The sequence below is a fragment of the Balearica regulorum genome, chromosome 3 (assembly GCF_011004875.1).
Source record: "Balearica regulorum gibbericeps isolate bBalReg1 chromosome 3, bBalReg1.pri, whole genome shotgun sequence".
Taxonomy (NCBI): domain Eukaryota; kingdom Metazoa; phylum Chordata; class Aves; order Gruiformes; family Gruidae; genus Balearica; species Balearica regulorum.
Genome location: NC_046186.1, coordinates 119,209,550 through 119,497,907, shown reverse-complemented (window position 1 = coordinate 119,497,907; position 288,358 = coordinate 119,209,550). Strand labels below are relative to the sequence as shown.

The window sequence follows — 288,358 nt, the reverse complement described above, 5'->3', positions numbered from 1 at the left end:
TTTGTCCTTCCCTGCTCGGAGGCAGCACCCGGCACCTTGGGGATCCAGCCTGGTTGGGGGGCTGCAATAGTCTTCCCATGACTGTTGCATCCCATGCTTTGGACTGAGTGGGATTTTACTTGAGATATCCATGGGTTTGCAGACTTGAGGCTGAGGTTCAGCTGTTAGTGCTATTTCAAAGCAGATTAGATGAAGGCGCGGTGATATGAGAAAGGTAAAAGAATTCAGTCACCTTATTTGCATGTTTCTGATGCCAGACACACCAATAAACAGAAGAAATGTTGGTTAAAGACCAGAGGAGCTTGCAATTAACACATTAAACAGATCTACCCACTGTAGGATCAAAAGCAGAGTAGGAAACGAAACACCCGTGCAATGTGACCATGGCTCTGCGTCAATGATTTGATTTACGCTTAACGTTAAAGGCCCGTAGGAAGCTGATGTTGCCTTGTAAACTCCCTCTCCTTTCATGTAAACTACTTCCCACGGTCTGGCACCAAACAGATAATTTCTCTCTCCTTCTTGTCTTTTTATAACTGCATCAGCTTCAGGATCTGATCCCTGCCTTTACTGTGTACTCGCTTGCTGCTAAACAAACGTCTGTCTGTGTGCCAAGCAGTATTTTGTTGACAAAAATCACTTTGTCACCAGAATTATGTGTATGCGCCTGATGAAATGCATTTAAGTGACAGAATGCTTTTAGTCACATGAATTTACTCAACTAAATGATATTAGGGTGGATTAAACCAAGGATTTCATCAGACTCTTTCCTCTAAAGAAAGACTTTCATTGATCCCCTCTGAAGTTGGAGACACCCATGCAGTCAAACGTATTTATTTGCTAAATAAGTCTGCTGTGGCCTTAAAATTGCTGCAGCAGGACCAAAGACGCAAGGGGAACTTGTACTGGGGCTTGACAAGCTCACTAACGTGCTGGGGGTCAGGACTGAAGTTTCTCTATGAGATGTAGCGCTACCTGCGACTTGGTTTTTGGATGCCGTGTCTCTGCGATCATCACTGCAAGGGGTGAGATTTCCCCCCGCCCCCGTATGACTTTCACAATAGAAAATGGGTGTCTAGCAAAAACCCAATTTTTTCAGACGTTGGCAGGAGTACGTCAACAAAATGCAAGAAACCGGAATAACCAAATATTGCAAATACATTGATTTTTTCCACCTTTTCTTTGAGATTTTTTCTATTTCATGATTAGCTCTCCTGAATGTTTTCCTAGTGCAGACTTAGCTGCTGCTCTGTGGGTGGCAATGCTAAAGCAGGGAGGTGCTCTGCTCGTCTCTTCTGCAGCACTTTTAACTTTCTTTGCTCGGTGGTAGAAGAAATTGGGTTTTGGAGAAGGAAGGAAAGAAAGAAAGAAAGAAACTCTTGGGTTTTGTACCCAGTGAGGTCAGAGACTGAAAATGCTGCTTGCTTTTGTGTATGGCAATGCCTAATGATATGCGATCATCTCTTCTGCTATTGGGAAAGCCTTGATTTCACCTCTTGGATCCTTTTACAGCTGAATGATGGGTGAAAAGGGACCCCCCCAGCATTACTCTCTACTGGGAGCTTACATGCCACTATAATAATTAATAATAATGACCCAAATTATTATTCGTAGTGTGTCTTTGGCAGTGTTCAGATGAGACTCTGAAAGCTTTTTACGCAGAGGGATAAGAACCGATCCCCTGTTCATCCTCGTACAGCCCAAGTCTGTCTCACGCCAGCGTAAGGCAGTAGATTTGAAGCATTATTTTGCTTTTTCCCCAGGACACCAAGCTCAGAGAAATTGAGGCACGAGGGTTATGTGCCCGTAATTCCTCACATGGCTGCAGAGCCAGGGCAAAACCACCCGTGAATTCATCCAGGCAATTATGCCTCTTGCTTAAACACGCTCGGAATAAAGTGCATTAGATTCTGACTCGTGACTCGCTGCTGCTAGCTCTAACAAGGTGTTATTTTTCTAATTGCTTTTGTTTGGTGTTTTGGATCAGGATTTTTGTGCAACTCCCTTTGGGTCCTCGGTGTGGCTCCCGCTTCCATGCCTGGACTCCTGTGCGTTTCCCCTGTGTCCTTCCATCTGGGACACACGCAGGGGCTTCACCCCGTCTCTCTTCTCCACGGTGGCAGGGCAGGGGATGCACTTCCACGGCCAAGGGGTGCAGAAGAAATTAATGCTGCATGCGTTAGCTGTTCCCTGTCTGACCTGCAAGTCAGTGTTTTTATAATTAAAACATGGAAAATGCCACTAGGTATGTTTGTGAAGTAAAAAACCCACTACTTTTAAGTCTACTCTTAAGTAATGACAAATATATATATGGTGTCAGAGCTGGTGCTGCTTTCTGTTAGGGCGAGTTTTCCTTTTGCCAACTGATTTATCTGTGAAATAAACAACCAGTGTTGAAATTAAAGCACATTAATATAGCTGATTTGTAAATAAAAAGGAGAGTTAGCCAGACAGAGTGGAAACATAAATAGAGACCAAATGTTATAATATAATGAGAGACGCTGCTCCTGTTTAGAAAAAGACTATCATCCCCCTGCATGCTCATGGTAACGGAGCGGTAGGCACATCGGCTGGTGGTATAGCAGAAATGTTCTTGCCTAATATTGCAAATGTTAAGCTAAATCTGTTATCTGGATACTCATCAATTATAAAAAGCATTCTGAAGGTCCACAGCAATTACCCACTTGAAGGGTTTTCCTGGCACCATTTCTCAGAAAAGTTTATTTTGTCAAACAGTGCTGCCAATCTCCTGCCAAGCCCTGGGAGGGGGCGGAGAAAGAAGTCAAAACCTCTATCGCTTCACCTGAAAAATATCCAAATGTGTGGAGGTGGTCTGAGATTTGAATAACTCTCAATACAGAAACGGAGAGGTTATGGTCACAGTCACGTAATTTAAGAGACGTGGCTGAGCGGTGCTGCTCCCCTATAAGAAGAGCTTGTGGATAGATATTAAGATAGAGATTATTCAGTACGATGCACTTGAGCTGCGCAGGGAAGAATTAATTGACACCTAGATGTATTGGGGGTAGGGACGGTGACAACATATGATAAATGAAACACGCAGCAGTGAGAACAGATGTATGCTGGAAGGACAGCATGATAAATGTGCATCTTGATATTTGCAGTGCCTGAGAAAACACTCCCGATCTGATACAGGTTCAGTAACTACAGTCATGTTTGAGTACGGCGGTGACTTGATTGATTTAATTAGCTCTCATTAATGGCATTGAAGATAGTTCAACAACAAGCAACAGAGAGTCTCGCTGAAGTGTTGAATGTTAATTGCTTGATGATTTGTGTTATGGGACGGCTCTTTTGCAGAAGTACAAATTAGATGGTGAGTTGTTTGGAAACACTGAAGTCTATCCTTGCTGGGATGGAGGAGACTGCCTGGGCTGGCTGCGTCGTGCACCTTTCCCACGCCAGCGTGGGTTCTCTGTGCCCCACGAAGGCTGACACCCTCTGGGAAGGAAGGCTCTGGCCACAGCCATCAGGGCTCCTTCCCCTGTCACCCCTCTCCCCACTCACGTGAATAGAAGGGAACTTGCAAATCAATATCCTCATTAAAGCTTGTAAATTATTTTCATCTACATTGACTCTGAAGAGTGAGCGAGCTGGCCCAGGGAAAATTAAAATCGTCCCTATGGCTAAATCTGCCCAAAAAATATTAATTTTTTTTTAAACCTTTCTCATAATAGCATTTTAAAATTCAATTTGGTGCTCTCAAGCTAGCTGCAAAAATGACAAAGTTTGGTCCAACAAGCAAATTTCCTTCCAGCATTTTTTATTTCATGTAAGAAGTAACTAATCTTGATGTTGCCTGACTTAGGTGGGAGTTACCTGCCTCTACCCTGGACTTCGCTGCTGTTTATATCTCTCCATGTCTGACCTGGCATTCTGCATGCCCAAAATCTGCCTTGGGCTGAGCTCTATGGAGACGTCCTTGCTGTCTCAAGGAACAAGATAAGGGCAAGGGAGCATAGTCCTTCTGTGTAGTAAAGTGGTTGTAAGAGGTATTTATTTTCCCTTCTCCCAGGTGAGGAAGGGGAAGCAGGGTGAGGGTGAACGCAGAAGATGGAAACATGAGATGGCCCAGAGGGACAGCACTGCTGTGGTTGGACACAGGGAGCAGCAGGAGCTGTATGGCATTGCCTTATCCTGCTGCGCCTGCAAGGGAAAAGCTGGGACAGAGGGTGGAGGTGGAGGCACGTCCTTGCTGGGATGTAATCACCAAGGGGGAGTGTAATTAAAAACTGTTGGGTTTGAGTGGTTTAAGCCTATAGAGGCCAGGTGTAATTCTGGCACTGAGTTTCTTTTGAAAACTTTGCTTAGGTAACATTAGTGCTGTTTAAATTGAATTATTTGTGGGTATGCTGCTAACAAAAACCACGACAGGAACCCACCCCAGTGGGGCAATTCCTGTGCAAGGTACGTGCAGGTGACTGCAACGTGGAGCAAGTGCTTGTGGAGATGGTATGTTTGTCTTTTGAAGAGGGATAGGGCTTCATTCTGGTCTTCAGGATGGTTTAAAAGAATAGAAATTAATGGATCTGTCCTATGTTTGCCATTTCTATGTGAAAAACAATATTCTGCATCTGTGCATGTGTGTAGGAGGTATGTCACCACACCTCTGTCCTTTTTCAAAAGCCGTAATGCTTGACAGCATTGGAGGCAGATCTAATTTTACAAGTGAAAGGCTGCCTTTGCCCCCAGTTCTGCCAGCCGCAGACCGCAAGACCTCTGTCCAAGGGTTAGTCCCTCAATCTGCCTTGCTGCAAGCTGGAGGAGAGCAGAAAGCTGTGCCTGCCTCTGCCAGCGCTCTCTGACTGCAGAGGCACTGTGTGATGGTCCTTTCTCAAAGGCCAGAAAGGACCCAAAAATACCTTGCATAGATAGGGATTCAATCCCAGCTGTGAGCACATTGGCTGAATATTGCAAGGACAGAAATGCACAGGCTGGTTGGACCCGTCCTTCGCGACTGGATGGAGCCCAGAGATGCTGTATGCTGGATTTCTGTGCTGAGTGAGGTCTTTCCTCTTGGAAGCAGTTTAAGATACCATTGTCCTTAACCGAGGTTTCAAGCGGTCCAGCCTTGGGGTGCTTTGGTTCACCAGCTGGGCTCGGTGTCCTTCTCCCGCATCAGATGCGCTTGGAGTTCTCTTCACCCACACCAGCCTCTGCCCTCCACAGGACAGTAGGAAATCCGACGTGGTTACTTGCCACTGACTGCAAGGCAACATCGTATACATGTAGTGGGAATGATCCATGTGGAAAAATTAACTGTACAGCTATCCTGACTGATGAAGGGTGCTTTAGAAATGAAAAGCAGTGTTTAGGAGCTGGGTTGGCAGTGTCCAGGCAAAGCAGGTCCCTGTGAACAGCGCATGACACTGGAGGACCCTAGGCGAAATGCAAGCTGTGCTTCTCAAAATAACCACTTTTCCTCACCTTTTCCCCCCCCCTCCACTTTTTTTACTCACCTGACACTGTGCTCGGAGATGGTGGGAGAAGTGGGATATGTGTACTGGTGTGCACTCTGCACGCTTTTGGCAAGACAGGGCTTTCTGAACTGGAGGTTGCATCATATTCAAGTCTTTCCTCTTTTGTGCTTTTGACCCTGCAATTTTCTATAGATATCATGGGAAGTATTTTCACACCGTAAGACAGTGGCTTCTGTAGTCGCTTTGTCCAAGTTGTTATTAGGGCAAAGCCAGGAAACCTGGGCTATGGTGACGGAGAAGGTGCATACTGGTGAGGAGCATTTTGGCATGGTACCTCTCCAGACCCAAAGGGACAATGCCTGAGAAAAATCAGGTTCTCCATTTACAGATGCAGTGTGGAGTAGTTGCATCTTCTGTAAGTTATACCTCTGATTACACAGGTCGCTGAACTTCATTTAACCTGTAGCTTTGAGAACATGATGGCATTAAGAGAGGGCTGAGAAAAGAGTTTCTCTCCTTGATGTCATAGATGTTGACCTTTTGTTTTGCCCTGAAGGCAAACAAAGATGAGTGATGAGTTTTTGCAGAGGGAAAAACCACTGTGTTTTCAATTTGTTGTAGCTTTTTTACTCCAACAGGTTGTTTTGATATTAAGATTAAAGTGACTCCAATAATATAAATTCCGCAATTATTTCCCAGAGATTATTTCTGTTGAGTGCACTTTTTCAGAGGAGAAATCCACGTGACCGGAAAACTTCCCGCTAGAGCCCATGAGGTTATCTGTGTTGGGAAGGACAGTAAGGCCCCACGCTGTCTCACGGTGCATTGATCCCCGTGGCTGCCCTTACAGCACGGCTCGGCGGGGTTCCTATGTAGCCATGAGCTCAGGTCAGCTGAGGCTTGGGACAGTGAGGACAACGACCAGCAGGAACTAGGAATCGCTCCCCTTTTACTATTTCAAAGACTAAAGGCTTGGGTGTTGTTACGAGGTTTTTCTGTATGTTTTTACCAATGTGCCTTTTCTTGTGCAAAACAACGGGATTTCTGCACAAAATCCACTCTGGGAAAAAAAACCAAGAGCTTTATGAGTAACACCACTGAGTTTCCTGAGGTGTAACCCTTTCTCAAACAATTCTTTTCTAAAATACCATCCCTCGGTTTATAGATTTTATGAGGAGATAAAGTGCTGCAGATGACTGCTTTATACACACAACATGAATGCTGTGCTTTTCCTGAAATTGTCTCCAGTCCTGTTCAAATTCTATGGTGAGCTTGTTTTAATAATAACTTGTCTAAAGAAACAAAATTTCATTATCTAAGAACAAAAGGGACCCTGGCTTTTAATATATACAACCTGCCCATATGACACACATATGCCCTCTTTGAGCAGGAAGGGTATGAATCTTGTAGCTCCTGGCTTGAAGATGTTTGAGAAAGACCTTGGCCTTTAATGCTGTTCAAATACTGGTATTAAAAGCCCTCCCTCGATGTTCCCAGCTTAGCAAAATTCTTTGTTACTGTTGTGGAGGAGGTGTTGCTCCTCACTTTGTCAGCTGTATCTGGAGAGTTATTAGCGGTTTTCATTAAAGTAGAATTTAGAATAAGCAAGTTGCAGTGGTCCAAGCATAAGTATCAAATAGAGGTTGTTTGCGAGCTGATATCGTATTTTTTGTTTGGATAGCTGCAATAACTTCATTTCTGAAAGAAGTGTGTTGTAACTTGATAGAAACTCAATGCACAAACTAGCATGGGTGCATGGTACTTTTTGACTGAATTAGTTCAGTCCTTCAGTTGTCCACAGATGAATCCCATAAAAGAAGTCTGTCTCAGTAAAAACCCTTAATTTCCACTGTTATGCAGGAAAACGTCAGGGGACCAAAGGCATATATATTTGCCTTGGCCTGCTCTCTACTATAAATAGGAAGGTTGTACCTGCAGCATGCTCCATCCTTCAAAAGATGTTGAGACTTTCTCTCCCTTTGGAGAAAGAAGGTAACTGGCCTTGTGAATGAAGGTGACTTCTTCCAGGCTGTCACTCACCTAGTGCTGAGGCTCCCCAGCCTGTTTTTCCTCTTCTTTTTGTGGGATAATAAAAATACAAAATCCAGACTTTTCAGTAAACTAGTTCTTGGTTTGATAATTGTGATTCTAGTTACAGTGAGGACTTTGCCTTGCAAGTTTGCCTGGATTTTTTTCTAACACTCTTACTTGGACACATGTATTTGGGGTTTGTTTTGTGGGTTTGGGTTGTTTGGGTTTTTTTTCCCTAAAGTTCCTAAATTTAGATGAAGATGATAATGTGCTTTCACCATTTCCCATGTGAATGGGTTCCTAACAGCTTTACAGAATTAATAATAGCTGAGCGCGGAGGCATACACTCAGAGCAGCACAGAGGGAGACCAATTCAAGAGGGAAGAAAAGCTAAGAGCTGCAATTCTGCAAAATAGGTTCTCCCTTTGCATTGGACCCAATCTTCTTCTTGGGGCAAAGCTTTTCACTTGCTACAGACACAAATCTCAGCTAATTCTTGCTGCTGCGCTACCAATTTTATTACAGCGGCAGTACTGATGGAACTGCTCAGCAGTAGGGCGCATGGCTTCCCACCAGCGTCTCTGCTCCAGCCATCAAATACACTTTCCCCTTCCTCCTACCGAGCCTTGAGCCACTTTACAAGGGTCTAAAAAAAACTTGCGTGGTGCTGAGCTTTAACAGCACCAAGGCTGCTGTACCTACCCAGTCTTTCCCTTGTACAAGCAAGAGCTGTTTGTGACTGTGGAGGAAGGGCAATGAATTCTAGTCCATCTTTCCCAGTTTTAGCATTTATCCCAGAGTTTTAGGAATAACCACAGTCATTCCGCTGTCCGTAGCATGTTGTGTGATGCCCTGGTGTCAAGCAACTGAACCTGCTGTGGTTCGGTGGTCTGGCTCCAGAGAACATCTCGGCTTTAACTGCAGCTCATTAATTGGTTTGAAGGATAAAATATTGCACCAAACTTATTCCACAGATCCTGAAAAACTTAGAATTGGGTGCTTTTTACTAGACCTTATTGCAGTTGCCCCTGTACATAGCTCAGAGCTGCTTGGCCCCTGGTTAAGTCTTGTCAGCAAGTTGCTCGATCAATGAGAAAAGTGGTTGGTATCAGGGATGCTGACAGGTAAAGGCATCACGCTGTCATCCAATTTTTGACTAAGGAAAGACCCTTGCTAGAAGAGTTCTCTGAGAGCACTTAGACACTTATTGCCCACTGTCAAGAAGCTGGCCTCCAGATTAAGGAGGTGACAAAAAGCCAATTGAAAATCATGGCAGGGCCCCCTGTGGCGGGGAAGTTGGATGGCATTTGCTCTTGCCTTCACAGCGGGCTGTTTCTGAGCATGGCAAAGCTCATAGTCTGTCATAATTAATGTATCGTTAGCTTGTCGTTACTCTGGTCGTCTAAATGTCGGTGCTTCTACCCTCTCTGGGCTTTTCCATTTAGAGAAGCCTGGAAAATGCGAAAATGAAACTTCGAGATGGATTACAGTAAAAATCTCAAGTCTAGGAGGAAGCTGGGAGTTTATTTGAGGTCTGTGCAGAGATGGAGGGTTGGCCGTTCTCCCTAGGGAAATATACACTCAGATCTGCTTCAAAAGTGGCAAACAGGATGTCTTAATGTTGGTTGGCACTCTGAGTAATTCCTGTCTTCGCTAAACATAACGTGGCTTCATAAGGCAGATGGTTGTTCACAGGTCACGTGGGAAAATGAGGAGGCAGAGGAGAGGACTCCATCCGATCTGGCAGAGAAAGCAAAGCGATTCAATGCCAGGGTGTGCAAAGGAAGCCCGAGCATTCTGCAGGGGCCTGCGAAAGCTTGGCTGTTGGGATCAGGCAACACGCAGCTTCGGCTCTGTTTGTTTATAGAGGCAGCAGCAAGAAGCATGTGAATTCTGCGTGCTTCGGTGGCCGGCGTAATTGAAATCTGTGATAAAATATAAATTAACAGAGGGAAAGCATTCCTTCTTGTTCCATCTGAATTGTTTGCTTCAATTTTGTTATCCAAGATGATTGTGAAGAGCGGTCTTGTCGCTTGATTGTCCCTCTCTAAGACCAAGCGAGGGTTGAGAGCCCTGTAGCCCAAATCCTGATAAAAAGAAACCTCTGATGTCATGGGGCCAGAACAAGGAGGATGGTTTTAATAATTCATGTATATATGCATATATTTTTAAGAAACTGGTGATAATTGTTTTCACAGAACATGCAAAATTGCTCCAACAAATGGCATACAATGTCTGCCTGGTTTTCCTTATAATTAAGGAGCCCAATGCTCTTAACTGGACAGATAAGTGGGAGGCCCTGATTTGACAGCACAGTTATGAATCCCAGGGTGTGAGAAGTTCCCATGAAGCCACAAAGAGGATGTTCCCTTGACTGCAGGGGGATATAGCTAAGTGCTTTTCTGGAGAGGGGCCATCAGGAGTCAGATGTAAGGAGTCACAGAAGCAAAGCTATTAGAGCAGTAAAGCTGCTTAACTAATGGTCTTACAGAATGGGATCCTAATTTCATGAATAAAGATAAGAACGAGGAGCAGGATGCTTGCGGCCAAAGGAACAGGGCTCTCCGTGGTTCTCAGCAGAGACGCAGGCCCAGGGTGACAGCACGGGTTTTCTGTAATTAATTATTTTTTTTTAAGCTTGCTACATGTCTTAATCTTACGGGATAAAACTGTCTTGCTCAGCTTGCTGCTGATGCGTTCTCCGGGAGAGGTGAGAATTAAGCCTGTCCCAGGTTATTTACTGGAACAACAGAAATTTGTATTCTGTTATTCCAGCAGTTGTTGTCTTGTTATAAGGCTGGGAGAGGCTGCGAGCAGCACTCAGGAAACAGGCTCTAAAGAGGGCTGTCTAATTTTATTGGTCCCATTTGAAAAATTACATTCCCTCATCTCCTCCAAAAAAGAGCTGTGATCTCCATCTCCTCCCGCTCGTCATTTGCAATATAGCCAGCTTTGTACAGCACATAATCACAATACTGGAGCAATAATATTTCATCCAGGCTTGCAAGGGGCCTTCGGCTCCCTAGAAAAGCAAGGGAACACCAGTCAGAGTTTTTCCACCTTCAGCAACGCACAAGGCACGGCTGTGTGGGCTCTCTGGGGCTCGGGGGATTTCAGCCCATCTGCTGAAATAAAGGGACTTCTGAGGACTTTTTTTTTTTTTTTTTTTTTTTTTTTTTTTTTTTAAACCCCGCAGGCTGGAAGAAATGGCATAATAGAGAAAATAGAGACAGGCATATGTGTCACTAAATTAATGTACCTGCTCTGCTGTGGGATAGTCACATCAGCGTCACTGCTGTCATCTGGCACCACTGCGGGCATTAAGTGAGAACGAGTCTGTCACACTTCATTTACCGGGCTTTGACGATGGATTTGGTGAAATCATTGCCTGGGATGACAGGCTCTTCTCTCATACTGATGACACAGGAACAGGTGATGGGTGGTGATGGCATTGGTGTGGCTGTTCAAAGGGGGCAACTGTAATCCCTGGGGGAGAAGTAGAGCTGGGCAGGGCTCCTGGCCACAGTCAGAGAGGGCTACGGAGTCTGCAAGCTTCTACAGCAGCTTGGTACAATGCATGGGTATTCCCCTGTGGGGATAAACTTCAGTTACCAAAGGTCTGGTTCGAGATGAGCAGAGAGAAGCCCAGAGCCCCAGCAGTGCATCTTAGGGGCTTCACGTTAACTTCCTAACTCGTGGGATGGACCTCACTGCTTCCAGGGAGGAAGCACAGGCTTTAAAATAGAGCGACACTAAGCATCCAGAGGAGGTGTAAATAATGTGTGCTGTGAGAACCTGGCAGATAGGGTCTGACCCTGCAAAATCACAAAGTGTGTAAAGAGGGATGGGGAAGCTGCGGGCCATCTATTCCTTTCGTTGGAACTTTCCATGTGTAGACTGGTATGAGCTGTCTCATGCTTTCCATAATGACACTGCTTCCTAATCTAACATCAAACTTCAGGTAGCCCATAGCCCTTGGAAACTCAGTGGTTCACTGGGGTTGGGCGAAACAACTGGATTTTGATGCATTTGGATTCCTGGCTTCCCCAGAAATCAATGTTAAATGTACCCTTTGGCATCTGAAATACTTTTAAAATCTGGCCCTAAATGTATTTGTCCTGCAGGAAGTGTCTGAGTTGGAATCAAAACATGGAATTTATGACAAAATCTGTCCTGTGGCAAAGCATTAAATGCTACTCACCCTGAAATTAATAGCAGATGCAACGCTGGTTATACTGCAGAGAGAACTGGGAAAAAATACACATTAAGTTTTTGTTGGGGTTTTGGGGTTTTTTCCCCAAATAAAATAGGTAAATATCCCAATCTTCATAGGCAGTCTTTCTGGACTATGTTGCCAATAGAATCATATGGGCTTGAATAATCAGTAATCTCAAATTGTTTCAAGAAGCAGCATTTGGTTAGTGTGCGTGCATGGTGGGGCACAGCTATGGCTGTCTGCGCAGCAGCCGTCCTGGGTTCTCACCGTTTTATTGTCACGTACGGTACCACAAGTTTTGTCCGAGATCCCAGACAAGCTGAGCTTTGTGCCCTGTGCTGGGCCAGGCAGAGGGGGGCTGGCTCAGCGATGCCCTGGGTGTTGTCTTGCAAAACTTTCTGGTGGGCAGCAGCTCCCTGGTTTGGGTGCCCCTTCGTAACCTGCTTGCACCCCCACTGGGGCCGTGTTGGCTTCTGGAGCAGCTCTTCATGAGAGCTGCTCACATTTCCAGCCTCCCTCCGTCAAGCAGTAGGACCCGCTTCTTCACCTTATTTTTGGTGCAGTGCCAGCAAAAGCAGCGCTATTAAAACTAATTAGATAAATATATATGTATTTCATAATCAGGCAGTTAATTATGGCTTAGGGAGCAGATGGCAGTCCTTGGCATTTAGTCTACCTATTCATAGCCGTTTTAAAGCGAAGTATATATATTGCAGCTAATTATGACTCAATACAAAATATGTAGGTAATTACGACCTTAGCCCTTGTCTCATCACATGTTATTTGTCTGAAGAGTGCAAATTGTTTTGGCAGATCTGTAGGTAGAGTCCCTGTGCTAACGCCTCTCTTTTCCCTTCTCCACGGTTTGGGTGACAGTGCCTCTGACTTGTTACTGGTGTTCTTTCCTAGGAGAGCTCAGACTATCATTTACTTTTTTTCTTTAAAAGATTATAAAATGTTTAACTCATTCTTATTAAAATCCAGATGGGTGGTATAGAAATAAGAGCCCTACCACTGGCTCAATCTGGAGATAGGAACGTCTAAGCAGCATTTGATTTCTTTCCAATGTCATCTGTAAAATTATTTTACTAACACCTGTGAAACATTACATCATCTTTTCACACACACACCCCCAAGCTAGAGTTTCTGTTGGGAAAAAATATTTGCAGAAATGTAGATTAGGAAAAGTTTGAAAACCAACACGGAAGATGAGGCGGCTGAGTTTTGGCTTCCAACACCCAGTGCACCCTCCATATGCTTTTTAGGGTGTTTTCCTCAGCAGGGGCGGGGGGGGCATCCTGAGCCTGGAGCATTTGTGCTCTCTTCGATGTCAGACTAGGAGATCATCAGGTCTAATTTAATTTGAGAGTGTGAAGGGTGCTGATTTCACAAAGGAGAACAAGGGAGATAGGAATGAAATGTCAGAGGGATATCAGCCTACAGGCCTGATGAGCTATGGTGGTTTTTGGTTTGTTTTTTTTTTTTTTTCTCTTTAGCAATTAACTTCTAAGGCATTTTGTTCCTGCTCAAATTAATGTTTTTCAGAAGGGAAGAAGGACACTTGATGTCACATCCTGAAGGAATATCATGGTTTCTGGCCTTGGTCACAAAGCTTGAAAAGACAAGAATAAATCCATAGGTGCTTACCAAACCAAAACCATGGCCACAGTGTAGAGTTTCTTTTAAGTAAGGAAGAAGCTAGATTGGAGGCCACCGTTGTCTTCAACTGATGTGCTATGACCTAGAATAATGGGATCTAAATTTTTTGAGCTTTTTTAATGGAGTCCAGGCCTGAAAGAATATATATGTGAATAATTCAGCCTACAGATGTTGCAGGTAAAATCCCTTAAGCCTTGTAGATCTGGCACTGAACAGATAAAAGAAACTATCGCAGAAACGGTTCAAGAAGTTCATACTATTTTTTGATGAAATTATTCAGTCTATACCTTCCTAGGTCAATGGTATTTCTGCCTCCTGTTGCTCACTATATGTATGAAATGTTTTATTTATCCAAAAAGGTTTAGAGATTTTAGAAGAGATTACATCAACTTCTGAGAAATAAAGGAAATTACTCTCTCTCTTTTCTGTTTTTATACTGTGACTGAATAAGCAGAATACTTGGGAACACGTACGTACTCCTTATACATCCAGTTGTTTAGGTCCATGTGGATATATTCATATTCTGATGACAGGCTGTCATATAAATAAGAAGAATAATGGTGATTTGTCCCATGCACAGTGAATGCTGAGATCTAAACAGTGAAACAACATGTTTCATTAGAACAAGATGTGTTTGGTTTAGGTTCTTTGATTTTTATTTCTTTTTTTCCCCCAAAGAGCAGTAGTATTAAATTTAAAATGCTTCATTTCAAAGCGTGGACTTGAAAATGCTATTTTTCATTTAGAGACTCCTGATAGAAGAATAAAAATAATTAAAAGCGGTGTTTAGCCTGTAGCTTGAAATCTTCTGGTGAAGATGGTAAAATTATATTAAAGAAAATGTTCATTTTTTCAAAAATAGAAGGATCCTGGGGTCATGCAAGAGGTTTTTGTAGTTCAAGAGTATCTAATGGTGAGTAAAATAAGAAACTGATTCCTGAAGAAGTCCACTATGCGTTGTGTCAATTAAATGGAAAAAAAAAAAAAAAAAAGGTAAAAAGGTATAGGGAATCACCATTGTCATAACTGCCCAAAGACCACAAAACTAAAAGCACATTCCTTTGGCATTACTGTTGCCAGAGTTTTAGGAAGACAGGTCTTTGCAGTCCCCAACCTCCAGGGACCCCTGCGTACGAGCATCCCCCGTTAACTCAAGCTGCTCCCCATTCCTAGCACTTTCAGAGCTCTACAGGGAGGGTGCTGCTCTCTTTCATTTTGCCCAGCTTTGTCCCTTGTAACCTTCTCGGAGGCATAGAGAAAATCAATTGAATTATACTTGTTTTGGGGGGATTGGAGAATAATGGAAGTGGCTCTTATGGATGTGACACAAAGCCTGCATCCGTTCAGCCCTGAGGCACGATGAATGGAGGTGCGAATTGATTTTGACTACACTACCTTGAGAGCCAGGACTTCGGCAGGAACCTTACAAAATAAGACAAATTGCATTCTGCATTGTATAGAATTATATTCTTTGTTCTTTAAACATGTCTTATGCTGAATAACATCCAGGCAAGTTATGTGATTAGAGAACTCCTTGGGAATCCTGGTACTTTCTGATGCTCTGGAAGGCTGTCAGGAAATCGTAGTCTGATGCACGCTGTCAAATTTGCCTGCTGGGTGGTTTAGCAGCACATCTGACGAGGTCAGCCTTCTTAATTTCTTACCTGTGTTGCGTCATTGTGATTTATCTTTATGTTTAATTGTTTTTCTTCTTATTAAATCATAACTTAATTTTCATTTATTAAACCGGAACACTTCTGCCATCACCTAAATAAAACTGACATAAGCATTACTATGTAACCACACAATTATGCTGCAGGCTAGTAGGCACTTTACCTGTATAGGGATGCCCTGAATTCTCCTGCAATGATCAGTTACTTCACGTATTCCTAACTTTGTGATTGACTATGGTGTACATATTGACAATATTAACCTAATTTGTCTGAAGCTTTTGGCTGGTTGCCGTCGATCATTTTATACTCTATAGCCTTTCTCTTTTGTCTCAGAGTTTTATAAACATCATAGAAGTACATAAATATGTATTGAATTGACTCTTATATTAAATGCATATCCCATTTACAAGCATTTGTTGTTCTCATTTTACCAAATGGATTAAGAAACATCTGGGTTGAAATACCCAGTGTTCCCCAAACTATGTGATAACAGAAAGTGGGGAGAAAACCCAAATCTCGAATAACGTTATTCAGCTCCTAGCATAGCGTATCAGTTTATTGCAAAGTATATGTAATTTCTATTAAGTTGTTTTAGTGAAAGAATGAATGAACAAAAACTTATTTTAAAAGCAAAACCATATGCTTCATCCATAAATTGATGTGGTGCAACTTTTAAGTCCTCTAAGTGACAGAGCGTAGCAGTGAGCGCTGAGGGTTTTTATAACCATGGATGATTAGAGCTGGTGAAACCATTCACCCAGAATATGCGTATTCTGTATACATAAAAACATATAAAAAATACACAAAAAATTTCAAGGCAAAGGAAAGAAAGAGTAGCTAAGGCCCCAAATTCAAGTCCTGTGAGCATATGCAGGCTTCCAGTTCCTAGAAACACATCCTCTTGAACCTTTGTTTTCTACAACTAAAATTTGGTCCTCCTAATCTAGCACTGGACCTTGTAATTTGTTCTTCATTCATAATTGGAAATTAATCGCTATCACAGTATAAATAATAATAAAATTATTATACTGTAATAATCATGTCATAAACTCCAGGAGAAGGAAGCACTTAGGAAAGAAGAGCTCTGTATGACCTCACTCAAATCAAAATTACTGTTGAATTTAGTGCTTCTGTGGCATTGTTAATAATAATAAATGCAAAACGATGTATCCTGCTCCATCACGTAATTATACTTGACCGGGTTGAATTGATTTGCTTTCTGTTCAGTTGAGCTGAACTGACATACAAGTGACATCTCATAAGTTTATGGCACCTGTCACTCATCCCGAATAAATGACCTTTTCAGAGATACAGAATTAATTTTCTGTTCAAAGTGAAATGCTTCTGATAGGCAAGGAAACAACCTTATTCACATTAGCTTAGGAAATGCAGAATTTTTTGCCTCGATTAGAAGGCTCAAGGAATGCATAAATATTATATATTGAATCTTTGAAAATTTGAATGGTTTCATGAATCTTGAAGAAAGCCTATCCTCATAATTGTGATTTGTGAGATACTTACATTCTTCCTTATCTTTGATATTGAATTGCCCGGTACTTGAGAATGCTTCCCGAGAGGGCTCTTCTGATTTGTATCAGCTCGCAAAAATTTAAAAACACAGTCGTGTAGCTCTGATGCGTCTAAACATCCCTTTTATCACCATGAGCCTCCGGCTGGGAAGGCAACGCTCCCTTTAGTGGCAATCTGCTCCACTCGTTTTCCACCCAAGTGCAGTCAGAGTTCGCTCTTGGTTTAAAGATGGCTATTGCAAGAGTCTATCATTTGCCAGTCATTTCAGGTAGCTTAATTGTATTCACCTAGGTAATTTCTATGCTCCTCATTTAGCAAATGCTTTTTAAAGTTATTCTGTAAGGTTCCAGGGCATTAGAGGATATCAGTCTGTCCTTGCTTTGTATGCTGTGGATGCTTTGTGCTGTAACCTTCCACTAATAAGAAAATCAATATTTTTAAGTCCCATCCGGTCACTGTGTTCAAATTCACTCTGTTTAGATGTAAATTTTTTAATCTCCTCTGGAACTAAAAGCAAGGGATGAAACCTTAGCAATTCCATAAATGGATTTAGATCTTGAAGGATGTGACTTACAGGACAACGCATCTTGTCTCTTATGTTTAACGCTGAAAAAATATATGCACAATATCCTGTTTGGTATTGAAATGACACAGGCAGCAAGGACAGACTGTCACAAAGCCAGCTCCCGTCTTCTCAGTGTCATAAGCAGACAGGGAAGGAGGTGGTCCCTTTGGATTTTCTGTAACAATGTGGTTCTCTGCTGCAACGTGGTTTGCTTTCTGCGTGGAAGAAATCGATAGACAGCGAGGAAGGACAGTGGGAACTATTTGGGCGGCTTTAGTAGGCATTGATTCATGCAGTTTGTTTTACCATAGCAGTCTAAAGAAAGAGCTTAATTGTTTCTGTTTGCTCTTGGTGCCAGAGCTTTCCGGATGGTGGATCGTAGTCCTGTTGCAAAGAGCATAGCGCTGAGTTATTGTCCTCCTGTTTTCTGCCTTCCTCCTCTTCACATCACTGTTATGGTCTATGTGGAGCAAGGAAACTCTATGGGCTGATGGAGTAATATTCCGGCACCACAATGACTGCCATCATTTTTTTTTCTCCATTATGAAAAAAATTAAAGTGGGGGCAGGGGGGAAGCGATACTGGAATGTGTTGTTTCCCTGAGGGGAGGAAGGAGGTAGACCAGGGTGTGGGGCACAAAGCTCAGAAAAGTGTGAGCTACAAGCACACCTTCTGCTTTACAATGTAGCTGTTCTGGGAGAGTATTGCTATTCTGCCAAAATCCATCCTGTCCTGACCTGGCTGTATGAATTGAGGTACCTGGTACGAACCTCTCTCTCCAATTTGTCACTCCAGAGAAGGTGTTAAAAGCTTTGCCAGCAAAGGGCAGTGCTGCCAGGTACCTGTCCATCACTTGCTTGTTCCTGTTCCCAAACCAGAACAAGTTTTCTCCAGCCACTGGCAGAGAGCATCAGTAATTTAAATAGGTTTTGCTGGTGAACCATGCTCCTGTCGAAGCATTCTTGCTCAGATCCTGTCCCTTAGCCCACAGCGTGTCCTTTGGGAAGCCCGAGGTGGACTTTGCGTTTGCTGTAGTGTATCTTTCCTGAAGCGGTGCAGGAAGAGGGATGTGACCCTGAACGTGGCTGGAATTATGAGATGGATTCCCTCCTCAGACACTGTTTGTTTGTGAACGGGAGGTGACGATACCTCTCTTCTGCCTTTCTTCAAATGCTGTCAGAATTTTTGAGCATGATTTTGAAAATCCTGATGGTACAATTCATGAAAACATCACTTGGGTGTAGTTGAAAGTAAAAGGTTAATGCATTATTAAGAACCATGTAATATATTGACTATTCCGTAAGTCTCCAAGCTTATGTCTTCCTCCAGATAGCTCTTGATGCTATAAGCCATATAATTAATAACATTTTGTCATATACTGTGTCAACCATCTATTTTAAGATTAGTTGAAATTTTCTCAAGGGAGCAATTCAAATAATATTGCAAAGAAACCACCCCTCAGCCTTCCCAGTCTTTTCCATTGATATTTAATACAAAAATAACCTTGGCTACATGATTTAGTCCTTTTGCGGAGGGAGGCCTGGAAAAATGTTTCAGACGAAAAAAACCCTTTGGGTGAGTCCTGTATTACGCAGAAGTACCGTCAGAGCCGTACACCTTCACTAATACAAACAGTGGAGAGAAGAAAAGGCCCTGAGACGATTCTTTCTATCAGTATTAGGCTTGCAAATCATGAGTGTGAACTAGATAATAATTGGGAGGAAACTAATTTAGTAGCAATTTCTATGAAGCCAGTAGTCCCTGCCTCAATACCCATTTAACTCAGCACAGTAGGGAGCCTGAAAATATAGACAGTAAAATTCTCCTTTCATAATGGATGAATTAATTTAGCCAGCCTAGTTAATTCAAATGCAAATTATGTGTTGAAAGTGTCCATTATTTATTGCTTCATCTAAGATTGTTTCTCTGTTTCTCTCCTTAATTTCTGAAGTGCAGCAGAGAAGTGCTGAGCTACCAAACGCTCTCTTAGACACCAGCCAATTTTGGTATGCTTTCAAATGACATTTGATTTTTATTCTCTGGTTTAAATCTAATTTTGGAATTGTTTATTTGCTTTGAGTTGTTCATGGTTTCCAGCTGTGGAGCATTTCCACTGCCAAGCGGTTCATTTTCAAGCAAGTGGTTGGATACCAGCAGGAGGAACACCTCATCCCAGCTGGATGACCACTGCCCATTGCACGCTGTATTTTCCTTCAGGTTGGAAAGCAACTGTGTAGTTCTGCTCTGTGTGTGTGTTTGCACATGTACTTGCGCATATGTGTACACGCATGCTTAGGACGCCTCTTGGATATTTTCCTCTGGGCAATAGTATGTGGTGTCCTTCCTCCCACCAATTAATTTCACAACATGGGAACCTTTTGTGGCTGCATTTTGAGGAAGGATGACTTCCTAGCTTCACAGCAGGATGATATCCTTTCATGGAGGTCCCGCAATTCACTGGAGGTCAGCAGTCCTGCGGTGCCAGTGCCAGACTGACCCTCTGCCTCTCATTCCCCCAGGCACTGTCCATACAAGACCATCCACAGGAACAAATATCTTATTTGAGGAAAGCATAAGAAAATGAAAGAAAGGACAGAACAAAAGAAAATAATGGGATATAGAAGGAAGCTGTCTTATTGTGGTATTTCTAGGGCTGTGTTTATTTCTATTGTGTATCTCTACTTCTTTAAGAATATTGCACCATAAAGATGGAGTAGAGGACAGCTCTCATTTACCAGTGTCCCCTTCAGAGCAGAGGTTTGTGTTTGTGTCGTAGGAAGGTGGCATCGTTTAAATCATCAGCTGGTTGCTCAGGAGGGATCCATTGCAAACGTCTTACAAAAAACGCTGGAGGACTCACACCAAAAATTGATGGCAGCCAAGTAGGAAATAAGCTGCAATTTTGTAGAAAGTAGATGATGATTAAAGTGTTTTGTATTTAACAGCAAGGAAAGTCCATTTCCATTCACACTGCAATCATAATTTTCTTTTCTATGTATAAGGGGGGAAAATGCTATGTTATTTTCACCTGGTCAGATGAAACAGAATGGCCAGACACCCTTGCATGGACTGTCAAATTATTTCTTTTCACCTGAAGAACATGTTTTGCTAGACATGGCTCTCCATTTACCATTTTTCCTTCAACATTCTCCAAAATCTGTGCTTAAAATGGATGAGGGAAGTGCTATGATCCCTTCCCTTACACAGGTAATAAATGATTCTTCATTTAAGATCCTGAATAAAACTTCCAATCTCACGGGCTTTCCCAGCTGGAGATGCCAAAATCCTAAGGGCCAATCTGGAGCTATGCTCTGTGAGTCCTCCACAAAGCAAGCTGGAGAAGAGCACCTAAAATACAATTTATTTTTCCCCAATTACGTTCCTTTGAGTGGGCACAGCCTTCCCTTTTAAATACTATCTTTATACCTCGTACATGTCATCCAGATTAGATGATGATGGTCAAGCTGGGCATGTTACATTGCTCTGCTCCACGTCCTCTCTAGCCCTTTTCTTAGATATGTTTCCTCAAAATCAACGTTCGGCTGCTATTTCTATTCTGCTTGCAAGCATTAGGAAAGCATTCAGTCTTAAACACACACCTGGGAGAACAGGATATGAAAGAAAAGACGACTGAGAGCGTTGTTTTGTGCTCTTCAGGTACTCTGACATTTCCAAATGTCTTGGATATTGTGGGCTCTTGGAATTTAATTGCAAAAACACCCTTGATGGTAACAGGAAGTTGTTATATTCCCTAGTGTTCATTTTCTAGCCATCTCTTAAACTGGCTCATAATTGTATTCCTACAATGCACATAAAGAAAAATGATCACAAATATTCACAGTCTTTTCTTCCTCTATTCTGAACTTTCTTGTTTATAAAATATTAAAGAAATACTTTAGTTTCTAAGAAAGGTTTTAGTCCAGGTTTAAATTTTCTTATTTAGACTTTATACTCTAACAGCAGCCTTGCAGAAACACTACAGATCCTTAAAAATTTAATAACTGTAATCTATATCAATTTTAGCTCAGCACATTGTTTGCAGAAATGTATCATCTGTTGCTTGCAGCTTTAGCTCAGCTGGTGAAGCACAAGGCAGAGAGAAGCACACAGAAAGAAAGGCGGCTGTCGTTCAGCCATCTGAAGGCTTGTCTGTGTACGGGGATACTTAGCAAGAGGTATCCCTAAATCATTTCCTACGCAGAGATCTCTTAGTTCAGGACAGGGCAAAGAAGCAACGGCTCTTTCTGTTTCAATTTGGGCCAAGTTCAAAGGCACTCTTATTCCAAAATAAATATCTTAATTTAGGTAGAATAGCTGCTGCAATTTAAATTTACGTGCTACCTCAAACCGAATTAATTTTCAAGTGTAGACAAGTTTTAAGCACTCAGAGGATGACTTTTAATTAGTACAGCTGACAGCACCACCACAGAGCTGGTTTATCTTAATGACAGAAGCTAAACTTCATTGAGTTTTCTGAGCAGAATAAGAAAATGCAAATAAGACAGTGCCCCTTAAAGGGCATGTGACTACCCCTGTCGTTGTTATTACTGATGTGATTTTTTAGTTATAATCCCATCGGTTTCCCCTCATTATTGTCTGTGTCGGTATGTTGGCACCATACCCAAATATTTGAGTGGTACAGCAGTGCCTCTCCGCGAGGATGGCAGAAGGTGACGCTGTTGCTGGGAACGATGTACAGCTGCGGCCCTGAGCAATCCTGTAGGGTTTTGCACCATGTCTATGCAAGATGGTGCAGCCATACACCAGGAAGCAGGGTAGCTGCAGTTGGCATGGCCTCGTCCCTCAGAAAACATGTATTTCTGAAAGATAAGTATGCTACCTTGGAGGATTTGTGTCATGTTAATGTATCAACTTCCCTCAGCTAGGGAAATGAGCAAAATAAGCTTGTCTTTACCCTCAACTGGCAACGCGGTCTTGGACGTCTTTGGTTTTTGTGTTAATCAGCAACCGGGAGCAGGTTTATTCAGCAGCCTGAAAACCAGAGCGGCTGCAGTGACGCAGGGAAGTCCAAGGTTGAAGAGCACTCGCAGCTGCAGCAAAAGCAGGGCATCACCCCAGCCTGGAGATTAAAAGCTGCTGGCAACTTTCTGCAGCTCCGAGACAGAGCTTTTCTCTTTAATTCCTTATCTGTATCTGCACAGTGACTTTTTTTCTTTTCTGGTTGTAGGCAACAGTTCTTGGGTAAAAAAAGCCATCAAGAAATATAGTACCAGATATTTTTTGATTTAGTTAGATGCGGTTTCTTACTGACATTTCCCCACCTCCCCTGTATTCGGTTTCACTCTCAGGACTGCTGTAAAAGCCAGTACCAAACTTCTGGAGCTGGCCCAGCTGCAGGGAATACCGAGGCCAGAAGAAAAATCTATTTTGGGGGTGAGAAGGAGAGAGATGTAGAGGAAACAAAGTCAGTTTGTTATTAAAAAAAGAGGGGGGGGGGAAGGTAGAAGGGGATAATGTGTTTATGTTTAACAATGATTTTATTACAAATGTGATATACAGTGGCAGTATGTTAAATTTCCTAGTCAACAGGGGATAATACAGAACAATTTGTGGCAAAAGGAAACAGATGCAATTCTGTCTGCAGCTTCAGACATGTGCTCTGCAAGCCAGCGCTCCTCCTATAATTCTCCAGGAGGGATCCAATAAAAATGATATAAAATTTTATTGTGTTAGTGGCACTAGTTATTAGAGTAAGGAGCCAGAAAGCTTACCCAGGGGCTGAACCTTTCCTGTCTTTTAGTGCAGAGTAAATGACAAGGCTGTTGCTGGTAACAGCCATGCTACAGTTGGAAAAAAGGTAGAAGTCATTTTGGAGGGCTTAGCAGGCTGGAATGGGTGGCTCAAAAATCACAGTGGCAAAGCTAATAAAAGATTGAGAGGCAAAGATGCATCAGGAAGGATGGAAACAAAATGTTGAGATGGTATTTAAATAAATTTTTTTAAAAAGGAAAACCCTAAAGTTATAGAAGAAATCTGTGTGATGTATCTGCCCCTGCCCTACTGTTTGATGCTGTCAGAGTTTAAATCAGCATTACGTTGCCCCAAACTATGCTCCTTTGAATGTATCTGATAAACAGATGTCTGGCATAGAAAAGAACCCTAGAACTTCACACCCAAATGCTTCTCTGCACAGGAGCACAGAGGAAACCTTCCTGGCTTACAGAGTAGATGAAATTATAATTTCTCCATATAGACTTTTATTCTGCATTTGAACAGTGCTAACTTGGGAACTGAAGCAGAGTGAACTGAGGCAAAATAAATACCAGCAGTCTAATGTGGTAGTCAACAGACTCTAAATGCAGTTTAAGTGATTTCCCTTAAATTTTAAACTTTGGTTTGTTTGTATTAAAATCTCCCAAGCGTCCCTTTGTGGGTAGACCCTGTGCACACTTTCAGGTGCAGTTGCAGGACAGTGCATTGTTCCTGGGTAAGCCATAGTCGACAGAGGGAATCGAGATGTTTCCCAGTGTAACAGGGATGCTGGCCCTGACCCATCATTTCTGTTTCATCATGAGCCGTAACCCCAGATTATTTCCACAAAACACTATCTACAGATGGCAGTCTGGCCCAAACAGGGAGAAAAAGGATTTACTTCCTGGTAGAAATGTGGCGCAGCAATCCTCCACTTAATCCACAAGAGCTGGCGCTTCAGAGAGGCAGCCATCGAAGAGCAATTATAGCACACAGGAACTGAGAGGTAAACGCTCAATAGCATTAGTTATTCACAGAGGCAAGCAAGAGGGATGCATACTTCATCTCTGCAGAATTTTTTTTCCTGTGATGCTGAACTTTCAGACCACGTTTATAAAGTCATTTCTTCAGAGCATAGCTGCTCTGCACTTTCCAGGGTGCCCCAGGTCAGGCAACTAAAACAGAGCTCACAAAGTCCTCGCCCTCTTTTAAAGCCTTGGCCTTCACCTTGCAATCTCTGGTGAGGGAGTCCCTCTAATCGAGTCCAGCTCCCCTGAGCGCTGAGCAGTGGCCTGGCAGCCTCTCCTCAGCACAGTCACTTCTCGTGGGGGCCATGTCCTCAGCCCTAGAGGAGGTTTTTGTCAGTCCTCTGAGGTATTTTTCTGCCTGCCATCAACCCCGGGATAACAGATCTTAAAGGGGGATGGAAACAGGGACAGCAGAGGGAGGGAAAGAGGGAGCCACCATGCCAGGGACGGGGCTGGGGGTGGGGGGGGAGTTGAGGTGTGAGGAGGCTTTGCTGTGAAGGGCTGCCAGCCTGACAGAAAATGGCTGCCATCTCCTCGCATCACCTCACATTGCCTCGCCCTCTCCAGAGCCTTCACTGCTCATTTTGGGTCATATCTTCACAAACTAAAGCAGCAAGTTTTGCTATTTTTGTGTGCTATGGCTTTTCCTAGTGTTTAGTAACTAAGAAATCCCAGGTGATGGCACCTGCTTTTATTGAGGCATTTGGTGTGGCAGACTTGGGAGTGACCAGCATTGTTCCCTCTCTCCTGCTTTCCCTGGGTTTACAGACCTGAGGCGCTCAGTAAAAAACTTCTTGGGTAGCCTAAGCACAGGCCTTAGCCGTGTCTTTGAATATGTTATTTTTATTAGCAGGGTCCTTTATCTGCAGAAAAGGAAGTTCAAAGCACTGACTGAACAACCCCTCTCACCTCAGTAAGGACACTGCAGTAGGAACAACACGTTTTCCTTTCTGGTCACGTATCCTTCATGAAATGTAAATAAATACTAGGCTAGGAAGCATGTGCTTTCATAGAATACAATGTTATTTAGAAATTGAAAGACTCTTGCCACGTAAAGCAATGGATATATTTTCTTTTTTTTCCCCTGTAGCAAAACACATTGCACTTAATCCTATCAGGTTTGTTAAAGCAGTGTGAATACGTATTAGAGACAGTCAAACCAGTTTACCTTATGTTTAAGCTAGTTTCATTTATTGGATTATGATAAACAAATTCAGATCATAGAAATACTCAAAATTTAGAATTTATTTTACTCTGGAAGATTATTGCATTTGAAAATAAATCCACACTAAAAGATGACAAATGTAAAATTTGAATCCAGAACCAAAGTTCAAAAAATCTTCAGACAGGAATGTCCAAATACTACCTTTTAGGACTTTAACCTGGAATGATTTAACATTTTTCAAATAAAAATTAATTTCTGTTTGCAGAACCACACAAAACATTTGATCCTGGTTTACATTACCAAATTGCTGCAGTGACCTGTGGGAAGTGTAGTTCCTCTCTGCCAGACAGTTTTGCCTGTTTTGCCAGATAGTTGCATGTTAGTAGTATAATGATACTAATATTTTGACTCTGTCTCACAAACCAAACATTGCAATATCAGTTTACTTAACCTGAGGCAAAATATTTTGATATCACTTCCTAAATGAAACCCAAACGTTTTTGAAAGGGCACAGCTTTTCCTTCCAAGAATCTCTTTTCCAACACAAATGTATTTCAGTGGAACACTCCTGAGCCATTTCAACTTCCAGCCACAATTTTAAAAAGCATAATGTTTTACAACCTTGCTTGCTAGATAACACCAAACCTTTCTGTGTGTTTTTCTGAATAGACAAACCATTAGTTAGAGCTGTAATGCAGAAAACAAACCTTTCAACATTGACCTTTTACTGGCCAGTTAGAACACGTTTGAGGAAATGTTTTGCCAGGTAAATACCTTATTGATTATTTTAGAATAAAATGACCCAAGAGGATAACTAGGCAAATAAAATGGGTCAATATTTAAGAACAGTTTTATGAGTTCTGTAGAACTGCACAGGAAAAAGCCAATGGCAACGAGATTGTGGTAGCAAATATACTTAACAAATGTGGTGTCGCCAATGATGTTGTGACCCATTCCCTTATCTTCTCAGCATACTGCATAATAAAGTAAGATAATCTGCTGGCATGGCCCCTGGAAACCAGCTGGCTTGACAGGCTACCTGAAGAAACGCAGAATGACAGAGAATGGGGCCAAATTCCTTACTGCTTAAGGTTTTGAGTCTTAAAACAGCAAAAAAAATTGGGCCATTGGAATCTTAAATTTTTAAACTTCACACTCCAGCTCATCATTTCTGACGTTATCAACATGGCAACCTGAGACTGGGATTTGGCCTACTCTGACAAAGGGTTTATTTGCTAATTGCTGAGGATGATCCAACTGGAGCACTTGGATGCCCTCAGCACACCAGGGTACACAGCCTATTCAGAAATCTGGAATAGATTTCTGGAAGGCCATAGATTCAGATAAACATAATAGGCATAATTTTCAGCTAACATAAACTTCTGTAACCCTACTTAAGTGAGAATAACTGAGTCCATGGATTTATATGAGGTGATGATTGTTGATTTTCACTTTATGTTAGAAATTAAGCTGAAAAATTGGGTTAATAATTCTGAACATGTCTTTTTTTCCCCTTCAGCTCCCAATCATTCATTCCTGGCTGAGCAAATGTTTTCCTTGATAAAAGGACTGCAGACAGTGTCAGAACAAAACACACTTTTTGCATATTTGCTTTACCTACAATGCTGAAATCACTCTTGTGTCAGTTTTCTGGTATTTTTTCATGGTTCAAAGACCCCCTAAAAATACTTGAATGGGGCATCTTGCAGAAATCCTGTTAGCAGAAAGCAGTGTAATGAACAAGCCTGTTTTGGAAACCGTGAAGTGCTATCATCCGTAAGAGTAATCCTGAATAAACTGTCTGATAGCCTGAAGCCCAGACTGTTCTTTGTGGACTTGTGGGTAATTGCCACAGTGAAGAACATGCATATATTAAATTAAAGGTATGATATTTAAATTTTTTTTTTTTACTCAGTTAAATGTATTAAATCCCCTACTTGCTTCACTTACTGTCAGCATAAGGCTTCAGGCATCCTTGTAATGTAATAACTGATGGAGTTATACACACAGCCATTGTTCTGTGGCAGGTGACAGCAGAGATTTGCATTAATATTAGGCTATTATTAATAACACTAATATATTCACTTGTAGAGACAAGTGAACCTTACAAAAGGGTTATTATTTTTGAATTGTGTAGTCTGGCTGTTTTCTGTACTTCATTGACTAATGCCACTTTTGGAAACAGCTGGCCATGGGTGGGTCACCTGTAAAAACAAACATCTTATGGCTGTATTAAGTTCAACTCTTGTTTTTCTCTGCTTGGGTTCTGAACCATGGATGCTACCACAACACAGATTAGTAACCAGGGAATTAACAGCAAACACATTGTGCATGTGTGCTGCAGACGATACGGCTGATCTTTAGGAGATGAGAAAATAAATTAATTTATGCTTCAAGAGTAGCAAAATGGCCTGATAGACCTGCAAAACTTTCCACCCTATTTCATAGAATCATGCTGTAATCAGTAAGCATGTTAAATTATATTATCTACAATATAAGATAATATTGCAGAAGCCTGGTGGCTTATGCGAACCGCAAATCACTACCCCGGTAAAAAACCTTGGCAAAGAAAGACCATACAAGTCACCCAGACTGAGAGAAGCAATGGAGAAGGCTGTGCTTTTAAATAAAGAGTAGCTCATATCACAAGCCAGCTGGCTGAGAATAAACAATTTACAATTTTAAATCAGTAGTTTTTTCTAGGTGAGAATTCTCTTTGTATCAATCCATCACTATGAGACAGAGAACTTTAATTCGCAGAATATTTATGCACTAATGTTTTACACCAAGTATACTAAGGACACGAAGGAGAGTTTTCAAAAGCATCAGACTGATCTAAGGTAAGGCAACTCACAATCACAAGCCTTTTTAGGAGCTTTTGAAACATCACAGCCAAAGGGGTTTGTTTTGTTTTGCTCTAAGCACAGGCAGGAGCACGGACCTGCTGGGGTGCGTAGGAGGCGTCTCCTGAGCACATTATTGGAGTGAATCTCAGAGATGGCCATGGTGGCTGCCTGGTTCTGGTGCCAGGGTGCCCTACCCTGCAAGGGATGCAGCTTCTGGTCACCTTATGTGACCTGGGGACAGCCCCAGACCTTCCCTCCAGCCGACCCACCTGTCTCTGGATTTGGTTCCCAGTCAGTACACTGACGTACCTCTATGGTTATTAGTGTCCACCAGGATGGGCACTGGTATAGAAACCAGAGAGACAGATAGATATTTTGAGTAGCACACTGGAGAACGAGACACAAGTGGTGAGCCTGGTGTTTCTGGGGGTGTGTGCTTTAGAGACAGGACATTTAGTTCCTGCAAATGATTTGCCAAATGTTTCTTATAAATCCCCTATCTAAAATTGTAAGATCTGTCAAAGTTCCCTGGGATTTATAGCAGCCTAATAACCAAAATAAATGACTGCATTAGCACAGAGAGAACATGCATGGGGTGATTAATAGATTTTTCTCAAAGTCATAGATAAAAATGAACAGCAGAGGAAAGGGAAACCTTCATATTAACTCTGTGGGAGCTCCTGTATTAATTGGCAAATAATCAGGTACAGCTGCTAATAATCATGCAGTTCTTTAAACTAACACACACAGCACTGCCAATACAGCCTTAAGAGCTAGGGATTAGAGAATATGCAAATATTCGGAATTCAGGTTGCTGGATGAAAGTCACATTTTTCTTATAAGTTTACAGATTGCTGATCCTGGGTTCTGATTATGTCAAGATGCAACAATGTGGGATTCCCTCATGTCATAAAACCATCTCTTTCCCTACTCGTAGATCACTGAATAATATCTGTCAGAAGATACTTTTTTTTCTCCTGTGTCCTGTATCTTGATAATACCAGTCTTCAGAGCACCCAGTCTTCCTGACGGGACTTTCTCCAGATACTTTGTGGGAACTCCTTTTACTCCATATTGTTGTTCTCTGGTGGCCAGAGCTACCGCTGGGTCACACAACATGAGGCAAGTTCAAATAAGAAAGTAAACTTAAGAAAGCAAATTGATTGTATAGCAACAAAGAATTGAGCTCTTGATTACAACCTTGGAAGTAGTTACAGACGCAGCAAAAAAATGCCCAAACATTTCAGAAACCTACAGTGATTCTAACAACAACTGCTTGTTCTAGCTGTTGCTTAGGGTTTTTTGTCTCGGCTATCAAAGTCAAGGGGCCAGTTCAGCAGAATTCTCCCTCCATAGAACTGGCTTTCTGAGAAGGCTATCATTCTGGGGTTTCCATTAACTTTAATACTCAAGGGTTTTCTTGTTGCTATTGAATGCAAACAAAGCTTCAAAGCCCTTTCTCAAGGACTTCTCTGTTTCTTTAGTCACTTGGGGTCTCTTGCCCTCCTGCAGTCTTGGTGTGGCTGTTGCATGTTCACATACGCATTAATGAGGTATCTTTAACACGAAGCACGACAGCTCTGCTTTGTGGAGAGGGTTGCTGGAGTGCTGAGCTTTTCCTGTTTAGAAGGTCAGCTGAATTGTCTTTAGTGTTTATGTAATGTTTTGTTAATCCCATGAGTCTGCTTGTGCAACTTTTGTGTCTTTTGGCTTTGTGGCACTTTTACAGTGACCATGCAAGCCATTTTGCTACATGCTAGTTATTTTACAGTTTGTTTTGCCAAGCAGAGATATCCCAGGGTTTGTCTTATGTTGTTTTAAGAATGGACTTTGGGACACATGAAACATCCTTTCTTGCAATCAAAGCTGTGACAGTTTTCATGTGTGTCTTTACAAAGCTAATCAGCACCTGCATTTGTTTCTTCTCTCCAAAATACTGTTCTCTGTCTTGGCCTAGATGTTCCTTTTATGAATATTCATAAATGTAACATGAATTAAGTGTGAGGGGTGTGCTCTCTTCTCTTACTTGAGGTGCTTCTGTCTGTTCACATCTGCAGCCTGCTGACTTTATGATCTCCCCCCCCCCCCCCCCCCCAAAAAAAAAAAGAGGAAAGGATAAAAGAGTAAATACAGACACTTGTGTAAAAGCTAGTGCTGGGTGTTGCCTGTCGTCTAATAGCTGTCAGAGCCAAATTAGTGAAGCTGCTCTGGAGGCACAGGTGATTAGTAAAGAGGGACCTCAGAAACAGGAAAAAGCATGAAAGGCAGATTAACTTGCTTCAGAAGAGGAGGTAGAGGTGAAATAGTGAGGTATGGTTTAAGTTCTTGAGTTAATCTCTGTTGGGTTTATTTGTTGCTGCCTTTTTTTGCCATGATGAAGATGAAGTTTCTTTCCTTTTTTTTTTTTTTTTTTAAATGTACTTGTTTTCTTCTTAGGCTGACCCTATGATTTGCCTTTTCTGATAGAAGCGTGAAGGGTTTGGGTTTTGTAATTTTTGTTCCAAACGTGTTATTTTCTTGAGTAGAACTTGTCCTATTTTGTGCATTTCAAAAACACAAGCACAACAGAGAGTGTGTAGAGTGAAATCAAAATTGGTATGAGGTAGGTCTTGCAGAATATTACACTGATGTTTCCTATCACCTATGGCTGTTGTTTTGTGGTTCTTTACAACCTCATTTAGACCAAATAGGTACTGGACAAATCCTTACAGCTTGAAAAATATACTTGGAAACCTCTTCTGCTTTTACCAGAAATGATGTGTACACTTGATTCTGTTTTTCAATGTGCTGAATATGCAATTTCCTCTTTAAAATATGCAGTAGTTTTTTTATCTGTCTGTGTAGTGAGTCTACAGGGGGCTTTTTTTTTTTTCCTTTTCCAAAGAAGCAAACAGGAAAATGGCTTTTTACTGGAATGAAAAATAAATATGAGGAAAAGAATACAAAGCTGGGAAAACCTGGAGAGAATGGGAATAGAGTGTAAGAGAGTTACTGAAAACTCTGAAGAAAGGAGTGTGTGTGGGAAACTGTTCTAAACTCGTAATTACACTATAAACTCCGCCTCAAGAGTTCCTTGTATTTTGTAAAATGTTTTTCCCTAGGTTGTACTTTAAGCTTATAGAATTTATGTTGATTTCTCAGTTTTGAAAAGTGCTACGCTAAATAAATATGAACTACCAAAACCAGGGCACAAATCAACTCTGAGGTACTGCTGACGATCTCATTTACAGTAAAGCCAAGTATTGGGCTATTCGGATATATTCTTTGTGTATCTCCCTCTTTATTTAGCATGTAGTCAGCATTAGAAATACCCTTTCACTATATGTGAAGACCAAGAAGTGATCAATACAAAGTCAGGCTACCTGCCAAGGAGGTGGGTGGGGTTGGTTTGTTGTGGGTTTTGTTTTGTTTGTTTGTTTGTTTGTTTTCAAAGAGCATAAATATCATAGCATTATTCCTTCACGTTTTTATTTTTAGGAACTTTATTCTGTGTTGTTGGGAAAAAAAAAATCCCTAAATATTGCTTCTTTTTGCTATTTTAGAATTAGCAAGGACTTAAAGCCTGACTGCTTTGGGGATTTTTGGATACTTCTGAAGATGTACACTGGGAGTTGCCATGCCTTTTCTGAAGGTACGAATAGTTACTATGCTTTCTTTGGGGTAGAGGGAGAACCAGTGAGCTTTAGCTGATGCTAAAAGGTTTCCCTGAGTCCATGGCTTGTGTGCATCCAAGTTTTTCTGTATGAAAAAGGGCTGTAATTGCTCAAAAGATCAGATTTGGTGTCATCCTGAAGAAAATAGGCCTTTTTACCTCTTTGAACTGCAAGAGCAGTTTTGAAAGTATCGTAATATTACTGTGATGAAATATACTGCAATTGAAGTAGAACCGTTTAAACTAAGAATGAAAGGGTTTGTTGCCAAAAACTTAATATACTTTTACTTGCTAAAGGTATATGACATGGTTAAGATATAGATAATACTATGAAGAGATGAGGAGCTTGCTGCATTTAAGACCTTCATAATTCATATCTCTCAGAGGTACACTCAAAAATAGAAAGCATACTGAAGACTGTTAATTTCAGTCCTGTCATAGGATCTTGGGATAGCAATATTGAACATTAAAGCAATAAATATGAAATAAATCCAAAACTTCATTGGAAGCAACTGAAATAGCTGATTTTGTTCAGCGTGTTTTTTCTGCCAAATGTTCTAAGTCCTCTGCTGGAATGTATGTGTCTTGTGGGTCAGACCCTTGGGTAACTCTGACAGAGATCTTTGGTATTTCTGGTATCCTTGGGTTCTGGGACTCCAATAAGTTGGGACTTTATTTTTCTAGTGGAAAAATGTGTAAATTATAATAATTTGCATGAATTGTATGCAAATTGTATGTTTGCTTATGCCCTGGCCCCTTTGCAAATGTAGAAGCATAGCTGTTGTGTCTGTTCACAAACAGCTTGGCTGTTTCAAACTGTCCCTTATGCCTGCAAGGGAAGATTTGAGGTATAAGACGTGGGATTTTCTCTGACTGATACTGCAGGATTATTATTATTTTCCTGTAATTTTAAGTCTCATTACCCTCTTCCTGCTGTGGCTTTCTATCCAAAAGGAGCCTTGAAATGAGTTTGTGTTCTACATGCAGTTTTCTGTAAGCCATGAAAAAGGAACCTTTCCATTTGCTCTGTCCTCATCTTGCTACCCAGACAGTGTATTTCTGATTAAACTTTGAATTATCCTAACAGAGAAAGATAAGTTATACCTTTCTTATGCCTGTCCCTGAAAATCTCGGTATAAATCCACCTGGGGAGAGAAGAAAGTCTCGTCTCCATTGCTGCAGGTCCTGGCTGTGACAGGAAGCCGATGAGGTTAGCTGTTGCTTGCCATCCTAAAGCCTTTTCTTTGTGTATGTCCTTCTAAGTCAAGCTGGGGTCATGCAGAGATGCATGAGTGTGTGAGGAGCTGGGAGGGGCCCTCAAGTGTCACACAGAAACTCTGGGCTCACCTCGGATGAGAAGCAGAATGAAATCTCTAACACTGGGTGACCTCATTCTGGGAATAAGGTTGTGAAGAGATAAAAATGCTGCATGTCACATATTGAAAGGAAGCCTCTTTGCATCTGCAGCTTCAGCCTGGGAAACGATGAAACGATGGTGATAAACGTACAGCTCATGGGGAGACCCAAATACAAAGCCTGTAAGCCGAAATTATAGACTGCTGGTCAGCTACCTATGGCATATAAAATAAGTGTATATGGTTTTATAAGAGTTTCTGAAAGATGTGCTGAACAGAGAGATTTTTCTTAATGGTAGGAAAATGGCAAAGCAACTTTTTCCTCTTTGCTTTTGCTTTCTTCTTCTTGTCTCGGTTCCACCTCATCTAACGCTTTCCTTTTGTTAATCACTCGGACAGCACCGTTTTCCTAGCCCCTACCAACCTGTAAGTGTCTCTTTCTTTCCACCTGCTTCCTTAAAGATTAGTTTCATGTTATGATCCACCAAAGTAACCCATCTAACACCTAGCTGCAGAGATTGCAGTAGCAGTTTCACATTGCCGACAAAATCCCATCAAAGCCGGAAATTGTTTTCCTTATGTGAGTGGCAAGGCAATTACCAAGCTGAGTGACATGGGTAGAGGAGTGCATTTACACTAGAAGCTATTGCTATGGCAGAAACTTCTGGCAGGAAAGCAGTGACTGACTGACATCCTTTGGCTTATTATTATGGGCCTTGTGTAAATGAAGTAGAAGCAATGACTGTTGCTGCATTTCTAATCAACAAAGTGTTATGCCAGTAATTAAGTTTCAACTGACTCACATCTCCTTTCTAGGCATTAATTGGAGGAAGATATGCAGATTGCTGGTTAATAATAGAACAGTTATAGTTCTATAATCACTTTCTTCATGTTCATCAATTTGTTTGATTGCTTGTGTGGCAAACATTTGATCCTGCATGTGTCTATTTAGCCATCAGACTGTTTTATAAACCTCATTGTTTATCAAGTTAGTGACATCTTAACATGCTGCAACTTGCAGAGCCTAATAGCAACAAATGTAGAACTTTATTTTGCAAAATAGATGGAGTGAGGCCTTTCAAAGAAAGCTCCAGATTGTCCAAACCACATATGGATGTCAGAGATGGGAACAGTGTGAGCTGTACGCTGAACCTATTTTAAACTCCCACTCATGATTTCCAAATGCAGCACTTTGTCAGAGAGCAGGCATAGAGAATTTTGGGAAGTATAGTGTTCATGTAAATAAAGGCTCTGGAAATCTGGTTTGGCAAAAGTGTTAATAATTATTATATTACCTGTTGTGATTTAACCCCAGCCAACAACTAAGCCCCACACAGTACCCTGGTGGGATGGGGGAGAGAATCAGAAGAGTAAAAATGAGAAAACTTGTGGGTTGAGATAAAGACAGTTTGATAGGTAAAGCAAAAGCTGTGCACACAAGCAAAGCAAAGAATTGATTCACCACTTCCCATTGTCAGGCAGGTGTTCAGCCATCCCCAGGAAAGCAGGACTCCATCAAGCGTAACAGTTACTTGGGAAAACAAATGCCATCGCTCTGAACATCCTTCCCCCTTTCTTCTTCTTCCCCCAGCTTTATATGCTGAGCATGATGTCATATGGTATGGAATATCCCTTTGGTTAGTTGGGGTCAGCTGTCCTGACTGTCTCCCCTCCCAACTTCTTGTGCACCCTGAGTCTACTCGCTGGTAGGGTGGTGTTGAAGAGCAGAAAAGGCCTTGACTCTGTGTAAGCACTGCTCAGCAGTAACTAAAACATCCCTGTGTTATCAACGCAGTTTCCAGCACAAATTCAAACTGTAGCCCCGTACTAGCTACTATCAAGAAAATTAACTATATCCCAGCCAAAACCAGCATACCATTTATGGAGGTGCAACTAAAACTGGAACCGAATGGATAGGTGAAATTAGATTATGGCTAACTGCAGAGCATATTTATAATATTTACTGCCAAAAGAGGCCAAAAAGTTTGCAAAGGTATTTTCATTATTTTGTAAATGGTGATATAGGGCTCTGGGAGGGGAGGAAATACCCATGTATTACATAGTGGTACGTGCATGCTTCATCTAATGACCCACGTGGGCTATTTTGTGGCACTTGTGGCCACAAAAGGCAAATCCAAATGAATTTTCCCATACCTTTCAGTAGGTGTTGCTTACAGGAGATCAGCTCTACACTAGCATAGATTTCAGTCTGTTCCGTGCCCACTCGTTTGCAGCTCTCTGGAATATACCATCTGGCCCTGAATTAACAATTTGTCAAGCCTGTTATTGAACTAAGAACCAAACATATATCCCCTATGCCTGGACTTTAGTCATATATCAGCCCTCTGTCCTCAGGATTTCTCTGAAGTGTGTTCTACTCCCTCCTTTCTAGCAGACTAAATATAAAGTATTCAGGCAGAGAGAGAGTCAACCAATCTTTTTATAAAATAAACTGTATTATTAGACTTAGCTAAGCTACTTTCTTACACCTCCTGGGGAAAGAGCAAACTGCTTGGGAACAATCATAGCGTAGGAGTGTGAACAAAGAATTCAGCAGAAATCCAGAAGTATGTTTTATTTATACTAAAGTGAAATACTGTTTCTTATAACAGCTGATTTTGGGTTAATACATGAAGCCTCTAGACAGCTCTTTATTTACTGGGTAACCATCATACACAGGAGTTAGCTGGTTTGAAGTTTCGTGTCTTTGTGATTGCATAGGCTTGCTGAGTGCTGCCCTCAAGCCTCCTTACCTAGCGGGGGGGGGGGGGGGGGGGGGGGGAAGGAACTTCCTTAATTCTGTTTTTCCCCTTGTTACATCTTTATACAAATGAAGGTCCATAAACTTGCAGCTTGTTTTTGATCAGTTCTTTCCAATATTGCTTTGAAAAAACTATCAAGTAGCTCTGGAGAGAAAGCTGGCCTTGAAGTAAAAAGCCTAGATGCTGTGTTGGTGTCTGCTTTTTCCTACTCCCCATTTCTTTGACTTTTCAGCAAGTAGCTTAATTTTATACTTGAATTGCTGCTGGAATTCAGACTGTTGGGGGCAAAGTCTGGATATACCACATTAAGCAATGGTTTGGGCCTCTTCCTTGAAAACTGGCTGCTTGCCAGTAGCTCACAGCCAAATTTGCAACTGATGTAAGCACTTGCTGACATCTCTTCTTCCTTTTGGAGGTAGTCTGGATGGGATGGAAAAGAAAATCTGACCGCCTGATGTAAGGGAGAATCCCTTGTGCATTGATAAGCCAGAAGTAACACCTTTCAAAAGCCAAAGTCCATTTCCATGTCCTCTTGCATCCACGGTTTTGGGCGCCTCCTTCTGCACTGATGTGTAGCACTTCTGTGTGCTCAGGTGGCAATCAGAGCTTGCATGTGGTTAGAGATACACGTGTTTCATGTGTGCGTTGCTCTCTGCAAACACTTGTTGAGCATGGTGCAAGAAAGCAGATGTACAGAAAAAATGTGAACTACAAACAACATCTTCGGCTCCCAAAGAGAAATGTGTATGTCAGCTATCCTTCAAATACTTGAAATAGACTTGAGAGAGGTGATTTTATTTTTTTGATATTATTTAATCTTTAATTAGGAAAATTATGAGAACCTCCAAACTACCTTTGAAAAGGCTTCCCAATATAGCATGCTCCTTACTGAAACTTGGTTTGAAATTGCTTCTTGTTCTCTATGGAAATTTGATTTCTCAGTATACTAACTGGACATGAAGGTTTGAGTTTGTAACTCTCTGCAATAACATCTGTGTCACATTAATAAAAATACTTTCAGTAAAATATAAAAACTAACATACTAAAGGATTTATGTACTCTTATGGTATTTGAATAGTGGAGAAATGCGGAAGAGGAAAAATGTGCTTTTGAATGAGTTGATAGGAAGAATGTGCATCTTGGACTTTGAAAAGGAATATTTTCTGCTGTAATTTAAGTCTCTTCCTTCTCTGATCCACCATTCTGGACTCCTCCTTTTGGCAGGTGTCCTTTGAATGCTTGAATAGCATCTTCCCCCTCATTTTTTTTTTTCTTGAGGTTCATCAAATCCAGTTGTGTAGCTCATGTTTTCCAGGTCTCTGATTATTTTCCTAACTCTCCTCTGCACTCTCTCCAGTTGAGCTATACACGTCTCCACATAAACAAACCCAGAAATGTGATATTTGAAATTGAAGCTGCCAAGACCGGTTGCAAAAATATTTGAATGAGAATTCTATCTATACAGAGGTTTAAATTACTGCATGGGTAAAACTGGTGCATTTGTCTAACAGTTTTCAGTCAAAAGGATCTACTTTGTTCCAGGGCAGTCCTACTCAAAAGTTTTCCAAACAAGTCAACTAGCATACCTGCAATTAAGCGCAAAGCTTTGTGTAGGTTTAGATATTGAATGATGTTTATAAGCCTTGTTTCACCACCATCAACATTCCTGTAAGACCACAGTGTCTGAATGTGTTGTGATTTCTAAAGTAATATCCTCAAAGGTAGGAAAGTGCTATTAAACCCTCAGAGGTGAAGCTTCAGCCTCTCATTTTGCTTTCAAGATACTGAAGTCAGTTCCCAGTATTGTCAGGGGGACACACCACTACCTTAAGACAGTTCAGCCTGCTCTCTATTGCATATAGAAGAAGTCTTGGAGAATTACAGACCTAGCTGAAGTATACCTGTTGTTACCTTAATGAAAAATGAAGATAAATGAGGGTCCCAAACTCTCAATACCTCAACCATATAGAAAACCTGTAGCCCAAGTCACTGGACTGTCTTTCTTCCACTAAATCAAAATGAACTGTGATTTAAGCAATAATCTTTGTACATAGTGATGGTCCATAAAATGACTATAGAAAATGAAAGGAATATAGTCTAATGCTGAAAGACAAGCAAATGAGTGATGCGGTAGTTCTACTGGGTATTGCAGCGCCTGTTAGCCTCAGTGGAGACTTGTGTTTTAGGAGAGAAGAGACTGTTAACACTGTCTCTGGCCAAGACTGGGAATTTTTATTATCATGAAAGGCACTATACTGAAAGCACTGGGGATTTAAGGCTCTTATGAACTGCACACAGAATTGCAGAAAATTTAAAGATAGATAGATAAATAAATAAATAAACATTGACTGGTAACAGCTGGCCGTAACTTTTTGAGCCAACAGGCCTGAACATCATCTCTCTGTTTTTTCTTCATCCTTGCCTTTAGCTGATAACATACAGTTTATTTGTCATGGAGCCAACCCAGCCTACCATATGCTTAAACTGTCTTTTCCCACTCATCTCTCTGGTGCAAGCACAAGCTGCTTGCGCCATGTTCTGGTAGAGGTAAGAAACACCCTCAGGAAATATATGTGCAAAGACAGAACAGACTGTTGATTAAAACGCCAACGTTGACTTCAAAATGTTGGCCTAGATATTTCTGGTATCTCCAGACAATGCCAAAACACCTTCACATCCCTCCAGATGTAACATGCTCTATAAATATTAACTACATGATTTCTTAAACTAATAAAAATACTTATCCTTCCCTTTCTCTCATCTCCAGACTTTCTACTCTTTTCATTTATCTGGATTACTTTCTTCTGTCCCTTGTGACAGGTATTTGGTATCATGTAACTTCCTTGCAGTGCAAAAGGAAGAAGATAACTAATTAAAATATTTTAGACTTCAGCTGAGGCCAGATAATATTTTAGCTGAAACAGGCATATGAAGAAATTATCTTTATTGTGAAGACCTATTTGAATACTAATTTTTAAAGAAAATAAGCTTTCTTTTTTCTGCTGTGAACAATACCTTAGAACCTGGGGGAAAAAAAATCATGTTTTCCCCAGATCTTTGGCCTCTTTTGTCCTTTGGTGTGCTGAGCTGCTGACACAAATAGATGTGTGAATATGTGCCAGTTACTTACTTTTTCTGCAAGGGCATCTTGTTTTAGCAGATAGTTGTGAAGACCTTCTGATGTGTACCATTAGCCATGTGCATATTTTCCTGTCACGCTCCTTAGGTATCCTGGGTGTGGTTTTGATGGATGATGTATTTTGGTCCATACTTCTTTTCATTGTAATTCTGATTTATACTGGCTTCTGAGCATCCCAGAAGTAATTTATTTTCTGACATTTGGTTATCTAAGTAATCCTGAGGGTTTACTGGTGTATAGGACTAGTGCAGGGTCTCTGCACGGGCATGAATAGATTCACAGGAAGTGATTTTGTAGACAGGACTGCATTATAAAGGTACCATATCATAGGCTGGATATAATGCTTTCTGACTCTCTGCTGGAGTATCTGTTGAAAGTTTCGTATCTGTTTGATGTTTCGTATCTTCAGATCTCTGGACAAAAAGCTGAAATCTCCAGCCATTTCCCTAGAAAGTCACTTAACTTTTCATATATATACCGAGGAGTTTCCTTAGACTGCAGTTCAGCAGGAGCCTGCTTTTCAACTTCAAGACAGCCACAAAAGCTAGGGATCGGGGAGAAGGGAAATATTTCTTCAAAGCAAAGGAAAGAAATTGATTTGTCCATTAGACTTTTGTCCTCTGGTCATTCCCTGCATCTCCCTGTCAGGAAACCACAAAACTGAATAATTTTCCTGATACCAAGAGAAAATGCAGTATCAAAACCCACTAATTTGTGTTTTGTTCTTGTTACTTAAGTATAAAGATATATATTGGGATGGAAGGTGCTCCGCAGAGAAGATTCCCCGTCCATAGCTTAAAATAATTAGTCTTAGTTACTGACAGACTATGTGAATTTTGTTGAAACGATTGAACTGTAGCTGTTCTGAATCAAAGAAATTTAATCCCTTTCGCAAAAGGATACTCCCCAGCCTACTTGGTGTCTTTGAGACTTCTGAGGATGAGGCATCTTTCTTTTTGAGGTCACATAAGTTAACCAAGGAAACTTGTTTCAGCAGCTTGTTTTTGTGAAGGTTTTCATTCCCGTTATCACAAAACGTACTGTAGCAGTTTCCTCTTTAGTCTATTTTTCCCTTGCATCCCTAAATAACTCTGCCATTCACATTGGAGCTGTGCAAACTTAGTAACTTTTTGAATATTTACTGTTCTGCATTGAGAGAGGAAAAAGATTTAATTCAGCAGAGGTTTAGTGATACCACCACAGAATGACATATTAACTTCTAGCTGTCAATTAATCTTTTTTATAATAAAAAATAACTTTTTTCTTTTATACAAGAGATGTCAATGCTGTGATAACCTCCAAGTTCTGGATAATTCAGATGTGGACGCTAGTGGGGGTGTGAGGAGGAAGGGGTTGTATGTCTAGAGTCTTAAGAGGATGGTTTCCACCGACATCAGTAGGCATCACAATCATTCACTCTGCTTTCAGTTGAAGTTTTGTCCCAGAAGGCTGTATGATCTTCCGTATGCTGCTAAACAGCTGCATTTCAGTGGTGTGTGCCAGGTCTCCTTTCCTTGAGATGGACTAGTTGTGGCCTCAGTTCCAATGGAGTAACATGTCTTTCTTTCACGGGTGTTGCATACCATTGTAATACAACAATACCCTCAAGGCATCCTAAACTATGTCAATATAATGGAAAAAGAAGAAGGAGAAATTGGGCTCCTCTAAATAGAACTGAATAGTATGAGGATAGATGCACGCTCTTTCACAGTGTTTCTATGTTACTATTAACATTCTTTATGTTTAAAGTACCTTGCTGTGCTTTAAAATAAAAAATAGTAGCTTACACAGATTATTTTTCCAGGTAACAGATTTATAAATCTCCTTACAATTACTCCACTGTCTTTCTGTCCCATTTGATTTACCCATGACTTCTTGACCATATTTTTAGCTTGTACTTGATCTCACATTGATGTCTCTATGTGAATTATCTGATTAAATTCTGACATTCAGAATAAATATTTGGTTTAGGCTTAACTTTTCCCTTCCTGCCTGTTTCTCCAAACAAATGTAGCCTGTGTTCTACTAGCCAAAGAATGTAATTCCAAAAGAAAAAATGAGAATGGAAAATAAATTATACCTCCATTTAAAAAAAAAAAAAAAAAAAAAAGTTTTCTGAAGTTCTAGTTATCCTTTTGTATGCATTTATGTGTTGTGTTTGAGTGGTAGGAAAACCCAGGATCTGTAGATTAACCACAACTCATTGCTTACACCAGCAAAGCTGCTTTGTGGTGAGTGTACTGGTCCTTGGCTGTCTGGGAGTGAAAAAGAAATGAAGACCGACTTGTTTCCCTTTAGTGTGAATCCTGTGCTGCTCACCATTTCTAAGTCCTCATCATTTCCACTAGCCTTAGTGGTGGGGCCATGCTCAAGAACAGGCTCAGCCAGCTTTATAGGTGCACATCAACTCTAAATCCTGTGCATTAAATGCCTTATGCAGAATGTGACATGAGGAAGGGCAGATTTTGCCCATTATGACTACAGTACTAGATATAGTTTATAAACCCAGCTTTTTCTATGGTGTGAACTGTAACATAACTAATGAATGGAAATGAAATGTATGAAAGACCTTATCTTATCACATTATGTAAATGGTAGTGAAGTGCAAAAATGTTATATAGCACCTTGTTTGTCAGTAAAGTATATCTGAAGGACAAGCAAGGGCTGTCGTTTTTTTTCTTTTTCTTTCCTTCTCTCCTCCCTCATTCATACTAGGCATTGTAGAGTGTGAATTAACTCTTCATAAACTTGTTATATGCCCAGATAAAAGGAAGTGGCTAAGCAGTCATCAGTCAGGTGGGGAAAGAATGACCTCTGTTCCTCTCTGGAATGGAGATCCTTGATGATGTGTTGTCAACTTACAAGTCTTTTTTTTTTTTTTTTTTTGGTGTGGTGGCTTCTTGTTTTGTTTTTTCCTGCAGGGCTTTATACATTTTCATGTTGGTGGCTTGTTTCTCTCAAGTCCTTGAGCTGCTAACTCTCCTATCTCAATAATCTTACCTTTGCCTACAATTGTACTTTTCTTATTTTGGATGGCTCTACCTATTTGTTTTTCACAGCTCATTCTCAAACTTAGCAATTTTCTCAGAAGTTTGAGTCAAGGTTACACAGCTGTGCTGTATCAGCTGGCCTTGGATCACAGACAGCTGAACCCTGGAGATTATGACCAGCAAAATGAAAACAAGAAGTTAATTCAGCTGTTTTAGTTCTAATAAAAAACAAATGGCTTGGGATGAAGGAGCAGAGGGATTGCTTTTTTCCTAGTCATGTTGCAACAAAGTTCTAGTTTGAATAAGTCTAGGTCATTTGAGCAAGGATCTTTTAATTAGGTTAATTAGTTCTGAGAAGCAAAAATAGGTCTGAGGTAATAGCTGTTTAATCCTTGTTCTAGTCCTTCTGTTGGTGATGCTTGAAAAGGGGTTCTTGCTCAGAACTGTTAAGGGGGATGCCTGTAGCGGCACACAGAAGCGATGATCACAAAGTCATGAAGATCCCATTGATTTTGTCCCTGTGCCATGGTTGTTTCTCTGGGAACATAATCTCTTTAAAGAACTGAAATGGGAAATGCTATTCTTTTTCACTATGAAGCTCTTTGGTAAGTCTGGGCTAAGATATAGAGGGACCTGCAGCAATATTTAGACACAGCCACATCCTCAGATTAATTTACAGAATGTAGCTAATTACAATGACAGCTTTTTTGCTTGCTTTTTTCCTGTAGCTTCTGTTTGCAGTACTCTGGCTAATAAAACTGTCAATTTTCTTTTACTTCAATAAAAGGTCACCCCCCGACAACAGCCCTGTGCCTCCTAACAGTTAGTGCCTTTATTAATATTTAAAATGTACACAGTGATATTTCCAAAAGGTCAGACTTTTAAAAGACATAAAATGTCATCTCTAATTCTCCCTCTCAGCCTTTTTCTCTGCCTCCTTTTCTCCATCCACCATTTAAATGTTCTACTTTAGATGCAGCATTTAGCATGGCTTATGTTAAATCAGATAAACATCAACTGTTTCCCTGTCGCACTACTACAGAGAGGCAAAGGATAAAATCGTCACTGATTTGCAGTCCAACAACTTGTGTACATAGTTTCCAATTCTGACTGTACCATAGATTCCCTTGAGTAAAATGAGTCAGTTGTTCTGTCACTTCCTGATTCAAGAATGCCTTTAAGCCAGTGCCTAACTTTAGGCAGATAGGGTCAAGAGGATATTGAGGCTTCAGCTGTAAATAAGAGCTTAATTTTTTTCCTCCTAAGGCTTCTCTTCTTTCCATCTAACAGCCAATCTACAAAATGGGAAAGGTAGTAATTCCTCCCGCCCTCTCTAGATGGCAAACTCTGTATACAGGGACAGTTTCTCCAACTGTATTTATCTAAAACAGGAGCCTGCTCTGCCTGAAAGAGAAATGAGGAGGGAAAGCATGTATATTCGTCCTCTGTCTACTGGCCAGGTCAGAAAATGGTCATTTTTGCCATAGGAAACATAATCATTAGGGCCTCAGAAGGTCATTGGGTCCATCTTCTGCCCAAAGACATGATTAAACAAGTCTCTTATTCCTGGCAGAAGCTTGTTCATCCTGTTCTTATAAACTTCTGGGCAGGATCACGTAGCCTTCCCTGGCAGAAGCTGAAGTTACAAACTGTATGTTGTGTGATGGTTGTTCACTCTATCTTGTAGATGTTACTCTTTTTTCTTCTTTTTTATTTGCTCAAAAGGCAAAGATTTCTTACAGGTTCGTTTTCTGGTGAATCATATGTTCTTCACTCATGTTGCATGATATATAAGCAATACCTAGGCTCAGAGGAGTCCTGGTGAATAAGAAATTGGATTATTTCTAAAGTGTCTTCACAGAAATCTGAGATGGAACTGGATGAATCTAATTAGATGGTGGTCTCCATTTTTTTTTGTTGAGGTTCTGCTGTCACTCAACCTGTCATCTTCTAGACTGACTGGTTATAATACCATCTGAAAGCATTCAAAACAAACTTCATTTTCAGAACAAGATGAACCATTGAGGAGCTCTTGTTTGCCATTAGGTAGTAGTCTCTCTGCTTTCTTCTGTATGTCATAGTAGCATATGAACATGCTTTGAGAGCTTGTCTCTGACCGGTTGCTTCATATTAATCATTTTGTCTCTGTTTCTCTTTCTATCACACATCCACTTTTTTGTCCTGAGGTTTTTGTATAGCTGATTATTTTGTGATAATTAACACTGTCCTGGGTCAGACAATCCAAAAATAAAAGTGAAGGGCTGCTCTACAGCCATTAGTTTCCAATAATAAATTATCCAGTGAAGATCTGTAAATGCACACACTGGGGAAAAATGTCCAGTGGACAGAGTTCAAGCCAGGGAGGAGTAGGTGCTGCTGTTCCTTAATGCCCATGACTGATTGACAGCAGGCTGTTATTCAAGTCCTTCCTTATTTCAAAGAATATGGTTCATTTTTCATGACAAAACGAGAAAAGTACTTTCTGTGCTGAGAAGGATTAATGGCTAGTATTCATCAGTCTAATTTTCTATAAGGTAATTTCAAATCCAGCTGAGAGTCAGAAATAAGATTTTGCAGGTCTACAATTTGTTTTCTCTTTGTTTGTTTTAAAGGATGAAGGTGATAAAAAAAAAAGTGCATTGGTCATATAGTGCAATTTAGATAGAAATATGATTTCCTCCTCTGGTTTCTCCCTAAATTTTAGACCTGTAAAAAGCCCTAGGCAGTGTGGTCACATTAAACATCTTCCATTCAAACTAGTTTGATAGTCACAAAGTTAGTTGTCCCTCTGTCTCGGTAAGGTTAAGGTAGAACTGGCTGGAATTGTGAGGTGCTGATAGCCCTGATTTCCATACAGGGGAAAGACTGTTGGTGTTTCCTTAAAAAAAAAAAAGGGGGGGGGGGGGGGAAGGGGTATATTGCACACCTTGTATGCAATATCAGATCTGTCCATTTGGTGATCATGAAGTAGGAGGCCTGGATCAAAACCTCTTCAGCTGAAAGAGATTCAAACTTGCATTTCTCAGTTCCCAAGGGAGTGTCCCATTTCAGCTTATAACCAGGTGATCAGGGTCACCTGCAGATGTGGAGATGGGAGGAGTAGCAGTAAACACAGCATTGGTGTCTCAAAACCTGAGTGCAACACAGTCAATGCTGCTTAAAAGGGGGAAATGGCAATCTGGAGCAGTTAAGTGCAAAAAGGCTCTGTGGGACCCAGTACAACACACGCATCTACTTCAGGGTACGTGTAAGTGTATCAGGGTTGGGGTGCAGGGGGGGCAGTGTTATTGTATTTTAAACATTCATTTCTTTTTTCAGTTTATTAGATGGCTTAGGCAGCCACCTGCAACCTCTTCCTCCTCCAGTGTGCTGACTTACTAATCCATTTTTAGGTACTAAAGTCTCTCTGTGCTTTGTACAGGGTTATTAGATACCTAGCTTGAATTGTGATTTTTTTTTTTCTTTTCTGAGTGTCCTTCATGAATCTGAGCCAAAGCACTCATGCGGTAGTTCTTGTGTTTGTCCTAAGGGTAGGTGTGGGGAAGTGTACTTTGGAAGCAATATAGAAAATTAATTATCATGATCTAGCATATCAGGAAGCAACATTCAGTGATAAAGAAGCATTGGAGCTTTGAAAACTTTTTGTGTTATCTTCAATAATGTATTAATAGGATAATTTGTAGGAAGAAATCCTTCATCTAAATGGATTTTGGCCTTACAGTGCTCAGAACTCAGTTTTAAGAACTGTTCTCCTTAGTGTTCTTTATTGGTGTTATAAATACCAGTGTAAGAATTTCAGTCCTGAAAAATCTTCAAAGGAGGGAACCAGTGATGAATAGTGAGTAATGAGCACAGCTGGAACAGGACTGTTTGAAATCAGGAGCATAGTGATGTTTGATTGTGATTTTACTGAATGTAATCTACTATTTGTGAGCTTTGCAATTTTAACTCCCTTGGGTTTTATAGCTCTACTGATTTATCTTTAACTACTTTGCTAGTAGTATGGTTGAAAATGTATATGTAGTGATGCTGGTATAATATGTTCTTAATGAAAGCATAAATATCTGAGTGAATCTAGTTGGCACGTTCTAGGCAGCAGGAGTTTTTGTGCAGCCCAGTGAAAGGTGTCAGCAACGAGATCAAAGCAATTAATAATCAAGAAATTCTGATTTTAAAAGATCCCTGAAGTGACTAATCTAGTGACAGTAGTGCTTTTAGCAAATGTAATTGTTATTCTACTAGTGTCTTCATTTTAGGGAAGGAAGCAAGAAAAAACCCAACAAACCAAATTTATGGGGAAAAGTCTAAATAGTTTATGCTTTACTCTTTGTTCTCAAACTAATGTTTGGGTTTCTTTTAGCTGAACTAGGGTTTTTTTTAAAGCTTTTCTTTAACAAAGCAAGAAGTTTAAAATTATAATGAAGTGCATATAATGAAGTGCTCCATTTAGAACTAATATTTATTTAAATCTAATTTTTCAAATTTTAGTTTTACTTCTCACTGTAAGGGCTTTTCCTTGTGTTGGGTAAACAAGATTTCTTCTCCTTTCCCCCTACACAGTAAACTAAAGTATTAATTGCTTTTTTGGACAAATCCAGTAATTCCTCATAAAACTCTACCCACCTCCTCATGAAATCCCAAACATTTTGTCAGGTAAGCTTATCCCACCAATACTGCAAAATTGTTCAAAATTAATAATTAACTGTGATAAACTGTGTAATCACCATAGCATGGAGGTGATAAACACATTCACAATACTTCGCAGCCTGATCCAGAGTTACAGCATGGCTCTCCTTTGTCCCAGCTAAATATCTTTTATACCAAAGTGGATGGCCTTTGAGTTTAGCCTAATTGTCTGCCTTTGATACACCATCATTGGCACTAAAGGCTTGTTTAAGCATAAGTGAATGACAGCTCTGGTGTAACTTATCTCTGTGCACCTCATCTTCTGTCTCTTTTCTTAGTCAGTGGGAGGTCTTTAATTCATAATGTATGGAACAGAAGCCTGTAAAATAATGAATAGTATCAGAAAAAAGGCAACTACTTCCTTTTCAATTCATGGAAGAGTGATATCTATGTAGACATAATTTTCCTACTTGTTTTTTTTCCCCATAGTGATGCTTGTAATGAAACACATGTATACCACAGCAGAAATGCACCATCTTTCAATTAAATCTACTGAGTGATAACCTATCTTAAATAATGTGCTTATTTTACGCAGAAGTGAAGTTTAGTGAAAGCTAAGGCCATCTGTCTGAACAGAATATCCGAGTCCACTCTACCTGCAGACAGATACGGTCCTGCCCTTGCTATGAAGCTCAATACTGTATTTACTAGCTTGATTGTAAAGCAAATTTGTCTTGCGACTACACTCATTGCTACATAATCAAAATCAACATAAGCAAATATAATTGCTTCAGGGGTCCAACAAAGGAAAAGGATACTCTTTCCTGTTTTCCACTTTTTAATTACTAATATTTTATTAAAAATAAACAGAACTTTTGTCAGCGTAAGCGGTTTTCTTCTGTCGGTAGTAAAATAGAGGGATCCAAGATAAGCAGACCTGAATCAATAGAACTGGAAGGTTACTGAAAGCACACATGTTCCTGTTTTTGAAAGCTAAATCAAAATTTATTTTAGCCAATCCATCTCACTTGGTATCTCCTTTCTTTAGAGATTAATTTAATACTAGAAGGGAGTCAGTTCATTTTCCTCTCTTCTTTTATTCTGCTCAGCCATGTTCCTTATAAGAAACCGTGAACAGCAGAACAGCCAAAGGCAGTTGCAGGGGAGAAAGATCCAATTGTGGAGCATTGATCAAGGGCTGAGGAAACAGTGTTTTGGCAGGGAAAGAACCAAAGCCACGGAATACTTCTGTGGGGCTTGTCCCCTCCCTGACTCACACAGAACTTGAACTCCAAAAGTCTGTGTTTATTGCTAAGTTGTAATAACCTGACTGAAGGGATCCTAGACCCAATTTGAAGCTTCTCTGGAGAAAAAGTCCCTCCCTGCTCTAGTGAAACCTTCTGTGCTGCAAAGGATATCTGAGGAAGGAGAGTGCCCCTGTTGGCAAAGTGCTCTATCATAGAGTCCAGTAACTTAGAACAGTTTATGACAGGAAGATCAGAGTGAGAGGACTTTTAAAGATTGCTCATCTAAACAGCATGCTTGTGTTTTGATTTCCTTTGTGTCAGTTGCCTGAAAACATATCTAAATGTAAAATATCTTACATATACACCTGGCCATTATTTATTTTTTTACTTTTGGTGCTTTTTTACTTTTTCCTATATTTCAGTTTTTCAAGGTGCTGGAAACTTGTGGCTAATAGTAGATTGTGGTTTTATTTATGTGACTAAAATGGCAACTCTCTAGGACTAATTCTAGTACTCTGAAATTGGTGACTTCAGCTGGGTAGAGCTGCAGTGTGATCTTACAGAGCTCTTTGGTCAAAGAGACCCTTAATGCAATGTTGCTGTGCCATTTTCCCCATTTGTAATACTTCCGTTTAGTCTTTAGCTAATAGGTCTAATCATCAGTGATTCAATCTATACTTCATTGGTAAGAATTACAATGCAGTTATTAGATTTGGGATGCACTTCACAATAAAGATAATTACGTTACTGTAACAGTTCAGGTTTTGTTATGTATTCTGCATTTCTTAGTATGGGTAAACCTTGGTTACAATTGGCATCTTCTATTTTATTGCTGTTCTGCTTCACATTTTTATATTTCATGTATTTATTTTTTACTCAACATTTTAGTTATGCCTGTAGTGTTGCCAACAGTTGCCAGATATTTTTTTTTATCTCTTGATGTAACAATATACTTATTTTCTTGGAAGGAGTTGAGCTTTACTGTGTAGTCTATCAGGCAAAATCACTGAAAGAGTGTGACAGTTTGGTGAAATTTATCAGGCCTACATACTAAGTAGGATAACAAGAAGCTCAGCAGAGCAGCTCACCATATACTCAGCTCCCATTAACTTCAAAACCAGTTGACTTTGTTTTTCTTAAAAGTGATGAACTTGCATATATGTGTTGTTGAATGAGGGAACCTAGAACACAGATTAGTCTTGCGTGTGGGTCATTTATCATAGATTTCTGTTCCAGGTCAATTACAAATTGCTTCCACTAGCCATTAGATAAACATAGAGCTAGAGTGAGGAAAGTAAATGGGATCCCTAATTACCTTCGATACTGTCCATTGCAGACCAGAGTATATAGAATCATAGAATGGTTAGGGTTGGAAGGGACCTCAAAGATCATCTAGTTCCCAAAACTATATAGAAAAGGCTTCTTTACCAACTTTGTCTAGAGACTCTGTGAGCTGCCCTCAGCCTACTCACTGATAGTTTGTGGATCTCTGTAGTAGTCCAGCAGCTGGGAGTTTTTTTCCTCAAAAAACTTTTTATGGAAATAACTGTAGGTTTTAATTTACTTACAGTTTGAAAGCTGGAGGGGAAAAAAATGAATTGTTCAGTCTCAAAATTCAGTGCTTTGCATTTTTAAGACATCCTCAAAGCTAACAAGAGGATTGCTATCTATTTGAGGATGACTAAAACCATTTGTTCTCTCAAAAAAAGCTACTAGGATCTTAAATGATAGGAAGTTTCAAAATATTACAAGTCAAAACACTGAAAAGGTTTTTCTTTCATGAGGTTGTTTGGGTTTTTTTTTACATTCTTACTCATCTCATGTAGAAATAGCAAGGCGCTTCAAATTCCCCAGAACACTTTTTTCCCCAACTAAAGAAAGAAAAATTTTAAAATCAAAGAAATCACATATTTTTGTCTGCTTTCTTGCTACTGCCCAGTGCCATGACCTATCTTATATGATTTACTATGCTACTGGTAGCTTACAAATAAATGAGGTTTTTATGGTGGGGGACTTTGGCAAGTGAGAGTGAGTTTGGAGGGTATTCTTGCTCATTTTCTTTGTTTTCAATTAAGCATTTTTAATAGTTTATCTAAATGCAGTGCTCAGAAAAGTAGTGGATCATAAACTTATGCTGGGAGCTGGCAATATTGAAGAGAGTTGTTTAAGTATCTGTACCTACCTCTGGTCGGACACTTCAAGGCTGACCTATGAAAACTTTTTTTTCTACCCTGACCTTTCCCAAACAGATGATATTGGCACACATAAATAACAAACTGTGCAGATTGTCTTGGTTTTTCTTGAATAGACAGAAAGCAACAAGTCTAGTGAGAGGTATATTGGATTTTGATTTGAATCTGAAGCCCCAGGAGAGGGAACGTTATTTGACTGCTTCAAACCCACTGAAATGCCAGCCTCCTCAAGAAGATTAATTTGATGAAAGGAAAAAAAAAAAAAAAATCAAGAGCTTGCATTATAGCTTGAAGATTGAACTGGGACAGGCCTTGTCATCTGTAGCCGGCCAGGTTTCTTTCATGTTTGGATTTCACTAGTTGAAAATGCTGAATTAGTCCATCTGTTCGCATTTAATTTTTCCTCTCTGCTGGGACTTCAGTTGGTCGTCTTGTGTGTCACTCAGGCGCATTTCCAAAATGTCTACACATAAAGTATTCATTCCTTTCTCCTGAAATAGCAAAAATTTTGCCTGTTATCCTTAGGTAGCAACACCCTCACAGGATACTCGGTAGTACAGGGAACATCTGTCCCCAGAATGTGTGCGTGCTTCATCTGTGCAATGCCTTTATGCGTGTTAGATGAATATTTTCCTAAGGAATTAACTGTAAACTCTGTGCTGGATAGTCTTGCTATGCTGATTTGTTTTAGCCACAGTGAAAATGTTCACACTTTGAGTAGTATTTCATTTGAATGAAGAGCAACAAGGATAATCAAATGGTGATTGCATACACTTTAAATTAGAAGAAATTTTAAGTGACTTACAGAGCATTAGATTAACCAGTGTAAAAAAAAAAAAAAAAAAAAAAAAAAAGCCAAAACTCTAAGCATTTTACAAACAGGATTTACAAGGTTTTTTTATTTATACCCACTAGATTTTATAACTTATTGAGCATTTGTTTAAAATTCTGTTAATTTGCTGACGCATGAGAAATTTCCCTTAATGTGACTGAGATGTCTAGCAGTTGTGACCGTGGTCTGAGATCATCTCACCACTTTGTGATTTGTGCCTGCTAATTTCCCAGCAAAGTATGGGAAATAAAAAAGTATGTTCTACATGAGGAGTATGAAAACATAGTGTGATATTAATTTTACCTAGTTTAAACTGATTTACTCAGAAAGGTAAACACTCCTAGAAAATTATGTGTTCCACCCTAATGTAGGATCAAATCACCTCTGAAAGTGCTCACCTCTCTCCTATTATTACAAAGGGTCCTTAGATGATAAGGTCATGCTTATCATAATCAAATACAGTAATGCTGAATCCATTTTTCCCTGACGCTTGTAACAAGCTTTAAAGACAAGGGCTAAAACTGAGTTGCTTTACCTCACTGCTGTTGTGGTCATTACAGGAAATGGAGTTTTTGGCCAGGATTTTTCCTTGCACACTAAATACACACTGGTTCCCAGCACAGCAATTACAGTAGAGACCTAGAGGTTGGCTTTGGCCACTATCTCAAGTTAAATCAACTTCTACTCTTTCGTGAAGAAAAAAGTCAGAGCTTGTCATGCATGTAGGCAGGAAAGTGAACGTTTGAATTATCTGTTATCTCAAAAGCTTCTTTGTATAGCACTCCTTATTTTTATAGTGAACAATTCAAAACCTTTCAAAACAATACAAGAAACCAATAGAAACAGAAAACTGTTTTGCCAAGATGGCTTCTTTGCTTCAAGATAAGACATGATTAGCACTAGTGTTTAAAATCACTATATAGGAACTAGATCTATTCCTGGCAGTAGTCACTTTCAAATTGTGGGTTAGGGAGTTGCTGCTTCTGGGACATGACACTGCAGGCATTGAACTTTTCTAGCTGCCACTTGAAACTTTCTTCTGTGTACATGATGCTCTCTGCAGTGAAGGCCAAGAAAGTTCACAACAGCCTGTTTCCCAGTCCTTGGAAAAAGCATAGGATTGGTATCAGTAGCATGCAGCACAAATGGGTTCTTTAAAACATAGGTTAATATTTTACAGCATGAAAAATCAAAGTACCTGAATAGCCTGATAGACATGAAATTGATTGTGACTCTGACTATACAGTGCTCTCCACTGTTTTGATGCCTCCGCTCAACAAGAGTGCTTGGTTAAGTCCCTAAAGTTGCACATAGTAAAGGAGATCTCTTGCAACGGATAGGTCATGGTAAAATGTACGCTGTAGATCTTAGTGCTCTGAAAAAGGTAGGTGAGCACATCTATGTGAGGCAGACTTTAGTGTTCAAAGTTGTATGTATGTATAAGTTGTATGTATGTATAAGCTGACGCACTCATTAGCGCACACTCTGCTTCCATGAGAGATCAATTAGAATTTGACCTTCTGCATGGGTATGCTGTGAAAAGCAGCAGATAAGTATCTCATTCCTTTAGCCTTATGGGCTGTTATATAAATTCTTAATTTCTTTATCTTTTCTGTCTTCCCTGTGCTCTCCACTCCCTATGAAATTCAGTCCAATGCTTCTTCCAGCCCAAAAATGGATACTTTACAGAGATTGCAGAGGAGGAGTCAGGCAATTGCATAATTACTTAAATTATCCAATAAGCCCAATTCCTGTTATTGATATGGACTTTTTCTCTCAGTGGGTGGGAACGTGAATCTAATCCTTCCTTGCTAGCTCTGTCCTTTGGAGCAGCATTCATTCTACAAAGTTTGTTTGGCTACAGCAGTCTGAAAACTTGCAGAGCTAGAAACTAGTTATGCTTTCCACTACCTGTCTCTCTGTGCTCGGTAATTATGCTGCTGCTTTTTTTATATAAATGGAAGTTAATAGCTATGAAGACCGTTGCTATGTAAGAGGGAGCAACAGATCCCCAGGTCCCATGCCTCTTCCCAGCTGCATGCTGGATGACCTGAGCTGCTTCTCAGGGTCACCCAGTTAAGCAGTGCCAGCAGCTGTCTTGGATGCTTTTCCTCAGAGCTAGTTCTGGCTGTGGTCTGGTGCTGGTGAAACCCCCAAGCCTTGTGGGGCCTCAGTTGAATTCTCAGCTCCTAATTTGGCTTCAAGGGACAGCTCAGTCATGGAGTAAGAACTACTCATTCCCCTATGTTTTTAGCTTATAGATCCATATTATTCAGCAGTGTGTGCTTCTGGCCCCTCATCAATTACAGTGTACCTTGTGTACCCTATTTGCAAGCAGGGACTGCTAACATTTTGCTAACTGTTAAGAATTCTACCTCATAGCTGTCTGCCTTGCTGGGATGACTCAGTTACTTCTGTGGCAACTGCTGAACTGCTCTGCATCATCATCTGGTATACTGAGAGAGAGTAAAGCAATGCTCTTTACCTTGGTAAAAGAGCTATGAGCTACAGCAGCTGAGCTCAGCAGCAGGGAACTTGGAGAGAAGGGAGGGAACAGGAATGACTACGTCAGTCCCAAGATAAGCTGTCTCCACTTGTAAATCACACTGCTGAGGTGCCTAGGCCAAGTGTTGCCACAGTCCTGCCTTCTCTTCCTTGGGCTGCTTCCAACCTGTTTTCAGAACTGGCTTTCTATTCACCTGATATTTTTGCTCTTAGGCTATTTTGCCATATGCTACTCTAAGGATCTCTAGGTAAGCTGTGGATAACTCTGTACTCTGTCACCTGTATGCTTTACATCTAGTCTCCCCAGGAGCAAGTAGGCAACTTCGGTGAGCTAGAACTGACACATATTTGACCAGAGGTGCTTCTGCACTTCAGGGTAAGTGTAGATGTTGAGAACTGTGTGTATGAATACCCTGGCTTAGAATTATTTTGTTACCAGATATACTTCCATGGTAGAGTGACAAGACATATATACTGCTCACTCTGTTAAGAAAAGAAGGCTAGGTTCTCTGTTTGCTTCAATAACTGCACTGTTAACTGATCCACAATAATTTTTACCAGCTGAGGATCTGGTCACATCCTGGTTATCAATATAACACTAGTTCCCGTGGCAAGAAATCATCTACCTGTCCCACTTTGGTAATTAGAATGACCCCTTAGTATAGAGCAACTGCTCTTTTTCCGCTTCTTTTTTTTCTGTGCTCAGGCAGAACCTCAATGCCTAGACCTCACAGGGACAGTTGTCCACACTTTCAGAGCTGTGCTGTCAGAAGGCTCTGGTGTGCAGTCTCCTGTACAGCCTGACTGCCTTTTGGCACTGAACCAAGACCCTCCAGAACTGACAGCTATAATAGAAGATGATGTATTATACCTACTAATTTCTGGATTACTGCACAGCAGTTTACCTATTTACATTCTTCTGTGGGATTGGGGACCGCCATGGATTTCAAACAGCTGTTTCCAACCATTGACACTTTTAGAAGTTAATAAAGCTAGCTGCAAATTGACCACTGAATAGCAGGAGGGAAAGGCAGAAAATCAACTGTCACTGGTGCACAGAAGGTAGTCCTGCATCCCATGCCCTTAAGTGTGAAGTAACAGAAGTTTGCGGTTTTTTCTCTTTTTAGTGGGTCTGGATTTCTAAACTTCTCATGGGTGCCATAAACTGTAAATTAAATTTGAACTTAACTCCAGATCTCCAAGTATGCAAAGCAGAGAAGAAATCTTTTAGGCATAGAATACTTTTATTTCCTGGCACAAAGCACTATAGAATAAGTTATGATAAGGAAGGGGAATATTTTTTTTTTTCTTAAAACCAGAAAAGTACTCACTAACTGGGCTTTAGCTGTGTATTGCTTCCTGCTTCCATGGCCATGGACAGAATGGGTCATTAGGTTTCTTTCTGCATCTTTTCTTCTTTCTCCTGGGAAATTTTTCATTTCTCCTTCTGTTTTTTTCCTTACATGACATTAAATGAAGATGTTCATACCTTTTGCTCTTCATATAATGCTGAGGAAAGCTGAATTTTGTGTAGCTTTTTTAAATATTTTGAATAGATCCTATCCTGCTCGTATAAATTGCAGAACTATTTTGTTGTGCTTTTGACAACCTCATTAGTTGTTACCAGCAGCATTTCATTACAAACCTCACACGAAAAACAGCCCAAATATCCCTGTGTTGGTACACCACTGAGAACCAGGCAAAGTAACTGTGAAGAAACTAAGCTCCTTGTTGGTTATTTTTTTCTTAGTAGGGATTAATGAGAGAATGGAAAAGGTTATATAGGAATTTGAAGAACATACGCATCCATCCTAGTTTTATACATTAATTTTACCTGAATTAGTGCATCCATTCCTTGAAGACTGCAGGATCTTGTGGTCTACAAGAGCAGTATTTCATTAGGCACAAGTTTGCTTTGTAACTTCTCCCTTTTGTGGGAAAAAGAGAAACAAGACCTGAGCTATGTCTTTTAATGGTGTTGCTGTTTTAAAAGCCAATCCTTGGGGAAGTCTTGTCAGTATGATGAATGAGTTTAGAAAACAAGTGTGTGCTAATCAAACAGGACAGTGAGGTGAAAAACTTTATTTTTGCCAGAAATTGTAGGCAAAATGTCCAGACTGGACAATTTGAGGGTTAAAACCCTAACTGTTGTGCCAAAGTGTTTTTATCTGAGGTCAGTGATCTGACGCTTTTTTTTTTTTTTTGACAATCTAGCCTAATACTTGCTGTGTGTTTGCAGGGGCACAAGGGAGAAGGTTACAAAAGCAAATTTTAGCCTTCTAAATGTTACATGCCCAGGGCAGTCCCTCCGGTCAGTGCCGAGAGATGCTCCAAATTCTCTAAGTTAGACTCTGTAGAGAATAATGCAGTTCAAGCATCTCCCTCTCTCTCCTCTCTCTCCCTTCCTCCCCCCTGGATAATAGATGAAGCCTGATGAGATTAGCCGCCTTAGTCTAAAGCAGAGCATGGCAAGCAGTCCCCAGAATATCAGACTAACAGAATTTGGAAAAAATGTGAAATCTCCATAATTAACCATGAAAAAGGTATACTGATAATAAAGACTTCATGCTTGCAAGACTTATGGCTGCCTTCAGCCCTAATGTGAAAGATTATTTGCAGAACCTAATTTTCTGGCTCTTTTTCCAAAAAGGCCCATAAAAAGCACCAATTGGGTTTACTGGTAATCTGTCAAACTGCAGCTGGACTGAAATCATTACTTTATTTCACACAGGCGGTCAAATAGTTTTCTCCACATTAATTTTCAGTCACCAGTGACTCTGGTTACATCTGAATCGCTGACCTGGAAAAGCTCTGAAAGTTGCTGCCAATTCCCCAGAGCCATCCAGATTCCCAGTGAGAGACAATTGCATGGGAGACCAATTAAAATAGCATCTGTGAATTAAATAAATCTATAAAAAGAATCTATTTTCCCAGCACCAAGCAGCAATGTACATGGAAATTAGTGGAGCGTTTTTTAAATAAATGCCTGACGAACAAATAAGCCTCCTGGGGGAGGAGGGTAGTTTATCCTGTATAAGCTCGAAATAATGAAAGAGCAAATGAAGTCAAACAGTGCTTCATGCAGGTAGGAGCCCCGTGCACAGACAAGGTCTCAGCTCCTACCTTCTGTGCTGCTGCAGCTGTAACACTGCTACCGTGTAAATGAAGAACAGGCCTCAACAGTACAGATCGAAGGGAAATTTGCCATTAACCCAGTCTGTTTTCCCCTACTTTATGGGCTTTGTGGCAGGTTGGCAGTGGTAGAAACAGGAATGGGCAGGGACTGGCCATGTCTTGATGTGGTGAAGAAATGCGATTTGCGTGAGGCTCTCGAGGCAGAAGGGGATTGCGGGTTCATAAGCAGTAGGTGTTTCTATCCTCTGTGAAACCTGAGATACTTTATCTATGATTTGCTGGGGGTCCTCAAAAATACAACTGATTGGGGAAACGTTTAGGGAGTCATTTTACTGAAATTCTGTCCAAAGCAAAATGCACTCCAAAATTTTGCAAGATTATTTTTTAGGATGAAAGTGTAGGAAGCATTTTTGAAAACTATGATTTATCACATACTTGTATTTTTCCAAATTAAATATTTTGATTTGTTTAATGCTTATAATTTTATTGTTTATGTTGCCATTTGTTCCGACTTGGGATTTTTGTGTCCTAGCTTCATTTCAACTGTGGCTTTTTTATATTAAGAAAAAAAAAAAAAGGAAAAAAGGTCAAAATAGTCTGAATGTCTAAAGAACTAAACCAGTATATTTAAATGTCCCCTTTACACAGTGTCCTGGTTTTGACACATTTTTTGTATTTTTCTCTCCAATTTGGACTGAAGCCATGTTCCAAATCTCCGTATCTTTTGAGGAACAAAAATTTCTGTTTCCCACGCAGCACCAGAGATCTTGTCATTACTTCCAGTCAAAAGAATGATTAATGATGTCACTACTGTTTGATAGTAGCCTAGGATGGATTAACCTGCAGTACTAAATCAAAATTGTACAGACAGCTTAAGATATACAGAGTTTTTCTGTTTCTTTTTCTTGTGGTGATGCCTTTTCATTGCTCCTTGGACTACAAGGACTTCTATGCATTGCCTACTTCTTGTGTAAGCTCATAAATGCATGTTTTTGATCACTTAGCATAATTGTAGTGCTGCCATATTTATCATCAATAGCCTTGGTTTTTATACGTTTGATCAACTGCTTGTATCCCAGAGGTAGTTTTTAAGTATTTTTTACCCAAAATTGATTGTCACAGAAAAAAGAGAGTTTTGATAGCAAAACTAAGCCTGTTTATATTCCAAAGTTGGTTTGGGGTTTTTTGACTAAAACAGGCTTATTTTTACATAATTAAGTGTTGTGGTTTAACCTGCCAGGCAGCTAAAACAACCACACAGCCATTCACTCATTCCCCCTGTCCTCCTCTCTTCTCCACCCACCCCTCACCTCCACCCCCCCACCCCGCAGTGGGATAGAGGAGAGAATCTAAAAGAAAAAATAAATGTAAAACTTGTGCATTGAGATAAAAACAGTTTAATAGGATAGAAAAGGAAACATTAACAATAATGATAGAAGAATGTAGAAAACAAGAGATGCACAGCACAGTTGCTCACCACCTGAAGCTGATACTCACCTAGTTCTCAAACAAACCACCTCCCAGCCCACCACCCCAGTTATATGCGGAGCATGACATCATATGGTATGGAATATCCCTTTGGTCAGTTTGAGTCAGCTGTCCTGGCTGTGTCCCCTCCCAACCTCTTGGGTGCCACCCCCCCACCCCCCCTTCTTGTTGGTAGTCCTTGAAAAGTCCTTGACTGCTTGGCAACAACTAAAACTATCAGTGTGTTATCAACATTATTCTCATCCTAAATCCAAAACACAGCACTATACCAGCTGCTAGGAAGAAAATTAACTCTATCCCAGCCAAAACCAGGACAATAATTAAGTTGTAAAATTTGACTTTATTTTTTGTAGCTTGTATCAGTAATAATACAGGGGCAACAAATGCTCCATGTATCAAAGAATAAACTTTGCATATTCTGATGCAGAACTGAGGCATGGAAATGGACAGTTTATGATTGGGAAGACAGTTGGTGAACGCAGGTGTTTGTGAAGCTCCTACCTCTCTATAGTTATTTGTCTTGCAACAGACATTTGCCAATAAGTCCATTTTGATGGTGCTCCTTGTGACCTCTAATTTTCTTCACTGCTTTCTTGCCATTTGGCAAGGATGCTTAGCCACTGCTTGCCAAGAGAGAACAACCCCCTGCAATATGGCCATGTGTGTTATCCACCTAAAGCTAAGGCCCAAGCAGGTCTGTAGCAGATTGTCCTGCTGCTTTTTGGGACCTCCGGAGCCTGCTGGGTGACAGATTTTCTAGAAGTTTGTCAGTGAACAGATTTGCCACCCACAAAAGTACAGACTGCCTCATGCATGTCAGGCTACTTAATGCCAGATTTTTTTGCTAGACAAGATGAAGAAAAAATTAATAGGCTTACCTTGAAAACATAAATTTGCAAATGTGGAAAAAATATTTTTAAAACAACATGCATGTTTTTTAATGTTAGATTGTGACTGCTCTAGAGGCTTTTTTTGCTTTAAGCAGCTAATTGCACTCTATAGCTCTCCTGGTTTTATTGCTAAAGACAAAATTGGAAAGTTCCAAGACATGGCACAGGCAGCCTGTCCCTTTTCAAGCTCTTGTTTAATTAACTCTTCTTCCCCATTGTTGAATACTGGTTCTGGTGGTATTATTTGCCACAAAATGTCATTGAAGCTTACAGATGTTGCTACATACTTAGACTATCATGTGGTCATTAATCTGCTAATACTTATCCTTCTGGCATAATGTAATTCTATCTCTGTTTTGCTGCTGCCAGAGCCCAGACTCTGTGCTTCCATCAAGCCCTTTATGGCCCTCTTTAGCAAGTTAACAGACTCTAGGTCTTTTTCGTGCATCAGAATCCAAAATCTTGGCACCTGTTTAGGTATTGAACTGGACTCTTGGAAAGCTTTGCTCAAGTTGAGCATACCAAGCTTCTTACAGCCTGGAACTGCCATAGTGCTCTCTAGAAGTGTATGTTGGACTCTAAAGGCTGGCAGTGGAGATAGGGTACACTGTTGTGGTGTTCTTATGGACCTGGATGTGCAATCTCGCCAGTTTGTGTGATAATGTTGCATCTCTTTCATTCCATCCACCTTGGATGGAATTATCCATGAAAAATACAAAAATTGGATGCCTTTTTGGCACAAAATGATGATGCTTCTGATACGGTTGGGGTTAAATATAGGAGCAAAATTGTAAAAGAAGCTCTTTGCTGAAGATCTGTCTTGGGTTTAAATCTACAACCCTGTGACTCCAGTGAGTTCTGGATCAGGCCCTGTATTGCTTTCCTTGTGTATATGTACATGGATAATACTAGTATCAGCTTCTTTATTACCCTGTGACTCCAGTGAGTTCTGGATCAGGCCCCGTATTGCTTTCCTTGTGTATATGTACATGGATAATACTAGTATCTGCTTCTTTATTATTCTTAATTTTTTTCCACAAGTTGCAGAGAACTGGAAGTGTTCCAGTGCCTTCCACCAAACAGTAACACATTTAACCAATCTCTTACTTGAACAGATTGTATCTCTGGAGTTTATTTGCTTTTTGCAGACATACTCTCAAATCTTTCCAGGTCTTATTAGCTATCATTTGAGAAAGGGGGGGGGAAAATGAAACACATTTTGATTACACGTATTGATCTTATACCTTAATCTTTGCTGCTCAGATACAGGTATGTCTTGCATAACCCTTGACGGTCACTGAAGATTTATGGAGCTTGAAAGGATTAACTCTGAATTCAAGCTCATGGTACTTTTTTTTTTTCCCCTGCTCATTTAGGATTTACTTTATTATTCAATGGATGGACTAAAACTAGCTCCTTCAAACAGGTTCTTAAAAGCACATGTATAGAAATATATCTACTATCCTATTTACTCAGGGGTGAAATCATATTAACATTAGTACTTCATAAGCAAAAACATATTCTGTGCATAGATGATATGTTAGTGCCCTGAATGAAAGGTAATTTTTTTCTCCAAGTCTCGAAGCAAATTAAAGCTTGTCCATACTGACTGTTTCTGACTGATAGGAAGCTTATGATTTGTGCCCTCCCCCCACCTCCCAATAAATAAACAGATATTTTTACCATATTTCCAAAAGAGTTTTTCATAAAGGATTATATATTCTGTAGGGGTTTGCTACTTATCCTGCAGTATTGCTTGTTATTCCTGACACTTCCTCCACTGTATCATCTGCCTCTGTAGAGGAAAGGAGAAAACAGCTGGTTCTGTAGAGAGCAGTGAGCAAGCCATGGGTGGGCAGGAAGAGGGAAAACATACATTCATTTTGGCCCTTCCCTTCAGCTCTGCCTTTTCCCAGTCCCCCTGCATCTTTGGGATTCATAGCAAGGTTCCCTGGGTCAGAGATGTCACAAGGCTACCTTTCTAGAGTCTCTAAATAGATTATATTCATGGTGTGTCATTGCTTGAGCAAGAAGGATACCGCGGTAATACAAATGACTCCTGTGCGTTGAACTGCTATCACCCCGGGAGTGACCCTTTCTTTTCCTTCACTATATTTCTAGTTCTTCTCTTGGGACACAGGAACTGATCAGAATGTTTTAATAATCCATGCACAAAGTTAAAATCTAGACAGACAGATATCTGGATGGATTCAAATCTTCAGTGATGCAAATACCAATGTATAGGTGCTTCCGGTAGTATTTCCTGAATAGACTGGTTTTGTGAACAATCTTCCCTACACCCATCCTTTATGGATTAATCAACCTTTATATTCCTTCTGCCAGTGGACCCACCACTTCTGCCCTCAAATACCCATTTATCAGGTTCTGACCAGCATCAATAGAGGTGATAAGTCCATGTCTCAGTTGACCACAGAGAGCAGTGGATTTCTGACTGGAATACTCTCCTGGTTGCTGCTTCGTGATTGCTTGGACTTAGATGAAGCAGTCTCAAAGGAAACCTCATCGCAACTGTTCTGAGTCTTGATGCATACTTAGATATTTCCTAGAGGCCTCTGAAGGCCTCTGTGTCAAAGGGAACTTGTGATATTTGCTCAACAAACTTCATATCTTTGTCCTTATAGCTAGATTTCAAATGTTCCTTGCTGTCCTTTGCCAACATAGCCCTAAATAAGCTTAGCGACACTTTTTGGGTTACGTGTCTAAGATTTAGATGGCAAGAGTAAAGTGAAACAGAATCACAGAAAGATTAAGGTAAGCCCTCAGATGCCATGGTAACGAATACATTATGAGAACCTGAATAGAATCACCAATTTCAGGTCACTTTCCCATTTTGGCTTCCCCTCTTTGGCCTTCTAAAAGGAACTTGGATTTAACTAAAAACCCATACCCATGAACCTGTATTGCACTTGGCACTTGATCACCATCAGTTGCTGTTCACTCTGCTATCTTCTAGCATTACTTTCAGCTTACCTGTATTAAGGTAAATTCAGTCACCTCCATCCTGTGATGCTGTAATGATACTAGATTGCTTATGCTATTGCACTAGATTGGTCTTGAGTACAGTGCTGCTCAAATTTCCTCTCTAACAACCCCACTGAAAATTATGTATACTGAACAGGGAAGGGAACAATCCTAACCTAACCGCTGCCAGAAAAAGAAGCATAACAGTCCAAAAGGAATGAAGGCTACAGCTAATAAGTCTTTACTCAGCCACCTGGCCAGCATTTACAAAGACTGCATTCCTAATCTTTTTGAGATCTGCAATCAACTTCGCTGTGGATTTGGAACAGCAACTAAGCTTTCGGAAATCTGAAAAAAATAAAACCCCAAAACCCAAGCGGTCATCCATCATGGTCTTTACTATGCTTCTTCCCTAAATATTAGGTTCTTGGGTATTTATCAAATCCATCGTAGGTGATTTGCTGAGCTAGAGCTATGCTCTGTTTTTCATAATAGTCAGCACTGTGCTTCCAGAAGGCGGCACCAATTATTGTCCAATGGACTTAACGTATTGATCTTCATAAGGCAGGAAGGATAAAGCTTTCATTTTGATGTATTAAAAATGCACAGACTTACAGAAATTCAGTGCCAAATAAAAGTCTGACTAAGCAGAAAATGGCCATATGGCTTGGGCCCTTCTTAGTTAAAGGACTGGCTGTTCTGAGGTGATTTCATAGCAGCTGTAATTATCAAAGTGTTGATCAGAATAAATCATCTTAAACTAGAACCTTGTCAAAGCCATCAGCAAGAAGCGTCCCTAAGTCTTGATTTCTTTGCTAACTTGGACCATAAAATTTTCCCTGTAGAAGGACCTGCTGCATGGACCGGAGTCCTCAGGTGCTTGTTATAGATCTTTATCAAGTATTCATTTATGTTAATAGTTATCTTAGGTAGTGGGCATCCTAGTGTAGGAGAAAATCAGTGAAGCTTCTGATAGGAATGAAAATTGTGCCCTTCAGAAAGGGGAAGGACATTCACTGCTGCAGATGCTCGCCAAAAAGGCACAAGAACTTCTGCCCTGTGGTGTCACAGCAGGATTCAGGATTACTCCAGCTCTCGTTCAACTGGTGAAAAAACTCATGAACACAGATATTCATGCCAGTACTATTAAAAAGATGATTGCCCTGAACCTGTATTAGCATTCTAGCAAAACCCTCCTCGTGTTTACTATTTATTAGCTCTATCTACTATTGCTTGAATAGTTTTCTTGGATATGTATCCACTCTTACAGCTTTCTCATGGTAGCGACACTATTACGGAGCCTTTTATGTGTTTAGGAATTTAAACAAATGTAACTGGTATGAATGAACTTTCTAATTTAGCAGAAGCCTTGTTAGTTTGGCTTTTCGGTTCTCATTAACTGATTCAGCGAGGGAGCTTGGTTCCACGTGGCTTGGGTTGGATGCAATGGCCCAGTCATGGTCAGAAAAGCCCTTTTTATGTAGGGAAGTAGGTTAAGATATGTATTTGCTGACGGACAGCTGTGGGACTTGATTAATTAGTTTCCATACCATCCTCTATCTCTCCTTCCAGAAATAAATTTGACAACATAAGCTAAAATACCCCAAAACAAGAGGAAACACTGAAAAATGGGAGGAAAGAGAAAATATTTTGCTCTCAAAACTTGTGTTGCATCAGGTGGACTGGTGTGAGAAATGTATGTGCCAATTAAGAAATACTGGAATGTTTTACTGCCCAGAGAAAAATGTTTTTAATTAGCATTTTTCTCCAGTATATTTTGAAAAGGGTATATTTGAATATTCCAAAAGATTCATATAGCTAAGTGCCTAGAGCCCTGACATGTTTAGAACTAATACTATAATCACATTCAATTTAATCTCTTTCATTCCAAGTTATCGTTAAGGCACGTCATGCTTGTAAAGCCACCAAAGTATATGTCTGCTGTGGCCTGGGGAGGATGGAAAGAAAAAATTTATAAATTTCATATATATATATATATATGAAATATATGTATATATTATATGTATAGGAAATAAGTACATAAAAGATTTAGCGAGAACAGTAGAAACTTGCCATCAGTGATCACTTTTCTCTAATTCTGTTTTTCAGCATTTGTTTTTTTAATTAAAATCCCTGCATGATTTACAGCTTGTTCCTCATCAGCTTGTCCTCAGAACTGGCATAAAAACCAGTTAATTTGTTGTTCTGTCTAAATAAGTAAAAGGGATGGCAAAAATACATAAAGCTTCCTTAATGTTGTTTGGTATGAGCTGATTTTAAAACAAAACAACCATACCAAATCTGCAAACGCTATTAATACTGTCTTATTGCTTTCAATGGCTCTGCATCTCAACCCCTTAGTTGCTCTTTTAAGCACTTTGCCATTTAGGCTTAATTTCTATGTGCAATCTGCAGTGTTAACCTGAAAAATCTCAAAATCTTTCTTGCAGAATTGTGTTTGCATAATTGTGCAGGTCACCCAAGACCTTGCCTCCCATTTTGCTTTGCTCCATTTCTTCTTCTCCACACCTTTGTGATAGTTTTCAGTAGCAAAAGTTTTCTGTCCACGACACAGCCTAATGCAGAGGTAGATGTCTGTGCTCTAAAATCAGAAATGCTTTTGTAACCAAAAAAATGTAGAACTAGCTAGAACTGAATATATATGAATATATATAGAAATGCTCTGCTTTCCAACACAAAGGCATTTAATCTATTTGCTGCCTTTAAAAGAAATGCTATGCCTAGGCAAGATAATTTTTATGTTTGTTTGTTTAACTTCTGGCTGTTGCCAGGGATTTTTTTCAATACCCATTATGTTTGTGTTCAGATTGTATAATATTTCTTTTTGCATTAGGCTGTTCAATTACAGCAGGCGCACAACAGCAATACAGGATAACAGTAAAGAGATTTTTACAATGTGGGTAAAATATATGAAAAGAAATATTATTTTTCTTTTTAGCAGCCTTTTATTATGCCAGAAGTTTTCTCTAGGGAGTAGACAAAGGAGATCCTCGCAGTCTATTGCAATGTGTATTAGCTGGTTTGGTTCATCTTTCATTTTGAACTGGTTGTGGATGCAAATTGAAACCCTTCCAAACAGCCTGGAATCTTTTAAGCTTCCCAAGACCTGAGCCTCCATCTGCAAATAATTTTGCAGGTGATTCATGTCTTGTCTTCAAAGAAGATATGGGTGCAAATTATAATTGTACTAAGCCATCTCAAACTTTTGAGATGTTCAGCTGAATACAAATTTGCATTTGTTTTCTTTACAACAGACTGAACCAAAACTTTTAACGCTTAACCCCCTGAGGCTTTTACAGCACTTGGTGCTCTATGGTTGTGAAAATTAGGCCAGTCATTTCTGTGCTTATCCACGACTTCTGGTGTTATGCTGAGTGCCAAGTCGATCACAGTCAGAATCTGTCAAAGAGTACAGCATTTGCTACCACAGAGTGACATGCCAAGTGTCATGAGGCCCACAATTGAGTTGCATATTACAATGCAAAAGAGCATTTCAACAGATGTCCAAATTACAGCAAGAACTGCAAGTCAGCCTGTCTGAATAATGCTGACCCTACTCTCCATGGGCTAGATGGTAAATCTTTATCTCACATTGGGGAAGAGCTGGCTGCTCAACTGGACCTGGAGCCTGGTTTGTGGTACACTGCCTTTCCTAACCCTGCCTTTATACCACTCTTACAGTTTCCCCTTTGGTAGCTAGTGTAAAAGTTGCCCCTTTCTTGCATATGGTCTCAGACATAGGCTAGGCAACAACACCAGAATAATGCTAATGCGTTTTTAATGCCAAGTTTGGGGTCCACATCTGCACTCTTAAGCAGGGTGAATCTCCATTGATTTACTTCAATGTCAAGAGTACCTGGTCAGACCTTTAAAAATGTCATTCTGGTTTTCAGTCTTTATTTGTATCTCTTTCTTGTGGCAACATTGTTATACACCAAAGATGATTGAACTCTTACCTCTTCCTTTCATTGCCACTGCTTGCAGCTGCTTTTACCTGCTTTGGAGCTGCTGCTCTTTCCCACAAACTCTGTCTTCTCCACCAACATCTGTCATGGGCACTGGCTCTCGGGATGGGTTGACATGGGTCACCACTCCGACCTCCACCAGGACATGGCCTAGTGCATCCGGCATCGCTTTCTGATTCTGGTAAAGAGAAGTTAATGGTGGGTCAATTTTCATATGGCTTTGTTGAGAAACTCTGACATATTTAGTTTCTGTTGTGGGATGGCTTTGGCTCCGCCTTACAGGAGCTGAAGGTTCTCAGTTTCATTCTGATGCTACGTAGTCTTAATTTTGCACACTATTCTTTTTAGAAAATGCTGTGGATTCCTTCTCTATCCTAGAAGTCACTTCTGTTTTAGTCCACCCTTGACTAAAATACTGTAGACACCATCTACTTTCTTGATGTTTGCTTTTGCTTTCTGTGTGATGGTCGTGCCTATGTTGCAGAGTCTCACTTGCCTAGGTTGATTGTGCCTATGTTTTGGAACACAACACAGTAGCTACTATGAAAAAAATAGCATAAGTATTTGTTTTATGAAAAGCATAAGGTCAGAAAAAAACTTTATGCCAGTGGTACCCAAAACATTCTGCAGTCCAAGCAAGATGCTTGCTGCGAAGGGCGTTAAACCAGAACCCAAGAAAGCATGTGTTGGTGTGGACAGACCTCAGTTCTCCAGTGCACGTGCTTAAGAACCACTGATCTAGAGCTGCTGGGATTTGTGTGGCTTATTCATTTTACCATTTTGTCTGTGCCTGGAAGTGCGAAGAAGTAATTCAGCCTTGCCCACACTGTGCCACTCTGTTTTCCATTCATTTCCCTTAACAGAGCAGCCACATGACCACTGGCTCTACTAAGTCCACACTAAGCAGTGAGGCAGCCAAGCAGGGCTGGGATGTGCAGAGCAAAACAGCTGGTGCTGAGGATGCTCCCTCAACATGTATGTTGCATTGGAGTTGGGTTATTTTTTACTGCTGTTAGCATGGCTTTGTGAAATGGCCACTGCCATTAGCTGGAGTGTATTGGGCACGTTCTTGGACATCATCTTCTAGTCCAGTACCTCCAAAAGGGATGCACTTTGAGACAACCCTGTGTCACAAAGGAAGGTAAAGCCCATAAGGACAATTGGGAGATTTGTTTCAAAACAGTATACTAGATACCAACTGAAAAAGTTAATGAGGACTGACTCGGGAATCAGGGAGGGACTTCCCGTAAAGGTGTGTGCAGGCTGCCATGTATCTGTTGAAAACTGTGGAAAAAAGAAAGAACGCCACATGCTGCTCTGTGAATTCCTGTCTTGTGATGGCCTATAGTGGGACTGCCTGCTCTGTGCAGGACATTTGGCCCTTCTAAATAAGACAGTCCCCTTCTGGCCCAGGGCTAGGAAGTACATGGATTTCTCCCTGCTTTTTTTTCTCCTCCCGTTCCTTCTTTTCAACTGCTGAAGATTTCCTTCACTTCAGTGTTGCAGACAGCAAGATCCCCTTTAGGGGTCATAAGAGAGTTTCTGTTCCTATTAGTCAGGGATAGGCCCCTTATCAAACCGCCCTCTTGGTTTTGTTACCACATTGATACCAAGTTCTTTAGGCATTTAGACTGTGAAGTTGTTGCTTTAACATTTTTCAGCTATTGAGCTGGTGCCTCTCATCTTGAGTAAGCCATTTTTATGCCAGGTTGTTAATTTACAGTAAATCATCAGAAAGTGCTTCGAAAGGAACAGATCAGCATGGAAACTACACGATCTGAGTTTGAAATTAACCTTTTCTGTACAATCAGCTACAAAACTGGTATGCTGGTACTATCTCAGCCTTGCCACCTCATAAACTGTCTGTCAGCTTCAAATGATCCAAAGGCCTTTGAATTTCAGTTGTACTTGTGTATATTTGTTTTCACATATTTATATATGTTCTCTCTACCTTATGTATAAGTTAGAATGTGCCAAAATAACTGCTTCATTTCTAGTAATATGTATGAAGTATGGAAATATACTGATTTCAGATACCTTTGTAGTTCTGTATAAAGCTTACAGCCTGAAAGCACTGGTATATAACAGTGAAATTGGAAAGCAGAACAGAAACATTTTAGATTAAATTGGTTGCAAAGCAAATGTATTGCTGAGCACTACATGTATTTGTGTTTCTGAAGTACAATATAACTTCTTAATTCACTGTGCCTCTGAGTAACTGTGGGATGCCTCATTCTACAGGAAAAACAGAGCACTGGGTAATCTTGAATCTAGTGTTATGCCCAGGCTTTACTGAGCAGAGTTCTGTACCTTTCCAGTAAGATTTCTGCTCTCCGTTGAGGTGGCTCAGGACAACGATAGTGTCTCCTGATCACCGCAGTTTGTCCTGTGTTCCCAGTAAGCTCAATTTCTAACCGTCTTGCTGAGTGAGGGACTCTCTGTTCTGAGCATATTTGTGGGCATATGGGGGTCCTATTGTCAGCAACTGGAGCTGGACCATGGTTTATAGGGGCTCGTGTGCCTGTGGTGCCAGCAAAAGGAGCAAGCTGTGTACATCAGCATGCGATTGCTAGCGAGTATAAAACTGGACTACCAGTGAGTAGAATAAGAGGCTTGGGAGCCAGGTATCAAGGCAAGTGTGAGTCTGGACCAGACACCAGAGAGACCAGAGGGTCTGCAAGGTGGCTACAGTAGGGACCCGGCAGTCCGAGACAACTACTAGGGAGACTATAAGGTCTGTAAGTCTGTGGGGGTTGACTGAGTGGGATCCATTTGCATGTGAGTGCCTCTGTGTGAGGCAAATAGAGATGAGGGAATCCAGGGCCAGTTACTGGAAGGAAAACTAGCATGCATGCAAGTGCGTTTGTGGACCATCAGCTTGAGTGGCGTTGCTGGTCCTGAGGTGCCTGCAGCTGGGGAGAGCAAGAATTGAGGGCAAACTATTGAGTAGACTGAGTGTCTGAGGCCGGTTACTTAGGGCATCTGCATTGTATGTGTAGATGTATATGTTATATATATATACACGCGCGCGTGTGTGTGTATGTTTATTTTCGGCTAACGGGCTTTTATCCTGTTCAGCAAGAGAGGAAAACAAGCGGAAGCTGTTGGTGCTGTTTGAGTGCTTAGTGTTTCTGTTTGCAATGAGCCATGTAGCTGTCCATATGGCTACGTATATATTTGTTGTATACCTGTGTTTGTGTGGGTACCTATTAGGAATAGATCCTCAACCTCACTACTCACTGGACCGGGGAACGTGAAGGTGCAGCAGCCTTGGCTCTGTCTGGCTACTATGTTTGGCAAGTCCTAACATGTTTGTTGCAAACTCTATGAATGCTAAAAAGCAATAAGGTATTCAGTGTATATTTTTCTGTTATGACTGCTGAGAAATAACAGTAAGTCTTCATGAGCAAAATATGGCATAAATTGCTTCAGACCTTCTGCAGCAATAATTTGCTACTCTGGTGATCACTGAAAGATTAAACCAGAGAGTAATATTCTGTTCTGTGCAGACAGGAGCAGACTGGATTTTTTGTGTGTCATAACATCTATTCTGTAACAGGCTGGAAAAATCTGCTGGAAAAAAAATCTGATGAGAAAGAAAAGTTAGTTGGCTGAAAAAAATTTTTTTACAGAACAAATGCATGCTCTATTTCTAAGCAAGTTCTTGTGCAGATGATATACTGCCCTCAGTTGGTACATTTAACTTCTGCTGACAGAAGTCTTGCTGCAGCTTGCTTATAAAACAGTGACAGAAGGCTCAGAACAGTCTTCCATATTAACCCTAGCGAGTATGTGATGAAACCCCACCAAATCAGTGTGATGCCATTTGATCTGCATTCGTTTGTACCTTGTTTCAAATAGAGATTATTTGAAGTAAATGCTTTCAAACCTCTTACAAAAATCTAGGCAATGGCTCTTGAAATATGGCTGTGAATGTTCATAACAGGGTTCCATTCCATTCATTGGATTATTGTGGGATCTTTTTGTTTGGTTCCCTTTTGAGTAAAAAGAAAAAAAGATTGTAATGTTTCCAAACCACCAAGAGGTTTAGTCACAAAAAAAATATAAATACAACATTGCCCTCAGAAGATGAACACCTCACAGAGCTCACTTCAGGATTCATTACCTTGACATCTTCTAGACAAGTAGTTGAAACCTATGAGATGAGCTACTGTTTATGCCAGATCTGAAACTCCTCCTTCTACCTGCTGTGAGTCTGTTCAAGCATAAGTAAAGTTGCCATCAGGTGTCTTCTGCAGGTGGGTGGAAGGACAGTAAATTGGCTCTTCTTGCACTGGAATACATTTGGTTATGATCTGTTCTGAGTTTTACTCATTTTCTGGGAATGGGCCACATGTAGTTGTAGGTTAGGTAATAATTTGCTGACAGACTGGCTGTCAGAATAATCCATGATTATGTTTTTCTTGGCCTGACTCTGTCTCAGCAGCTATTGTCAAGACCAGCCTTAGGTAGACAAATCACTGCTGTTGTGCCATTGAAACCAGTTCAAGTAATACCAGTGTCACACCCGCGGCCTCCAAATGATGATACACTTACATAGCTGAGTAGGGAATTTGCATTCAGGAGCACTTTGTTGCTGCTTTTCAGGAGGGTCCATGGCTCTACAGATCCAGGCTCTTCCTCAGGCCCAAATTCAACATATCCACATTGAAATGTTCATTTAGCAACATCTCAATGGCCAGATAACAGAAGTTGGGTTTCTCTTCTACATTTCCAGTGTGTTTTCTCATCTGATATTTCTCGGAAAAATCTTTTTCACTCATCCAAATCACGCCTAGAGCTAAAGAGAATCCCCACCTGTCATAACCTCAAATCCCAGTGTAGGGTCCTCACTCCTGCTATGTCAGAGTGGGAAGAGTTACCCTACAAATATAGCCAACTGTTGTTCCAGACATCCCAATCATTCCAAATAGAAGAGCTTATAGCAGATGAATCCAAGAGCTCTTCTCATGTTGGAAATGACTTGGTTGCCTGCAGTCATGCAAGAAACTGGGGTTTGGAGGGAAGAGATTGTAATTTAGCTTGATGTGGGCCACTTCAAGAAGGCCAAGGAGAACTGCAGTTCAGCTGGGCCATCAGCCTTGGGAGATAAACAAGTTCTCCTCTTGGTAACCTCTATAACGCAGAGGAACGCTGCATGAAGCAAGAGGTACAGCAATAGAGAAAACAACTTTAAAATACTGTCTTAAAAAAGACAGATTATGCATCCACATTACACTTTCAATGTTTGTATTTAGTACAAAATTGCTTTCATCTGTTACTGAGAAAACATCGATATTAATTGTGATCACCCAATGGTGGTTATTTCAGTGTGGAAACCTGATCGTTAGCCTCTGAGCAAATTGTTGTAAAAGAAGTCTACAACTTCCCCCCTGCCTTTGCTCAATACTAGCCTTTCAGGTAAAATCTTGCTCTGATCTAATGGCAGTAATCAGTAATGATGTATAAGCTAGTGTGTACATAATCTTCCCATTTTGCAGCATAGGTCTGTCATCTTCTTTCAGTGTGTTTTCTCATCTGACATTTCTCAGAAACGTCTCTTTCGCTCACCTAAATCCAGTCTGCAGCTATTATATGATAGACAGATTACAGTGTTCGTGTGCTCCCATACTGAACCAAGCTACAAATGAAAAATAAATCTTGCCTGATCTTGAGATTTGGTAGAAACTTCCAACTGTCTTAAGCAACGCTTTTTACTTGTTTTAAGTGTGTCTTCTCTATCTCATAACTCTCTACACTGTTTGTCTCTAAAACATAAAGAAGGAAGTGACAATAAGCGTGAAATTTGTAAGGCTTTCCACTGGGCTTGCACAGCCACCTGCAGTGCGGGGCTGTGAACAAGAACTCCTAGCCTGACTCCTCAACAATTTGTAATTGCTGTGATGCTCTGGACCTGTATCTTGTTACATTCACAAATCTAAAGCTGGACCTCGCGGTTCTCAATCTTTTCTTCTGTTCTCCAGAAGTATTACTTCTATTTTTACAGTAGTGTTTAATAATCCCCAACAAGGATTAGAGCCATGTTGTTTGACAGACCACACAGAGACAATGTCTGCCCTTGAAACCCTACAGTCTAGGATAATAAACGTTATATACCAGAGCAGAAAAACAGTCAATAGGAATAAAAAATGATAGAGATATATTCACATATAATCACAGTATAAACCAAAGGCAAACGTTCTGCCTTAAAATCTGCCACCCCCATGACAGTGGGAGAAATCAGGTTATGGAACCAAGGAGCAGTTCCTTAATAGGGTGACACTTAGCAAGACTGGCAGCAAGGTGATGTAACTCTGTCCCCCAGGACCAGCCATGAGGAAACTTCTCTCCCACACCCCCTATTCCTTGGCTGGGCTGGAACATATCAGATGCAATTAACAAAGCATACTGTGATCAAAATTCATACTAAAGCTGCTTTATGCCACTTCAGCATTATAAAAGGTATTTTAAAAAACATGACTGATTTACACCCACTATCTGTGATAGAAGTCTGTAAGTTGGCCTCAGTGTCTGTAAGAAGCCTAATATTAATAAAAAGTTAATAATAATTATTATAAATATTATTCTTCTCAAATTCAAGAAAATGGCTGTATTTAAATCCAGACAGTGATGGGCAAAATAATAGCTGGTCTCAATTCAGATGTTAACAGGACAGTTTCAGCACGACATAAGCACCCTATCAACGTGAGTTGTCAGCCAAGGAAAGTGGGGAAATGCATGTGCTGATAGAAGCACTGAACTCCTCATTCCCTGCATGGGCCCTTCAAAACTGTGTTAGGGTATGCTTGTGGTCAGTGCAGGAAAGTTTGCCCAGATAACGCTAGAGATTCAGCTGTTCACGGCAAACAATATTTCCCTTGTTTGAGCTGGCCTTTCAGACTCTGATTTTTATTTATTATTATTATATTAACATCTACAGGCCTGGTTGCGCTTTGTATAGTACAAACATCAGAAGTGACAGCTCTCACCCCCTTAATCTCTTGTCAGAGACAAGATATAGCAAGTAGGCAGGAAAAACAAAAGGCAGGAGTTGAGAAGGAATGGGGTAGTAAAAATTAGGTGTTTGAATATGAACTACTTAGCTATTTATTTCCTCAGCTTTAATAGTTTTAATAACATTGCATATATGTTGGTATGTATGAAGGCTTAGAGAAATTCACACGATTATTAATTAAACGTATGCATTTCTGGCAATATTGAAGAACTGTAAGAATTTTTTAGTGATTAATCAGAATTACCTGAATCTTTTCCACCTGTCATGTTTCTGATAACTACTCGCAAAGTGACTTTTATCGTGACACTGGTATATTTCAGCTCAGCTGTATTTTTGAGGCTGCTGTTATTCTGATCCTAAAAAAAAGAGTGAGCAGTATTGCTCACTTCTAAAATTAGTTTTAAGCTTTCTGAATGCCTGGATCATGAATGTTCCTTATCTAATTACCCGATGTCCTTTTTCAGTGTGTCATTGTATTACTTTTTTCTTCTTTTTAATATTACGGAAACGTGAAATAACTTGACCTTGACTAGCTACCTTGTGGGGATTCCTTTAATATATGCAGTGAATTGTATGAACCTCCTGTTGATAAAGAGGTAAAATTCTTTTAGCAATTTCATAACAGAGCTTTGCACTTCAGAAGCAGCAAAATTTCTGGTCTGAAAGACCATTTTGATTTGCTCATTCATTGCATTTTTATTAATTTGTGATATGTCAAATGAATAAGCGATGTCTCACTTCTGCTGATTAAAAAGTTCTATTAAGAACCTAGATGATAAATATATATGATATGAAATGAACTGAGTTATAAATCCAAAATGGAGACATAATGTAATAAAACACCTTTTCTTCAAGATCCTACTCCATTTTTCTGGTGTGTAGACACCTATTGTCAGTTTAATTATTTTAAGGTAAGATCAACCTTAATTAATCAAAGTAAAGTAAGACTGGCTTTGTAATATTAAAAAAAGGCAAAATAGTTGTATGCATGGTTAATACAATACATTAAGATATAAGAACACAAGAGGATGTATCAATAAACTGAGTCATAGTAACAAATAATACACTCAGAATTAATCCTTCATTGACACAAACAGACAACTTGCTGGCTTCATCTCTGAAATAAGCATTATTGTGTCAGCTGTCAGATGGACCAAGCAGAAAGCCTAGTGTAGTGTCTGGTGTGCTAGGCAGAGGAGAAGGATGCACCCTAAACTTTAAGAAAGATGAGCAGATGTCAAGCTTAGTAACAATTTTGTCAGTTATCTAATTCCTGAATAAAATGCCTCTAAAATAATTAGCCAAACCCAGCCATCAATTAATCATTTTAAACAGGTAGCATCAGGGCATTAGAAGAAATCTTGACTTTGCTTTTAAATAGCTTAGATTTTGTTTTATGTGCAGTGGTTTGTTTTTTTCTTGAATGGATTCATACTAGGTTTATCCAGGTCTGTTTTCTGTAAGTGAGGGCTTTTAAGAAATCACTATTAAGCTACCAGCTGAGTTTCATTCCTCCCAATGCAAGTATATAGGCTGCTGCTTCAGCTTTTGCAAGTCCTCCATTGGGGTCTGTGTTGTTGTACCCTATGTATTTGAAGCTTCTGCGTATCCTCACATGAATTGTGTCCTGAGGAGAAGCAGGTTCCGCAGACCATGCCCATGATGGTGAGCCCTGGAGGAGAAGGGCAGTGGTGGCAGCACCTGCATCTGAAAGCCCAATGACGTCCTTTACCTGCTTGTCTTGAGTGCCTAGGCAAGCGAAAAGCAGCCTTTGCAAAGGGGGTGACAGGCCCCTAGCACTGACTCTGCTCACGCCTCCTTAGCTCCAATGTGCAACACCATTTGGGACATCAGATAGGACAGATGATGTCATCTTCGTGTCTGTCCCCTGGCTCAAGGGTAGTTGCGATTATGTAATGACATCAAAGATTACATTCCGGATTTAGAAACAAATTGGTTTAAAAATAGGATTGGTGGGAAATATCTCTCATTTTCTATTTTTCATTGTGTATACATATATTTGGGGGGAAGGAGTGAGGAAAAAGAAGAGAGTAAGCTCAGAATCGAATATACTGGGTACTATTAGGTTGCTAGTGTTGCTCGTGTGTCAGTGGTGCAGCCCCACTCTACTCTCACTGCAAATCTGGCTGATTGCTTTTTCTCAGTGAAGCTTTTTTTTTTTCCCCACAGCTTTAGTGCAGTGTTTTTGTGGCAATTATGTAAATTATATGTCACACCACTGTGTATTTTCCACATCATTTGATTTGACCTTTAAAACTAATAAGAGAATTATCATTTTTACGGGCAATTTGTGTTTCATGGTATGAGATGGCAGGACAGGGACTGATGGGGGTGAACATCAGAACATAGAAGTCATGTTCCAGGATAGTACTAGAGGTCCATAAGTAAGTACCTGGTATGTAAGAGGTGACTGGTGTGAGCTCCTGAAGAGTAAATTAGAAGATAGATTGTGGAATAAACTTCCCAGAGGGGGAATTTTCTTTCTAATAACAATCGGTGTGGTCTGGGCTAGCTGTTGTTCTTTTGGTTCATAATCGTTTCTAATAAATGCATCGATATCTCAATATAATCTAGGTATAGATATGTATATATCTTTCAGCTAATATAATAAAGGATATTATTCTCTCCATACAAATCTTGAGAGGTTACATACATATACATGTCTAATCCCACTTAATCATACCAAGCCCCTAGCTACACTGTCTTGAGTTAATCAAGTCTGTTGGTTAAGCATACCTTGTACAATTTTTCAGTTATTTTTTAACTTCTCCATGCATCCCCCTGTTAAAATACTATGAAAGGCAAAATGTCAAAAGCATACAGAATTATCTATATATTTTCTTCCCCAAGTTTTACAGAACAGGCGTTATTGTTAACAGGTTCATCAACAGCACTGTAATACTCCTTTTTCAGCCTCCTTCTCCCTCAAAAAGGCCTATGGAAAATCCAAAGTGTCAAGAAAATTGTTGCAGAATTGTGGTAAAACATGACATTTGAGCAGCGAAGACTTCCATAACGCTAGCTAAATGCCTTATTAATCTTACACATGTCAGATGAGACTTTTCCGTTTGTTTAGGATGATGCCTCGCAGGAGCATAGGACGTTCTGTGTGGGCTGTGGTTCAGGGTGGAGGACAGCGTCTTATTCTTCTGACTGAAACTTAGTATTTCATATACATTTAGCAGTAATGGGAAATACCCATGTGCGGAGCCCTAGGAAGTGATAGGAAAGTTTCCCAAATGGAATAACATCCACCAGTATTTTGGCTACACGTATAACTTCCCAGCTTCCCTCATGGCCAATTTTTATCTGCTGTTTTTTTCTCCTTGCTGTTGGATTACTTGCCAATAATTTTGTTTGGATTTTGTTACCTTTTTCTCTTTCTCTGGTTCTTCAGTTCCTCTCTAGACTTCTTTCCAACATATCTGCTGTGCTTGTACAGTCCACGTTTCTGATAGGTAGTTCTCTGTACCGCCACAGCAGAGCCACGTGGCAGTTCATGTACTTGAACAGAAGGTTCTGATCTAGGCTTATCATGCAATGGAAATGTATCTTACAGGTCAGTGTTAGGCTGGCAGAGCTATGGCATCCTGTTCAGACAGAAGCAGGAGGCTCATGATTTTCCTTGTTCAGTCTATTTTGGTAGCGTTGCTGATGGCATAATTCATTCTCTCTTAACTTGCTTGTGCAGCTCTTCACCCTTGCACTTTCTTGTAGTGACTTTGTGTCCACAATTAAAATACATGAAGCTTATACTTACCTCAGTGTGCTGATTTGATCATTATGGAGTCCATTGAATAAGCACACTGAAACACAGGGATCTGAGTCAAGCTACTGTCCGGTACGAAAGACTAGTGTTGAAGTAAATCATCATTGTAAGATCTGAAACCAAAAGAAAGTAAAAATCCCAAAGACTTCTTTGCATATCCTGATGAATTTTGCAGTTGCTTAAGACCTGTGAGTATCCTGTAAACACTCCTCTCACCTTGAAAAGAAGTTTGCACCTGTTTCTCCTCATTTTGCAATGCATTTGAGGTTTTTTTCCCACCTTCTGCTTCTGTCTTCAGCTGAGCATACTTTTTCCTTTTCCTTGACACAGCATATCTTCAGGCTTTTCTTCACACGGGGGGGTGGGGGGGTTGGGAAACCTATAGAAATGTAACAAAAAATATGAAAACCATCTGACTTGAAGATAGAGGTACCCAAAAACTTCATGCCAAGTTCCAGCTTTTTCAAGTCAAATTACGAAAATGCTAAAAGCTTAGTATCTATAGCAGCACAAACACCACCACTACAATATGCCGCAACAGATTGTTCATATGTCACTATTTTTCCAAAGTTCCTTGGCAAACATTTCCATCAGTAAACAAGTCAAGTGAGAGAATTGTAAAATGGCCAGCAAAAAGCATCAGTCGTCTTTGGCTAATGAAATCAAATTCTGGTACTTATCACTGCTATTCTGTTCTTCAGGCCCTCTTCTTTCACCTGTGCTGACAGACTACGGTTGTGTCTGTTTCTGCCTTCACAGTGAAGCTTTTGCCTGTTACGCCACCTTCCTCTTTATATTACAAGTTTATCAAAGCAATGTCATGTCTGAATTGGGTCAGATTCTCATCTGGGGGGCAAAAATTACATGGATCCATTAAGTTTGTCAGAAAGATCACAAATTACATGAGCTGGTAAGCTGGCATTGCATGTTACGTGCAGCCATGTGCCCATCAAAGGAACTGAAAAAAAAACCATTAATGTTAGTCCACCAACACTTAGAGACAGAATGATAATTAATTTTTTTTCCTATTGCCTATTCTGCTTTGCTGCTCAATATGTTGGTATCATCACAATTTATTGTTGAATGAAGTGTCTGGGGAATAGGCCAATTCATGCTATATGTTAATGATGGGAAAATGCTAGAAGTTTAGGAGTTCATACTTGATTATGACTTGAATAATCTCTTGAAGCTGCAAAATACATATTTCTACTGTAAAATTACCAGCATCTGTAAAATTGGAATTGAAAAGTCCCCTTCTTTATGGAAAAAAGAACCTGATTGACCAACATTTGAAACCGTCCTTCTGGGTGAGAAACTGATGGGTTTTGCCTGACATTTATAATTACCCATAATTTGAATGTTCCTTAAAGTTAAGTAAAATTAAGGTAGACTGAATTGTAATGCTTGTCTCGTCATACTGGGAGAAGTCTTTATTGAGGCCAGTGGAAGCTTTGCCACGAGCTTCGGTATGGAATGAATTTAACTCACAACTTCTAATGCTTTTGTTTTGCACAAGAAAGGATGTTCTGGCTGTGCTTTGACTTTAGTATTGGGTGCAGTTCCAAGTTGCAGGAATAGGTGAAAAAAAATAGTATGACGAAAAGAAATGTTTACTCAAACACCCAACCTGATGAAAACAATACTGAGCTAAATATAAGTGTATCATTTACTAATGGGGAAAAAAAAAAAGGGGGGAGGTATAACTGGCCACAGACCTAAAATGTTGTGAACGTTTCCAACAGCATGTATCTGTAAAAATAAATAGAATAAAATATTAAAGATTCTGGGGGTCATACAGAAGAAAGGAAGAGGGAATATTTTTTTTCTGGGCAATTCAGAAGGTGAGGAAAGCCCTAGATACTTAGCTATGTTCAATCAAAATGATTAAGCAAGACTTAGGACAGGGATTGGAGCGCACTAGCCCTTGCTCCTTCCTTCTGGCCTCATCAGTGCTGAATTCTTCTTTCACAGGAGTGGTACAGCTTCTTGGGGAGGGGCAGTAGGTGTCTGTGGAGCCAACTGGCAGGTGAGAAAGGCTTTTGGATTTGGGAAGGTTGCATCCTTCTCCCTCCCCATCCCAAGCAGGGCATTGAGTTTGTGTTCCATTCCTCAGGCAAATGCAGCAGTCTTATCTGCATGCTGCAATGTTAAAGATAGGGAAAACGTTGCTGAGAAACAGATCTCACTGTAAAGCCCAGCTGTAGTTTTTAAAGGATGTGGGGAACTGGACATTCTCATGAGCCATAATGTACATGAAGTCATGTGTTAAAATGCAATTTTTTTTCTTAAGAAAGGGGATAAAAGTCCCTTACTCCAGACTTCACTTCAGCTCCCTCCCCTCCTTTGACTGCACTGCAGGTGGATTATAAAAGGGAGGGGGTTTACAGTGTTTATTCTGTTGTTTCCACATGGCCAGCCACAGTGTCACATTGTAGCAGTAGCATAATCAAAAGAAATCATTAAGTCAAAGTCCTAGGCTGTCCTCCTGTTCCACTTTTTAGCAATTTAACACATTCATCACTTGCTTTTATGCCACCCATCCTTGACTTACCAAGCATGATGGACTGCACAGCCAAGCCATTTTATCAGAGCTTTCAGAAAGCTACATCCATACATCACCTTCCCTGTTTATTTCTCTAAGTGCCCTTTCACAGTGCTCATTTCTCTCCATGCAACATAGCAATAGCCATGGTAGGTAAGTTTAACTATAGCTTACTTAACTGGTATCATGAATTGAGACTCCTGCTGTCGCTAGCCTGAGTTAATTATGACAATATTAGCAACAGGACTTTCAGATTAACTTTTGTTTGAGGAGCCTACGCAATTCACATAATGAAATAGTGTTAAACAGCGTGGTTGGCCTTCTTTCCAGCATTTATTCCTGTAGAGCAAAGCAGTGAGTTCCCAACAGGCTTAAAAAGGCAAGCATACAATACAAGCCCATTTGTGACCTTCCTGTTGATTTATTCTCAACAGCCAACAGGTGCCTCATACAAAATTCAAACTAATAAATGCAGAAAGACAAAACCAACAACCTTTCAATGAAATATGTCAGGGACAACTTCTAATCCTCTCTGTTTTCATAGCACTGTTTGTGTTGAAAAGATGAGAGAAAAAAAAAGGAAAAAAAAAAAAAGGGGGTGGGGGGAGAGAGGAGAACAAAGAGGAAAATCCTGAAAGAGTGAGTGCCCCAGAGAGCTGCATAATGATTAATGATTCTTTTTTTCAAATTCTAAGTGTTTGTCTCTCAGTACTGGATGACAACAGAATCATAACTTCATCAAAATTACTTTGAATAGTCTCATTAATGACACACGGTCTTGGTTTGTCCCTGCCTCAAAGTCCGATACTATTTTCATAGCCACTATTGAGCGTGCGTTTAGCTTTGTCCTCATTTGTACAATACATTCATACATGTCAGATTATCTGCTTTTGTACTTGGACGTTCAACAAATCAATAAAAGGTTAATAATAAAAGGGGGATAAAAGGGAGGTGGAGGAGAAGATGAAGGTTTCTTTTCAGTACAAGCTACCTAAACAATCGGAGGGAAAGCATATAACATTGTTTGTGGAAAGCAGCCTATGCCATCCAATTCTAGCCACAGAGGATATTTAGAAAGCACAAGCCTTAAATAAGATTTATTGAAGTACAGTCTTGCCTTCATTGTATCGAGTAGAGGCATTCTTTTTTAAAATAGCTGATTAACAGAAGCAGCTCCCTTAAGAATGGCTGCATGGAGTATTCCTGTCAAGCCTCCACCTTGTATAAATATTTTTAATTAATAGATGCCTTCATCAAATATAAGAAAAAATTAAGCATTAGTGCTCACCAGAGACCCTGCTATTAGAGTGATTATCTTAGCTTTAATTTCATTTGCAGATGCCATTAATTTATTTTTAATAGATCTCTAATTTAGTTTTATCTATTTCTTGTTCCGCTTTTGCAGATGATAGTAGGCTGCACTTCCTTCAAAGCCCACCAGCTTTTCCCCTCCCACCTCCTTCAGGCTCTCTGCTCTCCACTGAGTGTGTTTGTGTTTAAATTAGCTGGAGCGCTCCAGGCTAAGATACTGATTAATCTTCAAATGTGCCACAAGATAGAAGTTAACTGTCTAGCTGAGGGAATAAAAGCAAGAAACAGTGTTACCATTGCAAGTCATCTGTTTGGCAAAGCAGTAGTTGTGTCACATAGGAGCAGCCTGCCCTTGAAGTACCTACTCTTTGAGTGAGTGGCAATGGGTATTGTTGCACAGTATATAAACCTCCTTTTGTCAGCATGCATTAACTACAGAATTGACTTGTAAGACGCTTGTACTTGGAGAGAGATGAACGATGTCCTGTCTTTAACAAAGGACACATCAGTGCTGCAGCGCAGAGGGGAAGACACCGGAGTTGGTTTCTTGGAAAACTACATCAGCATGTTCAAAGTCATCTGCTGTTGCACTCAGCTGCTTCTGCTTCATAGGTGTTTAATTTGGGGGGGTTCTGTGCAACTGTACAGAATGTGGCTCCCAGAGCAACATGTCTGATAGCTGCCCTGTTAGCATGAGCTCAAACAGCCTTTTACTTGGTATTGGTCTCATTAATTTTAGGCTTATGCCCATGGGGTTCAGTGCATACCAGAGCACTTCATGATTACGTGATGTTCCTATAAATATGATGTTCAGGAAGGTAGGAGATGGGGATAAATCTTCTTTATCCTGTTTAGACCAAGAGAAGTAGTCAAAGGATGGAAGGCTTCTTTGCTCTATTTTTGATCTGACAACTCTGATAGAGAGGAATGGCATGACTTTTTTTTTTGTTCAGTCACACAGGAATATTAAGGTGGAGCTAGGAGATGAATCTAGATCTTCTGTGTTCTAGTCCAGGTCTGAGCTGTAAAACTATCCTTTGTTGTTTTATTATGTGTGAGTGGTATTTGCTAAAAAGCTGTGCTGTAGTTCAGTTAGCTCTGCTCCATTGTAGTCAATAAGTGCTTTAGCTACTTCAGAAGGAGTGCACACTCAACCATTACAAGCCAAGAAACTGCTAATTTTGATCTAGAGGATAAGCTTCTCCGGCAGTGTGTCCCAGCTTCTAGCTGGGGATATCTCTAGATTTAATTTTAATCAGATCCCTTCTAAAAGTGATTAGAGGGTGCCAGTTGTGATGAGGAGTATGGCATTTCTACCTCCTGGAAACACATTTTTACCTCAGCAAGTTCCTTTAATATGGACACTGCCTCTGTGGGGATAATTTTGACTTTTACCATTCTTAGGCTGAATATAAACCAGCACCTCATAGATTCAAGGACCTGTGTTTCCTTGTCGGCCTCCTGACTCAAGAAACTGAGAATGTTCATTCGTAAATTTTTCCAGTAAGTGACTGGATGGAGAAAGATACTAATAATATTTTTTTAAAGGTAGTTGCTGTTCTTTATTTCTATGATCTTGTGTTTTGTCCATATCCTGACCTCAGCAACAAAATCCAAGGTCATGAGAAGATCAAATCATTTTAATAACACAATTCTACCATCCTTCACTGTCCTTTTATTGTCTAGCTTAATAACAACGGTGTCAAAACTAGCCTAGTCCCTAGTCTGAAACTAGTCTGAAGATTGTTTTATCAAGTTAAGCTTGATAAAAATCACAGCAGGCCTGGGAATAAGGAGATGCTATATTTGCAGGAGCAAAATCCATGAGACAGCACGGCTTACATGAGAGAATAAGTTTAGAAATTAATCAGTGTTTGTGGAAGTGAACTCTGAATGGTAGGAAAGCAAGCTCCCATCTGATCAGCTGCATACGTGTATGCTCTGTTAAAAGACTGGGAATAATTAATGTTTCTGGTGAATATCTCATAGCAATGAAGCATGTACCTCCTACAATCACAGTCAATTTCTTATTGTTTGCAGCCTTAAACGAAAGAACCTTCAGTGAGGCTTTAATAATTGCTGCACCTACCCAGTTATGAGAGAATCTTCAGAGAAGGGAATGGCCCATGTGCTCTTCAGATGTGCTGTTCAAATTGGGAGGTTAGTAAACCCATGATAGTCAAAAAAGGCAAATATTAATGTAAAAGGAGGAGGAAATTATTATGTCAAAGTTGGTGACAATTATTATCATAATAGAATTTTTGGCATGTGTGTGATTTTTTTTTTTTTTTTTTTCCCCTTCCATACCTTCTTGTTTGTTTGTTTTCAGCGTGGGAAAGTTAGGGGGTTTTATATCAACGTCATTCTATAAGGTATGACTTGCTTAAAGATATTTTTATTAACATACTCCAGTTAGAAAAATAGGATGTTTACTCCAACTGTATTTACAGTTGTTACTTCTGTTGTCCAGTGGTTCCTCCAGGATAAATCTCTTCCTCTCCAGAAGAGTATGGAAGCAGAGATCCAGAACAGTTCCCCTGTTTTAGGAAGAATAAGGGAGAAGGACAACCTAACTGGGTGTAGATCTGTATGATCTTCCTGCACCCCTGCAGAAAGGGAGATAAACTACAGATAAACTACTTCTTCCCTGTGACAACAGTTACCAGAAGACATCTCTTTCACACAGACCCTCTTTGCTATCTAATTTCTGAAATACCTAAATGGGTGAAGACTGCATGAGTTATTGCTGAAGACCTACTGGGTTGTGAGCCCTGTAAGAATCTTCCAAAACCGTACTGTATCTAGGAATGGGATTCCTGTGGTTTGCCATTTAATCTGAAATATCCAAGCCTAACTACATGTAATGTAGAGAAAAATCTATTCATAGCAACCTAATATTGTCAACGCTCTTAAAATGAGCATAGACAAAAGCATGCAGATGTGTAGGCAAATCAAAAATGCCTCTTTTAAATCAGCTCCAGTGACAGTGGTCTGCTAAAGCTGCTACATCCTGACAAGGATATTGAGGAATGCAGTCTGCATATCATCCCCAACTTCAAAAACTGTGAAGAATTTCCTAATAGGAAAGGTAATTCCTGGGCAGGACTGCGAGTGATTGCAGAAACTCAAGAGCTCTACAAGTAAGGAGCACTCTCTTGAAGACTCTGCCATAGCATGAGATGTTCTGTCGATATCTAGAAATGCAGTGCTAGTCTGCTTGCTTGCCAGTTCAGCAGATCTCACTAGCTTCAACTCAGAAACATAGATAGTTAAAATATTCTGAAGCAGGAGGGAATTTGGTAAAAGAAGGGCTTGGAGACTGCAGGGAAAAATCCCAAGTTTTAGCCAAACTGATGTGAAAGCAAATTAAAGTAATAATAAAAGGTTTGATAGCTCCATTATGAATGCATTAGCTGTAAATATGAAATGCAGCCTGCTTAGAAGGAGCTATTGATAATGGTCCATGAAGACTGGAATGAATAAGTACTTGGATTGATAGGGGTCCTGGCAACATCCCATAGTGCCCTCTTCAATGCACTTACAGGGAAGACTTGAGGAATGTCACAACCAATGCCAGAAGTGATTTTTGACTGCTAGGGATTTTAAGTTTCATCTAGATGCCAAGGTAACTTTGGAGTATGTTAAGGAGACCTGGCTGTGATCATTCATCTGTGGGTGAGCCTGCCTGTGATGAGACGCTATCAATTGCTGTATCAGCCAGATACAGAGATGAGTGTCTGTGAAGAGGTCATGCAGCTTCAGCAAAACCCAGCGGTCGGGACAATTCCCAGCATCTTGGCACTAGAAACAGTCTCTTGTTTAAATAAATAGTCATACAGGAAAGAAGTTTGCTGTATACAAGATAATGAGGCTATGGATTTTAAGAGTTGCTGAGAGTCTGAAAAGAGATTGGTATTTGTTTTGTGAGTTCCCACTGTGCAAGGACCTATGTAAGCCATAAAACTTTCCCTTAGACTATGAGCTGTGTCAACTACTGGGCAAGGAACAATTTACCTGTGGATGTTTCGCTTCACAAATATACTGTCCTTTAATATATTCTGCTGTCATATAAATGTAAACTAGATATTTTTCCAGTAAAAACTTGGCCATTGATTTCTTTAGTGCTACACAAAATTACTTGGCCATTGATTATTGCAGATGAAAGACCTGCTGTGCAGTATATGCTTTCAAAAAATACACACAGGCATCACAGTAAAGGTAAGACTGCCTTTTCTCCACTTGCAGAAGAAATGTGAGTTACATACAGGAGAGAGTAAGATTCTAAAAATAGCAATACTGGTTCAACCCAGGGGCTCATTATTCAGTCTCCTGTTTCCAAATGTTGTTGCAGGATGAAGTGTCGGGTGCATGGAACGAAGGGACCTCAGGGATATCACGACTGCAGTCAGCGTCACATCCCTGGTCTTCGGCCTGTTCTTGTTTACTAGCATGTGAATGTACGGCAAGCAGCAGACTTCCTCTGAGTTACTGACCATCCTGGTGGGCTCTTAAGGTCCATGCTCTTCAACATCATCTTCACAATCTTTGGTAACTTGGGGAGATAGGACTCTGGTGAAAGCTCCAGGTAAAGACATTCTGCAAAATCATCACCTGCCTCTTCCTCTCTGATTCTGGCCTTATCTACTGGCCTCATGTTCATGTTTGGCCTCTGCAATGTCAAAAAAAGATTCCCTACCAAGACAGAGGGAAAAGGCAAGATGAGGAATTGATACCATGTGAACTCTCCCCAGAGTAACTAACTGTAGATATTTTTTAATGTTACAACGAATAAAATCAAGCCTTTTACATACTGCTTTGTCATCATCGTTCTCTTTCATCTGAAAGCACAGTTTCATAAGCCCAGCAACTGCATGCTGAAGAATAGTGTGTCATGGTAAGTAACAGCAGAAATTGTATTTGATAAATTTTATTTTTCCTTTCCGTTTTGAAATTAGCAGGGTTTTTTTTTTCCGAAATGTATTTGTTGTTCAGAATGATTACCTGAGTAACTTTGAGCTATAAATTCCTTTTGACATCTGTTCAGAGGAGGTAATAGTTTATTTGATTTGACATGTTAGTCATGTGATAGTGTTTCTGTTCTTTTAATGGCTGAGCCATGAAAATTTTAATCAGGATTCTAGTTTTTATCCTAGAATAGTGAATTTGAAACTATTTTTCTGTGTGGCTTGGTTGTGTTGTTTTCCACCAGAAATAGAAATATTTGCTGATATATGTCTGATATGCATTTTCTCTGTGGAACGCCAACCACAAATGTGAATACAGGCAAAATTGAATTAAACCTGGTAACCACGCAAATATTTGTCAGCAGTGTGTTTCAGCTTGTCTTTAGCTCTTCTGTTCATTAATCTGAACTAGATACTCTTTCAAGTTGTGTTTCTTATGTCTGTTGAACAATGGAGTTGTCCAGAATGCAGTCTAATTTATTTTAAATCCTAAAGAATAGAGGAGATTTTCCTCTGACAACGGTGATTAATTATAAATCTTTAAGTCCATTATGGACTAGAAGTGTTCAGAATTATTCTTGATGAACTATTGAACTGATTAATATTTTTTTTCCTTTTGCCCTGTTCCTGAACTGATCAGGTTTTCTATGCATGTGTTAATTGTTCAAAAATTCTTCTACCTTTGCCAATTAAAAAAAAAATTACAAAGGTTTTTATGAACTATCCCCTGCTACTATTTCTTTAAGAATCTGGTATTTTTTCAGACGTTTGATTTGTCTGCTTAGGCAGGTCATCTATTTCTGCACTATGGTTAGATAATTTAGTCTGTTAAAATGAGAAAATAACCAAAAACATCTAAACCATAATGACTTGCAATATTACTTTTCAGCATGGGTAATTATTCACTGACTATTTGTGAAGTATTTAGGATTCATAAACATCTTCAGGGCTAAAAACATTTGTCATGCAGAGATGCATGAGCAGTTAATAATAATAAGCCACAAATAATAACTGAATGAGCTGACAGTGCTTATGACAAAATTATTCACTATTTTTTGTGGTATTTAGCCAAGTCTGCCAAATAACTGCTGACATACAGATTCTGAAGGCCAGGTAGAACTGTTGCATCATTTTTCTGCTTTCCTAGATAGTGTAGACTAGGTACTCTTACCTAGTTATGCTGGGTGATGATTATATGTGTGGTATTTATTGTTTTAATTCTGCTGACTGTAGATAGACTGAAAAGGTTTAAATAAAAGTAGGGGGGAAAAAAAGGTATAGTTATTGACGAGGCCTAATGAGAAAACAAATTGAATGTTTAGTATAGCAGTCTCATATTTAAACAGTGCAGCAGTTATATCATAGCTAAAATTTCCTCTATATACAAAGTATATAGTGGAAAGGGTTTAGGGAATTTCTTATTCCTTCTTGTTGAAAAATCATGTAGGATCATGATAGGAAATAGATTCCAGAGAACAGTGACAGTTGTTTCTCTATAGCAAATGTGATTGTTAATGGAAAGAAATGCAAGACAGCCATCTGTTGGATTGCACAGCAACGTGCTCTGTTTCCAGGTCCCAGTGTGGGCTGCCAGTAGCCTGGAAAGGAACAAGTACAGTGCTCACTGCAAGGGCAGATGGTGTTTGTCGACAGGTTAAATTCGGGCTGAGCGTAAGTCCACTAAAAAGGAAATGTAGGCATGTGAAAATGGGTCCTGGGAGTGTTGTAGACATCTTGGATGCAGGCAAGGCTTTGTCATCAGCATGTTACTGGTTGTACAGAGGTTTTCTGTGTCTTTTCGCAAGCAACGATTCTGTAATGCAGGACTATGTGGCCAGCTGTCATCAAAAAAATGACGGATTCAGCACTGATCCACTGCTTGGGGAGAGCAAACACAGAACTGATCTCAACATGCATGTCAGTGTAGAACAGAAAACTAGCTTGTCACTGGACTTGTATGACACCCTGAGGTATATATTGTAAAGAACATACTAGTGAAGATCACAATCATATTTATGTTTAAAAAGTTGGGTTTGGTGTAAGGTTTGGATTAGATATCTTGGATCCTTATATTTTGTATATTATTGGCTTTTATTAAAAACCTTTTCCATCATATTGATCATTAAGTGGGTCTTTGGTTGTCCTAGATCTACTGATCCAGATTTATGATTTGATAGATTAGCCTAGTTGCATGTCATTGCCATTCATGTTGAGAGTCTGAGCCAGTATATCTTCTTTCTTATCTGAGATACTCTGCCAAACTTCTATTTTGAACTGATTTTGTACCTTTCTTAGATCTGAGGCCATTTAGATAGGCTTAGTTCCCAATAGAAAGGGGGTACCTTCATTCTGCTGCCTGTCTCCAGATCTTTTTAGTAGATAGAGACAAAATAGTGGAAATACTGGCTCCCCCTCTTACCACAGTCTTCAGTGTAATGCTAGAGCACGTATTATCTCTCTTCCAGGTGACAATAACACAAAGGAGAACTCTTGTACCATAGTGTTTGGTGTTTGAGCAGGGATTTTGTAAGCCTCTCGCATATTGCTGCTGTCACTAGCCGTTACAGTTGCATGCTGGTACTCAGGTCTAAGCTCTGAACCACTGTGATTTCAATGGAAATATTAACAGTGGTTTTATCTGGCACAAACTGTGCAATTTTCAAGAGCTCCCTGGCTTGCCTTTTTTTTTTTTTCCCCTACTGAGGCCAATTACGCTTAAAGCTAGAAAAAATTGAGCCAGTGATGAAAATCACACCCTATATGCTCCTCTGAGTACAAATAGACTAAATTTCAATTAAAAATTAAAGTGAAGTAAAAGGTCACTTGTTAATTCTAATGTAATTTAGAATGGGTGTAAATTAATTGTGTTTCTTTCTTTCTAAGTTCTATCACATTTTCTTTTGTAGGTCAGTGAAATCACAAGAATGGATAACAGCCAGTGGTTGTAAAAGGTAAAGGGGAGAGGGGCAAGGGTGTCTGAAGCATAAAAAAAGATATCCAAATAACTGGTTATGCTAAATAATAGAGCAGAAGGCTGTACTGGGTGATCTGCACTAATGATTTGTTTGCAGCATTTTATGGCAGACATCCATTGTGAGTATTAGACACGTGATCGCTTTGGTGGAGATATTCAAATTGTTTGCAAACACTGAGGATTTGACCGCTGCATTTCATGTAATAATCATAAGTCTCATATTCTGAATTCCTGTGCTGTTTTCCCCAGTAATTTGGCTTAGACTGTGACAGCTTCTGATTGTGATGCATTTATCACATATGTTATCAGCAGCAGATTAATATTATATTCTAAATAAGGTTCAGCTGATAGTGAGCTGATAGTGAACCGATACAACTGGAAGGACTGATACAACTGATATAACAAAGGAAGGGTACCAGCTGGGGTAGGCCAGCTTGTTAACACCTCTACAGATCTTACATAAAATTACATAGGCAGAATTTATTAATTATAAATCCTATAGCCCCTAGCAGAGGATCAGAATTACTCTTTGATATGGCCATATACCCTTGATACGTGACAATGTTTTCCAATACGTATAGGAGGTAAATCTTGTGGTCTCAGTCCAAACTCAAAGAACAATTCAGTTTGAAAGTCATACTAGCCTCTGAATATGCAACTATTAGAATAGGAGTAATCCTCATGTCCCACTTGCTAATAAAGAATCTCTTACCTGAACACAAGGCCCCTAAAAGGAGAGAAGAAAAAGGTTATACAGTTTCAGGGGAGATGCCTGACAGATTGTGCGCTGTTTTTAAGAGAAGCTGGCCTTTCTGCTATGTAAGGTTTTGTTCTTGCTTAGTCAGCAAATTGTAGCAAAAAAGGTCTAGTCTGGTTCTGATTTTATGTTATATTTAATATGAATTTCATTATTTTGCCTCCATTTTAATCTATAAAGCCTTTATTTTTCCCTTTGATTTAAATGACCTGAGTTTGAAATTGATGACAACTGCTGTTTGGGGGTATTCACTTCCAGAAGCTCCTGGGGAAGAAGGACTGATCCCTAACCTCAGAGGAAGGTACAAGTTTTATCCTGCATAAATAACTTCATTCTTAGAAGTAATCTGGAGTGGGATATGGGAATTGATGTTTGTGTTGAAGGCAAGGAAAATGTAAAACATCTTCATCAGAAGAAGATAATAGCTACATTATATTTATGGAAACAAAATAAGAATACCCTCAGAAACTTGGAAGCAAAAACAAAACAATGTTTTTAATAGAATAGAATAGAACAGTTTCCCAGTGATTCTGAATCTCTTTGATTCTGTTAATAACTTTCTCCAAGCTTTGCCTTTGACCCCAAAACCAAAATAGAAGAAGGTTTTACCTTCGTTACTCAAGACAGATGAGTTTATTAGGGCAAGATAACAAAGGCAGATTATGTCACTACATATACCGAAGGGGAAGGTGACACTTCAGGTGCTTGCCTCTGGCAAAGTATGTAAGGCCAGTGCTATATTCTTATCTAGGTGCAACCTTTCTGCTTACCTTACAATAAATTAAACTGACTACTTGTCTTCACTATGGCTGAAGTAGCTTTTTTTTTTTCCTTTTAACTTCAGAGTAACTGATACACCTTAGCTTTCCTGAGGTAAAACATAGTGAAGGAGAGATGCTTCAGTTTACAAGATCAGTGCTATATATCTGCCTAAGGCTCACTTAGCTAAATTTATCTCACAGTAAAACTGAAGTATTTCGACATTGCTGTCTTCATTTTTCTCTTTTTTTTAAAACAAACAAACAAACAAAACAACCTCACGCAACCTTGTGTGTGCTAATTACCCCAGCTAAAATGCAGTGCATCTTCAGCAATGAATCATTTTAACTGCAGCATTCCTAGGTTATGCTAGTATGGAGATCATAATGCTGATGGTACAATACTTATCTTGGAAGTAATTTATCTTTTCCCATAGGCAAGCAATCTTCCTCTTTTTCCTGGTTCGTTACTCAATTGTATATTTCAATTTGATTCACTCTACTGTTCTCCTTACCAGATGTACCTGCTCAGATTTAGCTACTTCTAAAGTGTTTATCCAGCTGTGGGCTTCCTGTGCCGCTGTCATCTGCTCTCCACTGAAGCAGGTGTAATTAGCAGGAACAGTATTTGATATCTCTGTACAATTTATCCTTCCACCCCAGAGTGGCAGCCTGAGATTTTCTAACTTCCCTGCACTCAGACAAACTCAGTTTCCCATGATTCTTATTTAATTGTTTGGTCTCTGTTAAATATGAATTAATAGGTCAGGATCCTGACCCTATTCCTGTGCCACTCCACTTCTTCATTTCACTGTGCAATGGCAAAAAGTCTGTATATTATTTAAAAAAAAAAAATTAATCTTCCATTCCCACAACACCCAGAATTTCCTGACTACACTATTAAAGAAGTTATACTGGGTTATTTTAGGTACTAACACTGATTGATATGTCTTAGTGTATTGTGCTTCCCTAACTTGGAAATATCTCTCACCTATTTTCCTAAAAGTTCATCTCTGTACCCATTCCTTTCTTGACGTATCTCCCAATAACCCATGTTCCTGTTAAGTTGCGTGGAGTGCCCTGAAGAGAGACATAGTTGTTATAAAGACTTTCTAGCACATAGTCTCACTTTATAATAGCACAAGGGTTGACCATAATTTTGAGGTCAACAAAGTGCATGAAGTATTTCAGCTTCAATACACTGATGTCTTTCTAGAAAATATCTTACCAGAAAGATTTTTCTGTCTACTAGAGAGACTAAAGAAGTCGATGAGTGTCCAATCCTTTCCAATATATATTAAAAAAGCCTACTGCCTCACCAATCTGAAAAATCTTCCACTAAGCATCAATTTAGTTTTACTTCCTTCACTTAATGGTGAAACAAAACTTATCTTTGTTCAAAAAATTTTAGGTATAGATTTGATCAGAGCCACTCTTGCAATGGCATTAATCTGTGCTAACAGCGGCAGTTCAGAAACCAAAATTCAAGTGAGCAGAAGCTGGATTTAGCATAATGGTCTCAAACATAACCAAATTTTTGATAAATTGGCCAATTTTCCTGCTAATTGTGTCATTATCCCAGAAAATGAACTGTGAATTTTAAGTTCTGTAATACATTTGTGACACTTTGCTGTAAAAGCCATTTGATCAAGCAGTTGTTTGACCCAAGATGTTTATTAATTTTTTAGATTGTACAAGTCGTCCTCAGTATTAAGAACACTCCAGTAATTGAAAACATATGCTTAAATTTCTAGTCTTAAATCACAGTGCTCAAATCACATTAACCCATCATCCAACTGGCACGATCCAAGCCAGGGCAGAAATTAAAACCCACATAGATGATGTGTGTGTATATGCTGTCTTTGTATTTTAAAATATCTAGATATATTACCTACCGTAGTCTCAGGACACTTTAATGTGCTATTATTATTAAATTCAGAAAGGTATATTTTTGGATGTTGAAATGTATGTGTGTAAGAGTAGGCTATAGTTCAAAGGCTTGGTAGCCACCAATGCTTGCTGTCTATGCAGCAGCAGGTCTGCAGGTGCCGCCCAGGCACCACTTTTCCACAGTTCTCTGGCAAAAGGAATTGTGACTCGAGTCACTCACAATATTCTGTTTCTTCACCTGCGAATGTGTACTTTTCCTGTTGATTTTAGACTTCACCCAAGTGCTGTGCTGTACTAAGCCAGCTGTATTTTCTCACTCAATTTATAGCACATAGTATGACCTGCCTCTCAAAAAGCTAAGTAATGTAAGCTAAGAGCATGTTCTTTCATAACCACTTTATCCTTTCTTACATAGAATCACACCTGCTCGTATTTAAACCTCACAAGTAGTGACATTTCAGAATGCTTCAAAAGTCGCTGATACATATAGCCAGCAAGGTTCTTGATTTTGCCAAAACCTACTTCTCTGGCAGCATGAAGATTCTTGAAGAAGGTGGAAATAGGTGCAGAGAGGATGCTGTGACTTTGCTGGGATTTCCGCCCCCCCCCCCCCCCCCCCCCCCCCCCCCCAATGGCCAGGTTTTTTCTCAGTGACCGCTTTAGGCTTAAGGTGTTTTTGAGCAAAAGTGCTTTATTCAGTATCAGGTTCCAGTTAGCTGTGATTGGCAAGAGCTTTTCAGAAAGATTCAGATCCTGTCTGATTCAATCTTTAAAGTCCCTGTCTTTATATACAGTCAGATCGTGCAGTAATGACACTCCTCTAATTTAAAGCAAACACTGAAATGGACTCTTAATGGCCTTGTGTTATCAACAAGAAGTTGGCATAAAATGCTTCTTGCTCCTTCCCTACAGAGGAACTGAACCTCTGTAATTCAGGGGAGGCTTTTGGTAACGTCTAGGGTATCAGGGTTGCTGTGCCAAGACTGCTGCCTTTATATTTCCTTTGGGAAAAACTATAGTTTCATCAAAATAATAATTTTTTTTGCAGAACTATTTCCATATCAACCATACTGTTGACACATAGGTTTATAAATGTTTAAAAAAAAAAAAATTTGTTTGCATTTTCTTATTTACTTTTGTCTTTCTTATTTCCTTTTATTTTCACAGAATATTATGCTATGTTTTCAGGTTTAATATCAAATTATCAAAGGCATTTCAGAATTGCCAGTCTGTTTAGTATTTCAAGATCATGATTTTTTTTTTCTCCAAAGTAGGATGAAATAAAATTGTGAAAAGTCAGGCTATCCAACAAGATGGAAGCTCTGTAGCTGGTTTCATGTTCCCATCTGTGCTTTTGAGTTCCAAGGACCTGATTCAGTGCCCACCAAAACAAATGGGAATCGTTGTCTTTAATTGAATTATGTTGTCTTACTTTTAACACCAAAGAATTATAGAGGCCAAGAGGTTTTTTTTCTTCTAATTTTAAATATTCCTGGTGCTATCTTCTATGCAAAGCCAACTGGCAGGAGGAAACATGCACCGAACATCCACACTTAACTCAACATGAGAAAGTGAGAGCGCTCCCAGTTTCTACACTGAATCCCAACTCTGCCAGAGGATTAGTTTAGTGGAATTCAGCTATGAATCGTTACTTGGCTCCAATGCCTTATTACTGGATCTCTGTAAACACTGTGATGTTGAACATTCAGGAACAATGTTTTATAAATACTGAATGTAAATTGCTTCTTTTTATTTTTTTTATTGAATATGGAGTTGAGATGGAGCACAAAAGTGACACTGGTCACATGTCAATATTAAAGTATGTTGTTTCAAGTGGTTCACTGTTGATTGTGAGCGCTCCTAACAAGTTCTTGATCCCACCAGAAGTACGTCAGAACAAGAGGCCAAATCACCATCTCTATTACGCTGGCACAAACCTCTCTGCCTATTCAAGGTAACAGAAGTAGAAGTGATAGGAAATTATCATATACAAAATGCTTCTCTCATCAACATCCTTATGCCCCACCCTGTGTTGTAATAGGGGGCCTGCTGTTTCCTCAGCTGTGCTTTGCTCTGTGCAAGATGGTGAACCAAGAGGAAATAAGGTGTCTCACCCGTCAGCCATTCAAGCTTAACACAGAGAATCAAACCTCACTTTTTAATTTATATCTTGCATCACCCAAGTCAGCAAATGTGACTCTGGATGTATAGAGGGAGTAGATGGCATTTTTACAGAGCAGTATTTTAGAACGGAACCGTATGCTAGTGACCAGCTGACTTTCTTGAAAACTTGATGGTACATTGTTGAAAAATGCAAAAGAAATTTTGATTATATACACTGTGTTCCACTTCTGCCATTGCACTTTTGTGACATGGGATGCTTTTGGACTGACTGAAAATGTGGGTGGTTTCTTTTCTACAATCTTTGATAGATAATCAAGTAGAAGTTTGGTTTGCAGCTTATTCCTGCAGATAGGGAACCTAGGCACTTGTTTCTTCCATTTCCAAAGCTCTTTTATCAGGCTTTTGGGGCTTGTTTAGGCTATCTTCACAAGACTCATGTGTTGGGTTTTTTGTTGTTTATTAATAGAGAGTGATATTTCCACTTACATGGCTGAAAGTTGCTGCTAATAAGATTCCTGGATAAAGCTCTAGAAATTTTCAGTTTGCATCAGGGACAAACCCTTGGGCAAAAATATTGCCAGAGTGAAGGTGGCTTCTCCCCTCTCCCACCCACCTTTTTGGTGGCCCAGGTGGGCTCATTCTGATGATGACAAGACAGTTTCTGCCATACTGATGGTGATTTAAGTCCCAACTTACTAGTGCGAAGAACTGGGTCTTGTGTAGTGTATTGTGAACTCAGCAGCCATGAAAACTTTCACAGTAGTTTTTTCAGGCTTCATGTGTTTTCTGCCTTAAGATCAGAAAAGTAAGCTCATTTTATAAAGAAGGAATGAGGTGGACATGTGTTTTAAAATCTTCTTGTGAAATTTCCAAACAGCTGAAAGACAAACAGATTTTCCATTGGAAATAACTTTTTTTTTTTTTGCAAACACTTGTATGCATTTTGACTGTGCTTTCAAAAGAAAATTATGATGCAAAGCAAAACAAATCCCAGGACTCCATTATAAATCATTGGATTTCCATCTCAAAAGAGCTTTTTTTTCTTGCTATGTCAACATTATTTTAATTAGAGGACTGGAGCTCCTAAGGAAGCACAAATAATTTCAGGACTGCGCTTCATACACATTCATAGCCATCAGAGGTCAGTACAAGTTCATTCATCTGAGCAGTTTTTAAGATCCTTTATTCCTCCAGTTTTAAATAAGTTTTTGATAAATATGCAAATGAGCCTTCATGTCTGTGACATCTTTACTAGATAAGAAAATTCTTAGCTTTTTACAATTACTAATGAACACAAAATATAGGCTTACACTAATATCTTGAAGCCGTATAGTGTGCCAGGAAAAGCTTCACTTCATGTTTGGTCTAGTTTTGGGAGTATAACTCGACAATCACCAAAGGACTGGAATGAGTGGAATAGCTATACCAAGCGCTCTTCCAGATTTTGGTTTAATGCTTGTGCCTCGTTGAGATCTGTTTGACATGAATCCTACTGGTTATGAAGCTTAAACTCCTAAGAGTAAGCACCAGGACAGCTACAGCAAAGAGCCTACACCTCACAATGTATTATTTCAGTGGCTCATTTGAGCCCAATAGTAATGGCCCACCATGAAGTGCCCTCTAAAAAAATACCTAAATAATCTCCAGTTAAAGAGAATGACATATGAAGGCTACATTCTGTGGATTTATAACTGATTTTACAATAGGCTTTATCTATTTCAAAAAGACATAAACTCCTAAAAATGGAAAGTATAACAAAACTTTGAGGAATAGAAGGTTCAGGAAGTTCTGAACTTATTTTCCCAAACCAATACTTACTTCTGTATTCTTCTGCATCTGTTTCACTGAAAACTTTTCCTTAGAGGAATGTGAATAAAATTTTATTTGGCTATAGTGTGGGAGAGTGAAAGACAGACAGTGAATCTAATGGTTTAAGTCCCTGCTGCAGAAAAGGGCTAAGAATCTCTGTTATGAATCTGGCAGAGAATGACTTTGAACTTTTCTCCCACTATAAAAATGATCTATCAGTTAGGAAATCTTCTCCCTCTAGAGACAAATTCAAAAGGTAAACACACACCAAAGAAAAGGTAACTAGAATGGGTTTAAGTGTTTATTTAGGAAAAACTTTCTAAACAATTTTGGTTTTGACCCAAAAGAAATATTGAAACATAGAAACATTCTATGAAATATGATTTTAGTTCCCTGGACAGCAGAAATAGCAATGTGAACTGCTTCTTATCTGTAAGCTATGAAAATAAAATTCAAGTGTAGAAGGGTAGTTGAAAATTAAAAATGCAATTTATTACCTTGGTTTTATTGGAAGAAACACTGAAACTCAGTTTCGGAGGATAATAAATATTACAAAATGCTGCATAACCAGAATTGCCAAGTCTTCAGGTTCAACATGGATCTCACTATATTGCTTGTTTGACTTGAAGCCTAGTTATCACAGCCATTTATCATCTGAAAATCTCAGCTTTCATTAAGACACCATGTTGTTGCCTTTGTGCCTGTAGAGAAACACATGAAAATACAAAAAACACTAACTCAAGCTTTCCTCTACTGTCATAAAAAAAAAAAAAAAAACACAACACCTAATCTCACAAAGTCCCATTGCTCCAGGAGCTAGAGCTACAGGAGAAACCATTAGACTATTGATAAAACTGTGACAGTTGGCAATGCTGAGTGTGGGAAAAGAATTCTCTCATAGTATCTAGCTCTAATGTGAGTCCTGCAAATACATATTAAGATTATGAGCTTTGACTAGGAAACCTTCATAATCCTGGTAAATGATTTAGGAAATCCCAGTAGCTGATAAAATACACCCTCTGTCAGGATCAAACATTGTCACGTATGCCCTGAGGTCTGACCAAAGACTAAACAAGGCAGTATCCTGACTTCTGTTGCTACATCAGCTAGTGTTACCCTAAAAGTCTTTGCATTCACTGGTGTTAACTCAGTAATAATTAACTATCTTGTACCATTACAAGATAGCAAAACTTGGATTTTATTGATGCTGAGGGACAGAGGTACACTGTGAGGTCTTAGGAAGGCTGTGACAACCCTGGAAAGAAGACTCAATAGAATCCAAACTGTAACCACACTTAATAATGATTTGAGAAATGTTATAAGAATAGTCAGGAATTTCGCTGTATCTTACAAACGATTATTCTCAGCCTTACCTCTACACTGTGAACAGCTGTATCGATTTGATCAGAAATATTCAATGTATGTAACTGTAGGAAGGCAGGGATGTTTGCAAGAAAAGCTTTGTCTGGTATTCTGGCAGTGACTAGTTAGATAAAAAGATTTAGTTCAAAGGTATTCTGTGTAATCAAAAGGTCACGATAGTGATCAGTGGTTTAAGTTCTTGTAAAGTCCACTGGCAATTCTAATTAAGCATATATGGAAAACACAAAATATGTGGATGTGTTGCTTGCTGTTCTATACTATCTGGGATTTACCTTTAATTATACTGCTTCCTGAATTTAATTAAAGTATTGCCCTAAGCATCATGTAGAAGGTGGGTTTGGTCTGAAACTTTTTGTGTTTGATGTCAGGGTGGTTATCTAACTTTCTTGTTGAGTTTCAGTAAGATACAATGAATGAAGCTAGTAAGAATACAAGAAATCTTGAATTAGGCCTAGATAGACTCAGATCAGAGTCTATCTGTGTGTAAACCTGAATCTGGACAGAATGCCTGGAGTCAACAGAGCTCTGTAGAGGCACGTGTGTCTTAGGGAGAGGGCCCATGACTCGCTGCAGAGTAGTCACAGGATTTTTTTTTTCCCCCTCTAGATTTTGTTTGTACGTGGAACTACTGTTTTTTTGTGTGTGTGTTTCTGTCTTTGTCTTAAATATCAAAATCTGGACCTGGGTAATCCTGAACATATTGCTAAAGTATTACATTTTCCGTTGTTGAGGAATTCTGGTTAAATCAGAGAATTTTCCTGAGAGATCCTTTAGTCAAAGCCAGATCACTAATAGAGCACCAGGCTGTGGACCAGGAAAGCACCAAACTATCTTAAGTAAAATTGTGCTAATCTTTAATCTAATGATTGAAGATTAGTGGTGTCTCCTGGCTTCAGAAATCTAGTGATACAGGTGAAATCTTCACACTGTTTTAAAAGGGTTAAAAACAGCATCAGAATTCGGAAATTCTTATATGACAAGGAGTAGCACGTACTCTACTAATGCTGTTGATGTCAGTTGGTTCATAGGGCTATAGAAACTGGTCTCCAAAAACAAGTGCCTCTGCCAGATGTGTTTAATGACTGCCTTAAGTATCATGTAGAGGCAGTCATCTAGGGCAGCTGGGGCAGTAAAATGGCCGTGGCTCAGCTGTCTCCATTACCAGGACTAGAAATCTGAGGAGCTAAATTGGCTGCTAGAACTGACAAGGGAAAGGTTGGTGTTTGAAGCATGGCAGTTGCTGTGGGAAGGAAGGAAAGAAAGAGAGGAGGAGGAAGGACTTTTTCCTCGTATTTCTTTCACAGAAGTACGATAGTAAACCACAATCTCCAGAATTTTTTCCAACAGTTCTCAATCCCTGCTCTTTCCTTTATACACCTGTTTTCAATGAAAACAGAGTCTATTAAGCTTGCCCCCACCCTCAGTTCCCTCCTTCCCTGCCAAGTATTCAGTTTTTGCCTATCCCAGTCAGAAGTCTTGAGTCATTTCTCTTCTGTTTTTAGCATGCTTTCCTCCAGCAAAGAAAGAGACAGAAACCTTATGCAAAGAAACTGCTTTAATGCCACAGTGAATCTATGACATCATCTGCTGTTTGCCAGCATAGTGAATAGCAGGTGAGGAAAAGAACTACTCAAGGTAAAAGACTGTTTTAGATGTCTGTTAGCTACAGTGAAAGTGCTGGAACCGAAGGATGTGTATTAGTCTTAGAGCAAGTTGTAGCTGATCACTTATTAGCTTGAAATTTTAGCAGCATTGGAAAAGCAGCACGTAGACCTCTATCCTGGGTTACGGTCTCGTGTACAGGAAAGATTACTTTGCAATCCACTGCAAGCAGTAGGCTGCTAAATGTAGCTGGCATAGTCACCTCCCAGGCTAAGGGATGAATGCGTGTAGCTGGAGAGTGGAATGAGGCCTGCCTAAAAGTACTCTAAGGCATGACTTACCTAGACTTCCCCAGTGATATAAAATACGCTGCCTTGTTTGATGTAGGGATTTGTCTCCAAAGAGATCTACAAAGACTGGAAAAAAGCAACCCTTGATTCTACTTCTTTACTGAGGACTGTCAAACTTATCTTGCATAATATTAAAATTAGAGATTGTGTGGAATATAAAAATGAATTAACACCATAGGAAAGAAGCTTTATCTTTTTAGTTTTTAGTGTGACAGTTAAGACTCCAATATAAACTATCTTCCTGTAAGAATATGAGTGTGTTTAATGAAAATGTTGTGACTGAAACTAATGTCTTGAAATAGAACCTGCTACTCTGGGAAACCTTCAGATGAGTTTATTCTCTGGTATATGTACCAGCTTTGAGCTGAACTCTTGGAGTCCTAGTTCCTGAAACATGACAGTGCTTTTGGAATACCAGAGTATGTTCCTAAAGCTTCTGTGACAAATGCAGGGTGTTTCAGAATTGTACACTAAATCTTAAATACAAATAACCCCAAGTAAGGAACAATAACATTTTCTTTTGTTAACAAAATTATATAGTGCGATTAAATATAAGGCTTAAACCAACTTCAAAAAATAACTGGCAGAGAACCTTGTGGATTTTAAAAATTCTTGGGGTAATTTTGTAATGTTGCCCTTCCTGTGTTTGTGACCAATTTCTAGGATGAATTTTTAAATTCTCACCCTTTCATCCTCCCATCTGACCCTTGGTACCTCTTCAGAGCTCCATTGACTTCAGTGAGGCATGAAATTGAGAGAGAATTGCAGCTAAATCTGCTTAAAACAGAATTGCAACTAAGCCTGCAAAGCCATAGATGGAGCAAAACTCTCAAAAGTCAAAAGAAATTCTGCACAAGTGAAAATAGAAGAAAATGGCTCTCGAAAACCTTTTGAAACTTTACAGTAAGTAGGCAAAGTGAACAATAATTTGGTTTCTTCCATCTGTTTGACAGTGTAGGGTAAAAATAACTAATGTCAACCATAGTAAAGTAGTATGAGGCAACTGAAAGATTTTTAGTTTTTATAAGGCAACCTAGCTACCAGCTCTTTACCATAATAACTGGTAATAAATACAGATTTTACTTTTTTTTTTCTCTCTCAACCTGTATTTCCCTAAGAGATAGAATGAACAGAACTGAAATGATGAATAACAAAACTACGGGAAATGAGACTATAGATATCCTGTGTATGGAGTCACATTTAACACAAAAATCTAATTCAGTGTCATGTCTTGAAATTAATTGTTCAATGGTAATGAGGAAGGCAAATATTCTACTGTATCATGTCACTAAGTTTAGTCACGCTAATAAAAAGGTGTTGAAGCATAACTGCTTGGATGGGTAGGGCTATTGACCTCACTGGGTCTAATCACATGAAGTGCTTCATTGAATGAGTAAGAATTGCAAAATGGAGCCACTTGTTATTAGATTAAAAAGTGGATTTGGGGTATTTTGCAATACGACTTTTTTTTTTTTTTTTTTTTTTTTGCTTTGGGGTTTTTTTTGGGTTTTTTTGTTGTGGGTTTTTTTTAACTGGGTAGCATTACTAGTTCTTATCTGGGCCTGTATAAATCTCATGCTTCCGGAAGCACCAAACAATTACATTACAAGAACAATGAGCAATAACCTTTAAGCTTTGTGTGAAATCACTTCCTAATTTCCTGTTCAGAGACTGAAATTTCGTCATTAAACATAGGTTAAAGCTATGTCATTTGGTTCAGTTTTATTAGTAATACTAAGGAGATTTGTCTTCCCAGTTAAGTATCAGTTGTCTTAATGTTCCAGATGTTTGTTGCTAAAAACAACTTGTCTGAATTGATGTGTTGATAACACAGAGAAGGAACAGATAGTACAGAGCTGTCCCTACTCCATTCATCACGTCAACAACTGGAAACAATGACAATACCACACTGGCTCGTTCCAAATTATGGACCCCAGCAAAAAAATTAGCTTGACTGGCCAGAGGTCTTGGAAAAGTAGGCTGAAATCTGCCTTGGACAGCTATAGAGGTTACATGGCTATGGATCACATCACTGGTGAAAGAGTTCAGTAGAAAAATGTCCCAAGAAAGAGGTTTTGCCTCTGCCTGGTGCTTGTAAAGTTCTTTCAGCCTTGGGTTTAAGTGAGTAGTTCTGTTGACTTCACTGGGTCTAGCTACATGAAGAAGTTTTTCATTTAAGGAGTAAGAATTGCAGATTTGACTTTATGATCAAATACTAGGTAAGAATGTAGTAATGGCCTGATACCTGTAAGTAGATGAAGCTAGAGCAAAAGGATATACTAGGCTTACTTGTGCTTACTGCTATATTTTTGCAGCAGGCTTTTAGTTATTGTACTGTTATTCTTTTTGTCTAGGTTAGATTTTCTGTATTGCTGTTGGTTTTGTTTGACCATGACATTAGTCAGATATTTTTTATTTTTGTATCAGAAGATAGGGACAGAACTGTATCAGCTGAACAATTTAAAAAGTCTTAATCCTTGCAAGGAGATTACAGTGTCAGATACCACAAATGCCCCAGAGTTGAGTACAGTTTCCTAACCAGATATGTGTACCATATATCAAAAATCCCAACAAATATTACGAGTACTCACAGCTGATTGACATTTGGGTACACTCAGAGAACAAGTTCTGGTGATACTGCTTAAGAAACCAGGTGACAGTATATTTATATGCTTATGGCTTGCAACCGTTTTCCTGTCGTCTTATTGTACATCATGAAAAAACATGGAGAGGCAGGATTTTGTTGTTCCACAAAAAAGGAAACTTTTGGGGTGTTTTTTACTTGAGCCTGAGGTACAGGTTGTTATAGAACACCAAATACAAGGTTTTGGTGTGAAATATTTATTGGTATGAGTCTTTATGAAGTTTCCTCTGTGCCTTGGTGAACACGTTTTTTGTCAGGGGCATACATATAGTTTGGAAGGAATAGGAGCATTCACAGTGGTGTACTTAAAAAAAAAAAAAAAAAAAAGAGGAAAATCACTTGCTTACTAAATAAAAAGTGAATAAATTTAACTGTTTTATTCAGATTGGAAAGTGACAAGTGGATAAACTCTGATCATGTCCTTTACAAGAGAGAAACTGTTTACCTGTTTTACTCTTGACTGCTCTAGCAGTGTTGAAGTTATCTTCCAGAAGACTATTTTTGTATAGCGAGTGGAAAAAGGTAAATTTGTAATTCTTGTGCTAAGGGTATCAATAGTTCTCCAAATCTGAAAATTTGGGTATTTGAACCCAAGGTAATTTCTGATACTTTTTCCGTACAAGCAGAGTAGCTTGTTCTGTGTTTCCTTTTATTACCTGACGTGAGTTCCATATGCCCATCTGAAAAGATCTTAAAAAAATGTTTGTACCAGCTTCTCTCTGCACTCAAGAGTTCACCAAATTCTTTGAAATGAAAAAGTCAGAAAAATTCCCTCTCCCCTGCAAACCCTGCAGTAACACTTCAAGAATATTGCAGCAAAACCTGTGTTTCTAACAGTGGTGATGTGGAGCTGTTAGAACTTAATTTTCTGTCAGGAGAGATTCCCAGCTTTCAGTAACAACAAAGATTTTGCATTAGTACTTGCAAATATGACTCAAATGCATCCAAAAGTTTGGGAAAGGAGGAAGTCTCAGACCATTATTATTTTAAACTTCTTTTATGATATTTCAATACTTGACATTGACTGTATCCAGTAAATAATTAAAACAATGCTAAAATAATTTTGTAATCTACATAACTAAAAATGGTAAAGGTAAGTAGGTATTTTCAGAGGAAAGCGCAACCATGACTGAATTTCCAGTACATCAGGTTATGATAATGGCAGATTGTTAATACAGAGTACACAAGGTTTGAAGATTTAAATTTTATGGTAGAACAAACAAAAGGGAAAGGAAGAATTTAGAAGCCTCATTTCTCAAGAGAACTATCCAAAATCAGTCATTATATGCAAATTTTTTAGACCATACAAAGGATATTATAATTTAATTTTCAGCTTATTGACAGTGAAAAAACCAAAAGGAACTGTGAAAATAATGGTAGTGACAGTGAAACATCAGAGTACCTTACTCTGTTTTAATAGGCCTAAATGATCCAAGCACAATATTAATTGATCTCTAAAAATATCTGAAAGAATCACATGCCAAGAAGACACTCCAAACTACTAATCATGGTAACTGAGTTATCCTGAACATGATGCTTTTCCTTCATAACACAATACATCTGATTAACGAGTAGAAACTTGGCTACCTGGAAGCATAGTGTTGTTTTTCTCTACTCAAAACTTACAGCCTCCTTTATTTATGTAACTAAGCTAATGCAGACTTAGGATATTTAAGATGTGTACTTCTGATTATAAACGGGGGAAAAAAATGGAGAATAGTTTATTAATTTTGTCTAAACCCTGGCCTGAATAGTTGATTTCATCATTAATGATGCTGGAATATAAACTGAAGATTTGAAATGTGTGGTTTCATTATATAGTTCAAGAATAACGTCCAAAGTGATGTGCGCATGCTGATACGTGAAGCTTAGGTCTGGTTGTAATATGCCAGTCTGTCATCTTTTACTAGTCTATAATAAATGATTTATGGATTTAATACTCTAACATGTTTTTCAAAAGTCTGCCAAAACTTATGCTAGTTGCTGACACACTGTTGACAAAAGTTGGGATTAAAAAATCCTTAGAAATTGAAGATGTGTGCCATAACTGGTAACTTATTCACACTGCTGTTATTCCACTGACATATATTGACTTAAATAATCCATTATTATAGTGCGAGAGTAGAATGAGACTTCAACTGTAATTGTGGAGGGAATGACATCTGTGGGCAGCAAGAAATATGTTGTATTTGTCTTTAACAGCTACATATTAAAGTGGTAAAAGCAAAAATGACAGAAACAAGACACCTAAGCAAAGATCTTGCTATCCAACAATCAGATGATCTGGCATTCAGACATACAATAGTGTCCTGCATAACTCAAATTAGTAAAACATCTGTGCTTAGTTCATGCATCCCCTTTTAGCCACTGTTTTTGCTCAGAGAAATGTATGTTAAGGTTTCAATATATCTCCCTGTAGCACTGGAACATTAACATTAAGTGCATCCAGGGATGGTTTAATAGAATGCAAGATTAAAATGAGAAATATTATGTATACTATGTTTAGGTTGGGGTTTTTAGATGTTTCCACTGCGACTGAGGGTACTTGGTTTATCAGTGGTGGTCTGGCAATTCATGCGGTGCTGTCGGCTTTGAATTAACTTCACTAGTGCACACAACTAGTCCTGGTTGCACACATTCTCTGTTGTAGTTTATTCTGCTTTTCAAGAAAATATATTTTATTTCCAGTGTTATATAAGCACTTGGAGGTAAGATTGGAGCTGCGTTATGTTTGATATGTAAAATGAAATCCTTGTTTTGAAGACCCTACAACAGATTTGAAAGAAAAGACATAGAGCTGGTGAGAAGCCAAATTCAGAACCTATTCTATGCCAGGGGTGTGCAAGCAGCATAGAACATCTGCTGTAGTCAGCAATGTTTGAGCTTCCCTTTGACAACATGTACTTTCACGTAGGTTTAAGGAAACTTTCTCTCCTTTCTCCTCAAAGTGAACAGTTAGTAGAAATGTATCTTCATTAAATGACTAGCACTTTATCTGTCTCTCAGCAGCTGTTTTGTCAAAAATTCTTTTCTTTCACTGGTACTTCTCTTCAGTTCCTTAAGCCAACAGTTTCTGAGATAAGAAGGGTCATTTGTTTTTAAAACATTTTCTGATCCCTTCATGAACGTAGTGTAATCAAGTTGTTAAACTGAATGCACCCCTGACTTCATAGGAGTTCTAAGCCTGAAGGAAAGTTTTTGAAACATGTGGAACTGCCAGCCTGGGTGGTCTAAAAAATGTTCAGACAAGGTGCCCAGTTTTTCACATCTTTTCAATGGATGTATTGATTTATGCTGTGTACTGTAGATTTCATGCTCTGACCAGTTCAGTGACTTTACTCACATCAAAGTAAACCTTTGATTCCCAATAAATACTCATATATAGCACTGCTTTGCTGCTAGCCTGTGATCAAAACTGGAAATCTTTTCCCTTCCTTATACCCATGTAAATATTTGTATTAGTGCCAGCCAACACGAATTCTCAAAATTTTCAGTGGCTACTCTGTGTTTGTTTTGTTGTTTGTTTGGTTGGGTTTCTTTCCGAGCCCACTGATGATTTTGTGGGCAAGCAGGATGAATGAAGGTCAAAAGCTCTTTGTGCATTACTGAGAGCCTATCCACAAAAAAATATGTTGAAAGGAAGGGAAGAAAGAAACAATAGATTGTGATGATAAAACAGTACAGATGAAATTCAGATGGAAAATGTAAAAGATCAAGTCTCTGCCTGCTTCGTGCTGTTTCCCAAGAGCTTCTCTTGGGCCATCCATCAAAGAAAGAACTGGAGAGGATTAATAAGGCGTGTCAAGTTTCAAAGGTGACACTTGTTCTGGACTGCCCAGAGCTGGATTTGGGGGGGCTTCTAGACTTTTTTCCTTTTAGAGACAGGATCAGATGGGAGGAGTGGGCAGAAAATGCCAACTACTTGAAAAAAATGTGAAGTTTTGTATTTTCTTTGTGGAAGTGCTCTCCTCATGCACCCATGTGCATGTGACTTCCCACAGAACCATGCTACTCCTTGAGGTGTGAGCCTGAAAGTAGGTTAGTAATGTCCCACCTCCATGATTAAAAATCAATAAATCCATCTGGGCTGTTGCTATACTAAATAACAACAAATTTGTACATGCTGACAGGATAAAATTGCTAAACTGGTATTCTTGCTTCACCCAGAAAGGTTATAACAAGCAATCAAGTGACTGTATAAGTCTAATCTCTCTGTTCAACAGCTGGGTCTAACACTAGGCTGCAGTGCAGCAGCTGTAAGCATGCCAGACTGCACCCTCCAGGTCCTTGCCTGCTCCCCTGGCTTTTGGTTCCTAGGGCTAATTCAGCTTTCACAGCTGGACGTGGCTTCTTGCACCTGCACCGCTGGCTACACTTTTCCTGCCAGAGCATGAGCATTTTGCAGTGAATTCAAGGAAATTTATTTTTTAAAGTGATGTAAGACTACCTTGTTGGCAGGACCTTCCTATTCTGGAGATCTCACAGCCTCTTTCCTAGAATTTCATACAACCCAGCAAACCTGTGAAATGTGCAAATTTTCCCTGTGATTGATCTTCCCAGCCATTAATATCTGATGTAACTCAAAGTAGAGTATATGGCCCCCTCTACCTCACTCCTGGGGGGAGCCTGTTTGTGCCTTTCTCTCCCCTCCAGCTCCCAGACTGCAGAGGTGAAATAAAGGCATCCATGCCAGCCCCAGGGCTCTGCAGATGATGCATGAACCTGCCAGAGTTGGAGGAGCCCCACCTGTTGTACCATGTCCTCTCTGTTGCAATGCTGGTTGCGTGCATCTGCCTGTGCTGTGGGTCTTGGTTCTGAGATGCTCAAGGATTATTTTCTGACCAATTTCAAAACATTTTGCATATCCTTCAAGGGGCAGTTGTGCAAGGGCACTTGAGGGGATCCATCAACACTGGTGTGCGGTTCTACGCCCAGGTATAGATATCCCTGAGTAGGGTGATATCCCTACTCATTCCCACATAAATATTGACTAGATAGGGTTTAAAGCTGCAAATGTGGATTAGGAGTTCTTCCATGTGAACATTTAGGAAGTTTAGCCTACAGTCAGTGCTGGTGAAGTCTGGATGAATCTGCAAAGACACCCAGGGAGATGACTGGCCAGGTGACACCTGGTACTTGCTGTTGCTTATGTTGCTTTGTTGTTATGGTGTCTCCCTATTTGTTCATTTATTTCAGCCCCACTGGTGTTGCTGTGTTGTAAGTCATTTACATATCCGAGGCAGGAATTGTCTCTGATATCCATGTGTGCACAAGTACGAAACATACTGGGATCTTAATCAGAGAATTCAGTCATCAATGGTACACAGAATTTATAAGGTGGACTTCTGTTGTAAGAGAGTGATTGGGAGAGCAAGAAGGCTTTTTAGTGGTGTACTCTGCTACTAGGGCATGCTCTGCAGCTAATTTAAATATTATTAGAACCATGAGTTTTAACAAAGCAATGTTAGACTCCTAGTTTTTTCAGCTCCTGTTTGACATTGGTGTCTGTCCAGTGAAAATAAGCATAAAGCTAGTAGATGTCCTAGTATAGACCCTTATTGTTTCATGTGGTATGTAAATTTGTATCTGTTGTGATCTGAAATTATCAAGATCTTGCAACTAGATTGCAAGACTATTTCACAACTATGCCGTAACTAACTGTTCTCTGGGATGAACAGGAATCCTGTGGAAATCCTTCTGGCTTATAACATTACAGTTTTCTGGGGATCAGCTCTCACGCTTTCTTGCAACATGTACTTTTTTTATTGGTAGGTAATCTATTAGTGTTGTTATAAATGGGGACCATGTGGCCACTCTAATGGCACTAAATGGTCTGACTGGGCCAAAAGTCTAATGGAAGGTTAGATGGTTTTGTCCCCATTTCTTGAGTCCATCAGCAAAGGTCAACTTTTTAACTTACCCTGTGTAAGAATGGTAGTGCATAGCAGAAAAATTATTTTCTTCAAATACTACAGAGAGACTGCATAGACTGAGCCCTACCCATTCCTTTTCTCTCTGCTCTGCTAATTAATTGTATGTATTTTACTTCATTTTTGTGCCACACACTTCAGCAATTTGTCTCGGAGCATTTACAAAGGATTTAAACACTTTTATCCCAATTTCAAGAGGTGAGTCAGAGGTGAGGCCCAATGGCTTTAACATGATAATGACAAAGCAAGAAGTGAAACCTAGATCCTGGGAATTCATTGGTGGTTTTCCTACAGATTTATAGTAATTGTAGCCATGCCTTACAAGCTTTACTAGCATCTATGTAGAACATGGTGTATGGTCTGTTAGTAACCTTGGAAATTCACCATCTTCTTGCCAGTATACGAAGGGTAGCTTTGTTACTTCTGACCAGTACCCAAGCCACTAAAGTGAAGTACGCGTATAGTCTTAGCAGGATTGGGGTCCCCTGCAGTAACATACACACAGTTCTTATACAGTTAGCATAGTAAACTTTTTCCTCCCACTTCCCAGAATGTTAAAAAGAGACAGGGTATTGCTGGTGGTGGTTTTGGGGTTGCAAAGTACACAATTATTGAGTTCTTCCTCCAGTGTCCAGGCAGCATAGACTCTCATATTTCTGAGTGATAGATTTAGATGCAGCTAATCAGTAGCATGATAGATATGGATATAGAAGCCTGAGTAACAGATGGCTTTGAGCAAGATAGAGTTCTCAAGGGCACAATTCAGCCTTTTCTTTTCTGCACGAGAAATACCACATCCTGTTTACAGATTATCTCTGTGTATTTGGCTAGACTCATCCCTTCTATAAATCATTTGCTCTGAATGGAATTAGGGCAGGAATTTTACTCAGCCCCTAGTGGTGTTCGTTTTGTGAGCTCTGGCTTTTAGAGCAGCATTAAAAGAAATCTGAAAGGAGAGCTATTCTCTGAGGTTTTTTTAAATTGCTCATTTAAATTCATATTAAAATGTAGTTTCTTTTTTTAGATGCTACTTGTTTGTGATATGAAATGTTAGAGACATTGAAAGCTAAATTTATAGCATATTTAATTCACTATTTTATTCCTATAAGGGCACTAGTATTTCATGGACCTTGAAATAGATAACAAGTGTAGACTTACAGCCTGGGACTAGAGACAGAATTTGCAACATCTGAACTGTTATCTAATCAGAGATTCCACTCCCCCATAAACCTAATTGAAAAAAAAGAATAAGACACACATGAGATGTTAATTATATCACTTTGTGCCCTGAAAGGTGCTGAGTCTGTTGGGAAGCATACCTGGCAAAGGTGCTAGCTGAGACACTGGAAGCTTTTAAGGGGAAGAAAGCTACTCTGGTAAGTTTTCTTGTCTTACCTTTGTCACCACAGGGTCAAGATGATCAGTAACTGACTGAGCAGACGGCATGTTTTACAGATGTTTGACTTGCTGTGACAATCAAGGAAATAATTCCCAAATGAAGAATACTTCTTGGTGGGAGGGGGTTGCGAGGTGCAGAGAGCATGCTCTACCTTATCTTGTTCCATTTATCATGGTACCATAAGTGACAGATATGCAGGGAAGTATTACTGACCATTCTTTCCGCCTACTTCTGGCTTTTCCTTGCAAATATGAACTCCTAGCCACTATCATAACCAGCAATTTATCTTATCACTACATATTTGCAATTAATCTGTAATTGAGTTATCATTACAGATGCCTTAATGAAGCCTACAAAAGACTGATTCATATGGAAATGAGGCATTCTTGCCTAGGAAAAACACCAAAAAGACAAAACCTAGGAAATCTGAGTTCTGATGATGAATGTGGTTTATTTGTGAAGCAAAACAATTTGATGTTTTACTGTTTCTTTGTCAAGGGGATATTTTCTTGACCAAAGCTACTACTGTCTTATGAATTAGAACATGTAAGTAAAAGGCTTATTTCCAAGGATATAAAAATCAAACCTAAGTAGAGATGGACTGCTTTTTCCGTTGTGCTACTCTATAGTTTATCATGGTGGTTTTCTACAGATCTTAATGGAAGTCTCTGCAGACCACTGGGTGTTACGAAATGAGGTGAAATGCAGAAGGAAAGATGCACAGATATTTCTTTTAAACACAGTTCAGTTCAGGTCTCTCTTAGGTAGGGACCAAAAGTTTTCCAACACATTGAACATATCCTGCTTTGCAAATCACTTCAAAGGAGAAAATATATTTTAGCAATTCAATACATGTCTAAGACAAGTTTTCAAAACCAATGCAATGTATTTCCCTGTATATTTTCATAGTGGTTCATTTAACATTTAATCTCCTGCATTCCTACTCAAATTGTAGGCTATTTTTTCTGTCTGTCACATTTCGTTGCCAAGATGACTTAGTAATTTTTTCTAATTAAAGCACTCCCGAGTATTTTTATTCTCTCAGCCTTTCATCCTTACCGTTTTCCAAAATGGATATTATAACACAACTTTCCTTTAATCTGTCTCCACACTAATTTTAATTATTTGGGGAGGAAAGGATTCTATCAAATGCTGCCAGAGATGCTTACGCTTTTATGTTTTGCTACTAAAATCTGAAAAATGAGAATTTGGTTCAGCAAAGACAATAAATGTATTTCCACAAACAATACACTCTTGTCTTAAAAGCAAGGTTGTATGTTAGACCTGCTTAGTAGTTTCACATGTGATTAAAGCCTGACTTGTTTTAAAACTAATCAAGTCTATAAAAGTCTATTTCTCATTAATTATGATAGCATGCCATTTATTTCACTACTGGCCAAATTGAATTTAAAGGGATAGTTCACTTTATTAAACACCTGTGCATGCGTTTGTAGGATGGGGCCAAATACAACAAAAAAAGTCATTTAATACTAAAATGCTTTCCATTTCCTTCCAGGGTTAATGTTGTGTCTATCATGCTACCTACGTAAGAAGAGATTTAAAAAAAAAAAAAAAAAAAAAAAAGAAAGAAAAAAACCACAGTTATTCTGTTCTACTCAGTGAAATACTACTTTTTCAGCCAATATACTCTTAGCAAGATGAACCATGTTCACCATGAACATGTAACGTTAACGATTGCTCTGTTAAAATTTTCAAAACATTTTATTACTCTAAATGGAGTAATGTAGCTCTATGTTGAGTGTAATAGGGAGAAAAAAAAGTAATGTTCCTCACTGGGAGATATTTAAGAGGTAATATATCTTTAAGTGTCTCCGCCTCTGAATCCACCCACTTGATAGCTGCAGCAGTCTTGTTGACTCATAGAAGCTGTGTTCGTACAATAGCCAGCAATGAGCAGTATTTTTCAGAGATTTTAAGAGCACACCTTCTGCTATGTATTTCACGTTCTAGCTTACTGGGGCTGAAGGTGCATGAAAGAAACAGTTTTAAATTTCTAAGATATTGTAAAAGATAGTTCCTCCTCTCATCCTGGAAAATCCCGACAGACCAGTTGGATACCTTTCAGGCCTTAACCAAGAACTTTATCTGCTCGTCCCACTGTCTTTTTTACAGTAGAAAGACCCAAGATACCCTTAAGAACTGAGAATCTGACTAATTTAAACAGATGGCTAATCCCAGTGCTGTCTGCAATGGACATCTACATCATCATCATCAGAAACAGAATAACCTCTTAAAAAGTGGAATCTATAAGAAAAATGGAATTACTAAAGGAATGAAGGTAAGGTTTAATTGTTTACCCTAATTGCCTCACTATTGAAAACAAATAGGTAGTTGCAACATTACTTATTAAGCTAGTTTTATGGCGGTCTTAATCTCCATTGAACAGGTTGTATGGATTAAGCTTGTGTGTGAAGTTTTATAATCCTGGGACCTGAAGCTGCTCTTTTTCTATCATCCTAAACTGCAGTGAGAGTTGTAATGCTCATGCAACACACTGTTGGTCCTGTGGACTTACTAGCCTCTAGTTCGTGTCAAATACAACAAACACAACAAACACATGCACTCTGAAACGTAGTAGTTTCCTTCTAAAGCATAACTGATGGTGGAGTTGACTTTGCATTGTATTAATCACTAGTGGAAAGCTGTTTTACCAACGTAAACTGTGCGTGGAGTGGTTTTCAAACTGTGATTTATTGCTTATAACTAAAAAAATGTATGCAGGAGAAGCTGTCTTGTCTTGATGTTTACATTACTGCGAGTTTGGTTTAACTGATGCCTGCACTTTACTGATGCCTGCTCTCCAGCCCTGTACTGTTTAAAATCCGAGTCAGTCTACTATTTTCTCAAGCTGTTGTCTTCTCATTTACGTGAGCGTTTTGTAGAACAGTTGGCATGTAGCATCCTAAAGAATGAACCACAAAACCAAAGGTATACTTTTGCCAAAAAGGCCAAATCTTAAATGTTGTCTGTCTGCAATACCTGTTCTGACTCGGAACGTACTGTCTTGAAGTGTCCTAATTCTGGATCTCATAGAATCATAGAATGGTTTGGGTTGGAAGGGACCTCAAAGATCATCTAGTTCCAACCCCCCTGCTGCAGGCAGGGACACCCTCCACTAGACCACGTTGCCCAAAGCCTCATCCAACCTGGTCTTAAACACTGCCAGGGATGGGGCATCCACAACCTTTCTGGGCAACCTGTTCCAGTGCCTCACCACTCTCACAGTAAAGAATTTCTTTCTAACGTCTAATCTAAATCGACTTTCCTTCAGCTTAAACCCATTACTCCTTGTCCTGTCACTACACTATCTTGGTGTGATCATTAGTAGAAAGTCTTGCAGTGACTAGAAAAAGGCTGGCTTTACAGTGCGGTGTGATGGTGAGGGGGATGGAGAAGGTTGCTTAGAGCCTGCGTGCTCACCTGACCATGCCTGCTGAAAGCTTTAGACGAGGACTGTGGCCAGGGCTCCGCTGTTTTACAAATAAACTGCTATCTTATATCTTTCTCTAAATGGGGCTCTCACACACCTAGCACTCTAATGAAGGCACGCCCAGTGTCATGCTTAATGATCGTCTGGCTTTAGGTGTCTCCCTTGGTATGGGTGTTTCCCAATCATTGGCTTGTGTAGGATGAGGAAAGCAAAAAAGTTTGTGCAATGACTGAAAAGGCCTTTCTTGGGATTTGCTTCCAGAAACCTAATATAGCATCCTTTGATATATCACATATATCTCCTCATCATTTTATATATTAGCTGTTTGCCACAATGATGTCTGAAATCTTTGCTTTCAGCTTGAGTGTTAAATTTCACGGAGTAAACCTTGCCATTCAGTTATTGTTAACCTGCTGCACGTGAGCGGTTTTGAAAGTGGTAGACTCTCAGGAGGGGATTAATTAGGATTTCCTCCTTAATAGGAAAGAAAAGGCTAGAGAAGTAAAGCAGAATATTACTGAGTGTGAGCAAACAGGAAATTAAGATTGGCCTGAAAGGGGTAGCAAAGAAATGAATGAAATGTTAGTAGATGTACCTGCTAAATTAGTGAAGTCTTTCAAGCACCATATGGTTGGAGGAGAAGGAGGTTTTACCCTGCTGTGTGACATGTGAAAGCAGCACTGAGCCACTGGTAAATACCATCCATGGCTGAGGAAGCGGTGAGGAAGTAAAGCCTTAGAAAGTTCAGGAAGCTTATCAAAGGCAGATTTGGTAAGTCTGGGTCTAGCACTGTGTTCTGAATTACATGCTATTTCCCCTCCCCTCCTGCTCCAAACACAGATTGGGAAAGAAGGAAGCAATAACATACAAGAGTCCTGTATGAGCCAGGAATCTCATTCCTGGTAGGAATCTCCCCATTCCTGTCTGGTCTGTTTCCCCGCCCCAGCTGCCTCACCCTCTTCGGTACTTATGCTTTATCCTATTTTACAAGAATAGATACTGTTCCTTCCATCCTGATCTGTTTACATGGCTTACTGCTATAGGTGTGTAACTTCACACAGTCTTTCAGTGTGTTTGTATTTGCAACACCTTGCTGAGGTGTGCTTCCCACTTTACAGCTGGGATCTGGGGAACAGGGAATATGGCAGCTGGGTGCACAAGGAAGCCTGTGCAGGAACCAGACCCAGGTTTGTCATGATTCTAGTCATCCTCCTCCCTTCCTCCTCTTGCTCTTTCTCCACCTTTCCCTGATTTCCCCTAACACACACACACACACACTTTACTGCCTATTCAGTAAATTAATTCACCATTGAACACCTTACATAGGAGGGGAAATATAGTGCTATGATATTCAGGGGACGTGACTGATAATGCTGGTTCTAGCTCTCGAGACTTATGGTAGTTCTGAAAATTTTGGGGTTAGTTACAGCTGTGTTACTTTGCAAGAAAAGGAGGAGAAAGACATCTGGTTTGAGGTGCAACTGGTGGTGCAGAGGCTGCAGCGAAGGCATGGCACAGTGAAGGCTTCTAAGCCAGGAATATGTAGCAATAGTTGCACACAATTGACTGACTGGAACATCAGGCTTTGCAGAAATTGGCTCCGTAAACCTTTTTTTCCTAGGCAGCCCACAGGAAGCACTGGCTTCAGGAAAAGTTGGTTCGGGAAACACTGCTTTTGAAAACACTGGCTCAAGGTCAATGTGTTTTGCATCTTAATGATCTAAGAACATTTTGCGTGTCCGTGTATGCATGACAGAAACAGAGAAGCAATTTTGATACAGCAAAAACCCCAGGTTTCCAAAGAAAGGATTTTGTTTAATGGGTTGGGGAAGGTAATTAGGGATGATCAAATGTGGGGGAGTAGGGAGGTTCTCTTTGCTTCTAGCAATCTGTGGCATACCAAAGACAGGCAAGGAGGTAGCCAAGTGATAAAGAAGCGGCTAAACGTCCTACCAGAAGAGAAACTGTTGCTTTTGGGGAAGAGATATACCACTTTGGGGTGGGACTGCTTGTTTGAATAGCTTCTGTGATTATTTTAAGTCTGACTCACTCAATTCTAGCTGATAGCACAGACTCACATGTAGTAATGGACACCAGGCCTAATCACATCCCCACAATCGTGCTGCATCTTTGCATTCATTGAAGTTGGACCACGGCAAGACATTAGCTTTGGGAGGTAGGTCATGGGCCATGTCTTCCACTTCATTAGTGCTTATAACAAAGGCAGATTCTTTGTGTTCTTCCAGGACCTGTAGCCTGGACTTGCCTTTACCCAAAGCATAATTCAGTATCTAACCTATTTATTTATGTAACCGTAGTAGCCAGGAGAAGGTATTTTCCTAGCGATGGTTTCTTTTGCTGTTGATTGGGTGTCAGTTGTAAGTGACATTTGATTTTTAAAACAATAAATATGTTTGTTTGGTGGAAACATTTTTTTTCCTACAGTATACATGCAACAATTTTATTTCTTTGATAGATCATTTCCTTGGATGCTTTAGAGAGCATCCAAAAGACAGTATAAAGCTATTTCCAAATTCATTTTTTTCTGTTCTGCACTGAGGAAACTTGCAGTGAACAAGACTAAAGCCTTTTCCAGGGCTTTCAAGCTCCTTTCTGAAAGCAAAATAGCCCAGGATAAGATCAAACCTAGTAACGTCTGCCCTGCATATTTGATAGCCCGAAAATGTAATAGTCTTCGGCATTTGGGGGCTCTAAAATTCAGAAGCTGATTATATTTACCCTCTGTCCTGTGACATCTGGACCTCCTCCTAACTGTTCTGCTCTGCTGTTGATTCAATATTCCAGCAGCCAGTCTAAGTCCCTTCCATGTTTTTGGGTCCCCTACTTTTCTTCCTCTCCTTGCTGCACTACAACGTCACTCCTCAATGAAGATCTTAAAGAAAACTGGTTGTTTAAAAAGACAGTCATGAAAGGAATATGCCATGCAACTGCTCTCATAGGAGTAATTTTCTTGTATGTTGTAAATGCCCCCTTTAATTTCTGTGTGCTTTGTCCTCTCACATATGTAGGTAGCACTTCATGTGCTTTTGCAGTAGTTAGTGTAACTGGGGCATTTTGGATGCAAACTCAATATAAATGTTAATGAGTCCTGTGGGGAAAAAATAAGCTAATTCCCACAATTAGAGTCATGTGATAAGGCTTATTAATAAGACAAGAGAAAGGAGGGAGGGTTAAGGCTGATCAGACTACAGCCTTTCCAAATGTTTGCAGCCTCAGCTGTGCAACCATAATGATGTACTAAGAGAATAATAATTTTTTTTCTGAAATATCTTCCCTTTTTTGGTGTTGCCTTGGGTAAAAACAAACTGAAAGGGGATTTTTTTGGCCCCAGTCTGTTTCACCTGCAGCACCTAAGCCTTTTGGACCTGTTGCATTGTGCATGTATTAGTGGAAGGTGCAATCCCCATAAGCCCTCTGGATTTCATAGCTGTAGTGACAACAGGAAGCCATTGAGAACTGGTTTCCAGTCAGAGTTGTCTACCAATTACTACACTTGTTGCTTCAGCTGCACCACAGACATGACCTCCTCATCCTCAGTTCCTGCCTTCTCCTTGGTTTCGAGCCCCAGAAGTTCATTGCTTTGCACCAGCACTCTCGGCTAATAATCACAGGTCTCAGATCCACACCCTTGTTTTCTGTCATCTACCCTGCTATGTGATGAGCTCAATGCATTGGAAGCAGGAAATGTTGAAAACTTCTTTCTGCAAACTGAGATGTGACTAGTGTGTAGGCACATGTAACAGTCAGTGACTCTTGTAGCGATGTTTTAAGTGTGTTGCACGAGACTTTACGTGCAAGGCTAGAAATTTTTCACATAGCACAATACTTAAGTTTCCATTAGGGCTGGAGTCACTACCTTGTTAACACCTGGAAATTTCTAAATTTAGGTAATTAAGTTTTGGAATGTTAAGCTCTGACAAAAATAGCATGTATTGATTCGCTTTGGCTTGAAAAACCTAGCATGTCAGGTCTTTAAGGACAACCTCCTCTTAGCACAAGAACAGCTCATCCTTGTACTCATGAAAACGAGTAAATGTATCAGGAGACTGGCTTAGCTAACCAGATAACCCATGATTAAGCTCCAGTGCAAAAAAAGCAGCATACAAGAGGTAGAAGCAGGAATGGGCTACAAAAGAGAAAGTTTGAAACATTGCAGGGCCATGTAGGGATAGCGTCAGGAAAGCCAAAGCTTACCTGAAGTCAAGTCAATATTTGCAAGGGACATCAAGGGAAACAAGAAGAGCTTTTACTGCTACGTTAGTAGTAAATGAATAAATGCAGCCTGTTGCTGAATGAGGTGGGTGACTCAGTGATTGTAGATGCAGGTAAGGCTGAGGTACTCCATGCTTGCTTTGCTTCAGTTTCCACCAACAAAGTCTTCCAAGCCTCTGTGTCATCAAACTACCAGTAGTGGAAGAAGATTGAGTCATGGATCTCTTAAGAAATCCCAACCCATACAAGTGCATGGGACCAGAAAGGAAGCATCTAAGTTTGCTGAATGATGTCATAGTGGTATCACACACTATCATCTTTGAAAGGTCATGGATATCAAAGATCCCTGGTAACTTGAGAAAGGTAAATGCTCCATCTGTTTTAGAAAGAAAGATCATTTCTAGCAAAGTTCTGGGAGCATGGAGGAGCAGGTGATTGGGAATAGCAAGCATGGATGTACAAAAGATAGATGATGTTTGACTGACTGTCTTCTATGATGAAGTAACTAGATTTGCGAATGAGGGGAGAGTGATGGATGTCATCTACCTTGACTTTAGCAATACCATCCTCCTATGCTACTTGGGACATTACGGTCTTGATGGGTAGACTACTCCGCAGGTTAGTGACTGGCTGGATCATTGGGCTCAAAGGGTAGTGGTTAATGGCTCATACTTTGCCTGGAGACTGGTGAGGTTTTACATATGGGGGGAAAAGGGGGGAATCAAGATGCAAATAACAGCACTGGGACATGTTGCTCTGGAGCTTCCATCATTGGGCCGTTCAGGACCCAGCTGGGTAAAACCCCGAGCACCCTGCTGGGAATTTGGTGTTGACCTGCCTTTGAACACAAAGATGAACCAGAGATCAGCTGAGGGGCCATCCATTCTAAGTGAATCTATGACCCATTAGTGTAAGGAGGCAGCATTTCTCTGGTGAGAGTCAGTTGCAGGGATCTGAAAACGGAGAGAATTGATGCAGAACCCCAGTGAGGCTTCTGTGAGTAATTACCTGGCAAGCAGCTTATTCTTGCTCAGTAGCGGTAATTAGTAAAAGAGAGCCATGAAGTGGCTACTTAGGTGTCTTCAGCATGAGAATTAATTACCTATATAAGCTGTAAGTGGTCTAGCTTTCAGAAACAAGTAAGATAATAGGCATTTTCTACCTGCTGTGTTGGTGAGGGACATAGCTGGCTGGGTTCCATTGCAGAAGGAAGTTCATGAATATGATAGGCAGAATGATAAAATAGTGGCTACTTAGGACTGTCTGAGTCTCCGCATGAGCCTGCACAGGCAGGAACAACCACAAAACCACGAACGAAATGCAAAGAATGTATTTATTTTTGTTACCTCGCCAAGCAGGGGATACCCGAAGCAACACTTGGGCAGAGGCACGCATGCAGGGACACAGGCACCGCGGAGCTCAGTCCATGCTAGAAAATCACCGAACCTGCTGTTTTCACCTGTATTTCAAGGATTCATGCAGGTGTAGTTTACCACTGTGCTTTGATCTTTCCCACAGCAGGGCAGGAAACTCAAGCAGGTTTGATAGGGTGCTGCTAAGTCTATCACAGGCCCGTGTTATCGAAACACAGATGTTCTACTTGTCCAGCACACAGGGCTAAACAACAATTAGTATGATATATATGTTTTTCTGCACCTCAGCTGCAGGTCACTTGAACATGTTTATAATCCTCCTCACCAATCTTCCGTTATTTTCCCAGTCTCTATAAAACCTGGCTTTTCGCCAGAGTAATGGTTAACATCGTGCTGCCTCTCACGGCTTGCTGTTTGCAAGTGTGCAGTGGTGATTCAAATCCTCTTTTACAGGGTACTAGACAACCATAAAGAGCCCTTAATTTATCATGATATGCAGGTCTGTTTCTGCTGCCAAAAGACATATGAAATCTCTCATGGATTATTACTTTTATAATTTCTTTTTAAAGAAAATTAACTTTTGTTGTGGCTAGGACTGTGGCATTGACCAGCAAAACAGGAAATTAAATTTCCCTACAATGACCAGTGGCTCAGCCAGAGGATTCCTGCCATTCCTGGTGGCTAATTTTTCCACAGAAAACACTTTTAGAAAGCAGCCAGGCCAGAAGTTTTGAGTCTGTTGTCTGAGAGAGTTGTCATTGTGGGATGGGTGTCGAATTGGGAAGAAAAACGTCATTTAAGGAGAAGAGCAGGCAGCAGGAACCAGCAGTATTTTGTGCCAGAGTGAAGGGGAGCTGGAGTGTTTTGCGCTTTAGGATATATTAACTCAGCCAGATAGGTAGAGCATTCACCGAGATACCTTTAGTATAAAACTGCGAGGTGAAGAGCTGAATTTCCAGGGCAGATACCATCTATGTGCACTTCAGCACAGAGTAATGTTTAACCTGTTCTGGCCAGGTGACTTTCTCCCTCCTGAAGTACTTTAAATTTCTGGGAAAACATCCAGTGTAGATGTAACACAGCAAAGCCTTGTCTATTCTTCTGATCATCTCAGTCTTTATTCATCTATATCCTTTCCTTTAATCAAGCACAGGCATGTGCTTTTTCATTTCTCCTTCTTCCAAAAAAGTCTGGGTTTCCCCCTCAGCCTACCAAGATGTGAGGATTTTTTCACTTAGCAACAGGAATATGGACAGACAAACTTGTGGTGAGGAGCTGAGACTCGTAGCCATTTCAGCTGTCATCATGCTGCACTCTGCTTCCTCCAGAACTTAATGTTTGAGTTTCTGCTTCCCTGGTGCTGCTGATGATTCATGTGGTCTGAAGAGCTCCCATACATCCCTCTCCGTGACTCATGTATAGCTGAGACTTCAACCTGGCTAATCTTCTCACAAAGCTGTCAGCCTACACATGGAATCACAGCAGCCATTTGTATGTTCTTGAGCTTCTTGGGGCTGTTCTGCAAGAGAATGCTTCAGTCTGTCGCTGTATTTCGATTTCCCGTTCATTCCTTGTGTCTCCACAAAACTTGGTGTTTGTCTTCTGAAAGGAACATTTCTCCCTCTGTGGTCCCCAGGTTGCACTTCCTGCAGGTAAAGGTAGCTGCAATCAGGTGTTTGTGCACAATGTTGTGGGGGACATCTGTAAAGATCACCCAGGCCACTGCCTGGAGAGGGCAGGATATAGATGTTTCCACCCAGTCCAAGCAGCCATGTGCCAGTGACTGTGGTGAGTTAGATGGGAACCTTGGAGGCCAGGGAATATAACTTGAGAAATAAATTTAAGACCACCCGTGCTTGTCACATTGTACCTCACTGTCAGCTGTTCCCCAAAAGAATCCTGGACCTGTGATCTGATCAAATATATCTCCTTCTCAGGTCACCTGCTGATCAGTCTCAAAGTCTCAGGTACTACACAGATACCAACAGCGAACAGTGAAACAACTCAAAGCAGACTAGCTTTTGTTGAAGGCATTTCGTGGTCCAAGAAAACATTTGATAAATCAATATTTTTTTTCCCAGCTTTTTAAGATTATATTCATATAAGTTCATGCGTTTGAGCTTTTGAACTTCCAGCAATCTCTTGACATCAGGCATGCTCAAAGGGAACATTTTACTTTGGCACAAAAGTGAATGTCTGCATGTCTCTTGATGTTGTCTCTTCTTCATATAAGGCATTGCTCTCCTGTGCAATTTTTTTCCTTGCTTCATTGTTATATAAACAGCTTTTTTGTTTGCTTATGTGGGTGGGAAGATTGTTTGGGAGGTTCTAGCAGGTACTAGGGTGCGTTAATCCCGAAGGGGGAAATCTTGGGTTTCATTTTGTTCTGATCACAAAGGAAACAAACCTTGTTCAAACTGTTTTGATGCAATCTCAACCCCTTTTCCTTTCTTCTAATCACAATCATCCTTCACCTATGGGCCATCATCCTTTGTTTCTTTTTACTTGCTTGAGGTTATAAAAGAACCAATAGTGAGGTTTTTATAAGCCTTTAAGTATTGGATTGGTGCATCTCTGGGTGAATATATAAGGAGCGTTACAAAGTAGATTCTAGTTTTTTTGTGTGTACAGTCCAGTTTCATCCCAGGTTAAGAAATACAAAATTACTTTCTCAATCTCAGAAGAACCCCACATGGGTGGAACTTGTCTGTTAGTCATTTGGGGGCTTTAATACATTTCATAACAGTGTCTCTTCAAGTTGAATGCAGAACATTTGTTTCTAAAATCTAATTCTTACACATAACCAAGCAGGAACAAGTACAGATTCAAAACTAAAAATGAGCATTTGCCAATATCTACACTTTTTAAAGAAAAAAAATTATCATTTTTGGTTTTTCAGTCTGTGAGTAGTATGCTGTTGATACATGCTAAGTCTAATTGCTTTTTTAAAATCTTCCCATGTTTTCAAGGGATAGAAAGTTTATCAGTTCTGTAATCTGTCTTTATTTTCAGATGTATATTAATAGAACTGGTATGTTGACACGCAGTAGTGTGAAATGTTGGATATGCTGTATGCATTAGTATGACTGGGCAAAATAATTTTGAGTAAGTTTGTGTCCTGAGACAGGAGACATATGCTTTGGGAATTGAGGAGTAGCTTTAATAAAATTGAGTTTTACCCTGGCTTAAACCTTTTGTCCCAGGAGAGGTGTAATTTATTGCATCCCTGAAAAGGAATTAATTGTTCGCCTCACATCTCTTGCTCACCAGTGAAAGCTAAAGAAATAAAATTCTGCAAAAGATGACTGTCTTTAACCAGAGATATACAAGATCAAAAAGGTGCAAGGAGGCTGTCCTTTTTTTGTATGTCTATTGTAGGTATGGATAGCTGAGCAGGCTGGCCCCAAAGTCCTGGCCCTTGGGCATTAGTGCTCAGTGTAGAAACCTAGCAGAGGACTTGTCACAGCAGCAGTCTTCAGCATAAAGTAATATCTAGAAGATCCTTCCATCTCCTTCCATGTACAATGTCTTCCCAAGCACACAGGTTCACCTGTCCATTTCCAACAAGCTTTTCTCTGCACTTCATTAGCATCTTTGCTCTTCCTAAATTTCTGTTGTGACAAGAGAAATCTCTTTTCTTTATTGTCTTACTATATAAAGGAAGTCCTGTCATCACGTCTTTGATTAGGTAAAGAAATCACTGTGTCTTTTGCATTAGAGATCTATCTCTGGAGGTTGTGCAAGAGTGAAAGTCAACAACTCTCTGCTAGTAATGAACAAGACAGTGTTGCAACGCGTGACAGATTAAAACTGGAGCTCTGTCAGCTTCCATCTCACCCCCAGCCCAAAGTATCAATTAATTGATGCTTTTGAAAACATTGTCATGAACAACTTTATGCTTTCAATGCAACATAATTAAACAAACATAATAGTTTTTTATATCTGTGATTCGGTATAACTGGACACCTTTGAAAACTTGTCTCGCACGTGGGCAGAGAATTGCATGAGTTTATATAAGTGAAGTGAAGCATGTTTTTATCTGATTTTGTCAGTATAATCATCAGACTTTGGCTTTTTTGACTTTCAGTATGCACCTGATGAGAAACAAAGCATTGTAATCCTGTGATTTTGTTAAAAAGATGTTAACATTTACAGGAAACAAAATTTCATGCAATGACAAGGTACGCAGATTCTTAAAGCATCAGGTAGGCATGCTTATTTTTATTCCCTGCTGAACACTTTATAGGTGTCAAAAATGTACGTAGTTGGGGGAGTATTGTATGAGGGGGGAAAAAACCACCTATATAGTTTGTTCTATTAGCATGGTAGCGTTATACAATGTCAGTTGGTTTTGGCCTTGTTTCTTATAGAATCAAGACTTGTTTAGTGATTCTATCTGTCTGTCAGCTCCTTAACAACTTGTGAACTAGTCAGCCGTTTTCAGTCAGATTTGACACAGGCATGTCATCCACTCTTTCCTTAAAGTAGGCAGCTGGGCATGGGAGAACAGCCCTGCACATTCTCTGTCAAAAGAGAAGCTGCAGTGTGAACTCATTCCTCCAGTACCCTGGAGAATCTGCAGTAGAAAGGAGATTTGATCTGCGTCCCAAATAAGAAAGAAATTTCTGTCAGTGTGTTGCTTTATTTGACTCCAACGTCAGTCAATATCAAACACACATAGAAACCCAGAATTTATTATTCCCAGAGCTCACAGTGCTCTGTTTACTTCTGCTCTAACACATTTCTGTATGGCACATATCTTATCATTGCATTTCTTTGGAATTTATTTAGTCTGTAAACTTTCTGAGATAAAGACTTTATTTTCTGTTCTCTTCTTGTAAAATACTTGGTGCACATAGGAGCAGTATCTATTAAGTGTACTTTCATTCACAGGGGTTTTCATCAAAGTCTTCCCACTTTTTCTCTTATTAGTGATTTGTTATCAGAATTGTGTAAAGCAGTTGTTCTGCTCTAGTTGCTGCTAGGAAGTCAGGATAGAAAAGTGTAGCTTGGTCTAATTTCTCATGGGACATTTCTCCTCTACCGGTCTATCCACAGATGAAACTTGAGTTCAAGCTAAAAGTTATACTTATTATTTTGCAAAAATTTAATTTAATTTAATTAAAATTTAATTTTAATTCAGTCATGCATCAGTTCTTCATCTTTAGAGAAGACTGGTCCAAAGGTGAGCAGATTGAAACTCATCATTGTCATCTGGCTGGTGTTTACGCATTTTAGAAAGGCTGCATGATTTCAGTTCACCTCCTATTGATCAAGTGTCTCACCTACTCAGCAACGGCATTCTAGTGGGAGCTGTGTTTTGGGACATTGGCATAAAGGCAGAAATGGAACAGATGCAAACCTCTCACTCTGACAGGTAGTTTCTGTAAGCTTGGGCTGAAGGTTGATGGTTAGGCATTTTAGAGAGCTTTGACTACTTCTTCCTTGAGATATAGGCAATCATAATTAGAATATTTTGCTTTTCAGGGCTACCCATAGAATAACTTGAATAGTGTGGAAAGTCCGTTAAAGAGCTTTTAATCAGATATCCAAGAAAGGCTTCTGCCTTAAAAAATGTTGTCTAAAAGATTGGCAGAGGACAGTTTGAGAGTTCTTTAGTTTTCTTGTTATTTTGAATGATGTTTTGCTGGGGAAGCTAATCAAAATATCTCCACACCCTGACACTTCTGAGTAAGTAACCACAATGGTTACTGACAATAATTTGTTTGCAGACTTCACTGTTTGCTGCTTATTCCTGTCTTCCTTTTTTCCAGCCCCATATATCCTCCTGGCTTGTGGCTAAGCATTTCAAGGCTATATTTAGTCGCTATTGCACAGCGTGTTGCGTTCCTGGGTGTGCTACGTGCTCACTTAGCTGTGTGGCCAAAGAACCCAGCCATTTTCCACGACTCTCACAGGATTTGCAATGCAATATTTCAGCAGGGATAGGAGACATGGGCATCGATCATGTGGAGGCAATCGTATTTGCCAAGTATACACCTTCTTGCAATAGGAAAAAGCTTTACCTCTGAGATCATGTCCTGAAACCAGGACAATAGAGTTACCAAGTCTGATGATAAATCTTCTGGTACAGTTTCTTGAAACTTGTGGTGTAGGCACATGAACCAGTATTACTTTCTATGCTCTTGGACAAAGAACTTTTTTCTTAACTTGAAACAACTGCTGGAGTCTTGTTTCTTTATTAGCCTGATTTAGCCGTGGTTAAAACAAGCAGATGTACCTGTACTTTATGCATTCACATGGTCTGACAGATCACTGCAAAACTGAACAAGAGTTTGTGATTTTGAGGGACAGTTCAGCCCATATTATTCAACTTGTAAGATTTTGCAGAGCTCATAAACAACACTGTTTTAACAACTGAGTAAGAAAGAGCATTGCCAGGACTTTGCAACATTCTGTGTTTTGAAAAGAGAATTAAATTAGAACAAAAAAACCCATCAAAACTGCACACACATGCAAGACATTGGAAGGGAAGGATGTCCCTAAAGCTGCCAGAAATTTATATGGATACTGGTCACATTTGGAATAGGAAAGTTAATTCTCAAGCTGCATAATATCTAATTCATCTAATATTGGTTAGTTTTGCATATTCAGATTACTCATCAGCTAGATACAAAGCCATGTATGTCATAAGTCAAGCAGGTTACAATTATAAACAGTTTGGTTTAGGTCCCACTTTCACATCTGCTATGAAAAAGCAAACTTGTGAATAAGACATACCTGCCTGGCACAATTTCTAATTATTTAAGTGGCAATATCGGGGATAAGGAATCATAGTTGAACTTTTGTAACTCCTTCTCACTTTCAATTCAAGGTCAGTAAAATCTGTATTGGTCAACAGAAGGGACAAAGAGCTCTCACAAGTGACAATTGGTCAGTCGAGGTGGAAATGGAGGAGTGAGATAAAGCAGTGGTTGAACTGGAGAGTCTGGCTTGTTTGGTTGTCCGGCGGAGTGAGCTGCGTCCGGCAGTGTGGTACTGCTGGGGTGGAGTGAGGTGGAGCTGCCCCAGGGAGCAAAATGCTCTGTGAGAACTAGGTCAGGGGAGCGTCCAGCTCCCTGGGGGTGCTGGCGTAGCCAGAGGCTAGAGAGGGAAAGCCAAGTGGAGGTGAAAGGTGGATGGGTTGAGTCTGTGGCAGGTGATCTCAGCCAGGAAGAAGGCAAGGAACCTAGGGAGGGAATGGCACAAGGAGGGGAAGATGTAGATCTGTAAGCAGCTGCAATCTCAAAGGGAGGCAGTTGCTTTTCTTTTCCTTCCTTTGTTGCAAATAGCAAGGAAATAGGACTGGCAAGCGTATAGCTGCAGAAACATGAATTATTTCACAGCCAGCATATGTATTGACTAACACGTAGTACTCTGAAATGCAGTGCTTTAATGTTGACTGAACATTTAGTTAAAATAAAAGAAGCAGTGCTTGTCATGGCTGCTACTGCCAGCTTTTTACCATGCTCCCATTAGGAGCATTCTAGCATAACCTTTTTTGTAACTACTTGCAGCACCCTTGCTCTGTTCGTATGGGCTAGTAAAGTGCTTTAATCCATTTTGTCATACGTTCTTCAAGAGTATACTCAAATTTTACAATTTTTTTTCCAAATCCAAAATTGGGCTGTAGTATTTCTGCGGAAATGTGATCTCCTCTGCAGTACGCCTCTTAAGATACCAGAAACAGATTTGAGGGCTGTGTGGGACTGAGATGGATCTTAGGAAATGAGGATAGAATTACAGTTTTTTGTGTAGGAATGCAAGCCTTCCACATTCTGCTGAGGTTTGTAACACAGGAAAAATTTGGTAACACTTAGCTCTTGTTCACTACAGAGACACGGGGACATATATGGAATTTCAAAATGATTCAACTCTGCTTTGCAAACTAAGCGGTCAGATTTTTGGAATGGCTCCCATAGAAAATAAAAATCTTCCAAAATTCTGTGGTCTGGTGATCCTTTCTCCTGACAGCTCAGGAATGCCCTCATCAAATATTTTCCATTCTTGGCATGAATTTACTCCCCCAGAGGTTATGTTCTGTTTTAATGCAAATAACCTACATGGTGTGACACACCTGAGTGAGGGTATTTAAGATTTGACATTCCATTCCAGCTAAGACATAAGTGATAATCTGAACTTTAAGTATAATTTTATTTTCTATACCTTTCTCTATAGCTTCACTTACCACTGCACCGTCCAACAGTTGCATTTTCAGTTCTCTAGTCATGCTATAGGACCCAGTCTTACTACTGGGCTGTCCTCAAGCGATTTTGGCATACAGTGGATAGATGTAGCTAAGCCTCCTGGTTTTGGGCAATGTGTCTATGGTAGAATCCCAGTTTGGATATTATTCTGTTGTCTGGGTTTTTTTCTTTCAAAAAAATCCCTTTAATTGGTTTTGTTCATTAGCAGGTAACAGAGGATACTGGATTTTACCCCCATGTTTTCGCTTATAGTGATTCTGTGAAAATAAAGCAGCAATGCATTTGGTAAGGCAAACCTGTAAGTAAACTACCTGAACGCAGAGTTTATGTATTAGAGTATTTATACTATACATTAATGTATACCATTTCCACACAACAGCTCCAATGGACATGGCTATACAGAGCTCTTAGCTTAGTCTGAACTGCCTTAACCCTCCTTTCATCCAAAAGGAGAAACCTCACATTTATTTCTCTTTTAGCTTGACTTAAAGCTAGAGCTCATAGTACACTTTGGGGATTAGACTCTAGAACTGGATGGGGATATGAACTGCAATCTCTTTCTGTGTGGATGTAGGCAAGACTCAAGCCAGACCACCGCTCTGATTGATCTGAGCCCAATTCCAGAACCACTACCCCTTGTAAAGGAAAGGTACTGCCAAGGTATCTTGCTTTCATAAAACTCAGCGTCAGGAAGCAGTTGGCAAGCCTGCCAGCTCCCATACAAGCTGTGAGCCAGGAGCCCCTGCATGTCACTGAGGCAAGACCTTGCCTTCAGGCATTGCAGAAATCACCTGCCACATGGACTGACTTACTGAAAATAAAGAGCATAGCTTGGCAGCAGAGGCCATTATGTGTGATCTCCTGCCAGCCTGGAGTGGAAGCACTGCTGGTTAAAGAGAAGAGTAAGAGGCTTCGTTGGAAACGTCAGGTCCTCCCATAACTCAAGCAATTATTTAAACAGGTAACTCAAGATAATTACATAGTTTAGCCTTTGCAGCTGACAGTTCTGTTTTTTCTGGAAGCAAAATTCATCTTTTTTCAGAAGTTTCTCTAGGGCCTTGTGCTGATGCCTATAGCTGCATTTCCTGAGTAGTGAGTTGTGCTTTCTTTGGAGATCACAGTGCTTTAGCTACATTCCCCCACTGACAGACCCTGGATTCTGCCTCATGAGTCCCTTCTGTTGGGCAGGTCTACCTGAGCTGTGTTCTAAGACCTTCCACTTTCTTCTTTCTGAGCAGAATGAAGGAAAAAAATATATAGGAACTGCAAATCGTGTTTTACTATACTTTTTATCTTCCAGCAGCTGCTATGCTCTCAAAGATTAACTTTCATCTATGAAAACGAAGGAAAAAAGGAGGAGGGGGAGGAGGGGAAGAGACTACCATACTATCTGGTATGAATTTTGTCCCCAAAGGGGGATATTCTTGAATTATGATGGTTATTCTGCATGTCCCTCTTGTCATTCTTGCTTTTGTATCAACTGATTTTTTTTCAGAGTCTAAAATTATTCCATTAGTCCGTAAGGGACCTGTCAGGATGGGCACATAAAATTTCTTAACTCAGTTTAGGATGATTAATTTCCTATATGAGAATGAGAGGAGTGCAGAGCTTCCTTCCCTGTGGAATGGGAAAGAATGTAAAACAAGGAGTTATGAGTACACCACTATTGTTTCAGAATTCACTGTGAAGCATTATGTCTGAAACATCTAAATATTTATCTACTGGAGTGTCACCTTAGATTTTGTGAGTTCATGTGTATGAGACCTCAAGTTTGTTGGGTTTTTTTCCCACCATAACTGAGCTTTAATAATTCTCTAACAAATGATTTGTACCATGAGACATGCTAGTGAGATCATATTACTTTGCACATGTGGATATTCCTCAGAAGTAAATGATATTTTTCTCTGCTAGACGGTAGGATGTAAGTATGTAGTTCACCCTCTGAGTAGTTAATGGATGAACTAAAGTTGTCAGAACAAATTTGAGACACGTCTCCACTGTAATTGAGTGAGACACCTGCACCTTTTGTCATTGCTAGTTATTTGCCTCATTTCACAAATGTATTTGTAACAACCATTATAGAAGGGTACAACGTTAACCTTATGTTCAGGTTAGTAATTTCTTGGGTTTAGCAGATGTGTAAGTGAAGAGGTGAAACATGAGGTCTTCTGAAAAGGTTTATTTATCTTCTATGTGAAGTTTTACTGTGACTTGCGTATCTCTAGTCATGGCGTAGGACCCAGTCTTACTACTGGGCCGTCGTCAAGCAATTTTGGCATACAGTGGATAGATCTAGCCACTACGTGAAGTTTTACTGTGACTTGCTTATCATGTATAGCTTTAAACAACTATTTTTTCAGAAATATGAGACTGTTTTACTAGTACTTTAAAATCTTTGCATTTTAATGGGCTTTAAAACTACATTCCTTTCTGAGAAACAGTGAGCCTTCTTTTTGAGTTTTGTTGACAATGGTCATATTTGAGAAATAAGATTGGTGTATAGCCATTTTCTGTCACTCCTGAAACGTGTCAGGTAGCTCAGGAGAGCATAGGGTTTGTCAGAGCTTCAGCACATCCTTTCTAGATGGTCCTGCCTAGACTTTGCTTTGCCAGCTACTCTTTGTCTATCTTGGTACTTCTCAAATTTAGGAGCGCAGGCACAGGTGTGTGAATGGAAGTGTTATCCTAATGGAAAAGTCAGAGAAACATTATCATACCTCTCAGAGGATTGGTATACTAGAATGGTGCTACGTAATGGTGTTAATGAGATAGAGATAATGGGGGGTTTGTGTGACCACAAGAGAAGAAAAAAGTCTATACAGTCTTTGTTAGCCAGAACTTTGTTCACTGATTTGTAGTGTGCTGAACAGATTTAAGTTCTCCAAATATGGACAGTTGCTAAAAGCCAGAGTCATGTTAATTTTAGTTCAGTTTTAAACAGAAACTCTGTATATCTACTTCCTTCTTCCAGTATCCATGGTTTAGAAGTTCTCTCTATCTACTTGCATTTCACTCTGTGCAAAATATGTACCAACTATTTTCAGAGTGCTCAATCTTTTCTGTTCTGTGTTTCATGTCATGGTGAGGTTTCTGAATGTAAGGTAAATTTGATAAATAGGTAATAAGTCTTAAAAGTATTTCCAGATGTCATCTAGTCTATTTCTACACAACAAGGCAGACTCAGTTTTATCCAGGGTTAGTTTTATGCTAGAATATCTTGAAGGCTATTCTGGAACCTCTTACTCCATAAGCTCTCCCACTCTGTTTTGGGATTTTGTTAAGAGACTGACAGCTCTGCTTTCTGACATCTTTTGCTAAACAACATTACCTTTGACTATATGTAAAATGTTCCTGACAGAGGTTTGTTTACATCCATCTTAAAGACCTCCATTGCTCTACCTTCATGTTTAACTGCTTTTATCAGCAGAAAGTTCTTTCTAGTTCTTTCTAGTAGAAAGTTGTTTCTAGTAGAAAGTTCTTTCTAGTATCTGATTTAGATCACCATGGCTATGATTTAAGCATGTCCATGCTTGCCAGAGCATAGATGATTATCTTCCTCTTGCAGTTACTGTTCACATGTTTGAAGACTCATAGGCTGACAGTCATCAGAGTTTTCTCTTGAATTTCAATTGAAATTCTTTCATTCTTTCCTCATCACACCAGACTTTATGCTTTTCTTCCCAGCTGTCTCCAGTTGGTTAATCTCTTCTTTCTCAAAAAGCATTGCCCAAAGCTGGATGGAGTGCTTCAGCTGAGACCTGCATACTGCTTAGTAGCACTAGAGTGGTTTGTCCTTTTGCCCTAAACATTATTTTCTTAAGAGATGGCTGTTTTTTTCTTAACTCCTTTAACTTTAATATTGCTTCCTATAGAGTTTCCTGCTATTTCTGAGTGAAGTTGTGCTCTCCTGAAACCTGTTATTCTGCTGTTCCATTTCCTGCTTTTCCTAAATCCCTTGATTTCTATCATTTTATGATCAGTATAAATGAAAACTTTGAGTTAAGATACCCTAATGTCTATTTAAACTGCTTCCAAGGTGCAGCAATGTTTTGAGTATTGTTTTTTAATTTTCCCCACAGCAATATGGGAAGAAATAACATTGGAGGTAAGACAAAGGCTTGCAAAATGTCCACAACTCTTTTTTCCCTTGAGCAATGTGTCTAATGAAGCCTGATTTCATCTTGTTTTGTGTCCAGCATCTTCCACCACCCCAGAACATCCCTGCTTGCCTACCACATCCTTGCTTTCCAGATGGACGAGAGACAGAATGTGTTGAACCTTGCTCAGAACTATGTAGATGCTGGCTCGCTGGTCATTATGCTTGTGTTTGTGTGATTGACCCCAAGAATGGCTAAAGAGCCAAGTTATTGCTGTCTTTCCTTCAGCACATGGGTTTGGATCTCATTGCACTATCAAGGTCAGATTTTCCTGAAGCTTTCAGGAAAGTTCATGTCTTGAAGACCTCTATTCTTCCATTAGATTTGATTGAAATTGGTCTATGAACTCAAAAGCTACTAGGGGGGTACTTGCCGACAGAGGTAACATGAGGGCATACACTATTCCTTTCTTAGACAACAGGTTGAAATTGTTCAAAGGCTTATTCAACTGACATTTTCCTTCTTGGTGTGTGTTTGAAAAGGTGTCTGTCTTTGAACCAACAAAACATGCTTCAGTCACCCCTTTCCTTCAATATTCTGGCACCTGATTTCTGTCTTTTGAATTTCTGGTGTGTTTCTTTTTCCTAATCTTTATCTTTTCAGCCAAGAACCACAGCCTTTAGGTGTTTGCCTCCAGGTAGACATGGATCTATTGATGAAAATTAGTACATGGCAGGGTGAGGACTTTCATTTTTGTTCGTACCTAGACTGCTATAAAAGCTGAGGAGAACATTTATTTAAGGGTGATTTCTGCAAACCTGATAGTTACAGAAGGTTGGGATGAGAGAAAGCCAGCCATTCTCATCTTCAGTGTTATGACTTACATAATTACTGGAACAACTTATAAAGAGTATTCCAAGGTATGATGTACTAAAAAAAAAATAAAAATATCTTGTAACAATTTATTTCTAGATTCTTTTTTATTAATCATCAAGCAATTGAAGTAGAATACAATTATTTTGTTTTGAGCTCTCAGATTGAATTAGCCAATTTAATAATGGTTAATGAATATCATTACAATTAAATAGACATTAAGAAGTCATTGAGGTGCAGATCATCTTTTCCAGTTGTACAAGGCAGAAATTTAAATCAGTGGGAAGAGACAGCCTCTTGCAGAACTACTGTACCACTTCTGGGATCCTGGAGGAGTCCGCCAGTGAGTTCTTCATAGGTGTAGATGTGGGCATTACTTAGTCATAACAGATCGAAACCACCTTTTCTTGATAATTTCCAAACAAAAAAATAGCTAGAGAAGGATGTTACTGATTCTGTAGTTTTAGATGGGGGGGGGGGGGGGGGGGGGGGGGGGGGAGGGGGAATCTAAAGTAATTGGTTGTCAGCTGTTAAAATACATAGCTTTTCTGCATTAGGGCACAAGTTGGTGAATCCAGGTTACTCTCTAAACTTTGTTGTCCTCACAAGATAATTTGAGGATAGGTGGGTTGCGGCCCTTATGTTGTTAAATGGTGCACTGATTTGATCACGTATGCCAGTTCAGATGCTGGCTTTGGTATAGTCCATCTGACTTTAATTATGCTATGGGCACTGCTGCCAAGTTGCCTAACTATTGTTTAAATGAATTCCTGTCGTCTTGCTTAAGACAGCTTCTCTTGTGTTTGAAGGTGTCAGGCTATTAATTTTCTCAACTTTATTCCCACTATGATGTGTTGTGAAACACTTGGCACATTCATAGGATGGCTGTCTCCCTCATCTTCCTCAAATTCTTCTGTCCTAAAAACCTATGTGCTATACAATAAGTGAGTTTATTCTGAATGTCTTTTTTTTTCCCTAGGAGTCTTTTTTGATGCTTAAGTCCTATCCTAGCTCAGAGAAGGACCTTGTCTACCCAGATGGTCATATTCCTACTGAGTTTTTAATTCCCCTATCTATAAAACTAGCAACACAAATCCTGATTGCCTTTTTTCCAGCTGTTCTTGAGAAATTCTGCTTTCCCCATCATTAAACTGGTAAATTTTTTTATTATGGTATCTCATATCTCTCTCTTTGCTCTCTGTCCATGGTATGCCAAGAGATCTGGCTTTAAATATAATTTAAAAGTAGTTAATTACCTTGGAAGAGATAGCATAAATCCAGCTAAGACTCTGATTGCATTAACAAAATTGGCAATGATTTTCTCTGTTGTCACCTTTCTGAAATATGATACGATACTCCTTGCGATAATAGCAATGTCTTAGAGGGCACACTGTTTCAACTTAACCTGTGCATATCTCTCAGTATAACTAGAATAATGTGCAAATTATTCTAACAATACGCAACGTTCAGGTAGGAAGCGTGTATACTGAAAATTACATTTGTGATCCTTTCACAAGCGGCCTGATGTATTACACCTTCCAGAAGTCTTCCTCAAAACTGGTGGTGTCATCTCGGGAACTGATGATGGCCTGACACTGTTTCTGAAGTTTAAACACATTAAGCTTGTGATTGTATTTGGCATGATCCAGGAAAGTCCAGGGACGCATCCATTCTGATAGTGGATATGTGTCTCATTACTAAACTGTTTCCATTTGTCACCTGTATAAAATCCTGACCCTGTTTGAAACTGTTGTACTATATAATGGGAAAAGCTCTGAGATCCAATGATGATTCAGTTATGCAAGTTAATGCATAAAATCTGTCTGTTCATCTATACTGTTTTCTTCACAAGGGCATTTTGCAGGGAGAGCAATTTGATGCTAGTTAAAACATTTTCTAGTGTTCTTTGCAAAATCAGCATGTGGGAAATTGAGTTGGTGGATTGCTTCATGTAGATTTTAGCTCAGAATCCACACTGGACAAAATCACTAACAGTCTAGTTAAATCACCTCAAGTATCCTTCCGTTCAGTTACAGTCTTGATCCCAAGAAATATTAGTTTCTTATCAAAAATGTATATGAGATCCATAGAAAGAATTTCTAAATGCTAAATCACTTCTGGAAGAAATTTCCTGTGTTGTTAGATCATCGCTAGTGATGTGCAGAAACTGACAGCCTTTGAAGTGATATCACTTCATCATCGTCGTGTTTGTTTGTTTATACTTAAAGCCAAAGCCATAGGATTTGAATGAACAGGAGATATTCTAATGTAGCCACGCAGTGTGAATCTTGTAGCTTACTATAAGCTTTGGAAATAATAGCAAACGCTTGCTGCAACTTGATGCCATGAACTATGTCAGGATTGCTGTAACCTAGGTGTTTCATCCAGTTCTTTTGTCTGATTCAACATGCCTGGGTTTCTACTCTGTAATTGCTGTAAGGTTAGGAAATACCTTCTGGTGTTTGTAAATCTCTCTCTGGGTAGTGAACTTCATTGTTTTGTCTCCTTCAATTTGAAATTATTAAGATCATTCCTTCCTAGTTATGTTGATTTGAGTCCACTTTGAATTTTCTGGGAGCAATGACAGAGTAATAGCTGTATCAGGCATACATGTTCCTTTTTTCTTTCTAGTGTTTCTTGCTATTGCTTGCAATATGCAGATATAAAGCCATTGGGAGAAGAGTTTGCTATGCAATTTTTTTAATCTCCCACCTACTGTTTGATTTAAGTGCCTTAGTTAGTATTGGATAGTATTAGTATCTGTGATGGTTTATATTGCAATTTCTGAAAACTACAGTTCAAAGTTGTGTTTTCTTAGATTTTTGTCCCCATCATCACATTGCATTTTCGTGGTTTGCTGCTGGCATTTGCCCCAAGTCTGTGTGTGTGACTCTAATCTTCTGTGCTGTGAAGAGATGTATGTGGCTTTTCTTTTGACAAACACTGTAGTATGATCATTCTGCAATGTGCAGTTCTACTCGCAGAACTAAATTCATACCAGATGAAAACATGTGCTGATCTACAGGTTTTGCAAAAATTGCACACAGTAGACAGTTTACTTAATGGTTGCAAATAAACATTCATTGATGCCAGAATGCACGTTGCTTGTAGTCTGTGCAGGGCTAGAAATTCATATCCTGACATACCAGGCTAAGAGAATTCTTGAATGAATATAAACATCTGCATAAAAACTTACAAAACTATGACAATTAAATGTACACCTTCCAAGTTCATCTTTGTTCTAGTTTGGACATCTTGCCATTGCTGTCTCTAGAATTTACCAACTTCTTTTCTTCCTGAATGTTATTTATGAGTGAGTCTTCTGCATCCTCCCAACCTCCTATGTTGCACTCAGAAGTATCATTTTAGCATCAGAGTAAAGTGTTAGTCTGAAAATTATATAGTAAGAGTATTCTTTTCCTAATTATATAACAATGTTTTCTATTTAACAGTATATTTCTAATGTGCTTGTCATTCGCATCTGTATTTTCTTAGTATTAGTGTCATAGTTGGCATTGCAGGCCTTGATTATTTGGTGCTGAATGAATTTGTTACAAGGTGAATATGCTGGAGGTTCAGTTGTGCTCAACTGAAAAAATGATGCAAGCCTGGAAGGTGAAGATCCTGTCTTTTCATACCTTTGTTGGTATTTGCCTGTAGTATGCTGTCAATCTTCATACAAACCTCAAGTAGCAGAACTGAACAAGCAGCAGTTAATACTGTTTACAGGGAGCAAACTTTTCCCGAGTTGTTAAATTCTAAGTCTCTGACAAGTTCAGTAGCACATGGATTCCCAAGTTATTTTGAAGGTGTCTTATATTTCCTAAACCTTCTGGACAGTCTTGAAAATTTTACTTTTAGTCCTTATTGATTGCCTTGCTACCAGGTATATATTTTCTCTTGAAACTTCAGCAGAAATCAACAATCAGTCTAAACAAGGATTCTGCAGACACACAGTAATAAGAACTAAAGTTTTTTTTTTGCTTGGTTGCTATTTATAGTTTGTGTTGTGTAAAGATTATGCTTTCTTGTGGCTTTGTCACACTGCAAGAGGCTGCAACCTTCATTTTAGCACCTTCCAGACATATAAGTTTCACAACTATTTTTGATTTAAATCTTCTCTGTATAGCTCAATAAGCTATGAATTCCCCATGTAACCATTTTTGGTTTACATTTTAGAAGCTTAAGCCTGTAAGATCTGAAATGTTTTGTAACAGAAAAGAAACTGCATATTTAAAGGATATCATTGCCGGTAACTGAAGAGATTTGTGAAGTAATCTCAATTTGTGTCAATAGTATATTCATTATAAGAAACTTCTGGTTTTCATAATTTCAACTTCCTTTTTTCTTTTCCTGGGGACTGCGTGCAATCATTAAGATTCCCCTAGTGTCCAATAGATGCCTAGTTATGGTGGTTTTGGGAAAACATAATAATAATTATGGCAGTCAACCTGGTGGGTTTGCATAGAGCCTGACCATTTTATTCATTGAGACCCAGCCTTCTGGTGGCAATGATCCACAGGAGACAGAATTGCACATCAGCCACTTCAAACTGACTAGCCAGTGGCAAGCTCAGAGTGGGATTCAGCCAGATCATACCCTTCTCACGGCTAAAATGGAACCTTGCCTTATCCTATCTCCCCATCCCCAGCTTCTGCTCCAAAAAGGTACAGGCATCTTTAGGTCCTGTCATCCCCATGTGGCTCTCTCACACATGCTAGGACATCTAAAATCACCTACATTTAGGGTCTTGTCCCAGGTGCTTTTCTTCTAATGTTAGGGAGGAAACATCTGTTTAGAACAAAACCATCTGCAAGGAATCGGATGTTCCATCAGTGATTATCAGTCTGTTCTACTGTCAGTTTTTAGCTGTAGCCATGCACTGTCCTAATTTGGTCAAGATTTCAATGTTATCTTAAAATCTGGCAGTATTGAGCAAACGTGGCTATCACTTGGTTCACAGTTTTCAACACCTCTCTCTTGATATACATATCTGTCTTGGAAGCTTTGTGTAGATCAGTCATTGTTTTTTTAATAGATTGTATGCAACAACCTGATAAAATCTGATCCAGAAACGATGAAACATTCTTCTTAAACTGAGGGACAGTAAAATAAAGTTTCATCCGCTTCTGGATCAGATTTTATTCCTAGTGGGGAACTTATATTTAAAGACAAAGACTTTATTATTCTCCCAGTGGTTTTATTCCAAGGATATAGCTGTCTGCACCTACTGCTGCTGTATTGAAAGTGGCCAAAATAGCTCAAAAATATTTAATTAAGGAGAGGTTTCAAAAAGCAGATTGGGATTTCTGAATTTCTTTAGAGTTTATGTTGTCTCTACAGAACAGACTTGCATGAAAACGTGAGTTCTCAGGTCTCGGTTTCCTCGATGCAACTCCACTCACATAGGTTTACTCCTAACTTACACCAACATAAGTGGTTATCTCTTTGCTAGTAAATTACTCAGGGCCAGTACATAGGTTTAGTACTGTGATGCTATGTCTGTGCTGTTCAATTCTTAGTTCTCCCTTTGATACAAATCTGGGTCATGCTAGCTAGGACTATTCCAGAAGCTGCAGGACCTAAATGCAATGAAAAATTCTCTCCTCGCTTTAAGGGTAGTATGAACAAATATTTAGGTATTATTCATGCTATTGCATAGCTATCTTTTATTTTTCTTTGCTAATGCAAATATCATGTTTTGTAACTATTCCTAATAAAGATGTTGCCAGGAGTGTGCTTATTAGACTTCAAGATTAATTTGTGTTATTATTAGAGCAAGCTATTTTGATCAAGATTGTATGTCCATTATATTCAGTATTTTATACTGATGCCCATTCTAATAGCACTGTTAGATTTGTTGTTAGTGTTAATCTCCCTTTTAAAAACTGAAGACATTTAGGAGGGGATTCTTCATGAGGGGAGAGTACCAAAATACTTTGGGTAACTACGGAATATGGGGATCTAAAAGGTATTCCACTTAAGGCTGACTTTACTACACTGGCATCCCTCCTGTTGACTTCCTTGACATCACAATCTTGCCCAGGAATTCTCTCGTTGTGAATGTCTTACTGGAAACCAATCTGGAGCTGTGGTCTAAGGCCACTGCCAAATCTGTTAATATGGGTTCTCTATAACTATGTGCTACAGAGTTACAAGGCTGAGCTGCCAGTGTGACCTTTGGTACCAAGAGACTACAAGCAGCGTGATCTAATAAGCTAAGCAGACACTCAACACACAGAGGTTGCATATCCTGATTGTGCTTTTGATCTCTGAGAAATCAATGAAATCCTAGATTTGTCAAATTCCATGGCAAAACAACCATTCATTCTGAATTTTGTCTGTAGCCTTTCTGCATTTGGTGTCTTGACATTGCATTCGTAGATTCCTTGCGTTTGTGCCTGGAAAGTATACTTTGTGGCAGACTACTGAGAAACTATTTTGATTTGGAATGCCAGCTGAATTTTTAAAACAAGCCAATAGAATGTGGATTAGTATATCACAAAGGGTATTTACTCAAGATTTTTAAAGGAAGCCAAACATAAAATTGCTGAGTAACTCTGGGCTGCTGCTTAAGTTGGCCTTTTTGCCAGACAAATGGGGGATTACAAATAAGATACGATTTTTGAAAAGGTTACCAGGGAGACGCAGGGAATGGAGTACTCCAAGGATCTCTTATTCAACCTGTGCGCTCTCCCATTTTCACCAATGGTCTGGAAAAAGGGGTGAGGAGAAATAGGTGATCATGCAAATATCATGTTTTGTAGATTAAGATACTTCAGCTTGGGAAGAGAGAAGTGGAGAAGTCATTTAAGTACAGAAAATTATGAGCTGTGTAATTGGTTGAGTAGGAAAACTGAACAGACAGCGATAGTCAAAGTAAATTGTCAAATTGACATTATCAGGTAATTTTATAACAAAAAAATAAAATACTTTTTAAAAGATTAAATCAAATATAAAAATGCACAATTCATTTCTACATTATTTGTGGATTCAGAAATTATCATCAAATTCATATTTTTTCCCTGATGACTATTAAATGTGATAACACAATCTCAGGCTCATGAAATCTCAAAGTCACCAACTGCTTTAAGTTGGGAGAATATACTGAGGAAAGAGTCATTCTTTACTTTTTATTTTAGAATCTTTGCCTACTCATCTGCTACTTAGGATTGCTACAGTTGAGGTATGGAGCTAGAAAATGTACTTTCTACTACAGGTGCTATTACAGATAATAATATACTTGTGAGTGTACAATTCGGCAGAGCACCCAGTGTGCAACTAGTGTAACTAGTGATCTCTGAATCATTTCAGGCATTCATAGATCTGCTGTGTTTGATTTTTTGGTGCCAGCAACAGCTTAATTACATCTGCCTTCACTGTCTAGGTACTCTAAGTGCACAGTCTCCAATTAGACCTTTCTTCTCAAATAAAAGTCTATAACATGTAAAAAGTCAACAGTAATGTAATGCGAAATGGCAATTAATCATTCATCGACTGATCATTTAAGTTGGCTGAAATTATTGAACTTCCTCATGATGCTCAAGTCACCCGTACCCCAGTGCTTGAAGTGCTGCACAAAAACATCCACATTACCGCTCTCCAGAAGCAGCAAATCCACTTGTTTTGGTTATTCCAATCCTAAGGCTTAGTACTTTACTACTACTGATGCTGTTTACTACTAGCTATTTGTGTTAAGGATAGGTGACAGTGGTGTAGGTGATAACAGTTATGTGTTTAAATACATATGTCATACTGACTGCATAAAACAGCAGCAGCTGAAATGACAGTTCCACAACAAAAAAGTTTTATTGTGGAAGAACTTTGCAATGCAAGAGTCTGATATGAGATTCCCTGTTCCTCTACCAATAAGATACATAACAACAAAGTGTTTCTTAATAAAATTGATAAACAGAATTATCATGCTAATTCTATCCTCCGGGCTCAGGTGTATTATCGCACCATCACAGCTTGACAGGCTACAATGTCAACTGAGTTGCCATAGGTGACCATAAGTATGCTCTTAGCCCACGGCAAGTGTAAGGTAATACAACTGAGCTTAATCCTTGATGAAATACTTTATCTTGTTGTTGTGTGCACACAGCTGTTGTGGCTCACGTGAAATATGACTTGACCGTGTATTTAATTCATCCTCATTATATGTTTTTCATGGTAAATAGGTTGCCCTAAAAGAGCAATTAGCTTTAGGTACAAGTGCATGTGTAGCATTGCTTCAAAGGTCTACCCTCATATGGTGAGAGTCAGCCTTGCATTCTCATTCTTTCTCCCTTGCAGGGCAATACATCTTTCCAAAGTCTAAATGTGTTTCTGTTCAGCCTTACCAGCATTTTTTTCCTTTTTGGCTTTCCTTCAAGATCTTTATATTCTATCTTGTGCCCAAAACCTTTTTTTTTTTTTTTTTTTTCCTTCCCCTCCTTCTTCTCCCAAGAAAACTGTGAATCCAGGATTGGACAGCAAGTTACTACTGAAATAAAAATCATTTGAGCATAAAGGCATTTTAATGCAATATGAAGATCAATAATACTCTAGCTCTGACAAGTACTGTGAATTTGCAGTTGTTCTTAATATGATTATTCTATTTCAGCTTGCTGCATTACATAATTAGATAATCTACTTTTTTTTAGTTCATCCATCCCACAGGCAGCAATGTATTAATGGTATTTCTTCATATATTGGTAGTCTTGCTTTATAATATGCTCAAAAATGTATGTCTTGTGTCTTTTCTTTCTCTCTCTCTCTCTCTCTCTTTTTTTTTTTTTTTTTTTTTTTTTAAAGAGGGCACTATTTTTTCTGGATTACATTTTGTTATTTTTTAATTGACAGGTTGGCTATCACTAGACAGTAACTGTAAATGCCATCATATTTTGTAGAAATAAGGGAATTACCTCTCTTCCAAAGAATAATCTGATAAGCCTACTGAACATAAGTTGGTTTGAAAAAGATTGCAACTAAAAAACTTAGCTGCTTTAATTTGAAAATGTATTTTTTAGAATATTTTCAAGATTTAATGTTTTATCCACACATGGTTGTAAATTTCTAGAAGTTGCTTGCAATAGGGTGGCTAATTCCAACAAGCAGGGTGTCCGTGTGTGTGTCTTTTTTTTTCCTCTTCTTTGTTTCCTCTTCTTTGTTTCCTCTTCTTTGTTTCCTCTTCTTTTTTCTCTTTCTCTTCTTTTTTTTTTTTAAGTACCCTTAGAAGTACCACTGAAAATATAATTAAAAGTATTTGTCAAATTAGAACAGAAATAGAAGGCTGAGATCAGAGCTGTTTTGGATACTTCCTCAGATCTGAAGAACATCGTGGTAAAAGTACCCTATTTTAGACAGGTTGTGTTGTATATAGGTTAGTTGTTGCAATGAGTTACACAAGACTTCTAGAAGCAGAGTCGGGCGCAGTGTAGGTGAGTTTTTAATGCTGCCCTTCCCTTTTTATAGCTCTGTCTTGCAAGAACAGAGTATTGTGGTTTCCATTTAATCACTTTGGAAATAATTGTCCAATTACACAACAATACATTGCCAATCCTTTCATAAGTTTCACATGTTTCAAAACAGACAAGGGAGTGGTGTTGAAGACACCTGCAACTGAGGACATTGGTGGAGAGGACAGAAAATAGAAGATAGTTGTAGCGGTCAGTAACAACTGCAGTGTTAAGGTCCTCCTCTTCAGGTATAGGTTGCATCAGCTGGTACAGTGTGAGGTCTAAACTTCTCTCCTAATTTGTAGCTTATTGGAGAAAAACATTTGATTTGATGAGATGAAATGTATTAATCACAAGTTTTTGTTCTGTATTTTCAGAAGAATGGCATATCAAATGGAACTCTCTACAAAAAAACATTTATTGAGCACTTTGAACAGGCACCAATGTATGTTGCTGTTCTTACTTTCCTGGGTTTTGGAGTGGGAACAGTATTTGGCTACCTGCGAGATTTTATGAGAGCCTGGGGACTAGAAAAACGTAACGTTGCTGCAGAGAGAGAACAACAAAAAGTATGTACGAAAAAGAAACTATGTATCTAAAGCTGAGGGGTTCCCCCCCCCCCCCCCCCCCCCCCCCGCTTGCAAGTTATGTACAATAACCTACAGAAGTAACAAGGCAGAAAACTTTCATTTTAGAGAACAACATTGCATAGAGATGAGAGGAATGACACGTGCTGCAGTACAGTTAAACACATGTGTATGAATATGTACCTATGTATATATGTAAAATCATCATTTTTACCCAGAGAGATGTTCACCTTGTTCTAAGTGTCAGAAGACTCTCAGCAAAATAGAATCTCAGTGTATTAGGTCAATCCATAGAAAAAGAAAACTCAGAAATGCCTTATTGTTAAATATATCATCTCTCCAAATCTCTTAAACCCCCATTTTTTTTCTGTGCAGTTTGAGCCATCCTTTACAGTAACACCTGACATAATGGAGGAAAAATGCAAATAGTGTTACTGTTCCTCTTACAAACAAAATTCCCACAATTGTTTCCTATTTTGGCTTTTCAAAGATGCATGCACTACTTAATGAAATATCATGGTCCGGTCTTCTTATCAGCATTCTTATGGAATATCCTTTTCAGTTCACTTCATGATTTGGCCATTTGTTGAGCTATTTTGATTCCAGACATGCCAGTTAAATCTTTTTGCTATCCACCATGGATTACGCATTCATTTAATTCTCCAGTCTCCCACATATGTAACTATATGCCATGTTATTTTATCAGTTTGTTGTATCCAGTGTCTAGTATGGCTATATTGCTGGTTCATAGAAAATTTTGTCTAGATTCCATACCTCTCTTTTAATTTAATTTCCAAGTAAAATCCATAGATAGAAATTAATTGTCAACCAAGATAGTTGTCTTAACTGGCTGTTTGCATGTCCAGTCTAGGCCAATGATGCCAGATCAATTACATTGGACTAGCTTTAATTTAAAGTAGCCAGCATTTCATGAAATACAATGAGTTGTTTATCCTAGTTTTGCAATCTGCTCCATGCACAGTAAAATCCTCAATTTGAAGCATTTCGCTTCTCCAAGTGAAAGAATCATGAGTTCTTTCGTTTCCAGCTTCTCAAATATTGGACTGGAAAATTAGGCCAACTTGTTGACCATTTAAAACAGAGCCAAAAAACCACCCCTAAAAAAGCCAACACTGCATTTCAAGGGAATTAAAGTAAGATATTTGCTGATTGGAGTTGTTTGTGACATAGGAACATGTGGCTGTTAAGCTCTCTGTCTACTAATGAATCAGTTTTTTCCTTTTTAATGGGAATGACTTGGGTACAGAAGCAGACGTTTCCCTAGCAACATAACCCTGTACATGTTTTCAAACCAGGATTTTGTGCCACTTTATCAAGATTTTGAGAACTTTTACACCAGAAACCTCTATATGAGAATACGGGATAACTGGAATCGTCCAATTTGCAGTGTCCCAGGGCCACAGTTTGACCTCATGGAACGCGTTACAGATGATTACAACTGGACATTTAGGTGAGTCAGCTTACACTCTGCAGCTGTCAGTTTCAGAGACTTCTGATACATCTGCAAAGCACAGAAAGTTGTATCTAGCCCCTCGTACCTAGATCCTCAACTAATATACATCAGCATTAATTTTTTTTCTGAAATCAGTACCGTGCTGACAGTCTGTCTCCCCTTTCTTCTGAATATTGCTTGGAAATGCAGTACAGAGGGGACTGAACTCTATCATAAATGGGTTTTGTCTGACTGTGTCAGCACAAGGAAGAGTGCTTACACTTCATGTATAACAGACCTTTAGTCAGAATATTACAATGAAATTTGTTGTATCCCTTGGTTAGGATTTAAATCATAATTTCTTGAATTGCATAAGTGTGACTTCTTACTTACATAGCGAGTCTTTCAGTGAGTTTTAAGCGGCTTACAGCTTGAAGATTTCGGTGTATCGAAACTGTTACTGAATTAAATAGGTATGGAAATTCACCGCATAGAAAATGTGTAGGTTGACTGTATTTCAGCTTATTGAGAACGTATCATAGTGTTTCCCACAACATTTTCCTCATGTTTAATTTCTGCGTGTGTGTGAATACTGATGACTTTGTGGAAGCTATTGCAATTTTCTTGAAAAAATAGTGTATATTGTTACTTAAATAAAGTTCTAGGCTTATTTGTTTATTTAAATCCATAAAAGCACCCTTTCACCTAATACCAGTATATTGCCATCTGCAGCTTGGAATCTGGAAAACATTCTGAGCAAAAAGCACTATTTAGCCATGAAAAGAGGAAGGCTGGAAAAAGTTTTGTCACATTAAAGTATGAGGATTATAAATTCCCAAATAGCAATTTGACAATGGAACAAAATTTGGTGGGAAAATCTTTGAGTTTTTTAATATTCTTTTTGTTTGGGATTGGAGGGAAGGTTGCACTATTCTTTAAAATTTGCTTTAATTATAGGTTTACAGGAAGGACTATCAAGAATGTAATCAATATGGGTTCTTATAACTACCTCGGCTTTGCAGAAACGGACGTTAATGCTTTGAAAACTGTGACCGTAGAGTTACAAAAGTATGGAACAGGGATTTGCAGTACCAGACAGGAAATGGGTGAGTAAACAGCTAGATGGCCACCAAAGATTCTGTAACTATATGCTTTTTCTTACAGATATGTTGAAGGAAATGGATATTTAGAGAATTTTAGTCACATCAACAAATACTTGTTTCACTATTAAAAGTGATTTTGTGTTTTATTCATTATCACATAAGGATTTTTTTTTAAAAGGAAAAACGTCATTGATTTTTGGAAAAGCAAAACCAAATGTGTCATACAGTGGCCTGGGATATTTAGTGATGCAACTAACAAGCTTATTTTTTAAAAGTAGTAAAATAATCATTGAGACTTCAAGAATTGTTCTAGGGCAAATTTAATTGCATCACAGATTTGTATCAGTTATCATATACAGAGTGTTCTGATTGATAAATGAGCTTTTACTTTTTTTTTTTTTAATCCCATGTTCTAAGAATATATTGTAATGTTTTATGAGACATTAACGGGCACAACATAGAAATTTCTAGTGTGCCTCTAAGGAATAAATTCAGGAAGGCTCCATCTGACTATTTTGGTTTATCTATCCTTTATGATTTGTAGGCTGCATGTAGTGTTAGCTTCAATTGTATATTTTTACACAAAGCCTTGCATTCCTGATGGTGCAATCAGCCTGCATTTCAGAGAGAACAATTTTGAGTCATAGAAATGCAAGGAGAGGTTTCTCTTCAGGCTTTATCTTTCTTGGGAGCTACCAAAAGAAAAAAAAGGCATGCTTCCTGGCAGAGAGAAGTCTTTTATAGACTTCTGGGTTTTTTCACCCCTAATCCAGCAACCAGAAAAACTTTCATTTTGTATGTCCCAAAGCAAACTCTCTGCCTCCAGAAATCTTATGGAAAAAATATTGTATTTAATTTGGGGTTTTTTTTAATTTAAAGTCTCATTTCCAGACAAAAAATAATGCAAACCTTATCATCTGCTTCTTATCATAGTTTGAGTCGCCGATAATAAATATGTCAGTGACATGATTCGGAGAGGGTTTGGAGATTGACGCTACTTTCCTTTTGTAGGTGACCCATCTGGTGACTGCAATATATTGTTTAACATGAATTGCATGCTTGAAAGTGGTCACCATTACTAGTCATCTAACATACTGAAGGAACATTTCGCTGTGTGTTTCTCTCTTGGATTCTATTTTGCCTGAGAACATTTCAAGTTGTTTTCAGTACGTCAAAGAATATGCCTGGTGTTCCTCATTCTTTATCTTTTGCAGTATTTTTTATATGGAAGACTGACATAACTTTGACTTATTCTCACAAACAAACCTTATGAAAAGATTGATTCTGTCTTCAAGTACTAAAAAATCTTATTTCATCTTGTCTGTTTTCAGAGCCAATGTATACAGATTTCTAGGACTTCCTCTTCCTCTGAAGTCCTGCACAGTTCTCAAAGTTATCTTGACAGATTGAGCAGAGTTTTAGATTCATTCCTATTGCTTTCACAATAACCCCATGAACTTCATTCAGACTATTCACTACGCAAGAATGGGCTACAAATAAAGAACATTGTACAAGTCTTGTCAGTATCAGTCTTTTAGGGAGTGAATTTCAGAGAGCAGCTTGGACATCGAGGCTTATTAAAATAGGAAAGCAGGGTGTTAAGACCTGGCTTAGATGGTGTAGATGAACAGTCATAGCATTTTGTCCTAGGCAGCTAACAGAGAGCCTGTGCTTGTGCGGCCAGCAGAAAAAGAGGTTGCTCCACAGAGCAGTTCTGAGCAGTGGTTACTTCATTGACCCTGACTCTGTTGGAGCCTGTCTACTGCCAAGAAATGTATAAACAACCTAAGGAAAATAGCTTCTTATTAGTACTGTGGATACCCTCTTTTCTTTTTCCTTTACCTTCTTGTTCTGCTTCAGCTCTATTTTAGTTCAGTTGAACAGATTTGAAAAATTCTGAGTTAAATATGCGTATTTTCAAGAGAGAGGTAGGGAGGGGTGTGCATGGAAGGTTTTACCTTTTTTAATTATCATTTGCCATCTTCATCTTAGAAAAATAGAATGGTTTTGTTCCTGGGCAGATAACATTCCAAAACTCCTGTTATTGTGTGGCTGAGCTAAAGTGGCTTGAAGTAAAAATGCAGTGAGCTGTAGGAGCCAAGGCTATAAATTGCCTGTGGGGTCCTAATCCAAGAGACCACTTGAACATATTTATAATCTGAAGCTAATTAATTTTGAAAGTACTGTTCAGCTTATGTGCATTTAAGTGTCTGGCATGTTCAGAGTTTTACCAAGATCTCTCTCGTAGGTGTCTCTCTTTAAGAGGGATCATTCCACTCCTTTGAGAAGACTTCAGAGAGAGAGAGAAACAAAGAAGAAACAAATAAAATTAATGTGAGTGTAGTTTGAAAGAATACATGGTGGTAAAACTGTCCTTTGTGGTCTTCTGCCTAAACTCCACTGTGCAGACTGTGGAGTGGATATAAAATGCTGTCATATCAGAATGTTGTTGCAGGTAGTTTGCTCTCAGAATAAGTTGATATGGATGTTTTAACATGGTTATTTATATCTTTACAAAACTGTGTTTTATTAAGGAAACTTAGTGAAGCTAAACCTTGCTAAATGTAAAACAGTTATTCTACATTCCCAGAAAAGTAACTTAAGACTGTGTGTAAACATAGTTCAGAAATTAACTTCAGTGAGAACTGTGAAGGCCTCCTCATGCTTTCTCTAAAATAATAATGCACATGCCACTTGAACAGACATTCCTGTTTAAACACAAAAGCATAGGAAACTGATAAAAACAGTGGCTGGTCTTCCTAGATTTGTCCTCCATAAAAAGATTTAAGGCTTTTCACTCCATTTTTAATTCCATGCTCTTTTTAAGTTATAATAATAATAAATCACTTTCTTAGCATAATAGTGTCATTTAAGACACATTCCTGAGGCTTTTGTGGGACTTTCCATCTGAAAGAAAAATATTTTCCTTTTTTTAAGACCAAGCTAACTATTATCCCTTAGGAGCAAGATCTTGGGGTTATAGGTGGTAGTTCCCTGAAAGCATTAGCTTATTGTTCAGTGGTCAGAAAGCAAATCAAATACTAGAAAGTATTAGGAAGTGAACAGAAATCCCACCATTAGAACCTCAGTATGCTACTGTGTGAAGCTGCGGCTTGCTGTCATCTTGAGTACTCTGTGCAGTTCTGGTCAAAAACATTTAGCAGAACTGGAAAGCATCAGAGAAGGGCAACAAGGGTCATCAAAGGCCTCAAACAGCTTCTGGGTGAAGAACTATTGAGCTAGCTGTCTTCAGCTGTCAGAAATGCCTGACATCTGGCTCAAAAAGGGTCTAGAGGGAGAAATTATAGAAATCTTCAAAATTATCTGTGGCGTGGAAGAGTGGCCAGGGTTGACTGTCCATTGTCTTTTCCACTACAAGATCTACAGGGCACTGTATGAAGTTGGTAGAAGGTTTCCATCTAAATACAAGAGGCAGCTGTTCACCCTGGAGGTTGGCAGACCCAAGGAACTCATCGCAAAGAAGGTTGTAGACACTAAAACTTGACACTCCCTTGCACTGTAGGGGTCAATGGCCACATACAGAGGAGATACTAGATATAGTACTAAGAAAGCTACTAGAAATACCAAAACTATTATCTGATTCAGGATGTCCTTATGCTGAAATTAGTTAGAAGCTAGGATACTACTATAGATATGTTTGTCCTGCTTTCATTCTTCCCCAGACATCGATACAAGACCACTGACAGATGAAGGATAATAGGCAAAAGGGACCTTTTGTGTGGTGCGGTGCCTCTAATACTAATTGTTTAGCATTATTTTATGTAATTAGTTGTTTAGTATTAATTTATATTATTACTTATATGCCTGTGGCCATTGCTGTACAATCATTAATACTAGGACTGTGGACCAGCAAATCATCATACAAATTTGGCTTGAATCAAGAATGTGCACATACTCGTATTTCTATAAAGCTGGGCAGCATTTACGATAGACGTGGCATATAAGGACCTAATGAAGCAGTAACCTGGCTGTTTTCAGTGTTTCTGAGGACATTAAGAATAAAAAGACATTAAGGGAAGACACTTAAAAGAGATCAACAGGAAATAGTTATACATATGCTTGAGGCATGTCTTCTAAGAGCAGTAGCTTGGATGAAAGTGGTTGTTTGCAAACGGTAGGCAGAAGGCAAAAAATGTTGATGATATGGTCTGCTTAGAGGTGAGAGACTTTTCAGTTTTGGGTGGTACATAGGGTGGAAGTAGTCCCTGAAGGATCTTGGCAGCAGAAATTAAAGCATAAGTGAGATGCTTGAGAAAATTTTGGAGCAGCTGGAGATGTAGAATGGGGACCCTCTTGGTCAGAAGTACAGGCTGGGAGGAACGATAGGGACCTCGAATGGTAAGAGCATTCTGAGCGCATCTGAGAATGGCAAGGTTAAACTTACCAAAGCCAGAGGAAAAGATGCTGCATTAACTGTGTGAGGTGTCAAGGGGAAGGATACAGACACCTGTGCCTACTGTGTCTGACAAAACTGACCATGGATGTAATTTAAATTAATACAGCTTTTGTCAGCAGAAGTCTCCCCTGCAGGTGCAGAAAAAGTTTTTCTCTTTTTTTTTTTTTTTTCTTGGCTAATTCATTATAAGTGAAGAAACCAATCGGGACATGAAACAGCAGGAAGTTTTGTTTTCTAGGAATAAATGTTGGGTCTGAGATAGTAATTCTTAAATGTTGAAGGACTTAAGTCTTAACCGGAAACCAGCTATTCAAGTAACTGGAGTACTTTGAATGTTAGGCTATTTCGTGTAAACTACCCTCAAAAAATCTCTAAACTATATTTTATTTATGTTTTATTTATTTTAATCTTCTCAAAAGTGTTATTTTTTTAGCTTAATGAAAATGCTAATAAATAGGAATCTAAATAAATTTGAAATAGCATGTATTCCCTCTATATAGTGAAAAGGATGACAACTTGAATGTGAAGTACTTTTTTCCCATGCAAATCAGAGTATTTTAATGGCAAGAGTGGGAGTTGGCTACCGTTGGAGGCAGGCTCACAAGCCTTTTGTTCTGAGCCTATCCTGTCATGTTTATAGTCAGCCTTTTCTAAGCAATGCAACTTAAAATTATTAAGAAAGAAATATGCAAATGATTTTTAACACTCTTACCTGCTTGCTGATTGCAGATGATAATAAAATCAGTAATGTTACTTTTTTTTTTTAAGATAAGGCAGATTATCATGACCTGAACAGTCTTAGACTTAGCGCCAGGGCGGTGATGGGGCTGTCACATGACAGCTGGTAGTTCCAATGCTCTATTTATCTAACTCGTTATTATTCCTTATGGAGATGATATGCATGAGCAACAGAAGCAAATGTATCATTAGTGCTACTTAAGCAGCCAAGCAGGATTCCTGCCTTTTGAAATCCTTCTCCTGTGATTATGCCTTGGACCGAAAGACAAGATGGAGCCTGCACAGAACACTTGCAGGGTGATTCATTCTGGAGGGCATGGTTAGGAGATCACCTTTTAATGCCTAGCTTGCACTCAGTTGTAGGGCTTTTTGTTTGAGGATTTTTTTTTTATATATATTTGATTGTGATCTGATTTCTAAAAAGCAGATCTGAAAACCTGTGCCAACATTTAGACTACAAAAGTAGCTCCATCCTCTTCACTTTTCTGTTAGGTTTTAAGGCCTGATATGAATTTCTAGCAGCATTTCAAGAAGGTAAAAATAGTTATTTGGCTGTTCTTTCTTTTATACCACTTCAAAGCTTTAATTAGGGCCAAGGCTCATTTTAAACTCAGTGCTGTACAAACACAGAAATAAATGGTCCGTTTTTCAGTTAGCAGAAGGACCTAAAGAGCTAAAGTTCCCATAAATTACAGTTCCCAAGTAGGAGCTTAAGGAGAAATACAGCCACATAAATGAGAATGAGTGTGTGTGTCTATATATACTTCATAATCTTGGCTACTTTCTGATAGGATATGGTATAAATTAGGAAACAGTTCATGAGAGGAATTTTCCTTCTGTGTTGTCTCCTACTAACATCATCTTCCTTTTTGTGCCTACCCTCTCGTAAATAAATGATCTAACTTATGATCTAGTTCGTTCCTGGTATTTCACCATTGCAAAAGTATGCTTTACAAAGCGTGATTAAGCTCCGGACAGTCCATCTTCTGACAGGTGGAACTGAAGGTATCAGGAGTAACTAAGGGTTGAGTGACCTATTTAAAACCTAAAATATCTTTAATGTATAATGTTATCTATGTACATGCAAATATTTAGACATTTAGAGATGCTGCCATCCAGGCTTTGGCATGAAGAGGCTGGACTTCCAACTGTAAATTTTAGCCTTGTGTTTTTATAAAGGAAAAAAGCAAACAAAATTGGAAGATCTAAATTAAACTGGAAGTTTTTTTAAAATTAATCTACTTGTTTCTGAGAATCAGTAAATTACGCAGGTACATAGTTATATCTATGACACCTACAGCATCTTCTTAGTATGAAAGTCCTATCAGCTGAGAGCAACATTAAGAAAGCTTGAGCATTTTCTTTCTTTCAAATGCTTCCTCAAAACCCACTTGTCCTGGGGCTCATTTATGCACATGCAGTATTAAATGAGGCAACTACATAACATTACTGTGTGCTTCTCTCCCTCTCTCTTACCAGTAAGTATTGTTCAACAAGTTCAGGCTTTGCTCTTGTAGTGGGCTCTGTTGGACAGTGATACCACCTGCATCATCCACTCTTGTAGAATGGTGTAAATCAATAATACACTTTCTATGTCTTCTGTTTCTTCATCCTTCTGGTAATAACTCATCCAGTCTGGCTTTTGTAAAAGTGCGTACGTGCTTCAGTAATATTATTCTTTCATCTCTGACAAATATCTTACCAGACTTTGTGACCTTAAGTTTCAAATGTGGTAGGCAAGTTTATGTGTTTTGTTCTGTTCCCCACACTCCTAAGGATACCTCTGACAAACCATCATTTTCATAGAGTGATGGTTCTTATTCACCTTGGTGAGTCACATCAGTGATCTACAGGATTCCCAGTTGGTGTTCATATGTGGAAGTGGCTTTTATGGGAATCTGTTCTTTTTCTTTCAATGACTTGTTGCTTATATCAGTTTTATTCCTCCAGCTTTTGTTTATCTTGAAGCAAGCAGGTAATTTCCAGTCATCTTTGGGTCTCAGAATTCCAAACAAAAAATTCTATTAAAGGATCCTGTTGCCAGTGTTGGCAGTTTAACCAGTACATGTCATTAGCACATAAGAACCTGAAAAACTGTATTGGGCAGACTAACCAGTGGCATAAACCACCTTGTCCAAGCCGAAAGTATCAAAGCTAAATGGTGAACTGTGTGAATCACGGGAAGCGCATTTTCAGGCTTTATCTGTCAAGTAGACTGACAGTGACTTTCACCCTAAGAGCATGGGTAAGCCTATGAAAGCCTGCCCAAGCAGAGTCTGCTTCCTGTTCCCTGTCCCCAGAGTGCAGTGGCGAGTTAATGAAGGGAACTGGGTCATCAGATTTTGAAAAGGAGAGGATTTGCTTCGAAAAGTGTGGAAACCTGTGGAGGTGGCTAACATTATGAAAGTCCACTTTTGATAAGATCTTAGATTTTACTTTCCATAACACCTGCTGTACACTATTGCATACGACTGTTCAGCAGGGAGGAACAACTTTCAAAAGAAATAATTCTATTTTGTCTCTTAAAGATGCAGGTAGCTTTATCTTTTCCTTTTTATCTTAAATCTTTCCTGGTAAGATGGCATACATTATTTAGTTGTATTCTCATTTCTCAGGTCAAACCAAGCTGTAGTCAGCATAAAAATCAATGCAGGTAGAGTATGGGGAAAAATTCTAATGTCTTTGTGTAGGACAAGCGTAGAAGGTATCTGTGTATACAGTGTATTAATAAAATATATCCAGTATATAACTTTTCACCAGATCATGATGCTGGTCTGAATTCAGCACTGTACAAGACATTTTAAGGGCCGTGATAACCTGACTTGACACCACTAAGGTTGTATTTAATGAAGACCAGCGTAATTACTGCCTTTCTTATGTAGCTTGAGATGTAGCAGCTTGTGCCAGCGGAAGTTCCTTTGAATCATACTTGCATCTGTCTGGTAGTGCTGTTTATGCTTCTTGGGGTGGTTGCTGTGACCAGCTGGGAACACTAGTGGACAAGCCTCATTCCAGCAGACCTTATCTGACCCCTTCTTTCCTCCAATGGAGAGAAGTGAAATAATTGGTGCAGTTTATATGCTGTCCAAGGACTGACCCACACTTGAGAAATCTGATATGACTAAATAATTGTGTAATTTATTAAATAAATACCCTTTTACCTTAAACTTGGGAAAATGCAAGGTGATATGCTTTATCAACTCTACTCAATATGTATCATCGTCACAAACCTCCCACTGTCGGTACTGATGTGTGTTGTACCGCTTCTGCGGCACCTCACCTACCACCTAATATTGCCATTATCATCAAATTAATTCAAAACTAGGGCTCATTTTGCAAGTCCTTGTCATTCAGGTTTTGGTTTTGCAAACCAAACTCCCGTATTCCAGGATTTGTAGGCAATAGTGGTAAACAATATCATCTGCACTCACTGTTAGGATTAGTAAATAATAAGTAGGAATTGGTCACTTTCAGAATGTCTTGTTCTTTACCATCACAAAACCAGCAAAAATACATCAAAAATGTCCTGTTCCTTTCTGGTTCATCTAATAGATGCTTGAACAGAATAATCTGTAGTGAGTCAGGCTTTTCTTGTTTTCAAAAACAGAAAACATATGATGCAACCCCAAAGAGCACTTCAACTCCACCCCAGTAGTGTCAGATTTACCCCTGGAAGAGTTGGGGACAATTTTCTCATGCCTTAAAATGCCTGCCTTGCAAAGCACACACTGCTTGTTTCTCATGCTTTCACATACCTCCTTCTAATTCAAGCTGTGACCACAGTGTGGTTGGCTTCAAGCTTCCATTTTAAATTACTTCTTCTCTTTGTGTGCTGATAGCCCTCAAGTGACAAAATAATGTCTGCAGGGAACACTAGGGCAGCTGACTGCGCTGGAACCCTGTTGTCAGAGTGCTGTAACCAGGTTGAAGACTAACTGGGCCCAAAATGCAAAAAATATAGAACTAACCATAGAAATACACCCTGAGACCTACTGGGCTTACAAGTTAAGACATAGATTCTCACCCACATCTCCAGTGAGCAGCTCAACTCTGAAACACTATGTGATTTTGTACTTCACAGAGCTTGGTTACTAAGCAGTGGCTGTGTACAGAGCCAGCACCTATCCATGTGTATCTCAGAATCTACAAATACAAAAAGCAGCCATCCTCAAAGAGCTTCATGCAGAGTCAGCTCACATCTACAGGAGGTTCTGCAGCGCCTAATTTTCATGTGTCATGTTACTGAACTTATCAGAGCACAGAGCTAGAGACAGCCCAGCAAAATGTACATCCAGTGCAGTACAATGTGTGCAGAGACACTCTTCAAGCTCTGCCGGAGCTGGCTGAGGTCTAGTAAAACGGAGGCAGGCTCTGAGCAAAACTACGACACCACTGTTCTTTACTGTCCATGTAATCGAGGTTTTTCCAAAAGCCACGTGATCCTTGCTCCTTTTCTCCCTGGCTATTGGAGAATTACCTGCCTGCATGTTTTTTCACATTCTGTTTCCAAGTGAATGCCATTCTTACTTTGGATATTTAACAAGAAAAAATGAAAACATTCACTGTAACCAGCTGAGTTAGTACTGTTGCTGAAACTGTACTGCTGCCATTTTTATTTGATTTTTTTTTTTTTAAATGAGCTTTCCTCCATGATGAAGGTAAGATCATCTTCCTGACTCATCATTCTTGTCAAGACACTCTGGCTAAGCTTGTACTTTCCTCCATTCATCTGCCCTTTGTCCATCACAGTGAACACAGATTTCTTGTTCCCATCAATTGTAATTCACTTTGCCTATATTATTGAGATGTTAATTTGTGCAGCGCAAGTGAGGTGAGAGATTCACTTCCCTAATTTTTTTCTTCTGGTCCCTGCTTACAGCCTTATTCATAGGGGAAATGCTTTGTCAGAATCCACAGGCCACTCTCTTTTCTTCCCCACAGATCATCCTGTAAGAGTTCCTACTGCCTTGGTACCTGCAATGCACAGCCAGGCAACCAAAGACTAGAGAGCTGGCAAGTCGAGATAATTCATTCATGTTCAAAGTTATTTGTTATCTCAGTCTCTTAACACCAGTCTTTCCTTTGTTGCTTTTTGTGTTTTGTCATCCTCCTTTGTGAGTTGGGTGGGAAAGATACTGCTTTAGTTGGAGCACCTTATTTGTTTGGAGACTCAGGCACTAATATTAGATAAGTAACATGTGATAAAGAAGGCTCTCTAGTGTTGCCTTATCGTTGTTGTTTGACTGTTGAGAGGGAGGAAAGAGGAGAGTTATCATCAGTTATGGAGAGTTGGCAGAGCTTTTATCTTCCAAAGCAGAAAAAGATGGAGAACGCTTTTGTTTGTCTATGCATATAAAAATCCCAATTAAGGATTTTGTACACATACATAGGCACCCAAGAAAAAATGGAAGGATCTTGTCATGGGTTTTTGCTTTCACATTCAGAGAGAACTCAAGAATGCCTGAGATGTTTGTCCCATGTTTCCTATAAAAAGGAGACTTTTTTTGTCCTCATTGTGGGGGGAAATAAAGGCAAAAAATTACTCTTCAGAATAAACTATGCCAAAAGTTGTTGTCATGGGAAAAGGACACTTTTTCCCAAAGCAACTGCTTTGCTACCTTAACAGCAACAGTATTTCTTAGCTTTAGTTACAGCTGATTTGTCTCCTTGCCTTTTCCTGCATTACCCCACATGCTCAAGATACAAACGGAAAACCTTCATTAGAACTTAATGACACATTTCTAACCTGTTCTTTTGTATGTTTTATGTCCTTACAATTAATAACTTCCACGGTTTAATGAGATTTAAGATTCCCTGTGCTTATTTCTGCAGGCACCCTAGACAAACATGTAGAACTAGAGAAACTTGTGGCCAAGTTCCTTGGTGTGGAAGATGCTATGGTGTTTGGCATGGGCTTTGCAACTAACTCGATGAATATTCCAGCCCTTGTTGGGAAGGTGAGTACTTCCTTAAGGAACACATAGAGCAATCGTTTATTAATTGTTTTAACTAGTGTTGCAGTATTCTGGGCATACATTAAGCAGAAAGTCTTGATGGAGGAACTAAGCTTGATATCAGGAATGCATGAGTCATGAGGCTGATGACCTTGTGACCATAAATATGCTCCTTCATCATTTTTTCCTAGCTCTAGGTGTTGTTATCACACATACCTAACATCTATTTAAGGATGAGTGATATGATTGTTTAGCTTCTCTTAACGAAGTTGCTTCTCCCTAAAAAGTAAGCAAATTTTGCATCCTGTGTCTCAGGTGTTGTGGGATGAAGTATTCAGGCTACTTGCATAGATATTGCCCAGCTCCCTGTGGTGAAAGATGATGATTAGTTTATTTTTTACAACATTTTCAAAAAAGAGAAAGCGCAGTGTTTAGCATTCCTGATCAACAGATATCCAGCTAGCCCTGCAAAGAAAGCTGGCAGCAAATGCAAGTCTAAAGTTGTGACCGTATGACAAAAGTTAGGTTCTTGTTTGGTGCTGAAGGGACTTCATCTCCAATTTGGGGTACCTAATGCAAAGGCATGAAAATCCATCATCCTGTCAATCACAACTCCTGACGTAAGAAGCAGATACACTGTGCTGTTAGCTGGGAAAATGGGTAGCTCCTCATGCAAGTGCAAAACAGTATTTCCCGCTTGGTGGAGATGGAGTGAACTCACTGTGTGGTGTATGATCAAGATTTCTTCTGAAACACTGGCCTAGAGGTGAAGTCACTTCTTTACTATTGAAGATGAATCCAGCTTTTGCAAGAGATTTCTAAAATACATGTACATGAGGGTTGGGCAGGGAGAATTGCTTCAGCTGCCCAGAACATGACCTTCAATCTGCAATGGTGCTGGACAAGTTGTCCAGCAATTTCAAAGGCAGCAGATACAGAGAATTAATAAAGGTAAATTTATGAAATTGCAGACACACATAACAGCATAGGATACTTGTCCCGTGCTTAGCTATAAAATAACTTTCCTTCACTTAGCTGGCCGCATGTGGAGACTCAGGCCTCTGTACAGAGGTGGGATACTTATATCTAAGTGACACAAATAAAGATATTACTATATTTATTATATAGAATATAACTATAACAATCTAGTATATAATATTATATAGTATTTTAATATATGTATTACAGATATTATGTAATTGCCCTATGTTGGGGAGATTTATTCCTACATTTTCCTGTCTAATTAAGCCTAGCAGCTACATTTTCTTGCCAAGATGCATATACTCTTACTGTTAGTTCTGCATACCAGTCTTTAGGCAGATTTGTGTGAGTATCTCTCAACCTAGGCATAATCTGCGTTTCCAAAATACATATTTACTTAATGTTGTATTGCCCTTTGGGTAATGAAACCACAGCACAAGATATGTAATAGAAAGGAGAGTTAAATTATGGTTCCAGCTTGAATTTCAACTGTGAATCCTGGCTGCTGTTAATGTAATATACAAAGTTATTTCTTCTGCATTTCTATTTTAGTTTCTAAAAAGAAAATTAGTTTTCAATTGAGTTAATTAATGAAAAATATACCACAGGTGAACTGTGTATGCATTTACCAGAGAAAGACCCTGCCTGGTGCCTAGGCTCCACTCACATCTTAATGGAAGTGGGCTTTACGAGGCATCAATCTGTCCTAATCTCATTTCTGCAGCTCAAAGTCCTGATGTCAGTCCAGCCTCAGTATTACTCCTCCTTACATTACTGTCATGCAGTCTCTATATATGGGGTGGTGACTGCATTTTCCTTGCAACACAAAATAGACTGTAGACAGATTATAGAGGAAGCCACATCATTTTATTTTACTATAAAGCAATCAAACTCTACCAGGGTTATTCACTACTTTCCAGTTACGGGAAATATTTCTCCCCTTTGCACCACCTGGGAAAGCCTGAGAATCAGATCCCACAGTTTCTGCCTGCCTTTGCAGTGGGTCTTCAGAAAAGTGGCAGAAAATCTAGTTAATGTTTAATACTTAGGGCTTAATTGGTGCAACGCTATGTCATAGACACACATGTATGCTGACACATGCATGCACGCACGCATATACGCATGTCAACAGCCTCCCAATTCATGCAGATGCTTATTGTACTCCTTCTCCACAGGGCTGCCTCATTTTAAGTGATGAGTTGAACCACACTTCTCTCGTTCTTGGTGCAAGGCTTTCAGGTGCTACTATTAGAATCTTCAAGCATAATAGTGAGTATTGAAGTTGGAAATATTTAGAGGCAGAGTTGTTTACACCTCAAAGACATGAATGCTTCCTTTCAATGCTTACTTTGCTGTCAGTTCCCAGAGAATACTTTTGTCTAGGCAGAAGGATGAACTGTTCAATATTATGAGTCATTTCTGATGGGAAAAAATAGTGTAATATTATAATTGCTATTGTGCATGATTTGGGTCATCAGCTTGGACCTTAATTTCAAAATCAAGAGTCTTAATCTTGTTCTGTCTTTTTGACATGCTGAATGACTGTGTGCTGTCATAAAGGTTTTACTGTTATTGTCACTATAGCCAAAATAGTACAAACATATTTTCCTGCCTCTGTTTCTAGCAGGTTCAGTGCAACCAGAGTTACATTAATATGGCATTACTTTGAAACGGTTACCCTGAATTGCCGGGGGGCTATACCAAAGATGCAGATGGTTTTATCAAGAGCATCATCCCAAGTATTCTTTGAAGTATTATTTTAGTATAGAAATCACACATTCACTTCACAATCATATAATTATCTTCTAAAATACTCGTGCTTTTTAACTTTTATTTAGTTAATGCTGCTGTGGTTACTGTGAGAGACGTTGTGATTGGCTTTGATAACAAGAGCTTGTTCTTTTCCCTTATTCCCTATTGCAATTCCCCTTTCCATCCCCATTGTTGCCACCAGGCAGTGATTGCAACAGAGGTTAACAAGCTTAGAGAAGTGGCGAGGAATGAGAAAAGAAATCTGATCACCTTTGTTAATAGCTAATACAGTCCCTTCTCTTTATTAAGTGTTGTGTTCAGCCCTGAGGTGAGCAAAAATGAATTATGCATATGCTGTAAAAGGCCTAAGGATCTGTTGGAATGAAAAGCACACTATAATTATAATATAAGGTGTTGTTATAATTAATATATATTCACAATTTGGGCAAGAAGCAATTTCTGAAGATCATTCAAAAATTAAAGATCATCTGAACCCGCATGTTTTTACAGAAGTAATTATTCATAGATTAGCCTGTAGCATACCCCAGCTTGGTTCAGTTCCACAAATCTGGATATGCTAGGCATGGTTGCTATACCAGTCTTTTCTCAACTCTTCCCTAGTTTGTTCAGTGCCTTATCCTATTCAAAATTATGTTTGCATCACATCTTGTGGGATGACCTCTCGCTACCTGAATCCAAATGTTCTCAGCCTCTCCACCCATCTACGCTGCATGCAGCCCAGCTGGCTTGTGTCACTTCCTACAGCATTTCAAAGAACATTCCAGTTTGAGGAGTGTATTACTCTCAAATGCTAGGGAAGCAGTGAAGGCATCACTTTGAGCTGTCATACTTGCTTTAAGGAATTTGATCTCTAACCATCCGCCAATATTTCATTCTGCTCCCAAGAATCATTAGAATCGTAGCTGATACCTAACCACTCTCTGTTTGTGCTTATGATAAAGCCGATGTTCTTTTGTGAATAATATATGAACTAAAAATAGTAGTGACTTGTCCAAAAAGCAGTATTCCATCACTGGAAAAGGTAGACAGGCCCCTTAAGGGTCTCAGAAAATGTCAGTGGAAGCCCATCCAGGTTGCTTTGAAAAAACTCATTGCTTTCTAGATTAGAGATCTGATTTGCCAAAGTGAGTCTTGTATGCCATTTCTGAGACATCACCTTAACTTATTTTCAAAATGAAACTCATGCAAATACTGTGTGGGATTTGAGTGTCAGCTTTTTTGTCATACAATTTTGTAGGCCTTGAGCGTTAACCTAAGTTGCATTTAGAGAGCACTTCATGCGAAGCGGCTTCACACATTCATGCTCTCTCAGCCCACTGTGAGTCTCTCAGTATGTTAGTTCCATGGTTAGAAACTTCTTTATTTTGAATATTTCCTTAGTCATACCTGTGGGTTACGCATCACCAACAGCTTTTAAAAATCACATGTGCAGAAATGTATTTATGTGCCTTTTGCTTTGGAGAAAATAGGATGTGTATTAGGGGAGGATAGCAGTGGAAAGCGTAATGCAGCAGGACTGCCTCTGTAGGATGCACGGTTTCACCCAAAACGAAGTAGACAGTATTGTTCTCTGTGGATCTCTCAGAGAGTAGTATAATACAAGTCAGTACAGCAAATTACTTAAGGATACACATAACCAAAACTTCCAGCTTGTGTTGGGAAGGTTCTTTTCAGTTAGGCAGGTGCTCGTTTGTTTTGTTAGATGAGAGCTGTGTTTTGCTCCCAGATTATCCTTCTTGCTAATGTGTGGATATTTAGCACATGTACAGGCATGCACATGCATGCCCAAATTGTCAGAGTATGTCAGTGCTGTCATTGTCATGCTTATGAACAGGGGAATTAAGCCGTTATCCATGTCATACTACTTGATGCAAAAGAAGGGTTCCTTATGCTGTATTGGCCCTGTGAATGAATACAAAACTTTGCACCTTGAGTTTCCACTTGAAGATCTTCAATAAGCATTAATTTCAGCATCAAGTAGTAATTTTGTCTTTTTTTAAATCCTCTTCTGTATTCTAGTCAAAAAGGCAATACCCTTTCCAAGGACAGGGGGTTGATATATGTTATGTCATATAAGGAAATCAATGACCCTTTAAAGATTTTAGCCCTGGGCATCAACCAGAGGATGTTTTTATGTCAAAGGCTTGGCTAGAGCCCTTTGATGAGCAGTTGGAACAAGGTGCAGAAACAAAGAATAAATCTGAGTCCTATCCCAAAAAGGATTAGGGCTTAATGCACATTTCATTCTTACTTGTATGTATGGAGCCAAGTTGTGTGCTGACATGAGTTGGCTTGTCTCCTTTGGAGCTGTGCCAAATTACACACACATACTGTTTGACCCGGTATTGCCCTACCCTAAAGACAATAGAAGAGATGCTGGGCGGTACGACCACTAGTGCCTGAGATGTGCTTTCTGTGCAGGAGAATCAAAATAACTTCTAATCAGGCAGCAGGTTTTGAAGTTACCTTTTTGCTATTAAAAATCAGCTTGAGAAAGCAGACCTTTTTTCCATGCTCCTTGTTGCTTACATCAGCCTCTTTTGAAATGCTGTGTAATACCCTTGATAAAACTGCCTAGAACGTATTTGCTTTGGCTCCGACTTCCTTGGTTGCACATGTATAGAAGGGACATTGGGAGAAGGGTGAGGTGTGAATGTTTGTTGCAGTTGTTATAAATGGTTGTCAAAATGAGGAGAATAATTATGTAACAATTTAGTGAAGCAATGATATATTTTCTGAACAAGCTATTTCCTGAATATTATACAAAAAACATGCATAGGTGTGTTCTAGTAACCTCCCTTTCTAAAGAGCTTGGCATTGTAAATGTCTCTCCCCTTCCTTTTTCCCCCCCGTTACGGAAAAACTATTTTTAAAAGAAAAATTATAGGAAATTTTGTTCTATGACAAAAATATTTCACAGAAAAGAGAGTAAAACCTGCCATTTTAAACTTGCTACTGAAGCACATTGATCTTTCAATGGCTAAATCTATAAAACTGTGTTAGTTTATTTCAAAGCATATAATCTCTAATACTGGATCTATTTGTGTCGTGGTTTTGTCCCAGCCAGCAGCTAAGCACCAGACAGCTGCTCGCTCTCTTCCCCTCCCCAGCAGGATGGAGGAGAGAATCGAAAGAGTAACAGTGAGAAAAACTCATGGGTTGAGATAAAGACAATAAATAAAGCAAAAGCCGCACACACAAGCAAAGCAAGACAAGGAATTCATTCACCACTTTGCATCGTCAGGCAGGTGTTCAGCCTTCCCCGGGAAAGTAGGGCTCCATCACATGTAATGGTTACTTGGGAAGACAAACACCATCGCTCCGAACCTGTGTCCCCCATTCCTTCTTCCCCCAGCTTTATATGCCGAGCATGATGTCATATGGTATGGAATATCCCTTTGGTCAGTTGGGGTCAGCTGTCCTGGCTGTGTCCCCTCCCAACTCCTTGTGGGTGATGTGAGAAGCACACTTGCTGGTGGGGTGGTGTGAGAAGCCGAAAAGGCCTTGACTCTGTGTAAGCGCTGCTCAGCAATAGCAAAAAAACTGTTTCCAGCACAAATCCAAACCATAGCCTCATACTAGCTGCTATGAAGAAAATTAACTCTATCCCAGCCAAAACCAGGATGATTTGTCGTTACTCAAAAGTAAATAATTATGCTTATTTCATTAGTAAGCCAAGAAGAAATTTCTACCTTTTACCTTAATTATGTATAATATAATTCTTATTCTTACAAAAGTTAATGAAATTGTATTTCAATAAGTTGGTAGCTGTCCTAGGCATTAGACTTTTCACAAAAAATCTGAATAGTTTTTCTGGAACAGACAAAATTATTAGACCTCTGTGCTTCTCCTAAGAAAAATAAAAGGCATCTGGATGTTTCTCCTTTTTGACAAAAATATTGTGCAGGTATATGACAACGTTTTCAAGCCTTAAGGCGAATAATAGAATAAAAATGTGCTGTGGATCTGTAAGTCCATTTTTATTTGGACATAGGTATGTGCCCTGCATCCTGCCTACCAGTGAACAATCCCTTCCTTGTAAACAGATAGGAATTTACAGGCCTAAGCTGAGAGAAATGCACAGGCACACACCTGCAGATCATCTATGTGAGAGAAATTTAGGAGAATACTCCGTTTCAGCCCTATAACTAAAAACCACTGAACAGGGCATTCCCTTCCTGTGGGCTGTCATTAGCGCTATTGCTAGTCTTCACCCTGCCAAGGTCACACCAGTACACCACACAGTATTTGGCCTTTAAGGGACTTTTTCTATTCCAGGGACTTGTGAGTTTTTGTGGATGCTAGCAGCAAATCTCAGCTCCCTGGAGCCCTTGGTCTGAGGAATGAGTGTAGGGGATTTTATTTTTTTTTTCTTTTTAATTTTAGGACCTCAGCAGTCCTAAATTTATGTAGTAGCATTTTTAGTGGGCTAAAATAGTTCTGACCTGCCTATAAAGCATCTACCTTTTGTCTCCCCTGCTGTGGAGTGAGCACTATTCAAGTCACCATTTCCCAGGCAGTGATTTGTTGAGGAAGCTAGAAAAGAGCTGCGTTTCTACACTTGAAATGCAGCCAGCAGCATGGTCCAACAACGAGTATGCTGTGAGAGGAAGGCAGGAGGCTAAAACATCTCCCTGCCTCTGTGGCAGTAGTAGCCTGGCCTTGGTTAATTTTGTGCCAGAAGGTGTTTGATGTTACCCTTACCAGGTCCGGGCTCCAGGGAGCCTCTCCCGCCCTCCCCAAATGACCCACTTGGGGGTCCTTCAGCTATATGAGGGCTACATTCTTGGATGTTTTTATTTCCTGATCCAGGGAGAGACTGACTTATCACCTGCTCTATTTTATTTCTAAGACAATCTTCTATTAATATCATATATTTTGAAGCACTTTTTCAGAACCTCTGACCTTTATCTTGGTTAAATATTAGCCAAAATCCCTTGACCCTTCCAATAAAACTTGAAAAGCAAAACCAAATAGCTAACCATTAATGAGCTTGTGATTTTATCAAGGGTTTTCTGTCACGTCAATTCTGGGTCTTATATTGGTATCAGGTGCAGCGTTTTTTGGTCTTATACTTCTATCTTTGTTCATTCAGTGGACGGATGAGTTGTGTTACTGACTAACTACATCCAAGTGAATTCTGTTCGTATCGGCCTGTATAAGAAAGTGCTGTACAAGGCTTGGGATTTGTTTATTCTTTCTAGTTCTACTACGTTTTTCACCTATAGCATCAAGTAACTCAATTGCAGTCATATTTTTAGGTTTAGATTTGCAATTGCATGAGCAGTCTGTGGTAATGTCATGACTACATACAGAAATCAGGCCATGGGGAAGAAAAATTTCCAGTTCTCTCCATTGCAAAGGCACTTCAACGTGCAATCAGAACAAGCGATACTACGAGGAGGGCGGGCAATTGCAAGGTAGAACCAAGCACCTTGGTTAGATGAAAATCTGGCTTCTAATCTGCTGCTTTGACCCACATCTGAAATAGGGATCACAGTAGTATGTTCCTAGCTCCTCCTTACGCACCTTTTCAGAGTGTTGTGAAAGTAGTAAAGGGTTTTTCTGGGTTCTCGCAAATCAGGTGGTTGATGACAGAAGTGTGTCATGCAGGTGTGAGCTGTTCAGGTTTCCATACAAAACATAGTTATGTGCTTGGACAACAGTTGTGAATTTATGTTAATCCAACTCTGGCATTTCTCAGTCTACTCAGTCAAATTAATGCTTTGGAGTTCAGATATGTGTGCCATGGGGACACCTTAAAGAGAAAACACAGCTAGCTGGAGGAGTTGTAGTTAACACTGAAAGACCTTTTAGCCAGCGGAAGGCCCTCACCTTTCAGTGCAAATATATTCTCTAGCAAAAAAGAAGGAAAGAAGATAAAGAAGTGGAAAACTCTAAGTGCATGCCTTTAAGCAAGCAAGCAAATAAAATAGGGAGGAAACAAAAGAGATAAATGAACAGGTAAAAATTAGCAAAAATCTCTTTGATTGCAAAACCCAAAGAGTTTGCAGTGGCTTAGTACAAGATGGTTCCTTAATTTATTTATTTTTTCTCAAAGGTGTAAGTGGCCCTTGAATTTAAGAAGGGAGGACGGTGTTATAGCTATTACAGAGCAGGATGAGAGGCACACTACCCACTAAGGTTTTGTCCTCCTTGAAGCCTCTGGCCACTATCAGAGACAAGATTATTGCACCAGATAGGTGGGCCACAGCCTAATCCAGTTTGGCTTGTATTTCCCTGTGACACATACAGACGCTGCCACAGAGAGGAGACTGGTATATCCTGTTCCTAGCATGCTGTGTCTGCATTTGCCCTCTCTGATTTGAGAAAGCCACGTCTGACTGGCCAAGTGTGAAGAGGAAGCTTTCCTGAGCGAGTGCACTTTACTTTCACAGACGCATATATATATATTTTTTTTGAAGGGGCAGGGAGGGGAGTCTCAGACTGTTACTGTGGCTGCAGTAATCACCATTCCCACCACCCCATTCCAAATGAAGATATTCAAAGGGGTGATTTCAGGGAAATGACTCTAAAAATGCTTTTGTTGTTCAGAGCTGTGCCAGTAGTCAGGTACTTTTCAAAGACTAGTTTTCAATAGAATGAAACCCACCTTCTACAGTCCTACAGTTATGGTTTATATCAACAAAACCGTTGTGGTGGTTTCCCTTTGTTACTTTAGGGATCTACAAGGAGGGACAGCATTGGAGCTAGCCACTCGAGTCGCCCACAAAAGGACAGTGACCAGGAAAGGTACCAGCGGGAGGGAGAGCAAGAAAGGAGGTGGCAGATGCACTGCAGCAGGGGAGAGGTGGTTGCATGGGAGGCTGAGAAGGGATAGGTAGCCACGGAGTCTGCATGAACTTACATGAGAGTGCAAAATGGAAGAAACTGAAAATGAGAGTGGCAACACAGGATGAAGGAAATAAGAATGTGATAAGGGTAGTAGTAGCCTGTTTATTTTAATTAAAAAGGAGTCAGCTGACATCATGCAGGAGATTTCCAGCCCACACAGAGGAACGGTGATGACATGCCCAGCATTGCAATGTAAGGATGAGGGGTGGAGACGCCGTGTCTCCCTGCAAGGAGGCACTGAGTGTGCCTGGGACAGGGCAGGGGCCACTCCAGGAGCCTGGAGTCCCACCGGCACTGGAGGCAGCATGACACACGGCTGCCTGCCCAGGTCCAGGCTCACTTCGACCCACTGGTGGTTTGTGGTGTTGGTGCTTCTGTTGAAGTCACTCTGAAGGATCCCAAACAAGGATTATGCAAGTCTGTATTAAATTCTAAAAAACCTAAGCGATCCACTGTCCCCACTTAGGAACCTTTATCCTCCATATCTAGACAATATGCCACAGGGACAAGGTGGGAACTGAGACAAGGATAGATTTAATTATGCTTTGACTAATGAATCAAGAGAAATTCTTAACGCCACCTCCTGGGCTGGTGAACGGTTGTTAGCCATTACCGCTGAAAAGCCTGGGCTGGTGATGGTCAAACAAGGAAGGACAGTTATTTTCCCCATAACTGGTTATTCAAGATGGACTCGTGCAACTCATCATCTCAATGTTCTGGTGTATCACAGTCTAACTTTATTTAATGGGCAAATAATTTAATATCTGAAAGTCACCTGGGCTTGCACTGTTGGTTTTTTTTCCTGGGGTTCAGTATATCCCACTTTCTGGAAAGTCTAAGCACAAGGACATAGAGAGCACTGCATCTTCACTTTGAATAACAGAAGCAGCCCTTTGGGGGGAAGATTAACGGTAACAGTTTTTCTCTTCCTTTCCAAATTAGGCACTACAAGCGCAGACTAAAAAGGCCAGTAAAATTCATGTGCACCTAAACAAGTTATGTGTTGACTGTTAGAGGCATAAGAAAGGGTCACACATACCTGTTTTTGATAATAAGGCACCGAAACCAAAGCGAGATAGCCCTGATACTGCAAACAGACAAGTCCTTAGCCTGTACTCCAGCAGGACTATGTCATGTGTAAAGTCAAGCAAGCTTATCCTTCAGAGAGGTTCTTCCCCGTCTGCAGTCTCCTGTTCAACATCAGTTTGGACTGAGGAGTTATTCACATTCATGTACTTTTTAAACAGCTCTATTGAACAGTTATATACATTTTACTTCTCTCTGTCCTCTCCTCTTTTCTTCCTTTCTTTTCATGTGGATATATGTTAAAACAACTGAATCTTCAAGCCATGCTTTCAGCTCGGAGGACTGGGCAAACTGCCTTTCCTGAAGTCTAGAACAAATCTGGACTGACACAGAGTCAGAATACTGAATTGAAAGGCCCTGTGTGATTCAGAGGACAGTTTCAAAGGTCCCAAAAGTATTTAGATGACAGTGGCGTTGGTAGAGAAATAATTAAGTGGAGAAAAGGGGGTGCCCAAATTTTACTTTGAGTGACTGACTGAGCTTTCTGTCGTCCTGGAAAGTCCTTTAATGCTCAGAACTCAAAAGGATTTCTGAATGTTATCTACTCAAAACAAAAGAGAAGGTGAGCAGCTCTCTCCTATGAAATATGCACGTACTGCAAACGCTCAGCTGGATTATAAATTCCCCTTTTAAAGCACCAAGGAACTTTTATTTCCTTGATCGCCATCTAGTGGAAGCTGTGCTGTCTGCATTGCATCATTCGTAATGGTATTTCCATCTCAGAGCTCATTGAGCTGTGCAGATGATTGTACCACTGAAGTAAGGGACAACTTATCATGCATGTATTGTGCTTTTTAAGTTATAACAAGGTCTTGCTAGGTCAAGAGATTACACAGTAGGGTGCAGAGTGGCACAGGTGTTTCTGAGAAATTTAGCTTTCACTGAGATCAGTAAATGGTACTAGCAGGAGGTGAGGTGGAAGGGTTCATGTCATAACCTGGCCATCTCTCAGGTCACAATTTATTTGTGATGGAAGAGTTACTGTGCAAATGGCTCTGTTTCAGTCAGGTAGTAACCAAGCTATATAGCTAAGGTGTATTTTCTTCGGTCGGGACAATTGTATTTTACAGATCAGCCTTGTACTATTTTAGAAGGTTGTAATAACTGCATAAAGATGTGCTGCAGAAAAAGTGGGGTTATATTGTGAAAAAATGCTATTGATTTTTCTCAGCTCACAATTTGAGCTGGTTTGTAGTGTTCCTCGCGGTGTTGTGAGTCTCTGTAAGATGTTCGTTGAAAACATTTTGAAATGTCAATCCAGATTCCTGAAAGGTACCAGAATAATTCATTTTGGTGAGTGTTCATTCATGCGCAGACACCAGTATGCTGGTTAGATTTCAACTCTGCATTGAGAGTCACATTTGGTCTGACCCTTATTCCTGCGATGTTTCTTCTTGTTTCTTCCATGTTTTTCAAAACTTCAATGGCTTTTCTTCAAGAATTTTTATTAGATTATCCACACTCAGCCCTTGAGAAAGCAGCTAAGTTTCTAACGTTGTTCCAGGCCTCCTTATATCAAAGTTCCACCAGTGCCAAGCATTTTGGCACCAAGTTAATGCATCCATGCCCTGTGCTTGTGTCCACTTGTCTCTCCCTCTCTCATCAGCAATCTTTCACTCACTTTCCTTCTTGAGAAGGACAAGATTTCTCTTACTGCCATCCTGACATGCTTCACGCAGCCTGATCCAAACCTTAGCTGAAGCAGTGCATGCTATTCATGAAACTGCAATGATGTTGGAAAGCAAAAATTTACTATTCAGAAGCCTTTAGGCATGAGTATCAGCGAACCAGAGAGACAACTGCTGGCAATTAGCCTCAGTATTTAAGCAAACTGGTTCCCTTTGCCTTTAAATAAAAATGTATGCCAAGAATTTCTAGAAGTTACCCAGATAAGGAAGCTTTTTGTAACTCTCCTTGTTACTAGATTGCATGCAGGAAATTAAATCAATCACTGGGTCTTGCCTACTAATAAAGGAAGTTTATTTTCAGGACACATTTTTTTAATGTTGACATTTTCTGTATAGGAAAAACTAATGCCCAATAGAAAATCAAAAGTTCTTTAGAAAAATCTTTGTTAATGTTTTTCCTTTCTCCTTTTTCTTATTTTTACATAAAGATATGCAGAGCCTTGAGAAGTTGCTGAGGGATGCAATAATATATGGGCAGCCTCGAAGCCGCAGAGCATGGAGAAAAATTATCATCCTCGTGGAGGGCATTTACAGGTATGTTTGTGTTTTAGAAACATGACTGCTCTTTATCATTTCTGAGGACAGAATGATATATTGAGTGAAGTGAACTTTGATTCTACGTATCTGAGAGAAATCTTAATGAGAGTGGAGGCTACGATAACATTCTGTGATCTTATAAATATGTTAATTTCCATTATATCAGTCTGAACCCTGGTATAACTTGCTCCAGTTAGATCCTGTGCATTGTTTTGAATATTGATTTAGCAAATCACAGTGGAGTGGGAGATGTACTGTGAGAGCAAGACAGATCATCAGCTGGTTGGTGTATATTGTCACAGATGTGATAAAATTCATGGAGCTATAGTAGGTGAGGAGTTTTGCTAAGTGAGTAAGCTGAGTTTTCTAGAGTTGTTTGTTGTGCACGGGCAGATCAAAAGGCAGCTACGCAGAACTAATTAAGTTCTGCATGAGCAGTTCTTACCCAGCTGTTGGAATCTAAACCTCCAGCTGAACATAGGCCAAGTGATACCAGCACCTTTCTAGTAATTAGTGCTAGATCTAATGGACTCATACTTTAACAGCAAAAACAATTAAAAGACTGGCTTTCAAAGAATTGTATAGTAGTGGTATTTCATGTAGCCCCAGTCCCTGGAGGAGTTTGAAGAAGAGCAGTGCCTTTGAGAATCCATCAGATAATACCAGCATCAATAATACCATGTAATTATAGAGCATCCTAGTCAGCTCTGGTTCACTAGTGTGGTGCATCTTACACTCAACCAGAAAGACAAACCATCACTAGAGGATGAGCAGCAAAGCAGAGGCACCAGCCAGACTCACCATCCTGGGCTTTATCCTGGCAACCGCTCAAGCCAGGAGAAGGTGGCTGGGGAGGCAGCCATGGAGCTGGTGGATGGCATGGAGGGGGAGCCACTGGTGGGCAAGGAGCTGGAGCAGGAGAGGCAGAGATTATGAAGAGGAGGGAAGGGCTGAAGAAGCAGGGAGAAGCAGGGGGTAGGAGAAGGATAGTTTTGGGAGTAGGAACACCTGCACCAGAGAGAAGCAAATCAGAACTGCTCATTCACAGGACGTGATATGGTTTATGAAAGCAACATTAAACTTTCTATGTAGGCATCATATCATGCATTGCTGAAATACAGCCAGTCTAGATAGGCACTCATTTATTCCTTTTTATTGAGAAATGCTAGCACAGCTGAGCTGATTAGCTTTTTTTCGTATGGAATCTTTTACGATTTTATGTCATCCCAACTTCATAGTTTTCAGTGCTTTCTTTTTACCTAACATTTTCCATCTGCAAAGAGAACAAATCAGTCCTTATCTAAACACCTGTCACTCAGAGCTGAAACAGGTCAGCAGCAGACCAGCTGATCCAAAGCAGGCTGAACGTCTCCTTTCAACCAGGATAAACAGAGCAAGACTGCAAATAAACATAGCTTGGCACTACTAAAAGAAAGCTCAGATTTAAGGACTTTGATCATGCAGAAATTAAGTAGACCACCAACATTTTACTGACAAATATTCGCATTGGTCACAGGGCCTGCAGAAACTGCTCCAGCTGCTGAGCTTTTTTCACTTTTAAATCCTTTACCCTGTATAGTGACCACTAGGGAGCAAGAAGGTAGACTGGCGACACAGAAGCATTGATTGGTCCGAGCAGTGGCACAAACCCACTGTCAAATATTTGCAACTGTAACTGTAACTATATTTTCAGATGTATATGTAATATAGAGTTTTCTTTTCCTCTAGTTTTGCAGTTCATTTTCAAAGGAGATTTCATTCTTTAAAGTTTGAAGAAGCTTCTGTTGGAATGCAAACTAAAAACATGTTAAACCTCAGAGAACCTCACTAAAAAGGAACCATAAAGTTTCTTCAGCCCCATAAGTGCTAAATAATATTAAGGTCATACATGCTCTGAGTGTCTATGCTTGTCAAAGGCATAAAGTAAAAGAAAAACAAAGCTCAGTTCTCTAATAGTCTCTCCTTGGAAAGTAGCCCTAGCAGTAGCTAGGTTGGTTGGTTAGTTAGTTGTTTTCATAGTCTAAGCAGATCAGAAACTGAAGATTGTGGTTTGGTTGCAAAGCAAGTTTGCTCTGACTTGAGGGAGAATACCACCACGCCCTGCCGTGTTGTACCCCTGCCATCACTGCCAGCCTGAGATGCACGCAGCTGATCTGTCCTTACAGCACTGCTGGGAACAGACTCACAGGCCATGTAGTCTAATCCAGTAAGTAGCTAATAACATTTCATATGCAAAAGAAAAACTGGAGAAAGACATATTAGAAATACTCCTTTTTGTGTGTGTGCGTGTTCTTTCCTTTCTTGGCCCATGATTTTTGAAAGAGACTAAAATTTTCCAACCCCATATTGGCTAATGTTAGTTTTCTTGAGGATTTGCCAGATGTCAAATTAACATTCATCTAGAGGGTTTAAGAGGAGGTAGAGTGTTGTTAATGTGTTCTTCTTACAACAGCTAGTGCTGGTTTTTTATATTTTTTTCTTTAAAGGACATTATGCTTCTGGGACAACTAATACAGAATTTAAATAACTTGGTCAGAGCCATTCTCCAAGTTAAAATATCTTGACTTGCAAGTTTGGCTTGGCAAATTGTTACAGAAATGCTTTTTCCAGAGATGCAAAAGAAATACTAAGCTTTCCTTCTTTAAAAAAATATTGTTATATAGGACACCATAGTCTTAGTATGGCAAAGTTGATGGTATGGAAAAAAAATTTGCCTTCTGTTTCTATTAGGAGTATGTTAAAGTGTTTACACTGTGCATAAACCTGGACTTACCAGCTGGCAAAATTTGAAAAGGGTCCTTGTTGGCCAACATGAGCATTTCTGAAAATCAGACTTGTGTTTGAAACCATAAGCCACAGATTTTGCTTGGTTACAAGTGAAGGCAGAATTGGCCCCTCCACTTGGGAAGCACTCAAGATACATGTCAAATAAACAGCAATAAGTATATGTTTGTTTGCTTTTTAATGTCTGCATTATCTTAAAAAGAAAAAAAACCATCAGAAGTAAATGTAACTACTAGTGAAAGCTGGTTCTTAGCTTGGACTAGGTTAGGAGCAAATATATTCCATTTGCATTCCAAACTGAGAGAGACCATCTAGCCATCAATCTTCAGTATAAAAAACATGAACAGTTTTCGGCTGTGTCCAGGGCACAAGTTACACTGACTTGTTAAATCATATTTCTATTATTTAAATTCCAGCTGATGTTTTCCTTGGCTTCTACCATTTCCAGTTCAGGATTAATCAGTTACTGTGTTCTTACATGGTTTGTGGTAGGCTTCTGCTCTCCTGCACACATATTTACCTAGGAGTCCGATAGGCCAAGGCCCAGGGCAGGAGTTACAGGGCACCAGAAACTGATCAAAACAGATTGTGTTTCATTTGGTTTTTCCCTGCTTTTAATTCAATTTGGGCATTTTCCCTTCCAGCTCGGAAAATAGTTCTCTGATCAGTTAGATATTGCCTAGTGCCTTTTCATGTGCATTAGAAGTTCCTTGGGATTCAATGCCAATACCGTAGGAAATTTATCAGGGTTATTTTTTATTTCCTGGGATTAAGTGACTGGACTTCCAGAAAAGAATAGGGTAACATTAATGTCTTTGGCTGGGGACCAGCATTAAAGATTAATATTTCTATCGTTTCAGTATATGAGGTTGTATTTGAAGGCAGTATGGGAAGTTTTCCTTAAAACTGTCGCTCTGAACTGTAAAACAGAGATTGTTGTGTGAACGTGCAAGGTTTATGTAAGAAAACAATACCTAAAGTAAACAATAAAAGGGAATGCATACATCTTGGGAGTAACAGGTCAGGAAAGGAGGGATTTTCCCAATTACAAACTGGCCTGAAAGGGGAACAGATCAAGTTTTCAAATGTTGAAAGGATGGTGGTACTATAGGGCATGTTTAGAGATGTTGAGTGATACAATTATGAAGAAGATAATAGGTTGAATATCAGTAATATAATTTTCCTGACAGAAAAGAAAAAAAAAAAAAAAAACAAAAAACAAACAAAACACCACCAACAACAAAACTGGGGTACCATAGTAGGATGTAGAAAACTCTTTTCCTGAGAAGTTTCAAAATAAACCATAAAAAACCTGTCAGTATCCTGTCAAGAGCAAGCCTGTGTTCCAAGTAAAGTGACCAGCACAAGTGCACACCCCCTATCTCTCAAAGCACCTGGCTCCACAATTCATCAGCTGCATCAGGAAGAATCTCAGTGGTTTGATAGGGATTGAATCAAGATTCAAAATTCAGTGGTCCCAAAATTTTGGATTATCTCCTCACATCTGGAAGTAGATTCAAACTGAGTGAGTACTGAAAGAAGCTTTTGTGCCCACCCACCGAATAAGGGAGATGATGGTCAGCTGCTATCTAGAATCTTTACATCCCTGCCACCAAGCTAATACTTTTTGCTACAAGACGTGATGTAATGCAACATAATGAGATGTCTGGCCTGGGCAGAGCCAGCTTACGTTCATCTGCATCTAGCTTTTTTGATGTGCCCTGTGTGCTTGAGCAGATCTGGAAACAGATCAGTAACTTTGTAAAAGTGACACAACCAGACTGAGACAGAGCAATTACAGTTCACTTCTGGCTCTCCGGCTTAAACTCGCTGTTTACTGAAGGATTCAGTAAACTTTCTATTTGGGCTACCTAAGGAGTTACGTGAAGTGAGCTTTATCTTGGAGCAATTCTAAACAGAGCCGTGTTCATATCACAAACCATCTCTCGGGGTCAAAAGAGAGACCAAGAACAGAGCAGGCAGCAGCACAGCTCTCATCTCTGCCATCAGGAGGGCTGAGGCCTGTTTGAATGGCAGCACAGAAAACATACACAAAACCAGCAGCGGTTTGTCTACTTCAAGGCCATGTTAGGATCTCGGTCAACTATTGTAACATTTATGTCAGCCAGCATCTTTCAAGAGCACTACATCAACACTGAAACTGAATACAAGTGCCTTATTTTGCTAAACGGCTTAGAGTTCAAAAATAAATCTCCTACTCGTACTAGTAAGCAGTTTTCATTAAATACTCTTAATGGTTAAATCTTGCAACAGCCATGTACCAACTCTATGTATTCTGCAATTCAGCAACAACTTTGCTTCCATTCCACAAATATGCAGCAAATCAAGCTCTGCATTTTTAATTTACCATTTTTACTCGTCCTTTTGAAGATAAATTCTGTCTCTCCCATCTGAATCTCCATGAGCCACTAAGCCTAATGACGTCCGTGTAAATGTGGAAAAACTATTACTATCCTTCTGTGCCCAGGTATTGCTGGAAGATGGAGGGTGGGATGCTTATTCACTTCCCTCTGCAGAGGTGCTCCCTGGCACCACTCTCACTCTCTGACCATATAATCTAGCTGCAGATGAAAGCTGCCATCCCCAGCATGTACGATGCTGCATGCCCAAGCACACCCAGTGGCTCGATATAATTTTTAGCTGACTAATGCTTTGACTCGGGGCTACGTGAGAACTGTGGGCTCTGCCCTTGTATTCATTAGGAAAATAGCTGTGGTGGTTCAAGTTGCTTCTCCACCAGCTGCAAGCGCCATTTGGGAAAAGTGAAAAAGTGAGAAAATCCAGCCTTCTTTGCTGCAAGAGACCATGGTGCCAATTTACAGCCCCACAGCTGCCTCTTCTATGGCAAGACAGAAGGGCAAGATTTGCCAGAAGTCACCTGACAGCCAAAAATATGCCTGCAGGTGCACACAGCCAGGGTCTCTGAACCTCCCAGTACGAACAGTACAGGCAACCCTTGTTCGTGGCTGCTCCACTGTGCTGTTCTCTCAAACTAATGGAGATTTGCGTATGGGCAGGTCTCCTTCAAAACTGGAGACCAAGCTGTTTCCAGGCTTACTCAGGAGACCAAAGGATGAAGAAGGACTAAGACTGTCAGAAATTTCCCAGGTGCTAAAAGTACATCCTGCCCCTTTTCTGGTGTCAAATTTCCAGCTACATGGTGCAGCTAGAGTGGCAATAAAACAATCTGTGAAAGCAACTGGTCCAGCATCTAAAAATTGCCAAGCAGTTGCGTTGATTGCACTGCTCTTCTGTACGTGCTATTTGGGAACAAACTCAACATTTCTGCTTACCTGAAACTCTTGAGCATTTGCCATCAGATACACCTTAGCCGTGGGCCTCAGCCACAGAGCGCTGGTTTTCCTGGCATGCAGCACTCTCACTTTGGTTTTGATAGGAAGTATTTAGCCTTTAAAGACCTGCTCACTAGAGCTGGCATAAGAGAACATGTTTAACTCATTATGAAATGAATACTGAGTGCATCAGAGCATATCCAAGCATAGCTGTAGTCATTTCACAAAGGTTTGCAAGACGTAACAATCTTCGCAGCAATACTATTGACACTTCATCTTTAAAGGATTAGAGTGCATTTCTTATTTGTCTCCCTGGGCTTTCATTTTGCTGTATATCTCCTCTGTGCCTTCTAACGTACTGATGTGATTAGCAACACTACAAAAGATTTATCATCTCTTCTTATTTCTACAAATCTCTATACACCATTAATGCAAGTTCAGAATGTTTCCTTTTCCTGCATGGCTGTAAGAAAGTAAAAAGAAAAAGAAAGGAATTTTTATTCCTTTTGAGTACTAGGTAGCAGGCTGCATTTCCTTAAAAGTATATATTGGCAGAAACAATTGGCAAGAGAGGATTTGAGCTCCCTTTTCTGATCCCTGATTTTGTCCACTCTGAAGACTGGGGCTGCTTTGAGATATGGTGCTGTCTGTGCATTTCAGGTGGCTCATCTCCTGTGTACGTTAGACGCAACTACTTTGCACCAGGGTGATTTGATCTAGGAATGTTTTTCCCCCCAAATATTGCCACGGTAGCTGATGATGAAGTAAGCAAGGACCAGACTGAATTACAGTGGTTCCTTATAATTCATTATATTTGTTTTGTAGTGAATTGTAATGTGCTGTTTTGAGTGAGTATCTCCCCCTTGCTTTATACCTTTCTTTCTCCTTTCTGGCATGTTAAAAATTTGCAAATGTCCAAAGACTCTTTGACTGGCTTTTGTTGTTTGAATTCTAAATGTTTGACTGTTTTACACTCACCTGCAGATGGGAAAGGGTTGCAATTTTTCTTCGAACTGTAAATACAAATTGAGGTTCCAGAAGATCTTTCATGGAGTAAGGCAATTAATGCCTGTATTTTCTGGCAGTATCTTAAAAAGAGTACAGGATTTGTTGTTCATCCATGATTCTCTCCATCTGCAGCATGGAAGGGTCCATCGTGCGCCTGCCAGAGATAGTCCTCTTGAAGAAGAAATACAAAGCCTACCTCTACTTGGACGAAGCTCACAGCATCGGTGCGGTGGGCGCAACGGGCCGAGGGGTTGTGGAATATTTTGGTATGAGTCCTGATGATGTTGACGTGCTAATGGGAACATTCACAAAGAGCTTTGGCGCAGCTGGAGGATACATAGCTGGCAAAAAGGTAAAAGGAAAACACAAACATTTTAACATCGGGGGGGGGGGGAAGTACCTTCTTATTACGTATGATATATTTCATTATCTTTTTGCATAGACTGCTTTGCAGGAGCACTGTTCTAAAGTCAGTACCATTTTTGCCTGAATCACATCAAACAGTCAGACTTTCTTATTTTTCTCTCATGTTCACATTATGTAATATGCTTGGGTTGAGTATTTCTGTGCCACCCTGATGATTGTTGTTTGTCTTGGAAATGTTTAGACACGTTGTGGTTGGCTAAATATACTTCACTACATTAATTTGCATGCAGACTGCTCGTTACTTTGTTTCACGTTTGTAAACAGTGTGTGGAGCAATATTGAGAGATTAAAGCCACAGTTTCATCCACCGATAATAAAATTCCTAACCAGCTGTGGATTGTCATATTTGCATTTTTTAGGAGGATGGAGAAAGAGTGCTACTGAGGGTCTTTTGCAATAATAAAATCCATGTCCTCAGTTGCTCTGTGTACATTAACAAAACAATCTCTTGCCAACAATACATGTCAACAAAAAGTAGAGCTGAGCTTGTTTTAACTGGGGGTGTAGAAGAGAAAGCTTCATCAGCACCATTGTGAAATGTTATCGGTTTTGTTGCTTGACAAAGATATCAAGTGGTTGCTGATTATTTACCCTTTTCATACCCTTCTGAATGTATTTAAGTAGTTTGCTGAATGAGTAAGAAGCCTGTTTAGACAGCCCATATGGTTGTTGTCAGGATAACATTAATAAGGGTAGCACTTGAGTAGAATAAAATGGTTATAAGACAGTATAAAGTGTATATTTCTTACTGTCTTTTTTGGGTTTGCCCTTGGAGATCTTAAAACAGGCTGTACGTCAAGAACCAATTTTCCTTGTTTCCTTTGCTTCCTGAATTTGTATCTGAAGGTTTAACTCTTACAATGTGGCTAATGTAACTAGAAATTATAGGGAGCCTAGACCTGTGAAAAGCAGTCTAAAGTAATTCATCATCTAATCCTTGTAAGTTTTCTTAAATGAAAGTGGGTCACTCTCTTCACGTCTGTGAGTATCACCAAGCTTTGCCTCGGGCTTCTGGGCCTTGGTGGCAGCTGCTCACCCAACACACTTAGCACACTTACATTCATTTCTGCAGCCAAAATCTCACTGTGGCACTGTTTATTCTGCATCAGCTAGAGCACGGAAGCCTTCTCAGCTATTTGATCAAATCTTTAGGATTACAATTGCAATATAGCAATGCATAACCTGTATAAGGTTAAGTAAATCTTTATCCTTGGCATTGGAGTTACCACATAGACTCATACAGCTTTTTTGGCAATAATTTCTGTTACTATCTTCGGAGTTTTTTTCTGGTGATATTTTTTATCAAAGGCAGTTTTCAAGCAGGCTTTGTCCCTTTCTTACTAACATGCATTTAGCTTTTGGTGTGGTAACTGTTACTCTGATATTTTGCACCAGGAGGTATATGCTGTCATAACCATGATGGTCTTAATCAAGCGCTGAATTCCTGCAGTGTCCCTGGATTCAAGAGAGTTACTTATGCTTTAGACATGTCCACAGTACATCAATGCTTTTTCTAGGAGTGCAGATTGTGGTCTTAGTCATACAAGGAAATGTTAAACCAACTATACCGACTCTCCCCGCCACACTGATGGAAAGTTTCAGTTGAAAGAAATTTATATGCTAATAGCCAAAGATAGATCTCAGTGAGGTTGCTTCTCCTGGGTTAGGTCTTGTGGCAGAGGAACTATGCTGATGACATGTAGACTTTGCTTCATTCACAGAGAGGAACTGAACAGTATTTTAAGTGCAGCTGTTCATTGGTCTTTAAATTATTATGGCTGCTTTATAATAAATCTTAGCACAGAAGTAAACAGTATTCTACTCCAGACTTTTGTTTCAGCTGTAATTGCCCCACTGTATACGGTAAAGTGTTTGCACCGGCCTGAAGTTTCTTCAGGCCATGTATTAACAGTAGCAGCCAAGAAAGCAAACCAATAACTGGTGAAACATCCTCTTCCTTTTGCATGTTCTCACTTCTGCAGTAATTAAGAGGGTGATCCACTGTTTGGCCAGCTCAAAGCTCATTCATGTTTTGTTTTGCTTGTGTAAGGACCTCGTGGACTTTTTACGAACTCATTCTCACAGTGCTGTGTACGCCACGTCTATGTGTCCACCCGTAGCAGAGCAAATCATCAGGGCAATGAAATGTCTCATGGGACTAGACGGGACAACACAAGGTAAGCCACCTTCTTTAACTTATTTCAGCATCTACTGTGTACAGGTGCACGCAAAATGTCATCCAGCAGCAAAGTAGTATGGCAATGCAATGCAAAGGAAATAATTCTTACTGTAAAATTAATATCCAAATCATCATACTTCTAAGTACTATCACTCTATTTCTTCTTCCACGCTCATCCACACATAGCAGGGATGGAAATATTCTGGAATTCTGGCTCTATATTTGCCGGCCCACTCTGCTTTGCAGCAACAAATAGAAGTACATGAATTGCTCTTTGAGTAGATTGTCTGACTTTCTAGGAGGAGTTCATAAGGACATGCCTTCAATTGATGGGCTTAGATGCTGCCAGTTTAGCTTCTTTGTAAGTGTGAAACTTCAAAATTGCAAGCAACGCAAGCGTGGTGCAGAATTGCAAAACAGGTATTGTATGTTAAATAATAGTATGAGAAGATGATTATAATAATTCCTAGCTCGCTCAGGCATTAATTATGGTGTCCTGAAACTAGTTTTGAAGTACATTTTGTCCCAAAAGATTGACTACTTGGTGTCTTTATGAAAAAATAGGTTTATTTATGTTCCTCTCCTGAAGTCGCAGATGCAGCTACCACCTAATCCTCCATGTAACGTGCTTTCTATGCAGCAAGCAACAGAACAACTGTGTGACATATCTATCTGCTACTGTTTCAAAGTGATACTGATACGTATTCGGTGTTCCAGGGCTTAAATCCCGACCTGGAGAAAAGCTGGTGGGTTTTGGATTTATTTGGTTTTTGTCAGGAATGCTTGAGAATCATGTCATTGTGTAACATGCAGTTGAAGATACAGGTTCTATTCTGAATTACAATCTCTTTTACACTAGTCCAGCAGCACTGTGCTGTGCTATTTTCTCTTACCTTGTACAGGACTAACAGGAATTCTGTATTAGTCCTTCCTGACAGAGATAACCAGGGTAAGGAGGGAATGGAAAGGAAAAAGGGTATATGACAGCAGGTAAGTTACTGCTCTGCACTATTCTGTTGCAATTGCTCTAGAGGGCGGTTTCAAACCGTAATAGGCACGAGGCTATGAAGATGTTTATCGCAGCCCTTCAGTGAGGCCAGAATTTACAAGACCCCAGTGTACAAAAGGAAGGACAGAGAATCCAGTCCCCGTGCCAAATTCTGCTGAGTGCAACAACAAAGTGCAGCAAAGCTCCAGTGTAATGTGTAGACAATGAGGAAATGATGCTTTTGTCATTTTGGCAGAGAAGTCGAGTGTAACAACTGTTTCCAACTTGAAATCTGAAAGGTCAAGGTTGCGTACGCTGATGCCTATATCCTGTCCAATATAAGAGACCAGCTCTGACATGTTTCTTCTACCTTGGGGACTATGCGTGCAGCCCGTCCCGCTCCCTGCGCTAGCTGTAGGAAAGGCTTGCCGTCAGAGGGCGGCCTTACACTGAGCCTTCCCAAGAGTTACATACTTAAGGCCCTCATAGCAGCTGCGTGTAAAACATTAAACATGCAGAGCATTTCCGAGCCTTCAAAGTCTCTTAAAAATGATCTTCAGCTAGCGTGATTCTGCATGCAGTTCAGCGCAGGCTAATAGGAGAACTTGGTTCAAGACGGAGTCTTTTAAGATGTGCGTGTCCGACTGTCTTAGGGCTAAGGGTTTGCAGCATTTTCTCTTCCAGAAGCAGTGTTGTTTAATGACACAATGTTTGTATTTCTGCACAAAACAAGTGCTTATTAAGACTTCTGCAAATCCTTTACGAAATAAATTAGTGTTCTGTCAGCTTTTTTAAAATTTGTCTTGCAATATTAAATGCAAATGAATAGAAAAACAAATTAATAAATCATATATCACAACTTAGAGTATTGCACAAAGGCTAGCAAACTGACTATGATGTGTAAAAATGTTTCTTATCCTTCTGAGCCAGACTCATTATTTTAGTCTATTGGGTTTTCTTTCATGTGGGCCTCCCTTCATTAGGCTGTCTTGTGGACTACAAAAAAAACCTCAACACACAAAACCCACAACCCAAAACACAGGAAAAAATGTTATGCTGGACCACACTACAATGCTGCTTTGGCACCACAGAGAGGAAGGTGGTGACTTAGAAAGGAGGGGGGGAACAGAAGGGAGAAAGCACTGTCTCTTAGATATTTTTGTTTCCAAGGACAACAGCGGCCTTGGCTGAGTTCTTTCGGTCTGCTGTCATAGAAAATGGTGAACTCTGCATGTGAGCCGTTCTTGTTGAGAGCATGAGCCGTGTAGCAGAGGCACCTGGCAGAGAAGTTTCAAGTGAAGCAGAGTTGCCACAGAGTGGTACGGACCCTTTGTTCTCTGGAAGCCCATTGAATCACTAAAAGGAGTTCATTTTGCAATTTATTTCAAATGGCATTCTCTTCCCACAGGACGATTTGGGGAATCCTTTATAAGGAGATCTCCACTGATGGCTTGTCCTCCGGAAGGCATTTTTGTAGGAGAGGGAGCCTTGCAAAAAATACTGGAATGGTTTGGAAAAAAATGAAATTAGAGTTTGCTAAAAAGTTTCATGTTAACTAGAGGGTGCTTCTTGAAAAGAGTATGAAATAATGGGATGACAAATGCGTTAACCCAGCTTGTTCTTCATGAACTGAACACACCTGAACTTCATGACCGACTTCTCAGTGGATTAATAGAAAACTAAGGGAAGGAAGACTGATTTGGTCATTTAAATTGTTGCTCTGAAAACACTTTGTTCTATATTTCTTAACACTTCAAGCAGCCTTTTATGTCTTCCCAGATATCATGCTTTTACATTCCCTTCAATTTCTTGCTAGCTATTTTCCACTAATTTATTAAGCAGCTGATCCAGAAAAGAGCAGCATAGGTGGAATTATATAGTGGGTAATGCACAGGCTAGAAATGCAGTGAATACCACTTGTGTTTATCCTGGTGTGTATCCAAATGATTGATCTCCCATATTTTCTTCTTTTATTTTCAATTAGTAAGAATATGGTTGTTTGGAAAAGGAAACAGGGTGTGCATGTCCAGGACAGGATCAGTATGCTGGATGCATGACTGCAGGATATGAATAAATGTATATGGACACAGGAGGTACAGCTTAAATACAAGAAAGGAACAGGTTAGCACTTTTTCTATGAAACCTAAACTATTTAGCTGGAAATTATTCACAACAGGTATCTGTTTCAGGCTTCAATTTTTTCATATCAACAAAAAAGTTTCAGTCCTTCCTCACAGATAGATGTACATATGGGGGGGTTGATATTTCGGGGGGGGGGGGGGGGAATTAAGAAAAATCCTTTTTTCCCTGAAGTGCTTCGGTTTCTCCAGGCTTTGGGATGAACGTTTGGGTTGTGATAGCCAAGCTTATAATTTTTGCCATGTCTATGAAATACCATCTGAGTCTTGCAATGTTAAAAGTCTCTAAAAAAATTTCTACATGAAGCAAAGAGTGACAAAGCTCAAGATCCACTGAGTGAAGGAGCAGCTTCCAGCTCAGTGTGGGGGGCCTGAACAGAGCATCCCCCACCTGGAGCCTGGGTAGGGGACCGGTGCCCTGAGCACCTGAGTCCATCCTGCACTGTCAGGCACTTAGGGAGTTGAGCCAGGAAGATTAAAGAGAGAAGAGACTCTGACAAGCAAAGGAGACACAACAGCGAATAGACAAGAAGTGGGTGAGATAAGGATGGAGACTAGGACCAAAATAAGACGCTGAGAAGACAGGCTGGAGAGGCTGTGAACTAAAAGGACCTGGTGTGGGGAAGGAGAGGAAGCAGGACAAATGTGTCTGCAAGAAACTGTAGTAAACACAAACCCTTCCAAACCAATGCGGGTACCTCAGACACTCCTTGTTTTTCCCTGGTCAGCAAACTGCTGTGGAAGTGTGCTTGCAAGATATGTGCTTACATTCCTTTGTAGCAGAAGACTCCAATTTGGATGAGGACGTTCTCATTTTAAAAGCCTTGCACTGACATAAGTAAAAAGATACAGAGAAGATGTGGTATCTCCCACAGAAACCATCTATAAATGTATGGGTATGTTCCATATCAATATTTGTGATAGTTGTGAGACATTAATGTCATGATAATGTGACTGGGAGGATACTGCAGAGCCCACAGCCAGCTATTACAGTTTCCTTTTTTCGCCATGTTTTCTGCTGTGACTTGAGAAAATGAAGCACAAAAAATGCTGAATTAGAAGACAGTAGTTCCCTCAAAACTGATACGCACAGTTGTTACTGCCTGGGAGAAGGGGGTAGGTTGGGGTCACTGTGACCAAGTCCTTTGTTTCCTGAGTGACTTGTATCAGAAGAGTCAGAGAATGACAACAAAAATTGCAAATCTATTTTCATTTTCATGTAAAATAACTTTTTTAGTAGAGTATAAGTCCTGGCGTTTTTCAATGCCATGTTTTACAGGACTCTCTGAGAATTGATGGCTTGTGGAACAAGACACATTTAGTCTTGGTAACATAATGTCATAGATACTATCATAGTTTGTATAATAGAGTTGTTCAAAAGCATGTGAACTTCTGGCAGCTGTATTTCCTTTAGTAATGTCATAAGGCAGCAAGTTCCACAGTTCAGTTCATATAGTCTATTAAAAAAAAAAAATCATTTTATCCCTCTTAAGCCTTTGTGGCCTTTTCATCTCAAATGTGTCTCTTCTCATTTATTAGGAGATATGGGAAGCAGAAGTTCCCATGGCATTTACTCTTTATAATTCATACTATAGATACCCTTTACATGTTCTCCTCATGGCTTCTCATTACACCACTGGACATACCTCAGGAAACTCAGCAGCTGCCTTAGTAGTTTTATCCCCATGATGAGAGTGTAGTTGACTCAGAGTGTTTGGACCCTGCACAAATTTTCAAGTACACTTACTCGCATGCAACACAGCCCCTCCAGCTGTGACCTTGGACCTTTTTTCTCCCTTTCTGCCTCAGAATACCAAAAGTGTATTTTTACACTTAAATTTGATAGGTAAAAAATAGAACTGCTAGGCAGACAGAGTTAAGACTGCTAGAAAATCTAAAGCAATTTTCTTGATGACTAATAGATTATAGTGGTGTAAAAAGCAAATTGCAGCATTTGCAAAGGCATCATTTTTCTATTTAATGCATGGCAAACAATAATTCACCAACAGCCATAGGCATTTTTCAGATGTTTTTATGGGATGCTGAAAAATTTAAACCCCTATCCTCAGGAATCTACTGTCCTTGTTATGTTAAAAGATAATTCCTGAGGTTGTTTAGACAGAAAGTGTTTCTTTAAAATGTTGATTTACTTTGCCATTTGTGATTGGTTTATCTTTTTGCAACTACTAGTTTTCATTTTTGCTTTTAGTGGACTTTGAGTTCTTGAATTTGAGCTCATTCAGATTGCAAGAAGCTGCAGAACGCTGCTTTCTGTTTTGGCTTAGCATTAAAAAGATCTGTTTTTAAAAGGTTCCTTTTAAAAGCATTTCCGTCTGCCTTAGATTTTTTTTTTTTTTTTTTATAACTGGAGGACCAGCTTCTTAAAATGCTCAGTTTCCAACATTTTCCACTGCTATCTGTGCTCAGCAATCTTTTGAAAACATTAGCTTCGCCTCCTCTGTAAATTCAAAAACCTTAGTTTCACATCACTAGGACCTGACATAATCCAGCACTGGTGCCAGGAAGGGCAGTCTTGCCCTCCTCTTTGCCTTTCACCCCCTGCCTGTCCCCTTATTCGTGCCCCTTTGCCTCGTGCCAGCATTAGTGTTCGTGCAGCCATGCAATGAACTGAATCAGAGAACTGATCTAGCTGAAAAATAACCGACCCTCCCACAAATGGCTAGTCTACAGCCAAACTAGTTCCCTGAGCCAACCTGCCCTGTGGCTACGTGAATCCCAGTGCCAGGACTGGAGCAGCTGGAGCCGAGAGGAACGATCCCTTTGGCAGCAAAATTAATCTGTGCCAGACTGAACTGATCATGAAACTATAGCTGTAAGCTTTCATTCTGCAAGCTACTTAGCAAGGGTTCAAGTAGCTTTCATTCTGCAAGCTACTTGAACCTGCTCGAAACAGCCTACAGGATCAGTCATACTAAAGTATGGCTTTTTACTGTTCCCTCTCAAATTCTCATTTTGCTGCTTCATTCTGAGATGATTGCTTCTCTCGAGTCCTCATCAAGCAGAATTCTTGAACCTTGGCTTAATTTTAAGTTAATATTCCTAGTAAGTATGTGCTTACATTTAAAGCGCTTAAGTGAATTTATTCCCTGTTTGCACAGTATTGGCTCCATGACTAGGGCTCCCAGTCACTATGACAGTGAAGATGCCGGTGATGGTAATATGCTGTCATGATTATTATTTGTCTGAGCTGAACATCACAGATGTTCTCCCAGCAGTGAATGATGAAACTGCTAAATTCTGCCATCTTTACTCAAAATGAGTGGGACATGCTGTTCCAGCAGAGCCACCTGCCATGCAGTCCACCTCCTGAAGGAAGCCAAATGTATCCATGGAGGGTCAGTTGATCTGAAGAAGCAGAGGCTTTGGCGTAATAGCGTTTGCAGTGATTTGCAAGAGCTCCAAGGATTGACCGAACTCTACCTCATATGAGGTCACTCTTTCCATATTCAAGGTTAAACTGGTGCTGTAATCCTATAGCAGACCCTACCTATGGATGCTTGTCCCCTGTATTCACAAGTAAATATTAACTGCAGGCAGAGGAGGGACGTGATCAGACTTGGATGTGACTCGTAGCCTGTTCCCCAGCAAAGAAATCTACACTTTCCCCAGGGACAGCAACACGCAGCTCCATGACAGAGTCACCTTTTAGGGGTGCCTTTGCTGCTGGGATGGAGCGTGAGGATCCCTCCTCCATTCCAGATGCTGCTTGCCGCTGCCCAAGGAATCCAGTGCTGTTATCAGCCTGAGGAGCACAAAGGAGAGAAGTGCCTTTTTCTTAACGGCATTTAGATCACTGGCATTTCAGAACCACCTAATGTGATACAGATGGAACGCCTTGTGCACTGGCTGGCTTTCAGCAGGGGGACTGGCCTGCTTTGTGATTAATCACCTGTGCTGGGAGTAAATAAGGCTCAGCCAAAGCTGGCTGCTTGGTCCCTGCTTTTGTGTGGGACACTGAATGCTTAAATTATATATCTAACATAGATAAGGTGCTGGGTAGGCGTACCTGACTCATTCGAGAATTAAGGTAAAAATGACAGAATTTGTACAATTTCTCTCCTTTCTGCTTCAGCTGGAATTGCCGCTTTTTCTTCCCTTAATCTGCTCTGGAAAGTGTTCTACAGCAGTTCATGGTTAAAATTGGGCTGACTAAATAAGTCCTTAAGGGCTTATTTAGCAGCTGAATTAAGTTGAAATTACTAGGTTTCTAGTTGGCATTAGATTGTAGAAGAAAATGTCTTCACTTCTCCCCAATTCATAGCAAAGTTATTTTTTTATAAAGATTTTTTTATCTGAGAACATATTTCCTTTAGGCACCCCAATTTTATAGCATTCTATTTGTGATTTAGTGCACATGGAGGTACATGTGTGTTACTCTTATAATGGAACCAGAGGAAAAAAAGAAAATCTGTCCATCTGCAACAGTTTAGTGGGGAAGAGCTATTGTTTTCCAAATGTTTTTTTCAGCCTATGAAGGTTTGCTTTTTACTATCTAGTTGTTAGTAGAGGAGGGCAGGGAGCAGATTTCTCCATCCAAGGAACACAGATTGAAGAGACACACTGACACCGGTATGTAGAAGTTTGATCGTGTAACTAATTATCTAGAAAGACCATATGAAACAACAGCTGGAGAAGATTAAAGCAGGTGGATTTGTGGCTTGAAGAGTCCACCGCCTGCCAAAAAAAGTACGGCGTGGGATTATCTTTCCTGGAATGGGTTCAGGAAAAATAGCTGTCCTTCAATTAAAATACACCTGAGATCTTGATATGAAAGGCTACAGGTCGCTTGTTACTGTTTTCAATATACTGAGTCAGAATTTCCAAGGGTAGAAGCCTACAGGAAGAGTTCAAAGGTAGAATGTTTGTGCAGGAATTGAACACAGCCAGCTTCTCTGCTTATTAAAATCTTGCAGGAGTGAAAAGCAGACATCTCTGGAAGAGGAAAACAAACTTTTGTTTCAGAGAGCTGATAGTTTTACTACCTCTTTCGCTGCCAGGATAAGGTCCTCAGCTGGCATAAATAGCAAAGCTCTGTTGAAGTGCGTGGAGCTATGCCAGGTAACACCCGCCTGAGATCAGGCCATCAGACGTGTAGTCAGGATGCCTTCCTGCTGTCAAACTCCAGAGCAGCTCCTCACAGAAAGCAGCTCTTGAAGCCATAGCCTGGTGGGTGACAAAGTGTCTACCAAGTCTATTACTCTAAGTTGCTCTCTTTGCTTTAAAGAAATGATGAGCAAGTCACTATCTTTTATCATTTCTCTCTCTCTTGCCTTCTCTTTGTGGTTTTTTTTCCTTAAACTAAAGCATATTAATTTTGAGCTATAAAGCCTTCTAAAAGCCTGCAGAAATTAGTGAGCTAAAACTGGCAATATGCAATAATGCATGTCAAATAAAAATATAATCAGCATTTTTCCCAGAATTGCTAACACCTTAGAACTTTGCAGTAAACCAAATATTTTTAAAGCAGTGTAACAAATGTACACTCTAAATTTGCCAGCAGTAGGTGGATTGCAGATGCAGTAAATCTGTTTTTGTTTTACCATCCAGGGAATTAATCCTGTATTTCAACAAAATCCCAGTAAGCTGGCTGTGTATCACTGTATACTCCAAGCAGTGTGAAGATAACTTGTGAAATTTAAGAATCCTTTATCGTTCAGTATTGTCTCTTTCTGTCCCTTCTTAATTCAGCTAACAAAAAGATGTAGAGTTCTTAATAAGGTCATGCTCAACCTTAGCTGAAAACTTGGGAGCATTAGTGGACTTAGTTTTAATTAGCTAAGGGTCGTTTTCCCTGTCTAGGCTGTTTTCTCCGAACATATGCTGTGTTGTGGTTCACATATTTTATGGAATATAACTATCTGGATATCCTGCGTGCTGTGCTATAAGCTATTTGCATGGACTGTAAATCCTCAAGAATTTTGCAAACTAAGAATTTGTGAACAGATATATTTAGTGTCTAAGGACTGATCCTCTAATTAGTGCTGTACAGGTAAATTCTTACACTCAAATAGATGCAGTTATATCATTTTAGCTCTAGGGTCTGCCTCTGCAGATTTTCACCCAATAAATAATAAAGGATGTAAGATCACAGCCTCGAGAATCAAAGAAAATAGTTTTTAAATGCAGTGTCTTTGGTTAAACATACCACAGTGAATTTGGACTAGGATCTGATTCTAAGCTGAATTCATCACTCTTACACTGATTTAATCTTCAGTGTGGGGGGAAAATTGCGCTAATGGGACCAAAATAAACATTTTGCTCAGATCTGCCTTGTTATCTGACATTGGAGGGTCCCATAAAGGAACAAAAAAGAGTGTTGAAATACAGTTACAAACTTTAAGGGTTTTATTGCTCTTATCGGACAGCATATAAGATGACTGTGTATAAGATGCATGTGGTCTTTGACCACAAAACTTAACGTGAGAAAGGAAAGTGTTGACACTTGGTAAAGAAATAGGTTCCTCCCAGCCACCCACCCACAAACACAGTGTGTGTAGCAATCGTCTCCTAATGTGCTTTTTTTCCCTCCAGATATATGTGAGTGCTCTGATCTTTTATTTAGCTCTTTAATGCATCCCTGCAAATGAAATTACTATTCTGGGATGTTGCTAAAACATTAAAGTGGCTCTTTTGCACCAGCACTGGCTGGTTTGAAATGAATTCCTTAGGCAGTCTCGAAAGGGGATCCGTCCCATCGCAAACTGGTTGAGGATATAGATTTAGCAAGGGAAGATTGGAAAAGGAAGAGGTGTTTGACTTTTGGGAGGATTGCCTGAAACTCTTTTCAGCTCTAATGTTTCCTTTGCTGCATTCCCCCTCTTGCTTTGGAGTCTAAATTTCCGATACCTAAAATAAGTAGAGACAAACTGATCAACTCTGGGCCATGCGCGTACGGTTTGATAAATACCGAACAGCCTGGAATCTTGCATGGCTGACACTTTGTTTCCAGCTTTGTGGTAAACAGCTGAATAGAAAGGAGAAGGCAGCAAGTCTTAAACTGCACTCGCCAAGAACATCTGCATTTATGAAAACTTTCCCTAATTGAAAATCTAGTAGTTTCAAGTGCTGTAGACTGAGAATCTGGAAACTAGCTCAGGGGCTGCTAAGATAGCAAGAAGCAGCAGTGGTTTTGAGCCCTCAGTTCAGGTTACTCCCCCGCAGCCTCCTTGTAATGTGGGCATTCAGGAGGTGATAATAACATCCTTACAAATTCTAACAAGGGGAAAAGTCTCTCTTTAGACTTCAGACGCATTATTCTGCGGTTCTCCTCTAACTCCCTTTCCTTGCCATTTCCCCTGCCCCCATTTCTCCTCCTCAATATTTCCTCCTGGTTCTTTGAGACCTACTACACCAAAAATATTTTTGGAAATACCACAGACTATTGTTTTTATTAGTGACTGGAAAGCTTTGTAGTAGGATGCTTTTGTGTTTCATTTGTTTTCCTTGCTCTGGCACAGATGTTTTTGTTTTAGCAGCATTAGAGAGATGGTTAAACTATTTGTGGCCTTTTCTAACCCAAGCAGATCTCTTCCACTGAATGCTTTAAACTGAATGACTGAAACTGTAACTAACAGGTTGTCTGCGTGGGCAGTTTTGTGCATAAAGTTACAAATGCACTGGTTTTATGAGATCTTTTAATTTGTTCAGCAAAACACTGATCACTGTGAAGCAAGTCCCAGTTTCCCTATAAATTTCCCAGCCAGAACACTGACAGAACCTTGACTCGGGAAGATACAGAACAGATGAAGCAGTAGATCTTGTTCAAACCTACGCGCACTCAGAAATGATTAATGGAAAAGAGGTTCATGGAGGTGTGGTGATCCCCACCTTAGCCAAGAGGGAATAAGAAGAAAAGCCACAGCAGGCAGTGGGGCAGAATGTGGTCTGAGGACAAATCTGCTGAAGGTGGTATGTAGCAGCTACAACTGCCTAACTGGCCACTGCGGTTACAAGGAAGAAGATGGGAAATTAGGAAATAGGTATCCAGTCAGAGAAGGGTGGTAGTAGAAAGTAGTAAACGAAAAATGAAGTGGACAAAAAGTAAAGTAAAATGAAAAAATAAATGGAGAATGAAAACGTAATACATCTGTGTGAAGGCACCTTGAAAGCAAAGGGGAAAAAGAGGAAATGAGTTCTACTAGAGGCTTCAGTGTTCATGTCTGGTGACACAACAGAAGTGATACTGAAAGTATGGGCTGACGAACAGCAGGAAAATGAAAGTTAAGAGTGTAGCTGATGTGTGTCCCGCTAAATCCCAGTCTTACCACATGTTCCCACCACTTCTGCAGGCACAAGCAGCTGCACAGCGATTAGGTTTAGAGAATCGATCTGTTTGACATTGGTTTGGCAGTTTTCCTTCTGGCAAGGTCAGGCAGATGACAGACCTGGCTTGATTCATCACGTGGTTGTACGAACCTAGGACTGGTACTGGGGAGGAGGTGGGAAAGAGCAGCGTGTGGATGCGGGGTAGGTGGCACCATCCCTGTCAGCACCTTACAGCCTTGGAAGAGCAGCCCATATGTCAGCTGACTCATGAAATATAATGCAGGTGGAGTGGGGAAAGGACATACTATGTATCCTACCTTCAGTAATGTTGAGTGTGATTCTTCCCTTCTGTATGCAATGGGTGGGGAAGCAACTGCACTTGTCAGAAACCACCTCCTTAGTGACACTGGAAAAGAAAAGACTGAGCTGACTTTTCAAGCACATTTTTTTCTCTGCTGTTTTTTGTCTTTTTACTTCATTAAAAATAATTGTTTTCAACTCTCCTGTCAGTTTTGCTAGGGGACACATCAGTGGACTCATGACTGAATGAGGCCAGGGAAAATGCAGAGAACAAAACTTGTGTCTGAAAGTCTTGAATGACTAAAGTCTGTTGTCAGATGATGATATTGAGGTAATAATAGCAAGTAAGATGACAGAGAAACTGAGCAGAACTCAGCAAGGGATTTCATATGTAGATGCATATTAGAGTAACTGGAGTTATGCTGAATATTGGTAATAACTGCAGAACATCAGACCTTGTGTAATAAAGTTCATCGCATGCTTTTCCTCTGTCTAAAAAATTGCAACAAAAGCATCTGTTTGAGCTGACACAAAATGCAATATTTTCTATTTTAAGCTTTGTTACGGTCACAGAATAAAAGGGGAAAAAAACCAACCAAACGTATGCACAGAACTAGCTAAGATATAAGAGGACCCCTATGAAATATTGTTAATGAGAAAAGATATGCATACACTGACATCTGTATCAACATCTGTAGAATTGGTTGTTTCCTTCTATAGTGAATTGCATTGAGAAAGAACGTACTGTGTTTACATGTCCTGTACCCACAGAGGCATATAACTACTTCTCTAGGGGTGTGTGTCATTCAGTAGGCTTTATTCAGTGCAATACAGTAAAGGGAATTGTTCACTTATCTATTCTGTGCCCAGAACACATAGTTTCTGCCAGTGGAAAGACACCTCACAAGTCCAGGAAATCAGTCGTCTGTCCTATAATGCCATAATAATCAACGTAGTTGCATTTAGCTCATTCCATGTTTTTCCTCTGAATCAAATAGCAACATATACATTTCAGACAAACTTTTTTGAACTGTTACCCACAGCCCTGTTTCTTGCCAGTTACTAGACTCCGGTTATGATCTTTGCACTGAGTGTTCTCCTGGCTGACTCATTTCAGGGCTCCAAAGAGTGCGCCAGCTGGGGAAAAACACAAGATACTTCAGACGAAGACTGCATGAAATGGGCTTCATCATTTATGGCAATGATGATTCTCCTGTTGTCCCCTTACTCCTTTTTATGCCTGGTAAGATAGGGTAAGTACTAAAAAAAAAACCTGTTGGCAAAACAAAACCTATTCAAGTTCATAGGTTATTTGGTATACCCTGTGAAAAACGTAGTTATGTATGGTAGATGCTTCACAAGAGAAACATCCGCTGTTAGGTGAATTCATCATTTAGTTATGGTCTATTTTAAAGTTGGCCCTAGAATTAATTTTCAGCTGTTCCAGTATTCAGCATTTTTTAAATTTCTCTTATCCTTTTTTAACTTGGTCTGGAATAATACTTTTAATAGCATTTTGAATTTGGATTTTTTTACTTTTAATTTGTAATTATTAAAAGAGATATATTGCCTGTGATGTATGAATTGTTTTGGATGGATATTCTTTTTCCCCATCTGATCTTTGAACGGTGTTTACATGTCTTACTATTCAGCACCTATCAAGCAGCACTTGTGCACTGACTGACCTGGACATGCAGAAGGCCAGAAGCCAGTAGTAGCATCACATAAGGGTTGAGCTGTAGGGAGTATTTACAAGTAGCTTAGGGTGACTACGTGCTCTAGGTCTAGTACATACCACACAAAAAGTTCCTAAACTGGCAGAGTAATTGCGAGAGCAAAGAAACCATCACACAGGTTGTTTTATTCCTGTTGATGTGCAGGAACCCAGCTTTCATACCCTCCAGAAGCCCAACTTCTTCCATGCAGAGGGACTGTGAATGCCCACACATTTTGATTTGCACTCAAAGCCTTTCATTGACATAAATGAATCATTCTAGAGCACTCTCTCTGCCATCACGCTTCTAGTATTTGACACTCACTTGGCTTCATGAGCTGTTAAGCAGCAAAGAATCTCAGTCCTACTGGTAACATTCTGGCTTTTATTGAATTCAATGGGAATATTACCATCCACTTCAATTGAAGACAGGGTTTTACCCATTGCTTTATTATACTTGAATGTTTTCTCTCTGTGGTCAGTTTATTGAGGATAATTTACTTTTGGTTTTTTTCTTCTTCTTCTCTCCTTAGGGCTTTTGCAAGACGCATGTTAAAAAAAAATATCGGGGTGGTTGTGGTTGGGTTTCCAGCTACTCCTATCGCAGAATCCAGAGCTCGGTTTTGTGTGTCAGCTGCACATACACGGGAGATGTTAGACACGGTAAGCACAGCAGATGTCCTGCTGAAATTAACTTCAGATGCAAAGGAGGTTGGGAAAAGGTGTGTGTCTGTTACTTTGAATCTCAATAATTCATTTTTACATTTGTTTTTCTGGCCTTGTCACTTGATCTTTAAAGGCATTTTAGCCTTATAGATTTATTTTTTTTTAAAATAAGTTACACAACAGCTGACTTGTTATCTTCTATTTCTAATAGTCACCAAATGTGTCATCACTAATAAAGACCTATGTGAAGAGCACAGCAAGACGAAAGTTAAATGCTAGGTCAAAACTATCAGAGTAGGAAACCTGAGACAATATGGAAATAATTGAAAATCAAGTTTTCCATGCCCTTATTTTAATTCTGTATTTCCACGTGTTTCTTGAGTTGAAGAAGTATATGGGACAGCCTTGGGGGTACAGGTGGAAATTACAAACAGTATTTGGAACTGTTTGAACCTAAGGAAGTTTAATTGGTGCTGTCTGGTCTGTCTCAGTTCTATGTCTTTCTCTGATATCAGAAATACTGTTAAGAGTACGTTGAGACTTCTTCGTAAACCTCCATTCCAACGCAGTCAGAAATGTGTTTAAAATAAACTCTCTGAAATTTTCCATCTCCCTTTCTTGCCGAAGGTGTTTTTGGCCTGGTTGATATACGTTCTTTCATTCTCAGAATAAGCTGACTTAGAGGCATGAAACACAGAGGCTTAACAGTAAATTTCAGGCTTTCTTTTTCCTCTCTTTGCACGAGTATGATGTTCAAAGCAAAAAATCCGTGAACATGGAAGGCATTTGAGTTTGATGCCACTCCTTCCTGCAGACAAACACCTGTGCCTGCAGAGACCCCTTGGCTGTCCATTTGCATCCTGAGATTCATGTGGAGCTTGAGGCCAGAGCCCTGCCCGGCTGACCAGCTCCCACCCCAGTGTAGACCCCTCTCAAACAACATTGAAAAATCTGCCTTGCATGTGTGCAGTGTAAAATTCCATCTGTTCTTAAAGGTGCAGTAGTTGTTGACAAGGTACAATACCGTAAAAATAATATTGCATAGAACGGGACATAGCTACATACCGTGTTGGTCTTTGGCTTATGTAACTAGCAATAGGTGATGAAGTTGATCTGAAGATTACTCTCTTGAGGCTACTGCTTTTATTTTCTTCCTCCACCCCCATGCCCAAACGTCAAGCCCATCGTGTTTTTTGGGGCCATCAGTGAATGTTCACTTCCTACTACCTGCACATCGCTGCTTCCTGGTACCAGTGAAGGTCTGAAACACTCCCCAGCCATCATTCTTGAACATGCTGTATTTTTGCCTTTGAAAGCGGGATCATGGCCATAGTACTTGTGGCATTCTTTAAATGTCCTTACAGTATGGGGGAATGGAAATGCCCTGAGTTTAATTACTTGCAGATGGAAAGTTTTTAGGACAAACAGTTTGTGAGTATGCCTAAACCCAGGGTAACAACAGGTAACAAGCACAATGAAAACTTTTCCCTTTGGCAAAATTTGTTTTGAATCTCAGCCTGGAACAAGAGAAGAAAGATCCATGAAAGGGCAAGCTCCCAATAATAACTTCCTTTAATGATCTCGAAGCTATCTCTCTGCATAAACCATTACTAAATTACTCCTTTTTGTTCTTGAGCTCATTTTAGTGGCTTAACAGAAACAGGCTCAAAATCAAACTTGCTCTTTTCTTTGATGCCAAAAGGTTGGCTGCTCTTGAGTGTGGCTCAGATGCTGCAAAACACTGAGCTGCTGCTCTATGCTAGAGAGTGCTCTGGCTACTTTTCGATCTATTGAGAGCTGAGGACGCAGCTCAGCTAACTGCATTACAATATTAATGTATTATTAATTATGCCTGTGATATTAATACAAGAAGATAATGGAATGCATTAAAAATATCTTAAACTATTCAGACTATTTATGATGACTCTGATCACACTGTGGGCTGAGTCCTACCTGAGAAAATGCAGTGGCAGCTCAGGCTTTGGGATCTGCAGGGAAATGTTGAACTTGAAAGGTTGAAATCCCTTATGCAGCTGTTTTGCACAAGCAAAGATCACTTTTTATCTGGGTTATTATCTTCCTGTACTTCTAGAAAAAGGTCATTTTTTTTATCTGTCTTGAATTAATGTACTTACTAATAAACCATAACCTACTGAAGGAGTAAATTCTGTTCTCGTAGATGCTATCATACATCTACGACTGCATTGACGTTCACTACATGAGAATGAAAGAAAAAAAATTGCCCATCTGCCCTTCAAGCTTTCTTTAATTGATACTTTTATAATCTTGTTCTGCTGTGAAGTAGAGGTTACTAGAACTTCATTTCTTTTCCAAGAGAATTGACATAGTATAATGGTCTTACAGGTTTTGAATGCTCTGGATGAATTGGGTGATTTTCTACATCTGAAATATTCCCGGTATTCCAAGTCATCTCATCCTGAACTGTATGAAGAAACTAGACTTGAATTTGAAGACTAAGTTTTCCACCCATGAAGAGAACATTATGATGCTATGAAAGGGGGGAAAACCCGAAAACTAAAAAAATACAAATGCATTTCTTCCCTTCTAAGGACAATTTTTGTTTCTCAGTTAATTGAAAGGAGGGGAAGCTCGGGTGTTGCATTTTATTGTATCAAATTTCTGTATTCAAGAGACTGAAATATTGATACAGATTTGCCTCCCCAGGAGATCTGTCTTTCTTACGGTATTTTGATGCAGAATGAATGCATCCATTGATCGAGTTGCTAACGTACAGCTTTTGTTATGGCCCCTTTTTATGAAGAGGCTTCAGATAGTCTTAATTGTGACTGAAATAATAAAGTTTAAAAACTAAATGGATTCCAGTGTAGTATGGTAATATAGCTGAGCTTCATCAGTGAGATTGACTTATATGTGTTAAAGAGCATAAATCAAGACATCGATGTGGACTGCTACAGAGGAATGACCAGAAGGTAACCTCTTTAAGTTGCCCTATCGTGCATTTCTCCAAGGACAGAAAATGTTAGAAAAAGGCTAATGTTGAGAACAAGAAAAGTAACCTGAACAGATCTTATATTTCTGACAGCAGATTATGGGAAAGGGAAAATGCCTCCTCCCCTCCACAGACCTTTCTCAGCTACTTAAATACATTCTGAGCTTCATAAAGTACAAAAATTTGGGCTTAGGCATAAACCAAAATGCTTTTCCACTAACGCATTTGACCTACAGCCTTTCACATCTTATCGCAACATAAGTTCTTCAGCAGGCTTGCTCCCTTTTCGTGTAGCAGTAGTAAATAATTTTAATAACCATTTAACTTTCCCGTAAAAACCTTGATCAAAACAGTCAGATACTTGCAGTTCACAAACTGCAGATGACATTTATGGGCCCATTCCTAAGTTTCTTGAACTACTTACAGGCTTAATAAATTCACTAACAAGTACATAATGCTGAAGCTGTTAGTTATACAGAATGTGAAGTCCGAGATACCATAAGCAGTTCTACCACCTGTTAAATTGAAAACTCTGCCATTTCTAAATGTGCTAAGGTCATCCACTTAATAATGTTTCTTGAAAAGTCTTGTCTGGTTTATGTATGTCAGGGGTTGTTTCACTTGTCTTAGTTGCAGCCTTTTTTGAGTGGTTCGTTTTTCAAATAATTGATTATGTCATCTGAGGGGGAAGTGTCCTTGTCCCCTTTTCTACTGCCTGAGTGACAAATACTCAAAGATACTTGAAGGAATTGTCACAGCTGGCAGCTTCCCTGCAATGCCTGCAGCAGAATTATCATCAGGCTTATGTGGGCTGCGTTGTTTGAAGGAAATTGGAGGCTTTTTCCTTTTTTTTTGCAGCGTTGAAAAGCGGTTCTGCAGCTTTAAGAATGAACTCCAAACCATTCCACGCTATCAAATGTCATTGTAAACACATCAGATGAGAGATGTTTAGCTTTCTGTTGCACAGATGTACCACACTTTCATGTTCTCTTGAAAGCTGTGGTGTAAACTTAACCCACAGCTGCAATATTAGATTTAAGAACAGAACAATTAAATTGTGGAGTACCAATTACACTATATTACTCCCTGCTTGTTAAAGCAGCTTTCAGGATATAACAAGGCTGATTGGTTATGAGGGCCCATTTTTTGTTGGATTTTTGTTGTTGTTGTTTTGCAAGTTAATAAAAATCGAGTGGTACTATAACTTTAAGAATTGATTACAACACGTTCTATAATATCAAATGTCGGCTTTAGGAAACATATATATCAAGGGCTGGGGGGAGGACTGAATGGTGTCATACAATTCTTCACTTTGGTAGACGGAATTGAAAAACATTGCAGAGGTTCAAGGGAGCTTTGTTGGTGGATAAGAGAAAAATCACTGTATAAATATTAAAATACTCAAGCACAGAACGGAGAAATTAGGAAACATGAACTTTGTCTTTGAGTAACCTGGCAATTTGGTGATGTACAGACTTGTTACATGCAGGGTGAGTGTGCTTACTGCAAAGGAGACGTGTTGAGAAATTTCTGCAACCTGTTCCTCGAGGAAAAGTACTGAACTTGATATATTGCGTTTTGATCTCCATTGCCGAACATCTGCGGCCAGATCCTCAGTTGACTTCTGACCTTCCATCTTGGGGTATACGGCCATAGTTTATATTTCAGCAAACATTATTACACGTGCTGTTGCAGGCAACACGCTATTTCCCTCAAAGAGAGGCCTGAGATTGATTAAGCTACAGAATGATCACTTTTTGTCCCCCTATAGGGGAATGTTTTCTGGCTAAAGCCGAATTCCTCCTGCCCTCAGAACATTACTCTCTCTCATATTAAGGAGACAGGACGGCTATTTTTCAGAGACTGTCAGTTGATTTATTATATGCTCTCTTCTGATTTCTTCCATCCCTTACACATTAGAGAACGTACAGGCTGACTATCCCTGGGCTTGGGGAACATTTAGGGAGAAATCCCTGCACCACTGGTGCAATAATGAAACTCCCAGGAACTTCAGACTTGGATTTTCCCCATGAGGCTCAGTTATGGTCTGGCACTGGCTTTTCCACCAGCATAATTTTAGTGGAGTTTTTCCAGACTTACATCAATTTTAATAAATTTAGAGTTGATCAGTCCTTGGAGACTCTATTTTAGCTAGCTTGAGAAAAAAACTGATGGAGTACTTATTAGGGAATTAGCACATCTAGCATAAGGATCACATATTTCCTAGAATATACTCCATCTTCAGGCATGCATGTTCTCGGGAGATGTAGTTCTCTGTAATTGTTTTAGAAGGTTTTGAAGAAGAGCTGCCTTCCATAAATAAAAATTGCTTAAGTTGTCATATTTTAATCCAGTGGAAATGTAAGTATGAATGCACCAACTTTTTGTTGGCAAGCTGCAATTCCAGCATCTTATTATCTTACATAAAATCGTGATTGACCTTCAAGCTATGGGAAGACTCAAGACCTGACTGTTTGACAGAGTATCTGAATTGTTTGCCCCACCTCATCTTTTAGAAAGCCTTCATTTCCTGAGCTTATCTAACTTGTCAAGGTGGTTACCCCAGCCACTTCTCCTGCCTCTTTATATTGTTCTCACTGTTCTGCTAGTTTCTGTCCTCTGGGTCTAGGGAAAAGCACGCTGGCAGCTGCAGAGGACTTGAAGTGTAACACTTGGCTTTTTAGGCATTGCCTCACTCTGCCTGCTCTTCCTGGTATCCTCATCAGCTCCTGCAGGCTTTAATCTTTCCTTTTCAAATAAAAGTTTCCTACTGATGGTGCTAAGTTTCTAAGCTGAACCGAGTCCGAACTGCCCAAGCTGTTGAACCAAGAATGGGCTTGATCTGTCACTCATGCAAGTGTAGATCATGTTAAATCTTGCTTTGAAGTCAATACTGTTGGTTTAAAAACTAGTGCAACCATGAAAGCAACCTGTCAGTGTACGGTGAGCTGCCTGCATTTATTTCAGAGGGATTTGAATGTTGATGTCTCTGGACTATTTCACAGCTGCTGCTCTTCACAGGGGACCAAGATATGGGAGTGGATTTATTTAAGGTAGGATTTCAATTTTTTTTTCTTCCTTTTTTTTTTTTTTTTTTTCCAAAATGTGTTTGGTTGAAGGTGCATCACATATTTCCCTCTTCTGCTGAGACAGGGAACAAAATAATGATGTGAGAAAAGCAATCTATGCTAAAGGTGTTTGTATACTTTCTAGCCTGCTCAGAAATCTAGTAGATATTCTGTAATATAGGATGTGGTTTTTATTATTTGTGCATAAAGTTTAATTGTTCTTCAAATTAAAACACAGATCAGGACCAAATTTTAAAGAAAACACACCACCAGCTGAGAAATGGCAGATATCATTCCAATATTGTCAGCTGAACATTCAAGCCTCCAGATGCCTTCATAAAAAGTATCTAGGTGTTTCCCTCATTTATTCCCACATCCAGTGTTGTTTGTGCTCACTGCAGACCAGCCACAAGATAATGAGAATCTCACTCTATCAATTAGTGAGACAGAGCTTCAGTCCTGTCAGGATGGTCCCAAAACCACCACCCAGCTGAAGGCACAAAATAAAAATTCAGCACCACCAGAACAGGAGTCTGGGCTCTGAATCAGACTGGTTGCTCAGCAGTTACCTAAGAGGTGAGTGTGTTTCTTTCCACATATGTACTATGTCACTAACAGGTGACATAAGGGAGCGGTGATAAATCCACTTACATCGCATGCTAATCAAATGAAAAGGGTACTGTAGAGGCATAAGATCTGGAGAAGCGTGGTGGACCTGGAGACTTAGACTAGATCCAGTTGTGTGCAAAGAATTTTTTGGTGCAAGGGTTACAGGAGTTGTTAACTCTTTTTAACCAGCTAGGTGGAAAATTTGGTCTTTAATATCAAAATAATGATTGCAAAGCAGGCAAAGAGAGATTACTGCACCCTGTGGGTTACTCCAGTATGTTTGTGAAGAGAAGGCAGGGTAGATAGGGTGCCATAGGAGATGTCTCTGATACTTGGTACTCCCTTATGTTTCATAGATCCTTTTTGGAGAGTCACTTCTGCCAGATGCTGTGCCAAGGACAGCAAATATTAATTTTTATCAATGTACATGAATTCAACAGCTTGTGCTGCAGGGCTAACCAGGTTTGCAGTAATGCTTGAACCACCATCTACAGAGAACAGTGCCAATGCTGAAAATTGTTCAGAGATCATTCTAGTGACAACCGTGCACAGTGTCACTGATGATTGTGATGGCCTCATCGGGTATCGCTGCTGGGAGTTTCTGTGGTGTGGTGACAACTGCCTGTGCTGCTCTGCCAGGTGTAATTGATGTGGTTCCAGGACAGGCATGACAGTCTATCCTCTTCTTTGCAGATACAGAAGGACATGGCCTGTAGGTCACTTCAGCAGATGAGTTTCTGGCAAATCAGCTCAACGAAAAGATGTAGCCATGAAAGCAGGACACTGTAGGAAGTCTAGAAAATTGATTCTCACGAGTAAGTCAAGCACTTGCAGTGACAGACAGAGAAATTTTGATATGTGTGACATGGAGCAATGGTGCCAGATGGGATGGGCGAAGCTTGCTTTTCTATCACCCCCGTTGAAATTGTCTCAAAGAATTTGCTATGAACATGAGCTGACTCTGCTATCCTGTGAATGGGCCAAGGTATATGTATCCTCTGGTTTCTGGAGCATAGAATCAATCTCTCACAACATGAAGTACCATCACGTTTGTTGCCCTTATCTTCAGTAGCTCCATTTCCACTCCCGGAAATGCAAGAAGCAGGTCTGTCTTACCAGTTCCAAGCACAGCATAAAGTGGACAGCTAAGCCTGGTGGGGTCCAATATGACCCCATATGGTCTGTGGCAGTCCATGGCACTGCAGTGAGTAAATGTTTCTTGGCACAAGCTGGCTTTTGGTGTGCTGCAGATAGTCTCTTGTCTGAAGAGGGTTCCTCATCTGTTGACCTCTGCAGCAGCTGTTCTGGAATAGCACAGAAGTGATGAAATCAGTGAGGACATTTCAAAAACATAGCTTTCGCCGTGTGTTTCCTGGAGCTTGCTCTGACACAAGTATCCTGTGTGTGTCCTACTCTCCCCTTGTTGTTACCACACAAACCTCGTGATGACTTGGCTCTCTGCACTGTACAGAAACTGTTTTGCGCATTGCTGGGGATCCTACTTTCATGTGGGAGCTGCTCTTCAAAAAACCCTAACACCAAGGATGCAGCTACTCTCAGACACAGTGGTCAGAAGAGGCATGCTATTTTTCATAGTTCCTGGACCATCTATTTACACTTCAGGCATTTCCCAGTGTGTAGAATATCCTGACAGAAAATCTCAGACTCCTACTGCACACTCCAATACCCATATTTTAAAAACTGCTCAGCAAACCACTCTAATCTATGGACTAGAGCTCTAAACCGGATGCAAGAGATCCAGTTCTGATCTGTCTCTGCTCTGCTAAGTAATTGCAGATGAGACACTTTAGCATTCCTTGCCTCATTTTTATTCCTCTGTAAAACTGTGATAGTGATCCCAATTTATTTGTAAAACTTTAAGTTGAACTGATAAGATGACCTACAAAAGAGCTAAGTGTTGTTATTATCCAAGTGATCTTTTAATTTCTACATCTCAGAACTTCTCCATTAATCCTGTAAAAGTCACGAGTGCTCTGTTTACCAGACCTAGTGTATGAGACAGTACAATGATGAAGACTAATTATAAATAATAGAAAAAAAATTCTGGAAAACAGATTCTTTTAACATTTCCATTCTGTGCAGGCTTTGTCAGTGTCTTACTACAATGATGCCAGTTGGATTAGGAAGCCTTTTAAAATGTGAATTTATCTTTTCAAAGATTTGTAGCCAAGCCTTTCCAGTTTGTTAAAATGTAATTAGTGTCTGCTTGCTAATATGATGTTCATTGATTTTTAAAGTACACAGACTTCAAAGCTAAAAATAAATAAATAAAAAGAGAGATAATTCAAACCAGAGTGGAACAGCTTGGACAGTTTTACTCTTTTGCCAGGATCCCAAAGCTGTTGTGTTCAAACAATGCCACAGTTTGAGTGGAAATGTGGAGATTAAATCCAAACCCTGCACGTCAGCTTTTTTGCAAATGACTATCCAGGATTTCAATAAAATGTCCAACCGCAACAGATCATGTTGCAGGGATTTTTATTGCTTAATAGTTTGTGATAGCCTCTTGTTTCTTTAACATGTATTATAAACCAATGCACCTAGCACCTAGTAAGTAGCAGTGGAATTTTGGTACCTAACTCTGTTAGGCTCTTTTGAAGAATAATTTGAAATGGACAAAAGAGTACAGGGTTCACAAAGATGATGGATGGTTGCAGAAGCTCCCAGTTGCACATCAGCGCAGTGTGGCACATGATGGAAGGTACTTAAATATAAAACGTAATTTGATCACAGTCATGGAGGAAACAATGCAAGCGCTAAAGAGGCAAGTGGAGGTAACTCAAATTCAGACAGGAATTCAAAGATGTGATTGAGGAATATCCTGAGGAGACAGCAGAAGCAACACTTGAACACAACACCTGAAGAAGGTCTAGAGAACAGAAAGGTGGGAAGGGATATCCGTGGGACAGCCCTACCCAAGGGCAAGAGAGACAATGAAATTAGATAGTGCAGGAGAGATGAAGCTGAGCAACAAATTTGTTCAACTGGAGAAGGAAAACAATTCAGAGGCAAAGAAGAAAAGAAGGGAAACTACCCCCCAAAGACAAAATGACAAGACAGCGGAGACAGCCAGGATTGAGACTCCACAGGGGAGAATGAGGGGGAAAAGAAAAGACAGACTGGTTTTCAGACAAGAAGGGGAGAAGAGGAGATCCCACCACACCAGTATGACATGGGTGTCCATGACAGCAGGCAGGTCTCTTGATTATTTAGAACAAGGGAGGAACAATGTGGAGCCAAAAAGCAGAGAGGTGCCTTGTTCTTACATAACTAGGAACGTTAGATATGAACCAGTGGCAAAGAAAATAAGGAAAGCTGGCAGAAACAAGGATTGTCTTCTGTTCAGAACAAGTGATACTGCGGAAACAGGTCAAGAACAACTCCCAACAGAGAGAGAACAATGCTTTAAGATACAGGTGCTCTTGTAGTTTTTCCACAGAACTCTTCCAGTCCCAATGGAAATTGATAAGGTAATAAAAAGTGATATATTTCCTCAGAACTAGCTGTGTGAAGGAAATTTGGGCATGTTTGATCACTGAGAGGCAAACAGCTAAAGCAGATTCTTCTCTGAGGGTGGTCTCCATTTGGCCACTTGTGATACTAGCCTTCCAGCACAAAAATCAGCAACAGTGAGTAAAGCCAGCTTTCAAGTGTAAAATAGGGAGAAAGGGGCACAAAAGCCCTGTCTGATTTTCCTTCTGGACTTTAACAGATGGGAAAAGAAATATCTTGGTAGTGAACATAGTAAGGGACAACAGACCTCAAAAGAATAAAGGCACACTGACAGCAAAGTGTTCCTTCTGTGCTGGTCCAAATATAAGAAGATATTTTTTTCTAAAGGTTTTGAAATTGCCATTCACTTTATAATTGCAGATTTACTGTGTGTTGCCATCCATGGTGAACACAGAAGGTCAGCTGTGTGATAACATCTAAGCTTTGATTTCTGCATTGTATACAAATATAAGTGTTCTGGTCTCTTTCTGTTCTTTGAAAATCAAGGGGCCACCTAAGTTTTAAAACCGCTTCATAGTCATGTCAGACAGTACTGATGGGAGATGTGGTCAGTGAAAACACTTTACCAAGTGGTAAAAAAGAAAGTGGAAGAGGATGAAGAGAAATCTTTGAGTTCAGGATTGCCCAATTGCTTTAGAAACTGCTGTTTGTAACGATTTCCCGATCTGAGTCTTGTAGAGTCATCACATGAGGCTGCAGACATGGTTTGATTTAAGCGGTTTCAGTAGTAAGTCTTCATTACTTTGGTTTGCTTTGCTTAAGAGACAGACAGTAGATAGAAGATCATAAATAGTAGGTAGAAGATCACAAATAGAAGCAAAGTTTAGGCAATGGTAACTTACAGAACAGGGATGATGCTGATGACCATGAGGGAGCAGCAACTGCTTTCTTTGATACTTCTGAAGCCAGAGGAGATATTCATCCATTGATGCAGGACATTGAATGCATTTAAGTTATCTACATAAGTTTAAATCGCCAGCAGCCCAAATAACAGTCTGTGAAGAGTAGAGAGCTCAGAAGTTTTGACTTTGGAGTCAGGATCTTCTCTAAGTCAAATCTGATTTTAAAAATCATCTTAGGGATTTGCATCTCAGTAGTGTCACTGGGCGGAGTCCTGGACAAGAGGAGTTGGTAGGGAAAATGCTCTCAACACAACTGGTTAAGTAATCTCAATGTGGGTAATAAGAAGTAAGGTCAGATTCGGCAGGTACAGGACAAGTGGCAAAGAAAAGCAATGCTGTGGTAAGAAAGCAGAGGCATAAAGTGAGAACTGTGAAATGTCAACCTGAGAGAAATGGTGCAAAGTAATGAAAGCAAATGGTAATGGGTCTGTTAGTCATAGAAAGGGAAGCAAAGAATTGAGTCATGATGTAGTGAAGTTGAGGAATTTACTGCATATGGCAGTGGCAAAAGAAGTCAAAGATTTGGCTATGAATGTGCCTTGAGGAGGCCAACATGGTGGCAGAGGTGTGATGCAGCATTGGCTGGGCTCCCCTTGAAACAGAGCCTGCAGCACTGAGATGTACAGAGCAATTGTTGGAAAGACTTAAAATAATTAAGGGAAGAGGAGATAGCATGGACCCAAACACCCTAAAAATCATTGACATAGGGGAACTGAAGACGTACAAGGGTGATGAAGAGCTTGCTTGGGCAACACACAATGAAAACTTGCCCATGGAAAAGAAGTTTTAAGGTGGGTCACAATCAGTCAGCAAAGGATTAGATAAAGCACTCAAGGGAACAACACAGGGCTAAAGTGATGCTAGGTGTAGGGGATTGGATTTGAGGACCCACGAGGCCCTGTCCAGCTTAATCTTCTACTATTCCATGGAGACAGCAATGAAAGACCTGCATTGTCTCCCTGAGAACTAATTTTGTTAGGTATGGGCTTAGGTCACATATTACAAATAGGTCTCTTTTATGTAGGATTCTAGCTTGGAGTTTGCAGTGATTGATGGATTCATTAAAACATCATCACTGAAACAGACAAGAATTTTCTGTTTAAAAATAAATAAATGACGACAGAAGCAGCAAAAGAGCCTTCTGCTTTTCTTGTTGATTCTCCCTGCAGCTTAATATGGTTCAGGAGCCTACTTGGTGGGGGAGAGAGGAGACAGGATAAGAAAGGATTAGCAAGGGATATCAGCATTTCATTTAGATCTTTGGCTACCTGGGTACTCTTAAATTCTACCTCCCAGTATCTTTCTCTTTGTTTTTCTGAATGTCACAAAAGCATCATTCTGGTGCTGAATACTATTTATACTGTGATCTCCCATTAGGCCTGGAAAAGGCTCTTGGCCAGATTCTCAGGTAGTTTTAACTGAACTTTATTGTACAGATGCAAGCAGAGTTGCACTTGAAGAGCCAGCCCATTGGATTACTGCTTGTACAGCTGTGCTGTCCTTTTAAAGCCAAATTAGTTGGTATAGAAAGATTTTCTCCACAGAATTTGGCTGTCATCCTTGTGACAGTATGTTATATTTTCAAGTAGATCCCATGGGCCAAATTAATTGTAGTATTCTACTGATGTCAGTGATGTTACCCCAAGTGTGAATTTGGCCCTATTGTTCTAAGGCTAATAGAGATAATTTTTTTTAATGAAAGTGGATCATAAAATATTCTCAGATTTTCATCTGGTTTTGCTTATGGTAATTATCCTTTCCTGGAGCTGAGTAGTAAAGAAAATATTCATATTCTCCAGTGTCTGGTATAAATTGCAGTGCTTGTTTGCTGCAGCCGAAGACACAAACTACAGACAGAAATTGATGCATTTGCCCATGTGTGTGTACAGAGTTAGCTACTTTCTCCACATGAGCAGCAGCACAGCAAAGGCTTTTAAAGTTCTCTAGTTTCAGTGCTGTATCAATTAAACACATTGATTTGCAGTAGCTTTTCATACTTTAGAAGGAAACTCTTCTGGCAACAAATGCAAGATAACATTCAGTCCCACCCTTTGTTATTAATGGAGACAAAAGACATGTTCTTTTTAACAGGTTTCCATTTTTTTGAATTAATATCTGTAAGGCTGCAGAATTAATACTGCAAGAGGGAGCCAGCACATTTTTGCTGACAGCTTGCACCCAGTTAGGTCAGAGAAGGTGTGGGATGTGATTACAGTAAAATTAGCTGAACCAGGCAGTTATCACAGGTGGTTCCTACTCCTGATCTGAATGACACACCTGAGGGAAAGCACGGTTGGGACTCTGCTGCTATTGTTTTGGAAAGAGAGGCTGGGTATCTCTGCTTGACCACTGGTGGATTGCGCTTGCTGTGTATCACAGCTAGGGCTCCCAAATTTTTGTTAGGTGAAGTCTTTGCAGAAATGTCAAGAACCAGAAGGGTCTGCTTGAACTATTCTGTCCCTGTTCAGTGCAATTTTTCCATTACAAATATGAGGAATATCAATGAAAAAAGCTTAAGTTGATACAGGACGTGTCCTGAAACACCCTATAAGGAGTAGAAGGAACATTATAGGGCATAAATTTATTTGTAGCAAACCGTAAGGTGCAAAGTCTACAGTTGGACTCTTTAAACCACTCGGACTCCTCACATACTCTTGTTGACCAAACCTTTTGGTCAATTTTTTGCCATGGAATAGTCACCGAACAGGAGTGCTCTTGATTTACAAAAAGGCATCAAATAGTTTAAGACTTTGACCTCCTGAATAAATGTTTAAAGAAACAGGTGTGAAAATTAAGGATGTGGAGCTGGTAGTGCCTCTCAGGCTTAGGAATCTGTCTCTGCAGGTGCATTTGAGGCTTCACCTGGGGAAACCAACCTTCAGAGTCCACAAGAACTGAAAGAAACCTTAGTGTGGAATGAGTTCTTTCTATCTGAAATTTCTACCCTAATGTGCTCCAGCAGGGTATCTGGCCCTCTGGGTGTTTAATGAAGAATAAAGACCAGTTCTACCTCTGTGGTGTTCAGAGTAGGAGTTATTCTTGAAAGAGAAATGCTGATATTGGATCAGTCCTAAAGGTAGTGGTAAAAGCTATTCTGTTATTAGACAATTTTCTTTTCTTTCTGTTGTGAGTAGGGGGTGGAAGAAAATGCACAGAGATTGGCCCTGTGCCCATGTAAACAGTGTATCTGTGAAAACCATACTTCTTGATGAAAGGAAAATAATGTCCTAAGCAAACAGATGTGATGTACCCTAACAAAAAAGAGGGATCTTTAGCTATGTCTTTTTTTTTTCTTCTTTTTTTTTTTTTTTTTTTCTTTTTTCCCCACAAGAATGAGGGTAAGCAGCTGAATCTGCTGTATATTTTCTGGAAACCTATGGGAAGTCTCTTAAGACAGATCATTAACCAAAGAGGACTCATTTACTGGATTTCTCCTAATTCGATATCAATGTTTAAGTACCCTTTTTCCTCCAGAGTTAAGGATCTGATTTCAGATGGTTTTAGTGTCAAAGACAGGCAGAATTTTCAGTAGAATAAATTTCTCTCCAGTGTATATAGGAGAAATGTCAACTGGACGTAGCTGCATGTATTTCAGGGCATACTTCATGCTGTTCCTCAGAGCTGTATCTACTGAGTACTGCTCCTTGGTGCCTAAGAACTCCCTTTCTTTGCCATCTGTTTATCTGCCAGGCCTTCAGAGAGCACTCTGTGTCTTCAGTGCAACTCTACTGTCCCATTAAAATGGCTCTGTGCATGCACAGCCTTAAAATACAGAAGTGTGAAGGAGGAGACAATTCATTTACTGTGCGAGGGAAAAGCCAAAGACCATCTCTGAGCCTTTAAAATTAGATTGAGAAAAAAATTAGAAAAACATGTCTGCTGTCAAAGGGAGTCTCCTAGTGATGTCTCCTTGCAGTGATGTTCTCCTGAAGGATGAATAGTTGTCTCCATTTTTAACAGGTGTGGTGATGCCTTGTTACCCTTAAAAATGGTTGAAGCTGGAGCAAAGCTTTCCTAAGGAAACTCGGAACCGGGTAAAACTAACTACTTCAGGAGGTCTAATAAAATCCTGCAAGTCAGGCCAGTGGTGCTGATATTTGCAAACTGGGATACAGTTTAGTGTGAACGCAGGAAATTTACTGTAACAGGTGGAAACCAGGCAGTGCTTGGTAATGCCACATCATGCTGCTGCCGGAGCAAGCGCAACTCAATAATTTGACATTGGAGAGTTTAGATGGGTGTAAATTGCAGAAACTGAATGTAGTTCTAAGGGAGCTGAATACATCAGAATCAAAACCAGGACAGGTTACTAATCCACAGAAACAAATCCTATCCATTTCTACACTGATCTGGTTGAAACCAAAGTTACAAAGCTGTTTCCAAGCCTCAAGGCCAAGATTTTTCTTTTACTTAGAGCAGCCTATATTTTATATCAACATCTCTTGTGGACCCCCTTACTTCATAAGGTACTAGGGAAAGTCGAGAGACCTAGAAGTGAACAAATGTTTAATTATTTCAGAAGGATGAGGGAGGTGATGCCCTTCTCCCAGCCTCCCCAGGTAAATATAGGACAGTTAACCTGATGTCAGTTCTGAAACAACTGCAAGAAAATCATATGTGCAAATAGTCAACATCTAGTTTAAAGCGATGGCGACATAAATTATCCCAGTCAGTATAGTTTTGATAATAAAAATGAGTGTACAAAATAGTTATAAAATGTTACTACCCAAAATGTAGCACATATTAAATGAGTAAAGTGATATATCAGAACAGAAGGGTGTTTTTATAAAGGTTCTGCAGTGATTTGTTCTTGCACCCAGGCTATTCATTATTGTTATCAAGGATTTGAAAGAAAAAAATAAATAAATTAGCTGCTGGAAAAGTTGCAGATACGCCATAGTGGTAAATAAACAAGACGGGTCAAGTCTGCAAGACAGACTCCAACGCTCAGTAAACTAGACTCCTCTGAACATGTGTTTTAAAACAGCAAAATGCAAGGTCATACATTTGAGAACAAAGACTACAGATGACAGTTTACATCCTGGAAGCAGTGACTGTGAAAGCCTTGGCCCAGATACAGGCTGTGGGCTTTGTCAGTGCATACACGTGGACAGATTAAATCCAATCCCAACCATTCTAAAATCTGTTTGTGTTAAACCTACATAATCGGTCATTCTCGTTAGCCAGACCTTTAAGTTCTCAGCCACTGTGCAGGCTTCAGTGAAAGTTTGCCTGCTTGGGATAATTTCTCCCCATATTCCCAATAGCTGGAAAAAGGCAGAAAGTCCCTGATTTTGAACTTGAAACTTAGTTGGTTGTCCTTCTGAAATGCCTTATCAGCTGCAGTGAATATTCCCCAGCTGCGAACATTGCCAGTTATCATACCAATTACCTGACAAGGCATCTAGTTTTAGGGCAGCTCTGCCAATTGTAAGTGAAGAAATAAGGCTCTGTGGAAATCAGAGAGTTCAAAACATTGCTAAAGATCCGTTGGATAAATGGTGATGTTGGATTGGAAATACCACTCTGCATTCTTAGACCTCATAAACGCTTCAAGATTGAGCAGCTCAGATTGTTCTTCGTTTTACGTAAGAAACAATTTTTCAGGTATTCAGATGGTAAGAAATGTCAGGATTAAGGTTATCTGTGCAAAATAATTTTCCTTGTGAGTAGGGATTAAGATAGCTTCTCATTGCACGATTGCTATTGATTTTTCCACAGGTCCCCTACCATATTGATTTACCATTTGCATTTTTTTAATAGGTGGTCCTGAGTTCTATCTGACTTCTGAAAATACAATGTGAGCTGTAAATCACTGCGGTGCTCTTGGAAAACATCATCCCATTGAGTCATCACTGAGCAGGTAAACTGCCAAGAATGAGCATCAGCCAGCCTCATAGTTGGAGATATACCACAGGTAGGGAGCCTGTATGGAGGTGCTAACTTGTGACCTGTGGGCACAAACTTTGGTACAAATATTGGAAAAATGCATTGTTAAGCTCTAGAAAGAAGTAGCACACGCACGCACACTTGTCCACGTTCATCTGACTAGGAAAGCTCCAAGCTTATGTAATCTGGACATTCATCTGATTGATGGTAAAGTGGTCACTCCCTCCCTGAGAGCAGGGCTGCAGTCTTTGCGTTATTCACTGGAAATGGCATTTTTTCCTCTCTGGAAAAGGCCTGTGGCTGGCGATTTACACCCTTTGCCAGACCACTCCAGTTATAGTTTCATGCCTTTCCAACACCAGTGAATAGCATCCCTTTTCTGTACTTTTTTGTAAAGCTGGATTCCCTCTGTAACTGAAATGTTCCACATTCCTGCTGTACCCTTCCTTGCTTTCTGTGAGGCTGTCCTTCCTGCTGGCCTGATTAGCACCAGTTAGCTCAAACCCAAATAGCAGCACAGCATTTTTAGTGAAAGGATCTCAAAAATTAATCAAACCTCTCATAGCTCCTATGGATGGCAGTGAAGTAGAAACTGAGGTAAAAGCTGGCAAAGCAGCTTTTTTCTTTTTTCTGTTTTGGACTTTTTGGACGAACTATAACGTTAGATGTTCTCTTAGACGGTGGCACGCCACAGAGCCTAAATACTCTTGTCTCTTCCTTGTTCCTCTAATTGCAACTTTCTAGAAGATCTGAGCTATCCTCTTTTAACCAGTGTCCTAGCGTAAGAAGTGACTGGGGTTTTTTAATCAAAATGTCTCAAGGTGCTGGTTTTCTCAAGCAAGTGAATTTGTCTTTCCAACAAATTATGGCTGTGAGAGACCTCCCCGTACAGACTTTTTTCTTTTACTGTCTTCCAAGCTGCTTTGCCCTGCTACAACACTTGTGTTGCAAAGGCAGGAAGGCTCCTGGATTTCCTGTCTTTACCCAATGAACATCACTTAGCATCCAGCCAGAAGACTCAGTCAGGGTGAAAACAATATTGAATTTTGCAGGTCTCATTTATTTAAGAGAGTAAAACGTCTTTCTTTTCAAAGTGCTTCTCTTTAGCTTTCATTTCCTGTGCACAGAGTAGCTTTGTCTTGAGTACAATAATTAAGTTGTTGACCTTCCTTAGAGGTCAAACATAGCTTCCCTTTAGAGAAAGATAAAAACAAGCAATAATAGATACTCTGACTGGTCTAAGATACTTGGTCTGCATATCTGTGATGTTGCTGTAATTTCTGCTGGATGTTTTTACCAAGATAATTCAGGATGAGATGCTGTTGATCCATTTATTTTGGTAGGTACACAGGATTTACTGAAGTTGTCTTTCCCCCGTTCTTTATGAGGAAAAAAAAATAAAATTCCATTGTAACTACATCGAAGAGTGTGAGGTAGGATGTGTAGGTTCTAATGAGAATGTTTCATGTGATCTTTAACATGGCATTTTACTCCTTTAATGATTTTTTTTTCTCTGATCTTCTGAGACTGATTTTTTTTTCAAGATCAAAGATAATAATGGAGAAACCCAGATGTCTTCATGCATTATACAAGCCAAATTGCCATTCTTTTATGTTGCTCTTCTTTTTGTGTGTAAACAACTTTAAATTCTCCTCCTTTTAAAAGTACCTGTTTCTAACATTTATGTTTGTTTAATTCTCATTTACTTGGTTTTAAGTATGACTGCTAATTGATACCAGTGTTCCTAATAGTTCCATGTTGCATTCCACATAGTATATGAGATCATGTCAGCAACTCAATTCCCAGTAGCTGTGCCTGTGTAAGCAAGGCATTTGGATTATCTGATTAGTCTCTATAAGTATTAATAGTGAGTTTGACTTCTTTTATATAGAAGTTTGAGATCTTGCCCATGGCAGGGAAGCTGGGGGAGAACACGGTATCCTTTACAAACTGGGCAATAAATAGAAATCCCCGCAGGTGGAAGAAATCCATTCATTCCAGTAATTTGAGACTTTATTGCTGATTTGTGCAAATGGCAATAGATGCTGGGGATTGTACAGCATGTGGGAGGAAGGAAAAGTAAATATAGGAACTTCATCCCTCGTACTGGAACAGGCTGGGCCAACCTTAATACTTCTGAATTATTAAACCTTTATATTCCCTATACCCTTCTTATTCCTTCCAGAAACTTCCTTCAGAGTTCCTTTTTCTAGTGCAGACAGTAAAATTAAGTCTGAAAGTGCAAGTATGTATATGGCCATATAAAAAGCTCAAATGTACATGTACTCCTGGAAGGAAAAGAACTAAATCACACTAAAATCACATCACAGCTGAGACCAAGCATTCACTCCATCGCTTGCTGTTGTGGCACTTCACATCTATTAATACATGAGCAATCCCCTCTTCGTTCACCAAAACCCTCACATTCATCCTACTGTCCCATCGTGGTGAATTAAAGTTAAATATGCCTTAATGAAAGGGGGGCTAAGTGGAAAAAGGCCTAAGCAAAGCATCTTTTTTGTTCAGAAGCAAAAAAGCAATGCTGGTATCTAATTTTGGACCCCTGGGAAATGCCTTGATACTGAAGTGGTCAGCACCATGTAAAAACTTAGCAAGAGACTGGTATACTCCACTGCCAGCAGTCAGTCAGACTTGTGTGGGCACCCCTCAAAACCCCTAAGTAGCAGCTATGGTTGCAGTATTTTCAGCCATTTTAGGACTTTGTAGGTAAATGTGGTCCAGCGGCAGCAAAAGGCAGTTCTGTTTTTAATAAAGATTAAAAAATATTTTTGAATGACCCTCCTTGTTCCTTACTATTATACAGTATTAAAATATAAGAGCGCAGCCAAGGAGAATAGAAAACAAAGAGAAAAGCCTTTAAAAAAATTCCACAATTTTATATCCTTTCCCTACTAACCCACCACAGAATTCAAGGGTGGGGGATTCGAGGGCTGAAAGAATCTTCATATGGTGCCAAAAATTCCCCACAGATCTCTCTGGTCCCTCCGCGTTTGGCTATTTAAAGCAAACACATTGTGTTTTAGATGCTAGTTTGGATCCATTTTCCATATGAGGAGGTGGGATGTAATTAATTAGCTGTTCTTTTGATTTCTAAGTATCACATGTACGTTTCATAAGGGCATGTACTTTTGACAGAGGCTAGAAAAAGGAAATAAAATACAAGCTGCACCGTTTAAGTCTTCTGGGTACAAATGATGGATCAGCAGGGGATTATCATGTGTATTTTATTGCTACCAATGCTGATTGAGTCACATGAGTGTTAATACAAACCTAGAAAAAAAATCTGGATGAAATCATAGTAACAGAGTTTAAAGTGTTTATTTTAGTCATAATTGCACTGGTTTTACATAACGTCTTTGATCTGTAGGTTGAAAAGAGGCAAAGCCAGTAGTCCACAGTAGAAATAACCGAAGATAAACTTCTCTGTAGAGTTTAAGAAAATCAAGTCCATAGTCAGAGATACACACATGGACGTATACAGCGGGGAGGTGAAACCCAGACTCCAGCATGCCAAAAAATACAATTCATTGCCGTTTCAGCTAATCAAGTCCCTTTTCTGGATTTCATAGTGACTGCATTTATTTTAACCTTTATGTGGGTCACCTACTAGAGGAAATCCAATGTAACAAAGCAGTCATATAAAATGAGGGAAAAACCTTTTACACTTCCCATCCAGGACGACAAAAATAAATTGTAACGCTCCCAGACTGGAAGGGCCAGCTAAGTCCTCCAGGCCCTTTATCAACACGGCGGTCCAGCTGTCCTTGCTCCATGGCCCTGTTGGCCACAGATGGTCCTGGAGACCACTCAGATGGTCCCCTCCAGACTGGCAGCCAAATTCACCATCACAACAGCAATTTGTTGGTGCCTATGTCAACTTAACAAAAGGACCAAAATGCCTCTGTCTTGCAGAAGCAGCAAAGTCCTGGGTGTCTACTGTCTTACCAGGAGTAAATTTGCTCATCAACCTGCAGACCTAGGGAGCTGCAGCACCCAGGTGACAGGCCTGTGACCCCTTGGGTCAGGGAATGAACCAGAATAAACAAGACCCATTTCTAGCTCTTTTTTTTTTTTTTTTTCCTTCCCTTTTTTTCTTTTTCTTCTTTTTTTTCTCCCTAAAGCTCAGGAGCATTTCCTAACTGAAATGTTTGGAGACTGAGGACATAATGATATTGTTTAATTGCTCGAGCCCTTTGTCACCTTTTTCTCTACCCAGAGGAGGTCTGTAGAGAAAGTATTGCCTTTTTGTAAGATCTGCTGATGTAGCTGGGAAAGCAGACTAGATTTCTGTCACACAAGTCCTTTTTCAGGTCCTTGTTCCACTGAAAGGCCAAACACGTTTAGTGCATTCAGTGGGTCCCTCCCCCTTATATTTGGTGAAAGTATAGGAGCATTATTACATGACTGTTCTTTTCTTTCTTATGCACAGTCTTCCAAAATGATTCCCACAGGATTTTGTGTGGGCTGACTCTCCCAAAGCCCCCTCTGGATGAGCTGAGGAGAAAGCAGTTTCCTTTGTGGGGCATTTCAGAGCCGGAACCTACTACAGCTGCACCAAAATGCTCTCGTGAATAATTCCCCTCTCTCTCAGCTCCAGGGAAGACCCAGGGATGCTGTAGGCCAACAGGGGCCCATTTGAACCATCCCATGCACTCTTGGTATATGCATGCATGTTATTGCAAAAGTGAATCACACTTTAATGCCAAATGTTTTAAAAACAAAGCTATAAAATTCTTAATTCAGTTATTAACTTTAAATGAATTGTTTAGGTTGTTTCCTTCCACACACCCTATCCCCATTAACTTATTCTTCAGGGGAATGTATTTATGGAGCCATGTGCTTCTCACATGGTTGAGGCTAAAAATAACTTTAGAAACTCATTCCAGCTAAAACTTAATTTAAAATCCAGTTTGTCAGCCTAACACAGACTATAACTTGTCTCTCAGCCTGGTTTCCTTGTAACAATAGCCTTGACCAGTCTTTTCAGTGCTGATTATTTCTGGATTTCCTATACTCCTATTTAATAATATATATATACACACACACACGAGCCTAAGGAAACCCCCAAACTGCACACAAAATTTATTTTCTCTGTATGGCCTGGACTTCCACTTGGGCAACAGGAAAACTTACTTTGTCTCATAAATGCAGATGTACACTGTGGAGACGGGCAGAATCAGCCGAGGTTTCTTGTTTGATTTGGTTTGGTTTGGGTTTTTTTTTCAGAGAGAAAGGTTTATCAGACCATGTACTTGCAATGTCTAAGTACTGAACTATTTTTCCCAGGTTCTTTTTGTCAGTGATCGGCAAATAAGATGCTTCAAAATGTCTGAACTCTCATGGGTCAACTCCTTCTTCCATTTAATTCAGTATGAGTTTTGTCACTCATTTTAAAGCCAAGACTGTAGCCCGTAATAGACAATTATGCAATCCCTGGATGAAAGGGATGTTTTCTCCTTGCCCTAGATAATTAAGTCCAATGGAGAATCTTTCCATTCCCATCACTAGTTGTTTTTTTTTAATTGGTCTTGAGATGACAGTGTCCTGAGCTCCAAGGGTTGAAATCCTTTAGAAAGGAGATTTTCAGCCTGTGGGGCAGCAATAGGCAGCTAAGAAAAGCAAATGTATTGTCAGAGGCTCAGGAACTGTGCAGAGATCCGTACGTCTACTGAAAAAAACGCAGCAGTCTGCATTAAAAACTAGATGGAAGACCACTGATTTTGCTAATGTTTATCTGTGTAAGAGATTTTGGTCTCACAAAAATGCTTAAATTTGTGGAGAAATTCTTTGTTCTTCTGGTTTCAACACTTTTCTGTCTGAAACCCACTACTCATTTCTACAGTGTTAGGCATTATGTATTAAAAAGCAAATTCCTTTTGCTTTCAGAAGTCATGCCATTTAATGATGCTGCATTCTCTCTGTCCAATAGTACGGAAGAGGTCATTTCCCTTTGTCTAAACCAGTTGCTATTTTAACTAGAAATTATTCTGTCCACTGGTATGTCTGCTCCCTTCCTTCCTTTTGGTCCTTCTAGGTCCCTTCTTACATGGGAAAGTTCCCTTTGCTGTGGTTGTCATGGAAATTTTCATCTACCGGTTTCTAGTTTTGATATAGAGTTATCACTTAAAACACTAACTGAAATGACAGCAACAGAATATTTTCAGCATTATTTTCTCCCCATACTTCACAGCTTTTTTTTCTGAGCACTTCTCCCCCTAGCAACTGTCAATTGTCCACATGGGCACCTAGGTTAGTAGGGTTCCCTTAGCATCAAGCAATGCATGGGAGCATTTTTGCAACATCATTTCTCCTGCATTTTTCTACTCTTTCTTCCTTGTTGCGTTGTCTATTTGGAATGGAGTTTGTTCCCATTTTCCTTCAGCTTTGCTTAGCTTTATCCATTTTGTGTTGTCTGCCAAATTTAGCACGTCACTTCCCAGTTTTTATATGTGTGTGTACATCTGTGTATTATTCTATTATTTTATTACTATTTTTTTTTTATTAAATCATTTTCAGTCAGTGGTAGAATTTTGCCCTTTCAACCATGATTGTTCAGTTCATTTGTTAATCTCCAGTAGTGAGAGAGTTTCTGCAAGGCCAAGTAAGCTTTGTCTGTTATTTTGCTGAAACAGTCAAAGAATGCTAGTGGACTGGAGAGGTATCATATCTCTTTTCATGTTATGCTTGCAAGTCCTCTATTTCTTTAACGATCATATCAACTATTTTACTTGGTACTGATGTCTACAATAAGTAGATGCCATTATAGATATAACCACTGCACTACATGAACCAGAACTGTTTGTAGTCTAGCTGCTTCCAAGAGGATTGCCATGTGTTTTCTAGAGACAGAATTAAAGCTGCCATACTTAACTCATTTGAAAAGATATTGCAGCCTTGATGATCACAAGGAGACAAAAGAGAGCCATTTAAATATTTACACATTCATTTTTCCCTCAAGATGCTAAATGCTGTCCGGTTTAAATTAGTTTATCAGGCAATCACATAAGTTTGGGATTCTGGGGGAAGGGGGGGGGGGGGAATGTTCAGGCTCAGCACCCTTATATTGCTAACATTTTTGTCATCTTAATTCACCAACAATCAGCAGCTTTTAGTTCCACACACACCAAATTGATCTATTGAAGATCTAATACCTCAAACTGTGCTATTAGCCAGGAACGGCCAAGCCTTCCAGACCTTTTATATCCCATATCCATTCTACACATAGATTTTTCTATCTATTTCAGTTAGGGGGTATGATTTATTTTTGTTTAATTGAAACTGTTAACTTAGTGAAAGCCCTAATGAAGGTAAGATTAAGAGCAAAAGATGCTTTACATTGGTATAGCTTATTCCTGCAGATTGAAACACTTTATGTTTGCATCGTCTCTACCTGCAGAGAGGGGGCAGTTGCACCACAGTGTTTAAGCATCCCAGTTTCAAATTAGAAGAGTTAAACTGACACAAAACTCCTGTGTCCTTTAGCCTCAAGGAACCATCAGGAGTTAAAAGGACAGAAATCAGATTTAAAGCATTTCAGTAAATGCATGCAAAAATCTCGCACTTAACACAAAATTATTTGTTAATAGAATCTGAACATTGTTGGAAGGGGCGCGGTACTCCTTACAAAAGGCAGGAAATTCAGAGTTAGCACTCCCCTGTGCGCCATCGCCTTCTTTGCATGCGTGCATTGGAACTGGTGCTCTGTTACACACACTATATTGTGGGGTTTGGCCGCTCATAACTTGTCTACGCAGTCTAGTTTCTGCAGCCTCATCTGACGGTAGTGGCCTCCAAAGTACGGGTCCTCTGCAGCAGCAAACGCCACCGTGGGCACGACTCTCCAACGGAGGTTTAAACCTCTTCAAGGCAGGCTCACAGCACTGCCGGCTCCGAGTGCTCAGAGCTAAGGAGCTGGGAGTTAAAATCTGCAGGAACGGGGGTTTGTCTTCTGCTTTGGAGCCTCTTTGACTTTGTTTCATTATTTCCTTTATGTACATCAAGGTTAGAAATGCAAGTTTAAAACATAGCCCTCTAATTTAATATACTCACGTAGCTTGAAGTTTGAAGGCTTTAAGAAAAAAAAAAAAAAGTGATTGTAACAGCAGATAACAGTCCAGGCTCTAACTACCACAACCCCCCAGTGATTAAATACACAGGCAAAAGCTTATGTGTGGACCAAAATCAGTGCAACTCCAGGGGATTAGAGGCAGGTATCTGAGGACAAAATCTGGCTTGCAGTTTGGCAGGGACAGGGATTTGGAAACCCCATCCACCACCGCATCCATGAAAAATCAAAGGACAGCAAGCAGTAGACAAAGTTCTGTTCTCTTTGAAACAAAGAGCTGCCAAAATGTTCATGTCAGGCTTTTTTTTTTTTTTTCCTTTGGGCAGGCAGAGCTGGGTTGCAGCCGAGTTGCTCACGACCTCACCCGCACCCAGGGAGCAGGACTGCTGGGCCCAAAAGAAAGTGCAAAGAGTTTATTAGGCATGCACATGTTTAGGGGAGCCCCGCAACAGTTTGCGTTGGGGGGGGGGTTGTTTAAGTATATCGATGATTTGGAGTGTTCGCTTCAGCATCTCGTTATGGCCTTTAATGAAACTACTGGCAATGAGGTAGTAATTTTTTTCGTTTGGTCTGAATTTCTGAAAAGCATAATTTCAGCAAATTTTTCTCTGTTCTTACACATACACAGAGAAATTGCTTTAGACAGGAAGAATTTTCTAAATTGAGTTAGATTTGAATCAAATAAATGAAAACCTATTTTTAAAAAGCACTGTGGTACTTTGCATTCTTAAAAAAAAATTCTTGTATTCCCAATTGTTTTTCAGTAAACTTTCATCGGTCTGTTTAGAGTTCTGCAAGTGTGAATATTCATATTTCAAACATTTGGCTTGCAAATCGAGCATTTCAGAAGTACTATATCCTCAAATACTACAGAATTGTCAGTAAAACTTCAGGAACAACCAACTCACCAAGGGCTGGTTCTGCATTATTCACACAAATAGACTTTTTTTTTTTTTTTTTTTCCATTGACTGGAATGGGAGCAGAATCCATCCTGAAATAGTGGCCTCCTGGTTTAATCCATGACAAGAGACAAACAAATAGACCCTTTGAAATGAGTTTCATCTTTTGTGTCCCATTTGTTGTCTGAAGCAGGTGTCAATTGGATCTTTTCCTGTCCGGCTGTGGTTGAAAAGCGACATCATGTAGTTAAACCCACTTGTAAATTGTAGTATTTTACCAACGAACTTCCCCAGGGATCTACTAAAAAGCTACTTGAGGTTAAGTACCAGAAGTCAAAAAAGGGTTAATTAGCTTTTTTTCCCCCCTCTCTCTCTCCATCTCTCATTCTGTTTCAAGTTGTTTCTTGTTTAAAAAACATCTCTCCACTGTCTCCATATACAGTAAAAAGACTCTTCATACACAAGGGTCTGATCCTGCCTGCACTGAAGTTCATTTATTTGTAAATCATTGAAAAGAATTTCCTTTTATAGTGGGCCCAGCCACAAATTTTCTATTTTCTTGAGCCAATAATCTTATCAACCACCTGCTTTGTGGATCTAGCGCTAGAAACAGCCTCAGAGTTTTTAACCTCGTGAAGAGGCAACTCTGGAACTAAAAACTCCAAGAGGCTGGCCCAAATGCCCTGCCGTTTGGTCAGGCTGGTGGACTATCTAGAAAAAAAAATACCACCAGCAGCTTCAGTAGCAACAATAAGCCCTCACATCCCGCGTTTTAAGAGAATGACATTATGTATAAGAAAATGCACTGGAAATGTATAAACTGTTATGTGATAGAACTGCAGAAAATGAATGTTTATAGCCAGCGCAATGGAAAGATAAAGACTGAGCTTGATCAGATGGGGCTGTGGTGTTACTCAGTGGTGCTTGCCCCTTTTTTGTACCTTGTCTAAAGCCTCCCATGAGGATTTGCGTGGGGTTGCGCCACCTCCTGAAGACTACTCTCACCGCACTGGCATCTTACTGATAAACAGAGAAGAAAAATCTCACTTGGTGATTAGCAGCAAATAACTGTCCCAGGGCAGCAAGGTGGAGCTCCAGGTATTGCTCTTTCTGTGCCATTTTGTTTCACATTTGCTGTTGTCTTCAGGGTACTAGAGGAGCAAAAATCTCCTACAGACAGGTCAGCTGCCTTGAATAAACGCGTACTTTGATCTTTAGTGATTTTCTCAGTCACATGTACTAGAGTGTTGCGCATTCAAACCGTTCTCCCTCCTTCCCTCTCTTGGCAAGGGCTGAGCACTGCTGTAAACCCACTGTAGTCATGTAAAGGACAGCCTCCAGCCCTCTGCCTCCAGCAGACCAGAGCAACTGGCATGCACCAGGCATCAGGTCTGCTGCAAAGGCTCTCAGAGCCCCTTTCTCCAGCTTAGTTCTGCATTCTCACCATCTCATCCAGATCCACCAAGATGTGAGTCTCATACCATGCCACCATGGACAGCAGGTGAAACTGTTGCTATCCAGACTGAGCTTGAGAGCACCAGTGCTGTGCACATTTGTTTGCCAGGCAGTATGCTTGAAGTTGGGTAGCAGAGAATGTTTTTCTTAGAATTAAATACTTTAGATGAGAGGGCCCAGATTCTCTGTTTTCTTTCTCCATTACTTTATTTGGCATAATATCATCCTCCTTTAAAGGCACATTTCAAATTATTCTTGTCCGCTACTGCCTGGGACATTCCCCCAGGGACTCTGTCACTATAGGCTACTATGATTATCATTGTAGGTGCAAGGGTATCACAAACACGGGCACCGCTATGATAAAAGCTGCGCTAAGGGAGGACACAAAAACCAGCCTGCACTTCAATGCTGGTGGAAGGAACATCTAAAGCAATTGCCCATCCTTAGTCCAGCACAAATGAATTTGAGACCTCAGCAACTTAATAAAAAAACATTAAGAGAAGGGACATACGTGCTAGTTTAAATGATTTCTTCACCTGCAGTAATAATTGTGAGCCTATTCCCGCTGTTTCCTTACAGCACGCCAAGTGGCTGTGTAACAGATACGCATTCACTGAGCACGTTGTCACAATCCCTACAGAAGGGAGATTTACTGCCCGTAAGAGCTTTTTTCCTGCATCTCAGCAAAAGTATATGTTTTAAAAGACTGTTGCAGATCATTCAGACATCTCTGCGGGGAATACAGCATTTGTCGTCAGGCTCAGATTTGGGGTACCAATGGGCCTCAGAGGAAAAGGTGAATGGCAGGGAAAAAATCCTGCCCTTGCTCTCCATGTTCCTGCCGCCTTTGTTGAACAAAGTCTCTCTGTAATGACAGGACTGTGGCATTTTTCCACTTGCTTCGATACATGATGTGGAGTATTTATCTGGAAACATTCGCTGGAGATTCCGTTATGGAAAAGAAGAGGATATTTATCACTGATACTATTTAGCTCCTAAAGCACTGGCTCAAAACTGAGCTCAGAAACCTCAGTGTAACACTCTAGTATTACAGGCATTAGAGTATGCAGGTTTCAAAACCAAATTGTTTCATCGATGTGGCATTACTTTGACTTGACAAAGCGCTGCACAAAGATATTGGGAAATCCAGAGCATCGGCTATCAAATAGAGGAACTGATTCAGTAAGAGCAATAAAATAAACCACCTGAAGCCCCTAACCAGGAGGCATAACTAGACTAGGGAGACCCTTACCTGTGCCAGTGCAGCAACACACTAGCAGGAGTCTGAGTTGCCTTGAACAGGCTGTGCTCCAGCTGTATTGAATCACCTTAGTGAAGCTAGGTGACACTTATCACCTCAAGCCATCAAGAAATGAGCTTTATTTTCTTTACCTTCCCTGTGGGAGTGAAAGCCTCCCTGCAATGGAGACAGCTAAACTCTTTTTAGGAGACAGTCAGTCCTTCATCTCAGAAGTCCTCCTTTCCTTTCCCTTCCCTGCTGCAGAGCTGTTCTTCAGCCACTCAGCTGGCTTTCTGATCCTTTTTTTCTTTTTTTTTTTTTTAATTAAGTTCCTGATCTCCAGAGTCACAAAAGTACTCTTGAAAAAGAGCCAATTGCAAGCCAGTAATGTGATATTTTCCCTGGGGAAGTGAAGGGTTGAAAACTGTAGGTGTGGAAGGTGTGAATTGCTCTTTTTATCTCTATTTCTTTTTTTTTTTTAACTATCAGAAAGGCTGCTCATCTGCTACACTGCTGAACATAGGACAAGACTTGCCAGAAAGGATAAGCCAACTCAAGCCTCAATCACACAACCCCTTAAGGTGATTTACAACTTTTTCACCCATCAGCTGAGCCAGGATGATCTCCTCACTCTGCTTTTAGCTCCCACCAGATGTCTTCACGTACAACTCTTCTCTGCAGTACCAGCTGCCATGCACCTGCAGATGGCCTGCGTAGGTATGCATAGGGTGAGCTGCCACATTATTCATTATTCTATGTCATAATTTAAATTTAATGATAAATTTGGCTGAGCCAATTTAATGGCTCAGTGCTGCCAAAATAAGGGGCTGCGTCCCTGCTCCAGGCCAAGGGGCCAGTTCTGCCACACGGCTGGCAGTGCAGCCAGAAAAACCACCAAGAAAGAGCTCGCCTCAGCTGATGGGCTGTGACTAACTGAACCAAGGTAACTCAATCAGGTGTCTGAGCCTTTACTCCATTGGTAGCACTCGTCTCAGCTAAACCAACCCGGGCACTTCTGCAATGATAAATCTGTGTTCAGAGGAAAGGGGGTTGCTGGTTTCACTATAGTTCTCTAAAGAGGCAAAAATTGCCTTGTGGGAAGCTCTTATGGAAGTCAGCAGAATTTAAGTTCTTTGGACACTTTTGAAAAATGTTGCCTGGCGTGCCGATTCCCACAGTTCTGTACTGCCACGTTTTGGCAATTGCTACAGTGTGGTTGCACATCATCAGTACAAAAACGTGCAGCATATTGAAAAGTGAAAATGTGGTGGAGTGTAAAATAAACAGAATTCGGTATTAAAAAAAAAAAAAAACAACAAAACCAGGCAGGAACTTGGGCTGGACTGTTTTCTCCATTTCCATATTCCATAATTCAGACTACTCATTATACATTTCCGCTTTTGCTTCAAGTTTCAATAAAGTGGCCACTGAATTTCCAGTCTGTCACACAAGGTGCTGCCGAATTCAGAAATCTTGAGCCAGCCATTAGGCCCAGCTGGTGGCAAAATATGTAGATGGGAAGGAAAGCACCGGTCTAGGAGAAGCAGGAAAATGGAGAACTCTAAGCTAATAAGGTCTTTCAAGAAGACGGTGGATACTATTCAAGTTGTAATTTATTGAGATAAAGGAACCATGCATCACAGAAAGACTTAGGTTGCCTGCAGGGACGGTCTGTCTTTCTGTCTGTCTGTCTTTCTTTCTTTCTTTTTTTTTTTTTTTTTTTAGAGAAGAGCCTTGTGTGTGTATTTGCAGCTTATAGCTAAGAGGTTGGAGCTAGAAGCTAATCAGCCATTCTGTCTCCTATCTGCTGATCTGCTGGCGTTGGGGGAAGGGGAATGTGGGCAAACAGGCATTAAATTCCACCGGCAGGCGACGGGAAGGTATTCCTTGATAAGCAGCATCCAAGATGATGAGCCGTAAAGCAAAGCCCCTGTGAGGAAGCGGGGGAAGAGGCAGAGAAAGCTTTAGCCATCTGTCTCAACCCAGCCTTGCTCAATGCTCACCAGAGCAGAGGTCACCACCAACAATAATAACCCTCAAGAAGCCAGACGTATGCTTTCCATTCACCAATAATCTACAAAGCGTCTTAGGGTGAAATCCTGGCTCCTCTGAAGTCAATGGGAGTTTTGCCAATGACTTCAGTGGAGCCAGGTTTTCATCCCAGATAATTTTAAAGCAACCCCCAGGCTTAAAGATAAAATAACGGCATCCTGGGAGTGGGCGCAGGCAGGAGCGAGCTGAGGAGCGCGGATGGGGCTCTACCAGCCACGCTCCTCTGAAAAGCTATCAGTGTTACAGACAGGATGCCTCCACAGTCCTGGAGCAATACCAGGGTTGACAACAAAGGGGTAAAGTGGACAAGCAGGTAAGCACCGGTATCTTTTAACCACTGGGACAGTGAGGATGCAGGACCCAAGTGAGCCATGGCACTCACCTCAGTTAATCTATTGCTACCCCCTCTACATCCTCCTCACTTCTGAGATAAAGCATGTAAAGTGAATTATGTTGTGTTGTAGTATATCATACTGTGTTTTTTTCTCCCCCTTTCCCTCTCCAGCAATTCTCACGCTGGTCTTGAAGGATGTCACCTGGTGGCACTCATCCAAAATGAGGATTTTCCACATTTGTGCCGGTACAATTGATGCACTACGCATTTCAGTCACTAGCACCACACAGACCCTGCAAAGTGCTGTGTCTCAGTCAGGTAACGCTTTGTTTTTCAGGACTCATCACACCAAGCGTAGGAGAGTCCTCACCACGTGATGGAGGCTGCGACATGGACAGCCGTGACCCCCCCTTTGAAGCTGTGCAACGAGGAACGCAGGCTCTGCGGGGCTCAAGAGAGGCAGGACATCAGACAATGATCTACTTTGGCTTACTGACTCCTCAGACATTAGCTGAGCTACACTACCTGACAGCGTAGTGTGCTTGTCATATCACAAATGCTGCATAAAATGCGTGAATTTAACCCACTTTTGAAGAGCTTGGGCTCAGGGTGTTTCCCCTGGCACTGGTGAGGGGCTAAGAGTGCACAGGAGCTGAGTCTGCATTTATCATCAGAGAGAAGAGAAATGGAAGGTAAAAGCTGGGGGTAGAGGGGCGAGGTATGAGCTGTGAACCTTCACAGGGAAGGAGATATCAAAGGAACACACCTCCCTTACCCCAGCACCATCGGACCCACCTGCTGATTTACCTCACTGCTGCTGCGCATAACCACATCCCGGGAGCAGCATCCCCCTCAGATGAACCACAGCTTCATTTTCCAGGGACTAGATGGTAGCTGCTGGAGCAAGCGTTCATCCAGCTGGAAAAAGAGAGCTTTTACCTTTGCTTTTAAGTCCATCTCTCCTATAGGTTGTGATTCAGCCGTCTGGATTCATTGATGAAGTCATCTGCTGATTTAACAGTGTGAATTTGAATTGCCATCTACAGCGCACGCATGCGCACACTCTCCGGTCGCCCCCAGCGCAGCCACGCAGGCAGTATCGCCATACCCAAGCGCTGCTTTTACACTGACTTTTTCAAGTGGAAAGAGGCTTTGGTTGCTCGCTGCCATCTGCTCGCTGCTAATAGTAGCATTGCTCTGTCCCTCACTGTCTTTGCACAACAGCTTAATGCAGAAAACTTAATGTCCCACAAGGAAATGTGCACCAGTATGGGCCCATCTCATCTGGATTAAAGATGTCTTTTGGTTCAGTCTCTTTCATAAGGCGAAGGAGAACTTACATTACCCAGAGCTTGGCGGCAGATCCATGTGTGTGTTTTTCACCAGGCTGTCACTTGGACTGTTTTGCATTACGAGCCTTCAGTCTCGCTTTGGCTGTCGATTTGTATTATTAAGCTCTGAAATACAGAACTCACGTGCCAAGTTTCCACTTCTCTTCAACAGCCGGGATCCACTGACAGCCACTAGGTAGGGTCAGACTTTGGCAAACCTGGAGGACAGTTCTCCTGCCTCTTCACTGCCTGTCTCCCCAAGCCTGCCTCCGTAACCGTCCCGTTTTGTGCTTGCTGCTGCTGGCATGCCTGCCCGCGGGCGCAGCCACCGGCCTCCAGGATCACAGCAATGGTGGCAGAAGGAGAGCTCAGGCCGAGCGATGACAGCTGAAGTACATCAGTGTTTTTATCTTCTCAATATTTTGATTAACCCAAGGAATGTTTGGATTAAAAAAAAAAAACACCCCAATTTTTTAAAAACCACGTGATGGTCCCGCAGGCTGTTATGGCTTTATGTAATATTGAATAGCTCTCTATGACTTGCTGCGTAACCAAGAGCATGGGTGCCATATCGGGTATTTATCAAAGAGTGATTTCACGAGACGGAGGGGTTGTACCTTGCTGTAACGTGCTCAAGGGCAGCCCTGCAGGAGTCCCTACCTTGCATGATCATCTGTGCCGATTGTTCCTACTGCAGTGCTAACACGGAACATGTTTGCAGATGAAAAATCCTTACATCTGAAGGTTCTGGTTTTGTGGCTTTTGGTCACATATTTACTGATACTCCAGAGCAATTATTTTAACCATATTCCTGCCTGACGGTTAATCATTTGCAGTGGTTATCACTGGAAGGGAAATTAATCTGTCTGGAAGAGTGCAAGACATCAACTCACTCATGACCCCAGACCTCTGCCCCTCACCGAGACGGGCAGAAACCTCCCACAAGCTCCAACTCTCCTGGTACCCCAAATCTGCCAACTTCCCAGCTCAGGCATACTGTGGGCACAGGCTCCCACAACGCGCCATGGCCCCTGCTGGCACTGCATGCTGGAAGCGCATCTCACCTTTATGTCGCGGGAACCCTGCTGAGGACATTGGTTTCAGACTGAAAAATGTTTTGGATGGGGAACGCTTCATCCTCAATTTGCCCATTGAGACATTTTGGTACCAATTCAGCCTCCCAGCTGTCACACACTTGCACAGGCCCTGATCACTTGTATCCTCATTTTTACACATAACAAACATTCCCAATTGTGGAAGAACGACGACAAAGATTACAAAACTCCCATTTTCTGTTAGGTGACTTTATGTTTCAATTTTATTTGAGCTGCGTTTGTTCTTGTTACACTGAGCTGCATCTTTGGCACTCAGAAAGACATTTGGCGCCGTCAGACCGGATGCAAAGATACTGATTTACAGCGAGTGATAATCCAACTCTCATTTTCACATATTTTCAAATTCACGTTAATTTAAATTTGGGGGCCTCCCATCCGAGACAGAAAGTTTCTTTCCACTGTACTTACACAGTCAGTAACCAGGAGGAAGGGAAAGAACAGTGAGGAGCGTAAAACCCCAGTGGCCTGAGTCCTCCCGTGCCTCCTGCGCTGCTGGGGATGCAGGGACCAGCCGAAGGGGACAAGACACTTGAATACAGCTCCATCCCTGCCGAGCAGCCATGGAAGTCATTAACGCAAGGTGCAGCCGCGAGTGGGATGGGGTGCGGGTGCGGTGGCAGGGTGCCCAGGCAAACCAGGGCTTGCAGAGGAGCAGGTCGGCACAAGGAGGAGGGGAGCAGGGCAGAAGGGGGGCGATGCTAGGCTGCAGCAGGAGCTGCAGAGAGGGAGAAGGGAAGGCGGGGGGGGGGGGGGGCGAGAAGGGGGGAGGACAGCAGGGGAGGGAGGCAGGGCAGTATAAAAGCATCCGACACGCACCTCTCCCGACACAGAACGAGGGGGCGAGAAAGTTGGTCTGGAAGCAGCAGCGGGAGCCAGGAGGAGAGCCAGCCGCTTGCAAACACGCACGCACGGTGGCAGGAGAGAGTGCGGAGCTGCCCCTGCAAGCCCTAGGGCCACTGGAGGGAAGAGAGAGGAGAGATGGAGCCAGGTATTCAGCTCCGAGGGAGGGCAGGCAGCTGAAGGTTTTTGCAGTCCCACGTCCCCCCGTTCCCCACGGCCGAGCCGGAGGCCAGAGAGGAGGAGGAAGGGGGGGGTCGGGGGGAGAAGCAGCGATCTACTACTCTTCCCCCCGCGGGAGCTGGCAGCCGCCCCGTCGAGGGCTGGGAGCCGGCGGGGGTCGTGAGGCGGCCCCGCTCCCTCACACCCCCGCTGCGGGGGGACGGGCCGGGACCCGGCGGGGCGGGCAGGCTAGGGCGACGCCTCGACGGGCGTCGTGAGGGAAGGGGGGAGCCGCGGGGCGGGCGAGGACACGGCGGAGCGGGGAAGCTGGTCCAGGGGCCACCCCCATCCCCTCACGAGGAGGGAGGCGATAGCCCCAAGCTCTCTCCTCCCCTCGAAGCGTCCCGGCTTCACCGCCATGTGAGAGTCGTCCCCAGCCCCCCCCCCCCCCGCCTCTCTCTCCCTCTTTCCCTCCTCCCTCTCACTCGCACACACGCTCCCGGCTCCCCCCGTCCTCGCAGCGTCTCCCCGTCAGCAGCCGAGCCGCGCTGCTCTCCGCCGGCCCGCGACTCCCCGAGCGGCGGGGACGCTGCCCGTCCGCTCCCTCCCCCTCTCCCTTCCTCCCTCCCTCCGACGGCCCACGGTGACTCTGGGTTGCAGGGCTGCCCGCAGAGACGCCGCCGGCCCGCGGCCCCGTCGCAGCTACCTGCCGCCCCCCGTCGCAGCCGGGCAGCGCCGGGATTTTCGCCGCCGCCGCCGCGGCGTCCCGCCCCGACGTGGCTCCGCCGTGGTGTGGCGGCCCCCGCTGCTGCTGCTGCTGCTGCCGCCGCTACCCCGCGCCCGCCGCCCGCCCCGCCGACGCCGAGAGCGGCGCGGTCCCCGCCGCCCGTCCTGCGGCTGCCGCGGCCGGCCCTGGGGCCGGGGCCGCCCCGGCGGCGGCGGCGGCCCCGGTGGTGGCGGCGGCCGCCGCGGCGGCGGCTCCTCCTCCTCCTCCGCCTCCTCCACGGCCGCCGCCGCCGCGGGGCCCTAAAGCCGCCCGGCTCAAGAGGATGGTGCGGCTGGCGGCCGAGCTGCTGCTGCTGCTGGGGCTCCTCCTGCTCACCTTGCACATCACCGTGCTGCGCGGCGGCGGCGGCGGCGAGCCCCACGCCCCCACGGGCGCCGGCAACCACAGCCAGCGGCAGGTGAGTGCCGCCCCACCCCTCGTGCCCGCGCGCGACCAACGGCCGCCCCGCGCTTCGCCAACGGCCGCTCCCTCACGCGCCGCCAACGGTGTCCACCTGCCTCCCCTGAGGGCTGTCGTGCGGGGCGGGGCGGCCCCGGGACGGGGAGGACGGGGCCGGCCGGGCTGACGGGAGCCGGCGCCGTGCACCTGCCTCGGCCCCGGCCTCCCTCCGCCGCTCAGCGCCGGTCCCGAGCCTGAGGCATCAGCAGGGCGCTACCCGCAGGTATTCACCCGCTCGAGGGCTTTCCCTGCGTGGCACCTGGGCTGTCGTCTTCCCCCCTCTGGTTTTACAGTCTTTCAGGGGACAGAGGTGGGAAAAGGCCGAGCCGCTCCTCGCGCCACATTTTGGCACCATGTTGGAGCTGTCAGAGTAGCTCCCGTGAGCGTTACTGGTCCGTCACGGACAGGTCGCAGCAGACAACGGCCATCTCACCACGTCCCACCCAGGGCTAGAAATGATCTCGTGAGGATGCAGCGTTCCCCAGGGCAAGAAACAATCAAATAGGCATATGGTGTTGGGAAATATGGGAACAAAATGTATGGCTTTCCTTGGAAAGTTTGTTGAGAGACAGGTAGCTATTCAGTCCTGAAATGGCCAAGAAACTTAGGGTGATAGGTGCTTGTGACCCAGCCAGTCTGTTCCCATCTCCTGATCCTGAGAAACTGCTGGTGAATTTTGTCCATCAGAGCTAAAGGACTCTTTTGTTCTGGTCCTTATTTTTGCAGGTGGTTCTTTTTTATTCAGTATCATGTGTTGCTGTTCATTTAAAATGGTTGGAGATGGTGATATAAGTTGTAGAATCATCAAGATCCCCAGGCAAAGCTTGTAATTCTCTGGTCAGTCGCATGTGCCCTGACCAATTTATTTTCCCTGTATCCAAGTGTTCAAGAAAAATCAACCACCAAATCATGCAAAGAAATGACAGAAAATGTGTAATTATTATCACCATAAATTTATGTAGACCCCTTTATCACCTCAGAAAGAATCATATTACCAGCAAAGCACATTTCTATGAAGCACGAGGAAAAAAAAAAGGAGAGTGCAGGCTGTAACGACCACTCTGCATGGGATCCCTGGCTGGTGGTACTCAAAGTGAAGCCACTAGCCACAGGAGGGAACCCAGATCTGTAGACTCAACATCCCAGTCACAAACTGAAATCAGGTCCTCTTAACCCAGAAAACCTCCTGTTGAACTTGGTGGGAGTCCTGCTTGGGAGTGCTCGGCCACATGCTTTGGGTAAGGCACCGTGATGCTGTCTTTGAGCCGCAGCTTTATCACCGGCTTGACATGCCAGATTTTTATTTTTTTTTTAATATCTTCAAGATTTCTGGTAATAATGTTTTATAAATGATGCTTTCTTTCCTCATGGGCACTTGAAATGCCTTTTAGAATGATGTTCCTTGGAAAAGTAAATTTGGAGAGGTTTTTTATGAGGTGTTTGCTATCATTAGAATAACCCTGAATTTGCCTTTTCTTGACAGGCTTGTAACATAATGAGGGAAACATCTGGGCAAGTGGGAACTCTGGGTGATGCCATTTCCCCAAGGAGCTCTTTTTAGAGCACTATTGTAAAGTTAGGGTGAAACCAGAGGAAAATCATCTTCGGATAATTATCTTAGAGTATTATCATTGTAGTTGGCTGTCTCGTGAAAATCTATTGATTGTTGACTTCAAGAATTTTTTTCTGTCCAGTGATTTTTACAGATAACCTAATAAAACTCTGTGCCTTTAAGCATCATGATAGCTTTAGCAGTTCATATTTTCATCATGTTTTGCCATTTGCAGAATTGAAATTTTTATGTACTTCCCAACTGAATTGATTCTGCAGTTACGTATTTTGAGAGTGTCTGTACAAGACATTATGGGAGGAAAGTATATTGATTAGAGCAATCAGTTAAACAGATGGAAGTCTACCAATTTTTTGGTTTTGTAACCTTCATGGGTTCTATTGCTAGCTGGAAAATACTGTAACCTGCTTTAGAAAATTGTAGTCTGACGGGCAGATGCTTCCATTCAGAGCATCACAATATAGATATTGATGGCAAGTTTGCACTGGGATCTTCAGATTTTTGGGTTTCTTGGGCTGTTATCGTGGTAGATACTGAAGTGAAATGCAAAATCCTAGTGTAATGCATTGTAAAGAATCAATGTGGAAAGCAAAACTGCACAAACCTAGATTTCTTGGTATAAGCAAATAGAAATCTCTCAGGTTGCTATCGATTATACTGAAAAAAAATCCTTTTGTTTTTTCTGTCTTGGTAGGTCTATGGAGAGAAAAGATTGGGAGAGGCGATTAGGTCAGTGTTTCATTTGGTGAAGTTTCATTTGACAAAGTCTGTTGTGCACATTGCGGCAAATCCAGGAAAAAGTAATCTTTGCAGCAACTGTTTATAGATGTATTTTGACAAGGCAAATTTGTATAAAAACAAACTATTATCAAATACAGGGTATGGTATTTTAGGACTTCAGCGGTCTGTTTGCACAAATAAAGTGGTCAGAATTTGATTCTGTGTGTCTGAAGTGTTAGTCTTAGTTCCAAAAAAAAAAAAAAAACCCAAAACCAAAAACTTAGCACATCCTTGAGCCTTTTTACATTACGCAGCTTCAGGAGGAATCCTTAGTAATCTTTAGTAATCTTAAAATACTGTTGGAGATTTAAACAGTCTAAAATAGAGACTGTATGCATTTAAAGCCTGATTAATTAAGGGAGGAAGAGCTGCTTTTTCTCCCACCCCTTGGTCCTTCAAAGGAAGGAAGGATTTTGGAGAATAGGTTTTGCTTTCTTTTGGTCTTTCAATGATGTTAACCTCTGCAATTAATTAGACTGCTAGATGAAAGAAATCCAGAAAAAACTTCAATCCAAAAATTAAACAAGTTATTTCTTCCTCCCTCTTAAATTTACTCTTGGTGCCCTTCCTCATACTGTGCGCATCTCTAGAGTTCCCGGATGTCTGGGATCGTGTTGTGCCGCTGTGACTGGGGCTGTAATGGAGCAGCAGTGAGGAGAAAATCCTGACGTACTCTGCTGGTCCTCTTCGGGATGGGTGAGATACAGGCACCGGCTTCCCCGGTTCACTGCTGTAGAACTAGGTACTGGACCTCCCCATTACAGTTTCATGCTGCAGCAATCGTTAGAATTGGTTTGTGGTAGTGTAAACTAGTGCGAAATGGGAAATCCAGATCGGAGTTGTAAAATATCTCGCAGTTTTGAGTTGTAAGAGTTTTGAGTTATTGTTTCTCAATCAGATTTTATTCCCTCCTTCTGTCTCTACCAAAGAAAAAAAGGAGAATTGGGGAGGATTTTGTTGTTACCAGTGAGAACTCTATTAGGTATAATTTAATTAGTATCCAGAAACTATTGTGGAGTATATTTATGAAATAAATAAGTGCAAACTTTTGCTTCTGAAAAGAGCAAGCGAAGCCATATTAGGAGATGGGAAAATGCTGCTTGGGTATGTTTTTATCTTTTTACATAGTTCTAAAATGAAGGGAAGGCTTGAACATAAATTTTTGTTTATAATGTTTATAATACTTTGTGATGCTCTAAAATCTGTGCTTTCATTCTGAGAGAAAATATTTAATCGAGAAGTTTATTCCCATCACTTCTAATTTTTCCCTAGCAGGCCTTGCACACCAAGAAAAACAGTGTCCCACACCAAGAAAAATGACCTTGTAAAATGTAGTAACAGAGCCACCAACAATATATGCCATAGCACATGAAGTCAGATTCTCCACTGCGGTACTTGCAGCAGTATTACATTAGCATGAAACTCAGTAGTTGTGCATAAAGCTGGAGCCATATAAGAGAACGTAATTTGAAAAGAAGCACAATGCTGTAAACAGCTTTCCACTTTTAATCTCCTTGCTCCTGTCCTTGCCTCCCTCCTCAATAAGCATGCAAGCAATTACAGTGTGTCAGAAATGTTCTCTGAGCCCTACCAGAAGAAACACATTCTACTGCTTATAAACGGTTGCACAAGAGTGACTCTCCAAGCTGTGTGAAGAGTCCTTTACAGGGCTGAGCTCTTAATTTTCTCCTAAGATCCACAGCTCTAACATGATGAGAAGTTCAGAAACAATGTGGTGTCTGTTACCTTTGCTGAGGTGCATTTCAGTCTTTTTAAGGTTTGTGCATTCCTACTGCCCCTTGTACTGGATTCAGGCAAATTGCAAAATGATCTCTAGTCAGATACAGTGGGGTATTTCAGCTTTCTGGCTTTCTCAGTTTAAGTAGGACTCAAGCTGTTTACTTTGGGAGAGTTTTAGACTAGGTTTTTTAGAGCTTATTCAAGCTCAGGAGCTTTACATTTGGTTAGTTCTAAGAAGAACTGATGTCTAAATTGTCTTTGAAAAACTGTCGATTCGATGTTTTGCATTCGTGTCTTCCAGACTGTCCTTAGCCTATATAAGATGTCAATAAGTGGATGTACATTATATATTTAATATCAGCACCAAATCCTTCTGTGCCTTAAGAGTAGTTTATACATTACACAAATTACTTTCAGAGCAGGTGGCTTGTGAATGAAGCAGGCTAATTCCTGAAAACCAAAATCTCTTTTAGTGAGTGAGTTACTCATCACGGAGAATACTGCTTCGTGCTTTTTGACAGTGATAGTAAAACCTGCCTGTTCTCAGCAGGCTTTACTGTATAAATTCTTAGCTAAATCTCACCCTTACCATTAGCATATGTTCTTCCAGTTATGCACTAAGCTTTACGAATGACTTAGACCATGTGCAGTTCATTCTCTCATCTCCCAAGGGAGAGAATTATGTGTGCTCTTTAGTGGTTTTGCTAGTGGGCTGTGGCTTGTTTCAGGATCTAGGGGGAAGGAAGGGTGATTAGCTTTACGTGTGCTGCTGCTGCATGCGTGGAAGCAAAGGATAAAACGGGAGACAGGGTGAAGAAGTGAGACTGCTGCTCTGAGCAGAGGAGCATTTGCTGTTGTCTGTGGCTCCCGGGAGAGTTTCTTCCCCTTTCCAAAGCTGGCTCCAGGAAAACTCTAGAAAGTATTAATTAAGCTTCTCTTCATACATATCACTTTGATTCATTTCCTAGCAAACTAAAGCATCCCTGGTGGAAAAGAGCTACCACACCTTCAGGGTGGGATGTGGTAAGCTTTTTAGTATCTAAGACTACTGCAATAATTTCGAACAGGAATCCAGGTTATATTTAGTTATGGTTGTAAGGAGCAATGTTAGGCAGATATACAAATGTAACTTCCTATATTAGATTTGACCAAGATGTTTGGATGAGGCGTATTTGACTGAACTTCTCTTCAGTTCAACAGCTAACAATTACGGATAAATACCTGGCATTAAATCACAAGGTGCCTCTCAATTTTGTCTCTGTAACTACAGCTCAGAGCAATTTTTTCCTGGTGCCTTGTACAGAAGAGTCTATTGGTGAACTTTATTCTGTTTTGAGCAAGAGTTAGGATAATTTTCCAGCTCTTTCTTTATAGTATTGGGGTATATGTATGAAAAAACAGTGTATGTAATCCTAAATTCATTCTGGGCCATCATGGTGGCTTTCTGTCCATTACCATGGGCCTGGAGCCAGACATAAATCACGGTGACTAATACAGGGCAGGGGCCCCAGAGACATTCCTGCTTTTGCCTTTCTCTTCTCTCAGTCCATCCTTACCTGTGGGGCTGTATGTGGGGGGAGAATGGTTGAAGGGAAGCCTGCTGACATGAGGTTCTGAGCCCTGTGGTGGGCAGGCAGCTGACTCATGGTCATGAAAGGAGTGGTAGGTTTGAATCTGGTTCCTGAGAAGATCTACAGCTGTAATGATCACCTGCAGTGACAATGAGAGTAGAGAGACAACGTGTGGGTACATAGAGATCCTGGAAGGACCTGGGTTGGTGCTTCTCATGTTGGTTCATCTAACTTGGACAATCAACGCTTGTTCTGGAGTAGCTTTTATTTTGCAGTCTTCATTGATCATGTAAAGAGAAGTTTGTTCTACACAGGAAGAACAGGTCTGGTCCATCGCAACTGTAACAGCAGTGTAACAGCAGTACAACCACGCTGCTACTGACCCCTCACTGTTAGCTGATTAACACAAAAATCTCTCCTTCGCTCCTCCAGCTTCAGCTGTCAGCTCTTGGGTTCAGTCACAATTCCCCGCTCTGTCCTTTCTTAATGCCAGCTGTCCACAAAACCAGGAGGCCTAGAGTTGAAGCTCTGCTGTTGGTCTTTATGACCCCAACAATTTCATCACCATTTTACTGTCTGGAGCTGGTCACTGTGTACTCCCCTGTGATTTTAACATACGTGTTACGACCTGCTAATAGGTAACCCAGCCCTAGTACACAGCGTACTAAGCTTTTCGACACCTTGCTGTGCTGTGGAATTCTTTTGCTGGGTAGACATCTGTTTAACCAATCCAGATTACATTGAATGTAAAATGGGGACCATGTTTTGAATTCAGCAGTTGTTCTTTTGTCTCTACTCATATCTACTGCATTTGTATATTAATAATCAATTCCTTATTGTTCAAAAATGGTGGAAAACATCTTCAAAGAAAACAAGGAACAATGAAAGAATTATTGATTAGGTGAAAACTCTGGCTGTCTTGTGTTGCAGCATCTGAAGACATTACGGAAAACAAAGTGCAGAAGACCGTAGTATTGATAATGATGCAGACTATGCTAGCTTTACCTGCCGAACTAATACATCAAGGTACTAATCATGTTTGAAAAACTTTATAAAATAATATGTGACAGAGGTAGACACGACTTCTGAAAACCCAGTCGTTGGTATGTAAAAGTGCACAGAATGCAAGTAATGGTAGGAAGTTATTTTGGCGTACTTTTTTATGCTTACATTCTTCTGAGTCATCGTTTAAAAATCTTGACATGCACTCATACTTCAAATATATGTGAAGACAAACATAAACTAAAAAATTGAAGCAATGTACTTTGTGCTTATAACCTTAAAGTATAGTGATAGACAAGATGTAGCAGCTTTGGCAGGTTGAATTGTGTGAGTTGGTCGCTTTCTGCTCTTCTGTGTGTTTTGCCAGTCTGCATTGCAAACAAACGTGGTAGTACCGGGTTGTTTGTTTGTTCCGTTCACAGTGGTGTTTAATGCTTGTTTGGCCTTTTTGTTATGATTCTTATCTTGCTGTCCACTTTAAGACTGCACTACTTAAAAGCTCTCTGAATTCACTGAATGATGGTCTCCATAAAAGATAACTTCTTTAAAGCATAAGTTTTCAGTGGTAGCAGAACTAGGTCACTGATACTTATTTTTTATTTATTTTATTTTTTAAATCTCAACCCAAGCTCTTTGAGGTTGAGATGCCGGTGCTGTGCTGTTGCTTGTGTAGCGTAATAGGTCTCCAGGCTTGAATGGAGGCTGTAAGAACTGTCACAAACCAATAATGAAGTGATAACTTAGAGCAGAAAAATGCAAAGTGCTTTAGTAAGTTGCAAAAGGAAGCATTAAATGATGCAGTGATTACTGTTGCACTTTAATACCATTGTGCCTCCAGGATACTGATTTTACAAGTTTTGAAGATGGAAAATGCCAGGCTAAATTCATAGTCCAAAGCATAGAGATGAATAACATTTCCAAGAAGTAGAGTAGTGAGCTCATTGATACATCAGTAAGAGCAGAATGTTTCCAGTGTTGGTATTTCCATGTACTTTCAATTTGAAATACCAGAAAAAGAAAGAAAACAAAGTAAAATGTAACTTATTATTGTAATAAGTGATGGCTTGCCACAGCGGTCAGTTGTGTGGCAGTATAATACTTGGTCAGAGGAGCTGGTGTGGGCGGTACTGGTAAGCAGTTCCTTTATCCTTTTGCCCTTGTTTTTCAGTGCTCGGAGAACTCATAGCAGTGGGCCATATTTTTTTTTTTTATTATTTCTCCCTTTTAGCAGTCAGCAGGATGAAGGCAGGCCTGGAGTTGTTCACCTCTAAGCTCTTGTAGAGTACTAGCTATTTGGGTCCTTTTAATCTTACAGAGGTGCTCATAAACATGAGGGAGGAAAATTAGAGATGAAACCTTTCTCTCACCACTCTTGGTGGAGTCAGTCCGTTGAAAGGCAGGAGAAGTTCTACTGTATCTTGGCTTTTATGTCTCCATGCTGGACCTACATTCTTAGTGTGTTTAAATTGACCTTGCTCCACAGGACGAGTCAATGACCTGTGTTGCCTGCAGACCCAGCCAAAGTTTCTCTTGGATTTGAATCTTTCACAGCTCAGTTTTTCTACAGAATCGATATGCACATAACACACATAATCTAGACCTCTATCCATGAAGACAAGCTGGGCTTTGGGGTGTGGCTTTCTTCAGATTGCCTGAATTCATTTCCATCCGTTATGTGTCATTGCTAGTTTCATATACACTGAAAAATCCTGGACTGTTTTGTTCCACAGTAGCTCTTCTTCCTCAGAAAGATTACAAGTTCCTCTTTGCCTGCACAGCCATTGATATCAGTACTTGTGACAAAACCATTACGAGTACTGTGTAAGTATCTATAAAAACCACCCAAATAATATACTCCATCTTTTTCCTCCACTGTTTGCAGGAGCACTCTTCCCTTTCTAAGGAACAGTTACTGAATCAGTGTTGTTTATGGGCCAGGTTTAACTTCCAGAAAGCTTCCTTTAGGAGTCTTGCCTTTGCATTCTCATTGAGTTGAGCATTCAAGTATTGAATAATTGAACAGTCATAGAATCACAGGATCGTTGAGGTTGGAAAAGGCCTTTAAGATCATCGAGTCCAACAGTTAACCTAGCACTGCCAAGTCCACCCATCATTGAAATACTTTTTCTTGTACATGTCCAGGAAGGCTGAGTAGGAGGTGAGGTCCTTGCACCAGAAGAACTGCGCTGTAGGCTGCGATGGAAAAAGGAGGAGACTGACAAGAGAGCATAATGTAACGGAAGGAGCAGTGAAGAGGACCTAGCAATAAGACAGCTATTTTTTGAAGCTAGTGCTTCAAAAATTAATCACATAGCTTTGGCATCTTTCTTGCCTTAGAAGTAACCCAGCAGCAGCCGATTTTGCTGTGAGGAAACCATGCTCCACAGGCACCAGCTGACAAAAATTAGTATAGATGTAACAAAATATAAATTTGCTTGGTTTTATCTGCCACATATATCAGTGCAGGATTTTAAAATCAATATGGACTTGATTGAGATATAATATTAGTAATCAGATATTTACTAGTGTCTGTTTGCACAATTTTCCCAAAGAAACAGAAAGGATTAATAGTTTAAATAGTTTAAAACAAAAACATCTAATGATATTGACATATAGTTTATTCAAAAATAAAAACCAGTACGAAGTATCGTGGATTCTGTAACACCCTAATATATTTACCTCCTACATCATATGAGTTGCTTATACAGTCTTTAGTTTCATGGCAAGAAATTATTTAGCATCTATTTATCAACACAACAGCAATAAAACTGCCCCCGTCTTTAATGTCTACAGATACGACTCTCATCTGAAAATGTCTCTTGAAATTACCCCAGTAATCAAGCTGGACTTGTTTAAGTTGTGGTGTATATATTGGCATTTTGTGCCACTGATTTTAAGATTCTCTGGGCTGAAGTCATCTGTAAAGGTTCACTGCACAGAGCAGGCTATAACAAAGCAGTTAATGATTCTTGTGACATGAATGCTGCCATTTCAGTTTATTTGAATGACACTGGCATTCTGTCTTAAATATATCACTTTTTATTAGTTGGGTTTTTTTTAAAAAACATCTAGATATTAGGCATGGGTATGCATCTTAGCTAAACTATAACCTAGCCAGTCCATGCCTTTTGCACTGCAGAGTGCCTAGGGTTTTTCAAAACATGTAACCACAGTGATATTTTTATAAAGGAATGTTCACCTCATGGGATTTTTTTAAGGTGTTCTATTTTTTTTCCAAGTTACAGCTTCACTTTATTGTACATGATGTCCAATAAAAAAGATATATGTCTGTGATTGGACTTTGAAAAAGGGCCATGGTGCCTATTCCATTTAAAGGGAATGAAGTCAAGCAGTAAATTTGCTGGTCGCCCTTTTCATATTGACTGTATCTCAGCCAGCAGTTGGTCTTTGATGTTGTAACAATAGAGCAAAGGCAGAGGAGGAGGAGGATTAGGACCTCCATAATATAAAAACAAGTCTGCATTCATCATGGTTTTTATAGAGCACAGTCCATGTCTATTGGAGGTTTGCAGTATAGGCTCAATGGTCTGCAGAAGAGAGCAGCAATCTTAACATTTGCAGGTGCCTTACAATTCATCCATCATTACTGCTACTATCTCTTCTTAATTCAGAGTTTGTTTAGGTGTTCAGCATTAAACTTTTTCTATCTTCTTATTCCTTCCTACAATAGTAAAACAGATGTAAGTTCAGGGTAGAGCTTCTGGAGTATCATTTTGCTTTACAGGGGTTAATTGTCGTGTTATTTATGAAAGGCTTGCTGCAGCTGGCCAATAGAGTATCTATTCCTCATCTTGTGCTTTAGAGTCCAAGCTTTTTTTAGGAAAGAATAAAGGGGTTGATAAGTATATGTCTAACATTTGTGAAAATATATATTAAAAAGGAACCTAGGGCAGCCACACACATTATGCCTGTGTCTTGTACTGGAACAGTAGTACCAAAGGTTTCAAATGAACTATTTAGCCTGATAGAGTCCTGGAGCTTTTGATATGCATTTAAGTGGTAGCAGCACTAGCTCTTGATCAAAACATGCAGAAGGAAAAGGGTCATCTGTTTCATGAAGATGTGTAAGGTACCAAGTTTTGCACTAAGTGCTGGTGGGAGTAGATAGACTTTGAATGGTGAGCAGAGCTTTTAAAAGGCTGAATACTCTGTAATGCACTGTGGTAGCCATGTGCATAACACTGCAGATATGGAAGGCTGGATGAACAGAGTTCCCGGGGACGTGACGACGGCAGCAGCCATGAGCCTGCTGCAAGTGGATCTGTATCAGAAGCCCAAAGGCAGCTCTTAGGAGACCATCTGGGGATGCACTAGGTGAAATTACTTTACTGCACCCAATTTCAGTGGCTCTTGCTTAGGGCATGATCCTGAAGTGTCCCAACAAGGCAGAACACCTGGAAGCTTCTCTACCAGACTCCAAAGACACCTGTCCCAAGGAAGGGAAGGGTGGGCAAAAGATGCCAATCATCTGCAGTGCTTTTGACAGTTCAGGACTTGATTTAGGGTTGGATCCTGTGCCTTCTGGGTGTTCAGATTAGACCTGTGAGTCCAAACTGATGAACAAGTCACCGCTTGCCGGCTGAGCTGTAGTACTCCTTAGATGTCTTATCCCACAACAAAATATGAGTCGATTTTATATTTATCAGCAAGTCAGTGCTGAGCAAACAAACCCTGCCCAGGGCTCTCACCAGGGTGACTGCATTCTGTCCTCAGCCAAAGTACTCCACAGTATTGGTTTGATATCACCAAACACACAGCTCTTCAGTGAGGAATATCTTTTTTTATTTAGCATCTACCATGATGGCCATTAAAAGGGCAACATCTGGTGCAGAAAATGCAGACATGCTATTTCTGCGCTCTGCTGTATATCTCCTTCATCAGGCCCAGATACAGCAGTGTCTTAGCTGTCTCTGTTTTCCCTAGTACGCCAGCTATGAAAGCAAACTACGTGAGGCTTAGCCAGTATAAGGTGGGAGTTCTGGCTAGTTAGAGGCATCACCTAGTGTTTAAAAGAGTTTGCCCTTGAGGGATCAATAGCTCTGAAAAAGCTGCTGAAATCCTTCAGTGGCAGTGACTTTGATTCTTGCTCTTCTTTGATCTAGCATTCATGGTGCTTTGAATCATGTACATCAGAGCTGCCTTTCTTACCTACCCATCCCTCTTTCTTCTTCTCCTGCCTCTATCCTAAGAGGATCATTTTTTCATGCTCTTAGGAATATAGCTATGGCAGTCTTAACATCAAAATACAAGGAGCTAATTATTTGCATAACATCAGAGTAAGGGCCAGATTAATACCACCTCTCCGATTTTTTTTTATCCTATTGAAGTCTTCCCACAATAAAATACAAGAGGAGTTTGCAGCTGAAATCGTGTATTTGTACACGTATGGACTAAGTGGGGGAAAAGAGCTGTATATGCCAATTCCCCCATATGCACTGCTGCCATTGATAAAAGGAGTCACAATTACATTGCAATCAGGTTATAAACCCTATAATACTCCCATGACAATTATTGAAGTTTACTTGTAAGAAAGAGCCGTATGAGGTGAAAAAGATGTATATTTATCTCTTTAGCACAGTTAAGTAGCTGGGAGTGAGTTCTGTGCCACAGCCTACCAGGAAATGCTCTTCCATCCTGCTCTGCAGCGTGTCTGCTCTATAGCTTTGGAACCTCTCTTTGTACAGAAGCTGCTCTCCCTCCTTGGGATCTGGCATATCAGCTAGGGTCCCGTCTCTGTTCCTCAGCACAGGAGGTTAGCATATCTCAAACCTGAACTGCTTATCTTTCCTCTTCTACCTTGCTGCTGTGTCTGGCTGCTGGGACTAATCTAAAGATGCATTTGGCCCGCTCCTTGCAGTTTATTGTCAGTGGCGTCTGGGTGGCTTCAGGCACATGCTAAGATTACAACAAGTTTGAAAAATAAAACCATTTATACTAAAAATAGCTCAGAACTAACTAGTGATCATGGGGCAGAGGGGAGACAGAAATGAAGATATTTTCTTTTCACGTAAGTGTCAGATTCAAAACCATCTGCCTTGTTCAGTGCATGTATGGTATTCATTTCCTGTCTGCAGTCGATTGGAATGCCCCCCGAGTCGTTTGAAATTGAAAATCGAGTCATGCTTCTTTAATCAGCTCTAGGAAATAGCCCCCCTCCCTTACTGTTCTAAGAAAATTTATATATACATGCATAGAATGCATAATGCAAAAGGCCCACACTTCTCTCCAGGGCAAATCCTTTCTCTCTCCCCTCTTAAACGGCAAAGGGTCTTCACATTGTCTTGTCACAGTGTACTGTGTATTTACTTGCTTGCTCTTCTTCCCCATAATGTCACTGGAGGGAGGCCTTTCTCTTGTGTATCTCCTTCCTCTTGTTTCTTTCTCTTCTTCTGTCATTAGGGCAGTTCACGGAGATGTAGAGAGAGGGCATGATGTCCACTGCTGATGTCTTGATACAAAAATAAGACAGTTATTGCGTGTACAGATGCCATTTATGCTAATGACTTCCAGTTGCTCATGTATCAGTCTCCAAAGTTTTCTAAACAGAGAGGGTAAAACTGTACACTCAGGCTTGAAAGAATACTTTGCTGCAGGAGCAGAGGTGCGTGGTCCTGAGGCAGCCACTCAGATTTCTGCTGCTGTTTTACTGTGAACTCCTGGGTATAGTAACAACCCCTTCCAGAGAGTGTTGTGAGGCGTAGTTGGTGCATAGATATTGAATGTAAACAAGCACTGCCTTTCCTCTGCCTTCACCCTCTAACTTCCATCAAAAGAAACACGAGTATTGGTGGGGAAGGCAGCTAAGGGAGGGTCAAGTAAATTATCTCGTAGTGATTCGATGGTGTGTATGTTTTGAGCATCAAGAATCAAGTGATTTGCCTTTTTTCAGGCACAGAAGTAGTATTGCCAGAAGCACAGGAAACACCATGTTTTTGGAATATAACACTTGTCTGCTTTCTTGCTTTCCCGTTATTAGTTTTTGCTTATGTGATGAAGTCATCATGTAACTTTTAGTCTACAGGGACTAAACACTTTCTAGTCTCTAAAAACATCTGCCAGCTAACACAGCCAGAGTCATAGACACTTTGGAAAGCATAGGGTGGATATTCAGTGGCATATGAGAGGGAGACACAGAGGCTGGGAATAGCTGTTTCTTGGAAACTAACAGCTGAAGGCAACTTTGGAAATTGAAAAGCTTTCAAGTAAGGTTACTCTTTTGGCTAGGGAGAGATGAAAACTTCATTTATTAAAGCCGGTTCACCTAGTGAAATCCTAGCTGTAGTGATTTAGTGGAATAAACTTGCAAAAGGACCTAGTTTAAAACCTATGAAAATAATTTCGGACGTATGTTTGTTCTCTTTCATTTACACTGACTTTGTGTGTGCTGGTCTGCAAAGCCTGACCAAAAAGTGGAGTACAAAAAGTTTTAATAGTCTGGATTTCCTTTTGCTTTTGTGGGTTTGATTGCAGCTTAAGGCAGATTCTGTTGGAACCCTATGTGTAAATTATGATGCAGATGTCAAATGATGGGTGAGATTGGGCTTGTTTGATTAAATTTAGCCATAGTATAAACGGATTCTATTTAAAGCTTTATTATACTACTGACTTTATGCAAGTATTTTATAAAGCCTGAAAAGAATTGGAACTTTCAAAGGATTTGCAGTTTGGCACCACAGATTATTGGCAAGGAATTGTTGGGCTATTCTTCAGTTGTACGTTTGCCTGTTCAACCACTAAATCAATGCATCCTATATGGAGAGCTCCAGCCAGGCAGTGATTACAGGGAAGCTCTTCAGAGTTGTGAAGAACAACTAAATGTTTACCACCAGCTTAGGCAACTGAAAATATGTGTTAACTACAAGCAAAACTTGGCACTGAACATCTGTCAAAGCCCTACACAGTTTTAATTCTGTGTGCTTGGCCGTCCCATGGATGTTTGAATATCTGCTGAAGAACAAAGCACCAGTGTGTAGCATGTTAGAAAATTAGCTAAAGGGCCTCTGTTTTTTTCCAGCAGACATTGAGCTGCAATCACCACCAAGTCCTTTTTATTATCAAAGTGTTTATACGAACTGGCAGTTCTTCACCTCCAAGCTGAACTATACTGTTTGTATTTTCCAGCTGAAGGAAAACATTAAATACAAGCAAACAACAGAGCATAAAAAAATAGCTGTGCTGTGAAATATGTTTCCACAACATGTAGCAAAAGGTTGCCAGATCTGGGTATAATATGGTTGGTTTTCTCTTTAAGCTTTGAGGAAAAAATATTGTTCAGATGAGGACCAGGGAGGTTGGTGAGAGAAACTCCCAACCCGAGACTGAACGAAGGATGGACCAAAGCTTGACGACTGCAAGTGAATAAACAGGCTCAGTAGGGGAGGAGCAGTGGTGGGGCTGCTCCAGCACTCACAATCAGTATCAGTTCAGATGGTTCAACAAGGCAGCAACCTTTTCCTCCACTGTGGAGGGCCCTGTCGTAGTGTTGGCTGTGTGCCTTGAAAGAGTAGTGTGGGACTTACTAGACCTTAAATGTAAAGGGGGCCTCAATGCTACCACCCTAGGATCTCTGCAGTCGTAACGTAAGTCCTGGCTAAGTTCTCAAGATTTTCTGTGTAGTTCTTAGGGCTAGAAGTTTTTAGTGTACACCCCCTAAAATTCAAAAGCTCTGATTCTGAGATAAATGTGCCCAGATGCTTTGAGATTCTGCTTCTACTGTAGGCAGCTCCTGAGAGCGATTTCAGCATAGGGCAAAAACCAGCTGTGGGGGGCTGGGTATATGCTTGGGCATCCCAAGCACCTCACTGCCTAACTGCTGCCACTGGCACCCAACATCTAAGCTGTCTACAGAAGACCTCTGCGCCAACAGTGATGGCAGATCGACATATCTACTCTGAATTTCTGCTCTACTAATTGCAACAGTATTTGCAGCTCCATCGTGTTCTCCACAGAAATAAAATCACTTCAAGAGCCGTACAGCCCCTGAAGCCCCATAGCAATACCCTGTGGGATGACTGGCTTTGGTCTTTGCATAGCCACTTGGTCACACGTGCAGATGTGCAAGTTAGAACTGAATACAATGCTATTTTACTAATTTTATTTTTAAAAAATAGACCCTGATAAACAGAACTTATTATTATTATTATTATTATTACCACCAACTGTAATCAGTGATTCATCTTCTATTTACACAATGCTTAAAGCAGATGCTATATTTTGGAGCTCCTTAGTGAAAACAATTGTGTACATGCAAGCCAATGTAGTCCATTTTAAATGTTGATGAGCAGTGATTATTATTATTGCAACAATTAATTTGTGCAGCTTTCTAAAGACAAGTCAGGCCTTTCACTTCATGATATATGTGAACATGAAGGACAAGCACATTTTAAGAAAAAAAAAAGAGAGTGTCTCAGTAGCTGAGTGGTTCAGGTGACACCCCTCTGGTCTGACTTCTTCCAGAGACAGGAACCATGAGTGACTCCTTGGAGCAAACCAGAGCTGTGAGGCTCATACCGTCGCCTGCTTTCAGCTGGTCACACAGAAATTAAATATGAACCCAAGAGATTTGCCTGTTAAATGAGAAAGCCAAGACAGAACTAAGAACAGAACAAAGGTTTTCTGACTGCCTGGACTGTATGTGGCATTAATCATAAAAGAAATTTTTCTCTCTGTATCTCTGATAATGCTTTTCAGCTGTTAACTTCACTGTCTGCTTATCTAACACTGTCCTCGTACCTCTTCCTGCTAGGTCCTGTGCTGCTTATACTCATGACAGACAAAAGAATAAATAAACCCCAGGAATTAGATCACCCAAGTTCATTACAGATCTTGGATCTGCAGAGGTGAAAGTCTCGTGTAGTATCCCGGTGTGTTACTCAGCCTCCCCAGACTGGTTAATTTTAAAGTGATCATTTAGCACTAACCTGGAAACACACGACAACCTCCAAAATGAAAACAATCTGTTTAGGCAGGTGGGAAATGAAACCAGTCCTAATGGCTATAATGGTTTTCTGTGAAGGCCCCAGGCCTCATTTTGTCTCTGATAGCAATATAATCTTTTATAGCGTCTGTGAAGTTTCCTAATAAATGAACGTTCCTTGTTCCTGGTGGTTGAAGATGCTGTACAGGTGCATCATGAAAGTGCATTGACAGACTGTCGGTTTTCAATTCAAGACCTCTTGTCAAGATCATTTTACAAGATATTTCAAAGGGGTATACGAGAAATAAAAAAGCAGTGTAGCTGCAGCAGGGATTTAGTAACAGATTCCCTTGCTGTCTGGGAGCTGTTAGGGATAAAGCTTGCATCAGTTTTCCCAAATTCTTTCAACTCCGTAATTAGCAGTGCTTGCAAATGTGCCCTTAGTTTGGCAAGTGGGGAGGGAATGAAGGAAGGTAGGAAGGACGGAGGACAGAGAAAGAGCAGCTGCTCCAGAATATTTTCTGTAGTGCCAGTCATTCCTCACTTATTCTCTGTCTTGGTTGTTTTTCCAAAACTGGAAATGGGATCAAAATAAGGAAGAGAGGAGGGAGATGGATTCCTCACCTGCTAAAAATGCAGAGAAATTCCCTTTTTCCCTAGTTTGGTATTTTGACAAGTTCCCATTTCTGTTTAACTTCTCCATGGGAAAGAGAAATGGTACGCTTCCCTGCAGCTAATGTCTAACGTGACAGAGGCAGAGGCGGGAATTAAAATACCCATTTGATTATTGAAAAGTTAAACTGCATTAGCGGATAGGAAATTTTTCCTGCATGCAGGGTTATCTCTTGGTGTCTAAAACCTTGCCACGGTGCAGGTCCCACCTGGAGCACCAACATTTAAAGTTACCCTCACAAAAGCCCTGCAAATTGCTCTTCCTCCTTGGTTTATAGATGGCCACAAAGACACTGATGGGTACTGAATTTTTTCAGTGATGGGAGCGGCAAGCTGTGCCAGTCTGTATTACAACCAATGTGGCAGATTCTCTCTTGCTAGGGTTTATTTCATTCCCTTGTCATGCAGCTGTGAATAATGTGTGCCTGCCCTTATATACTGTCCACACTTAGAACACTCAGAAATCCTAAGCTGTTTTTCTATTAGGAACTTCTATAAATACCTGATCCCGTGGGGCAGCAGAACTGTAGCTGACAGCAAGCATGAGTAACCCCTTAAAAAATCATCTTAATGGAAAGTTTAAAAGTTGTGAATAATCCTGTTAAATGAATGGGGGGAAAAAAGTGATTTATCTTAAAATATTTAGAGCAGATGCATCACTTGAGTAAGAAGCCAATGTGCCTGAATTGGAAATGTCATAACTTCAGAGAAACTGAGTCACTGGTTCAGAATGAAGTGACACAGATTTAAAAGGAAGGCAAGCAACACTGCTTTCCCAAAAGCAATCGGGCATACAAATTGTGTACACCTAAAAATAAATAGTGTGAAGTATAAACATGCGAAATAACGTAGAAATGAGAGGAATACTCCCACCCCCCCCCAAAAAAAAATAAAATTATCTACTAGCTTTGGATCACAAACCCTGTTTTCTTCAGAAAGGATGCTGGCATTGCAGAAAGGACACACTTTTCCCTGCTAGATTGCCCTTGGAAGATCCTTTGCTTGACTTAAGGCAGTAGAACAGAGTCAGCCCATAGTCTCTTCACGTGCAGTTCAAGCTCACTTTTTATTAAGCTTTTTACCAGAAATATACATTTTTAATAATACTGCAAATCAGCTTAGACACCACACCAAGAATTATCTGCCTAAAAAAATGGGCATTCTATTCATTTTAGTAAGTGGAAACAAATGGTCTTTTGCTCACAGTCCTATGATCAGATAACAGAAATGATCATGCATATTGAGCGGTTCTGTTTGCTCGTGTTGCAGTATGACACCGAAACCCCAAGGAGGCATAGTGCGGGCTCGTCCCAGTGGGAAAAGCACTGCAAGAGCTAACATTGCTTTTAGGCAGAGGACAGTTTAACCTGTGACATTCCTGCCAGGCGTTAGTCAACCCTGCCATTAGAAATGCGTACCTAACATTGAACCAGCGTCTTCTGGTCATGTCCAGCCTGAACATGCAGTGCAGTCCATCCCCTTCCTCACTGCAGCAGCCTTTGGTATAGGGCAGTTCTCATGTCGTTCGTGTCCCCCCCTTTCTTCTTTTTATCATTAAACAACCCCAACTCATTCAGTCTGTAATTAATGACAGTCCCTGCCCCAAGCAGCTTGGTAGTGGGCCCGATCAGCCTGATGTCATTACTTCACCATGACAATTTTCTAACTAACTCCATGTGATATTCCATCTGTCTGACACTATTAAAAACTTTTTATATAGCTCTTATTATTGTAGTTGCTGAGCTTCCCGCAAACATCACAGTGAGGAAGGGAAGTGCTCTTATCCTCACCAAGGCACAGACAGACCACGACCTGCCAAGATCGCACAGCGAGTCTTATCAGAGACTTAAACATAGGTCTCTAAAGTCCTTGGCCAGCTCTAGCTGTCTGGTGTGCTAACATGGAGAATCAAGACGCTCCTGAAGTGGAAAGCAGATAGGGAAAGTATGAAATTGTATGTGAGAATATTATTTTTTAATAAAAATCTCACTTTATTTTTAATAAAGATAAGATCATGGGCATGATACCCCAGGAAAAAAGTAGTTAAATACCACTTTTTTTTTTTTTTTTTTTTGTTCTGGTCTGAAGTAATTTAATAACAGCACAATTCCACCTTGTTGTTAGTCAGACATAACTGAGAAGCCATTTAATCCTCATGTGCCAAGATATTTGCAGTTAAATTCCGTGTTAAGTTAAAGCAGTAGCATATGGGTAAGGAACCTAAAGTTAACTAAGTGGCCCTCAATTTTGTTTCCCAGAGCTTGCCACTGTGTGATTTGCTTTCTACTTTATATTGACTAAGGAGTGTGTTAAAGGGTGGGTGGCCCACCAAAGGCATCTGAAGGTCCTGCCTGGTCTTCTGCAAAGAGAAGCTTTCTTGGTTTAGCCTTCAAGCAATACAGACTGTCAGGAGCAGATGCATTTTTAGCACTGCACACATACACTAATTCAGAATGAACTTTCTGCATCTGTGCTGTAGATAGATGTATAAAAGTACCCTTTTGGCACTTTCAAAGTGTAATCATTCTGATTGTGAAAATACCAAGACGACATTAATTCTGCTAAATCTGATTTTGCTCTTTACAAATGTAAAGAGCAGTGCAGCGAGGAGGAGAGAGGAGAACCACCTTAGTTTTTGCTTGAGACAATTTCACCTAGTCCCAGATTAACTCTTAAATCTTGGTTTATTTAACTCATTGAATATTTTCCTGTAATGTGCACAGATTATATTGTAAAATTTCTTCAAAGATCAATTTAGAACCTTCTAGGCAAATAAACACAAAATAAAAGAAAAGGCATTGGAACTGTTATCTCTCTGAGAGCTTAACAAAAGGTATGCTAGCTTAATTTGAGCCAGGGGAGCTGGATGGAGATTGCGTTTAACCAGAAATGCTGGCAAAAATATGCCTCAGTAGAGCCAGAGCCACATGTGGCCATTCCACTTTAATTGTGCTTGTTTTAAAAGATAGGTCTTTAACATTTACCCTCTCCATGCTTGCTGTCTCTTTATGAACTGAAAATAAAAGCTCCCTGGGTAGTCATACGAAGACCTCAAGCCTAAAATTTCTCAGCTGAGTCAAAAGCAAAACCTGTGTTGAATCTGCCCCACGCATTTTTTTGTAGCCATAAGATTTGACTTCTCTGCTGTTTTTTTTCCCCGAGTCCCCAGGCCAGTCCTAACTCAGGGAGCGAGTGTTTTGATACTAAATGTATCTCTCTCCTTGGTGAGGTCAAAGGCAGTGGCAGCAGTGCTACTGGTTTGAAGGCAGCCTGCTGTAACATACTACAAAACCCGAAAGTACGCGCAACAATAACAAAAGCATTAACCGCTGACCCACAACTTGGTGAAATTCAATCCCACCATTAGGCAAACATGAAAATGAGATCCCAGAGGAAGGAAGGTTCAGATGTTCAAGACCAGAGAAGTTGGGTGAGGAACACAGACAAGGAGATGGAAGTCATTGCAGACCGAGGAGAGAGGGAGAGGTTGCCAGTTCAGCGGTAGGATCTTTTAATACCATAAACTTCAACGTGCACTTGGCAGTCAGTGGTTTTGCTCCACTTTGGAACAAAGCAAACTAAAATGATCGTAATAAAGATATCCTTCACCATTTTAGGGACAGGTTTAATGTGATATCATTTGATTTTCCAGGGACTGTTTCAGAGCTTCCTGGTTCCAGATTTGCTTGAAGTTAGATGCTTGTGTCAGTGTGTAGGTGTTCACCGCAAGGCTGGAATGTTACAGGAACATGAAAGAGCTAAGCACTCGAGACTGACTCAGTTTTATCTTGTGTCAGATAGTTACAGATTTGCTCTGCTGTAACTAAGTATATTTCAGTGAAAGTCAGGAGCCAAACTCATGAGCACCCTAGAAAATACCGGTCATAAATCTTGTGTGTTTCAGTAACGAGCCATGGATCTGTGTGCTATAAGGTTTTCTGTACGCACTCTGCAGCCATGGTTGGGCCACTGGCAGGACTGCACGCTCTCTCAGTTGTTGTTATAGTGCCTTGTTTTTTTCTCCCCAGAACACGCTTACTGCAGATGACCGTTCTCCGGCAGACAGCTTCACCCTGAACCCTGAGGACAGACGAGAATACCCTGATCTCCAGGCTGCCCACCGGCCGTTCCCTAAGCAGCGATTCAGACAGGAAAACGGGCACACGTCCTTGCAAAGAGATGGACCCAGATCTTTCCTCCTGGATCTCCCAAACTTCCCTGACCTGTCAAAAGCAGATATCAATGGGCAGAATCCCAACATTCAGGTACAAATTTATGTTAACGGGATTTTTTTTATGAGCCGCACAAAATTATTTCACTGACCCAAGAGAATTTTCAGCCTGGCTTTCAGGACATGCAGTCAGAATATCCTGCCTCTCTACCAGTAGCACCAAGAGAGAATGTATGTAATATACATTATATATATGTATAAAATATATATATTTTCTTAAGTGAATGCACAGATTTCAATTTTTTTCTGAATTTCTCTTTGGATAGTGTTGATTGTAGAAGTGTGGGTATCATTATGGCCCTATTTATGCTACTAAAGCCATCTTTGCTATTGCCATTTTGGAACATATTCTCTTCTTTGATATTAAATGGGTATTTTGAATTCTGTTTTCAATTCTCTGTTGCAAAATTTGTTCGTGAACAGATTCTCTTTTGGTGTGCTATTATAAAATGCAACCATCCTTGAAAGTTATAAGAGAACAAGTCTTTAAGTTTCAGCTCAAAGTTAAATTTCAGTCTTCTGTATGGAAGCAAGACTTAGAGTTAATTTCTGCAGCAGCTGCCCGCAGTAAAAAAAAGTTGTCTGCAAGAAACTTTGTTATATGTTATTCCTCAAACTGTTTTTGGGTTTGGAATGGTCTCTTACAAGCCACTTGCATCTTGAAACTTCAAGGATTAGAAAGAGGAAAAAATGAGTGATTTGTTTTTAATTCAAAGCCTTAAAGCAAAATTGGCATTAATAAGCAGTCTTTTCTAACCAAAACAATAAATCGAAATGTTGTTCTGCCTAAGATGTGCTTATAAAAACAATACACTAATAGAACTGGTTTTCTGGTTAAATTAATTCCTGGCTTCTTATAGTCCCCCAGCCCACAAAATTACCATCCTTTTGATATGTCTAAGAAGTACATACGTAAAGATGTAATAGATCTGTTGGTGAGAGACCAACACAATCAGGCGAGAACAAGCTGTCTCCAAGTTGACATTCCATTATGTCATAGATGGCTTGCTACCTTAAGAAGCCTAGCAGATTTGGATCAAGCGCAGGTCCCATACTTGACGGGCCAAGGTGGTAAACATGTTCAACGTGTGGTGACGGTACACACCCCTCATGCTAGGAGAAGCCTTCCAGAAAGCCTTGGGAAGGGAAGGTAGGGAAGCTATAGGGGCCCCAGATTGTGGCATGAGGTAAGTAGTGTAACACCATCGTTTGAATGAACAGTATATAAACCATAGAGGAGGACAGGAGAAAACAAAAACCTTCTCTGATTGCTAGCAGTATTTAATGTTTTGACCCAGGGAATAGATAAATGAGATGGAAACATTTCCCTGGCTTGTCTTTAAAGTAGCTGCTGCTGCTATGACCTATTTTTCCACCACCTGATCTTGGAAATGTGTCAGCCAACTATGTCAGCAGTTTTGCTGGGCTTGGGGAACTGGGAAACCCAGTCCTGTAAACTGGAAAACACTGGGCAACATTAATCCCAGAGCTCTTGGGCACAAGGATCATCTCTTTCAGAAACAGGCTCCCTAAGTTCTGCATTATATTTAGACTGCTTGCTTAGGTGCATAAATAGGGATATGCAAAGCTGCTTTAAGTTCCTGGTTGACAGTCCTGCAGCAGGTCAGGCCTCATGGAGATAAATTAATTCATTTATCCCATTTATCTCCCATTAATTCATTACAGAGTTAATTAAAGTTTATTTCTTTGCCTAAAGGTTGTAAAAGGTGGCCTACTCTTTGGGGGAGGACAGGATTATAGTGAATTCTTGCTCATTAAACAATGCCGTACTCATCTGAATGGAAATAATGACACTTGTTGACTTGCAAATTTCTCATTGTCTGTTTGGCAGGTGAAAGCGGAGTCAATACTCATTTTTCTTTTGCCCAATGGCTTCGGGCTCTGTAAGTTACAATCCCAGGGCTGTTAATTTAAAAGTCCTCGTAGGACAATGAGGTTGGAAAGGAGAAAAAAAGCCTCTGTGTGTGAATCTAGTACAATGGGTACATTTATCTCTCAGAGACCTACAGCTTCTTTTCCCTTCTACTAGTACAAATCTACTTAGACCAAAAATACCATGTTTAAGAGTAATTATATCTGGAAATTTTAAGAACCTAATAAACAGATATAAAACTCAGCTTGAAAAAAAGATACTGTTGCGGTTTAACTGGGCAGGCATCTAGAATGACCACACAGCCATTTGCTCACCCCCCCCCCGACAGTGAGATCAGGGAGAGAATCAGGGGAAAAAAGTAAAATTCATAGGTTCAGATAAAGACAATTTAATAGGACAGAAAATGAAGGGATAATAATAATGATGGGGATGATGGGGATGATGACAAAAGAATATACAAACCAAATGATGCACAATGCAATTGCTCACCACCTGCCAGCTGATGCCCAGCCACTTCCCAAGCAGTGCCCCCCCCCGCCCCCGGCCAGCTTCCCCCCTAGTTTATATACTGAACATGACATCATACAGTATGGAATATCCCTTTGGCTAGTCTGGGTCAGCTTTTCGGCTGTGTCCCCTCCCAACTTCTTGTGCACCCCCCCGCCTCCTTGTTGGCAGGCCAGTATGAGATGCTGAAAAGTCCTTGACTGCTTGGCAACAACTAAACCCATCAGTGTGTTATCAACATTCTTCTCATCCTAAATCCCAAACACAGCACTATACCAGCTACTGCGAAGAAAATTAACTCTATCCCAGCCGAAAGCAGGGGAGATACTCCAGTGTGCTCTTGTTATGGCCATTCCTTCTCTGGTTTCCCGTGAGAAGGCAATTGCTGTATCATGCCCTGGTTGTGTGCTCTTTCAGGGAGCAAGCAGTGACTATCATCAGAACACCATCACAGGAATTCAGAAAATTAACGTGTCCCCAGGCTACTACTGTATTTATCAGGTGATAATCAAATATAAGCATAGTGGACTGTATTCTAGAAAAACCTCAGAAACAGTCGGAGCTGCAGTAATTCAAACGCTGTTTGACTCTTTGCATGCAAGACCAGAACAACACACTTTCTGTGGTAGTTTAGCCTTGTAAAATCTCCCATCATTTCAAGTGGCATTTTGTGCTCTAGCATTGCTTCCACGCTGGTGGAAGAGAGTAACTGCAGTACCTGCTCTTGAGCAAAGGTTGGCTGTTTGGTTTGGGGGGTTTTGGCTTCCTTTTTTTGGGGTTTTTTTTTTTTTTTTTTTAGTCATTTTAACTATTCTGTCAATGCCTGGAAGATTTCTGGAAGAGAAGATGATACAAAAACTGATCACACATTTTTCTCTGGATTTCCTCTCGCATGTGGAAAAATCCCTTTCATGTAAGTTTGTGCTTATTTGACAAACTAGCCAAGGGATGCCTATGCAGACCTTGTAATTGGCAGGGTCATTATCCAGAGTAAGACAGAATTGTTCTTACTCCTGAGTAACAGAACAAAGTCACATGGGAGTGTGCATAGGAACCTGCTTGTTTTCCATTTCTGATGGTTTTTTCTCATCCATTCCAACCAGCCTTCTACAACCTCTCAGTTCTTCGCAGCCGATCCTCTGGAGCCAGATGGTTCAACTTGCAATTGAACTTTGGCTCTCGTCCCTCCTCCCCTTCTCTTTTTTACTCCTGGTTTCACAGGCTTCTGTACTGTAACAGGTAGTGTGCTAATCTCCGTTGTCCCGTTGCTTTGCTGCTCTCCTAGCAGTGCTCGACACCATGACAAATGACAAGAAAAGGGAAAACTCCTTACTGTTTGTGGGACAAGGGCATTCTGTTGATATTGATGCTCTTTGGAGACTTTGACTCGATCAAATTTCACAACCAGTATACCTGAAACACAACTGGGTGAGTTCCAGTTGCGATGGATGTGTTAAACATTTTGGATGAGGAGACAGGTTCCAAGTAGGAACTGGGCAGAGTTAGGTAGGATTCCTGTCCTAAAAACCATGTGGATGTGCCCTGGAAAATGGAAGTAAACCAGTATATGATTAAATCTGGTTTGATTATTATCCTTGCTGTGAATCATGGGATTGGTAATAATTGATAGGAGTGATTTTAAGCCAGAAGTTAATTCTGCCTGCTTGGTGACGTGTTGTCTTTATCACTTTGCATGAGGCCTGTGGGCCATATCCACCAGTCATACCACTCCAGTGCTGCTATGTTAGCTTTATTTATGCTCTTTGATATCTACTCAGTTTCCATCTTCCCTTAAAAAAACATCTACACAGAACCACCCACTCTAGGAACATACACAGCTACAGAGAAAAAAAGGCTGCATGATCTGCTTTTAAAAAACAACTGCAGACTTAAACCCAACTCTTCTCCAGGTTCATCCATGGCCATTTCCCTCACCTCCATCTATATCATCTGTCACTTTTAACACAGATGTATTTTTTTAGGTAGTATTTATATTTGTCATTTGAAGCTGCTGGTTTCACTGCATTGGAAAGCAGCACCCTGTTGGGTCACAACAGACTCAGCAGTACCTGTAATACTGAGCTCTGACCATTGCATCTCATCCCTAATCTACCACAGTAGGAACTGGAGGGCTCCAGTAGTGCTTATTTCTTGTAATGCCTTTAAGGCTTAATAGTTTAAGGTAGTAGCAAAGCAATTGTCCCTATCATTGAATTAACACCCAGAAAAGCAGACAGCACATGTTCATTCTCTTGGTCCTTGGGCTGGGTCTGTACCATGGAGAACTCCCTGCTCCCAAGACCATCTGCCCAGTCAGTGTCCCTGCTTTGCTGAGCTCACTGCAGCACCGGAAACACGGAAACACGGTGTAGCCATGGCAGGAACTAGCTAGTCCTCTTAGCAAGCCAGAGAGACAAGTCTAGGCAAAGCAGAGTGCCAGAGGGCCATGGTTAATCCAATTTCAATACTAGGGCTGTTATTACCTCTGAACAGATTTCTTGATGTCATAGTGTAACAAGCTCGCTGCAGAGTGCAAAATTCAGAGCTGGGTTTCGGACCAGATTTTTAATTCTGGGATTCAGAGAGTGTCACTAGGATTGGCAACATTAAATACAAACTTCAGGTTTCAAGTCACAATGTCGTCTTTGCTCCCAGCAAATTTTGAGGGTCCTTCACTTTCCTTTCAACAAGTCCAGAAAACTATTCCAAGTGAGCTGTCGTGACCTAAGCAGAGGTAAATTGGTGTCACTACTGATACCATTTTAACTGAAGTTGTTATATAGTGTAAACCTAAATTTAACATTTGAATGTCTTATAATGAATTCATTTCTGTCCTGCTATTATAGTTACCTCATTGCTGACTTGCACATATGCACTTCTACGCAATGGCAAGTTCTGCACTGCAAGTTTGCATCAGTTGCATGAAGGAAACAGAGGTTAGAAGTATCGTAGAATCCACTGCTTGCACAATATTGCAAATGTAGTTGTTCCTGAAACATAATCTTCCAGTTGCTTAGGGCAATGTTTACACCATTAAAGTGAATTCAGAAACATTGTCTCAGTAAACAGGAGGAAGTACACAGAACTTTATGTGCATTCCAACAGGCGGGGACAATATTTATCTTCTGTATATTTTTGGCCAGGAAAAAAATTGGATGTTGGTGTCTCAAAACATCTGTGCTTGATACATTTGTTTCATTAGAAATTGACTGCAAATCTGTTGTTTTAATGTACCTGTGCCAACTGTTTTTAACAATTTTTAGAGGAACATCCTTATTTATAGCTCACACAATCATAAAAGAAGTGGCTTCATTTTATGCTTGAATACTTTCGGAGATGACTGTGGATTTATACAAGAACCATGTTACCACAGACATTTTGGGAAGCTTGAGAAAAAAAAATAATCTTTACAGTTTTAATAATCACTGGAAGAAGAAATCAGAGAAAATGAAGTCTTTAAAACAGTCTCCAAGATAGAAATACTAAACTAGGTCTATTTCTTAATTTTTGAGAGAACATGTTTTTGTTGGAGTAGTTATACAGCATGAAAGCTTTTCCAGAGCTGCTTTAAATGCCCATTTTTAACGACTCTAGTTCTAGATCTAATTTCTTTTTTCCTTTTCATAAACAACCCCCAGTATAGAAAGCAATCAAACAAGATAGTTTGTGTATCATGTGTACGGGTATGTACAGTTATGACCTAATATTGTTAAGGCTATCCGTAAGTACTGGGAAGAATTCAGTAATTGCTGATTTTCCAAAATTTTATACTGCGACAGGGAAGCAATTGCTCGCCCGAAGCAGCAGCCTCTTCTCACACCTCTGCCCTAACTTCTGGGTCATACCATGGAGGGATTACTAGGCTCACTCACTGATTTCCTCCTGCCTCTGGAAGGGGCATTAGGGTTCGATGGAGTTGGGCAGAGCACAGCTGAATCCCCAGACAGAACCAGACTCAACTGAAGTTGTCTTCTTTTTTAAGTTCCAAGCATGGCAGTTCAGGCAATGCCAGGATTCTTTACAGAATTTCTTTCACTCTATGTTTTTTAATGCCACGTCTTAAAAACTTGGTAATCAAAGCTTAAAATAGGAGAAGGAGCAGTATAGGTGTGTGTCAGTCCAGCACATTGGATTTTGCTTTTGTTATGTTCATTTCTTAAGTAGACTATTTCAAAAAATCCTGCTTACACTGGGGTGGATGTCTCTTGACGCCTCTTCTCCCCAGATGTCACTTCTCCTTTAAGACAAAGGGATAATTAATTGTAGTAGTTGTCTCAGGCCTCAACTTCTTATCTGGTTCATGGGTGACAAAGCACCACAGTACTGCAAAGTGAGTTACAGTCATGCTGGAGAGGAGAGAGACAGAGTGGAAGAACTCCTTCCCTGCCCAGGTATCACTGAAAGAAGCAGCGTGTGATTTCACCGGCTGCTGACAAGCTCACCTACCCTGGGCACTGGGTCACCCTGATGGGCTGTGCCTTCCCAGTCTGCTCCATGTTAGCTAGCTCTAAGCTAGATGTGAGAGGTTTTTGTTGCAGAGTAAGTTCTTGTCTGCTGGAAAACTCATTTTAAAGGCCTTTGTAATAAGCTTCCTTGGTAGTAAACACAGACTGAAGCAGGATATCTGATGGCACAGACATGTCTTGAAAGGAAGTCAGTGGCAGTGCTGTTGGAGGTCTGATGAGGTCTCACGAGCCTGGAAGTTTGTGTGTTACACCTGCCTCTTCCCCAGTGTAGCACATAGTGCAACCCAAGTTTCTCTGTCCCTACACACCCTCTTTTGCTTCAACTGACTTGGCATCCTGAATAAGTATTTTAAATCAAATCCCTATGGTTTTTCAAACTGTACCTGGCTGAAACAATGCGAGTTCCTTCCGATTCTCTATCATATAACTACAGATTACCAAAGTACATGGAATGATTATCATGTGCTCCCTGTCTTTTTTTTTGTGAGAGAGATCTTTTTCCCCACTTTGCTGAGTCATTGCTTACACAGTTAATGTGGTCTTCAAAATACTTGCTGTGAAAGTACTAGAGTCATACTAATTTTCACGTGGGTAGTACTAAAGGCCTGCAACTGGCCAGCAGTGCACAGTGTTAGCCGCTCAGTAACACTATTTCCTTTCACTTATTGTGAAAACTCTGTTTTGCTTGGGTAGATGCAACAATTTTGAATCCCTGATCTAACCCTGATGCTTTCAAACTTATGAAATCCATTTTAATTCTTGGTCTGTAGAAACTGAGGTTTAATGAAGTAATCATTCCAATTCCATGTTTAGTTTGGGAGTAAAAATATCTCTTGTGTAAAGATGCTGTTAGGCTGACAGCTGCACTTTCCCTCACTGTTGCTCTTTCCCCCAGTGAAGCTTCTTAGTAGCCTCGAAGTTGTTTCATTTCAATGGCTTGGGCTCTGGTCAAATGCAAAGCATGAAACAGATGCAAAATCGCTTTTCTCCAAAAAAGGATGTGTGGGCATTGTCTTGTCTGTGCAGCTGTGTTGGCAGCTATGAAGCTATGGCAGGAGTTCTGGTTTGCTTCCTATGTCACACTCCTCTGTGGATCGCAGGTAGCTGAAGAAAGACGGACACTCTTTTCTTTCTTTTTCTCGTGTGTGTCTAAAAACTAAACATTTTATCCAAAACACAAATCCATAGAGCCATGTAAATGACTTTTAGCATAATAGTACATTACTCTGGTTTTCCTGCTTTTACACAACCCAATTTTCATGGAAAGACTGCTCTGTAAACCTATAAAACACAAAGATACCTCTGTAATGATTAAACATTATAGGTATATCTGCTAGTCACTTCTGTATCATAGTTGTTTAGCCAGTCCAGTGTAATCACTGAACCACATTAGCATGAAGTATCAGAGCATTTTATGATTTATCCGTGGCCATGCTGTGCTTGCATGACTTGTAGAGCCAAGGTTTGTGATGGCTAGTTCCTGTTTCTACCTAAATAGGCACCTAGATGCACACGCAGTATTTATCCAAGAGTTTCATAATTATACATTGTTCAGCACAGAAAAAGAGTAATCAAGGGTTGTCCCTATGCAGGATTATATTTACATTCATGATGTCTGGAACTGGGCAGCAAACTTTGAATCTTGGCTCTGAGCTTCTGCAGAAAATGTACACGGGTTGTGTATCACTGTACTCTCCAGCACAGAAAGAGGACCTACTTCAGAGGGCTTAGCAGCAAGTGACTCGGCGTCGGTTGAAAGAGCTGCTGGCTCTCGTCACCGCAGAGTGTGGTTTCACATAGCGATGACAGCCCAACGCCGCGGTTGATGGAAACGCTGATGCTGCGGGGAGGCCGTGCGTGGGGATGGGCCGAGCTGCCGCTAGAGGGCAAGGGCCGATGCAAACCCTGCGGGGACCCCGGGCTCTGCCGCAGCGACCTTCGCGCTCGTGGACTGACTTAGCCCTGTCTTGAGTCAGCCCAGGTCCTTGGAACGGGCTCGGCAAGCTGGTGTGCCTCACGCTTGCCTCAAATTCAGCCCCAGCATAATTAGCGTAACAGATCTGGTTTTCTTTTTTCCTGGTCATATATGTTCGGATTTAAACATCTTTTCCCCATAAAGCAGAAAATTCTGCTGCAAAGGTTTTAGGCACAGTGTGGATTCTTATTTTGTGCAGGATTTTTCCTAGCCTTTGTTCCAAGGTCTGATTCAGCAGAGGTAGCAGAAGGAATCACTCAGCCACCGCATATCTCTGGGCTCAGTAATCCGCATATGGTTTCCAACATGTGAACCCTACAGTACTACACAGCCCCTCTGCAAGGCAACTCCAGTCATTTGTCTTCACTGTATAGAACGTTTCCTACTGACAGCCAGGCTGCTGTATTTTGAATCCCACAGGTTACCATTGAAGTGGTGGATGGCCCCGACACTGAGACAGACAAGGAGCTGCAGAAAGAGAGCAGCAAGCCTAGCTGGCCAGTCCCATCACCTGACTGGAGAAACTGGTGGCAGAGGTCCTCCACCTTGACTCGCATGAGCAGTGGTGACCAGGACTATAAGTATGACAGCACTACTGAGGACAGCAACTTCCTAAACCCTCTCGGTGGGTGGGATAGTCATGCACCCAGTCACCGGACATTTGAGTCCAAAGAGCAGCCAGAGTATGGTAAGTGTGCGTTCCAGGCCTCTTATGGGCATCTTGGGATTGTAAAAACGACTTTGGGGGAAATGAGAATGGTGAGGCATCGCTGAAAGTAGGCCAAGCAAAATAGAGTTTTTCAACATGTGGCTTTTGTTCATCAGCTTTTAAATACAAATCTGTGCAGATGCACAAGCTGTACTGTGGTAGCTGCATTCCACTAGTAAGTCTATAATCTGGAAAATCATACCAGTTATCCCATAAGAGAACCTTTTTTTAGTCCTAAGTGTACTTTTTTTAAAAGCAAAGGAAACAAGGTTTCATATTTATTTTTAGAGTAAGGATAAGTACAAATTTAGAATCGTGCGGTGGGTTGGGAACTAAAATATAATTATTGGATAAATAAGCAAGATCTAAAACGTGGTAGTATTTGGTGGATACACAAATAGGATGAATTATGTTGGTGCATGTGTGGGGAGTGGCATGTGCAGCAGGAACATTGTGTATTTGCATGTGTAATTCTCTTCCAGATGTGTCATGGCGAAAACAATTGTTTTCAGCTTGTTGTGTGAAACAGTTGCAGAAATTAGAAACAGAGGAGCTACAGTTATTCACTGCCCCAAGGGGCTGTAACTATTCATGCCGGCATGACTCAAGGGGGGTGAACTGGTGTGTGCTCACAGGTAGCTCAGAGCCTCTAGGATTTAAGTTGTGTGTAAATACAGAAGATTTTTATTTAGAGCAGGCTTTCAAAGCCACAATACTTCTACCCTGGCACTTCTGTTGCGTTCCCTAAATACTTCAGAGCGGCTGTCGTGCACTGATTCCCACTTACTTTCCTCCTGTGTTGGTTAAGTCCTAGAGCCTTAACAATTGAGAGACACTTTTTGTGGAATGGTGTATTGAAACATATACATATGTATTAAATTTTGTGGCCAGAAGATTAAAGTCTACCCTTTCGCGTTGCACCTGTATTTATTTGTGGGCACACTTTATTGCCAAGAATTCATATATTAGGTTGTTATTCATTTAGGTAAAATAAAATTGCTTTCACAAATAATTGTGGTAGAAAAAAAATTATAAGAATTACAAGAATAAAAATAGGAAGAACAGGCTGAGCTCCAGCTGAAAATCTAACATGGTATATTTAATAGTAGATACTATGTGTTTCATAGTGCAGTATAAACACTAGGTCGGTAGGCCTAAAAATTATCCTAGAGTGCTCTGCTGTACACTAGAGCACCCTACTAATTGCAAAAGACTCCTGGCCTTCTGACTAACCTAAAATGTCATGTGCCGTTGGCCTTGGCCAGCAGGATGTAGCAGCAGATCCTGCCTGTACGGGGCTTTTATACTGGTTCCAGCCATTGCCCTGTTCATGTGTTTCATGGCTCTATCATCTCCCTCGTCCTGCCCTTGCCAAAAAAAGCATCACATGGCTCTGCCTGCCCTTCCTGGGCCCTTTGACAAGCCTTGCACCTGCTTATCCTCCCTCTTCCTCACCAGCCACGTGAGGAAAAAAAAAAATCCGAGTTGGAAAAGAGCTGGGAAGGAGGAGAGCAGGGCCAGGGAGAGAGGGCAGATCACATTTTCCTAAGCCATCTTATGCCTCCTCAGGCTGCTGTAGTGCCCGCCTGTTGGCAAATCCCAGAATCTCGGGTCTTTGCACACAGATGGTAGCCATGGTCCCACCCACATCACACCGTGGACACCTGATTCAAGTGTGGCGGCTTCCTGATTGGCAGCAGCGTGAGAAAAGGAGGAAAAGCACATAAGGTCCCTGCCACGAGGAACTCGCATCGAGGCAGCTCACTACGAGTGAGATATATAACCTTCCCATACTCCTGGCAATAAATGTTTAATAGCACCCCACAGAGTTGTCGTCAGTCATTACATATGGTACAAATCAAGTTACGTGTTCTACTAACCAGCTCAGGAAGCCCACAGACAGCATGGCAGTGGGGGGGAGCGGGAATCGCGTGTAGCACAGAGGCCAGTGCAGGCAGGGATCTGTCCCTATGTCTTGCCTGTACATACACGTTCAGCCTATAGCTATAGAGCAGGGCTGGCTCAGAGTCACTAACCCTGATTTTTCTTTGCTACAAGTGCTGGTTTAACCCAAATGAGCAAAGGCTGCAAGTTATGATCACAGGGTCAGTTAAACATCTGTAGAGTGCAGGGAAATCCATTAAGCCAGATGTTTCCTAGTGAGAAAGAGCACTCAGCTGGGGAGACCAGTGGGAAGGCAAGAAAACTGGGATTGGTTCATGGACTCCACGTGGTGGCCTTCACAAGGTGGGATGTGCAACAGTTACCTCAGCAAACAAAGGAGACAGGTTCTAAGGGGTTTAGATATTCAGAGTGGCTCCGAACCACGGTGGTGCAGACTTGATAGCATTTGTCCTTGGCTGTCTACCAGAAGAGAATAAAGTCGTGTTTCATTTTCATAAGGCTCCTGCTAGTAAAGAGTCAGATTTGATGTTATTGAATAATTCACACGAAACACTACAAATTGCATGTTGTTCTGGGTACAAGACGAATATGCAGGTCCCTGCATTCATGGCAGTATTCCTGTAATATCTGTTTCCTGTTCAAGGGACTGAAGAACAAAAACTGCAATTTTTCACGCATGACCCTCAGCCTCCCATAGTCCAACATTCCTTGTGTCCTAAAAATTAATTGGGTATTGTTGTGCTGTTGCTGTGTGTTTTGAAAAGAAGAAAAAGAAAACTTCATTTATGCTGTGCCTGATTAGTCTGTGGTCAGAAAACATATTCCTACATACAGGGAAATTATGTGAATAGATGTGCACTGTTAGTTCATGACCCAGCTTTGCAGCTGAGGATTCTCAGCTGCCAAAAGGTCAAAAGAGAAAGGAAATATTTTTTCAAATAATGTTGCATGCATTTCCCTGAGGAGCATCAAGTGTGAAAACCATTTAAACAGCAGGCTTACGCCTGGCATCTAGCCCGAGCTTCAGGTAGAGACATCTGGATTCCATTCTTGTTTTGCCTTCTTAATAAAAAACACTACACAGTAGTTTTGCGTAGTAGGAGTTTTGTTTCTTCATTTCCTTCCTCATCTTTGGTCTTACACAGATTATATTGATGGTGAGGGAGACTGGAGCCCGTGGTCCCTTTGTAGCGTCACCTGTGGGAGTGGCAATCAGAAGCGGACGAGGTCCTGTGGGTACGCCTGCACTGCCACCGAGTCACGGACCTGCGACAGGCCCAACTGCCCAGGTGTGCTCATGTTCCCTTCCGTCAGAGGGGAGTGGGGAGAGGTGGTTGAGGGCGGGAAGGAGAGCCCTCCTGTACCCAAAGCCCAGGGCCCCCTGGCTCCCCGGCTAGGTAAGAGTTTCAGTGGGAGGAGACACGCTGGTTCTCAAGGCCGTTTATGAAATGGCAGGTTCTTTGCTAGTAATAATATGCTGCTAGATGCAGTCTACTATCGCCCGGGATTTAGACGTCAAACACCGGCTTTTTTTAGGTTACAGCAGTCATTTTTGTGCACAGTACGTTTTGTATTCCAAAGGGTGTAATCTACTCCCTTGAAACAAATTTGTATTAACTTTAGAATTTCAAAGCAGCTGTGCTGACTGTTACCTCAGTGAGCTCATATTTTGCTGTGCAGTGAACGGGCACGCCTGTGCTGTGAACAAATAGCTCTCCCCCAGTTATATGGCTTTTAAATTTGTGCCTAATGTATACAGAGTTGCTTTAAGACTCCATGTGTGTTAATATGAAAAAAATACTTTAAATACCTGCTTTGGGTTTCACTCCAGAGATTTTGGGTTCATTGGGCATTAAGCTACAAAATTTCCTGTCCTAGAAAGTCAATGCTAAGGTGGAAATGTCACCTCTGTTTCACTACACGTCGCTTGATAATTGGAGAATTCTAAACCAGCAAGTTTGGTCCCGCAATAGCTATGTGCAATGGGGTCAAAGAATGTATAGTTTTGGCTTGAATGCATCCAGAAAATATGGCCAAGGAGCCTTACTTAGCTCCTACCCATCTACAGGCACTGACATTTAAATGCCAGTAACCGAGGTGTCCTTACCCTCATGCACTTTTTGCGTTGGTGAAAGCAGGGCTGAGCACTCAAACCTACATTATAAAAATTTAAAGCTGCTATGGAATACTTTCCCATGATGTTCTTTAAATGCTGCTGTGTGTTTGGATTTAGGCAGGTTTTTAATGCAGTGATGCAGTAGTTGCCACAATGCACAGGATATGTGCAATTTCATTACTTCCCAAGATTGGAGAGAAGTAAAAACACATGCCGTGGTGGTGTGCATTTCACTGAGTTTACTTAATGACTCAGAAAGGCAGAAATTCTTAAACTGGAGGTCAGGGGTTTTTGATGGGAAGTGAAATGTCAGCAGTGCTGGAGAGAAGACTTAGGAGCTTCAGTAAGAGAGCTGGAGAGAAGTTTGTCACTCGCAGATAGATGCATGCATCCATTGCAAGGTAACGGCTGCTCGGCAGTTCAAGAGAAAAATGTTTCTGGATGCTCTCATACAGCCTAAAACCTCAAGAATAAGGGGTTAATTCCAGAAGAAAGCATGTAGCCCCCAGTGATATTCTCCAGTATTTATTACCAGCTAGCATCAAACAGTGGCAAACTTGAAAGAATATATTATGTCATATAACAGACCCCCAACGATCAACAAGCAAAATATATTCACTCTTTGAGGCTGTGCTGACATTTTTGAAATTGCAAGGGCAAAGCTCAGCTTCTGCTGTTTATAGTTCCAGCAGTGAATTACTGCCTTGTAATGGGTTCTTGGATATCTATTATTCTGCATCTACTGCTGGAGTTAAGGCAAAATCCTATGATAATTTTATTGAAAAGTGGCCTGAGGCTGTTTTGAAGCTTTGCAAGCCACTATTATGCCCCAGTTCGGGAGATCAGGAGAAAGTTCATCAGCAAGAAGATGGATGGTGAACAGACTTCATTATTAACCATATAGTTATCACATATTAAAGAGCTTACTGCTCTCTTTGGAGGTCTTTAATTCAATAGAGAGGACAAAAACCCCAAACCTGTTTAAATGCTTCTCTGAAGAGACATTTGTTTTAAGGCTACCTTAGGGAAACATGAGGGTCATAGGCCAAGCTAAAATGAAAGGATGTTTACGCTGGCAAGATCAATTAATACATTTTCTGGCAATCTGTGTTTCTCTCTACTGATAGCAAATGCTTAACTGGAGGTTGTTGGAAGATCCTGATATTTCAAGATCCTGATATTTTATTTGATTGCTCTAGGTGGTGGGGGATGGGATTGGTTGGAGACGTTATTTATCTCTTGCCGACTCACACCTTTCAACTCCCTAGCACTGTGAGAGACCAACAAGCACCAGTCTTCTTGTAATAGCATCATTCTTCCTCGTGCTTCCTGAAAAATGGTGGCCCACATACGGCTATGAACTTACTCCCCTGTCTTCAGGCATGTCACTCTGCTTGAGAAAGTGGCACAAAGGCTGTCTCCTTTAGACATCACATTTTACCCAGAGCTTTAGAGCTTCCATTAGGACACTTGTTTTGTCAGTAACTTATGAAACATGCTCTGGAGAAGCTGACCAGGTGGCTGTTGGTGAAGTGTGTGCAAAGCTCCTACCTGAATTACTGGGAGGTGCTGGCAAGCCTTCCGTTGGGAAGAAGAGGAACAAAATTGGTTCCTTTGCTGTGGTCCCTGCACCGAGTTCGTAACTGACCGGTTTGTTGCCTAAATATAATCTAAGCCCTAAATCTTGAAAACTTTTGACCTTTGTGCTAAGCTAATGCTTTATCTTCCTAACACCACAGATTCCTTGGTCATTATACTTTTAAATGAACAGTCCCTCCTCCAGCAGCAACTTCAGATTACTTCTCTGCCAAACAAAAGCACCTTGCAGAACTGGGGAAGGAGGGGATGGCAGGGAGGCGGTTGATTGCATTGTGTTTTAATAGGAAAACACCACCACCACTAACACATGTTTGTCTTAGGGATCGAAGATACCTTTCGGACAGCTGCCACAGAAGTGAGCTTACTTGCAGGAAGTGAAGACTTCAACGCTACCAAACTGTTTGAAGTTGGTAAGCAGCCTAGTCAATCTCTCAGTAACAGATAAGAGACTTCCTTAGAGTTTCCTGTTTTGACTCTCACTGCAGGACCAAGATTTTGAGTTTACCATTAAAAATGTCAGTAATAACGGCCATTTATTCCCTTGCTTAAGTTTACGATCTGAACCTTAGCTTGCTTCTGTCATAGAATCTTTCTCCTCTTAAGTCTTAGCAAATTTCTGTGTTTGTTTCATTATAAAATGGTGATTCGCTGTCCTAGTTCAGAAAAGAGCTGTAAGGCTCCACACTAACGGAGAGGAAAAAATCAAACACATTAGCATTTTGCTAAAATAGCCTCAAATGGAAGATACTATAAAAGCATTTTAGGTACAGCTGTCACATTAAAAAAAAAATGGCAATGACTTTTATAAGCATGCATAGCTTTTATAACTGTGTGCGCTGCAGTGGCACTAGCCAAAGCAATTTTATCGGGCATGACTTGATACTGCTCTGTCTAAAACTCAGCCCAACCTCTGTAATGTTCTGATTTCATCCCTCCGACGAAACCACAGTGCGGCCACTCTTAGACACCAGATGCTGGACTAATTGGATAAATAATGTAACCCAGCACCTCCCTCCTATGGTGGTAGGGCACAACAGTTAATGGCAGCCAGGACAGGACTCTTTAAGGAGATAGAAAAACAGGACACAGATCACTAAGTAAATATTTTGCAAGAATGTTTGCTGTAAGAGTTTTAGGTCCCAGTCTTTGCCTTACTCCAGGATCTTGTTACGTAAGTGTGGAGCAAGATGTGCTGGGGTTTTTTTTGAAAGCCCATAGCATGATACAGAGACCTTAAATAAAGTTTTAGGTAGGAGATGTTTAACTGAATTCTCCCAAGATTCTTGCAAAATAATAAAGTGCCAGTATTAAATGTGCTACTAGTCTATAAATCTCTTTAATCCCAGCTGTAAGTCATGGCTCTGGTGCCATTAAGTCCTCCTAAAGTACAGACACTCTGATACTATGTCACATATGCCTTTTTAGAGTCTGAATCACTTTTGGCTGCATTTGCCAGCTAAGAAGTCAGTCTCCATGTTTGAACTACAGCTGCTTGAAATACTCCTTTGGGAAGATGGAGGCCAAACAGAAAAAAGTATTTGGTAGTTAAAAGAAAGACTGAATTAGGGCTTAATGATGAACTTCAGAAAAAGAAATCCAGGCCTTGCTTGCCATCTTGGTATTTCTAGCGTCATGAGAAACTTAATCCTTCAGCATCGGAATCTGCTGTTCTTACAAGGTGAGGGGGTGGACTGGGGTTTAAACTGGAGACTGGCATCAAATCACTGTGATTTCCCTATTTCAGTTCTGTCGCTTGCAAACCCATGATAGTGTCTCTTGTGCTGCTTGGGCGTATCAGCGGCTAAACTAGAATTTGCCAGGTAGAAGAAATGTCAAAGATTCTTAGTGGCATGGTGCTGCACTGTAATTCAGAGGAGCACTGACCCGAGGCCCTCAAGGCCTCACACATGGGAGTTCTTTATCTGACAAGACAGCTCGTTAACACATTGCGGGCAGGGAGGCAAGCTTTGACTGCTCTTCCTTTCTTAAGCAAAGCACTGGCGCTGAAGTGTTAGGCTTTACTCATTTGTTATCACTGATCATACAAACTGGGATGCTGCATAATGTATCTTAAGTTTCCATTTCCTGCCCTTCAACAGATACTGATAGCTGTGAAAGATGGATGAGCTGCAAAAGCGAGTTCTTGAAGAAATATATGCACAAAGTTGTCAATGATCTCCCCAGCTGCCCATGCTCTTATCCCAGAGAAGTTGCATACAGCACTGCTGAAATCTATGATCGAATTAAGAGGAAAAACTTCCGCTGGAAAGATGCAAGTGGTCCAAAGGAGAAACTGGAGATTTATAAACCCACTGCACGGTACTGCATCCGCTCCATGCTCTCTTTGGAAAGCACGACGCTTGCAGCACAGCACTGCTGCTATGATGATAATATGCAGCTGATTACCAGAGGGAAAGGGGCAGGTACACCAAACCTGATCAGCATCGAATTCTCAGCAGAACTCCATTACAAAGTGGATATTCTGCCTTGGATTATATGCAAAGGGGACTGGAGCCGATACAATGAAGCACGGCCTCCAAACAATGGGCAGAAGTGCACAGAAAACCCTTCAGACGAAGACTACTACAAGCAATTTCAAGAAGCAAGGGAATACTGAAAAGATTTCCCTCCTCTTCAGACACAAAACCGCATTCATTTCCTGGATGCCAAAGAACTAATAACGGCTGCTGCATTGTCTCCTTGACAGGGGTTGATCAGTTTCTTTCTAATGAATGTATATAGTTGTAATATAATACATAAGTATTTTTCATAGTGTGTGTAATTTATAAACACATATCTCTCTGTCTCACACACACCTATTTTTACATACAGACATACATAAAACTTGTCCTGGTAGGATTTTATACTGCAATAACATTCATTTAATAATGTGCATTTCATTTTATTCCCCAACTATAACATAAGTGGGGGTTGAGGGGGGGGAGCAGCTGCCATCACCATCAGGCCCCAAGGCCCCAGCTGAGGAGGGCACACATTTAGAAGTTATTATAAACAATAGGATTGAAGAATGTACTTTTCCATATGGGAATGGTTTACAAGATTAATGCACCTACAGCATCAGTTTTCTCTATAATTGATTTCACGACTAGTCATATCTAAGAAAGGAGAATTATTTTTTTTTTGGAAGGGTAATACTCAGAAGTGAATATAGACAGTTACTAGCAATTTTTTTCTTGGAATGCTTGCTGTTACCTTCTAGCTCAGGTCTTTGCAGTTTATCTGGGGTAGGCTTGCAGGGAGACATAGCTGTGGTTTTCCTACAGAGCAGAAGTCCTGCTGCAGTGGTTCGGCAAGAGTTACAAACGGCCCGCTCCTGGAGACATCTCAGATACGGAGCTACAGCTGTCAGGGCTTGTGTCTTATGCTGGGGAGCAGATCTTCAGGGCAGCTACCTGTAAACGAAGCATGCCATAAGTCTTTGGAGGAGTGAGGCTGGAGAAGGAAACCATGTCAAAGGAAAAAAAATTAAAAAAAAAAAAATCACAGTTACTTCCCAATTTTTAATATGAAGAGTGTTATATCTGCTCTTTCTTTTAATAAAAGAAAGAAGTTTATTTTTTTAAAGAACAGGAAAAGTGGAATACAGATTTCTAAGTTCCCTGAGATAAGGCATGCAACCAGCCCTTTTCCCCCATTTATCATATGCTGAGTGCACAGAAGAAGCTATTTTTTAAAGAAGCTGTCTGGGAGGAATTACTGGTGAGTTAAAGTATCTTAATTTTTTTTAAAAAGCTGGCATTATTTTTGTAAAGTATTTATTGAATTGTAACAATTGCTCACATGTGGGATATGTCTCTAACATGAAAGGCTTCTGTAGATGGAACTTGATTGCCAAGAATAAGACTGTTGTTAGGCAAAGGTTTTACTTCCAAATTTTTATACAGTGCAAGTTTACATACATAATGCTGTAATTAAGCAGCTAATACCTGCATTCTTATGAAAGCTAAAAATTACACCATGGGTAAATAAATACTTAGAGTTCCATCCTGTAAAAGGCTGTCTTGCTGTAAGTCAATGTCTTCATTTGGAAAACTAAAGCTAAATGTTACTAGAGAAATTCCTATTTTCGGGTTATGTGGTCTGATACACACATGTGCACTGCATGTGGAACCTCACACAGCAGTAATGCCGATCTTGCATTGCAGTCAGTCTTAGCGGAAAGATTCAAGACAGCCACGAAAGACAATGCCTCCTGCTATAGTTGTACACACATAAATACGGTAAATCCTTTCTCTAGCTCTGTTGGCCTTACAGGTGCTGGCTGATTGTGACTTCCCAAACAGACACGTGCGTGGTCCCCCCAGCATTAACATACGCATAATAAGTCTGCTGAGTCTGGGAAGCAGCAGGCTTGTGTTGGTCTGCCCAGGTCATGCCAATCAGGGGATTAAAAAGCAGCCTGGGCCTTGGACACCCACTCTGACTACGCGTGTGGTGGATACACTGCAAAGGCTCTCCCCAAATCTGCCAGACCTGGTCTGACAGGCCGCAGAGCCTCAGCGCTGTACTTACGCTCCTGGTTTCCAGAAACACAGCGGTCCAGGCAGAGCTACTGCACATATGCAGCAGCAACTAATCTGCCGAGGTAACTTCAGCAGCTGGAAATCTTGGCCAAGTCATTGGATCTTCCCAGATGCAGGCTTGAGTTGGAGGTGGAGGGAGACGTGGATATATTCTAGCACTAGCTGGTAGTAACAAAACATGGTTAGTTGAGCAAGAGGGTAAACATGGGGATCGCCCCTTAATTTTTATAGAAAGCAGCTTTTGTAAATTCTTGCAAGGTCATAAGAAGGAGCCACTAGCTAGCGGAGCCAGTTAAATTGACAGCAGATGGATGAAAGGCATAAGCAACTCCAGGATCAGTCACTTAATAGGGAAGACAGGTATTTTCTGCAACATGGGGGAGAAAGCTCTGCTTTTTACTTCACTTAGCAGTGGGGGGGGGGAACAACAGTCTCAGGTTTCTCTGTGAGGGCGATGAGAGGGCAGTCACAATTCTTGAAATACAAAACACATCCCTGCAGTTTATGGATTAGTAAGTTATGGTGCTATTGAGAAATGCTGCTACATCATTAATACTGAACATAACAAAGTGTCAGGGAAAAGGAAAAAATATTCTAATAAATTAAATGATGCACAAAGTTTCAAGTGTTACCACTCACAATTTGGCAAGATTAGAAATTCTCTGGCAGTCTAATAACCACTGATACGGACCTACGAAGTTTTTTCATAGGATGAGTTCTGAGCACAGATCAAGAGAGTATTCACACTACTACAGTCTTAAACAACAGTCTTTATTAAAAACAGTCAGTCCTATTTTATAGTAAATGATGATCCATTCAGGGCTGGGCTGGTTTTTTTCTTTTCTATTTTCTCTCCTTTCCAATGACTAAAATCATACCTGGAATGACTTTGTGTAGTAGTCCTTAGCAAGGTGCTGGAGTTTACCATGGCCAAATTTGGCTCAATCCCTTAAATACAGAGCTCTTCATACTAGAATAAGGCCTGAGGAAGGGTTTACATTCCTAGGCACCGGTTGGTAGTTAGAAGAAGCTGCTGTTATGTTTCTAAGTTACCACAGAACAGGCACATTGGAAGACCCAACCAAAGATATGAGGGGGACTGAAACAAGCAGAACTAAACAGGGCCCATGGTCTCAACGCGGAGGAATCCTCAGAGAGTCCCTCACCCCAGAGCCATCCTGCTTCCCAGAAGGAGAGTTAAATACAGACACTACAGCAACCTCTCCGTATCTGAGCAGTTCCATTTACCTGTTTCTCATCAGCAAAGCCAGAGTGGGGTGTTTTCACCTCCTGGCCTCGCTTCTCTGCATTACCTTTGTCTTGGGCAAGCACAGCTGTTTGTGCAGCAAAAGGAACCAGTCAAGACATCCAAGTTATTTTTAACCCCGATGAATCAACAGATACAGATTACTGCATGGCTTTACAGTCAGTTGGTGGGAACGCCTTAAGCTGGCGTTAAGCTGGCATTACTGCTGAGAAAGATGTGTGGAGCTGTGCCCCGAGGCAGCCAGAAATGGGTTGAATGCGTACCTTTGATGGTTAAAAGGATGAGTGGGCCTGGCTTCACATTGCCCGGACAGCTGCTGAGCAGCAAAATTCCACTAACATAACCCACAGTGATGCATACGGGTTATAGGACAATATAGCAAAACCCAGAAACATAAATTCACGAATCCCCACAGTCCTGCATTAGTTACCAGCTGCATTTTTTCCCACCCCGCTGTGCCAAATGGTTAGCACTGTCAACGCATTCTTTCACAAAATGCTAGTGAGTTCCTAGGACTGCCTTTTCCATATATAGCATTTTCATTGAGATCGGAGGCTTGGTTGCAATGAATAACTGCACCTGACACCTTCAACTGAGTGGGGTCAGGCAAGTCAAAGGCAGGAGAGGAGGAAAAGTAACCTTTCCAAGTTGAAGAATCTGCTGCGTCGTGGCAGGGCATTGTGGTGTATCTGTGAGCCATTCCGCGAGGAGATGCCCCTGCCAGACCACAAAGAGCCTTAACGCCGCAGCCTCTTACCTGCGGTGGTCTCCCCGGTCCGCAGAGGAAGGCAGCGAGGAGCACCTGCGCCTCGTGGTGACGGCCTGAGGAACTGCGGATGCTCCCCCAAACCTCCCCCTTTGCTCCCCTCCCTGCTTTCTCCGTCAAGGCGCCCCTAGAGCTGCCCAGCAGCCAGCGGGGCTCACTGCAGTAGGTGCCTGCTAGGCGGCACTGCCTTGGCTGGCGCTCGGCAGCACAGAGTCACACATTCATCCAGCCTGGGAGAAAATTACTCACGTTCAGGCTGGACAGACTACACAGAAACCCTTCCCAAACGTGGCGAGTGCCACTCCTAGCAGGGTCAAGAAGCTGGCAGGACAGGGAGACTGTTATAACCCATCCAAAGTTACTCTGCAGGCTCCATACAGCCACCCGCACAGTCACCCGACGCCACACAAGGGGCAATGGCATGGCAAGACTATCTCTTTGTAAAGCAGAGGAGGAAGGCTGCAAAACTGATACGGACAAGCTTGGATCTCTTCATGCTCACTGCATGCACCTGTGCAGATACAAGCACGGCCATGTCCCTCCCCTCCATACACACGGAGCCCAGAGTGCTTCGGAGGGTGGTCATGAGCAGGAAGACCAGCAGTAAGCACCAGAATAAAGATGACACCTTTTCCAGCAAGCGCATGTGAGAGTATGTTGCTGCCTGGCTGCATGGCATTTATGTGACAGCTGAGAGAGCATGTGGTTTTCTATCACCAGTTCTCCCCTCCCTTCCCTTTGTAACTTTTAATGGAAAAATGTGTGGGCAGTTTCCATTATGCCTGCACTGTTTCAGACAAATTAAGGGGTTGGCTAAGAAATCACTGGTTTCATATTTCATACAAAATACACACACATGCATATATTTATATATCTATGTAAATTAATTTAGGATATCCTCTAGTCATGCACTTTATAGCCGTACGTTGCTGAGTGCAGCGTCTGCAGGAACAGACCTACAGAAGAGCACTTCCCTTCGGCCTGCACAGGGGGATAAGGCTATTTTTGCACTTGCATGGCAGGGAGAAGGGCCAGGACGCTGAAATGGCAGCAGTCATTCTTCAGCTCTGCCTTTTACTTTCTGAGTGGCAGGTTTATTCATTTTTCCCTTTTCAGCTGCATTGCTAAAGCCACATACGCCGTTTATGACTGTGTTAATTTTCTATCAGTTTAGGGAGTTATAAATTTTTTCCTTATTTGTTCTCTATCACAAGAAGGATTGGGGGGGGTGTGGATTTTTAAACACACAGAGAAGCTTTTCATTCCGTAAAATGGAACAATTTATAAGGGATACGGAATGTTATATTCTGGAAGTGATAGCAATATTACACAGGTCGAACCGGCCAAACCTAACAAAACTAAGTGTGGGTGGCTCTAGTTTTCAGAGGAGCGCTTAGATAATATTTCCTTTTTAAAACTGCGCAAATGACATTACATGTGTTAAATGTCAGAGTTTGCCGTTTATTACGGGCCTAACCAATGCTTCGCTTAGGGTGGAACAGTGCTTCACTCTGTGTATTCCAGGAGGGCTCTGGTATGACTTCGAAACATGCCTGAAGCAAGGGACAGCATCTGCACACCATGACGGTAGATGCAGGATATGAGTCAGAAAGTTTCAGGAGCAGAGAAGACTTGGGAACCAGCTCCCGCTCCAAGCACCACCTTCTGGGCTGGCTCCTGCCTCTGCGCAGCTGTGCTTAACCCATGCCTTTATCCCCAAAGCCAAGCTGCAGCCATCCCCCTACCCCATTTCCCAAGGGCAGCTCTTGAGGGGATGTTACTCAGCCACAAAAAACAGAGCCAGGGCACAGCTGGCCTTGGGAAAAGCCCTACCTGGCCGAGTAGGGCTCTTGGAGTCAGGTAAGAAGATGGGAAAGGTGCAAATGTACTTGACCAGGTGGACACAGGGATTCCTTGGCAGCATTTACTGTCAGGCAGTCAATGGAGAGCACCTTCAAACCTGGCTTCGTAGTCCTCCTGCCTGCCAAAGAAGCGTGAGGGCAAACGTCAAGCAGCTTACCAGCACTGCCGCGGTCCCTGTCACCCCCCCGCAAGCGGACAGGGGATCCAGCCTGGTGTGATGCCTCCATCCAAAGCCAGCCCCCACCAGGAGGCTTCAGCTTCATTTCACGTGCAAATGTCCTGGCTATTCCGGCGCACCCAGGCACACTTCTGCAGCAATAACCACTTCTGAAAGCAACAATGACCTGAACTGAATGCACCAGTTCTCTTACACAACCATCATCATACAACCTGCCTGGGAAACACACAGAAAAAGAGCGTAGAAACAGGAGGAGTCTCTTCGGGTCGAGAAAGAGGATGCAGTAACAGAAAGTGACTTCTGGCCAGTGCAGAGAGGAAACAACAGTGCATTAAGTTACAAAGTGGCCTCATTAAGGGTCACCAAAATTTATATCAGCATGTAGGTAATGATATCCTGAAGGACAATGGCCTCAGAGAAGGGAAAAATGAGAAGAAATGAAGCAAGTCTTGAAAAGAAGCCTATCAAAGGAAATGCTGAAGTGATGCCTACATCCCCAGCAGGCGGAGGGCTTCCCTTGCCTGGCCATACACTCACAGACCCATTCCCCAACTATTTCACCATGTGTTTAATCACCACTAGGTACACCGAATACCAGAAAAGCCACATTAAAAGGTACAGCTGGTAGGTGTAAGGGGAGGAAAAGTTATTGAGCCTCTTTTCCTGAATAACATCCCACATGGCCTCATGCTCACAGAGGCCGCAGCACAGTGGTAGCTGCACCACAGCTTTTAGCTGTCCGCGAGAGGTCGATGGCAGTGGTTAACCTTGACAAATAACTATGTTTTGCCCTTTCCCATAGTGGCACAGCCGTTAGTATTCCTGTAATTTAATGTGGCTTTTGCTCAAAAGGTCAACCCTCTTTCTCTCACGCCCGTATCAACCACCCAGGACAGTGGGTTTGCCCCCCTCCCAGCACCACCGGCTGCACAACAGTGCAGAGGCATTGGCTTGGGTCACTTTGCAACTAGCCTTTTCCCTGCAAGGAAAAGGACACCCGGCTCCATCTTCCTAGCACACAGACAGGAGGCAGGAAGCCACGAGAGGTGGATAGGCTGGAGGTGGGACAGGATGCTGACCCAACCTCAACCTCAAACACAACTGCATCTATCATTGCTAGGTTGGGCAGCCTGGTTAGAAATACAGATGTGAGATTTTTCCTCCCAAGAATACCCACCTGTTTCTCCCACCAATTGCCTTCTGCAAAATTTCCCACCATTTTCAGCGGGCATATAGCTGCTCTCCAACGTCTTCAAAGCCAGAGCCCTCCAGAGAGGTTCATTGTCTGGCAGCAAAACGAAGAAGGGGAAGAGCAGCACCATCACCCCACACACAGCTAAATGACATCCACCACATCATTGCACCCCCAAAAATGCCAAGACCTGCCAGGCCCATCTTTGTACCAGCGCTCCCAGCTTTTCTATCTGCTGGCCGAGTTTTTCAGGTAGAGCCAGGTGTGGACTTCAGCGAATGCTGTTGCAACCAGCGAGGACCATTTGAAAGCCTCCTCTGAAAGACACCATGTCAGTATGTTTGCTGCTCACCCTGGGGTGCAGGGGACAAGTGACAGGACCCCTCCTGCCTCTAACTTGCCCTGTGTCAGCTTTGCACAAATGTGGTTGCACATGGCAGAGGCATCGCTGCATCTCTGAGCTCTCAGGTCTGACAGCACAGCTCAGCACCACTGGCAATGGCCACTGCATTACCCTGACTTACCCCAAGACACTTCTCATGCCAGATTTTTCTTCTTTTTAATGGGAAGAGGCAAAACCAGACATCCTGCATGAAGACAATTTGTCTCTTCTGGACAAGTTCCAGCATGAGGAGGGTACTTTATACATATGGGCTCTCTTTCATGTTTGATTGCTGGACTAAGATCACATTGTCGTCCAGCTCAAGGAGAGGAAAAAAAAAAAGAGCAAAACCCACACAAATCAGGAAAGCATTAGGTAAACTTAGCTAAGAATACATCTTCTGACCAAATGGAGAACAATGCTCTTTCATATAATTAGACCGTTTGCAGGAAGTCAAAAAGAACAAACTGTGATGCTTTCAGTGCTGTGGGAGACATGCAATCCCCAGGAGACGATCATGTCTCTCCCCCAAAGCACTGGGTCAGTGTCCCTGGGCAGGTTGTGAAGGGAAAGTGCAGTTTAAAGCGCCCTCAGAAACTCTCACTGCATTGCAGCCCCAAATGCCATCCTTCATTCAGTGAGGAAACATGCATACCTGAAGACAACGTGTGAAAACAAACCCTGACTGAGCAGGAAGGGTTTGAATACTATCCTCAGATTTGCACAAGGTGAACAAAATGCTGGGTTTTGGCAGTAAAGGGCCAGTGGCACAGGCAGTGCAGGAGCAGGTGAGATGAATGGGATTGTATTGCACACTGGAGGAACAGATACTCTGTACCGACACACAGTATCAAACAATAAGTGATCTTGTCCTTCACTCAAGGACTCTTTCTGTAACAACCTTCTCCTCGACAGGAATGCCAGAAATGGACATTGAAACTCGCAGGCACAGCAATGGGCATATGGGGCCTGACACCCATATTTCTGCTCAGTGCCACCTATGGCGAGCGGTGAGCACACAAAGAGCCAGATCCTCCACCCTCCAAAGTCAACGGCGAGGCTCAGATCCTCTTTAGCCCAGTCCGTTCTTTCAGGAATGAACTCTTTACCAAAAAGAAACTAGTAAACATTTTCCATTCTCTTCTCTTCCTAGACATTGAGCAAGAGTAACTTGTAAATTGCTTCCAGCAACTTCGAGACAACAAGGGAACAAACAACTATCAACAAGCATTATACTCATTGCTTCACACGAAAACAGTTATGAGACTGAAGGGATCCTGACAGGCAATTGGAAAGCATTCATTTTTATGCTAATTTTATTGTATTTTAGACCAATTTTCCATGATTTAAAATGTGCGATGTAATAAAGAGCTGGAATGCCTTCTTTTGTCATAATATTTCACACCCAAGGCCTCAGAGCAATTTTGTGAATCAAACTCTGCAGTAGTCTTGCAAAGTAAATGGTTCAGGAAGCAAAGAACTGGAAATAGAGGGCAGTTTTCAGAGCTGGTGGTGGTTACAGAGGAGCCCATAAGAAAACCGAAGCAGCGTGCCAATATCTGGCCTCCTCGGTCCCGTGCCGGGACCACGGGCTCTTTCCCTCCTTGGGCAGACATCTGCTGACAACCCACCGGTTCCCTTCACCTGGCGCTGGAGCGCCTCACCTGCACACCCCCACTGCACTGCACCCCGGCAATGAAAGAAATTTGGAAAGAAAGGTGAGATGGTTTCATCAAGGGAGGAAAAAGAAGGAAATGGCCAATGAAATATTGCACATTTTGCACTATTTCAGATTCTCCCTGGGAAGGAAACAGCATCAGCTACCTTGACTGGACCATAGCTAACTGGGACCATTTGATGGTCCCAGTTCAATTCTCATGGACACGCAGCCCCGCCACAAAAGCCAGTTGTAACTGGTGCTGCTAAACAAAGAGCTGAAAGCCTGAGCAAACATAAAGGCTCTGCTGCTGCTTGGTGATCCCACACAAACACATATGGGTGAGGCTTGTTAGTACTTCCATGCAAAGGAACTTGCCTATAACCATAGGCAATGGTAATGCAAACTTCATTAGATTATTGGCACATAACTAAAGGGCTTCAGGGAACTACGAGCTGTTAGCTTAACTATACCCATATAGCAAAGCTCATATAACTCCTTCCTGAGAGCATTCCTCTGCCGCAGGCAGAATTTCCAGATTAGACAGGGAAGAAGCTGGGGCCTTTCCACTAATACAGCCCTTCCCACATGAGCGTTAAAACCAAAATTGATTATCTGCTGATGCTTCTTGCAAGCAATAGTCAGCCCCTACACACCTTCAGGTGGGACAGGCAGGCTTAGGCAGCAGGACCACAACCATACCAGGTATGGTTTGCATTGTTCTCCATACTCAGTACGTTCCTATGCCACAATGCAAAACCTCTTTAAAGTCTCTCTCAGGAGTCTCAGCTACTATTAATATTCACAAGCCAATTTCCCCCACAGCTTTAAAGTGTGAAAATTAATATTATCCTCATGATTTTTAGGGAAACCCCTGGTGTCAAGAGAATTAACCTGGCCAAAGTCAGAGAGGAAGGGCTGTGGCAAAACTGGAAACTGACTGTAAATCACTTTTCCCATAGATCTCCATCTTACTTCTAAAGGTGTAAGCACTACTGGGGAAGATCACTGCAACATAAGTGGGTTTAATGCTGGTATTTTCTAAGATTTCAGTGATTATGTCTCATTGCCACCATCAGTTTAGACAGAAACTGAGCGGCCACCAGCTTGTGCAAGGCAGAAACCTGTGCCCCGCACCTCAAAGCAGCACACGTACAAATCCTCTGCACCTCAAAGAGTACGAAACAGGGTGCACGCAGACAGCACAGACGTTTGCTCTCAGCAGCTTTCAGGAATGTGCCGCTCACGGGGTGGCTTGATGATATGCCGTCCTGCATCCAGGAGGGCTTTGTTCTCTGTGGAGTGAAACCTCAGCCTTCAGTTTATTAAATGCAATCACAGAAGCCAAAAGGATGAGTCACAAAGCCACTTGTGTAAGCATGCATAGGATGAAAGCACAGAGGACATGTATTTTTTTCACGGAGGATTGTTTGGGTCTGGCAAAGCCCTTCTGATGGGCATGGGTGGGCAGTTGGGGCATAGCCCCCATCCATCAACTCCCACTCGATGCCAGAGAGGGCTCAGGCAGATGGCCTCTGCAGGTATTGGCCGCAAACCAGCCACAGCGCAACAAAGCAAACAGGAGGTATGGTCCCAGGTGGGGACACACTGGCATACAACCTCCCCTGCAACACCAACCATAAAGCATTCTCTGTTGATAGCCAGGATTTGGGGAGGAAAAAAAAAAGGGCGGGGGGGGGGGGCATGAGTCCTGTCTACCTCCCTTGGATACGGTGCTGCCTCCCCCTGCCTCGCTGGCCACATCAGCTCCCAACCCACCTTCTCACTGCCCCTGTCCCCTAGCTCCTTTTGAAAGATAAATTGAGAGAAGGAAGAGGAAGAGGGATGAGCACCCCAAAAGCTCCACCAGCAAAAGCTGCTGGCACAGGACACCTTCGCCAGTGAGCAGATTGCAAACAGCACTGACTGTGGGATGCAAAACATACAGAAGCAAGGGCTGCAGCACGTCCTGGCTCAAGCTGGGCAGCATTTTTTCTGATCCCCCCGTGCTCAGCAGATTTCAAAGCCTTCGCCAGGACCAAACTCCTGCCCGACCACAGGAGCCGCAGCAGGATGGACGGCCTTTCGCCAGGACCGGATCCTGCCTCTGTTCTGCACTGGGTCTGAGCGACAGGCTTTTGCTTGGGAAAAACAAGGCTGCCTGCAGAACAGCACCAGGGGAGAGGAAAGGGGGAGCAAACACCTGCGGGTGCTGCTGCGGCAGAGATGTCTCGACCTCAGAGAGGGACATGCCCACAGGGTCTGGAAGAAAAACAAAAGTGATGGCTTAAAATCAGCTCTGGGGACAGCTGTCCCTTTACGTTGCCATTGCTCACAAGTTTCCACCCCACGGCTGTGAGCTCCTTTGGTGGTGTAGGTAGACCCTCAGAAAAGCGACCAGGGGTCAGCTTTGTTCTCCTCACCCAGACTGTCTCTTTTCCTTACCCCCTGCCTCCAGCCAGATGTGCTCACTGCCTCTCTCCTGCCAGCCCTTGCGTTCACCCTAGTGTTAATTCAGCAATTCAATTCAGGAAGCTGATCCAGCTGAAATCCTCAGCAAGAAAAAAAAGTAGTTTCCAACCAGAATATAAGCACTGCCTTTGAACACAAAAACCTTCCTAATTTGTTTAAAAAAAACCCAAAAACAAAAACAGAAGAAAGCAAGCAACTGAAGTGTCTTCATAAAAATCTCCTTTTAAGTTGAAGTGCCATGAAAATACCAACCTCCTAACACTGTAAACTGAGTTGAAGAGAAGATGTCTTTACTGAAAGAGACTACAGGCTATATGGAATTCATCACTGGTTTAGTCTTTTAAAATAAATCAGCTGGCAAAGTTATGACGTGACCTACTTAATTTGTTGTCTTGAAACTTGATGAGCATTTAAGATTTTTTCCCAAGCCTGGAAAATGAAGGGCCGGGGGGGGGGGGAGGGAATGCAGGCACCATATCCAAATCCCTGCATCGAGATGTCCTCTTTTAGACACTATGAAAGGCACTACGACAACAGTCAGTGGCTGCAGCAAGTGCTACTAATGAGAAGAAAATCAGGCTCGAGCGGCTCTTACAAGTGACTCCAGTCCATCGTCCTGCCTTAAAGCAGGTCAAACCCAGTGTTTCTAGCAGAGATTTGTTCCATATATTTTCAGAAGTTTCCGCTGATGGAGGTTTTGCTCCACACCTGAGGAAGCTATCTTCCTCACCAGCAAGTTTTTGCATAAGCCTCCTTCCTTTCTACTTCACACGCCCTGCACCCTTTTCTATGGCTAACAGACATGGAGAGCAAGGCCTTCGCCTTCCCTTCCTCCTTGCAGCCGTCCTCTAGGCTACCAGCGGTTGTTACGGCAACATGCCCTCACTCTTGTCTCTCTTACACTTGTGCCTTCTCTCCTCTTCTCATGTCCTCATTTCTTCTCATTTTCTGTGAATTGTGGTGCCCAAACCCATGGGGGTTTCTCTGCAAGGGTACACTTTTGTGCACATATTTTTGTCCCTGTGCGCCCCAGCTCCAACAAACTCCTGCGCTTGTTTCAGTTTCAATGTATACTACAGAGTACCTCCCTACTGCCAACCCACCCTTTTGAAAACTTTCCGTAACTCATCCAGAATCCATTTTTCCCTCTGTTATTTTTTATCATTTTCATTACCTAAGATTATATAGACTGCCATATCCAAACCAAAAAATAGGCAATAACACTACACAGCTCCATCAAAAATCCACAATATCTCTTTGCTCTTTCCCAGGTGAGACACTGAAAAAACTCCACCGACGCCACCAGAAGCAGAGCACTGCACAAAAAATGTGGCCCAAGGGCTCCAGAAACCCAAAGGTTTGGCAAGTATATCTTGGTACTTTAATTAAAAAGCCTTGATAGGTTTAAAGGTGTTTGGGTGTTTGTTGGGGTTTTTTTTGTAGGGGAGAGAAATAGATTATATCTACGTGGGTGTATTTATAGCAGCTTAATCTTCTTAGAGATTTCATATTTTCTCTGATTTGATAAGTTTGTGGCCCTTTAATAAGTTGAAGTATTCAGATACTTATGACAATCTGGCACTCAAATTGTTTGCTTTAGCATTGCAGATTGCACAAGAGACATTAAAGGTTTCAGCGTAGCTGGAAAGTCACTTTTGATGAAATCACACATCGCTCCAGGGTCTGCATTCTTTACAATTTGTGCATACTGATGATATGTGTCTTCAGATGCATTTTGGCAACCCTGTGCCATTTTCAGAAATCCATCTGGGACTCAGGAACAAAGCAAACGCACACGAACATGAGGAAGACAGAGCTGGCACAGCTACCGGATGGAATTTCTTTAAGGAAGCTAAATCGCTTGTTCATTTTGCTGGCAGAAAAAGATAGGAAAATGAGTGTTCCTGTTCTTGATGAACTTTGTGATATTGTTAAACCCTTCAGACAACATATAATTCATGGCAAAGCTGTGGCAGAATTCCTTTGCACTTATCCACAGTGTGGCTCTCCCCCAAAACACAGATCTCTGTCTTCATTTCATACACAAAAAGTTGCCCAGATGAACAATAGCTCTAACTTTAGAGAAAAATCAGAATACTTGCCTGTATTTTTTTGCTTCAACCCTGCCAAAATTTATTATGACTCCATCAGCTGCAGAGTTTTCTTGCACTAAAAGAAAAAAATACAAAAGCAGACTCCATGTTGTGATACAGATTGGCAGGTGACTTCTGAAGAGAGTTTGCCAGGTAACGCCTTGAGCTTTGCCATGCAAACACTGAAGGGGACGGCACAAACGATGCCCCAGACCTGGCAATCCCCCTCAGAGCCAGTGGCACTGAGGAGCGCCCTCAAGGCTGCGTGATAACACATCCCTGAGCCCAGAGCAGAATGAGGAGGTGGCTCATATTTGAGCTCTGACCACCAAAGTCAGCCTAAATCTCCTTCATAGGTGCCGGCAAACATTAAAGTTACACTGGCCAAGGATTTAGCCCGGCACTGCAAATTGTAATTAATACCCATCCCAGCTTTGCATCTCTTTTGGAAAAGAGCAGTGAATCACTGAAGTGGAGGCTTGCAGAGGAAATCCTCAGCCACAACAAAAAGATTTCATGCTTTATCTCCCCCTCTCAAGTATTTTAGCAGACAGACGGAGGATTTTCCTCCCAGTGACAACAATAACTACGCTCATTGAAGAAAAATATGTGGAACAGGAAGACCTGCATTCCTTGTGTGAAAAATAAGAGTGGTCTGTGCCAACTGCATTTTTCAGGAACAACTCATCCACATGAAAAAATGGCTCCTGCGATAGTTGCAGGACCAGCGAGGCCTATGGTAACGTGCTATATAACTGAGAGATGGGAAAAGTAGAGAGAGAAATGGGGTTTGGTCTTTGTTTCTTCCCAAGATTCCATTATTAATATGCCTCTTTGACTCACATTTCAATGACTCACGTCTTCCCCACTCCTTGCTCCCACTGCTTTGCGTAGCAATTGTACCTTATTCCTGATTGTATCATTCTCAAAAGTTTAGTTATTTTGTGTTTAAGAGACCCCTTGAAATGCATCCTGATGTCTCGGGCTCTTCAGGGCAAGAATTTGGAAAGCTTGCCCTGCAGTCATTTAGGCATGTGCTTAACTTCATATGTAGGTCCCTAAATTAATTAAGCTTGCGAAAGTGATAAGGCTTAAATGCAGTCCAGACAACACTACTTCTATTGGATTATTATTAATAATTAATATTATTTTAAAAAGAGAACTCAAAGAGGGAAGAAAAGAGCTAGGAATATTTCCTAACCTCTTCTAGAGGGGAAAAAGAGCGACAAAGACACCAGCCTCACATATGAGGTAAGGAAGTGCCCACGTGTTACCACATCAGGTAGTTAAAAAGCAAGGACCCATTTCTCACTCTCTACCTGACCACTATCATTCTCAGAGCAGGAGTCCATGGACACTTCCCAGCTGCAAACTTTCCAAACTTTCTGAAGTCTTCCCCTCGCTGGTGGCACCGGTGCAAGTGCTTCTCCCACATCCAGCGGTTTTGCTCAAGTTGCCCATGGCCATGACAGCAAAGGGCATTGCCTCCTTTAAACAAGGGTGCCATGGCTCTTTCGTTTCCATCGTGCCAGATCCGCAGGACATGTAGGGCAAAATCAAAGGCAGAATAAGAGACATCAGTGCACAAAATTTTGGGATGCAATTGAGGGGTGGCAGAACAGGTACGCAATTGCGCGTGGGGCCTGCGCACATAAGCCCGCCGTTGGCACGCTGTGGGGCTCACCGCACCACGCTCGGCTGGGCGAGTGGAGGAGGGCATTCGGCGCCAGCCGAAAAAGCAGAGACTGAGCTATGCCAGTCTCACAGTGTAAAAACACTCAGCTCCCTCTCAGCCATTAAAATGAATGAAGAGTAAGACTGTTTGGATAAACATCAGCCAAAAGAAACCTTGGAGGCAGTTAGAAGGCTACTGCTTCATACAATATAGACCATGTTTCCAAATACAAATATTACACTTGGCAAAGACGCTCCTTTGCTTCATGAGTTATGTTGCATTTTTTGTTATGCTTAAGTTTGTGCAAGAGGTATAAATAGCTGGACGGGTATTAAATGAGCTTTTCATTTTTTTGCAAAATATCAAAATGGTCCCAGCTCTTCATGGAACAAACACACACTATATTCTTGTGCCTGAATTTTCATTGCTAATTACAGAAAGTACCATGTAACTGAAAAACAATGTTCAAGAGCCAGACGTGAAAAATACAACTTTCCTATATGAAGTCATTTTTCAGAAAGCTGTCTGGAGAAGGGCATCTGGTTCACCATATAATTTACATGTGTGCATACATGCTTATTTGCCTCACAGAATAGTAATTAGTTTCTGCTCACACCACACTAGGACATGAAAAGCCCCGTGTCCAAGCTGAGGAAGAGTGCACAAGACAGAAGTACCTAGTGTTGGTCTTTGCTTGCAACTGCTTTGGTTGATCCTGTATTCCCCAAAAGTAGTGTTAACAGGAAGTCCTGATTATGGACCTATAAACACAAGACTACACTTTCTACTGCATATAGCCAACTCCCGTAGCAAACCTCAGCAACCGTCCATGCCCCTCCACCTCACCATGAGAAGATACTACAACCTGGAGGTCCACAAAGCCACTGTAAGCCTATTTCAGGTTAACTTTGGCAGAAATACACGTGGGGTTGGAGAGGAAATTCTTCAGTGAGAGGGAGCAAGTCACTTTAGGTGGTTATTCATCCCAAACTCAAACATGACCACATACTAATCACCAAAATATGCTGGAGGCCAAACGGCACTTTTATTTGTTCTTCGATAAATCTGAGTATGCATAAACACAAGAGCCCAGCAGGGCTCTCACTAGCCGAATCCCCAGCTAGAGAGGTCCCAGCCATGGCCAGGACCTGACACTGCTTCTTTATCAGCATGACAGCAATGTCTACCTGGTTTAACCAATTCATACCTGAATGGATAAGCAAGTTACTTTTAAAGATGGATATAAGTTGAACTACCCAACAGTGATGCAACACTAAATGACTTAGATAAACCACAGAGAAGAGTTCGAATAGACCGTTAGTTTAGCATTGCAAAGGACTTTCAACTTCAGACCACACAAAGGGCTGTCTATCCTTACTGAAAGTCAATATTTACTTCCATTGAAAAAAACCTCACCAAATATTCCCAAACATTTTATAGAATCATAAAACGTCCTGAGTTGGAAGGGACCCCATAAAGATCATCGAGTCCAACTCCTGGCTCCACACGGGACCAGCCGAATCAGAGCATATGACTGAGACGCTTCCTGACGCTTCCTGAACATTATCCGGACGCTTCCTGAACTCAGTCAAGCTCGGTGTTGTGACCACTTCCCTGGGGAGCCTGTTCCAGTGCCCGAACACCCTCTCAGTGAAGAGCCTTTTCCTAATATCCAACCTGAACCTCCCCTGTCGCAGCTTCATTCCATTCCCTCGGGTTCTATCACTGGTCACCAAAGGGAGGAGATCAGCGCCTGCCCCTTCGCTGCCCCTCGTGAAGAAGTTGTAGGCCATGATGAGGTCTCCCCTGTCTCCTCTTCTCTAGGCTGAGCAAACCAAGGGACTTCAGCCTCTCCTCATATGTCTTCCCCTCTAGGCCCTTCACCATCTTTGTCGCCCTCCTTTGGACACTCTCCAATAGTTTTATGTCCTTTTGGTACTGTAGCACCCAAAACTGCACACAGTACTCGAGGTGAGGCCGCACCAGCGCAGTGTAGAGTGGGACAATCACTTCCCTAGAACAGCTAGCAATGCCGTGCTTGATGCACCCCAGGATACGGTTGGCCTTCCTGGCAGCCTGGGCACACTGTTGTTGACTCATGTTCAACTTGCTGTCAACCAAGACCAGCCATGCTGAAAGGGACTTGGGGGTCTCCAGCATCTCATCGCCCAGTCTGTATGTATAGCCGGGGTTGCCCCTTCCCAGGTGCAGAATCCGGCACTTGCCCTTGTTAAACCTCATACAGTTGGTGATTGCCCAGTTCTCCAATCTGTCCAGATCTCTCTGCAAGGCCTCTCCACCCTCGATGGAATCAACAGCTCCTCCCAATTTAGTGTCATCTGCAAACTTGCTCACGACACCTTCTAGTCCTACATCCAAGTCATTTATGACAACATTAAAGAGAACTGGCCCTAAAATTGAGCCCTGGGAACCCCACTAGTGACTGGCTGCCAGCCTGATGTAACCCTGTTTACCATAATTCTTTGGGCCTGACCCATCAGCCAGTTGCTCACCCATCGCACTACGTTTTTGTCAAGCTGTATGCCGGACATTTTGTCCAGAAGGATACTGTGAGAGACAGTATCGAAAGCTTTACTGAAATGTAAAAAAAAAAAAATAAATTTAGAAGTGTTACAAGCCCACCATAGCAACAGAGCAGACATCAACTGAAAATACAAGAATATCATTAATCCTTCTGCAGTGGCAGGTCCACAGCAAATGCATATTGCATACTACTTACTTACAGGGGGCTTAAAGGGCTTTTGCTTGTGAGTGGAAGTGGCAAACGCCCACCATGAACAGCTATTATTTAATGTGTCACACAGGACCTCTCCCATCCATCCATCTGATCTCAGCAGTCAGGAGAGAGCAACCAAGGAAAGTCTCACCTGCAGAAATGTCTCCGAGGCTCAAATGTTGGAACAGTGTTAGGTCAAATGCTGCAGATTAACAATCAATGTACAAAATTAAACACAAAGCCATTTTCTCCTCTAATCCCTCACGGTTTTACTGATGGCCAGAACATCTCATCAGAAGCAGATGAGCGTGCATTGCAGTATATCTTTATAAATAGCTCATTTACTATTCTTCTGGTTATTTCCCCTTGTACCGCTGTAGGGAAAAATATTCACCACCACCGATACTGTGGCTGATGGACCAGAATAAGAATTACTTTTAAAAACCCCACAGAAATGTTGGTAAATTTAGCTCCTGACAGCGCTCTCTGGGAGTCGTCGAGCATTTCAGGAAGTGTCTGACCAGTAATAACCATCCTATGGCATTGTGGCCAATCTTAATTGAAAGGCCTCCGTGCATCTTGTAATCAATGTTTCTCGACCTCATTTTCAGTTCAAATCTTTGGCTGTGAGAAGTGGCTTGTTTTTCAGCCACCATGATAATCCCCAGAAAACATACTTAGAAAGACCTGAGTTGGACTTACCCAGCTTTGTACTCATTTTCTATGAAAACAGCAACTCCCAAAACAAAGGTGTGGGACAAAGCAAACACACCATGAATAGAGATGAGACATTCCCTGCATTTGCTTACTGCTGTTCTTCATCTGGAAAAACTTATATTTTTAACACCACAGAATTAGTACAGGGTGGTGAACCTTAAGCTGTCATTACAGGCTGCCAAATGAGCCAATGTCCCTTGTGTCAGTAAGTAAATAGGGGTGTACGAGTGCTGAATAAAAAAACAAACAAACAAACAGAGCAGGCAGGGGTGTCTTTTGGACTCAGCATTGGTCAGAGGAGTAGGAGTCTAAAGAAACTCTGTGCTATTTTCTCTCTGGTTTTGCACCAGGCACTGGTACGGGTGCCTTGGGTCCACACCTAGACTAGTGAGATCAGTTCAGTTACCTGTTTCATCATGGCTAAACCCATCAAAAGATCATCCCATTCTTAGACGAGTCCCTTTCAGTAGTATCGAAGAAGCACAACATGAAGGAAATTCAGCCTCTGGATGAATTAATCTGGTCAGCGAGATTCCTCTACAATCCAGGTAGATGCTGGCCCGTGCAGAGCTGCACAGACAGTTGCACGCTTTTTAACACGTTTTGCTCACGCAGAGCCACATCACAATAGGAGCTGGAGCCGGGAGCCCTCCTGTCCAACCGTGGGTGAGGGAAGGGACCTAGGGCTGCAGAGCCACTTTCTGGAGGCGCTGGAACCACAGGCATGTGAGCAGGTCCAGCGTGGTGTGGAGGAGGTGGCGTGGTCAGACAAACCAGTGTAGAGTGTACCAGTGTACAATTCGCATACTGACAAACCTCTATGAATGGTATGAGCTCTGTGTCTGCCCATGCATGGTGACTTTGAATATTCTCTTCTCAATAAAGCCTTGGGAAGTTAAATGCAAACCAGGCTTGTGAAACCTGTCTGATGGTGGCCTCACCAGCTGAGCTCAAACTTCCCTGCGTTTGTATGCAGAAACAAAAATACCATCCTTCATCTCCCCTCCTCCAAACTGCCCACAAAAGACTACCAGAGTTTCTTCTAAAATTAAAATCTTACTCATGCACAAGTGGGGGGGAAAAAAAAAAAAAGAGACTAAGGAAAATACACAGCAATGTACACAAACACTGGTCTTGGTTTCTGTGTGGGGAATAGGACAGCCCAGCAAGCGTAAGTCCCTTGCTGGTCTCTGGGCCCTCTTACAGCTATACTTACGGCAGTTGCGATTCTGTTGAAGATTTCATTTTCCCATTCACACCATCTTCCCCACCTCCTTACTCCACTGTCACCCCAAATCCAAAATTGTCCATTTACTTTGAAGCCAGATCGCAAGCCCTATTTCCTCTCCTTGGCCAAGATAGTTCTGTTAAGAACGAGTAAGATCTTAAATATGCTTTGACTTTGGTTTTTATGCTTACTATGGACTGAAGAGATAATATTAAAGCTCTTTCTTCTCATTTTTTAAAGTGTAAAAGTACTATTGCATTAAACAGATCCATCAAAAGAAACACTGCTTTCACTTGCATATTGTTACCATAAAATCTCTCTAAATGACCTACAGAACTGCTGCCTGTGATTCTCATACAGGCAGCAAGGACAAAGAATATGTGATGCACAGGAATTTTTTTTTTAAAGTCATGATCTAAAGGTAGGAAAAAAAGGAACGAGCTACCAATTCCCTGTTGACATCCCCACTGTACACTTTTCTAAGGAGTTACTGCCTCTGCAGACAGGCTGCCCTGAGGTTTTTCTCCCACACTTCTTTGTGTAAAATAAATAGATGAAAGCAGCCCATAGGTGCCTTCCAGCACAAAGTGGAGCCTCAGTCAAGAAATGGATGTGGGACTTGTGTTCCCTCCTGTTTGCAGTGGCTGTTGCCTTTCAGAGGTGAGATGTTTGTTTTCCAAGGGGAGGGAGTTTCCCCCCCCCCCCATTCATAGACATGCCTCTGGCCACGCACCCGTGGGCTGCCATCACGCATAACCCAAGGAGGATTCGGAGGTTTCGCCCAGGGTGGCTCTGGAGCAGTTTATTGTGAAGCTCTGATGACTGTCCCAGGTGGGCAGTTTGGAAGACGTTTCCCTGCATAACTCAACAGCATCATTCAACCAAAGCTAAACACTCGCCGCCTTTATCCTCCTGAAAACTTCTGCATCAGGGACATGCTTTCATTTAGGTTACTCAAGGTTAGCGTCTTATCAAAAAGCTCCCAAAGGCCTTGCATTTTGCAGAGGCCTACGGTGCTATGAAAACACAGGAGCTGCGCGGCCGAGTCAGGGATTGGCATCACCCCCCTGGAGTGCCTGATGGCCCCTCATGTTTCCTGTGCTTCCCTCCGTCCCACAGGGCCACGTGGCTCCAAACTCCAACATGTTCACAAGTTAGTGACATTTCTATGGGAGGGCATACAGAGTATTAGGCAGTTGTGATTTAGCTGGTGAGGAAGTAATGATTTACAATAACATTTGAAGCAGGTTATTAAATATGACCCCCTCATTGCAAACCCCATGCTGAGCAAGATATTTTCTTGTAAATGATTTACCAGCAAGCTTTTCATGCTTCTGCCTAGTAGCTTTTCCATAACCAAAGTCAGGCTCGCTTGCATTTCCCAAGCCCTGGTAGTGGTTTTTCTTCAAACTGTGAAAACATCTCAAGGCTGCTGCAAATTGGTTAGGGTAGCTCAGCAGAGAGGCAGAATTCGGGGCTGTTTCGAGGACATAGCTGCTTTCTCTGATCTGAACTTTATTTTGTTTGAAATATAACCCCAAAGCTTCTGAAGTGAAAGCAACTCAGTTTTAGTTTTCCTCTTTCCTCGCCTCCAAGGTGCTCCACCAACTCCACTCCTCACTTTTTTTCAAGCTCCCAACACAAGGTCATCCAAGTACCTTCTAG

The 288,358-nt window shown here is 40.9% G+C and overlaps 2 protein-coding genes and 3 long non-coding RNA genes across 7 annotated transcripts in view; all 5 read left to right on the top strand.

The window, feature by feature from the left end:
• The window catches only part of LOC142601343 (uncharacterized), a 91,846-nt gene extending 3,620 nt beyond the window's left edge, over positions 1-88,226 (top strand). The window contains exons 3-5 of the long non-coding RNA XR_012834945.1: positions 31,409-31,497; positions 85,151-85,199; positions 88,176-88,226. This is a non-coding gene — a long non-coding RNA (uncharacterized LOC142601343). The remainder of the gene's footprint in view (positions 1-31,408; positions 31,498-85,150; positions 85,200-88,175) is intronic.
• Positions 88,227-98,450: 10,224 nt separating this feature from the next.
• LOC142601344 (uncharacterized) lies at positions 98,451-108,866 on the top strand. The gene is made up of 3 exons (XR_012834946.1): positions 98,451-98,577; positions 99,639-99,819; positions 108,785-108,866. It is a non-coding gene; the product is annotated as an uncharacterized LOC142601344 (long non-coding RNA).
• Positions 108,867-110,755: 1,889 nt separating this feature from the next.
• On the top strand, positions 110,756-194,372 carry SPTLC3 (serine palmitoyltransferase long chain base subunit 3). Of its 2 annotated transcripts, none has more exons than XM_075749766.1 (12): positions 110,756-111,188; positions 140,944-141,132; positions 142,467-142,621; positions 143,561-143,709; positions 154,694-154,818; positions 156,972-157,065; positions 167,627-167,732; positions 174,974-175,193; positions 177,318-177,444; positions 190,276-190,411; positions 191,406-191,535; positions 193,903-194,372. In XM_075749766.1, exons 1-12 carry the CDS (start codon positions 111,075-111,077, stop codon positions 194,014-194,016), a joined length of 1,659 nt encoding a protein of 552 aa, XP_075605881.1. In that variant the 5' UTR covers positions 110,756-111,074; the 3' UTR covers positions 194,017-194,372. The 2 variants fall into 2 exon arrangements, with proteins under 2 accessions (XP_075605881.1, XP_075605880.1); XM_075749765.1 differs by having other exon boundaries at positions 140,941-141,132.
• A 2,601-nt stretch (positions 194,373-196,973) lies between these two features.
• On the top strand, positions 196,974-224,336 carry LOC142601174 (uncharacterized). Its single transcript, XR_012834808.1, has 4 exons — positions 196,974-197,562; positions 208,386-208,485; positions 220,682-220,909; positions 222,916-224,336. It is a non-coding gene; the product is annotated as an uncharacterized LOC142601174 (long non-coding RNA).
• Positions 224,337-225,841: 1,505 nt separating this feature from the next.
• On the top strand, positions 225,842-269,271 carry ISM1 (isthmin 1). 2 transcript variants are annotated; one of them, XM_075749764.1, is made up of 7 exons: positions 225,842-226,012; positions 226,684-227,207; positions 248,549-248,785; positions 258,014-258,281; positions 261,353-261,496; positions 264,243-264,332; positions 266,022-269,271. In XM_075749764.1, the coding sequence occupies exons 1-7, from the start codon at positions 226,003-226,005 to the stop codon at positions 266,537-266,539; spliced, it is 1,791 nt and encodes a 596-aa protein (XP_075605879.1). In that variant the 5' UTR covers positions 225,842-226,002; the 3' UTR covers positions 266,540-269,271. The 2 variants fall into 2 exon arrangements, with proteins under 2 accessions (XP_075605879.1, XP_075605878.1); XM_075749763.1 differs by having other exon boundaries at positions 265,998-269,271.
• The last annotated feature ends 19,087 nt before the right edge of the window (positions 269,272-288,358 follow it).

What these genes read in the sequence shown, in the direction of transcription:
- SPTLC3 (XM_075749765.1), top strand. Translation starts at nt 111,075, where the DNA reads ATGGCTAATCCCAGTGCTGTCTGCAATGGACATCTACATCATCATCAT. An exon ending in GAATTACTAAAGGAATGAAG is followed by an intron (nt 111,189 to 140,940) that starts GTAAGGTTTAAT and finishes CTGTATTTTCAG; the next exon opens with AAGAATGGCATATCAAATGG. An exon ending in TAGAATCTTCAAGCATAATA is followed by an intron (nt 157,066 to 167,626) that starts GTGAGTATTGAA and finishes TTTTACATAAAG; the next exon opens with ATATGCAGAGCCTTGAGAAG.
- ISM1 (XM_075749763.1), top strand. An exon ending in GCAACCACAGCCAGCGGCAG is followed by an intron (nt 227,208 to 248,548) that starts GTGAGTGCCGCC and finishes TTTTCTCCCCAG; the next exon opens with AACACGCTTACTGCAGATGA. An exon ending in GGCAGAATCCCAACATTCAG is followed by an intron (nt 248,786 to 258,013) that starts GTACAAATTTAT and finishes TGAATCCCACAG; the next exon opens with GTTACCATTGAAGTGGTGGA.